We start from the raw sequence: 288,358 nt of genomic DNA on the forward strand, positions 1-288,358 counted from the left end.
GGGGAGTCTGGACCAAATTTGAAGCTTTGAGTGTATGGTTTGTAGCGTTGATTCATAGTTATCTATATAAAGAGAGTTCTTGTCGTGAGAAACCAGGATTCCCAGGTATCAAATGTGATCGGGAGCCCATGACAGGCCATGATTGTTTGTGGGGCAAGTAGTGGCACGTGTCAACGGAAAGATCTCGGATTTGGAAGTATTGATCTTGTAGCCTGAGTGTGTAGTTAATTTGGTGATCACCGCTAAAATGGGGGATAGGTTCTTTTCTGGTTCCTGAACATATAGTAGTGCATCGTCTGCATACAATGAGATGGCTTGGTATACCCCGGCCATTTTTATACCCCTAAGGTCTTGTTCAGCTCTGACTGCAGCTGCCACTGGTTCGATGGTGAGGGCAAAAAGGATGGGTGGGAAGGGGCATCCCTGCCTCGTTCCCCTGCATAAAGTAATGTGATTGGATAGGGTATGATTGGTTAGAACTCTGGCCTTGGGAGAGGAGTAGAGAAGTTTGACACAAACTATCAGATAAGGGCCGAATCCGAATTTGTGATGAACCTCAAACATGTAAAGCCACGATACCGAATCGAACGCTTTTTCGGCATCAAGTGAAATGGCTGCTGCTTGTGCCTCTGGTTTGATCTGTGCTAGAACACTGAAAAGTCTGCGCAGGTTCAGGGCCATGGATCTCATAGGGATGAATCCGCATTGGTCGGGAAGGATTAAGGTGGTCATTTTGGGGAGCAGTCTAGTGGCCAGCACCTTCGCGTAAATCTTGGCATCCGTGTTAATCAGGGACAAGGGACGGTAGGAGGAGCGTTCATGTGCCGGGCGTCTGGGTTTGAAGAGCACCGTAATGACTGCATCTGACATGGACTCAGGGAGTGAACCAGCGTTCATAGCCTCTTCCCAAACAAGGGACAATTTTGGGGCGAGTATCAGAGAGCATGCCTTATACAGGTCGGCGTTTAGGCCGTCCGGCCCTGGAGTTTTACCCGCTGCTAGTGCTTTGATCGCTTCAGCAATTTCCTCTGCCGTCATGGGTTGTTCAAGGGACCAGTTATCTTCTAAAGTTAGCCTATGGAGGGAAATCTTACTTAAGTACAACTTTACGTCGTCTCGTGTGGATCTATCGTGGTTGGCGTAAAGATTAAAGATTAATGTAATAGTCCGTGAACTCAGAGTTTATTTCATCCTCCCCAGCCGTTCCCCATCTGATAGAGTACTTGCAATAGGGGTGTGGGTGTGGTCATTGCAAAGTATACGGGCCAGGTGGTGGCCCGCCCTGTTGCCCTCCCCATATTTGCGTGCCCTGGACGGGATGGCCATCTATTGTTGTTCTTTGGTAGCCAGTTCGTTAAAGGTTTGGAGGTGTAGACTAATGCCCGCCAAAATACGTTTGTCATGGGTCCTACTATAGGCAAATTCGAGCGCTTGCAGGATTGATTCTGTGTTGCCCAAGTTGATTCTAACGGTTCTGAGGAGACCAGACGTCTTGGACATAAGATTGCCTCGTACCCACACCTTATATGTTTCCCAGATGGAAGCCCAGCTGCCCACAGAGCCCTTATTTAGCTGGAAGAACTCCTCCGTCTCAGTATATAGAGCCTCCACCACATTCGGGTCCTTCAGTATATTGGGGGGCATCCTCCATCGCTGTGCAGAGTGATGGATGTCAGGGAGCAGTATATCTAGAGTGACGGGGGAATGGACCGAGAGTGTGCGCAGAAGAATATCATAGCATTCGATGGAGTTGATGAGGGGGGAGGAGATGAGCCAGTAGTCTATTCTGGATTCAGAATCATGGACCGAGGAATAGAAGGTGTATTTTCTATCTGTGGGGTGGGTCCCTCTCCACGCATTGGACAAAGCAAGTTCCTCCTGGGCTTGGTGTATAATGTTGGCTGTTTTAGTAAGGGCTCCAGGTTTATTTGAGGACCTATCTAATGTAGTGTCGAGGATAGTGTTAAGGTTTCCTCCCCACAATACCCAGGCTTCCGTTGTAGGGCCTATCTCTGCAAGGAGGTGTGTGTAGAATCCTGGCTCATCTAGGTTTGGACCATATGTATTGACCAATATACATTTTCTGTCAGCCACGGTACCCCAGACCACAACATATCTGCCCTGTGGATTGATTATACATTTCTCGGTGGAGAACCCCAGTGAGGGGTGTATTAGCGTGATGACGCCTCTATTTTGGGAGGTGTATTCCATGTAATACCTATTTTTCCCCACTGTCGCAGGATTCTTTCGTTGGTGGATTTTAATGCATGAGTCTTTTGCAGCATAGCGATATGTGGGTGGTGTCTGTTAATGTAAGCGCCTACTTTGCTGGCTTTCGCCCTGTTGTTTAACCCCCGGATATTCCAAGTGAGCAGTTTTAGTTTAAGCCCCCGAGTGTATTAGTTTTTTGCGCCATTTCCGTGTGTCACACAAGAGTGTGGGAGAGAGGGTTTTCTCGTAGTGGAGGACAGCAAGTGAAACCGTGAGTGCAATTTTACCAATGGTTAAGCCAACTGAACATTGTGCCTGGTACCCAACAGGGGCTGCCTGCAGCGTTAACGTAGTGTTCGAACAGTGAAACAGTCCCCTGTTGCCCGTACCCACCCCCTCCCACACCATCGTGCCCAACTTGATGATGAACCCTTTTAACTAACTTGTGGATGATCTCAAAGAAGGGGACGAGTGCAGCAACTCCGCTTCGAGGTCGGGCGCATCTCATCCGGCATTGTTAAAGGATGGAGGGCAGGGGAGTTCTCCCTGCTACATCCTGTTCCCAGCATTCACAGTGGCCAGCATAGACCAGTCCTGACTGCGGCTGGGACCAATGAGTAGGAAAACAGGTTATACAGGTTGTTGCAAGTCATTCTGGTCAAGTTCCCGTCTCCCAGGCGGGAGGGGTATCGAGGCTTCCATGTAGGCCAAAGCTGTGGTAGGAGATTCGAAAAAGTGTGCTCTTCCAGCATGTTGTATACAAAGTTTTGCCGGAGAGAGAAGGGCGTAGGGGACCTGTCTCAAACGTAGCTGGCGCTTGACAGCTTCGTAGGATCGTCTTTGAGTCTGGACCCCTGCGGAGAAGTCTGGGTATACATGGATGACAGGGGAGTTGCTAGGTCTGGAAAAGACCCGGGGCTAAGCGGATGTCGGAACTTTTGGGACTGGGGGCTAGCTAGTCTTTTGGCTGTAGCTCCTGAGATTCTATCCGGGGCTACAACCAAAAGATCAGGGGCTATAGACCCCTTAGCCCCCCCCTAGCAACGTGCCTCCTCCCCGAGGAGAGATTTCAAAAGGTCTTCGATTCGGGACTCTATCGGACCTTTGCAGAAGGTCTCCGAGAGGCCGGCCATGCGGATGTTGTGCTGTCTGGATCGGGATTCCAAATCGTCGCATTTATCGCAGAGTTTATTCATTTCCCCTCTAAGGAGTGCAATGTCCTGGGTGTTTTGCGGAGTAGAGTCCTCATTCGTGCCAATTCTGCTTTCAGCTTCTGTGATTCTGGCACTTTCCTTGTCTAGGTGAGTTTTTAGGGAGCCTATCGTGGAGACAATGTCATCAAGTTTGACATTAATGGCCAGGAATCCATTTTGAACTGTTGTCAGCAGGGGATCAAATTTTGTATCTTCTGCATTTAGGGGTGAGGCCGGAGATTGAGGATCCGGGCGTTCAGGAGATGATTGTGAGCTAGTAAAGGAGTCCATCGGTCGCGTCTTCCTGGTTTTGCCCGTGTTTTTTCCAGGCATTGTGGAGGTGGAGAAACGGCCTGGGCCTGGTGGGATGAGAGGGCCGCGTGTTAAAGTGTGGTGGAGGACGTCTCTGGAGAACGCAAGGCCCACAGGGATCCCGGTGCGCCAAAACAGCGGTTGTACCGAGATGGCGTGCTCCATGGCGTAAGCGGGGCAATGACCGCCAGAGCTGACAGGCGTGAATTTTCACAGTGTAATTTGATGGTAGAAGCTCCAAGCCAGATGAAGGGGAGCACATGGTGACCCGGGGGGACACCGGCCGTGTCCGTCAGGGGCAGCCCCAGGATATTTCAGAGAGCCCCACACGTGCCTCACGCCCAGCCACCGTGCCAGCCCGGGTCCCACGCAGCTCTCACCTCGGGAACGAGGAACGGGATTTGGAACGTCCAATCCAGGCCGCCGGGCCGCAACCCGGGACGCGCCCCGGGGCTGACGCAAAGATCCGCCGTGTCAGGACGCACAGGCGATCCAAGCGAAGGGTCTGGAAGCCGGTAGCCGGGCTCCGAGGAGGCCTGCAGTGCAGTGACGAGGGTCTGGGAGGCCCCGCCGCGAGCACCTTCCACAGTGGGAGGGACGTTGCAATGCGCCCTATGCCGAGCAGAGCACAGTATGCCCAGAGAATGTGTGGCGCGAAGTATCATGGCCGCAGTCCGCCGGTCTCGCTCCGCCCACTGTGAGGCCCGGCGTAAGAGGGAGCCGCGGCGTCCTCGTAGATTCTTGTGGAAATGCGAAGTGGCTCGGGCCCTTGTACTCAAGGTCCAACAGGGTTCCCAGGCTTGGGAAGTCCGATTTTGTTCGGGATTTCGCCTGCAAGGTCCGGATGTTCTCCGGGAACAGCGCGGGTAGCTTACTCGGTTCAATGCAGCCTTGAAACAGGGGATAATTCGATCAGGATTCATGCTGGAGAGGAGCTCCTCACTCAAGCGGCCATCTTGTTGCGCAGCAGCGCCCCCCTTGATGGAGGATCAATGACATATGCTCTTCAAGGAATCTCAGATTGGGATGAAGGGTGCTGTAATTTATAGCTGCAAGGGATGAAAGGGAACATCTGCTGGATCATTGACTGAAATAACGAGTAATTGGCAGTAAGTGTAGATTGGCTGATTAAAGATTGCACCTGTGAATGTATTTGCAGAACGTTTATCTCAGGAAAAAGGGACCACTTTTATGGAAAACATGAAGCGCATGTCCTTGAACAAGAGACATCCATTCATCAAATTGATATTGTTGTGGAAGTGACATCCTAATCTTTCGATGCCAATTATGTCATATGATATTAAGTGTAACATTAATAAAATCAGAAAGTTACTAAGGAGGCAAAAGGATATTTTAGATACCATTGGTCATGGCCCTGAATCAGACAGACCAGGGTGCTATACATTTATTATATTAAACCACAACTCAGAACATATAAAATAAATCTGCATATTTATTAAATAATATTAAAAACATTCTAGCAGCATATTTATACACAACACATATATTTCAAATGTTTTGGAAAACCACCTAACAAGACAATAATCAGGCATAATCAGACACTAAACAATTAGAATTATACATAAAAAGCACATCTGCATTCCAAAAGACTACTAGTGAAATCACTAAAAAAGTACAAAAAGACACTAATACTTAATAATTCAAACAGAATTCTCCACACAGAATAAATTACATCACACTTGTGCTCACTATTGTCATCAGGATTGCAACTATCTTCTCAATTCCCTGTAACCTCCTTTCACTTCGGGGATAACTACCTTTTTGTTGTTCCCACACCTGTGCCTATTTTACAGTGCGTATATTTCATTTTGTCTACAATAGTCAATAACAACAACAGGTCTGGTGGGATATGGCAAGGCTTAGCATATGTATCCTGCCACATCACTTGTGACACTTACCTCTGGCATTGTCGCCAAAAATAGCTGCCTAGGTGTGCAGTGGCAGAATACGGAGTTGGGACTGGTTCTGGGATGGCTCTGACAGACTGGCAGCTGGAAAGGCTAGACACCTGAGGACAGCAACCACATTGGGTCTGACAATTGCAGAAAAAAACACAAAGGCTTCACTGTAAGAGACATTTGGAAATACTGATTGTCATCAGCAGCAGTTTCCAGGACCTCACTGCAGACTCTATTCTTTGGAATCTTGTCTTCAGTGATTGACTTAGGATAATGGGGGCAGGATTCCTCTTCTCATCCAAAATTCAGGCTGGGGCTGCTTCAGCCCACCATTGGCAAGGATCTGCATCATTTAAACAGGTAAGGTATTTCCAGTCAAGGACAGCCACAAATCCACATCTGCCCAGCAACAGACACTTACTGGCAGGAATGTGTATTGGGACTAGACAGTCTGAAACCCAGTCCTAATCAATTCAGCCACACAAAGTCACTTGCCTGGGAAAGCAAATCAGATCCTTGGAAGGGACTTACCTTATATGATATTTCCTGACCTGAGAGTGCAGGAAGACAGCCAAAAGTACATGATACTCAAAAAAGCATGATGCAGTAAAAAAAAGATGGTTCATGTTAGTAAACTGGAAAAATAAGTAAAGCACCGTTTACTGCCATTAGCCTATTCTAGGTACGGCAACATGGTAAAAAAGATGCTAACAAAAATAAAGGGAAAACAGACCAAAGTACCTATGCAGTAGTTCGCTGAAAGGTGGTGTGTGTTACCATGAAAGGATGTAGGATGTTTTAATCATGTTACATCTAATTTGTGGGAATTTTCCATCCACCAGAAATCAGATGTACATCATTTTTCTTTTAATGAACCTGGGAGCCCCATTTTAACAATATTTATTCCCTACATCCTCCCTCCCCTTTTGGGTCAAGAAACACTGAGGGTTGCACAGGAAGTATTTTTATTAATAAAAATACGAACAAGTAAATCAATATAAATATCAAACCGTTCACATAAATACAAAACAGTAAAACCAATTCACATTTCAGAACAAGGGGATTTAACTTGAAACACGTGTAAATTTCATTCTATTGTAGTCAAGGATATTTAGTAAGAAAATGGGGCAAACTATCCTGTTTTTTTCAAATATCAACAAATTATGCATCTATGAAATTCCAATGTCAATGGTAACTACAATGAAGAATGATCAATAACCGGCTGCATCAATTATCAATGCTACGTTTACTTTTGTCAACAAAGACATCACCATCAGTACCTTTGGTTTACCCTGAGTGCACATCCTTCATTGTTTGAAAAAGGTATGCGGCTCCAGGAAAAAACTTTAATTTGATAAAAAATGTAATTAAATCCGAACATCCAGCCCATCTAAATCCCTACTTCTTATTAATTGAAAGTAAACTCCTCCTCTCTATCCAATATACATTTCAGCATCTCAAGTAGCATTCCAGAAAACTAAATTTAAAAGACAAGCTACTTGGCATACATGCATATAAATCGCTTGCAAAAAGAAAATTAAGGTTTGCTAGATTCCCTTCAGTGGTGTTTCTATTCCACTAATGTGTAGAAGTACACATTTGTCATTTCCAATAGACAACTTAAAGGTGGGAAAATGTGTGTCAGTTAATAACCCTTTCCCCCTTTTTCTTGAGTGGATCAGCACTAGTAACAGGACTCTGATTTGTGATGTAACCAGGAAAGGACTTTAAATGCCTTATTTTTCAAGGGATGTACAATGAGAGGTATCCTTTTTGCTCCCAGAATACTTCTTCTGTGCCTGATCATTATACAGAGAAAGAGTCAGGGAATCTCCCAGTATACACAACAGACGGCCTATTCTTTAAAATCTATAAATCCCGAAGAACATACACTTGAGAAATATGTTCTAATTTCTCGGGATGTACAGTCAATGTATATATACCCTCACCCCCCTCAGTACTATAACAAATAGAAAGGGCTTGGATTTAATCTATTTCCCTTTAGAGTATCACTTCCCTCAGAATGATTTACTTCCAAATTTAGGTTAGGTTTCAAGACAAAGCAAAATAGCTGGGGGTTCCATTGATGGTAATGGAAGGAATGCTACGCAAAGAAAAATCTTTCTTAACATGATCAAAAAATCATCTGGGTTTCACGATCCTCAATCTGGTGGTGATTGTGGGGATTAATTTCCCTGCACTTCTTGCTTGCTTTCTCATTCTGGTGGTTCGGGTCTCTACTTCGTGTGCTTGACTCCTGGGAGACACCTATACTTATGTCTCATGACCCGTGTATACCAGGCCTGGCAGCAATGGATGGTAGGGCTGGATAATTCCATGCTAAACCCTAGAACATCCATGAGATGTCTGATAGAGAAACAGTGAGAAAGAGAGAGAAATAGACAGAGAGAGACAGAGAGACAATGTAGTGATAAAGAGATAGAGAGAGAGAACAGTACCCTTCGTTGCAGAGTTCACAACCCAAGTACATGCGACCCACAAGAGGAGACAACTTCTCAGACACAGACATCGAAAACATGCTGGACAACAAACTGGAAGACACAAAAGAAACATCAGGGGTCGTGGATTGTGGGAACCTTTGTAGACAGGGAACATTCAGGCCCCGGGTGGACTATCTGAGGTACAAATTGAGTACATTCTCTTTCAGGGGCAAAAGAAAGGAAACACTATCAAAAAAGCCTCAGAAGAATATATGAAATTACAGAGGGCTTGTGCTTGGTGTTTCAGGACTTTGATGGGCAACTTTCCTTTGAAATCTTTACCTGTCTCAAATTTTGCTCATCACTAGATCATCCTCTTCAATCTTTCCACAGCTTGCCTGAAAAGGGAAAACAATTAAAAATGCACATAAAACCCAATACATTCTGAAGACTACTACTTTGCAAGCAAACTACCAAAGAAGGTTGCATCGTCAGATAATACTAACTTGGGAACATTGATGTTTTTGAGATTTTGCTATATAAAATATGTTTGAATAAATTAACTACATGTGACACTTCTCATTAAACAATGTGCATTTTGAATACTATAACACTATATGTTGCCTTTTTAGACATCACTATAAAGCATTTGATTGTGTCAACTATTCAAAACTATGGACCAAATGGCATAGAGGGGGATGCCCTGAGGCCCTGCTTGACATCCTGATTAAATTACACTCTAATATTAGGATAAAGGTGAGGCTTGACCAATCAGGCTCTTTCTCGGAGTAGATACCTAATAAATAGGGTCTATGTCAGGGCTGTTTCCTGGCTCCCTTTCTTTTTAATATGCATATTGCCGACATGGGATCTTGTTTTGTTAGCATTGGTGCTAATCCTCCAAGATTGGGTGTATTAGCATTGAAATACCTCTTATATGCTGATGACGTAGTGCTTTTTGACTACACACCTATAGGTCTACACCGTTCATTGAAAGCGGTACACTACCTTAATATTAATGTAGCAAAGACCAAGATTATGATTTAAATAAATCTAGGAATAATCCAGGGAGACCAAAATGTCACTGGTCTATCGACAATCAATTGGAAGTAGTCAAATCTTTTAGAAACGTAGGGATTGATTTTCAAGCAAAGCTCACCATTAACAATCTTATGAACACCTTGTAAGTGGAGGCCGTTTCTGCTGCTGCTGAATTAAGAGCAGTAGATACGAGGTATGGTCGCTTTTCATTAATCCCTACTATTACAGTATATAACCAGATGATTATTCCTAAAATCACTCATGGCGCAGAGACAAGAGATGAAAGGTCAGACTGGAATAAATTAAAATCTACGCTATGGAAGAGGGTCCTTTCTCTAATCTCTGGTACCCCCTTTTCAGTGGTTTGTCATCTGTTTGGTCATATTACGCTTAAGACGCGGGTCTGTTGGCGTAGGGTTCAAATCTTAAGTTCTATTGTATACCCCCGGTTAATACGCTCTTCGGCAAGTTACATGTTTTATAGGCAAATCACTCATGTAAGGTCTTGAATGAATGGATTGATGTTACATTGGGTATCTTACTTAACAACTCTCTAGCTATAGAACATCTGATCCACAGTCCTCAAAAGGTTAAAATGCACTTGTTTGAAAATGACTGTATTAACACTAGATTTCAACTGATGTGTTGTAAAATTATTGATTATTTCAGCAAGCATAAAAAACTTTTTAGTAATTCAAAAACACATTTTTAAAAGACTACTGCGGTAAGAAGATTAGAGAGTCATTGATGATTAAAATCAAACTTAATTAGCTTCCAACAAATGATGTTATATGTGCAAGACACAACATCCCGTACAATGATCGTAAGTGCCGATTTTGTTTTGTAAATAGGAAGACGTTACACATTTGTTGATTGAATGTATAGTGAAGAGAGGGTCCCAGGAATGCCCCTGCTCACTCCTATGAACATGACAACCTGAAGATTCAAGAACGCATAACGTCACTAATTATTCTCACAAACCCCAAGTGCACCACTGACTGACATGTATGCAGAGAGATATTCTCTCAGCTATTCCAACCTTATCCAAACATCATAATGGACAGCATTGACTAAATGCTGAGAAGCCACTGTGCTGACGTCATCAGTGACACCACGAAATAGCTGCATTAGTCATGAAGTAGACTCCCAGCCATGCACAGCTTACACAAACATACACTTGTATACATGAAGAACATGCTTACACAGTACTTTAGATAGAGGACAGTCACATATACATACGGTCAAAGTTTTTTATTATTTTCCTCATTTGCTAAGTGCAGCAACGCTAAAAGGCAAGGCAATGTAGAGATCCAGAAAAAGCTAGGAGATGCTCGTGGCAATAAACCCTATGGGAATACATGAGTAGATAAGGAACCTGGTAGGACCAAGTACGACTAACCTATAGGAAACATAGCACAATATAAGTGTGTAGAAATCATACTATAAATCTAATGAAAATCACAGAAGGCCTCAAGCTGCAGGACACAGGATGAGGGAAGCAGAAACAAGCTGCACAAAGTGAAAAGTCCAGGGCACAGAGCCAAGCTCAGAGATAAACAATCACATCCCAAACTTCAAATGACAAGGGGCCAGCTGCCGGAAAACAGAATAAATCCTCATAATTGTAGACTGGGAAAGCTTTGATTCTGTGTTCCACAACCACGGGATTCAGCCCAGCTAGACAATAGGTATTCACCCGCGGTGGGACGACAAACAGTTCTCAGCAACCCATATGAGAAGTGAAACATGAATACATTGACAATGTTGCAATGTGGAGCGCATTCCTATAGGCAAAAGTGACGTTGCTACCAGATACATTGGGACACATAGTCATTTCACATCACCTTGAAGAGGTTTTCAGAGGACTGAGAACCGAACTGGGTCCCAGGCTGCGGTAGACCAGTTCTAACTAATCAGGGTAAAGAAAACCAGGGGTGGATGGCAAGGGCCAATGGTAAGTCTGCGACCTTGCAACTATGTAATAGATAGTTTCTTGGGGACGGGGCAGGTCAGCCACCTGACATGAACGGACCAGTAGAGTAATATGTAGGTCTGCGTTTGATTAAGCATTTGATGTACTTGCTCTTCTTAAATCCTCTATAAAAAAGGAGCTAACTTGTACTATATCCCTTTTACACCTGAGATAATTGAAGCTTGCGCACAATAACATAAACTGGAATGTCTATGGCAAAAACATCCGTCCGAGGCAAGACTTATTTCCTATAGGCTCGCTGTCAGACCTTATAAAGCCCTTATTCATCATAACAAAGAATTACAACTAAATTCTCGGATTTCTAAAGCTAAATCTAGCTCAAGGGAGCTTGTTACTATCCTTTAGGAATTGATGGTATGCAATACAGCCCCGGTATCTCATGTTGATAGTTCATAGTGACAAAATATCCATGACAGCTTTATTAACAAAACCCTCACTCATCAAAACAATATTAATGCTCAGGTTAAATAATTTCTAACCACATGACTCCTATAATAGGTAGCATAGAATGTGTCAAGTATTTCCCTGTTTTTTCCTTTAATGCAGTCTCTATAAAAGAGGTTAGTCATACAGTTTCTAACATTAAACCCTCTACGTGCAAAGGGATGTATTTACTGCAATATTATTTAAAGAATACATTTCAACTCTTGCCCCATGGGCGACTACTTTTGTCAACCGATCTTTCCATGATTCATACGTCCCTGAAAACATAAAGGAAGCATGGGTTACACCTCTGCTGAAGAAGGAAACTCTAGATCCTGCAGAGACTGGGAACTATTGTCCAATTACAAAAGTTCCTTTTATCCTAAAAATTTTTGATAAAATTGCCTACTGCCAATATCAAACTTTTGTGGAAGAACAAGATATACTAGCTACCCAGCAGTCCGGTTTCCGACCTAATCATGGGACTGAGACTGTACTGTTGGATTTCAAATCTTATATCGCTGGCATTGTTGATGAGGGTAATACAGCTTTGCTGCTGCTATTGGATCTGTCGATCATCAACTTCTGGAGGACAGATTAATTTCAGTTGGCAAATGCACTAAAGAAGAGGTGTATTGGTTTAAATCCTTTTTTGGTCCACGAAATATGAGAGTAACCAAGGACAATGCCTTCTCTATCGTCTTGCCTCTACTTTTTAACATCTATTCACGCCTTCTTTGTGCTCTTCTGTCAGCTATGGGCATATATTTTGCCAATTATGCCAGCGATACGCAGATTGTTATCAAACTCACTGGTCAATATCATAAAGACTTAGAGCCTATCACTTATATATTTGCAGAAATTCAGAACTGGATGGCCTTGAATTCTCTGGCTCTAAATAATGCCAAAACCGAGCTGCTTGTTTTGGGCACTCAGCAGCGGCTGAAGAAGCTGAATGTGAAATATGAGAGTTTTCTGATTGGTCAACATGCTATTCATGTATCAAAAACAGTAAAAACTCTTGGGGTCTTTTTTGACCCCCAAATGTCCTTTACCCAACATACTAACTATCTTAAATCCTCCTGCCATTTCTATATTCAGCTTCTCTGGCAGATACGGCCCTATCTGTCAAAAGAAAATCTTGCACTGATTGCAGCTGCAATTGTGAATTGTAAACTGGATTACTGCAATGGCCTTCTCATTGGCACATCTCAGGCTAACCTCAAAACATTGCAGGTGATCCAGAATAGTGCAGTGCAAGCTTGGCCTCAGGCGCATCATGCACGTTTCTGAGGCTAGGCGCAGCCTGCACTGGCTGCCTGAACAACAAAGGATGCAGCATAAGGGGCTGTCTATTGTGTACAAATGTTTACAAGGAAATGCCCCATCATATCTTATTGCTAGGATCAAAAAGAAATCTACTGGTCGGCTATTGCGATCCAGTTGTAATATTCTTCTGGCTCAATCGCTGTTTACCTTGAAGCGATTTGGACGTGCAAGTTTCAATTCCTGGGCTCCTATCTTGTGGATCTCCCTTCCAAAACATCTGGCTGAAAGCAGCACATTGGCGGTTTTTAAGAAACAACTAGAAAACTTGATATAGGTCATGGGTAATTTTTCCTTTCCACTTCCAGACACTCATCTTTACATTGCCATCTATGTTGTAACTTTGAAAGATCTCCTTTTGTGGCATGTAGGATGATTTCTGCCTCCTCATTTTTCTCTGTTTTATTTTTTTGGGATATTTTGTTCTTCGTTGTCTGTTTTTTTCTCTCGCTCTTCTGCGCGCCCTGAGGACTTAAGGTTAGTGGCGCAATACAAGAATACAGATAGATAGATAGATGTATACTTACCATCCATAGGGGTTACCACTGCGAGCACCCAATAGACGTGAGTGATAGGTTTTTGGTGGAGGGCCCAGACAATGATGCAATCTGGTATCAAAATAGGGAGACACGTCTTGTGGATTTGGAGATTCGGAGAACTGTGATTGTCCTATAAGATCCCTGTCGGTGTTTGTAATCAATGACAGTTCTAACTTGCCCTTGGCTGAGTCCTCCGTTTATTCTGGGGAAAGGGTTGTTGGGCCCTTGGGAGCTGAACGGATGAGCTCGTAGTAATCCCCAGACCTCTGGCATACCATGTCCCCTCCGACAAGTTGGCTGCAGAGGATCGGTTAGGCTACGCCCATTCGGAACAAAGCCGCCTCTCCTGCCGCAGTGCCTGGAGGACTGCGGGACACCTTGCTGGACTCAAGTACACAGGGAAAGCACACCCCGGGCAAAAGCTGTCAGAAGCCAGCTTGGAAATATCCTGTCTGTAAACCGTGAGGAGTCCAGCAGACCAGAAGTGTGGCATGGCAGCTTTGGGAGACACAGTAGCCGAACTGCGTCAGCGGATCACAGAATGTGCGTTTTGACTCAACCATATGGCAACTAAGGGGAGTGGGAAAGTAACGGGGGTGTGAGGGTGGTACTCGGTATTGTAGAGCATCGTTGGAGTATTGTCAAGTATTGTCAAGCATAGTAGGGAAAGGAGCGGAGGTAGATGTAATTCGGCCTTGAGGGAAAAGGTTCTGGTGAATAACCTAGACTATTGACTTAAGGGCACGGATGACAGAAGTTGTGTGAATATTGGATTCCCTGTGGGTTGGGCGTTTCAGCTCGGGTCATGGATAACAGTATCCCCGTGTAAGGTTCAGCAAAAGGAGCTGGCCTAGATTGCACAAGGTGTTTGTCTGGTTATGTCTCGAGGAGACCTTTTATTTGCAGGGTGATGCTGCAGATACAGATTGAACACAAAGAGGTATCCCCTGTTAGGAGGCAGGAAGACAGCTGTGGGTTCATATACATGTTTGTGTAGCAAGATCCTAGCATTTTGCGTGCAAGAGATGACCTTTTTTTAGCACTACCTTGTTCAGTGAGTTGGTGACGTCACCCATTAGGTCTGTGCATTTATTTATTTAATTGTTTTTTTTATAAGGCGCCTTATGCCATACCTGAGTTTGGTTTCTAAGCGCGGATCCAGGATTCAAACCTCTGTTGCTCTGCTTGGTCTTGCTTTCAAGACCAGTGCGTTGCCCCTGAGCTATCCTCCGTTCATAATACATAGGACTTGGAAAGCACAAGGTGTTGTGGAAGAGGTTTTGAGAAACTTGGTATTGACAGAGGAGGTTGTCCAGTGGCGGTGCGCGGTAGATGCATGCGCAAGATTGGTGGGTGTCCCTGAGGAGGTGGAGATTTACAGAAAGGCGGTGCGTGGAGCACGCCTGACAGGTTGTTGTGGGGCCAAAAAGGCTTGAGAATAATTAAAATAACTGTCATTGTATTGTGTTTGTATAAACAGAGGAATGTTGAAAGCCTTGAATTGAGGTCAAGTTAGCATAAACGCAATGAATCAAGGGAAATTCAGGGGACACACACCCCTACAGCACTTGTGTAAGACCCTTCCATGCTAGATTTGTAAATATAGACAAATATGGACAAAAAGTACCGAGGGTAAATTGACTAAGCCATAGCCACAATGCAGAAGTTTCTACAAAGATGTGCAGCAACCACTATTGACACACTTACAGGACACTTTTAAGGGGAAGAATTTAGCCAACCGTATGGCTATATTTGAAGTCTGGAGGATGTTCCAGGATGGCGAGGTGGAGTAGCAAGGGGTAAATGGGTGCTAAGCTAACAGGAGACAACGGGGCCAGCGTCCCCGCCCTCTGCTCCCCCACCTTCTACTGCATGTGAGAAAGAAGGGGATACAGATGATGAGCAAGGGCTATACCCACTACAGGAGCAAAAGGCAGCAGAGGGGTACTCAAACCCAGTATTTCAACCTCCACCATACACCAAGGAGGAAGGGCGGAAGGGCAGAAAGGGGTTTGACAGACGGACAGTGGGAAGGGAGCATTCAGCGAGGCACAGCCAAGCACTAAGGAGGGGCTAGGGGGCATAGCCATGAATTAAGGTGTAGCGGGACAGATCCTCTTGAAATTGGAAGGGAAGACAATAGGAGAAGCAGCAGGGATGACCAAAGAGATGGAGGCTCTTAAGAGAACCAGCGAAGAGCGGAACTGGGCAGAGATAATGGAGGTTGTAGAGAGAAGGGAGAAGGAAGCAGAGGAGAGAGGCAAAAGATTGCATAGGGACAAGCAAAGAGAGGAAGAACAAGAGTGTGCACAGCGAGAGAGGAGGAGGAGGGAGCACATGGAGAGAGAGAGAGAGAGATGAAAGAAAGAAGATGAGAAGGAAAAGCAAGTTTTAGTAAAGAGAAGAGGGAGCGGACAAAGTGGGAAATAGAGCGACTCGCAAGAGAGTGCACACATAAGGAGGAGGAGCGTGCAATCAGCAACATAAGGACAAAGGGGGGAATGGGCATGGGATACGACAAAATGGTAGGACGTAGGTGAACGCAGCCAGACAGCATGACAACACAGGACAGGACAGGACTACTTAGGCATAGACAGAATAGACATGGGGTCCTTCGAGGAAAGGGACAGTGAGGACCTGAATGACAGGGAAGCCCAGTACAGACATGTCCTCTAGGAGGCTGAGCTTCACAGAGACTTTTTGCCGCGATATGGACACTGACTCAGACAGTGACGTAAGGGGAAGTGAGGACGAGGGAACCATAAGTCAACAGGTAAAAGCACAGACAGAAGTGTGACCTGGGACGTAGGAAAGCATATAGGGGGAACTAGGGGAGACAAGGACAATCAATCGCAGCAGTCAAGGGACGCATTATGTAGTCCAGATGACATGATTCCAAATGTACAGAGGTTTAGGGATCTCCCAGGGTGAAAAAAGAGGCAGCCAGCAAAGGCATGCAGTGACATTAAAGATGCCGACAGACATGACAGACAGATCAGGCTGACACGAGGGGCGAATCCGAAGATGGGGTTCGCACAGTTGCCCCTACTGGAAAAGGAAGGAGGGCGACCTTAGTATATACCATGGAATCACATTGACAAAGAAAACTTGAGTTGTATGCTACCCTTGTTAACCGTGGGTGCAGGGAAATGGATATACAAAATGGAAAGAATGACAGTGGGACAGAAATTAGCTGTGTGGGATGCAAAGGGGCTACTAGCGTCAATCCTCGGGAGGCCGCTGATGACATATGGAGAAGGAAGGGGTGCCCAGGAGTAACCAACCAGGATAGGGCGCACAATGGTTCGCCATTTGCAAACTGCCGATTAGTCATATGGCAAGCTCTCCGTAGCATTATTTTATCACATATTATGCTAACGGTTGCCAGAGCAGGTGCAAAAGCAACTCAAGAAATTGATGGGGATGAAGGCAAAGCCCTTAACAGAAATACAGTTCACGATAGTACACAATTGTAGACTATTACAAGAGAGCACGAGGAAAAAGCATGAGAAAAGAAGACATGAGGAAGCAAAGTTTGTAAAGAGGAAGCTATCTAAATACACCATGCAAGGGGCAGTACTGATGAGTATGGGAGGACAAGGGACACCACAGACTCAGTATGCACCGCCGCCCATGGGGGAGGATTGATGGGTGGGGGAATGCGCAGCACGGGTTTCGAGGAAGAAAGGCATCACCTAGAGAATGTAGGGATGGGCCACAGATACATCACAACCAAGGGGGATTTTCTGGGGGTTCCCAAGGGCAGGGGAGGTAGCAGCCCCACTGCTGAGTGTGAGGACAGATAGGACACATCTTGAGAGTGTGCAGAAGCAGGAAAATGCCACAGAATGGGGGAATGCAATACCACCCAGCATACCAAGGTGAACAGGACGAGTATTACATGCAGGATCAGACACCACACGGACAGGCACAAAACGCATACATGCAGACACACCAGCCCATGGCACAGGCACCACAAATGCAAGCGCCTATGCAGCAGTATTCGCAGGCACCACAGATGCCACAGATGCCGCAGATGCAATGTAACGCTCACCTGGTTCCCCCGGAGGCGCAGGTCTTGATCTGGCGAGGATACTGTCTTCAGTGTTAGGCGCAGGGTTCGTTTTGCTCCCGGACTGGGCCCCCTTCCCACCGACAGTTTAAGCTGAAGAGTGAGATGTCTGCAAGGGTAAACCAAGGTATTAGTGTTTGGAAGGTTCGGAAAGTTCCTAGCCCCTCTCGCCCTTTCTTTCCCCGTGGAACTGGGTTGATATTACGCTTACCTTATATAGGTAAATGCCGGGCTCTCCATCCTGCGTCTTGTGCAGGGGCGCTGGATCCAGTTGCTTCACTGGATGCGAGCTCTGCCTCTTGATAGCAGAGGATTTGCTGAGAGCGAAGACGCCGTTAATGCACGAGCGTGCCTTGTAAGTATTAAAGTTCCTTTTGCATTGTTCTCTTCTCTTTCAAAAGTCTTAAGTCTGTAAAGTCTATGTCTTTCCCTTTTCAGATGCTGTGACGATGAAGATTATCCTTCTAATGGCACGTAAGTAGAAAGACTGCACTAGCGCTGGAGAATGCTCCGTAATGTCTCTTTTGTCTTTGCAGGTGCTGAGGTGCAGCGCGAACAGATTGAAAGCGACGGGTAAGCAGTCTTGTAACTAAGCGTTACTAACCGATGTATCTTGCCTTGCAGGTGCCGGAATGCAGCGCGAGCTGAGTTGGAACGGGCGTAACACAGGTAAGCAGAACTTGTAGTTGAATATTACTGACCGATGTTCTCTCTCTTTGCAGATGTCGGATGCCGGAAGAGAAAGGCAGAAAAAGGCGCCTTGGATGCTGCCGTTGGATTAGGTAAGTAGATTCGCTGCCTTTACTTTAGCCTAACCTGTGCCTTTGTTTTGCAGGAGCTGCAGAAGACTGAAGAAGACTGAAGATTGGATTCCAGCAGGTTATTTCGTGTTCACAGGATCTGGAGCTGGAGGTTTCCTGGAGCTGACACGGTGAGCGTCCTGCTGCAGATGCAGAATAACGCGAAGCACGTGAAACCAATCGGGTGTGGTTTAAATAGCCTTCTGTAGTGCTTAGGCGTCTCTTTCCACGGCCCCACCCAGGTAAGAAAAGAGTTCCAGATTTCTAGAAGAGTTCCTGTGTTCTGCTTCCAGGGAGTGGCTCCTGCTCCACCCAGACAGAAAAAGTAGTTCCAGGCAGAGAAGGATCAGGAGACCAGTTAGCTGGTAAGTAAGCAGCATGGTCTGCTACAGGTAGGTCCACCAAGCACTCTTATCTAATATGAGCCCAGCGCTTCCTGTGCCGGGACCAGTCACCATCATGAGCCTGGCGCCACTGGCGCCAGGACAAGGTCCAGAGGGTCCCTATAGGGACTGGCTGGTTCCTGGGATCAGAGTCATGGGCCTGCTTCCAAGGTCGTGGGGCAAGTCCTGACCCCTTGGAAGCAGGGATCATGACATGCAAGGTAACACACAGCACACATATAAACATGGCAAATTCCACAGATACAGAACAGCACACAACCAAACAACGGGACCATGAAACGCACAGACTCCATGACGACTCCTATGAGGAAGCTGGGGGGAAGTCACCATGGTGGGGAACAACACATTTCTGGGGAACGGGATGTCCTTATACCCTCAATAGGACAGCCCACAGATGGACTTCAAGTGTTCCATCCTGTCAATTATACCCAACCTTGCAGAGGAGCCACGCATAGGGGTGACAATAGGTGACAAAATGTTTTCCTTTATTGTAGACACAGGGATGACTAAATCTTGCATCCGGGAGGGGAAATATAGTTTTTCAGGTGATGCCATGAATGCTCAAGGAATCTCTGGGGTGACGGAAATTGTTCCTTTTACAGACAATATTACACTTTCTATAGGGGAGCATGATCTATCCTTGCCCCTATTTACCTCCCGACAGATACCCGTAAACATACTAGGGAGAGACATTATGAGCAGACACAACATGACCCTTTCATTAATTGACAAAGGGATAGTGTGCTCCACACCAGCGATACACCTTCTCAATCTAAGGGAAATAATTCAAGCCTATTGTGGACAAAGGGTTCAGAGGACGTGCAAGTGGACGAGGAGCTGTTCCAATATGGGACTGATATTGTAATAGCATGGCTCCCAGTGATTCAGGGGAAGATGTGGCACCTTAAAAATGAGTACTTATCCAGACCAGAGATACCATTAGATGAGGAGGAAGGGACAATAGTGCCAATAGAATTAGAGGCAGTAAACGTGGGAACCGATTGGATAGTAGTGCATGGGGCAGATGACACAGGACGACCATGGCGAGCAGTGATCACCATAGCTGAAGGATACAGGCTGACCACAGTCAGAGATGAAGAATTATTCAAATACAACAGGTCAGATCATGAGATGGGGTTCAAAATGCACATCACGTTTTGGGTTAAGATACATTACAGAGAGGTACCACAGAGAATGGCGATGGCGCTCAAGGCGCCACTGACTTTTCTCATGGAAGATTGTCAAAGGTACCCAGCATTCTATGGACCACTAGTCCTGAAGGGGGTAGGGGCAGTATAGATAAAGCTGAAATCAAGATTGGTTTTACAACAAGTTAAACAATACCCACTCTCAAGGGAGGCAGACAAAGGTATCTATGAAACCATTGCAGCACTAGTAAAGCAAGGCATCCTAGTGCCATCGGAATCATCATGCAACACGGCTGTGTACTCAGTCAAAAAGGCGACATGGGGGTCGTGGCATTTTATACAGGACTTGCACCCTCTTAATCATATTGTAGAAGCAGATGATAGATGCAAGAAGTGAATGCATACAAGACCTCCTCAAGGGCATTGTGAATCACCTTTCATATTCAATCGGTCCTTCAGATGAACCTAGGCAACGTACAGATGGAAAGCACGGTCATATAGTACGTAAATGACATATTGATCTGTAGCAAGACAGAAGAAAAGTGCAGAAATGACCCAGCTCACATGCTGACAGTGTTAGCAGACAAGGGATACAAAGTGGACACGGCAAAACTACAATATTGGCAGATAGAAGTATTGTACATTGGACATATGATCTCCCAAAATGCCTGAAGAGTGACATCAGAGAGGATGGAGACAATACGTAAGACAGCAAAACCCACAACAGTCATAGAGATGCAGCAGTTCTTGGGCCTATGTAATTATTGCATGGCATGGGTCTTTGACTACAGCACATACACCAGACCCTTATTAACTGCACTCAAGGAGCACAGAATGGGGAGAAAGAAATATGATGGACAACAGATATGACTGAAGCATTTAACGATCTGGAAGAAGCAGTATGCACAGCTCCAGTGTTAGGGATCCCAGCCTATCAAAAGGAATTATTCTGTTCTTGAGCTTCGATGGAGTGTAATGACAGCAGTACTGACAGAAGACTAGCCTGGGGCATAAGCCACTAGCATATTACAGTGGAAAACTAGAGCCAGCAATGAGAAGACATTATATATCCAAATGAGCATTGGCTGCAGCTGCATTCACAGTGGACAAATCGGCGAGTATTACCATGGGATGCAGCATCACTCTCTACGTGGAGCGTGCTGCTCTCTTTGCAATACTGGAAAGGCCAAAGAGCACACTGACAACACAAAGAGCCTCGGGGTATGAGGAGTTACTATCTAATCCTGTCCTCAAAGTAGTGAGATGCAGACTTGTCAACCCAGTGACATTTATCGCTGACATGAGCAAGGTGACTACGCACATGACTGCATAGCGAACCTAGAAGAATTCAGTGACACTCACAAAGTACAGGAGGACACGCTTGAGGGGGGAGACTTGCTTTAAACTGATGGGTCATCAACAATTGACCAGACAGATGGGGAGGGACATGCTGCGACAGCAGTAGTGAGACTGAGAGGAGACGGGACTAATGAGGTAATGACAAGCAAAAGACTGCCATCACATTACTCAGCACAAGCAGCAGAACTAGTGGCCTTAATATTGGCATTGGAGCCCAGCATGGGGAAAGGAAATGACAATTTATTCAGATTCAGCCTACGTGACATCCATAGTGATACTGGGCTGTCATGTTGGATGAGGAGGGGCTTCAGACATGCTGATGGATCACTGATGCAGCACGCACTCTTATTGGACAGATTGGTAGAGTCATACATCTCACAGAGAGACTAGCAATAGTGAAATGCCAAGCACACCCAAAAGGGGAAATGAAGCAGCAGACGCAGAAGCAAAATGTGCCGCATATTTTGGGGACCTTCTAGAAATGGAGGCTTCATCACATACATGTGATTATGCAAGAACAATGATACTCAAGGAGGAGTACAACATATTACAAGCAACACAAATTATGGTACTGCAGGGAGCTGCGCCCAGAGAGGGCAAGGACCTGTGGCTTAGGAAGGGGTGTACAGTATCTCCAACGGGTGCCCTATGGCGGCAAGACAACACAGGGAATGTGGTTATGCCACTCGCATTATTGCACACAACACTGACACAACTACATTATCCAACACATACAGGAAAGGAGGTGCTTGATGTCCATATTTGAGAAACATGGTTCTGTCCTAACTTGGCAGAACATGTGGCCGAATTCATGTGTAACTGTTTAACATGCAAGCAATTTACTGCAGGGCATACATTGAGAGTTGTGAGAGGAGCCATACCTTGCCCAGCTGGTCCATTCCAACATCTCCACATCGACTATTTCGACATGATCCAAGTCTGCCAAGGGTAACACTACATGATAGTGGTTGTGTTTCATTTTCCTGTTGGATCGTGGCCGGTCCTAGTTCTCATCCCGATGCCCTTAGAGTGGCAAAATTCCTGGCCCGGGAAGTATTCCCATGATGGGATGTTAGTGAGGTCCTGCGGTCTGACAGTGGCCCTCACTTCACCAATGAGATGTTTCAGCATATTACAACATTGCTGGACATTCAACACAAATTCTCCTGCTCTTATCACCCATAAGCGAATGGGGTGTGTGAATGCCTCAATGGCCTGCTTAAAGAATCTAAAGCCAAAACTAAAAAGAGTCTCAATAAGAATTGGTTGCACTGATTGCCTCTAGCAATGTTCAAATTGCACAACAAGCCCGGGTCTGACCACGATTTAACCCCACACAAGGTGGTGACAGGACGGAGCATACCACTTCCCCTGGATCCTCCCACTAGAGCAATAAAGGATGCACAAAGTGCGGCAAATGTATTGGTCAGGAAACGTATGAATATGTGACTTCCTTGATGGCTAGTGCCTCTTCAATCTCTTGCCAGATACAAAGACACAAGGAGAGGCCTGAAGCCAGTGAGGACATTGACAGCGTCAACAACCCAGAGGACTTATTTAAGTCACCACCTGTATACCCAGGAGACCGGGTTCTCCTTAGGAACTTCACCCGACATTGGGACGCACCCAGGTCCACGGGCCCTTATACTGTAGAGAAAGTGACTGAGTGAGCAGTGAAGCTAGTTGGAAAAAGTGTCTGGAATCATATTGGGAACATCAAGCCCTACAAAGCTGTGGCCTCACCTGGCAATGATATCGACAGGGTCAACAATCCTCAACAAGGAGAACAAAGAGGCAATGGTTGCTAACGAGCAGCAGAGTTTGGGCAAGACTTCCATACACATCCAGAGTGAGGGTACACTGTCTGTATTGTTATTTTTCTCTCCACACACATTCATCATGAAAGCGTGACTGTTTTATTGCATTATTGCATTATTTCCATGCTGCCCACTGATTCACATCCTGATACCTTCCAAAGCCAATTTGTCCAATTTATTAGGAAGTCCAACAGATTCCGAGCACATCCTCCTAATGTGTACTATCATGTTTTCTTAGCATATTTGACACAAGCTTACCGACAACTCGAACAAGGAAACCCATATTTCCTTGCAGTACTCTAGAATTAGAACTGTGTGGGAGCAGCTATTTATTTTTGCTATGACAGACTATATGATCAACAGGGCTTGAACTACTACAATTGTGCACAGTTTTTGTGCATTTCAGGTGGGCAACTGATATGTTCAAGCGGAACAAGGACCCAAGCAGCACAGGTAAATGGAAGAAGGGATTATTAAAAACATGCTCATCTTGTCTTCTCTCTTATTCCCAAGTGGGGATTTTGCATTTCTCTTTTGGCGAATATCTCTTGTATCTATTGAAACCACTGTATCCTCTACTAACATTACCCCAACTCCAGTAGGTGGAACGACCATGTCAGGTGGACAGGAGAGCACTGTAAGCCCAGTATGGAGAGGTAAGCACAGTGCTGATACAGACATGGGAAAAGTTGACCTATATCTCACTGACACTGCTCGAGTGTCTAACAATATGTGGTACAAACAAATGACCAAAGTAGGTAAAGAAACCACTGGGGAGAGCTTCCTTGTCTAGGTGAGTTTTTAGGGAGCCTATCGTGGAGACAATGTCATCAAGTTTGACATTAATGGCCAGGAATCCATTTTGAACTGTTGTCAGCAGGGGATCAAATTTCGTATCTTCTGCATTTAGGGGTGAGGCCGGAGATTGAGGATCCGGGCGTTCAGGAGATGATTGTGAGCTAGTAAAGGAGTCCATCGGTCGCGTCTTTCTGGTTTTGCCCGCGTTTTTTCCAGGCATTGTGGAGGTGGAGAAACGGCCTGGGCCTGGTGGGATGAGAGGGCCGCGTGTTAAAGTGTGGTGGAGGACATCTCAGGAGAGCGCAAGGCCCACAGGGATCCCGGTGCGCCTGAAACGGCGATTGTACCAAGATGGCGTGCTCCATGGCGTAAGCGGGGCAATGACCGCCAGAGCTGACAGGCGTTAATTTTCACAGTGTAATTTGATGGTAGAAGCTCCAAGCCAGATGAAGGGGAGCACATGGTGACCCGGGGGGACACCGGCCATGTCCGTCAGGGGCAGCCCCAGGATATTTCAGAGAGCCCCACACGTGCCTCACGCCCAGCCACCGTGCCAGCCCAGTCCCACGCAGCTCTCACCTTGGGAAAGAGGAACGGGTTTTGGAACGTCCAATCCAGGCCGCCAGGCCGCCACCCGGACGCGCCCCGGGGCTGCCACGAAGATCCGCCGTGTCAGGACACACAGGCGATCCAAGCGAAGGGTCTGGAAGCCGGTAGCCGGGCTACGAGGAGGCCTGGGGTGCAGTGACGAGGGTCTGGGAGGCCCCGCCGCAAGCACCTTCCACAGTGGGAGGGACATTGCAGGGCGCCCTATGCTGGGCAGAGCACAGTATGCCCAGAGAATGTGTGGCGCGAAGTATCATGGCCGCAGTCTGCCGGTCTCGCTCCGCCCACTGTGAAGCCCTGCGTAAGAGGGAGCCGCGGCATCCTCGTAGATTCTTGTGGAGCTGCGAAGCGGATCGGGCCCATGTATTCAAGGTCCACCAGGGTTCCCAGGCTTGGGAAGTCTGATTTCGTTCAGGATTTCGCCTGCAAGGTCCGGATGTTCTCCGGGAACAGCGCGGGTAGCTTACTAGGTTCAATGCAGCCTGGAAACAGGGGATAATTCGATCAGGATTCTTGCCGGAGAGGAGCTCCTCACTCAAGCGGCCAACTTGTTGCGCAGCAGCGGCCCCCTTGAATAGTTAACTTTTGATGGAGGATCAATGACATATGCTCTTCAAGGAATCTCAGATTGGGATGAAGGGTGCTGTAATGTATAGCTGCAAGAGATGAAAGGGAACATCTGCTGGATCATTGACTGAAATAACGAGTAATTGGCAGTAAGTGTAGATTGGCTGATTAAAGATTTCACCTGTGAATGTATTTGCAGAACGTTTATCTCAGGAAAAAGGGACCACTTTTATGGAAAGCATGAAGCACATGTCCTTGAACAAGAGACATCCATTCATCAAATTGATATTGTTGTGGAAGTGACATCTTAATCTTTCGACGCCAATTATGTCATATGATATTAAGTGTAACATTAATAAAATAAGAAAGTTACTAAGGAGGCAAAAGGATATTTTAGATACCATTGGTCATGGCCCTGAATCAGACAGACCAGGGTGCTATACATTTATTATATTAAACCACAACTCAGAACATATAAAATAAATCTGCATATTTATTAAACAATATTAAAAACATTCTAGCAGCATATTTATACACAACACATATATTTCAAATGTTTTGGAAAACCACCTAACAAGACAATAATCAGGCATAATCAGACACTAAACAATTAGAATTATACATAAAAAGCACATCTGCATTCCAAAAGACTACTAGTGAAATCACTAAAAAAGTACAAAAAGACACTAATACTTAATAATCCAAACAGAATTCTCCACACAGAATAAATTACATCACACTTGTGCTCACTATTGTCATCAGGAATGCAAATATATTCTCAATTCCGTGTAACCTCCTTTCACTTCGGGGATAACTACCTTTTTGTTGTTCCCACACCTGTGCCTATTTTACAATGCGTATATTTCATTTTGTCTACAATAGTCAATAACAACAACAGGTCTGGTGGGATATGGCAAGGCATAGCATATGTATCCTGCCACATCACTTGTGACACTTACCTCTGCCATTGGCGCCAAAAATAGCTGCCTAGTTGTGCAGTGGCAGAATACTGAGTTGGGACTGGTTCTGGGATGGCTCTGACAGACTGGCAGCTGGAAAGGCCAGACACCTGAGGACAGCAACCACAGTGGGTCTGACAATGTGAAGAGACCTCCAGGACATAGCAGAAGCAGCAAAGAAACCCAATCATGGGTCACCAGGCGGGATTCATGGCAGCAGTAAAGATTAGTTGCTAGGAAGGGCCATCATCATCCAGGAGAGCAGCAACAGCAGCCTTAGGCCACAAGTGAAACAACTGCAGATTGCCAATATCCAGATGGGGGCGGTGGCAGGAGCATCAGAGAGGCCTTGCTTGTGGCGTTCAGCCTGCAGGATGGTTCTGGGACACTTTAACGTCCAACAACAGTTGGCTTCTGGTTCAGGTCACATGAATGGTTGGTGCCAGAAGTCCATGGGCAAAACACTAATGGGGGTAATTTGTGGTTGCAGAAAAACACACAAAGGCTTCACTGTGAGAGACATTTGGAAATACTGATTGTCATCAGCAGCAGTGTCCAGGACCTCAGTGCAGACTCTATTCTTTGGAATCTTGTCTTCAGTGATTGACTTAGGATAATGGGGGCAGGATTCCTCTTCTCATCCAAAATTCAGGCTGGGGCTGCTTCAGCCCACCAATGGCAAGGATATGCATCATTTAAACAGGTAAGGTATTTCCAGTCAAGGACAGCCACAAACCCACATCTGCCCAGCAACAGACACTTACTGGCAGGAATGTGTATTGGGACTAGACAGTCTGAAACCCAGTCCTAACCAATTCAGCCACACAAAGTCACTAGCCTGGGAAAGCAATTCAGATCCTTGGAAGGGACTTACCTTATATGTTATTTCCTGACCTGAGAGTGCAGGAAGACAGCCAAAAGTACATGGTACTCAAAAAAGCATGATGCAGTAAAAAAAAGATGGTTCATGTTAGTAAACTGGAAAAATAAGTAAAGCACAGTTTACTGCCATTAGCCTATTCTAGGTACGTCAACATGGTAAAAAAGATGCTAACAAAAATAAAGGGAAAACAGACCAAAGTACCTATGCAGTAGTTCGCTGAAAGGTGGTGTGTGTTACCATGAAAGGATGTAGGATGTTTTAATCATGTTACATCTAATTTGTGGGAATTTTCCATCCACCAGAAATCAGATGTACATCATTTTTCTTTTAATGAACCTGGGAGCCCCATTTTAACAATATTTATTCCCTACATCCTCCCTCCCCTTTTGGGTCAAGAAACACTGAGGGTTGCACAGGAAGTATTTTTATTAATAAAAATACAAACAAGTAAATCAATATAAATATCAAACCGTTCACCTAAATACAAAACAGTAAAACCAATTCACATTTCAGAACAAGGGGATTTAACTTGAAACACGTGTAAATTTCACTCCATTGTAGTCAAGGATATTTAGTAAGAAAATGGGGCAAACTACCCTGTTTTTTTTCAAATATCAACAAATTATGCATCTATGAAATTCCAATGTCAATGGTAACTACAATGAAGAATGATCAATAAACCAGCTGCATCAATTATCAATGCTACGTTTACTTTTGTCAACAAAGACATCACCATCAGTACCTTTGGTTTACCCTGAGTGCACATCCTTCATGGTTTGAAAAAGGTATGCGGCTCCAGGAAAAACTTTAATTTGATAAAAAAATGTAATTAAATCCGAACATCCCGCCCATCTAAATCCCTACTTCTTATTAATTGAAAGTAAACTTCTCCTCTCTATCCAATATACATTTCAGCATCTCAAGTAGCATTTCAGAAAACTACATTTAAAAGACAAGCTACTTGGAATACCTGCATATAAATCGCTTGTAAAAAGAAAATTAAGGTTTGCTACATTCCCTTCAGTGGTGTTTCTATTCCACTAATGTGTAGAAGTACACATTTGTCATTTCCAACAGACAACTTAAAGGTGGGAAAATGTGTGTCAGTTAATAACCCTTTCCCCCTTTTTCTTGAGTGGATCAGCACTAGTAACAGGACTCTGATTTGTGATGTAACCAGGAAAGGACTTCAAATGCCTTATTTTTCAAGGGATGTACAATGAGAGGTATCCTTTTTGCTCCCGGAATACTTCTTCTGTGCCTGATCATTATACAGAGAATGAGTCAGGGAATCTCCCAGTATACACAACAGACGGCCTATTCTTTAAAATCTATAAATCCAGAAGAACATACACTTGAGAAATATGTTCTCATTTCTCGGGATGTACAGTCAATGTATATACCCTCACCCCCCTCAGTACTATAACACATAGAAAGGGCTTGGATTTAATCTATTTCCCTTTAGAGTATCACTTCCCCCAGAATGATTTACTTCCAAATTTAGGTTAGGTTTCAAGACAAAGCAAAATAGCTGGGGGCTCCATTGATGGTAATGGAAGGAATGCTGCGCAAAGAAAAATCTTTCTTAACATGATCAAAAAATCATCTGGGTTTCACAATCCTCAATCTGGTGGTCCCTTGCTGGGACATGTCTTCACTTTCCAGAAACACAGTATTTTGTGGGGATTAATTTCCCTGCACTTCTTTCTTGCTTTCTCATTCTGGTGGTTTGGGTCTCTACTTCTTGTGCTTGACTCCTGGGATACACCTATACTTATGTCTCATGACCCGTGTATACCCGGCCTGGCAGCAATGGATGGTAGGGCTGGATAATTCCATGCTAAACCCTAGAACATCCATGAGATGTCTGACAGAGAAACAGTGAGAAAGAGAGAGAAATAAACTGAGAGAGAGAGAGAGACAGAGAGACAACATAGTGATAAAGAGATAGAGAGAGAGAACAGTACCCTTCGTCGCAGAGTTCACAACCCAAGTACATGCGACCCACAAGAGGAGACAACTTCTCAGACACACACATCGAAAACATGCTGGACAACAAACAGGAAGACACAAAAGAAACATCAGCGGTTGTGGATTGTGGGAACCTTTGTAGACAGGGAACATTCAGGCCCCGGGTGGACTATCCGAGGTACAAATTGAGTACATTCTCTTTCAGGGGCAAAAGAAAGGAAACACTATCAAAAAAGCCTCAGAAGAATACATAAAATTATAGAGGGCTTGTGCTTGGTGTTTCAGGACTTTGATGGACAACTTTCCTTTGAAATCTTTAACTGTCTCAAATTTCGCTCATCACTAGATCATCCTCTTCAATCTTTCCACAGCTTGCGTGAAAAGGGAAAACAATTAAAAATGCAAATAAGACCCAATACATTCTGAAGACTACTACTTTGCAAGCAAACTACCAAAGAAGGTTGCATCGTCAGATAATACTAACTTGGGAACATTGATGTTTTTGAGATTTTGCTATATAAAATATGTTTGAATAAATTGACTACATGTGACACTTCTCATTAAACAATGTGCATTTTGAATACTATAACACTATATGTTGCCTTTTTAGACATCACTATAAAGCATTTGATTGTGTCAACTGTTCAAAACGATGGACCAAATGGCATAGAGGGGGATGCCCTGAGGCCCTGCTTGACATCCTGATTAAATTACACTCTAATATTAGGATAAAGGTGAGGCTTGACCAATCAGGCTCTTTCTCGGAGTAGATACCTAATAAATAGGGTCTATGTCAGGGCTGTGTCCTGGCTCCCTTTCTTTTTATTATGCATATTGCCGACATGGGATCTTGTTTTGTTAGCATTGGTGCTAATCCTCCAAGATTGGGTGTATTAGCATTGAAATACCTCTTATATGCTGATGACGTAGTGCTTTTTGACTACACACCTATAGGTCTACAGCGTTCATTGAAAGCGGAACACTACCTTAATATTAATGTAGCAAAGACCAAGATTCTGATTTAAATAAATCTAGGAATAATCCAGGGAGACCAAAATGTCACTGGTCTATCGACAATCAAGTGGAAGTAGTCAAATCTTTTAGAAACGTAGGGATTGATTTTCAAGTAAAGCTCACCATTAACGATTTTATGAACACCTTGAAAGTTCAGGCCGTTTCTGCTGCTGCTCAATTAAGAGCAGTAGATACGAGGTATGGTCGCTTTTCATTAATCCCTACTATTAAAGTATATAACCAGATGATTATTCCTAAAATCACTCATGGAGCAGAGACAAGAGATGAAGGGTCAGACTGGAATAAATTAAAATCTACGCAATGGAAGAGGGTCCTTTCTCTAATCTCTGGTACCCCCTTTTCAGTGGTTTGTCATCTGTTAGGTCATATTACGCTTAAGACACGGGTCTGTTGGCGTAGGGTTCAAATCTTAAGTTCTATTGTATACCCCCCGGTTAATACGCTCTTCGGCAAGTTACATGTTTTATAGGCAAATCACTCATGTAAGGTCTTGAATGAATGGATTGATGTTACATTGGGTATCTTACTTAACAACTCTCTAGCTATAGAACATCTGATCCACAGTCCTCAAAAGGTTAAAATGCACTTGTTTGAAAATGACTGTTTTAACACTAGATTTCAACTAATGTGTTGTAAAATTATTGATTATTTCAGCAAGCATATAAAACTTTTCAGTAATTCAAAAACACATTTTTAAAAGACTACTGCGGTAAGAAGTTTAGAGAGTCATTGATGATTAAAATCAAACTTAATTAGCTTCCAACAAATGATGTTATATGCGCAAGACATGAAGTTGCCCCCAATAGCCTCTCTGAGAAAAGTTGATTTTAGAAGTGTCCCCAACTGCATTTGAAGTTGCGCCCAATAGCCTCTCCGAGAAAAGCTGATTTTAGAAGTGTTCCCAATTGCATTTGAAGTTGCGCCCAATAGCCTCTCCGACAAAGTTGATTTTAGAAGTGTTCCCAATTGCATTTGAAGTTGCCCCCAATAGCCTCTCTGAGAAAAGTTGATTTTAGAAGTGTCCCCAATTGCATTTGAAGTTACGCCCAATAGCCTCTCTGAGAAAAGTTGATTTTAGAAGTGTTCCCAATTGCATTTGAAGTTGCGCCCAATAGCCTCTCCGACAAAGGTGATTTTAAAAGTGTCCCCAATTGCATTTGAAGTTGCGCCCAATAGCCTCTCCGACAAAGGTGATTTTAAAAGTGTCCCCAATTGCATTTGAAGTTGCGCCCAATAGCCTCTCTGAGAAAAGTTGATCTTAGAAGTGTCCCCATTTGCATTTGAAGTTGCACCCAATAGCCTCTCGGAAAAAAGTTGATTTTAGAAGTGTCCCCATTTGCATTTGAAGTTGCACCCAATAGCCTCTCGGAAAAAAGTTGATTTTAGAAGTGTCCCCAATTGCATTTGAAGTTGCGCACATTAGCCTCTCCGGAAAAAGTTTGGAAGTTAGAAGTGTTTCCCAACTGCACCTAGAACTTCTAAACTACACTCAGAAGTTGCGCCCAATAGCCTCTCCGAGGAAAGTTGATTTTAGAACTATTTCCCAATTGCGTCAAGAAGTGTACCCAAGTGCATTAGAAGTTGTGACCAATAACCTCTCTGAGAAAAGTTGACTCTAGAAGTGTTCCAAGCTGCATTTTGAAGTTGCGCCCAATAGCATCTCTAAGAAAAGTTGCGCCCTCTCTGACAAAGTTGTTTTTAGAAGTATTCCCAATTGCATTCAGAAGTTGCGCCCATTAGCCTCCCTGAGAAAAGTTGATCCTAGAAGTGTTTCCCATTTGCATTTGAAGTTGCTCCCAATAGCCTCTCTGTGAAAGTTTTTTTTTTTTTTTAAAAAATATTTTTTATTTTGAGTGAAAACAATATAAACAAACTTGTGACATTATACACAATAAACCAATAAACACTTAACAAAACACAACACTACACTCCCCCCCTCCCCCCAAGAGCTCATCCACAGGGTAGTTCCGTATCGACCTGGTGTGGCCGGGTGGCTTCCTCATCCGAGGCAGTAGGTTCTCCTCGTACCCCAAACAGACCAGTGACTAATGACCTCCAGGCTACTAGGTTGCCCACATCCTCCTCCCCGCATTTACTGCATGCTTCTTGCCAGACCATGGTTTCAGCTTCCGCCCATTTTTGGAGATCCCTCCACCACATCTCTATCCTAGGTTTGTAGCATTGCTTCCAGTTCATAGCTATCCTCCTCTTAGCGAGTATATAAGCTAGGTCTCTCAGTTTCCCCAGATGTCTGGTGTTCTTTGGTCTGGAGAACCCCCCTAGAAGGCAAGCCCAGGTCGTGTCAATGCTTATCGGGACCCCTTTGTCAGCCAACTTCTGTGACACTTCTCCCCAGAAGACCTCAATTACTGGGCAGGACCAGAACATATGCGTCATGTCCGCGTTCTCCTCGTTACACTTCGGGCATGCCTGTCTGCCCGAGTTCGCAAACTTAGCTATTCTCTTGGGGGTCAAATACGCTCTATGTGTGATATATAGTTGGATTTGCTGTAATCTAGCATTTCTGGACACTTTTTTATGATATCCCAGAGCCCGTTCCCACATCCCATCAGTCATCTGGACCCCCACCTCCATTTCCCATTCTAGTCTCAAGTCTGTCAAGTCCTTTCCCACTCGGGACATCACCACCTCGTACAATCTGGAGATCTCGTGTCCGCCCTCTGATATGTCATATATTGTATCAATCAGGGCGTCCGGATCCTCCGCTAACACCGTCTCAGGCCAAGATTTTCGGATAGTCTGTACCAACCTGAGGTATGTAACATATTGGCCCCCATGTAACCCAGCTTCTTCTTCTAAGTCTGCAAAATCCTTGATGGCCCCATCTTGCCATATATCTCCTAATGTGGCTAACCCAACCGGTTCCCAGTACATTCTGATCGATTTTCTAAGTTGACCATCCCCCGCAGTCAAGGCAACCAGTGGCATCTGCGGCGAACACGGATCCGGGCTTTCCAGTAGCCGGCATGCTCTACGCCACATTTTCCACCCAAGTAACAGCATACCAGGGCAAAGATTTAAGTCTTGTCTAGGGACCCAGATGATCTCCTTCAAATAAAACGGGGTGCAATCTGTCCCAACCAACCTGGACTCAGGAGATTCCTCATCAGAGAGCCACTGTGTAACATATTGCAATTGACTCGCTACGTAATAGGCCTCAAAATGTGGTAATTTAATCCCTCCTTTATCGTAGAAGTTTTGTAGCTTCCACAGCGCCACTCGGTTGCGAGTGCCGTGCCATAGGAAGTCCCTGCACATGCTGTCGAGTTTGGCAAAGAACTTCCTAGCTATTAAGTATGGTATGTTGTTGAAGAAATGCAACAGTCTAGGCAAGACAACCATTTTAAGCAGCGCCCCTCGCCCTATCATCGCTAGCGGCAGCTTTTCCCAAAATCGCATAGACGCACGGATTCTATCCACAGCAACCTCGGTGTTATACAGATGTTCATTTGCCACAGTGTGATATATGTCTATTCCGAGGTATCGGAAGGACTCGGCTGCCCAAGGCACGGGCAATACCGGTAAGCGTTCCGTAGGGACTCTCGAGTAGTACCCTAGGGGGAACATGCTCGACTTGTCAGGATTAACCGCTATGCCAGACAATTCGGCATACTTCTGCATGACCTCCAAAACATACTGGAGGTTCTCTTCCGGATACTTTAGGTACAGCAGCAAGTCATCGGCATATAAGGATATCAAATGGCTCTTTCCTCCCACCTCGATGCCCACCAGGTCATATTGCTGTCTAAGGTATACCGCTAAGGGTTCCAAGGCCAATATGTATAACATCGGGGACCAAGGACATCCCTGCCTAGTACCCCTACTTAGGTGCCACTTATCGGATATCACTGGTCCCGTGCGCACCCTAGCCGTAGGCTGGCTATACAGTAGTCTCGCCCACCTGATATAGCCTGACCCAAACCCATATTCCCTCAGGACCGCAAACAGCCATGGCCACCTCACCGAATCAAACGCCTTAACTGCGTCTAGGGAGATCACTGCCATTTCCTCATCTCTTCTGTTCCCTTCTTCTATCACTCGGTGGAGCCGCCTGTGATTATGAGTTATATTCCTGCCAGGGACATAACCTGTCTGATCCGGGTGTATCAGCCTGCCGATGACCTTGCGCAGCCTATCCGCCAAGACCGCTGTCAGGATCTTACTGTCTTGGTTTAACATCGACAGCGGTCTGTACGATCCACAGTGTTGTCTCGGCTTGTTAGGCTTGGGCAGTGGTACGATCAGCGCTTCTCTGAGCGTGTCTGGCAATCGGCCTCCCTCGAATGCTTCGTTGTACATCTCCAGCATAGGGGGGAGTATCTCTGCGCTATACGTTTTGTAGAACTCACTCGGGAGTCCATCAGTGCCTGGGGTCTTGCAAGTAGGCAGCCGTTTCACCACCTCTTCCAGTTCGTCTAGCGTAATGGGGCCATCTAACTCCTCCCTTTCCTCTGCACTAATCCTGGGCAGTTCTATATCTTCCAGTGTGTCTCTGATTTTATCCAGATTGTCTTCCCCTTTGTCCTCATACAGCGCTTTATAATAGTCTAAGAAAGCAGCGTTAACCTCTTCCTGAGTGTGAGCCTCCTCTCCGTCTTCCCTTTCTATCATCATGACCGGGGCCCTGGGGGTTTCCCTCTTATAAAGCCATGCCAGTAGGCGACCAGTTTTGTCACCTCCTGCATGTTGCCTCTCCACGTATTTCCTGTAATTGAGGTCACAAAGCCGCTCCCAAAGCTCTGAGCATCGTTGTTGTAATTCGAGTACTAGGTCTGTGTCCCCTCCCCCTCTGGTACATTCGCGCTCCAATTCTTTCTCCACTTTCTCCAGCTCCGCTAAAACCCCCCCCTGTAGGCCCTTTGATTTAGAAATAGCGTCGCCCCTCACTACCACCTTGAAGGCCTCCCAAAGTGTACCAGCCGAATCCACACTGCCCGTGTTCTCCTCAAAATACCTTGTAATCGTCTCTCTAATATCTTCTCTGAAGACCGGGTCTCTGAGCGCCTCCGCCCGAAGGCGCCATGTTGGAATCCGCCCTCTGGGGCGGCCATATTGCCAGGCCATCACCAAGGGCGAATGGTCCGACAGGACCCTCGCTCTGTATTCAACCTGTGTAGTTGTTATCGTCACTTCTGGCGTAGCAAAGAAGTAATCTAGTCTCGTGTGCAACTGTTGAGGGGCCGAATAATGAGAGTATTGCAGGGCCGTGGGGTGTTTCAATCTCCAGACATCTTCTAGTCCATAGTCGTCTAATAGTACCCGTAGAGCCCTGGCCGCTGGGGTGGGCCTGTCTACTTTCCTGTCGGACCTATCTATCTTGGGGTCAAGAACACAATTAAAGTCCCCCCCCCAGATGATCGGTTCCCCTGCGCACGGGCCCAGGCGTGTACATAGAGTCCTGAAGTATACAGCAGTATTCTGATTGGGGGCATATGTATTAATAATACTCAATCCTCTGTTCTCAATCAGTACCCTCAGTATTACCAGCCTACCCTCCGTGTCTACCTCCTCTCGTACAATTCTGAGTGGGACATGCGGGGCCACCCAGATCAGCACACCTCTGGCATAGGCCGAGTACGGGGAGCCCACCACTGTACCCCCCCATTTTTTCTTTACAAGGTCTAGTTTATGTTGGGCCAGGTGCGTTTCTTGTAGCAGGGCAATGTCGATCTTCTGTCGTTTAAGATACAACATGACTTTATTTCTTTTCAAGTAATTATTGAGGCCTCGGACGTTCCAGGTGGCAATCTTGAGGTCACCCATGGCAGCTATGTGTCTTCCCACCCCACTTACGGGAACCTCCAGCAGTTCTCATGACACAGAAAGCGTCCCATTGCAGCCACTCCGCGAATAAGCTCATTCCCAAACTAACCACACACACAACCAAACTCCAGCCCCCTTTCCCCTCCCTCTCCCTCCCTCCCCCCAACACCACACACCCCAACTGTTGCCCAGCTTCAACAAAAGAGCTCAGGCACCCCCACATCTGGTTCCGCAAACACCGGCCGTGCACGGTTCCCAGTAGGGTGAGGTCGACCTAATGGCCACCTAACCTAAGCTATTGTGGGGAGAGAGTATCGCTCCATGGGGCTCCCGTTCAATAATAATCTCAATGTTTATGGCAAACAGTACAACCAACTGACCTTCCATACCGAAGGTTCCGAACCGACTATAATCAAGTCTTAGGGTCCATGAGTCGCGCCATCTTGCGACGCCATTTTACGTCTTCCGCAGCTCCTCCGAGTCCTTCTGGGGCCGGTCCGCCGATTCTTGAGGGCACCCGTGTGCGTCGAGCCACTCCATGGCGTCCTCTGGGGTCTCGAAAAATAAAGTTTTATGCGCCTGTATGACCTTCAGTTTTGCAGGGTAAAGCAACATATATTTGTAACCTGCCTCCCTCAGCCTCCGTTTCACAGTCCCAAAATTCATGCGGCTCCGCTGCACAGCTAGGGTGTAATCCGGATACGCCGTGATGTTTGCTGCTCCTCTCTTGATCGTGCCTCCTTTCCGAAAATGTTCTAATATTCTTTCCCGATCACGATAGTTAAGAATTTTGGCAATGATGGGTCTGGGCGGGTTTCCAGGAGGCGGCCTTCTCGTTAGGGCTCTATGTGCTCTCTCCACTGCGAAGCCTTGGGATAAGGTCCCTCCGGATATCTCTTGAAGCAACATGGTCTCAACGAAGTCAGTAGGGTCACGGCCCTCCGTCCCCTCCGGTAAGCCCACAATGCGGATATTGTTGCGACGGGCCCGTCCTTCTGCCTCCTCCGCTCTACTTTCCAGGTTGCCCATCCTTTGGATTAGGGCGTGCAATTTTGCCTTGTGGGTGGCACAGTCCGCCGTATTCGGGCCAACTTCTTTTTCTAGGGACTCTGTGCGCTCCGCCAGAACCCTAACGTCTTGTCTCAGTAGATTGACGTCTTCCTGGACCTCCCCAACTTTGAGGTCCAATGCCGTTTTTAATTCAGAGACAGCTTGTTCTAATTTTGACTCCCAGGCCGCTCTCAGGTCCGCAATCGCTGCTAGGATTTCTTGGTTAGAGCTCGAAGTCGTCGCGCTACCCACGGCCGGTGCACCCTTATTCTTGGTGTCGTCCGAGCCCGGGGACGTTTTGGTGAAGTCATCCAGCGTGGGCTGTTTCGCCTTAGGTCGCACTGCCTTGCTGGACATAGTTCTGAGGATGTGCAGGTCTACCGAATGATGAGTGGGCGCACTGCACGCTGGCCTAGTTAGGTCTTCTCGCAACTCTTTTCAATCCCGTCTCCAGTCTGTGTCGGCCATTTTGAGTCGCCCTTTGTTCTCAGCGTCTCTCGACTTTTCTTCTCCGATCTCAGCCGTCGTAGTTACTATGACCTCCAAAAGTTCACAGTACTTCGGTAGCACCTTCACACGCTGGCATGCATATCGTCGGTATTCAATAATCAGTCGTACTGCACTGATCCGCCCGGATCTGTTCAGGATCTCGGGAGCTCCGCTGGAACGCGTCCTCCTACATGGCTCTCGTAGCCACGCCCCCAGCCTCTCTGTGAAAGTTGATCTTAGAAGTGTTCCAAACTACATTTTGAAGTTGCGCCCAATAACATCTCTGAGAAAGTTGATTTTAAAAGTGTCCCCAATTGCATTTGAAGTTGCGCCCAATAGCCTCTCCGACAAAGGTGATTTTAAAAGTGTCCCCAATTGCATTTGAAGTTGCGCCCAATAGCCTCTCTGAGAAAAGTTGATTTTAGAAGTGTCCCCATTTGCATTTGAAGTTGCGCCCAACAGCCTCTCTGAGAAAAGCTGATTTTAGAAGTGTTCCCAATTGCACCTAGAAGTGTTCCACAAGTGCATTTGAAGTTGCGCCCAATAGCCTCTCTGAGAAAGTTGATCTTAGAAGTGTTCCAAACTACATTTTGAAGTTGCGCCCAATAGCCTCTCTGAGAAAAGTTGGTTTTAGAAGTGTTCCCAATTGCATTTGAAGTTGCGCCCAATAGCATCTCTAAGAAAAGTTGCACCCTCTCTGACAAAGTTGATTTTAGAAGTGTTCCCAATTACATTTGAAGCTGCTCCCAATAGCCTCTCTGTGAAAGTTGATTTTAGAAATGTTCCCAATTACATTTGAAGTGGCTCCCAATAGCCTCTCGGAGAAAAGTTGATTTTAGAAGTGTTCCCAGTTGCATTTGAAGTTGCGCCCAATAGCCTCTCTGAGAAAAGTTGATTTTAGAAGTGTTCCCAATTGCATTTGAAGTTGCGCCCAATAACCTCTCCCACAAAATTGATTTTAGAAGTGTTCCCAATTGCATTTGAAGTTGCTCCCAATAGCCTCTCTGAGAAAGTTGATCTTAGAAGTGTTCCAAACTACATTTTGAAGTTGCGCCCAATAGCCTCTCTGAGAAAAGTTGATGTTAGAAGTGTTCCCAGTTGCATTTGAAGTTGCGCCCAATAGCCTCTCTGAGAAAAGTTGATTTTAGAAGTGTTCCCAATTGCATTTGAAGTTGAGCCCAATAACCTCTTCCACAAAGTTGATTTTAGAAGTGTTCCCAATTGCATTTGAAGTTGCGCCCAATAGCCTCTCCGACAAGGTTGGTTTTAGAAGTGTTCCCAATTGCATTTGAAGTTGCGCCCAATAGCCTCTCCGAGAAAAGCTGATTTTAGAAGTGTTCCCAATTGCATTTGAAGTTGCGCCCAATAGCCTCTCCGACAAAGTTGATTTTAGAAGTGTTCCCAATTGCATTTGAAGTTGCCCCCAATAGCCTCTCTGAGAAAAGTTGATCTTAGAAGTGTTCCAAACTACATTTTGAAGTTGCGCCCAATAACATCTCTGAGAAAGTTGATTTTAAAAGTGTCCCCAATTGCATTTGAAGTTGCGCCCAATAGCCTCTCCGACAAAGGTGATTTTAAAAGTGTCCCCAATTGCATTTGAAGTTGCGCCCAATAGCCTCTCTGAGAAAAGTTGATTTTAGAAGTGTCCCCATTTGCATTTGAAGTTGCGCCCAACAGCCTCTCTGAGAAAAGCTGATTTTAGAAGTGTTCCCAATTGCACCTAGAAGTGTTCCACAAGTGCATTTGAAGTTGCGCCCAATAGCCTCTCTGAGAAAGTTGATCTTAGAAGTGTTCCAAACTACATTTTGAAGTTGCGCCCAATAGCCTCTCTGAGAAAAGTTGGTTTTAGAAGTGTTCCCAATTGCATTTGAAGTTGCGCCCAATAGCATCTCTAAGAAAAGTTGCACCCTCTCTGACAAAGTTGATTTTAGAAGTGTTCCCAATTACATTTGAAGCTGCTCCCAATAGCCTCTCTGTGAAAGTTGATTTTAGAAATGTTCCCAATTACATTTGAAGTGGCTCCCAATAGCCTCTCGGAGAAAAGTTGATTTTAGAAGTGTTCCCAGTTGCATTTGAAGTTGCGCCCAATAGCCTCTCTGAGAAAAGTTGATTTTAGAAGTGTTCCCAATTGCATTTGAAGTTGCGCCCAATAACCTCTCCCACAAAATTGATTTTAGAAGTGTTCCCAATTGCATTTGAAGTTGCTCCCAATAGCCTCTCTGAGAAAGTTGATCTTAGAAGTGTTCCAAACTACATTTTGAAGTTGCGCCCAATAGCCTCTCTGAGAAAAGTTGATGTTAGAAGTGTTCCCAGTTGCATTTGAAGTTGCGCCCAATAGCCTCTCTGAGAAAAGTTGATTTTAGAAGTGTTCCCAATTGCATTTGAAGTTGAGCCCAATAACCTCTTCCACAAAGTTGATTTTAGAAGTGTTCCCAATTGCATTTGAAGTTGCGCCCAATAGCCTCTCCGACAAGGTTGGTTTTAGAAGTGTTCCCAATTGCATTTGAAGTTGCGCCCAATAGCCTCTCCGAGAAAAGCTGATTTTAGAAGTGTTCCCAATTGCATTTGAAGTTGCGCCCAATAGCCTCTCCGACAAAGTTGATTTTAGAAGTGTTCCCAATTGCATTTGAAGTTTCCCCCAATAGCCTCTCTGAGAAAAGTTGATTTTAGAAGTGGTCCCAATTGCATTTGAAGTTGCGCCCAATAGCCTCTCCGACAAAGGTGATTTTAAAAGTGTCCCCAATTGCATTTGAAGTTGCGCCCAATAGCCTCTCCGACAAAGGTGATTTTAAAAGTGTCCCCAATTGCATTTGAAGTTGCGCCCAATAGCCTCTCCGACAAAAGTGATTTTAAAAGTGTCCCCAATTGCATTTGAAGTTGCACCCAATAGCCTCTCTGAGAAAAGTTGATTTTAGAAGTGTCCCCATTTGCATTTGAAGTTGCGCCCAATAGCCTCTCTGAGAAAAGTTGATTTTAGAAGTGTCCCCATTTGCATTTGAAGTTGCACCCAATAGCCTCTCGGAAAAAAGTTGATTTTAGAAGTGTCCCCAATTGCATTTGAAGTTGCGCACATTAGCCTCTCCGGAAAAAGTTTGGAAGTTAGAAGTGTTTCCCAACTGCACCTAGAACTTCTAAACTACACTCAGAAGTTGCGCCCAATAGCCTCTCCGAGGAAAGTTGATTTTAGAACTATTTTTTTTGATTTTAGAACTATTTCCCAATTGCGTCAAGAAGTGTACCCAAGTGCATTAGAAGTTGTGACCAATAACCTCTCTGAGAAAAGTTGACTCTAGAAGTGTTCCAAGCTGCATTTTGAAGTTGCGCCCAATAGCATCTCTAAGAAAAGTTGCGCCCTCTCTGACAAAGTTGTTTTTAGAAGTATTCCCAATTGCATTCAGAAGTTGCGCCCAATAGCCTCCCTGAGAAAAGTTGATCCTAGAAGTGTTTCCCATCTGCATTTGAAGTTGCTCCCAATAGCCTCTCTGTGAAAGTTGATCTTAGAAGTGTTCCAAACTACATTTTGAAGTTGCGCCCAATAACATCTCTGAGAAAGTTATTTTAGAAGTGTTCCCAATTGCATTTAGAAGTTGCGCCCAATACCCTCTTTGAGGAAAGTTGATTTTAGAAGTGTCCCCAACTGCACTTAGAAGTTGCGCCCAATAGCCTCCCTGAGAAAAGTTGATTCTAGAAGTGTTCCCAACTGAATTTGAAGTTGCACCCAATAGCCTCTCTGAGAAAGCTGATTTTAGAAGCGTTCCCAATTGCATTTGAAGTTGCACCCAATAGCCTCTCTGAGGAAAGTTGATTTTAGAAGTGTTCCCAATTGCATCTGAAGTTGCACCCAATAGCCTCTCTGAGAAAGTTGATGTTAGAAGTGTCCCCAATTGCATTTGAAGTTGCACCCAATAGCCTCTCTGAGGAAAGTTGATTTTAGAAGTGTCCCCAACTGCACTTAGAAGTTGCGCCCAATAGCCTCCCTGAGAAAAGTTGATTTTAGAAGTGTTCCCAACTGAATTTGAAGTTGCACCCAATAGCCTCTCTGAGAAAAGTTGATTATAGAAGTGTTCCCAACTGGACTTAGAATTAAAACCCGTCCAAAGCTCCACTAAAATGTCCCATATATCTCTCGGTGAACTTAGAAAGCGTTTCTAATAGCAGTGACAAATAATCTAACACCCCTCCAAGTAAATTGAATCTAGTGACTGACCAACACCTTCTCCTATGCACAGGAGAACTCAGAAACGTACCTAATAAACTAATAATCATCTGCCGACTATTATACCTAGAGAGCACCAAATAGTCTAATATCTGTCAAACCCAGAAGTGCGCCTAAAGGCGTTACACCCCCGATCCTAGGCCGACTATTGTACCTAGAGAGCACCAAATAGTCTAATATCATCAAACCCAGAAGTGCGCCTAAAGGCGTGACACCCCAGATCCTAGAACTACAATCAGAAAACCTCCTAAATCAACCGAACGCCAGCACCAATCATGAGCGCACCCACTCCACCTGAGCCTGCCAGAAACGACCGCAGGGGACCACCCCCACTCTCCGATCTACCTTCACTCCCGACCCCTCCCTCCCATATCACCCCACCCCCCTCCACACAAGCAGCCACTCCCCTCTCCAAACACCAAGCCAGAGGAGCACGATGGCGAAACACTCACCCTAAAACCACTCATCCCCTGAACTCCACCCCCGACCCGCCAGCATTGCCCACACCCGCTCCCCCCTCCATCAAACCTAGCACACCCCACCCAGAAATCACCCACCCACCGCCCTGCCCTCATACCCCTGCCACCTTCCCCCCCCGACCGCTCTCTTTCCCCTCCCTAAAAACTGCGCGCCGAGCCCTAGCACGAACCGAAGCTGCCTCCCTCTCCCCCTCTGAACCCCCTACCCTCTCCCACACACCAGTCGCAGCAAAGAAACTAAAGAGGAAACGCGCCTGGTCCCCCTCAATCTCTCAGCACTCCTCGCCTCCCCTGTCCCGACCCACCCCCTCTCTCCCGCATTCTCCGCCTTCCCCCGTGGCCTCCCCATTCCTGAAACCCCTCTCCCTCGACTTCTCATCAACTGCAACTGAAACTCCCCCCCGCCCACACCCCTCCCTCAAATCACCCAACCCAAATCCAATCATCCTATCACACCAAGCCACCCAGCCCCACCAGGAACCTGCCAAGTTTTCAGCCCACCCACTATTCCCTTCTAGCATCACGTGTGGAGAGCGGACGAATAATGAAGAGCGGAGGAGCATGAAGAGTGGAGGAGCGTGGAGAACGACTGAATGTCGAAAAGCACAGAGCGAATGTGGAAAACGACTGAGCGGAGAGCACAGAAGCGTAAGATACAGTTGAGCCGCGAGAGCGGATGAGTGTGAGAGCGGATGAGTATGAGAGCGGATGAGTGTAGAAAGCGGATGAGTGAGGAGAGCGGATGAGTGTGAAGAGCGGATGAGTGTGAGGACCGCAGTAGCGTGGAGAGCGACTGAATGTAGAAAGCACAGAGCGAGTGTGGAGAACAACTGAGCGAAGAGCGCAGAAGCGTAGGATGCAGTTGAGCCTGAGAGCGGATGGCGGTGGAGAGCGGATGAGTGTGAGAGCGGATGAGTGTAGAGAGAGGATGAGTGTGGAAAGCACAGAGCGAGTGTGGAGAACGACTGAGTGAAGAACGCAGAAGCGTAGGATGCAGTGAGCCTGGAGAGCAGACGACAGTGGAGAGCGGATGAGTGCGAGAGCGGATGAATATAGAGAGCTGATGAGTGTGGAGAGCGGATGAGTGTAGAGAGCGGATGAGCGTGGAGAGCGGTTGAGTGTGGAGAGCGGATGAGTGTGGAAAGCGGATGAGTGCGGAGAGCGGATGAGTGTTCCGAAACAAACGAATACGTGGAGCAGACGTACGAGCGGCGCAGATGAGCTGATAGAGCGGACGAATGTGCGAAAAGATGAATGTGTGGTGTCGGGTGAGTGTGTGAAATGGATTTTGTGTGTGGAATGGATGAGCGTTTTGGTGCGGACGAATAGTGTGGAGCGGATGAGTGTGCTGAACGGACGAATGTGTGGAGCGGACGAGTGTATGGAGCGGACGAGTGTATGAAGTGGATGAAAGTGTGGCGCGGATGAAAGTTGTGAAACAGATGAATGTGTAGAGTGAACAAATACACAGTGCGGATGAGTGTCTGAAACGAATAGTCACGCAGAACAGACAAGTAATATTATCAGGCCAACAAGTAGTATGCTTTGCCGATATGTGGGTGGTCCGGGTAATCGAGTATCAAGACTGTACGAGTATCTAGACGGCACGAGTGTGTACACGGGATGACTGTGTAAACGGGAGGAATGTATAGACGGGACGAGTGTGTAGACGCGACGAATGTGCGGACCGGACGAATGTGCGGAGCAGACGACGTTTAACCAGACGAAAGTGTAAGAGTGAACGAACATGTTGAAAAGACGAGCAAGGAGGGCGGATGAACGCCGAGAACGGATGAGCATGGAGAGTGGATGAACGTGGAAATCGGATGAGTATGGAAAACGGATGGGTGGGAAACGTGGAAAGCAGATAAGCGTGGAGAGCGGATGAGTGTGGAGAGCGGATGAGTGTGGAGAGCGGATGAGTGTGGAGAGCGGATGAGTGTGGAGAGCGGATGAGTGTGGAGAGCGGATGAGTGTGGAGAGCGGATGAGTGTGGAGTGCGGATGAGTGTGGAGAGCGGATGAGTGTGGAGTGCGGATGAGCGTGGAGAGCGACTGAATGTGGAAAGCACAGAGCAAGTGTGGAGAGCGGATGAGTGTTGGGGAGCGGATGAGTGTTGGGGAGCGGATGAGTGTTGGGGAGCGGATGAGTGCGGGAGCGGAGAAATGTGGAAGACCGATGAGTGCGGGGAGCGGATGAGTGTGAGGTGCGGATGAATGTGGAGGGCGAATGAGTGTATAGAAAGCGTTTGAGTATACAAAGCGGATGAGTGCGTAAGCAGACAGGAGTTCATGCGCTGGGTAGACTGGAATGCATGCACAAGAAAGACAGGAGTGCACACTTATGGAACACATGAGAGCATGCGTGAGGCACACTGGACAAGAATAGGTCAAGCAAGCATGAATGTGTAGTAAAATTCCCGAACGCCTGAAATGAACAAAATGAATAGAACGGACCTGCCCGCACGGATCCGCGTGACATACATAATATGTTTTGGAATGCAGTGAACATTTGAAAGAGTACTTATCATAACACACCTCACGCCTACTCTCTCCCTTACATCACCACTCAACTAGAACACAGAGATACTATGACACCATTCGGTATAACTGTTCTCATATCTACATCTCCCGCTCACCCCACAACACTCTAAGTAAACACTGCTGGTTTCACACCCCCCAGCCAGGCGTTCTCCTCAGGCCTAACGCAGCCATTTCGTCCTGGATAAAGCCAGCCAGAGCGAACACATACTCCTGATCTCTCAACCACCACACCTACCGCTAAGAAGCAGCCACCACCTGAATTCCGCACCAGCTGCACACATACCTGGTGCACACACGCACTTTTGACTCTCTCTTCTCTCTCCACTGACTCGAACTTCGGTTCCCGAGGGCGTTCAACCTACCAGCGCCTTCAGACCATACCAATGGTATATAAGGCGCTATATAAATGCAAAATAACATAACATAACATAACATCCCATACAATGACCGTAAGTGCCGATTTTGTTTTGTAAATAGGAAGACGTTACACATTTGTTGATTGAATGTATAGTGAAAGAGGGTCCCAGGAATGTCCCTGCTCACTCCTATGAACATGACAACCTGAAGATTCAAGAACGCATAACGTCACTAATTATTCTCACAAACCCCAAGTGCACCACTGACTGACATGTACGCAGAGAGATATTCTCTCAGCTATTCCAACCTTATCCAGTAAATGCCTTTATGAATCCAGGTGCCTCCACAGTGATCATGGATCCAAACATCATAATGGACAGCATTGACTAAATGCTGAGAAGCCACTGTGCTGACGTCATCAGTGACACCACCAAATAGCTGCATTAGTCATGAAGTACACTCCCAGCCATGCACAGCTTACACAAACATACACTCGTATACATGAAGAACATGCTTACACAGTACTTTAGATACAGACACATATACATACGGTCAAAGTTTTCATTATTTTCCTCATTTGCTAAGTGCAGCAACGCTAAAAGGCAAGGCAATGTAGAGATCCAGAAAAAGCTAGCAGATGCTCGTGGCAATAAACCCTATGGGAATACATGAGTATATAAGGAACCTGGTAGGACCAAGTACGACTAACCTATAGGAAACATAGCACAATATAAGTGTGTAGAAATCATACTATAAGTCTAATGAAAATCACAGAAGGCCTCAAGCTGCAGGACACAAGATGAGGGAAGCAGAAACAAGCTGCACAAAGTGGAAAGTCCAGGGCACACAGCCAAGCTCAGAGATAAACAATCACATTCCAAACTTCAAATGACAAGGGGCCAGCTGCCGGAAAACAGAATAAATCCTCATAATTGTAGACTTGGAAAGCTTTGATTCTGTGGTCCACAACCACGGGATTCAGCCCAGCTAGACAATAGGTATTCACCCGCGGTGGGACGACAAACAGTTCTTAGCAACTCATACGAGAAGTGAAACATGAATACTTTGACAATGTTGCAATGTGGAGCGCACTCCTATAGGCAAAAGTGATGTTGCAACCAGATACATTGGGACACATAGTCATTTCACATCACCTTGAAGAGGTTTTCAGAGGACTGAGAACCGAACTGGGTCCCAGGCTGGGGTAGACCAGTTCTAACTAATCAGGGTACAGAAAACCAGGGGTGGATGGCAAGGGGCAAGGGCCAATGGTAAGTCTGCGACCTTGCAACTATGTAATAGATAGTTTCTTGGGGACGGGGAAGGTCAGCCACCTGACATGAACGGACCAGTAGAGTAATATGTAGGTCTGCGTTTGATTAAGCATTTGATGTACTTGCTCTTCTTAAATCCTCTATAAAAAAGGAGCTAACTTGTACTATATCCCTTTTACACCTAAGATAATTGAAGCTCGCGCACAAAAACGTCAACTGGAACGTCTATGGTAAAAACATCCGTCCGAGGCAAGTCTTATTTTCTATAGGCTCGCTGTGAGACCTTATAAAGCACTTATTCATCATAACAAAGAATTACAAGTAAATTCTCGGATTTCTAAAGCTAAATCTAGCTCAAGGGAGCTTTTTACTATCCTTTAGGAATTGATGGGATGCAATACAGCCCCAGTATCTCTTGTTGATAGTTCATAGTGACAAAATATCCATGACAGCTTTATTAACAAAACCCTCACTCATCAAAACAATATTAATACTCAGGTTAAAATTATTTCTAACCACATGACTCCTATAATAGGTAGAATAGAATGTGTCAAGTATTCCCCCGTTTTTCCTTTAATGCAGTCTCTATAGAAGAGGTTATTGATACAGTTTCTAAGCTTAAACCCTCTACGTGCAAAGGGATGTATTTCCTGCAATATCATTTAAAGAATACATTTCAACTCTTGCCCCATGGGTGACTACTTTTGTCAACCGATCTTTCCATGAGTCATACGTCCCTGAAAACAGAAAGGAAGCATGGGTTACACCTCTGCTGAAGAAGGGAAATCTAGATCCTGCAGAGACTGGGAACTATTGTCCAATTACAAAAGTTCCTTTTATCCTAAAAATTTTTGATAAAATTGCCTACTGCTAATATCAAACTTTTGTGGAAGAACAAGATATAATAGCTACCCAGCAGTCCGGTTTCCGACCTAATCATGGGACTGAGACTGTACTGTTGGATTTCAAATCTTATATCGCTGGCATTGTTGATGAGGGTAATACAGCTTTGCTACTGCTCTTGTATCTGTCGATCATCAACTTCTGGAGGACAGATTAATTTCAGTTGGCAAATGCACTAAAGAAGAGGTGTATTGGTTTAAATCCTTTTATGGTCCACGAAATATGAGAGTAACCAAGGACAATGCCTTCTCTATTATCTTGCCTCTACTTTTTAACATCTATTCACGCCTTCTTTGTGCTCTTCTGTCGGCTATGGGCATATATTTTGCCAATTATGCCGACGATACGCAGATTGTTATCAAACTCACTGGTGAATATCATAAAGACTTAGAGCGTATCAATTATATATTTGCAGAAATTCAGAACTGGATGGCCTTGAATTCTCTGGCTCTCAATAATGCCAAAACCGAGCTGCTTGTTTTGGGCACTCAGCAGCGGCTGAAGAAGCTGAATGTGAAATATGAGAGTTTTCTGATTGGTCAACATGCTATTCATGTATCAAAAACAGTAAAAACTCCTGGGGTCTTTTTTGACCCCAAAATGTCCTTTACCCAAAAGACTAACTATCTTAAATCCTCCTGCCATTTCTATATTCAGCTTCTCTGGCAGATACGGCTCTATCTGTCAAAAGAAAATCTTGCACTGATTGCAGCTGCAATTGTGAATTTTAAACTGGATTACTGCAAAACATTGCAGGTGATCCAGAATAGTGGAGTGCAAGCTTGGCCTCAGGCGCAACATGCACGTTTCTGAGGCTAGGCGCATCCTGCACTGGCTGCCTGAACAACAAAGGATGCAGCATAAGGGGCTGTCTATTGTGTACAAATGTTTACAAGGCAATGCCCCATCATATCTTATTGCTAGGATCAAAAAGAAATCCACTGGTCGGTTAATGCGATCCAGTTGTAATATTCTTCTGGCTCAATCGCTGTTTACATTAAAGCGATTTGGAGGTGCAAGTTTCAATTCCTGGGCTCCTATCTTGTGGATCTCCCTTCCAAAACATCTGGCTGAAAGCAGCACATTGGCGGTTTTTAAGAAACAACTAAAAAACTTGAAATAGGTCATGGGTAATTTTTCCTTTCCACTTCCAGACACTCATCTTTACATTGCCATCTATGTTGTAACTTTGAAAGATCTCCTTTTGTGGCATGTAGGATGATTTCTGCCTCCTCATTTTTCTCTGTTTTATTTTTTTGGGATATTTTGTTCTTCGTTGTCTGTTTTTTTCTCTCTCTCTTCTGCGCGCCCTGAGGACTTAAGGTTAGTGGCGCAATACAAGAATACAGATAGATAGATAGATAGATAGATAGATAGATAGATAGATAGATAGATAGATAGATAGATGTATACTTACCATCCATAGGGGTTACCACTGCGAGCACCCAATAGACGTGAGTGATAGGTTTTTGGTGGAGGGCCCAGACAATGATGCAATCTGGTATCAAAATAGGGAGACACATCTTGTGGATTTGGAGATTCTGGAGAACTGTGATTGTCCTATAAGATCCCTGTCTGTTTTTGTAATAAATGACAGTTCTAACTTGCCCTTGGCTGAGTCCTCCGTTTATTCTGGGGAAAGGGTTGTTGGGCCCTTGGGAGCTGAACGGATGAGCTCGTAGTAATCCCCAGACCTCTGGCATACCATGTCCCCTCCAACAAGTTGGTAGCAGAGGATCGGTTAGGCTACGCCCATTCGGAACGAAGCCGCCTCTCCTGCCGCAGTGCCTGGAGGACTGCGGGACACCTCGCGGGACTCGAGTACACGGGGAAAGCACACCCCGTGCAAAGGCTGTCAGAAGCCAGCTTGGAAATATCATGTCTGTGAACCATGAGGAGTCTAGCAGACCAGAAGTGTGGCATGGCAACTTTGGGAGACCCAGTAGCCGAACTGCGTCAGCGGATCACAGAGTGTACATTTTGACTCAACCATATGGCAACTAAGGGGAGTGGGAAAGTAACGGGGGTGTGAGGGCGGTACTCGGTATTGTAGAGCATCGTTGGAGTATTGTCAAGTATTGTCAAGCATAGTAGGGAAAGGAGCAGAGGTAGATGTAATTCGGCCTTGAGGGAAAAGGTTCTGGTGAATAACCTAGACTATTGACTTAAGGGCACGGATGACAGAAGTTGTGTGAATATTGGATTCCCTGTGGGTTGGGCGTTTTAGCTCGGGTCATGGATGACAGTATCCCCGTGTAAGGTTCAGCAAAAGGAGCTGGCCTAGATTGCACAAGGTGTTCGTCTGGTTATGTCTCGAGGAGACCTTTTATTTGCAGGGTGATGCTGCAGATACAGATTGAACACAAAGAGATATCCCCTGTTAGGAGGCAGGAAGACAGCTGTGGGTTCATATACATGTTTGTGTAGCAAGATCTTAGCATTTTGCGTGCAAGAGATGACCTTTTTTTAGCACTACCTTGTTCAGTGAGTTGGTGACGTCACCCATTAGGTCTGTGCATTTATTTATTTAATTGTTTTTTTATAAGGCGCCTTATGCCATACATGAGTTTGGTTTCTAAGCGCAGATCCAGGATTCAAACCTCTGTTGCTCTGCTTGGTCTTGCTTTCAAGACCAGTGCGTTGCCCCTGAGCTATCCTCTCTTCACAATACATAGGACTTGGAAAGCACAAGGTGTTGTGGAAGAGGTTTTGAGAAACTTGGTATTGACAGAGGAGGTTGTCCAGTGGCTGGGCGCGGTAGATGCATGCGCAAGATTGGTGGTTGTCCCTGAGGAGGTGGCGATTTACAGAAAGGAGGTGCGTGGAGCACGCCTGACAGGTTGTTGTGGGGCCAAAAAGGCTTCAGAATAATTAAAATAACTGTCATTGTATTGTGTTTGTATAAACAGCGGAATGTTGAAAGCCTTGAATTGAGGTCAAGTTAGCATAAACGCAATGAATCAAGGGAAATGCAGGGGACGCACACCCCTACAGCACTTGTGTAAGACCCTTCCATGCTAGATTTGTAAAAATAGCGTGGAATGGACAAAATGTACCAAGGGTAAATTGACTAAGCCATAGCCACAATGCAGAAGTTTCTTCAAAGATGTGCAGCAACCACTATTGACACACTTACAGGACACTTTTAAGGGGAAGAATTTAGCCAACCGTATGGCTGTATTTGAAGTCTGGAGGATGTTTCAGGATGGCGAGGTGGAGTAGCAAGGCGTAAATGGGTGCTAAGCTAACAGGAGACAACGGGGCCAGCGTCCCCGCCCTCCACTCCCCCACCTTCTCCTGCATGTGAGAAAGAAGGGGATACAGATGATGAGCAAGGGCTATACCCACTACAGGAGCAAAAGGCAGCAGAGGGGTACTCAAACCCAGTATTTCAACCTCCAACGTACACCAAGGAGGAAGGGAGGAAGGGCAGAAAGGGGTTTGACAGATGGACAGTGGGAAGGGAGCATTCAGCGAGGCACAGTCAAGCACTAAGGAGGGGCTAGGGGGCATAGCCATGAATTAAGGTGTAGCGGGACAGATCCTCTTGAAATTGAAGGGAAGACAATGGGAGAAGCATCAGGGATGACCAAAGAGATGGAGGCTCTTAAGAGAACCAGCAAAGAGCGGAACTGGGCAGAGATAATGGAGGTTGTAGAGAGAAGGGAGAAGGAAGTAGAGGAGAGAGGCAAAAGATCGCGTAGGGACAAGCAAAGAGAGGAAGAACAAGAGTGCGCACAGCGAGAGAGGAGGAGGAGGGAGCTCATGGAGAGAGAGAGAGAGAGAGAGAGAGAGAGGGAGATGAAGGAAAGAAGATGAGAAGGAAAAGCAAGTTTTAGTAAAGAGAAGAGGGAGCGGACAAAGTGGGAAATAGAGCGACTCGCAAGAGAGTGCACACACAAGGAGGAGGAGCGTGCAATCAGCAACATAAGGACAAAGGGGGGAATGGGCATGGGATACGACAAAATGGGAGGACGTAGGCGAACGCAGCCAGACAGCATGACAACACAGGACAGGACAGGACTACTTCTGTATAGAAAAAATAGACATGGGGTCCTTCGAGGAAAGGGACAGTGAGGACCTGAATGACAGGGAAGCCCAGTACAGACATGTCCTCTAGGAGGCTGAGCTTCACAGAGACTTTTTGCAGCGATATGGACACTGACTCAGACAGAGACGTAAGGGGAAGTGAGGACGAGGGAACCATAAGTCAACAGGTAAAAGCACAGACAGAAGTGTGACCTGGGATGTAGGAAAGCATATAGGGGGAACTAGGGGAGACAAGGACAATCAATCGCAGCAGTCAAGGGACGCATTATGTAGTCCAAATGACATGATTCCAAATGTACAGAGGTTTAGGGATCTCCCAGGGTGAAAAAAGTGGGAGCCAGCAAAGGCATGCAGTGACATTAAAGATGCCGACAGACATGACAGACAGATAAGGCTGACACGAGGGGCGAATCCGAAGATGGGGTTTGCACAGTTGCCCCTACTGGAAAAGGGTGGAGTGCGACCTTAGTATATACCATGGAATCACATTGACAAAGAAAACTTGAGGTGTAGGCTACCCTTGTTAACCATGGGTGCAGGGAAATGGATATACAAAATGGAAAGAATGACAGTGGGACAGAAATTAGCTGTGGGGGATGCAAAGGGGCTACTAGCGTCAATCCTCGGGAGGCCGCTGATGACGTATGGAGAAGGAAGGGGTGCCCAGGAGTAACCACCCAGGATACGGTGCACAATGGTTTGCCATTTGCAAACTGCCGATTAGTCATATGGCAAGCTCTCCGTAGCATTATTTTATCACATATTATGCTAACGGTTGCCAGAGCAGGTGCAAAAGCAACTCAAGAAATTGATGGGGATGAAGGCAAAGCCCTTAACAGAAATACAGTTCCCGATAGTACACAATTGTAGACTATTACAAGAGAGCACGAGGAAAAAGCATGAGAAAAGAAGACATGAGGAAGCAAAGTTTGTAAAGAGGAAGCTATCTAAATACACCATGCAAGGGGCAGTACTGATGAGTATGGGAGGACAAGGGACACCACAGACTCAGTACGCAACGCCGCCCATGGGGGCGGATTGATGGGTGGGGGAATGCGCAGCACGGGTTTCGAGGAAGAGGGGGACCACCTGGAGAATGTAGGGATGGGCCACAGATACATCACAACCAAGGGGGATTTTCTGGGGGTTCCCAAGGGCAGGGGAGGTAGCAGCCCCAGTGCTGAGTGTGAGGACAGATAGGACACATCTCGAGAGTGCTCAGAAGCAGGAAACTGCCACAGAATGGGGGAATGCAATACCACCCAGCATACCAACGCGAACAGGACGAGTATTACACGCAGGATCAGACACCACACGGACAGGCACAAAACGCATACATGCAGACACACCAGCCCATGGCACAGGCACCACAAATGCAAGCGCCTATGCAGCAGTATTCGCAGGCACCACAGATGCCACAGATGCCGCAGATGCAAGGTAACACACAGCACACATATAAACATGGCAAATACCACAGATACAGAACAGCACACAACCAAACAACGGGACCATGAAACGCACAGACTCCATGATGACTCTTATGAGGAAGCTGGGGGGAAGTCACCATGGTGGGGAACAACACATTTCTGGGGAACGGGATGTCCTTATACCTTCAATAGGACAGCCCACAGATGGACTTCAAGTGTTCCATCTGTCGATTATACCCAACCTTGCAGAGGAGCCACGCATAGGGGTGACAATAGGTGACAAAATGTTTTCCTTTATTGTAGACACAGGGATGACTAAATCTTGCATCCAGGAGGGGAAATATAGTTTTTCAGGTGATGCCATAAATGCTCAAGGAATCTCTGGGGTGACGGAATACAGACAATATTACACTTTCTATAGGGGAGCATGATCTATCCTTGCCCCTATTTACCTCCCGACAGATACCTGTAAACATACTAGGGACAGATATTATGAGCAGACACAACATGACCCGTTCATTAATTGACAAAGGGATAGTGTGCTCCACACCAGCGATACACCTTCTCAATCTAAGGGAAATAATTCAAGCCTATTGTGGACAAAGGGTACAGAGGACGTGCAAGTGGACGAGGAGCTGTTCCAATATGGGATTGATATTGTAATAGCATGGCTCCCAGTGATTCGGGGGAAGATGTGGCACCTTAACAATGAGTACTTATCCAGACCAGAGATACCATTAGATGAGGAGGAAGGGACGATAGTGCCAATAGAATTAGAGGCAGTAAAAGTGGGAACCGATTGGATAGCAGTGCATGGGGCAGATGACACAGGACGACCATGGCGAGCAGTGATCGCCATAGCTGAAGGATACAGGCTGACCACAGTCACAGATGAAGAATTATTCAAATACAACAGGTCAGATCATGAGATGGGGTTTGAAATGCGCATCACGTTTTGGGTTAAGATACATTACAGAGAGGTACCACAGAGAATGGCGATGGCGCTCAAGGCGCCACTGACTTTTCTCATGGAAGATTGTCAAAGGTACCCAGCATTCTATGGACCACTAGTCCTGAAGGGGGTAGGGGCAGATAAAGCTGAAATCAGGATTGGTTTTACCACAAGTTAAACAGTACCCACTCTCAAGGGAGGCAGATAAAGGTATCTATGAAACCATTGCAGTCTAGTAAAGCAAGGCATCCTAGTGCCATCGGAATCATCATGCAACACGGCTGTGTACTCAGTCAAAAAGGTGACATGGGGGTCGTGGCATTTTATACAGGACTTGCACCCTCTTAATCATATTGTAGAACCAGATGATAGATGCAAGAAGTGGATGCATACAAGACTTCCTCAAGGGCATTGTGAATCACCTTTCATATTCAATCGGGTCCTTCAGATGGACCTAGGCAACGTACAGATGGAAAGCACGGTCATATAGTACGTAAATGACATATTGATCTGTAGCAAGACAGAAGAACAGTGCAGAAATGACCCAGCTCACATGCTGACAGTGTTAGCAGACAAGGTATACAAAGTGGACACGGCAAAACTACAATATTGCCGGATAGATGTATTGTACATTGGACATATGATCTCCCAAAATGCCTGAAGAGTGACACCAGAGAGGATGGAGACAATACGTAAGACAGCAAAACCCACAACAGTCATAAAGATGCAGCAATTCTTGGGCCTATGTAATTATTGCATGGCATGGGTCTTTGACTACAGCACATACACCAGACCCTTATTAACTGCACTCAAGGAGCACAGAATGGGGAAAAAAAATATGATGGGAAACAGAGATGACTGAAGCATTTAACGATCTGGAAGAAGCAGTATGCACAGCTCCAGTGTTAGGGATCCCAGCCTATCAAAAGGAATTATTCTGTTCTTGAACTTCGATGGAGTGTAATGACAGCAGTATTGACAGAAGACTAGCCTGGGGCATAAGCCACTAGCATATTACAGTGGAAAACTAGAGCCAGCAATGAGAAGACATTATATATGCGAATGAGCATTGGCTGCAGCTGCATTCACAGTGGACAAATCAGTGAGTATTACCATGGGATGCAGCACCACTCTCTACGTGGAGCATGCTGCTCTCTTTGCAATACTGGAAAGGCCAAAGAGCACACTGACAACACAAAGAGCCTCGGGGTATGAGGAGTTACTATCTAATCCTGCCCTCAAAGTAGTGAGATGCAGACTTGTCAACCCAGTGACATTTATCGCTGACATTCTAGAGGAAGGTGACTATGCACATGACTGCATAGCGAACCTAGAAGAATTCAGTGACACTCGCAATGTACAGGAGGACGAGCTTGAGGGGGGAGACGTGCTTTAAACTGATTGGTCATCAACAATTGACCAGACAGATGGGGAGGGACATGCTGCGACAGCAGTAGTGAGACTGAGAGGAGACGGGACTAGTGAGGTAAGGACAAGCAAAAGACTGCCATCACATTACTCAGCACAAGCAGCAGAACTAGTGGCCTTAATATTGCCATTGGAGCCCAGCATGGGGAAAGGAAATGACAATTTATTCAGATTCAGCCTAAGTGACATCCATAGTGATACTGGGCTGTCATGTTGGATGTGGAGGGGCTTCAGACATGCTGATGGATCACTGATGCAGCACGCACTCTTATTGGACAGATTGGTAGAATCATACATCTCACAGAGAGACTAGCAATAGTGAAATGCCAAGCACACCCAAAAGGGGAAATGAAGCAGCAGACGCAGAAGCAAAATTTGCTGCATATTTTGGGGACCTTCTAGAAATGGAGGCTTCATCACATGCATGTGATTATGCAAGAACAATGATACTCAAGGAGGAGTACAACATATTACAAGCAACACAAATTATGGTACTGCAGGGAGCTGCGCCCAGAGAGGACAAGGACCTGTGGCTTAGGAAGGGGTGTACATTATCTCCAACGGGTGCCCCATGGCGGCAAGACAACACAGGGAATGTGGTATTTTCTGCTGATTGGAAGGAGCGTTTCATTTCTCCTACGAACGCTCGTGCTTGCAAGGTCCATCCCTCACAGCTGCACTGCGAGCAGAGCTCTTGCAGCCCATTCTGCTTCCTGGAGGGGGCGGACCCCTTCCTGAACACGTGACACAGCACGTGACTGCCAGCCTGCACAAGTTGCCGGCACAGCCGCCCTTGCGGCGTATTTTCTGCTGATTGGAAGGAGCGTTTCATTTCTCCTACGAACGCTCGTGCTTGCAAGGTCCATCCCTCACAGCTGCACTGCGAGCAGAGCTCTTGCAGCCCATTCTGCTTCCTGGAGGGGGCGGACCCCTTCCTGAACACGTGACACAGCACGTGACTGCCAGCCTGCACAAGTTGCCGGCACAGCCGCCCTTGCGGCGTATTTTCTGCTGATTGGAAGGAGCGTTTCATTTCTCCTACGAACGCTGGTGCTTGCAAGGTCCATCCCTCACAGCTGCACTGCGAGCAGAGCTCTTGCAGCCCATTCTGCTTCCTGGAGGGGGCGGACCCCTTCCTGAACACGTGACACAGCACGTGACTGCCAGCCTGCACAAGTTGCCGGCACAGCCGCCCTTAAGCCCTGGAGACTGTAAGGGCTGGAGATACTGTTTTGCTGTTCGGCTGTGATCTGTGAGTACACTGTTCCGGGCTTTCCCAAGCCAACCCAATTGAAGTTGTATTCTTACTACGAGGGTTTGGGGTGGAGAGTCGGACTCTGGCAGCTCCACAAGCCGTCGGGCGTTCCCTTCCCAGAAAATGACTATTACGCTGACACAACTCATTTACTAAAACTTTTATTTAATTGAGTGTGTAACATTGCTTTTTATTTTAATTCGCTCTTAATGCTAGGTTACATATATACTTCATAGGGTTTTTAGACAATGTACTGGTTTTTCAGAGTTTGATTTTCGCTATTTGTGCCATACTCTAACACTTGCATTTTTAAAATTTAAAAATTGCCTAGTATTTTTTGCTGTGTGTCTCTATGTCTAACTTCCCCTGACATCTAGGCTTATTTCCAGTGTATTTCTGGGTACCTTCTCTGGCATAACTCTTATTTTCTTTCTCATTTTGCCTACTGTCAGGCTGAGGTTTTATCTGAATGACACGTAAGGGACTTAGAAGTCAGACTGCTATGGAGGTCTCACCTCCTTTGTCCCCTTCGCCCATTGTCAGTATGCCCTCCATGCCATCTACAGTTATTGTGCCAGAAACCCCCATTTCTATTGCTATGGGGAGTTCTGATGATGCTCCACTTCAGGCCCATTATAACCCTCTCCTTTTAAGAGACATAGCCCAGGCCCAAATTCATTTGAGAGAGAGGTCTGAGGTTTGCAATGCTATGGGTATCACTTTACGTAATACAGCTCATAATAACTGTATTTTCAATGGAATACATGACATTTCTATAGATACTCAGGAAGAACGTCTAGCTGCTACTCTTGCCTCCAATCTTTTGGTCGGGGTCAGTTTCTCAAAGACAAAAAGTAACATGGCATATGACAACAACCCTTTGCCTAATATCCCTCTTCCAATGATTGCCTCACTGAATCCTAGTATGCCCATACCCCCAGTCATGGTGGATGAATCAGAAGTTACTGTATCACAACTAGTAGAGAAGAAGGATAGTGGGAGCGTTGTTATCTCTCACACTCAACCCTCTTTAGGATCCAAAGCATTACTCAGTGATATTAAGCACACATCTTCTTCTCACGTTAACCTTTCTACTAGTGTGGTGGGAACTCCCTTCTCCCCTAATGGGATCTCTTTGCCGTTCAAAACCCCTCTCAACAAGCCCCGTAACTCAATATCAAAAATAAAAATTAATCTAGGTACCCAGGGTAATCCAATCCAGGGGAAAAACATCTCACATTTTTTTGGTAAGAAATCTGTTTCTAGCACTCTGGCTAAATCTCCTCACCCTCTTCCTCCAGTACATACCCCGGCCCACACTAACTTAATTAACGTAGCTAAGAAACTGGATATTGAAGATCTCTTAGTCCAGGATATTGACGATGTCAGTATCATAGAATGTGCAGATAAGGCAATTGCTGATAGCCACTTGGACTCCCATCTTAACAAAACAAATAATGTAACACAACAAATTTGTGATGAATCATGGGCAGGTTCCCCTTCAGATCTCACTAACTTTATTGACGAGTATACTGAAAAACAAAACTGGTTAAAAGAAAGAGGTCTTCCTCCGGACTTCAAAACTGATCCGCCCAGTGAGTCTATTCTACATCATACCCTTAAAGATGTTGATGATAGAATTAAACTCTCCCACCCAACTATCTCTGCGTTGAATATGGTTCTGAGTTCCTTTGTGAGTCTCTATGATAACATCTGGTCAGAGGTTACATCCCATTCACGTATACTTTCTGAAATATATTCTAGGCTGGAGGGCCTAGATAGATTTGAAGATTTAGTAAAAATTATAAAAGAAGAAAATCAATTTTTGAACACTCAAGGCCTTGACCCTACCTCTTTCAATCCACCTTTGGCCCCTATACACGATTTTCATCAGGGGCCTACGGGGACCACGGCAACTACTTTAGGGGTGGTCCCCAATGCGGCCCCGGGTCTTCTGGTTCTCCAACCACTAGATCTTGATTCCCGGGGCTCTTCCTCTATGACTCCCCGAGCTGCCTTTGATGGTTTGCGAGAGGCTGACGACCCTACAGATATACTTCCCAGTGTCCCGACTGTATTCCCTATGGAAAGAGGAGAGGACAAAGTACAGGAGGATCTGCCAAGGGTATCCCTCAAACCCTCTATACAAGATCGTTCATGTGCAGGTGGGACTGCAGAGTCGGCCGTCCGTTCTAAAGGTGACCATATCGCATCCTTAGGAGAAAACATGATTATCCTAACTCCAGAGATCGCAGCAATTTCCTCTGAGCCCCCAGAGGAAAATTCCTGTCCAAAAGTCCTCCCCTGTCTAGGAAAGAAAAGGAAAATGAGCCAACAAATGAAGAAAACAAAAAATCAGAAGAATGTCAAAAAGATTACTTCGTATACTAATCAATTTTTCAAAAACCTCTTTATGGCAAACTCTTTAGTCCCTTCAACCACTGTTGCAGTTCCACAGGGGACTGATAACTCTGTTGAACCAATCCCCTCTCCCATCCATGTGACCACTCCAGATACCACCAATGCTCCACCTATTTTACCACCTGCATCTGTTTTAACGGATGCGGTGGGTATGCTGATTAACACCTCTGCTTCTATAGATGCGGGGCCAAGGACTGTTGGTACTGGTGAAATTGCAGTTCCTAGCATTCGGATAACACCTCTTACCGTACCAGCATCCACTAGTACCAACCCTGTAGCACTGCCAACTGATATTGTTGCAGCGGAGGCTATGGACTCTGCCCCAGAAGCAATTCTCCCTTCTACTTCTCTGGAGTCTATTTCTGGAAAAAGCCTGAATCATCCGGACACTTCTCTAACTACGCCGACTGTTAATATGGTTAACATTGATATGGTTAAACATTTATTTCAGTCACTACTTGTTCCCAAGATCAGCAAGGTGACAGTGTCTAATTCCAACGTAAGCTTGTCACAGGACGAGGTTCCTACTACTCGGCTCTCTCCTTCTGACCCGGCATTCTTGTCTGCTCCTGAGGAGCCCCCTGTTAATATGGACTGCATTAAGAGGGATGGAGATATGACAGATCGATCAGACAATGTCTTATCGACTCTCCCCCCTTTTAACCATGCTTCTCTTAGCATCTCAAATATGCGCATGTCTGCGGCTCGAGAAGCGGTCCCCTCTGGGTTTGACTTTGCCCATAATAAGAACGTTTCCAAATCTTGGGAAAGATTTCCACTGGGGCCAAATGTCAACCATAATAGGACTATACTAAGAGGGGCGAGGGGTTGTGATCTGGCGGCTGACCCCCTTGGTCACTTTACCAAAAAAATTACTGAGTCCTTACCTGTCTCTGCAACAACAAAAGTTTCTGGTGATGTTATACAGCTTTCCAGTCTTTGGGGCGAAGATATGCCAATCTGTTTAAATCGTGGTAACATACTTAAAATCTTTCACCAACTTCCTTCGCTTTCGCTTATCTCTAGCTATGACATAGATTGCATTTTATTCCCTTTCCATGATCGGGTAGATGTTAGTAATATTATTCTTAGATCGAAGGTAGTTTTAAACTTGATCATGGGGCATATGGAAGGGTTGAAGCAACTAGGATTTGAAGCAAAAATAGTGGACTCTTCTCAATTTGCCAAAAATAAAGGAGAGGGGGCTGAATATAGAGGTAATCTTACAATGGTCTACCATCCAGAAAGAACTCCCCCACCCCAACGGAGGCATTTTTTGCCCAAATCTAATGGAGACTCCGCGAGCTGGGCACATGTCACCGCAGGCTTATGGAAATGATTTAATTCCCGCTAAATCAGAATCCTCTTTGAAGGCCCGCCCTCTAAATAGCTTCAGTTTCTTTTCTTGGAACTCTAGAGGTAATTCCCATTTGCTCACGAACCTAGAAACGGTTGCCGTGATTAAGGCTTCGCATTGTTTTTTTCTCCAAGAAACTTGGCTACTTTCAACTCCAGTTCTTGATGGATTCGATATTTTCTCTCAATTTGCCAAACCTAGCCTGGGAGGCCGCGCATCGGGGGGACTCATTATAGGGGTAAGAACCTCCTTCGGCTCTGTTGCTAAGGAGCTTTCGGATACACCTTTGGGCTTTATGGCCTTAGAGGTGCTTTTTCCGGATTCTAATTGTTACTTTCTCTTGGTCAATGTTTACTGGCATATGGGAATCTCTCCTCTCGAATTGTTTCTGGAGAAGTTAACTGATACAATCCTTGCCTGGAGATATCTGCACCCCATGGGCAAACTCATTCTGGCGGGCGATCTAAATTCAGACTGTACTCTCTGTCTGGAATCCAATTATGATGACCTGGGCTTGGTTATGGAAGACGATCCACGTACAGGACTAAAACTTACATGGGGCCGATCTTGGAATCTGGCTTTGGATTCAATTGGCCTAACTTGTCTTAACAGCCATTATGATGCTACTAATCCTTCCTGCCCAACTTGGCGTAGATCGTCCTCATCTTCCACCTTAGACTACGTCTTTGTTGACCATTCCCTGATTCCATTTTCTTCTAATGTCGAGGTGTCCTTCAACTCATGGAGCGACCATGGTATTCTCCGGGTTCAATTTCTATGCCCCTTTTTCACCAAGCTTCTGCCGGAGGGTGGACCCACTCAGCTTTATACTGTTAGTCAAGGGACAGGGATAAGGTGGTCTCCTTTTAACATCAGTGTTCTTAATAACAAACTGATCTCTTCCCTTAACCACACCTCGCTCTGCTGGAAAATAGCAGTCTTTAACACCTCTTCTTTTGATAGTTTTCTCAATGTCTTACAGAGTAGTATTTATGGCCAGCTAAGGAAAGGAGTCTTCAAAAAATTTCACAACCATAGTTTCGACCAACAATTGGCCAATGTTAAGGCCCTTACTAAGAAACTTATTAGGGATGTTCAAGCCCTAGATATGGATTGGGCAGATAAAACAACAAAAATTAAAACCATTCGTCAAAAATACAAAAACTACTGTAAGCATAGAAAAATTACTATGATTCAAAATGACGCACAGTATATGCTTGCAGTACTAATAAAACGAGATGTGAGGGCTTTCTGGGCTTTGGTTTCCAGCCTTGATAACACATTGATGGCTGATCAGCTTAATGCAATCCCAGAGGCCAAATGGTTTGACTATTACTCTAAATTTTTTGATATTGGGGAGGAAGACTTGGCTTCGGATGCATTGATGATTTACCCTTCGAAAGACGCATGGAAACCAGTTTTTGATCTGGAGACAGTGTTCTGTCTTATTTCTAAGGCTAAGAAATCTAGGGCGCCAGGCCCAAATGGCCTTACGAACAATACATTCAAAGCCGAGCCCGAGATTTGGGCCAATCTACTCTTCCTGCTTTTTCAGGACGTAGTAAATTCCGGGAAGGTCCCTATGAGTTGGCATACGGCCCATATTGTCCCAATCTTTAAGAGAGGCTTACGCTCTGAGGTAAAGAATTATAGACCGATCTCTCTTATAGACGCGGACTGTAAGCTTTTTGCTTCTCTGCTCCTCTCCCATCTTAACATATGGATTAGGGACAATCATATTCTCCCCAAATACCAAACTGGCTTCAGGGCCGGCCACTCTACCAATCTCAATGGTCTTATTATAACTGCCCTTCAGACCTCTTCGTGGGGAAAATTTGATGGTCCTTTGTATGTCGCCTCTATTGATTTATCCAATGCATTTGATCTGGTCATTAGATCCAGATTATGGGAGAAATTAACTAAATGGGGCATCCCGGCGGGCCTCCTTTCTCTCATTATGGCCCTCTATGAAAACTCGGGGGTACACATCAGGCTCGATTTGGCTGGTACTCTCTCTAGGAGGATTAGGACGCGTATCGGGGTGAGACAGGGTTGCTCGTTAGCTCCCTGTCTATTTATCCTCTATTTGGCTGATGTGGATAACTTCCTGAAAAATGCAGGCATGGTGAGTGCTAAACTTGGGGACCTGAGATTCTCATGGTTGGCATATGCCGATGACTTTCTCTTGTTCGACCAGACCAAAGTGGGCCTGCAGAGGCTCCTGTGTAAATTTGAACAGTACGCACTGCTAAATGGGCTGAAGATCAATCCTGGTAAAACACGTATCATGGAATTCTCAAAGGGGAGAACCCGAAACAACAAAGTATGGAAAATGGGGGGAACAAACATTTCTCGAGTTAACAAAATCGTCTATTTGGGCTTTTTGATCTTGGCCCAACCATCGGTGATAGAACTGAGACGATTTCTTAGACAGAAACTGCTCCCTCTCATCTCCCAATCACGTACTTTGGAGAATAAATATTGTATGTTTTCCCTCAAACCCGTGGTAGACTTTTTCAAGGGTAAGGTGACTCCAAAGTTATTGTATGGTATGGAACTCCATTATTTTACACTTTTGCCCTTCTGGGACTCTCTTGAAGGTATTTACTGGAGGAAAGTTTTAAAACTGCCCAATTCAATTCCTACTGTTGCCATTAGATATGAGTTGGGTCTGGTTTCTCTACGAGCTAGGATTCTTTGGAGGGTTCTCTCATTGTTCTCAGCCTTGCTTTCCCCTAGACCTGATACTTTATATGTTGATGTGGGCCACATGATTTTTTCCCAGACACACTCGGGCCACAACATATATCTCCATCTTTTCTCCACTCTCTGCGATAAGACCCTGATGGACATATCCTCCGACAGGGATACATTACTTACAAACCCTAACAAGGTAAAGGAGTCTCTGTTCAGCCATGATTGGAGCAACACTATCGAAAAACTTCATGGTTATTCCTCACTGAGTGATCTTCAATTTGATCATAAGAAGAGAGGTGTGATGTCCTTTATTTTGATCCAATTTCCTAATAGACACTACCGCTCTCTTCTTTTAAAACTCAGATGGAACCTTCTTCCCACTCGGGAAGACCTACGCAAAAGGAAGAAGTTTTCTGATTTGGATCCCACCTGTCGTTTCTGCAAACTTTTGGGGGTCACTGAAACTTCTCGGCATCTCATTCTTGACTGCAAGGCTTTGACCTCTTTAAGGGACAAATATCTAGGCATTTTTAATGTTATGGGGCGACTGGGGGTAGACAATTGGATTTGGTCACAATGTCTCTCAATCTCGAACATCAAGGTTGGTCTGGCTGTGGCGGGCTTTATCAGAGCCCTTGACCTATATGCCCCTTTGGTCTGATTTCTGCTCCTATTCTTGGAACTATGAATTTTTTATTATATGAGCACAGTGTTTTTAATATGAGCAATGTATTTCATATTTTATACCTTGCATTTATTCTATCTGTTATTCTCTGTAACTAGTACTTTATATTGACTTGACTAATCTTAGACAATCAAATTTCAAATCTGAAACCGGTTGATTATCTATTGTCTGTCCCTTTTCTGTAAAATTTGCAAACTTTTGCAACTTATGTAAATCTGTAATTTCGTATTTCTTTAGCGGGCATTTTCTTTTTCTTCTTTTTTCAAATGCAAATGCAAAGCAATGAATGTTTATCTTTTTTTTTTTTACTATTTTGTTTTTAATTATAAAGTTTGTTCTATTTGTAAAGGTTTTTTGTAAACCATATACAATAAAAAAAAAAAAAAAAAAAAAATATGCCACTCGCATTTTTGCACACAGCACTGACACAACTACATTATCCAACACATACAGGAAAGGAGGTGCTTGATGCCCATATTTGAGAAACATGGTTCTGTCCTAACTTGGCGGAACATGTGGCCGAATTCATGTGTAACTGTTTAACATGCAAGCAATTTACTGCAGGGCATACATTGAGAGTTGTGAGAGGAGCCATACCTTGCCCAGCTGGTCCATTCCAACATCTCCACATTGACTATTTCGACATGATCCAAGTCTGCTAAGGGTAACACTACATGATAGTGGTTGTGTTTCATTTTCCTGTTGGATCGTGGCCGGTCCTAGTTCTCATCCCGATGAGAGTGGCAAAATTCCTGGCCTGGGAAGTATGTCCCATGATGGGACATTAGTGAGGTCCTGCGGTCTGACAGTGGCCCTCACTTCACCAATGAGATGTTTCAGCATATTACAACATTGCTGGACATTCAACACAAATGCTCCTGCTCTTATCAACCATAAGCAAATGGGGTGTGTGAATGCCTCAATGGCCTGCTTAAAGAATCCATAGCCAAAACTAAAAAGAGTCTCAATAAGAATTGGTTGCACTGATTGCCTCTAGCAATGTTCAAATTGCACAACAAGCCCGGGTCTGACCACGATTTAACCCCACACAAGGTGGTGAGAGGACGGAGCATACCACTTCCCCTGGATCCTCCCACTAGAGCAATAAAGGATGCACAAAGTGCGGCAAATGTATTGGTCAGGAAACGTATGAATATGTGACTTCCTTGATGGCTAGTGCCTCTTCAATCTCTTGCCAGATACAAAGACACAAGGAGAGGCCTGAAGCCAGTGAGGACATTGACAGCGTCAACAACTCAGAGGACTTACTAAAGTCACCACCTGTATACCCAGGAGACCGGGTTCTCCTTAGGAACCTCATCTGACATTGGGATGCACCCAGGTCCACGGGCCCTTATACTGTAGAGAAAGTGACTGAGTGAGCAGTGAAGCTAGTTGGAAAAAGTGTGTGGAATCATATTGGGAACATCAAGCCCTACAAAGCTGTGGCCTCACCTGGCAATGATATCGACAGGGCCAACAGTCCTCAACAAGGAGAACAAAGAGGCAATGGTTGCTAACGAGCAGCAGAGTTTGGGCAAGAATTCCATACACATCCAGAGTGAGGGTACACTGTCTGTTTTATTATTTTTCTCTCCACACACATTCATCATGAAAGCGTGACTGTTTTATTGCATTATTGCATTATTTCCATGCTGCCCACTGATCCACATCCTGATACCTTCCAAAGCCAATGTGTCCAATTTATTAGGAAGTCCAACAGATTCCGAGCACATCCTCCTAATGTGTACTATCATGTTTTCCTAGCATATTTGACACAAGCTTACCCACAACTCGAACAAGGAAATCCATATTTCCTTGCAGTACTCTAGAATTAGAACTGTGTGGGAGCAGCTATTTATTTTTGCTATGACAGACTATATGATCAACAGGGCTTGAACTACTACAATTGTGCACAGTTTTTGTGCATTTCAGGTGGGCAACTGATATGTTCAAGCGGACCAAGGATCCAAGCAGCACAGGTAAATGGAAGAAGGGATTATTACAAACATGCTCATCTTGTCTTCTCTCTTATTCCCAAGTGGGGATTTTGCATTTCTCTTTTGGCGAATATCTCTTGTATCTATTGAAACCACTGTATCCTCTACTTTCATTACCCCAACTCCAGCAGGTGGAACGACCATGTCAGGTGGACAGGAGAGCACTGTAAGCCCAGTATGGAGAGGTAAGCACAGTGCTGATACAGACATGGGAAAAGTTGACCTATATCTCACTGACTCTGCTCGAGTGTCTAACAATATGTGGTACAAACAAATGACTAAAGTAGGTAAAGAAACCACTGGGGAGAGCTGCTACGTCTGTTCAATAATCCCCTATGCCATGAGTGCCTCCTGAACATTTATAGCAACTAAAATACCAGCAGCAAGAGCCCAATGCCTCATGTACCTATCCATGGTTACGGCCCAGGGAAGATTCCAAAGGAAAACAGAAACATTGAGATGGATGTCTCAGACAACATTCTCCTATGAAGACAGCTATATAAAGACTCTTGATATGATGACCAATTATTGACAGTTAGACCAAGCTATACAATACATAACTAATGACCCGCAGAAAGGAGAGACAAAAACATTAACACTGAAGAAATTACCATCCCCAAAGAGGGGGTTCAAGGAAGTAGGAAGAGAACCAGGATGTTGGAAAAGACACAGTTGCTTGTGTATTGCCAAGTATACACAGCAGAAGGATTGAAAAAAGGAGCATTAGGAAGCAAAGCACACACCCTAGTACAAGCACCAGTGAACACAGTGCAAGGAGAAAATGACAAGTGCCTGAAGGAATGGGATGCAAGCACTAAGTTGCTCTATTTGGTAGACAATAAAGCTGCACCAATGCCCATAATTCCACTGAGCAAACCAGCATTTTTTTTACAAGAATGAAGGTGCAGTAAGGGTTGGAGATAACACTGAATTTAGGTACACAGAAAACATCCAGCAATGAAGCTCAGCACAACAGTATTACTGGACCACTTTTGGGCGTGTGGATCTAAAGCATATGAGAAGCTGCCCCCAACTGGGGAGTTGTTTGCCCATTGGTACACAACAATATGCCAGCACTGGTAGTGGCACAGAAAGACTTGAAGATAAATTACTTCCCCAAGATGGATACTAAAACGAGAAAGAAAAGTTCTGTGGGAGTAGAGGAAAACAGAAGAAAGAAATGGTCTGTAGAAGTGAGTATAGTAAAGGGAGACAACTATTTCTCATCAGAGTCAGAAGCATCATTAGACGATGTACCACCTGAACATAGGTTATTCAGTAGGACAGAGATGTTTTTCGCGTCAGTGGTTCCAGTGGTCGAGGCATATACAAACACGAAATGGTTCCAGATAACCAATTGGGAGCTGATGCAGACAATATACCCCACAATGAACGGCTTCAATGAGATAAAAGAAGAGCTCCGAGCAGTAAGGTTGTTGTCACTCCAAAACAGATATGTTCTAGACCTTCTCACAGCAATAGAAGGAGGAGTTTGCAACAGGATCGTGAGTTCCTGTTGTACATTGGTGCCTGTCAATGATGGAGAGAATGGCACACTGAGAGAAGCCATGACTAGTTTATCAAAGATGCATGCCAAGATGGAGGAAGAAGACAAAGGGACAGGAAAAGACCAGAGCTGGTTGGCGTACCTATGGTCCTGGATGCCGTCATGGCTGACAGATGGACTGAAAGTATTACTAGGGCCACTAATATTAGTACTAGTGGGACTGTGTGTGGTGAAGATCTGCATTACACAATGCCTCATAACTACTGGGAAGGCAATAGGGATGAAGGTGATGGTGGATGTGAACATGGGAGATGAAAAAGTCAGTTAGTGGAAGAATGAAATGGCTTGAGAGCCAGGATAAAGGAATGTCCGATGTGCCTGACTGAGATGATAAGATTCCACATAAAGGAATGTCCGATGTGCCTGACTGAGATGATAAGATTGCACAACCCATACGACAATAACAGATACTGGGGGAAGTGGGTGTGGTGCAACCCAGAAGTACAATGTACCTACATGACCTGGAGCTTTGATGATCATACACATTTCTATGGACAACTTGGAGGAGTGACAAAGATATGGCTGCCAAAAGCGAAAGTGATGAAGTATAGAAGATTGGTTGACAAGTCAACCAGAGTGAGGACTGAAAAGAGAGTCCCAGGAATGACCCTCCTCAGCCCTATGAACATGCTGGCCCGAAGAGTCAAGAACGCACAAAGTCACTCATTATTCGGACAGCCCCAGTGCACCACTGACGAACACAGATGCAGGGAGATGTTCTCTCAGACAGCTATTCCAACCTTATCCGGTGAATGTCTTTATGGATAAAGGTGACTCAACAGTGATCATGGATCCAAACACCATGATGGACAGCATTGACTAAATGCTGAGAATCCATTGTGCTGACGTCATTAGTGACACCACGACATAGCTCCATTAGTCATGAAGTACACTCGCAGCCATGCACAGCTTACACAAACACACACTTGTATATATGAAGAACATGCTTAAACAGTTCATTTGATAGAGGACAGATACATATACATACTGCCAAAGCTTTTATTATTTTCCTCATTAGCCAAGTGCAGCAACGCTAAAACGCAAGGCAACAAAGAGATCCAGAGCAAGCTTGCAGATGCTTATGGCAATTAACCCTCTGGAACCACAGGAGTATTTAAGGAGCCTGGTAGTACCAAGTACGACTAACCAATAGGAAACATAGCACAATATAAGTGTGTAGAAATCATACTATAAGTCTAATGAAAATCAATGAAGGCTTCAAGCTGCTTGACACAATACGAGGGAAGCAGAACCAAGCTGCACAAAGTGGGAAGGCCAGAGCTCACATCCAAGGTCAGAGATAAACAAGCACATTCCATACTTTAAACAACAAGGGGCCAGCTGAAGAAAAACAGAATAAATCCTCATAATTGCAGACCTGGAGAGCTTGATTCTGTGGTCCACAACCATGTGATGCGGCTGAGCTAGACAATATGTATTCACCTGCGGTGGGAAGATGAATAGTTCACAGCAACTAAGGGAGGAAGTGAAACATGAATGCATTAACAATGTTGCAACGTGGAGCGCACTCCCATAGGCATAAGTGGTGTTGCTACCAGATACATTGGGACACATAATCATTTCACATCACCTTGAAGAGGTGTGCAGAGGGATTAGAGCCAAACTGGGTCCCAGGCCTGGGGAGACCAGTTATAACCAATTAGGGGACAGAAATCCAGAGGTGCGTGGCAAGGGCCAATGCTAAGTCTGCAACCCTGCAACAATGCAACAATGCAATAGATAGTTTCCTGGGTACGGGGCCTGGCAGCCACCTGACATGAGCGGACCAGTAGAATAATATGTATACTTACCATCCATAGGGTCTACCACTCCAGGCACCCAATAGACCTGAGTTTTTGGGGGAGGGCCCAGGCAATGACGCAATCTGGTATCAAAATGGGGTGACACGTCTTGTGGAATTGGAGATTCTGGAGAACTGTGATTGTCCTGTATGATCCCTTTCAGTTTTTGTAATAAATAACACTTCTACCTTGCCCTTGGCTGAGTCCTCCATTTCTTCTGGGGAAAGGGTTGTTGGGCCCTTGGGAGCTGAATGGGTGAGCTCATAGCAATCCCCAGAACTATGGCATACAATGTCCCCTCCAACAAGTGCTTTTTCCAGTTTGCGCTGGCTCCATTTTGAAAATGTTATGTTGTATCAACATATTTTGTTGATGGAAGATTTATGGTGGCATCTATTAGTTGGTCCGAATGATCATATAGCAATTTCAGCAATTCACTGTATTGATAATATTTTTTCTGTGAACATGAAATGATGAATTATTAGTTTATGAATTAGTTCTTAGACTGAGTTTAGATCTCTTTCAATGTTCTTAACTGCACATTTGCTTTTTAATATGGACTAATGAATTATGTCGTTAATTTGTGTGTAACTATTTAAAAGGTTATTCATAGAATTTAGCGCACAAGTGGCGCACGCGGCTGGCGCACAGTGTGCGCGTGCGAATCTCAGCACCAGCCGTGTGCACTGAAATCCATTTCCGCGCACAGCGTATTCATGGATTTTAGCTACCAAAACCAGCCGTGGCGCACAGTGGCGCAGCGACCTTGCAGCAGCGCCAGTTACGCCCCCAAGAACGCCTCTCGCACAGGGAAAAGCCATCAAAATCCCCAATCCAGCGCAAAGGGCTGTGCTAACCATGTACCAATATACATGGCCGCCACACAGCACACGGCAAGCGGGGAACGTGTATTACTGGGGTTTGCGGGAAGTTTCACACGCGATTGGCCCTGTGCAAGTGGGGTACATGTATTACTGGAGTGCGCGGGAAGTTTCACACGCGATTGGCCCTGTGCGAGTGGGGTATGTGTATTACTAGGGTTCGCGGGAAGTTTTACATGTGAAAGGGCCCTGTGCGAGTGGGGTACGTGTATTACTGGGGTTCGCACAAAGTTTCACACACGAAAGGGCCCTGTGCGAGTGGGGTACGTGTATTACTGGGGTTCGCGGGAAGTTTTACACGCGAAAGGGCCCTGTGCGAGTGGGGTATGTGTATTACTGGGGTTTGCGCGAAGTTTCACACGCGATTCACCCTGTGCGAGTGGGGTACGTGTATTACTGGGGTGCGTGGGAAGTTTCACACGCGATTGGCTCTGTGCGAATGGGGTACGTGTATTACTGGGTTGCCGGGAAGTTTCACACGCGATTGGCCCTGTGTGAGTGGGGTACGTGTATTACTGGGGTTCGTGGGAAGTTTTATACGCGAAAGGGCCCTGTGCGAGTGGGGTACGTGTATTACTGGGATTCGCGGGAAGTTTTACATGCGATTGGCCCTGTGCGAGTGGGGTATGTGTATTACTGGGGTTCTCGGGAAGTTTCACATGCGAAGGGCCCTGTGCGAGTGGGGTACGTGTATTACTGGGGTTCGCAGGAAGTTTCACACGCGAAGGGTCCTGTGCGAGTGGGGTTCATGTATTACTGGGGTTTGCGGGAAGTTTCACACGCGAAGGGCCCTGTGCGAGTGGGGAACGTGTATTACTGAGGTTCGCGGGAAGTTTCACACGCGATTGGCCATGTGCGAGTGGGGTACGTGTAGTACTGGGGTGCGCGGGAAGTTTCACTCGTGATTGGCCCTGTGCAAGTGGGGTACGTGTATTACTGGGGTTCGTGGGAAGTTTTACATGCGAAAGGGCCCTGTGCGAGTGGGGTACGTGTATTACTGGGGTTTGCAGGAAGTTTTACAAGCGAAAGGGCCCTGTGCAAGTGGGGTACGTGTATTACTGGGGTTCACGGGAAGTTTTACATGCGGAAGGGCCCTGTGCGAGTGGGGTACGTGTATTACTGGGGTTCGCGGGAAGTCTCACAAGTGATTTGAGCAGGGTACGTGTATTTCTGGGGTGCGCGGGGAGTCCTTCACGTGAATTGGCAGTGTGGGTCCTCCCTGGTGTTCCCTCTACATCCTCCATGGCCCCTTCAGGCAGCCCACACCACAGGGGACTACCCTGCACCCCTGGTCATGATCCGAAGGCAGCCCATCCACCATGGGCATGCCCCCCAGCCAAGCCACATGTCAGCTTGCACTACTGATCACCAACTCATGTCCCCCTGCACCCCCACACCCCAGCAGTGCGGGGAACCTGCCAGCAGACCCCACTCATGTCCCACTCATGTCCCCCAGCACCCCCACCCCCCAGCAGTGCGGGGCACCTGCCAGCAGACCCCCACTCATGTCCCACTCATGTCCTCCTGCACCCCCAACCCCTAGCAGTTTTGGGCACCTGCCAGCAGGCCTCCACTCATGTCCCCCAGCACCCCCACCCCCAAGCAGTGCGGGGCACCTGCCAGCAGGCCTCCACTCATGTCCCACTGCACCCCCACCCCCCAGCAGTGCAGGGTACCTGCCAGCAGGCCCCCACTCATGTCCCACTCATGTCCCCCTCCACCCCCACCCCCCAGCAGTGCGGGGCACCTGCCAGCAGGCCCCCACTCATGTCCCACTCATGTCCCCCTGCACCCCCACTCCCCAGCAGTGCGGGGCACCTGCCAGCAGGCCCCCACTCATGTCCCCCTGCACCCCCACCCCCCAGCAGTCCGGGGCACCTGCCAGCAGGCCCCCACTCATGTCCCACTCATGTCCCCCCTACACGAAATAAAGATGCACAATCATGGCCCACTTCTACACCAAAAAACCATATGCCGCCACCCCATTCTTGAGACGCAATGGTTTCCCAATCCACCCCACACTGACATGCCCATCTCAAGACACAAACCAAAACTCAACTATGTACATCAACACATGTCCATCACACACATACACTGGTTGGCATTGCTTGTGTAAACCCACATTTTCACATGCATCAACCCAATGAGCGAATCCCACACATGGAACTAACATATGAAAATGTATTATGTACATAAATAAATACATGAAATGAAAGCATACCAAAATATCAAACATGAAATGAAAAGCATGTGAAAAAGATGAGTGAATGAAAATGATAACCAATCCAAAAAAATTTGAAAGAAAAACAGTCATAACTCTCCCTCCACCAACGCAAATCCAAAGGAAAGGTAAAAAAATGATATCCATTGTTTCATGTTCATAATGAAAACTAAAAAAGATAAATCAATCCATAGTCCAACTATTTACAATACATTGGGCCTCATTACAACCTGCCAGTCCGGGACCGTGCAAAATCCGTGACGGCGGTCAAAACGTTTCCGTGTCCGCAAGGTTGCGGAAAAACCATCCGATTACACGCTGTCGGTCGCGCGCACCACACGGACTCGGAAACGTTGTTACCGCCGTCACGGAAAACCTCACGGAAATGGAAATAACGCAGCCACAAGTGGCGCAAAACCCGTGTCCGCCTCCGCCGCCACATACACCGTACCAGAAATACCATGATCGCCAAAACAGGAAACAGAGAGGCGGCCATCATATAAAAGCACAATCCATTGCCATCCAGAGTCAGCACACGCACAATCCTAACTCTGAGAAGCCAAAAGGGACCACCAGCATGTCTGCCAGGATTCCTGCTCAGAGGCAGCGCAAACAGCGCTTCAGCGAGGCGGAGCTAACCGTCTTGGTGGAGCACATTGTGGACAATGCGGAGATGCTGTTCAGCGCCGACCAACGGCGTGCCACACAGCAGCGGAGGAAGGAGGTGTGGGCCGAAGCTGCACGCAAGTGCACCGCTGTGGGCGTGACAGTGAGGAGCGTGAAGGACTGCCACAAGTGGTGGGACGACCTGAGGCTGAGGGTACGCAACCTCATTTCCACGCACCGCCAACGCAGCAGTGGGACAGGCGGAGGATCCCCTTCCCCACTGAGGCTGCAAGCATGGGAGGAGCGTTGCAGCAGCGTCCTCCACCTTGAGGCAATCCATGGGATCGGGGAGGCTGAGGCAGGAGTGAGCCCACCTGCAGATGCCGGTAAGTGCCCAAACATGAATGCCACATGAAAATATGCAGTTGTGAGTACTGGGTCAAAGGACCCATTAACAACCCCCCCCCAGGCAGTGCATGTGTGGGCCAAAGGACCCATTAACAACCCCGGCATTGCATGTGTGGGCCAAAGGACCCATTAACAACCCCCCCCAGGCAGTGCATGTGTGGGCCAAAGGACCCATTAACAACCCTCCCCCCCAGGCAGTGCATGAGTGGGCCAAAGGACCCATCATGATCCGTATGGCAACCAATATCACAGAATGCATACACCAGCAATCAGATGCATGTGACTAACACTATTCAATGTACAATCTTAATGACGCATGTGATGCACCCATCTGCCACCACAACAACACTAATTGCATGCCTTTTGTGTCCTCACAGCCATTTCAAGTGACAGTGATACTGCACAACAGGCCAGGCAATCTGCACCGGCAAGTACACAAGCCACCACCACCACACAGGAGGATGCTGCCGGCAGTTCTGCACCTCTGGCCACATTACCAGCCACTACAGATGAGCCGCCCACCACCACCACCGACATCCCCACCGTCTCCACACTGCCTGAGTCTAGACAGGTGCCACGGGAACCTATCATGGCCACCCAACACAACACCGGAGGCAGCATCACTGCAGAGGGGGCGGCCTGCAGTGATTACAGTGCCCCGCAAGAGCACTCGGAAACGGGGCCACAGGGGGAGATGCCCACATTGGAAGACCTGGGCTCCTTCCATGAGCTGGAGTTCAGTCCCACATCACTGAGGAGTCCCATGAGGTCGCCCACCCCATCCATGGCCGAACTGAATGCCCGCATGCAGCGGATGGAGGAGCAGCAGTCTACCCTCACCCAGCTGGTGGAGAGGCAGCTAGAGGAATCCAGGCTGCAGAGGGAGAGCTACAGCGCCTCAGTGCGTCGCCTGTCGAGGTCCATCGGACGCTTTGCAAGCACTATAGTAACCCTTGCACGCCATGTGCGGGAGCGCAACAGCCACACCTCCAGGCTTGTAGAGGCCATGTTGGTTGGCCAACAGGCAAATCTGGCACGGATACCCTCAATCCCAGATTCTGCGCAATCAAACACAACCACCCCATCCAGCTCCACTACTGCCAGTCCAAGGAGGCGCTCGAGTAGGCTAACGGGTCCCTCGGGCAAGGTTGCACAGGCACAGAAGCGCACACGGAAGTGATGGCATGTGTGTGGGGCAGTGCAGGACACATGTGGACTACAAGGGTGTGAGAGGGGTGGGCACGTTTGGGTGGTGGGGTAGGTAGTTTTGGGGGTTTGAACAATGGGGCCTGGGTGGAGGTGGGCACGTTTGGGTGGTGGGGTAGGTAGTTTTGGGGGTTTGAACAATGGGGCCTGGGTGGGGGTGGGCACGTTTGGGTGGTGGGGTAGGTAGTTTTGGGGGTTAGAACAAAGGGGCCTGGGTGGGGGTGGGCACGTTTGGGTGGTGGGTGGCCCCGGGTGTACAGCTACCCTAACCAAGGCACCTCCTTCCCTGTTGTTATTACATCAATACATCAACATTTCGAATCAAGACATACATGTGTGGACATTGATCATTTATTTTGCAGTGCAACTATTAATTAATTGTCGTCACCATGTTCGTGCATTTCTGTGAATGTGCTGTGACTCAAAAGTTAATGCGAATCAGGGCATCCCGGGCATTGGGATGTTCCTGCGCAGGCATATATTGTGCAGCATGGCACATACGAGCGTGATTTTACCCGTCTTCACTGGGCTGTACAGCAGTGATCCGTCAGATCTGCTCAGACAGCGGAAACAGGCCTTCAGCAGTCCAAATGTCCTCTCAATCATTCCACGTGTGCGGATATGTGCCCTATTGTATGCCTCTTCATGCCTGTTCCTTGGTCTCCGTACAGGTGTCATCATCCATGGCGTGAGTGCATATCCCGCATCACCTACATGGGATGTAGATGGGGGAACATGTCAGTGTTTGTGGCATCATGTCCTCATCTGCTGCTGTGCAATCTTGTATCATCATTCATTCATGCATATGTACCATGCAGTGTATGGAGGTATGTTTTGGGCATCACGATGTATGTCGCTAACTGGATATGGGCCTACACATTAACTTGCATGTTTACTGTGCCCTGCGGGTGACATTTGATTGTGTGCATGTCACAGTGCAGTGCTGTCCACACATGGCAGAGTGACTCCACTGTACGGAAGTAGTAAATACACGTCGTCTCATTTACACGCCTCTCGTGCCTTTTGAGGCAGTGTTTCAATTGAGGGTGGGTGTCTGCAGTGGCACAAGGTTCATGGGACAGTGACGGGATTGGCTGTGCCAGCGTGTGCACGGGCACATTGTGGTGCCCTGTCATCTCTTCCTTCATGATGTTTGGCATCCGCTGTGTATTTGGTAGATGGAAGGGGGGTGATGCATGTGCGGTCACAGCGGCACACTCACAATGCTCATTGGCCTGGACACACACACACCACTTCGACAGGGTTGTAGCATTGTCAGCTGTACTCACCCAATAGCCATGTGCTTTGTCCGGCATAGCGTTCCATGTACCGTGGCAACGTGGAATTCCGCAGTACCATTGAGTCATGTGATGAGCCTGGGAAACGTGCGCAGCAGTGTGTAATCAGTTGCATGGCATCACAAACCATCTGGACATTCAAAGTGTGATACTGTTTCCTATTGCGGAACACCGCCTCAATTGCACGTGGTACTGTCAGCTCAACGTGGGTGCAGTCAACTGCGCCTATGCAATTTGGCATGCCTGCTATGGCATGGAAGGCCAACTTGGTGGCAATGACCTCGGGGAGGGTGCGGGGTAGGGCTATGTGTTCCGACACATGGCGCAACAGGGCATCCAGTACCTGTACCAGGATTTTTGAGAAACAGGGTTGTGATATGCCGTGCAGCTCACCAACCGTGTGTTGATAGGTGCCAGTGCCAAGGAAATGCAGTACTGAGACAACCTTCAAGAGGGGGGGGATGGCGGTGGGGGTGTCAATTTGGCTCCTGATGTTGTCTTCAATCATGGCGGTGATGTGCAGGATTGTTGCACGGTCCAGCCGGTATAGTGTGTGGATCTGTCCTGGTGTGAGGTTCCAGGGTGAGGCCCTGATGCGTGGTATTGCTGGCTGGCGGCGGGGTCGGGCTGGCTGGGCAATGGGGTTTGCCATAGCTGCAGGGTTGGCTGGTTGCCGCCTGCGCCTCCTCCGCCTACGCCTCCTCCTCTGCGCCATTACTGCCACCATGTGCAGTGCTGCCTGTTGGTTGAGTAGGCCCAGTCCCAGTGCTACTAGACCTGCTGCCTGCATGGTTCTGTGTTGTGTTGGGCTGGGTGTGGCCCTTTTGTAGGCTCCCAGTGGCCTGCTAGGTCCAGCTGCGCTGAGTTGGTGCACCTGTGCCCTGATTCAGTTCAGCAGGCAGTGTATAACGCCATGTTCACGGTGGCGGCGGTTCCGCAACCATGGTCACGGTATTTACGACATTTTTTTTGCCAGTATTTCCGTGTCCGCGCTAGTTGTGATGCTCACGGTGTTTCGTGTTGACGGTAACGGAGGGGTTTCCGTGCAGACGGACTTAACGGGACCCCTATTTCCGCTGTGGCGGTTGAGGGTGGTGCTGTTACCCGGGCCACGGGTCATGATTGGGCAGACATGGAAACGGTGCCGGTATGGTTTTAACGGCAGTGTTAATTCCGGACCGGAGTACTTGTAATGAGGCCCATGGTCTGGAAAAGAAAAATCAATTTCTCCATGACCATAATGAAAAAAAAAATCCAAATTATTCCATGATCAAACTATATTCAATGCATGGTCCAAAATAAAAATCCATTAATCTATGTGCAAAATTCCAAAAAAGATATCAAATAAATCCATTGTCCAACGATGTAAAGGGTCCATGAGCCCAACCAAACAAATTAAACCTACCTAATGAAACTACCTAAAAATAAAACTATATACAAATGTGTGTGGCATTGTCCATTGAGCACAAATAAAAGGAAAAGGAAAAGAAAACCTAACTCTAAAAACTATTTACAATGGCAGCGGGCTAGTCCGACGGCTCACTTTTGGATGTCCCGGGCCAGGGCATCATCAAACTCCCGCTCTATATCCTGGAGGCGGTCCTCTTCCATGGCCCCGAGGGTTCGCAGGGACGACGACATGTTCTCCTCCAACTCCCTGCGAATTGCCTCGAGGCACTCGGCCCGCCTCAGGGCCCTCTGCATGGAGTTCTCCGCCCTGACCATTGTGAGCCCTGCCTCTTCTGCCCGCTGCTGCTCTGCATCTATGGCGTGGCCCAACCGCTGCCACAGGGAAGACACTTGAAATCCAGGGTCCTCCTGCCCTATGGCTGATGCCTGCCCGCCCGATGTTGAAGGCCCCGAGCCATCATGGCTCCCACCTTGTTGCTGCTGTGCTTCTGCCTGTACCCTGTCTTTTGCTGCCTGCACATCCTCCTTCGACGGGGGTGCAGTTGTTGAGGTGGCCACCCCTGCTGGACGCCCGACTCCCGACTGTGGCAGGGATGTGTCCTCCACTAGCCTGGCCTCATGGTCAGAGGCAGCTCCACAGGGTACCCAGGTGGTACATGGGTGGGAAGATGGCATGGAGGACGACTGGTGTATAGGGGGTTCAGGTGAGGAGGGGGTCAGAACAAGGTCCAGCAAACGGAGGAATCTGGCCCTGGTGAGCTGTCCCAGTAGGTCAACGCGGTCAACGAGCCATTCGAGATGACGTGCAGTCTCCACATGAAAAGACTGCAGGTCACCTCGCATGGCCCATTGACGCAACGCCACCCCACCCAGGACAGGCTCAACCCGGTCCCGGATAGCCACTTCTGCAGGGAGAGGAAGGCCAGTTGTTGTGCGCTCATCCCCTCCCTGAAAACGGGTCTGGACGTAAACCTCCATGCTGGAGCCAGATGATGCAGTGACAGGATCAGGGACAGGATTGCATACAGGCACCTACGCGGAGGCCTGTGCTGCCTCCTGTCCGTGGTCCTGCACTGCACCAGTGGAATCCCCACCTCCAGACCCCATGTGTGTCCCTTCCACAGCCTCCTCCTCCACCAACCCCCCCCACCAACCTGGATGACTCCATGCCATCTTCCTCCGCCCCTTCTGCTGCCGAGGAGTCCACCTCCAACCTCTGCCTCTTGGACCTACCCTCGGCAGCTGCGGCCTGGGACGCGGCACCAGACTCCTCACTCCCTGACGAGATGACAATCTGGAGCTGCACGGAAGCCGCACAGGACGAGCAAGGACTCGAGCACAGGGCGCAACAGGAGTCAAGACTGCCCTACGGACAGCAACCACAACGTTACGAGGACCCCAATTGGGGCTTATAACATTATTTACATGCCTTGAGAAAGACCCTCCGGGTCGAAACACGTGTCGGCTGACAAAATCTAGCGCACAAGTGCTAAAGCAGTGTTTTTTAAAAACACTCTCTATTGTACTAAGAGAAACCGCTCTGAATACCAACAATAAAAGCGAACTTTTATTGCATCAACTACTGTGTTAGAAAAATTAATTTCAAAAATCATAAGCAAGATAACCAGGAGTAAATCCACTCTACTCACTTACCACATTGGGGTCCAGGCTAAACCCCAACCCACTCCTGTGATCTTGCGACACCGGAACACCCTAACCAACCCAAATAAAACTGGAGCTAAGCATGGGCAGGTTCCATTTCTAGAGCCAACCCAGACCCTATGTATCTGATGTAGCTTTGCTGTAAGAGCCAAGCTTCCATTGCATATAACTACCACCCTCATTTTGACTTAATATGTATCTGTTGTAGCTTCGCTATAAGAGCTGAGCTATCCTTTCCACATATCCGCTACCCTACTACGACTTGTTATGTATCTGATGTAGCTTCGCTGTAAGAGCCAAGCTTTCCACTGCATATAACTACCACCCTCATTTTGACTTAATGTTTCTGTTGTAGCTTTGCTATAAGAGCTGAGCTTTCCATTGCATATCCGCTACCCTATTACGACTTGTTATGTATCTGATGTAGCTGAGCTATAAGAGCTGAGCTTTCCACTGCATATGTCCACTATACTGATTATGTCCTAAGCAGCACCCTTTGGAGCTACCTACCACATTAGGTGTGTTCTGTCTTGTATAGAAGATCTGTATCCATGCATCAATCTCTATGTATCGGTCTGAGCTTTGCAGTAAAATGCAAAGTTATTGCTCTCCTATATACGACACTACCCTGCACTATGTCTATTTTATATGCATTATGTCTTCTTTGTATGCCTTGAATCTAACTTCCATATGCCACTTATTGTAACCATGTTCTTAAGATAAGCGCTGAGATGCCCAAGGGCGATACACGCTATACAAATAAAAAAACAAACCAAACCAATGCAAAAAGAAATTCAGTAGTTTGGTGAGCCATTAATGGCGACTTCAAATGGCTGAGACCTCAAACAGCCTCTGATCATTGACATGACAGAGCAATGAGGCCTCTTGTAAAACGTGGTTCTCTGTACTAAGAAGCCTTTCAAAAAGGGTGTGTGGTCTATGTTTCAAGTGGAGTTGTACAGTAAAATGTGCACCAAAGAAATGCATTTAAAGTTACAAATAATGAAATACATTTTTTGACTTTTTCACTCGGTTCAATTCGAAAACCTAAAATATATTTGGATTTAGCAGAATGGCACTGATCGGAGCCATATTCAAAGCATATATTGTTACAAGACAATGCAACACAGGTTTCAATCCCGGTCCTGCGCTTAGAGACTGGTCTTTGGTGTTAAGTGTGTAATACATAATTAATTAATTATATTGAAATGTAGAAATTATTTAGAAGATTGCATATTTTAACAACTCTGTTAGGCCTGCAGTTAAAGAAATCCATGATGGCTGTGGTTTCAGAACTGTTTTGTGATTCTGAATATATGTCTTGTCAATGGCACATGGTCCATACAGAAATTCTAAGGGAAAGATATTTTGTCCAGTTTTAACATAATTCCTGTGGGGAGGGCTAACTTATAACTAAATATATCCTTAAGACATGGTAAAATAGATTTGGTCATTCAAAGCAAAGGGGAGGATCCTATTGGGTGTGAGTAAGTGAGGGGAACCCATCATAGGCGTTGTCCAATCCAAAACTGCCACATCAAATAATGCTGAATGGGTGGAGTTTTTCAGGATATTTAAAGTCAAACACAAAAAATAGAGAGAGAGTTTTTGGTAATGCAGAATAGGAAAGAGAGCTTGTCTGTTAGGAGAAAAGCTGAATGAGGCTCCACATTGATGTGCCTGTTGTAAACCTTCTTAAGCGGTCCTGTTTCAGAGGAGGCTGAATGCAGAAGTCTTCCCCAACACAGAACCATATTCCCTGAAAGGGATTTGGGAGCAGGGGCACAGAATGAAAGGAAGAGCCTACCTTGCAGAGTTGCCTTGAACTGTTGATGTCCTTGCCTGTCCCGAGCATCTGAAAGACAAACCAATAGTAAGTGCAATAACTAGAGAGCTCCTTAAATAAAGGTCCTAAGAATTCATTATATCCTAGAGGGTAATTAAAAGTATTCATGGGGACATTGTTTACAACATAATTCACTAAAGAGGACCAGGCTTTTAAATGGAACTTTAATTTTTTTTTTATTGTGAAATGGTTTACAGCAAACCTTACTCAAAATGCAATTAAGAAGAATAACGTTTTTACACAATTAAATTAAAAACACAGTAGAAAAGTACATAAAATAGATCAATTAATCTAAAACACATCATAGGATATAAAACGATAAAACTGTAGAAGAAAAATTGTGTCTCAGTAATAAAAATCAAACTAGTTGTTCTAAAACCGCTGTTAAAAAATGGTACAATGCAATAATAAGTGAATAATGGAACTTTGTAGAAGTGTATCCAAATAGATTCACCTAGAATCAGAACTTGTGCAGGGCATAGTAGTCTCTGATAGTAACCAATTATTAATTCCCATCGGTTTCACAGGAGAAAATTGTATCTCAGTTTGTGAGCATAGTGTACAACACGAGTCACAGATTTTTAGGTATTGATAAACTTCTTGACCCGTGAAAAACATATTTTTTCAGAAAAGAAAAATCCTGAAAAAATCCTGAATTGAAATAACCCACATAAGTTTTCCAAATCACATTACGCAGGAACAGGATTTTTCCTTGTGTAGACTCCTAATGCTAATTAAAGTTATCTTTCTTATTTATTCTCCATTCCAATTTTATAAACTTGTGCTTGTGTGGCCCTTTAATGCATCATAATATTTCGCTCACCAGTATACAAGCATCTACAATGATCCCAAGCCTATAGAATAAGTGTAACCAGGTTAACCCTAACAAATATTCTTACATCTATGTCCAAGCTAGAAGCCAATGCTACCCAACATTTTATAGTTGAATCAGCCCCAAAAAGGAACGCCATTATTTTTCTCTGAGGCTAACACTTGTCAATGTTTTCAGAGAAAATTATATGAACTGTATCGGTATCAACTGTATTCTAAAAATGGTGTTGTCTTTTTGAATCAGATAACTATTTTCAATTTGTTTGTTTCTATTCTAGAGTATTTTACTTTTTGTTCTAGACTAGATATTCAGTTGCTTTAGAAAGAAAGATGGTTGTGTGTATTGTGAATGTAAACATTAGTGAGATAATAGCAGGCAGGTTGTGTATCTTTTCTGTAGACAAGTGTCATGTATTTATGTGAAACATTGTGGGTGATGTCCCCAGTACTGAATCTTATGGGATACCATTTACATTTCTTGGTTTATTATTTTGCATGAAATATTTTAATTAAAAACATCCTTTTTTTGTCCCAGATTTTGGGGTGTTATTTTCATGGTGGGGAGTTTGAGATCAGGTATATTTATCTGTAAAAGGAATCAAACAATACACATTTAGAGATATTTCATAGAATTTATTACAGCTAACATTAATTGACTAAGAATGCAATTTTGCTGTTGTTACTAATGGCACACCACAAATGAATGCCAGTACTCCAAGACTAAAGAAGCATTGTGCATGAATCTAAATGTATGAAATATAATCAAAAGAACTCACCTTGTTCAAGTAGTTGTTCTTCTTAGCTTAGAATATATTTCCAAGCAGCACTGCAAGTGAGAAAACTTCAAGTGAAAAATCATGCCTCCTGCTTTAACTCTCAATGTTAGCCCAGTGAAGAAACTAATAGATTTTTATATGGGAATTGGGAACACACAGGTATGCAGGAGTGCTGGGGGGATTACGAATTAGGAAAGGGAGTCTAGGAGTGACTTAGGTTCTTATTATTCACCTCATTACATAACATAATATTGATGAAGATAAGCCAGAGGCAAAAGTCAAGTTACAGAGAGAAGAACAATGTAGGAGTAGTAATTTCTCAGCACTCTGTCTTGTTGGGGCACCTTCTCACTTCTATGCCCTTAGGCATCGGAAGCAGCCATTTCTAGTGTGGGACTCCTTCTTTCATGGGCAAAAGTCCACAGGTAATTGGACTACACTAAGCCTTTTAGGGGTCCAATCCGAAAATTTCAGACAAGAGATATTTGCCTTCTGACATCATACGCAAAGTACTTTGTGCTGAAGAAATTGGAGGAGACAGGAAGGAAAGAGAGACACAGAAAGATACCAGATGGTGGAATCCTCCTCCAGTTATGCTGAGCTCTCTGTCTACACTAACTCCTCCCCTTCGCTTGTCAATATCATCAATGGCTCTTTTGGTATGCAGTACCATGGTACTGCATAGGCTAGTCCTTTGGGATGGGTATGCCCTTTGATTCCTGTTTCCCAGGATGACTCCTTCTGGGAGGTTCTCTTGCTCATGAGCGGTGTTACCTTCCTCACAAAGGTTCAAAGGAGAAGCATATCCATTCATTCTCTTGCACTGCCAGTTGGCAGGGCCAGACTGTCTGACCACAATACACACAACCCCTCCACAGCTGAGCTGGGCTCACAGTGCTGACACATGATATCAAATTGATGTGGCTGTAATATGTATGGGAGATACTAGCCATCATACCCTAAACTGAGGTATGTTTTATATTCAAAGTTTACAACAACTGCACTAAATAGTGACTCTCCTAGTTATGCAGTTTGGGAAAGAGGAGCATACATTGGCTTTCACTGTACCTGCCAAGATGGCACCCATGCTGGTACCTTCTCTGTGCCACATGGGAGTATTCACTGTAGATCTGGATATTGATTCAGCAGGGCACAGGTGTACACTACATTTTTGGCATACATTTGCTGAAAGGGGGGCCTGGTTAGAATTACCTGCATCATTTTATTATTAATAAAAATAAAAATGCTGGGGCTTCTGCACCTTTGCCAGATGGCAGTCCTTCACACACACCCTCAATCTTCACCACCTCCTTCCCTCTGGCCACCTCTATCCAGCATCTTTTCCCCACTTCAGCACAATTTCCCCCTCCTGTTTCAACATCCAACAGCCTCCATAAGTGCTCCTCTGCTGCCTTCAAATGCCCTTCTCCTCATGCAAATCCCTGTAGTTAATGTAACAGTCTAGAACTGCCCATTGGGGCCGCCCTTCTTTTATTTAACTCAGGCCTTTATAGGTAGGTGGCGTGAAGTGGGATTGACTGCCACGCCCGTGGTCTCATCTCCACCCACAGTTTAACACAGTTCAAGGCATGAAATAAGCAAACTGCCATCTTGGAATATCCTTACACGTATGCGAGGCACAGGGTTTTGTTCTTGCTCAGTGTGATGGGTCCATGCTAATTAACTGGTGTTTGATGAGGTAAGCCAGGGGACTCTCTCTGCAATGCAATTTGGCCAGTGTTATTTAGCATGTGGTGGCACCTGGCCCCCATTGCCCCACCTTTTACCCTCATTGGACTTCACCACAGGTATGGAACATGTTTTGTATTAAAGATTCGCCCCTGCATTAGTTCTGCAAGGCAGTAGCTCAAAGTATGAATAAATGTTCACTTCTGGACCCTTGCCAGCCCACCTTAATCATAGCAGTGTATACATCAGTAGTGGTGCTGATTAGCAAGAGCCTGGGCTGGTATACTCTCCTAGACATCGTAGCAGTCCTGTGGTAACTGGCTGCACTTCATACTGTATGTCCACCTTGATGACATTCAGGGTATCCATGCATAGCCTGGATTTAGCTTGGACTTTTGGGCAACCATGCTGATTGGCAAGAACCTGGGCAAGTATACTCCCCTAGCCATCCTAGCAGTCCTGGGGTTACTCTCTCCAGTTCATACTGAATATCTGCCTAGATGACATGTTTTCATGACATTTGAACTAATATTTATGCGGAAATACCACATGATCATAATAAGCCTCATTCCGAGATGGCTGGTACACTGGAAAAGTGCTGGTAATAACGTTTACTGGCATTTTTCCCGGACTGGCCAACTACAACTTTGCTGGTAGGGGTTAAGGATTTACCTCCGTCTAGGAGATGGAGCAAAATCTGATCCCTACAGGACAAAAAATGCCGTCATTACCAGCATGACCGGGAATAGTGGCAGAATCCCCCCATGGAGTCCAATGGGATGGGAATTAACTGCCCTTACCAGCACATGTAATCCGCCGGTTATTTCACTTTACTTTTACTTTATAGCATTTGTATGGCGCACCATAAACCCATAGGTGTGAGGGCGCAGACAAAAAACATAGAAGAAAGGGGAGATAAAGAGGCTGAACGATCTAATGGAAAGAAGTAACTGAAAACCAGGGGCACTATTTGAAGAGGAAGGTTTTAAGGCCCTTCTTGAATGTATTCAGGGATGATGAATTTCTCAGTTGGTCAGGCAGAGTGTTCCAAAGTGCTGGTGCCGCTGAGGCAAAAGCACCACATTGTGCCTTTTTGCCTTTGACTCTGGGCTGCTGGAGCAGGTTCCGGTTGTTGGACCGAAGGTTTCTGGCAGAAGATTTTATTCCAATGTACCTTTGCAGGTAGGAGGTCATCTTGCCCTGAAGGCATTTAAAAGTGATGACCATAGGTCTGAAGGAGATTCTTGATTCCACGGGCAGCCAGTGTAGTGCTCGACGTGCCTCCGAGACATGTACCCTGTATGCAAGACCAATTCCGTTTGCTGGTATTCTGATGGATTTACTGATGGAATACTGGCTAATTTGGAATGAGGCCCAATGCTATCATCACGCATTCATCATAGGGTTCCAGAGGGATACCGGCAACCCTGCCTTACCGTCTCTGCCACCCAATATCCCGGTATTACTGGGATATAATGGGTGACGGAGTGCCATGACTCCATGGGATGGGATTTACTGAATTATTGGCCCCGTTAGTAACAATGCTGATGATTCAGGCATTTGTTTGCCCATAGGTGCCTGGACAGACTCCCAGCAGGCCTGTGTGCCGGTCCGTAAAAATGCTGTAGCTGGAATTACTGGCATTTTTACCGGACCGGCACACTTGACGTACCTGGATTTGCACTTTTGGTGCTGCTTGTAGGTATTACCACCAGTGCGCCGCATTAAATAAGCATGTGGCAGCAAAGTGCTATTCCACTTCCAAATACATTGCTCCTTTTAGGTTTATGACTTTTCCTCATTACGGTTCGCATTTTGATCAGAATGTGGCTTTACTTCAAATATACAAAAGCGTACACAAATAAACACCTTCTTGAAATATCTTTTCAAATACTGCTCTACATTTATTAACGTGTCGCAGTTGCTGGTGAATGCACTATTCAGACTCTAGGCAGTACTAGACAATTAACTCCACAGGGCTGTCATTAGAAGTAATGTTAACGGCGGAAAAAAAAAAACAGACGACGAACGATGGGCTAGAATTTTACATAAGTCAGGAGCAGAGACGGCAAGCAGTGTCTTCGCTCTATGATTATTTTTCTGCAGAACAGCTCTCTGATTTTACTGTTTGAACTTATCCTAAACTAAACGTGTGTCTCGACAACTGCCCCGGACAACTGCCAACGCTTGTGACTGTCTCCGTCCTTTGCAAGGTTTCAAAGCAAACATTAAACATTATCGACACATGTCCCCGGTGCTTTCAAGTCCCATGTAAAACTGCTTTCAGGTATCTTCAAAATCCTGCATTTTATTTCCTATTTAGCTCCGCAAAGACTAATTAATTTCACGCATTGCTGGAATACACATTGTGAAATGGGCGACTGTCCATTTTTATATCTTCCTCGTTACGTCCCTAGTCATTTATAAAGATTAGAATATTCACGGTGGCAGGTGCCGTTGTTTTCTCCCTAACCGAGCTGAAGTCACTATAGCAACGGTTTCCTGCAGATCAAAGTTCAGCCATCTTTATTGCCTTGGGTTTTCGAGGTTTAGTGTCACCTCTTCACCGAGAACCAGCAGCTGAAAACCATCTGGAGTAGTAGAGGTCCTCCCGGGACATCCTCCCTGTTTCAATAATTACTCTAAGGGGGGGCATACACATTAAAGGTAGCAACTTTTCTAAAAGCGAGTTACTTTCCACTTTGCAGTATGCCGTCCAGGAAAAAGACTTCCATGTTCGTGGCTGGCTTCCTGGCTAGTGTTGGATCGTTCGCCCTGATTTGCACGTCACTTGGAACTCAGCAATGGGTCTCGAGCAGGGTCAATTTTACAGAGGCACCAGACGTCAGTTATGGATATGTAAACGTAGCCTACGGGCTTTTTGAAGGCACATCTGAACTTGTAAATGTGAAAGGCGGATTAAGCTCTCCAGCGAAAGGATTTCAAGGTAATCTTTTTATTAATTAATTGAATCGTTTCTAGACTTGGCAATGTGTGTGCATGTTGATGTTTACAGACATGATGCTGCATTAAATCATTAAATCAACAATGTGGGTTTACACAGCTAACACGTCTGACACTGGGATCCAAGTTGCATGTACATGGCACTATTGAGAGCAAACATGTCAAACAGAGCTTTTAAGAATACGGTATGAAGTAGTAGTTGTCATTTATATAGCACCTTTTCCCATTTGTATGGCCTCAACATGCTTTATGGTAGGAACGCCCTCGGGACCGAAGTCCGGGTATTGGAAAGTCCTCAGGTAAGACATAGAGGGCGTGTATGCACTGAGCCAAGATTAGGAATTAGGTAGGGTGGCTAGGCTCCAGAAAGCAACTCAAGAGGCATGTGGACGGGTGGGAGGCATGTGGACGGGTGCTGAGGGAGGTCATGAGAGAATGCTACTGCAAGAGAATCGATATGTGAGCAGCTAGAAGGAAACTTGTCTTAGCATGTTGCTGCATTCTAATGGCAGCGGTGTTGAAATTGGTGCATTTATGCATACCTTACGCTCTGAGCTTATTTTGGTTTTGCTGTGTGATCCGATCATCTGTGTGAAAAAGATAAGCTACCCTCATATGCTCATCTACTCTACGCTCTATAGACAGCCTACCACCAAAGACCTCTAAGGTCGAATAGACTGGCTTCTAGGCGTGGCAGACAGGGTACCTTAGGATCTGTGTCAAAGGACTTTCTAGCACAATAGATGGGCTACCCTTGTAGTCTTACCCTATATCTTCTAAGTTGCATAATAGGCTACCTTCTGGCGTCTTCTAGTGCAGTACCAAGGATACCATGATATATCATTGTGTGTTACAATGGCTAAATTGTAGATCTTCTAATTGCAGTGGCTAGGTTACCATCATATATCTTCTAGCGCCATAAATAGGATAACATTATAAGGTGCCGCTCATAGTGTCCACTTCCAGATCTATCCGGGTACAGCATATTGCCCACCCTTCAATCCATCCTATCTTCACAGATCTTCTAGGTGAAATACAATTGCTAACCATCACAATCTCTTCTAGAGCTGTACACATGCTAGTCTTCACAGCTCTTAATGGGCAATTGTCTTTGACATAGTTGGTGCTTCAGTCATCTGTAAATACTCCTTTAACTCGAGATTGGAACAGGACATGCTGGTCTAATACATCTTGTAATTGTAATAGACATGTTGTTGTCCTTGAACGTATGATTTCAGTTCCAAGAACATTCTGAGCACTTTATCAGCAATTCCCTTAAATCTTTGATAGAAGATGGGTGAACCAGTATGGGCCGGCTAGGTGTGCAGCCGAGGCGGGGTGTAAAGGTTGGGAACATAGTGTGTATTTCGTACCCTGGGAGGCTATCCTAATACATTTGTTTGGTAAAGTACTGGCTACCATCTAAGTGTTGAGAGCTGTATACAGGGGGCCTGAGCGCATCAGTACGAGCTGAGGAGGCCAGGTTGGCTGAGGTGTGTTTGTGTATGCAGAGTTGTCTGTGGATTAAGTTCATAGGACAAGCCCCCACCGCAACGGCTGGCCACCTCTTGTTAGTTTATGTAAAAGATGCTTGTCGGTATTTGATGTCTGTGGGATGGGCTGCCACAGAACAGCAGCCAGCATCCGCCTGCCGGTGTGTGCACACGTGACTTGTTGGTCTTTAGATGTGAGTGATGAAGATGTAGGCAAATGAGGCAGTGGTGATAGAACTAGAGGTTGGGAAAGGGTTTCAGGTTGGCATTGGGAATAGCCAAGCTCTGAGGGCCTTTCTGAAGGAGAGGTAGTTATCAATGCAGCAGATGTGGAATGGAAGCGAGTTCGAGATGGCGGGGGCTTGGACAGAGAGTGCAGATCCTCCAAATGTGGTGGAATTGTAATGGGAGATAACAGGGAGAAGTGCAGAACCAGATCTGAGGTTTCTAGAGGGTTGATAGCATGTGAGTTTATCCTGGAGGTATTTCGGTCCAGTGTTATGAAGGGCACAGTGAGTGATGCACATGGCTTTAAAGGTAGTCCGTTGGCCAATACTGAGCCAGTGTAGTACTCTGAGTGCAGGGCTAATATGTTCTCTTGGTGAGAGGCCAACAAGGAGACAGGCAGCGCAGTTTTGGATTCTTTGGAGTTTCCTTAACTATTATGTCATAGCTCCAAGGTAAAGGGGGTTTACGTAATCTATGGGGAGAGGATGATGGCAAGGATAGCAGAGATTCATTGTGGGTACATGAGGTATGGGAAGATTCGTTTGAGAATGTGTAGGTGGAAGAAGGATGTTCTGGACACAGAGTTGACATGGTGGGGGAGTGATAGATTGAAGTCCATGTGCATCCGAGATTTCTTACAGAAGTGGATATTGCAGGGGCAGGTCCTAGGGAGTGCGACCGGTGTATAGGTTGAGAAAGCAGAGTAGATTTGCCCAATAATCGAGTTTCCATTTTGCCAGGGTTGAGGAGGAGCTGGTTGATTATCATCCAGTGGTTGATATCAGAAATGCAGGAGCAGAGGTCAGCGTGGGGACGCTGGTGGCTTGGGAATCTTGAGGATGATCTGGGTGTCATCTGCATAGTTGTAGCAGATGAGGTTATGAGATCGGATGGGTGCAGGGAGTGGGTTAAGGTAGATATTGAAGAGGAGGGGAGACAGGGAAGCTCCCTCCGGGACCCCTTTTGGCATAGGGCGAAACAGGGAGGAGAAAGGGGAGGGAGCATAATTTGCAAGTGTCTTCGAGATGAAGGAGATCCATGTGAGAGGAGAGTCTTTGATTCCTAAGGAGTGTAGCCTGCCTGTGAGTATGGTGTGGTCCACGGTGTCAAAGGCGGCAGATAGATTGAGAAGTATGAGTGTTGTGCATCCTTCTGAGTCTGCTGTTCTTTTTAAGTTGTCCCAAACTGACACAACCGATGACTCAATTCCTCGGAGGGGTCTGAAGCCTGTTTGGGCTGGGTCAAGAAAGTGGTTGGTTTCTGTGAAGAGGCGGAGCTGTTTATATGCAGTGCGGTCCAGGAGTTTGGCAATGAAGTGGGTGTTGGAAATAAGGCAGTAGTTGGGTGGAAGGAGGGGGTAGAGCAAGAGATTTTTGAGGAGAGGTTTAATTTTAAATGTTTTGAAGGCTTTAGGGATAAAACCTGAGGAAATTGACTGGTTAATGATGGAAGATGCAATGATGCCTGCACATGTTGTTGCTAGGATGTTCTTGAGCAGAGCAGGGAGACAAGGGCTTCCACGGGAGCCAGACGGTTGGCTTTGCACTAGAAATTTGAGGAACTCAGGATGTGAGGTGGAGAGGAATAGGCAAAGACAGGCTTAGAGGGGGTATGGCTGGGATTGGGTGTATGGACGGGTAGGGGGCATCAATGCTAGTTTTGAAAGGATGGCACACTGTCTATCAATAGCAATATTGTGAAAGTGTTCCAACAGGACATCGCAGAGAGATTTGCATTTAGGGGGGAGGGGTAGAGCAGCCTGGCCTCTTGAATTCTGTGATGATTCTGTGCAGTTCCTGGCTAGGGTTACAGGAGTTGAAGATTCAGTTCCTGTAGAAGGTTTTCTTGGCTTTTCTAATTTCTGACAGGTATGCCCATGTCTAGCAAGAGGAGATTTGTTTTGAGTTGTGTGGTTGGTTCTCCAAGACCACTCCAGTAGGGGCTTGAGGGTTTTAATAGATTTGAGGTGGGTTGTGTACCACTTGGGTTTGGGGCCTTGTCTCTGAGCTGGTCATCTCGTTGGAGTGAGGGGGATGAGGGGACTGGAGAGCCAATGATTGAAAAATTCCATTGGACGAGGACCTTCCTGGAGTGAGAGTGCTGGAAATTAGTTTAGGAGGGAATTGCCTAGATACCGGTTAATGGTGACTTTTTTTGGAGAGGACAGACTGGTGAGCCGGGGGTGGGAGTGGAGTGAGGTCAGGTGGGAGAAGAAGATTGCAGAGTGATCTGTCCAGAGTAAAGGGTGGAAGCAGGGTGGATATCAGGTTTGCTGGGCTGAATTCAGTGTTGAGGGTGTGGCGTGTGTAGTGGGTGAGGAGAGATATGAGTTGGTTCAAGTTTAGGTCTTCTAGGTTATCAGTGAGAGAGTGGGTCATGGGGTTTGATGGATAGACGAACCAGATGTTGAAGTCTTCAAATATGGTGAGAGAAGGATGCTGAATTAACGTCATTGATAGGGCATCAGTGAGGGAGTCTGCTAAATTCCTGCTGTAGCCTGGGGGTCTGTATAGGAGTAGAACGTGCTGGGTGTTAGAGGGGGAGAGTTGAAACTTTACCAGTGATTCACAATCAGTGCTGCCGGCTAAGTTATCCTTGATTGGACTGGGAGCTGGTGTTTGTGGAGGATGCTGGATTTGTACAATCAGTTTGCACCCTGGGGTAAGGGCCCATGTGTAATAGGTTTGTAATCGTCAGCAAACCAAGTCTCTACGCTCAACAAGATGTCTGGGTTTTCATCTGATATAAAGTCAAAGATGTTAAATAGATTGACCTTGCATTGATGAGTATGCAAGAGAGCAGGTTCAGTTTCTAGGGAGTGGGGGTGTTAGATATAAAATCAAGGGTAGGTGTGTGTGTTGGTGGAGAAGAGTGGTGAGGGGGAGGGTCTGAGCCTGCTAGAGTCACAAGTTGTGTTTATGTAGGACAGGAGAGGGTAAGAGGGGTGGGGAGAGGGAAGGTGGCAGCGGAAATGATGGGGGTTTCAGAGGAGAGCATATGGGGTTTGTGGGCAATTGGGGCCTGCAGATTTTGGGGGAGAGGGGAAGAGAGCAAGGACAGTGTTGGGGGTGGGAGGTGAGAGTCGGGTGGAATAGGGAGGGGGCAAAGATTGGGATCTCAGATGGTGTAGAGAAGAAGAATGGGGGTGGGAGGCCCTGAGGTGGATGAGACCATAACCCTTTCATGGAATTCGGGGGAAAAGAGGGGTGTGGGTGAGAGTGGGGGTATGGGACTATTGGTGTGTTGGCCAGGGTAGCCTTGTTGCACTTAGGGATGGGAAGTGCAAATTAGTAAGAGGAGGAGGAAGTTGTGAGGGTGATGTGGTTAGAGAGAGAGGTGGAGAAATGGTTGGGTGTGTGGGGGGTTGGAGAGGAGAGATGCGAGGGAGGCTTGAGAGGCTGAGGTTTTGGATTGATTCTAGATCACCAGCGTGTAGCTCTGATTTGGGAGAAGAGAGATCTGCATGGATGGTGGATGGGTGGGTATAAAGGGGTGGGATTTAGGGGTAGGTGAGCGTTTAATTGGGTGTGGTGAAGGGGGAGCAGGGGCTGCATGTATGATGGGGAGAGGGGCAAGCAGGTGAAGGAAGAAGGTTGAGGTTGGCTGGGTAGGTCATTAGTTAGGTTTCTGGAGCGCCAGTGCGCAGCTTTAATAGGGGTGGTGTGTGGCATGGTTTCTAATAGTGGAAAAAAACTAATTCAGACCAGACCTTGTAGTGGGTTAATGCACCTCGATTGAGAGCTTACACTGGTCACTGTAGTCGGATGATGCACCGAAATTCAAACATTCAATGTAATGGAAAATGCACCTAGATTCAAAAAGTTAAATTTAGTGAAAATGCTCCTAGATTCGGAACATTGAGTGTGGTAAAAATGCACCTAGATTCAAACACTCAGCATGGGAAAGTGCACCTAGATGCCAGGCATTTATTTATTTATTACACATTTGTAAGCCGCTTATGCAGCAAGAAATTGTGTTTCAAAGCTCCCAGATGGCAGGGAAGGGGGCGGGGAACAGGGAGCATAAAAACTGATGAGCAGAAGGTAGGGGCGGTCCTACTAGGTCTTGTGAACTTTTGGAATGTGCAAGTGCAGAGAGAGAGTGGGGACAGGGCAGGGGGGAAGTGCTAGATGTTCCACAGAGGTGGAAGTTCTAGAGAGCAAGTTGCAGGGCAATTGGTGAGTGACAGGCAGTGACCACATGGAGGAGAGAGGTCACTTGCCAAACAGTAAGTGCCCTGTGGGACAACACAGGCCAGTGCGTGCCCAAAGGCAAGTGCAGGGGGAGGACGAAGGCTGTAGGTGATTGTACAGAAGGCCTGCACCCAGAATGACACATAAGTGTCCGGGCTGCCAATCTCAGCGACTGTAAGGATTAGCATGTGAGGGAGAAGGAAAAAGAGGAGAAGAAAAGGGAAGTCTTGAGAATGAACCTGGAGGATGAGAAGCCAGCCAAGAGCACTTTCCATCTGGTGCCACCATTAATGGGTGAGGAAGAGAAAGGGGAGAGAGTGGAGATCAGATGTGGAGTCGGTAGGACTGGAGAGGGGACAGGAAAGAGGATATCAGTGACAATCTGTGCAGAGAGAGAGTGGGGACAGTGCATGGGGGAATGTGCTGGAGGTTCCACAGAGGTTGAAGTGCTAGAGAGCAAGTTGCAGGGCAATTGGTAAGTGACAGGCAGTGACCACATGGAGGAGAGAGATCACTTGCCAAACAGTAAGTGCAGCCCTGTGGGACAACACAGGCCAGTGCGTGCCCAAAGGCAAGTGCAGCGGAGGACGAAGGTTGTAGGTGATTGTACAGAAGGCCTGCACCCAGAAGGAAACATAAGTGTCTGGGCTGCCAATCTCAGCGACTGTAGGGATTAGCATGTGAGGGAGAAGGAAAAGGAGGAGAAGAAAAGGGAAGTCTTGAGGAGCTTATAGAATTTGAGGAGCTCTGGTTCAAGATGGAGAGGAAGGGGGAGGCTGTTCCAGAGAAAGGAGCTACCTGAGGAAAGAGTTCAACCACTCGCCCGCTGCTTAGAGAAATGCTTGACAAGCAGAGAGTTGGAGCTAGAGGATCAGAGGGATCTGGAGGGGGAGTATTTCGTGAGAGCAAGTTGTAGATAGCGTGGTCCCAGGCCCCAGACAGACTTATGGATGATGCAGAGGGATTTGAATGTGATCCTTTCAGCAACTGGGAGCCAGTGGAGAGACATTAGGGCTGGAGAGATATGGTCCCTGAGGTTGAGGCCAAGGATAGGTCTTGCAGCCCTATCTGGATTAGCTGGAGGGAGCACAGAGAGGAAGAGGGTGGATTCAAGAATGATGTTGCAATAGTCCAGTCTATAGAATACCAGAGCTCGAGAGACATTGAGCTTCTGGGGGGAAGTGAGGAAAGGGAGGATACCTCTGAGGAGGAAGCGTTGAAAATGGGCCTTTTTGGCAAGGTCCAAAATGTGAGGAAGGAAGGAGAGAGAGGAGTCAAAGATGAGGCCAAGGTTTCTAGCTTCAGAGGAAGGAGAGCGGGGAGAGCCCATAGAGGGTGGCCAGAGTGAGGGAAGGAAAGAGGGGGCAGGAGTCCCAATAGGAAGGATCTCATCTTGCTGGCATTAAGACAGAGATCATTAAAGGTGCACCAAGAATGGATAGCAGACAGGCAGTCACCGATGGCAGAGGAAGTAGGTAGAGGATCAGAGGGAAGTTTGAAGAAGAGTTGGGTGTCATCTGCATAACACTGGAAATGCAGGGAGAAAGTGGAGATAAGGTGAGCAAGTGGGGCAAGATAGATGTTAAACAGCCTAGGCGAAAGGATAGAGCCCTGGGGAACGTCACAAGTGGAGATGGAGGGGAGAGGAGAGAGATCGCAGGATAACCTGGGAAGGATGGTCAGAGAGAAAAGAAGTCAGGCAGTCAAGAACAAGCTCCGAATTACACAGGATGTCATGGAGCCGCTTTACAAGGATAAAGTGGTTGACCATATCGAAGGTGGAGGATAGATCAAGTAGAATGAGAACTGCAGGTAAGTTGGAGTCGAGATGTAGGCAGTTCAGGAGAGCAGTTTCCTTGCCTCTGGATGCTCGGACACCAGATTGATGGTCATGTATACAACCAACGAGCTCTGTGTCCTGGGTTAGTTGGGGGAAGACCAACTTCTCCAGATAGCATAACGAGCATTAAGCATGGCTAAATGGAGATGGTCATTGCCTTTGAAAGATTTCTGGGCGGGGTATAAGGGGTGGTATGCCAGTCAGAGGTGGTGAAAGGTGGTGCAGAGTGAGAGGAAGGAGGGGTAACAGGAGTGGGAAGGAAGTTGATGAGAGCCGACAGGTGCCGGTCAAAGAGTAGGAGATTGGGTTGAGGACCCTGAGCCATGATAGTACCATTGTGATAGACATTGAGAATGAACCTGGAGGATGAGAAGCCAGCAATGAGAACTTTCCATCTGGTGCCACCATTAATGGGTGAGGAAGAGAAAGAGGAGAGAGTGGAGATCAGATGTGGAGTCCATAGGTCTGGAGAGGGGACAGGAAAGAGGATATCAGTGACAATCTGTCTTGAAGTAGCGCTGACATGTGTGTCAACAATAGGTAGGTCAGGGTTAGAAGACAGGAGTTGTTTTTTTAACTTTATACTTCCAGACTTTGCGAGAGAGGTAGGCTAGGTGATAGAGTAGCAGTTAGAGTAGATGGGCAAGATGGAGAGGTTCATAGCGAAGTTAGAGAGAGTATTAAGGAGAACACACAGCACCACACACAGCACCAATATGCTTACGGTGGGTGGCACGGGCGGAGAGGCAGACTCAGAGGGCCTTGCAAGCAACGAGGGAGGCCAGGAATGAAGGATTCAGGCAGAGCGTGGCAGAAATGCACTTTGAAAACAAATGTTCTTACTCCTCCAGGTGTGCGCATTGCAGTCAGAGTTCTATGTGGTCTGCAGCACCTTGATGAAGCTGGTAAAAGGCTCTCTAACGACACACAGACTTTCAGGTCATGAGGTGGAACACTGCACCAATAAGGTTATGGGTGGGAGGGAAAGGGGGAGAGCCAAACTCGGAGGGGGTTGCAAGCTACGAGGGAGGCCCAGAATGTAGGACTCAGGGAGAGTACGGCAGAAATACACTTAGAAACGAATTGCACTTAACCACGTAGGTGTGCACACTGCAGCCAGAGTGCTAAATGGTCTGCTGCACCTTTATCAAGCTGGTACATGGCTCTCTAATGACCCACAGACCTTCCGGCCAAGAGGTGGCACACCACACCAATCTGCTTATGGTGGGCAGGAAGGGTGAGAGGCAGGCCCGGAGGGGGTTGCGAGCAACAAGGGAGGCCAGAAATGGAGGAGTCAGGCAGAGCATGGCAGAAATGCACTTTGAAAAGAAATGCACTTACTCCCACAGGTGTGTGAACTGCAGTCAGAGTGCTAATTGGTCTGTAGCACCTTAATCAAGCTGGTAAATGGCTCTCTAACAGCCCACAGACCTTCAGGTCATGAGGTGGCACAATGCACCAATATGCTTTTGAGTGGGCGGAAAGGGGAGAGAGGCAGGATCGGAGGGGTTTGCAAGCAGCGACGGAAGCCAGGAATGGAGGATTCAGGACGAGTGTGGCAGAAAGGTACTTTGAAAACAAATGTTCTTACTCCTGCAGGTGTTCGCACTTCAGCCGAAGTGCTAAATGATCTGCAGAACCTTGATTAAGCTGGTAAAAGGCTCTCTAACGGCCCACAGACCTTCCGGTGAAGAGGTGGCACACTGCACAAATAAGATTATGGGTGGGAGGAAAGGGGGGAGAGGCAGACTTGAAGGGTGTTGCAAGCAACGAGGAAGGCCAGGAATGGAGGATTCAAGCAAAGTGTGGCAGAAATGCACTTTGAAAAGAAATGTGCTTACCCCCACAGGTGTGTGCACTGCAGCCGAAGTGCTAAATGATCTGCAGAACTTTGATTAAGATGGTAAAAGGCTCTCTAACGGCCCACAGACCTTCCGGTGAAGAGGTGGGACACCGCACCAATCTGCTTATGGGTGGGCGGGATGACGGAGAAGCAGGCCTGGCGGGGGTTGCTAGCAACGAGGGAGGCCCACAGACCTTCAGGTCATGAGTTGACACACTGCACCAATCTGCTTATGGGTGGGCAGAAAGGGGGTAGAGACAGACCTAAAGGGGGTTACAAGCAACAAGGTTGGCCAGGAATGCAGGATTCAGGCAAAGCGTGGCAGAAATGCACTTCGAAAAGAAATGTGCTTACCCCCACAGGTGTGTGCACTGCAGCCAGACTACTACATGGTCTGCAGCAGCTTAATCAAGCTGTTAGAAATCTCTTGAACTATCCACAGACCTTCCCGGTCAAGAGGTGGGACAATGCACCAATCTGCTTACGGATGGGCGGGAAGGGGGAGAAGCAGGCCCGGAGGGGGTTGCAAGCAACGAGGGAGGCAAGGAATGAAGGATTCAGGCAGAGCATGGCAGAAATGCACTTTGAAAAGAAATGTGCTTACCCCCACAGTTGTGCGCACTGCAGCTGGAGTGCTACATGGTCTGCATTACCTTGATCAAGCTTGATCAATAACCATTAATAACAGTTCCAAAACAATCGCTTCTACTTTGTTCTTAGAATACCGAAGTTTCTCATCATTTATTTCATACCAACATGGACAACCTCTGGAAACACCACTTTGTATGTCTCCAAGAAATGTGGCTCTCTTCCCTGCCTGGATGCGATGGGTACATTATCATGATGAACCCTGCGATACGATACAAACTCACCCTAATCAAGAATGACCCGCACACACGGGTAGTTGAAACTAAAAATCTTAACCCATGGGCACAACTCACCATGTGTGACTACATTACAGATCTTCTTCCATCTCAAGACTTCATATCAGCACAACCAAACCTGCTTTTGGGGCTACTTAAGGTCTATTGGAATCCCGTAGCTATTGAAATGGAAGAATCCATTGATACCATAATATCCAACATTGACTATATGACAGAAGTTTATCCTACCATACAATGGATTATTTGCTGGGACTTAAATATCCACCTTTATGATAACAGTCGAGTCCCGATTTCAAAAGATATACTGTCACCGCGAGCGAAAATATGGACTAAAGAAATGGAGATCAGACAAATGACGACCTTCAAATCACCCAAAATAGGAGAACAGGCTGCAAAACCCACAAGGTCATGTAGGAAGTCCTCTGCCACGCTCGATTATATATTCCTGTCTCATATATTAATTTTAAAAAAATCACTGCGACTGGAAATATACATTCACTGAACAGCGATCACCAAATTATCAGTGTGGAATTGCAAGCCCCATGTACACCTAGATCGAAACTCACACTATTTGAGATAGAAGCTAATAGTGCAGTGAACAGATTCTGCATTAATGAAAAGCAAACTAACCGACTAGTGGAAGCATATCTAGGCTCATCCCGTGTGGCTGTGGATAAGATAAATTATGAATGGATGCTGAGACCATTCCTGCAAACCATAAAAAAGAACCAAGCCCCAAAGAAAATACATAGCCATGCATTCAATCCTGCCATGGCCGAAAAGAAAAAAACAACCATGTAAAGAACTAGCACAAATAAAAAAATCTAACCGGACAAATCGAATATGCTTGATCAAAAAAGCAAAGCAAAAATATAGAAACGGGGGTAAAACAGCCAAACCACAAATCCTCCAATATGATGCAGAGTCCATTCTAAAAATGTTGAAGACTCACAATAGAAGAGGACTATGGAACCTCCTAACCCAAGTTGATACCCAAGACAAATTTATACAGGTAATTCCTGAAGATGTATGGACTACCCATTTTGCATCTATTTACAAAGGGAAAGCCTCCGGCTTTGAGACCACGACACAACAACAACCGACAACAAGTTGGCCATCCACATGGGAACAAGAGGCGTCTTTGACGATAATAAAGAAGCTCAACACATCAAGAGCACCCGGTCCGGATGGGCTATCCAACTCCATTATGAAGAAGAACCCAGCAGAATAGGTTATCCTCTGTCACCCTCTATTTACCAACATAGAACAGTGCAAACAGATCCCTAATTCCCAGAGGGTAGCCACATTGATTCCAATTTACAAAAGCAGAGACCGGAAAGTGCCCTGTAATTACTGTCCTATTACGCTATTGGACCCTATTGGAAAAATATTTGCCACATTATTACTAAACCGTCTGAACACATGGATAAAAACAAACAACAGATTTGACATCAGACAACCCGGATTTACAAAAAACACGGGAACCAATGTTAATCTGATGATCTTGAACCTGTTAAAACATGAGTCCTTGGTCAGTAACATTACGATCTATGCTGCCTTTATCAATCTTTATTTGGCTTTTGACTTGGTTAATAGGCAGAAATTATGGCAAAAATTAAGATGGGAATTGCCCATCAGAAATTCTTGAGCCAATTAAGCAACTGTATAGTAATACTATTATTAAGACCAGACTATCGCAAGATGGAACATTATCTGCCCCAATTTCCACCACGAATGGGCTAAAACAGGGCTGCCCCCTCAAAGCCACCCTTTTCAAGCTTTATACCACAGACATTTCCCAAGAACACCCTTTCGAAACAGCCAACCCACCAAAACTCAATGCTACACTGATTCCTCACCTCATATACGCCGACGACATTGTGATACTCGATAAAACCCTGGTGGGCCTACAAAGAAGTCTAAAACAATTGGAAAACTATATGAAAACAAATGAACTTGAAATGAATACGAACAAAACAAAAATTATGACCCTGACGAATATCCGTAAAACTAAAACAAAACCATCAAGGTTCTATATGAACGGTAAACTCCTGGAACAACAAAAATCAATTAAATACTTGGGAATCCTTTTGAACCAATCAGAGGTAGAGAAAGACTGGGAGATGCGGTTAAAAACCAAAATCTCCTCCCTGGCCCGTCAAGGTGCAGTGATATATCGCAAATGTGGGAAATATTCTTTGAAACCTGCTATCACATTTTATCGACAGACGTTAATAGCAATCACCAACTATGGGAGTGAAACCATGATCAACTTGGATCAAACCATCTGGGACTCCATAGAAGGTACCTTCTGGCGAAAATTCTAGGGCCGCCCAAATAATTTCCCGCAGTAAGAATACATCACGAACTTGCCACACAGTCACTGAAATCTATAGTGACGTGGAAGCAATTCGATTTTTATAGAAAAATTGTAAACAAAGGTGACATTGTGGCTTATGACATCCTGTACAACAAACAGAACTCGATTGCAGACACAGTGCTCAAAACTTGGCAAAAAGCAATAGAGGAACTAATGCTAAGCAATGAGATAATCTTGGAAATGCTCAGTAAGCGGCTGCAGGTAGCAAAGAAATGAATACAACAGAACAACTGAATTTATACCATAGCTGAAAAATCCAAATATCATATGAACATACAATGTGATGTGGATATCAGATTGATCAATCAATTACCACCATATCTGATTCTTTTTCCAGACCGCCACATAAGAGATTAATTCTTCAGATTCCGATGAACCAGCTACCCACGCGTGAACTCCTTGCAATACCCAGACAGATTCCCAATTCACTAGCATACTGTCGATTTTGCGAACAAGAAGGTACAATTGAGACACTTCACCATGTGATAATGGAATGTCCCAATTTGAGCAAAACAATAAACCTATACAGAGAATTGATTGCAAACCCTGGTCCCCAGTGAGATCCCAAAGAAAGATGGACTCATATTTTGGCAGGATAAAACAAAAACCTGACTATTACTATAATTCAATTTTGGAATAAGATCATTGAATCCTAGAAAATCAAGACTAATGATAGGAAATACCACAAAACTGGATGAAGTATAAATCAAACATAAACCAATTACTGAGGCAAGTTCTGTTGACTTGGATCACTCATGCACCTGTAGATTTATAACATATTATTGAATGTCTAATTTTCTTTTGGGGTTTTTATCCTGTTGAAATCTTGAGAAACAAGTTGTGTTCAATTATGAATGAAAAGTTTTGTACATGAAACTAAATCATTTAAATGTGGGAATACTGGCATGTATAGGTGCATCAGAATTGACATGTTTTGGGCACAATTGGTGTGAAAATAAATTTTTACCCTTGCAGATACCTGACATAAAGCGGGCAAAGGCATTATGACAATGTGTTTCAAAATTGTCTTGTGCATTGTGGATGGCTTGGGATCTAATTGACTTTTTTCATGTCTTAGCCTACACAACTATTTGTAAACTATGTGGCTTTTAACCTAATATATCACAAAAAGGGTACTGAAAAATTCACCATTTTAACACATTTGCACATTTTTTTCAGGGGGAGAAGCCCTCCTTTTCAGGCTGCCTTAGAGTGAGTCCTACTATGTTAGGTCCAGGCCCCACTTGTTACATAATCCTGGCTATGCCTCTGGCGAGTTGGGGGGAAAGATGCCTCTAATCGGCCAAAGGAAGGCGTGATGTTTATTCAGTCTCCTGAGCCCGGGGTGGGGATCAACAGTGAAATAGGTTTAAAGTCCACACTCACTACCAGCTTTCAAAACTGCCATACAGGCCCCAACATTTTGTGGCTGGCTCTGTCCCTGAAAGTGCATTATCTATTTGCAAAGGCACAGACAATTTGATTATTTAAATGGTACGTAGAATTGCATGTCAAACTTTCCAGAAATCACGCATAATTAGCCACAACTCCACACAAGGCAAAGCTGTTACAAGGAGACAATGGGCCTCATTATGAGTAGGGCGGTAAGGGATACCAGGCACCGGTAAGGAGACCGGTACCGGTAATCCCTTTCCGCCCTACTACGAGTTCCCTTAGCGGGTCCCTCCTTTAACGCCTGGTCTGACCAGGCGTTATGGACGGGACCCGTTAAGGGACTTCAGAGCTAATAACGGTACCGCAATTTGCAGTACCGTTATTAGCGCCTTCCTTATTCCCATTGAGCCCTATGCGGGCTCAAATGGGAATGGGGAATGGCTTTTTCAATGGGGACTTACCGGTCCCGCAAAGGTCGGACCACACCGGTAAGTCCCCATTGAACCATACCAGTGCCGGACCCGTTATTGGAGGCAGTCATGGCGCAAATAGCACCATGACCACCTCCAATCTCGGAATGAGGCCCAATGATATGACATTGCACACACATTACTATCACAATATATATGTCAACTGGTTACATTTTGTTCTCAGTGCTTTCTGCAGCGTCAACACCGTAGTTTATCTTGCAGTAGAAGCAGAGACATTCAGAAGAATTACATGAGATGATCATCTTTTATTCCCTCCTAGAAAAATATTGATTTTATTTATGTATTTATTTAAATGCGATAAAGCCCACACCACACATTGATTTGTTTCTAGGTGCCAGGATGATCTAAAAGTGGTACTTTGGCTAACCTCCTTGTTTTATCACATCCATTTCGGTCAAAAAACATATATTGTCTATCACATTGCATTAAAGCAATTAACTTGTATCTTGGTTGCATTAAATCTAGAATTTATTTTCTCCATGTATAACAAAAAGTGTTCTTTTGGGAAAAAATGGATTTTGATGTAGGATGAATCTTTTGCCAACTTGTTTTTGATTTAGAAAGACATTCCGCCTCATTACTTTGTTGCGGGTCCAGAAACAAGGGTACCGGTAAGCTCACTGGCACCCTTGTTTCCGTACGGGCAAACTACGTGTTTGCCTGCCAGAGCTGCTTCACGCAAGCAACGGCACTGTAAGCAATGGTGACAGTGCTTCCATTTCCCCACTCCCATAGGGACTCTATGGGGATTAACAAATATACCAGCGTCTGACAACATTTTTACGGGTCCGTCGGTAGCACTGGCAGGGTTACTGCCGGACCCGTAATGAGGCTGATTGTTGTTTGACATATTTTAATCTGGAATTCCATGTGACTACCCTAATGTAATTGTACAGTTCCTACAGTTGCAGTACTAAGGGATGGTGATTTAGCAAATCCATGTTGTTTGTTTTGGAACACCTTTGGGATATTGTTACGATCTGGCATGAACAAAAAATAAATTCATCAGCACACGTAAGTCAATTTTGACCACCACAGAATGTTAAAAATGCAGTGAATAATATGGCATTAATCCACCGTTCCATCGCTTGGAGCAGGGAATTAAGGCTATTAGCACCCCGGGTTGACAAAGCGGTAACCCGGGCTGCTAATAAAAATTGATTTTCCTTTGTTCAACAGGACGCCACGCGCATCCCTTTGAACTAATGAAAATACTTTACAAAGATGGCTGCCATGGAAAGGGAAGGTGGGGCTCTCTACGGAGCCCCTCTTCCTTTTCAATGGCGGCTGTTGGGAGCAGAGCGGAAGGTGCAGGGGAGGAGGGAAGAAGGGGGAAGAGAAAAAGAATTAAAATAAACGTGATGAGAAAGTATGTGGATGTATGGTGGAATGACATTTTGTGATGTCTCACTTTGGACTACATATGTTTTTTTAATATGTGAAAAGTTTTTTTAATTTGAGTTTGTAATACATCTGAACTGTGATTGTAAAAAGTGTGTAATAAGTATTTTGCCAACCTCACAGCTGAGGTCCATATGTGTTCATCCCTTATTACTTGCCTGGAGGACCTTCAGCGTTACAGGTACCCTTATATATTATATACAGCAAAGCACCTGTACTGCACAGGACACTAAGATCTGTATTTTGTGTCTTCCATTCTACACATGCAAATCGTTTGCTTTCTGGATATTTTCTTAAACGTGAAAGGGTTGTTTTTTGATAATTTCTGAATTAATAAAAAAAATAAAAATGAAAACATTGGATGACTATTATTTTATGAAATATCGTGTGCTTAATTAAAATAAGTTACGAGTCCAAAATTAATTTGATAATGGTATTCACTGTATTGGAATATGTTTAATGTTTGGAACCTATTGAAAAACACAAAACTAAATCACAATCAGTATTTTGATTATTTATTTTGTGTGAATTTAAATATTAAAACAAATTCCTAGTAATTATTTCTCAACCTCTACGCCAGTTTGGAATGTCCATTACATCTTCTTAACCTGCTTTGGTGTAAAAAAAAAAAAAAAAGAGGTGTATAACAAAATAAACCGGAACATGTTTCAAATTATTATTTTTTTTTAATTTGGCTTTATTAAGTTTTAGACAACAAACAAAAAAAAGAAAGAGAAATAATATACATTACATCATTTCTGCATAATAGCACATGGTTACATCAAAAGAGCAGAGTTTTGGTCTTTTATATACTTTATATTGACTTCATCTAATTCTCTGTTTCTTAGGCTTAACAGGTAACAAAACATAATCCTCTCCCACCCCCCAACCCACCGATGGTTGGGCGAACATCAGTGAGTCATCATTCCTTATCGAGTGCGGGTGTAAAGGATGGTTGTTGATCGCTCGTTGTGGTAATTCCTTAGGTACTGGGTCTGCGTCGTCTAGGTATGTTAGTTCGCACGTTCTCTGGCACGCCTTAAGGTCTCAAGGTGTCCTCAGTATGAAGGTCTGTGGAAATCGATAGGTGTTTGTCTCGAAAGTTCAGCCATGGGGTCTCACATTGGGATGCTTTGTTGTGTAAGGAGGCGGTGATCATTTCCATTGTGTACATTTTGGTTGCCAAGTTGATCCACTCCTTTTTAATCGGTAATGTTTTGGATTTCCATTTTATTACCAGCAGCGCGCAGGCCGCCAGCAGTAGGTGTGTGACCAGTCCTTTTAGTCTGATCCAGTTGTCCTCTTCCTTTTCCAGGCCGAAGAGAATTAGTAGGGGGTCGATGCCCCTTTGTATGCCATCAATTTCCTTTATCCAACCTAGGACCTCCTCCCAAAACACTTTTATGTATGAGCATGACCACCACATATGCCAGTAGTCAGCTACTTCGCCACAGTCCCTCCAACATCTTGCGCTCGTAGTGTGGAACATTTTGGACAGTCTGAGCAGGTTGTATTGCCACCTGTGTAGGAGTTTAATGGCATGTAATTTATATTGGCTCGATATGGATGTTTTGGATGTAGCTTTACACATCGTTTCCCACTATTCGGGGTTTATCTCGCCTCCAATATCTTTTTCCCACCTACTCCTAAGTTGTTCTGTGGAGCTATCTGTGGCTTCAATTAGCTCTTTGTACATTACAGATATCAGACCTTTCATATCGGACTTGGAGTCTAGGAGTCTTTCGAACGGAGTAAGGTCCCTTGCCAACTTGGATTTCCATTCGGGTTTCGTTAAGACGCCTTTTATCTGTATATATTGGAAGGTGGATAAAGGGCCTATTCCTAGAGCTTCTCTTAGTTCCGGTAGTGGGATGAATGCGTCTTTTTTCTGTAACTGGCCCACCCGTTCCAGGCCCGCCTCATACCAAGACTGGAATCTTCCTACATTGGGTATGTGTTCATTAATGCCAGGAGACCAGAGATGGCTGAGTGGGGCTGGCCATGTGGTGATCTTCCGCATCTCTTTACCTGGTTGCCATATGTTCCAGATGGTACTCAATATTGGGTGGTCTCTGATTTTGTGTTGAATTCTTTTGCGTAGGGTCCACAGCCATTCTGATATTGTGGCCGGGGAGAAATAGTGGTTATCCATGTGGACCCATTGAAGATGTTTTTGATCACGTAAGTGTGGAATGAGGATGCGTAATTGGGACGCTTTATAATATGACCGTAGATCGGGAAGGCCTACTCCTCCTTTGTCTTTGGGGAGTGTTAGTATGTTGTACACAATCCTCGCCCTCCTCCCCTTCCAGAGGAACCTCGTCATCCCTCTCCTGGCCTCCTGAAAAAATCCATTTGGTATCTCAACGGGTAGCATCTGAAAGGGGTACAGGAACCGGGGAAGACATACCATTTTGATAGCATTGATCCGTCCCAACCACGAGATTGTGTGCTTGTTCCACCTATTTAGGTCAGCTGAGAAGCTCTGGAGAAGGGGAGGGAAGTTGGCTTCATATAGATCCGCCAGAGTTTTGGTGATGTGTATACCAAGATACTTCAATGTAGAGTGTTCGAGCTTGAGGCTTACTGGTAGAAATTTAGATTCATTCTCCTCTTCTGTTCCCCGTAGAGGAAACAATATTGATTTGGACTTATTCACTTTGAATCCTGAGAGATGTCCATATTCCTCTAATAAATGTAGTGCATGTGGGATAGATGCAGAGGGGTTGGTTATGTGCAGCAGTATATCATCTGCATAGAGTGCTATCTTGTATTCTGTTGTACCCAGCCACATACCTTCTATCTCAGGGTCAGTCCTCATATTTTGGGCTAGGGGTTCTAGGGAAAGCGCAAATGGTATTGCAGAAAGGGGGCATCCCTGTCTAGTTCTGCGTCCCAATTCGAACCATCTGGAATATTCCCCATTAACAAAAATTGAAGCCTTGGGGGATGTGTATACTGCCTGTATCCCCTTCCGAAATTTTGGCCCTATCCCCACTTTACACAGGACCGCCCTCAGGAATTCCCACACCACTCTGTCGAAGGCCTTTTCTGCGTCTATTGACAATAGGGCGGGATCACCAGGCAATGTGTGGGCAGAATGGACAAGGTGGAGTGTTTTGTGCATAGTATCCGCCCCTTGCCTATCCAATATGAATCCAACTTGGTCATTATGTATGAGGTGAGGCATCAGTACCTCCAATCGAGCAGCTAGTACCCTGGTGTAGATTTTGGCATTGAGGTTAAGCAGGGTGATGGGGCGGTATGACGCACAGTGTTTAGGGTTTCTTCCTTCTTTGGGTATCACAGTTATTAGCGCTCTCGTGAAAGAGTCGGGGGCTTGTCCTGTTTCAATTATCTCGTTAAATAGTTCTGCCATGAACGGCGTAAGCTGTGTGCTGAAGGTTTTGCAGAACCTGGCTGTGTAGACGTCTTCTCCGGGTGATTTACCCATAGTAAGTCTTTTAGTTGCGTCTTGGACCTCAGTTTCCGATATTGGGGATTCTAGGAGTTCGGCTTCTGGGTGTGATATTTTAGGCATATCAATCGAGGATAGGTAGTGATCTGTATTCGTTCTCTCAGGATTCACTTCAGAGGTGTATAGTCTTTCATAAAAGTCGGCAAAACTCTCAGGGATGGTATGGGGGTGCGTGGTATCACAGGATTTTCTTCAATTATCTCTTCCACTCTACGCTCCGCTCTTTGTTCTCTGAGCCTAGCTGCTAGTAGGGCATCCGCTTTATCCCCCTTTTCGTAAAAATTTGTGTTTGAGGAGCCAGAGCTTGCGCACTATATGTTCGTGTTCCAATAGTCGTAGCTCCTCCCTTTTGCATTGCGATGCATTTATTTTATCTTGGTCTGTGCGTGGGTTTCTCCTTATGTCGTTCTCCATTTGGGATATTTCAGGTCTGAGTCTATGTTCTATGATCTTTCGCTCCCTTTTTTTGGAAGACCCTTCCCGTATGAGGACCCCTCACCAAGTGGCTTTGCCCACTTCCCATGTGGTTTGTTTGGACACCTAACCATTGTTGTATATTTTGAAGTATTCACTGATTTCAGACTCCATTTCAGTCTTAAAGACTGCATCTTTCCATAGACTTTCATTACATCGCCACTTCCCTCCAGAGACGGGTAGGTCTATCCATTCTATGTCTATCATGACCATATCATGGTCTGACCATGTTATCGGTATGATTTTTTTTTTTTTAAACTCTTTTTTATTAGTGGTCACGTATAGGCTGTTACACCACAGCACATCTGTTTAACTGTTACATCAGGAGTAAAATATCCGTTACATTTCACATAGCAATATTATGACGACAAGTCAGCATCAGTAATCATATTACATAGGTAGAATCTGAACGGGCCCCAAATGTCCTTAGGTCTGCATGCCGAGGGTCGGGTTAAAACAAACTGTTCCTCTGACTCGTTGACATGTGTCAATTCTTGTAGGAATTGGTTCATGGTGGGCGGAAGAGAACTTTTCCATTTCTGTAAAATACATTTTTTGGCAATAGCGCATGAAATGTTAAATAATCTTCTAATTTTCTCTGATTGCTTGCCAATGTCCCGAAACAAGTACTTCTGAGGAGTCAAATCGGGGGGCACCTCAGTGATTTCTTCCAGCAGCTCAGCCACCGCCCTCCAGAATCCCCTCAGTCCCGGGCAGTCCCAGTACATGTGAAAGGATCCAGCCTGAGGAGCATTACATTTAGGACAAGCGTCAGAGGTGTCTGGTGCAAACCTTTTGATTTTGGCCGGTGTATAATGTAGCCTGTTCAGGATTTTAAATTGGATCACCCTTAGGCCAGCATTAAGCAAGACCTTCTTGGATAACGCACAATAACTTGCCCATTTCTTTTCTTCAATGGTCCCCTATAAATCCGCTTCCCACTACTCCTTTATCTGATTCAATGTGGGGGTATGAGCTTGAACAGCTGTGTATAACCTAGAAATCCCCAGGCCATTTTTAGATGTTACTAACTGCACACATGGATGAGGTGGGGGTTCATCCGGGAAGAGAGGCCACCTCTTCTGGAATGCAGACCTCATACGGTAATATTGGAACGTTTTCAGGGGTCCACCCCCCAGTGCCCTCAGAAAGAGACCCCGGTCCACAAAAACACCATTAACAAACATGTCATCCAGCTTCATTTCCCCGTTAGGGTCCCTGGACTCCTGTATGTTAGTGTCATGCGTGGGGGGTATACCCGGGAAGTCCCAAAGCGGTACCTCTGGATTGAAGGGGACCTCCACTCCCAGCCTCTTGAATATAGCCATCCATGCCCTGACTGTACAGCTAACCGGATTATATGCACATGTGTCTTTATACTTTGGATCGAAAATAACTGATCGTATATTCGTGGGATGTGTGGTATGTTCCTCTATCCATGCATGGGGTGTACTGTTCTCGTCATTATACCAATATTTCGCAAATTGGGCTTGGGAGACGTAATAATAAAGCTTGAAATTGGGAGCCGCTATCCCTCCAGAGGAATAGGGTTCTGTCATTTTCTCCCAGCTAACCCTAGCTGTCTTACCGTTCCAGAGAAATGTTACCACCATGGATCTGAGCTTGGAGAAGAAGGCCCTGCCAGGCCATATAGGAATATTGACAAATAAGTATAAAAGTTTAGGGAGGACCACCATTTTAAGAATGGCAACACGGCCGGCTAAGGAAATTGGGAGCCGTCCCTAAATCTGAAGCTTGGAGCCTAAGGCCTGCAGGGAGCCCTCATGGTTATTTGCATAGAGTGTGAGCTTGTTCCTGGAGACCAGTATTCTCAGGTATCTAATGTGGTCTTCGGACCACTTGAGTCCCCCTGTGTCTGTAGGGCATCGGGTGGCAGGTGTTAGAGGGAATATTTCCGATTTGGACATATTTATAGTATACCCAGAATAGTCTGCAAACCCCTGGATCTCTGTCATGATGGGTGTTATATTTGCCTCATGCTCCCTGATATATAGCAATGTATCATCCGCGTAAAGCGAGATTAGTTGGGTGGACCCCTTCATTGTGATCCCTTTGTCTGAGTGTCTAAGATGGACAGCGGCCGCCATAGGTTCAATGGTCAGTGCGAATAGTAGGGACGAAAAAGAGCACCCCTGTCTGGTCCCCCTCTCCAGTAGGAACATCTCAGAAATGGCTTTATTGGTCAGGACACGAGCCCCAGGTTCCGTATATAGGAGTTTTACATATTGTATAAAGGTGGGACCCACCCCAAACGCCTCAAGCACCGAAAGGAGATAGACCCACGATACCGAATCAAACGCTTTTTCAGCGTCAAGGGATATGGCCACTGCGCTCCTCGCAGGGTCGATCTGTGCCATAATACCAAAGAGTCGTCTGAGGTTTAGGGCTTTAGATCGAGTAGGGACAAACCCATTCTGGTCGGGATGGACTAGGGTTGGGACTGCTGGCAGAAGGCGATTCGCCAGGACCTTTGCACAGATTTTAGCATCCGTGCTGATGAGTGACAAGGGCCTGTAGGACGAAACGTCCTGTGGTGGTCGCCTGGGCTTGTGGAGTACCACTATTATGGCCTCTCTCATAGTTGAGGGCAATCTGCTGGATTCAAGCGCCTCCTCCCACACTTCTAATAGTATCGGCACAAGTTCCTCACGGAACTCCTTGTAAAATTCAGCGCCCAACCCGTCCGACCCCGGTGCCCTGCCTGTTGACAGATCCTTGATTGCTTCCCCAATCTCTTCCGTCGTTACCGGCTGATCCATCGCCAGGCGCACTTCGTCAGGGAGCCTAGGGAGGGAGAGGGCTTCAAGATAGGTCTTGATTTCTGCGGATGTTTTCTTATCTTGGTTTGAATATAGCCTCTTATAGAATTCCATAAATTCCCTGTTAATGTCCTTATCCCCAAGGAGAACCCTCCCCTGTTGCGTGCGTATACTTGTGATCTGTGTGGGTTGTTTATCGTGTTTAATTAGGTAGGAGAGCACCCTGCCAGCCTTGTTGCCCTCCCCGTACCTGCGCGCCCGAATCGGGGCTGCCACATATCGGACCTCCCTCAGTGCAAGCTTGTCAAATTCCTGGAGATGTGTGTGTATATCAGCTATTACTGTCTTGTCTTGCGTATTTGAAAATGTTTTCTCAAGTGCATCTAACTTTCCTTCAACAGATGACAGTTCGGACCCCACAGCCTTCAACATACCCGTAGTTCTAGACATCAACAAACCCTTCATCCAGACCTTGAATGATTCCCACACTGTCGAGAGTCTGTCGACCGATCCGATATTATTGGACAGAAACTCCGAAATTTCAACATGGAGTGACTCCACTACCCCGGGGTCACATACCATTCCACCAGACATCCTCCACCTCCTGAAGGGACGTGGGGTGTTCCGGAATAGTAGTTCCAACAATACTGGGGAGTGATCTGAGAGGGTGCGGGGCAGGATTTCACATTGCTCAACCGAGGGCGTCATGGGCATGGAGACCAACCAGTAATCAATCCTGGACTCGTAACCATGTACCGAGGAATAAAACATGTATCTTCTACTGCCCGGGTGGACCTCCCTCCACGCATCAACCAGTGAGAGCTGTGCAATGACATGTCTAAGATTCAGTGCTGTCCTGCTTGGGGGTCTCATCACCGTAGAGGATCTATCAAGAACCGGATCAATGGCCAAGTTGAAGTCCCCCCCCGCCACAAGACACCCGAAACATCCAATGATATAACCATCTGATATATATCCAAGTAGAAGGCCGGGTCATCGATGTTGGGGCCGTATGTATTGAGCAGGAGAAGCTGTTGGTTAGCCACCTCCCCCCAAACCATGACAAATCTCCCCTGGGGATCGACCTTGTGACCTCCAACCCGGAACCCAAGGCCTGGGTGAATAAGGGTGAGAACCCCTCTGGACTGAGTCGAGTAGTCCGTGTGGAACCTCAGGGGACCCCACCCGGGCAGGATGTGAGAATTACCCGTCCCCACTGCATGGGTCTCCTGCAACATCAGTATTTGGGGATTATGCCTGGAGACGTAATTGGAGAACTTCCTAACCTTAACTGGATTGTTCAACCCCCTCACATTCCACGTCAGTAGTTTAACCTGTAGCCCACAACCGGGGACCCGCGATGGAGCATTAGCCATTGTCAAATCTGACGAGTTCACAGTATTCGTGCCATACAATCAGTGCCAGCCCAAACGTGACCAAAACCTTACTTTTCAACCAACAGGTCGCCCCATTTCACCCTCCATTTAGAGGTAGCTCCGGAAGGTAGCCAAAATCCTCAACAAAATGCCACCATAAATCCATCCAACAACTGAACGCAACAGCCCCTTCACCCTGTCCCACCCGCCCCCCCTCATCATCACCCCCAACTTGACGATGTACCCCATCAAACATATGGAACATTCCACGGGTAGCCATGTTGCTTCACATGGCCGCCGATCAGGTCCAACAACTCCACCAACCAAAGTGCCTGGTGTACCTTAATCAGTTACTCATCTGGGCCCCGGGCCCAACCAGGGTCGACACACAAGTGTTTCTCATTCCACGGGTCTGGGCCTGTTGTTTTGTGCTGGTCGGCCCCCTCTTGGAGGAAGGGGTATGGAAGTTTCAATATAATGCATGGCCTCCACTGGGGACTCGAAGAAATAGGCCCTGCCCGCATGTTGAAGCCTCATTTTTGCAGGGAACATTAAAGCGTATGGAATCTGGCGCTCTCTTAGGAGCTTCTTAACTGGCTCATAGGACCTTCTGCTCGCTTGAACTCCAGAGGAGAAATCAGGATAGAAATGCATGCGACTTTCCTTATAGTGAAGGGTGCCCGCCTCTCTCCCTTTTCGTAGGATTGTGTCTCTGTCTCTATAGTTGAGGAGCCAAGCAATTATAGTGCATGGTGGCGCGCCTGGTTTAGGTGCAGGGGCCAGCGTACGATGTGCTCGTTCCACCAGAAATTGTTCAGAGAAAGCCTCCGGTCCGAATAGGGTTTTAAGCAGTGTCTCAAGATGTTTCTCCATTTGGCCCTTTCCAAATGATTCTGCTACGCCCACGACACAAATGTTATTGCGCCTGGAGCGCAATTCTAGATCCTCGCACTTGTTCTGTAGCTTCGTCATGCTTTCCTTAATTTGGATGATATCATGGCTGTGGTGCGAGATAGTATCTTCATTAGTGCTGATGTGGGTTTCAGTTTCCGTTATGTGTAGGCTTTCCTTCTCCACTCTAGCCTTTAAGGAGCCGATGGTAGAGACTATGTCATCCAATTTTGTGTTTATTGAGCGAAACCCATTTTGGACTATAGGTTGTCCAAATTCTCACTGGATTCAGCAGCAGGGTTCTCAGTGTAGGCCGCGTGGGCGTCAGCCGACGCGGCCTGACCTTGACCACCCGTGTAGGCGTCCATGGGGCCCTTCCTCAGCTTTCCCGGAGTCTTGGAGCCTTTTGCCGGCCTCTGTGGTTCCCCCCTGATGAATGGTGTTCCAGGTGGTGCAGTATACTGTATCCCAAATGTTCTACAGTTTTCCAGTAGGGGTCCCGCGCCACTGCCAGCACCGGGGCCTACGCCCAGTCCGGTCACCCGACCAGGGTGTGCTCCGCCGGCCCGGCGGCCACCCGTCGGGCACTGGAGCCTACCGCGTCAACAAGGGTGATTGCGGGTCCGATCTAGCCGCTACTCCGGCCGTCCATGTGGCACCCCGCGGGGGCTCCCCCTCCGCCCAGCCTCGCCTCCTTACCGGTCGACAGCGATTTCCACCGGATGCCTCACCCCGCACCGCACTGTAGGGTTCGTAAGGAGTTCTCTGGGGCTCAGCAACTGCTGCAACCACTACCGGGGCTGGGTCTGGCCGCGGGCAGTTACGGACCGGAGAGTCGTCCACGCCGTGGTAGCCAGATGCCGTAACGTGTCGCCAGAAGAGTGTCACGGCCGAGCCGGCACCAAGCTCCTCCCACTTTGGGCCCATCCGTTTCAGCCGCACCGCGGCTCTGTAGTAGAGTGCTCTGGAGCTCGCCTCTGGATTTCTGTCCCTCCGTGCACCGGTCAATCTGAATCGCGCCATATCTCTGGCGTCCCTGGACCTCGAGCCTCAGGATTTCATCTGGTCACCCACGGGCGGCCGGGCCAGCCCCCCAGATTGTCTGAGCCGAAACAGGCAGCGCTGGACAGATAAACTAGCTCAGGGTTTCTCGGTGGAGCGGGAGCTCTTAGATCAGGCAGCCATTTCCAACGTGCGCAACAGCGCCCCCTCTTATCGGTATGATTTCTGAGAGTGTAGTGTTATCAAGGAGATCATTAGTGAGGTATATATAGTCAATTTGGCTAAATGTTTTCTGCGGGTTGGAGAAGAATGTATACCCTCTTTCATTAGGATGTTTGATTCTCCACACATCTTATAAATCATACATCTCCATTATATCAAGTAATTCAGTGCGATTGTTTTTGGTTTGATTTCTTGTTTCGGGGTTGCCTGGTTTCCAATCCATGGTTGGGTCTGCCCATTGGTTAAAGTCACCTCCCAGAATGATGTGACCCGTAGCTTCCAGCATTATTTTAGGTATTGTCTTCTCTAGGAAGTTGACCTGTCCAGTAATAGGGGCGTATATCACTGCAATCGTTACTTTCACCTTTGCAATGTTCCCGGTAATCAGAACGGCACGCCCACTTACGTCGGACCATGTTTTGTCCATTTCAAAGTTAATTCCCTTCTTGATCAGAATACCCACACCTCCCTTCCTGAGTGGGCCGGATCCCCAATACTCCATTCCTCCCTTTCTCCCAAATACTTCATTCTTCCCCTTTAGCGAACTTTGTCTCTTGTAGGAGAAGAATGTTAATTTGAGATCTCTGGAATTCCCTGGCCACCAGTGACCTTTTGGTCAGCGAATTTAGTCCTTTCACATTAATTGTCCCTATCCTAAGGGAGTTTTTCCCCTTCTGCCCTTCATTCGGGGCCATATTTGAAGTTTATTTGGCACAAATTTGTGACCCATACCTGGTGAGTAGCATGTACGTAGAGTCCCACAATGTCTTGGATGTTCTGAATTGTCATCAATGTTACAACAACCTTGTCCTGCTTCTTGTTCGCCCAGCTCCCCCTCCCCCCACCCTTCCCAATTTGGTGGCGTTCGATCGAGCCACGGTGAAGACTCTGGCCATGCATAGAACCACCTGTGGGGACCGTTACTTCATGTCCCTTTACTTATCATAACATCTCAGTCTTGATTGAGCCCCATTTCAGAACCCCCCCCCTCATGTCCATGACCCATCTTTATTTTAAACCTGCACTTCTTTCTCTATTCAGGTCATTAACATGTGTAATGGAATAATGATCTTCTTACCAAAGCAGCAGATCATCTGTTCTCTCCCCCTGGAGGGGTGTTACCTCTGCAGAATTTCCTCGAGCCTTTCACCCGTTTCCTTCTGGGACCTTGTGTTTGCCATCCTGTATCTCCCTGCCGTGGTCCTTCTCGATTATTTTCTTCAGCACCAGGCCCAAGCAGGTCTGCGATACATGCCCTGATTTCCTTTTCTGAGCTTAACTTGATTCTGTCGCCATTGTATTCGAAGGAGTGGGAGAAGGGGTAGCCCCACCTGTACCTTATACCCTTTTCCTTAAAGTGTTTGGTAAGAGGTCTGCACATCCGTCGGAGTGCGAGCGATAAGTCTTGATATATTGAGATCTGGGTGCTTCCCCGAGTGATCGAATCATTAGCTCTCGCCTTTTTGAGGATCCTGGTCTTGTCCTGAAAGCGATGGAACCATGCAAGTATGGATCGCGATCCTCCTAGGGGTCCTCCAGCTCTATGTATCCTCTCTGTTTTGGGTTCGTTGATTGCATCATCAGCGATTAGAAGTTTGATGATGTCATGTAGGGTATTCCTCAAGTCGCTCTCGTCTCCTCCTCTCGTTCTGGAATGCCGAAAATCCTCAGGTTGTTTCGTCTTTCCCTGTTTTCTAAGTCGTCAAGATTTAGTTTGAAGTTTTCTTCCCATTGTTCCAATTACGTCATCTGGTGGTCAAGCTGTGCTTCTAGGGTGTCTATGGACTCTTGGTTATTTTCAACACCTTCTAATCTTTCTTTCATGGTGTCTAGGCGTTGCGTGATTTTGTCTATTTTTGAGCCAATACTGGCACCCATGTTTTTTATTTCACCTAGTAGGGAGGCAATGTCTCGTTTGGTGGCCACTGCTTCACTCATCGGGCTATCTCTATTCGCCATATTGGAGTCAAGGTTCTTTGAGAGCGTCAGGGTGTAGGTGAATGTGGCTAATTTCTCTTTTAAGTCCATGAGATCTATGAAGTTTCTGTTGTAACACTGGAGGTGTCCGGTACAGAGATGGGGGGCAGGGTAGAGGAGGCACACGCCCCTGAGTCGGGGACCCAACCCTCTGTAGTATGCTGCTCGTCGTCGTGATCAGATTATTGTTCGTTGGGAGACAGGTTTGTGTAGCCCCTGGTGTTGGACCAATGGTGCGCAGAGTAGGTCTCCAGGAGTTCTTTCGATGGAGTGTCAGGCCTGCGGTGGTCTTAATTGTAGTTCCCAGTCTCTTTGGGGTTCAAGGTGCAGTGTTCCGAAGTAGTGGCTCCGGGTCCCACGTTGGGTGGGGATCTTGTATCCAGGCAATATCGTCTGATGCTTATGGGGTGCAGTGGGAAGGTGAAATATTCTACCCCCTCCCAGGTGAACGTGTTTACAATATGGTCCAGAGGCAGAAGTATGGGTGAGTGGGGAGCGTCCCTGAGCCCTCTTCCGAGTACGGCAACTATTTCTCTTGTGGGAGGCTTCAGTTTAATGTGTGCGGTGGTGGTCTCACCAGCAGAGGCACCCGAAGCTTCTCAAAATTCAGGTATGGCTGGGGATGTCAGGGCATTCGTTGAGTGTCTGCTGAGGGCCATTTGCCCGTTGATTGTTGTGGTTAGGTGGGGGGCTATGCACCTGGATATCTATGGATTTGTCCACTATGTCTTCCTCAGATTCCTCTTCTCTTTTCCCTGCCCTTCTTTCTATTTCTCCCTCTTCGTCCATTCCTTTCTCTTTATATAAGTCCTCTATTTCTTTTGCAGGTTGGTTCTGAGGTGCAGGGGCTCTTCAGGGCATGCGCCCCGTTTTGGATCTAAGCCACAGGTTCACGTTGGTAAGGTCCCATGCCGGAGAGGACACCCGTATGATTCACTGTGGAGAGTGCAGGAGATTCAGCAGAGGCACAGAGTGGGTGCGTTTTGGGATTCCACGTGTGCAGGGCTCTGTGATTGTAAGGCCCCACCCGCTTTAAACGTAGCATTCGGAGGAGCGAGGAAGGGGGTGCCTCCGATCCGTGGCCACGCATTCCACAACGGGGAGCTCCGTTGGTGTGTCAGGTGCGGAAAGCAGATTTCCGTTGGGCTGGTCTCAGCGCAGGCGGTCATCCGCAACTCGCGCGGCCCTTGGCTGTGGAAGCGGGGGGAAGGTTTGATGCAGCGTTGTGCGGTCCACGGTGGAAGGCGCTGGGGAATCCCTGATTACGCAGTGGGGTTACCCTCCACGTGCGGCCTTGCAGATGGAGAGGAGGGGGCGGCCGCCTACCGTCCGTCAGTGAAGAGCGAGTCTCGTGCATTCTCCAGCGTCTTTCGTGGCAGACATATCTATTGCAGCACCGGAGGCTCCTCTGTTACTTGCGGTGCAGCGCCGTGGGTGACAGAGACTTTTACATGGGGGGGGCGAGGTGTTTCCAGGTTCCCTGTGTTTCGCAGGCCCGGGATCCTCCTATGACGACTGTGCAGGCCTCTACGTGTGCAGAGGGGCTGTGGAGCTCCTCCACGCATCGCCTGTCTCCAGGACAAGTTTTGGGGGTTTTCAGGGGCCGATTTTGTTCCGAATTTTTCCCAGGGTGGGGGGGGGGTCTTCAGACGACACCACAGCGAGTTTGGGTCTCGGGGGGGGGTCCCAAGGTGGGGGCTCAAGCCAGTTTAGGGACCGTGAGTCGCAGAGCTCACATGGAGTTAAGACCCATCCGTGCACCCCCTGGTGGCCAGTCTCAAATGTATTTTAATATGCAGTACCTGTTGTAGTGAAAGAAGAACATGTAAGAACATTCTAAATATATTACACAGTCAATACTTGCAGCAACCTGGAAGAAAGCATTTGAATACACATATTTCAATTAATTAGTTATTTGCTGCCAAATATATACTTCACCAACTACCTTGGTGCATTTGCACAAGTTTATTCATACCTCCGTTTCATAATGGAGGTATGAAATAATTTCATAAAATGAAGGTATTTTAATAATTTGTTTGAATTTATTTCTAATTATTAATTTCAAGTCTTTTTTTAATTAAACCAATTCCCCTTCCCAGTAAAACAGAGAGCTTATACATTTGGGTATACTGCTTATTAAGTCACAATGGTGAAACCAAACCGAACTCAAGCCAATGACAGTGTTTAAACTATAATACAATTTTTTTTAACAGACAAAAAATCCAGCGAATACAATTTACAAAAATAGAACATTTATTTAATTAATTATATTGAATGAATCAAGAATAAATCAAAGAGCAACAATTTAATGCAGAAAAATCACAACCAATGGTCTCTTAAAGTCCACACTAGGCATAATGCCTTAGTCTGAACAAGCATATCCATTGACTTGAGGAGAACCATCTCCGGTTCCGGAAGCACCTCAAAACCTTTCTCTTTGCTTCTGCTTTTTCTCCTCCTCTCCACTGCTGACCTCCTGCCTGTTAACCTGAACTGCACTGGCTACCTGGACACACTCTGATCTCGGGTCCAGGTCCTTCTCCTTCTCCCGCGAGCACCACACACCTGCACAGCCCACCTGGCAACCCCTTCACTTGGGGGCTGTTTCTGTATCCCTACAGTCCCCTACCAGCCCTTGACACCTGACGCCTGCACTTACCCATGCACTTGCCACTTGTGGCCATTTACTTACTTATTGTTATCATCTTTCCCATGTACAGCACTGTCCCTGACCTCTTCCCACGCACTTGTGCGATCTGAATGAAACCTGGCCTAGTAGGATCACTGTCCGTCCTCCCTTTGTTCCCCTCCCCTGCCTCGTCGCGCCTTGAAACACTTGTGTATAGGCACGTTATAAATGCCATATCATATCATATCATATCCCGTCTGCATTAATTCATCCCATTCACACATACACATTATATTTTTGAACATCATTGTGATTAATATACCTTTTCTTCTGTGCCTGGGTGGGTATTCATTAATTTTCATGATCCCATTTCCAGGCTTATGAAACAGGACCGACCGGTTTCGATGTATTGGCGGAAAATTAGCCACTTCTTCTCAGGGAACAAACGATAGTCCTAAAACATTATTATATAAAATAGACAAGAATCCTGCATAGAGCATATATAGTATGAACATTTATACCACATGGATACCATTTGTAGACCTCAATCCATCTGCTCAGAAACATCTAACACATTACAGAGGTGTCTGAGAAAACCTGAGGTGCCACAGAAAGCAGGTGGTGCCCCACAGAGCAATCACATCACTGGCAGCAGACCCGACACCACATCCCATTCTGTAAACTCACCAGACCCATTTGATGAGAAAAATTAAAGGGAAAATGTTTGTTTACCCGACATCAGGGGCTTCCATTTTCAATCATAACTATGTCACTGGAGCATTACATCTGATTTGTATTTGTATTTTGTTTATTTGTATAGCGCACAAGGCCCGAGGGCAACCAGGCACATTATTTAGTTACAGTCAGTTTACATAGAAGTATTTACATTTAGGATATACAAAATATACATGTGACATAATCAAAGGTATATAATTTGCAATATACAAGTGACATAAACGAAGGTATACAATTTACAGGATAGGGCAGAATGCAATGGCAGAGGCACAAAAATAGCCTGTGGTGTCATAGAATATTGTTACAGTCAATAGTCATCCTTAGTCGAGGGTGGACAGCCAAGCTTTGGCATTACGCTTGAAGGCAGTGAAGGAAGGTTCAGCTCTGAGTGGGTTGGGTAGTGTGTTCCACAGCTTGGCTGCTAGGACAGGGAAACTGCGGCCTCCAGATTTTTGGAGGTTGAACCGTGGGATGACAAGGCATTTAGTGTTGATTGCCTCCTACAAGCAAAATGCAATCAAATAACATTGGCTAAGCTTATAGTTTTCTTCTTTTTTAGATAATGAACTCATACATTATTCAATACTCGTTCATTAACGTGAAAACAAATCACATTTCAAACACAGAGACTCTGAGAATGTTATCATTTTCCAAGAATATGAGTTCAGCTGTTACACGCATGGAACCCAAATGTATGATACATGTCCGTATTTACAAGACAGCCATCGTTGCCAAAAACATGTTTCATTTCCTCTGCCCCCCCCCCCTCAAAAGTTAAACTTCTAGCTAGAATAACATGCCCTAATCTGTAAAGGTAGGCTTACAGTGCAGAGTGAAAGCCTTTGTTAAAAAAAAATAATGATCCACCAGCTCTGAGGCCCTTCATCTACCAAACTGCTTTTTATCTGCAAATATAAACAAACTCTGCCCCCAGCATATACAACCATTAATTTCAACACGTTGCCACTGCTGCCTTAAATCACAACAGCATTACCTTTTACAAATACAGACACAACCCCCACCAGCATTCATTTTCATCTGAGCTCTCATGTGAGCTTCTAACTAAAACTAAGGATACTTACAAACTCACTTGTCTTTTTCCTTCTTATCTGAGCAAGGTCAAACCATCTGCTTCAGATAACGGGGTACACACATCTAAGGTGGACAGCCAAGAATGTGTCTGCTGGTGCATCCCCAACTCCTCTGCTTCCAGCAATATTACGTCAAAAGCCTTTTACAGTAAACAAATATCCAGCAATTGTTTTTTTTATGTGGCTACTAGCATGCAGGAGTTCTTGCATGCAAATCACCCTTCTGTGCACGAGAACATGGCCTCAATTGCCAAATTCCAGGCTAGAAATGGCAAATGCATCATGAGAGCAGTAGGAGTGAGTTTTATTCAGCACGGGCAACTGTTTTTTTCTATCTAATGGACCAGAAACCTGTCAAAAAACAAAAAACCTTTCTCCTTTGCACTTCCATTTGTATAGCTCTTCTGCCTGAATATACATCCCTATGGGCCCCGTAAGTTACTCATTCAAAAGAGCCTTCCTTTTACGTAATGCAAATACTTCACTTACATGAACCACTGAACACCCGCACCCAGGCACCATTAACTAGGTAACGTGGTGCGGTTTTATGTTCCATCCTGCTGACAAGGAACTGCACAGCAACCCAATGCTCCACAAACTGCACATTTTCTTTTCTGCCGTGGATTTGCGCATAACTTCCTCATCCGTAAATGTGCAGCATTGTAGCAAAATTGGGTCTTGGTTCGTGTCCACTGCCACACAGACCCTTCTTTTTAAAGTGTCCAATATTCCCTTCTCTGTTACTAATACCACAACTCTGTTCTGTTTCACAGCTAATTAATAATTTTTGAGGTTAACTCTTTTGAGGTTAACCCTTTGTTGCGCTCCAAAAGCCAACAATTTGGCCTGTTTCGTTAGCCACATGAAGCTTCCACAGTAAATAATTTAAGACAATGGGCCTCATTATGACCCTGGCGGTACAGTGACAACGGTGCCGGTAAGCTTACCGGCACCGTTGTCACCGTACCGCCATACTACGAGTTGTGCTCGCGGGTCTCGCTCTACCTGCCAGGTCCGACCTGGCGGCAGTGCGGCACCCACAAGCACAACTCGTGGATGCACCCGCACCGTTATGAACAGTGCCGGTGCATCCAAGCTCCCCATTCCCATTCAGCTCTATGAGGCTTCATTTCTGATCAATGAGAACTGCTTCTCAGTGTTTGAGTATGTGTCAGTTCCTTTCTCATCTTATGTCCATTTATGTAAAGAACATATACAGGAATAAATTCCTTGCCTACTTTTACCTGCAGCCAACAGAGCTGAAAGTAGGAGAATCCCTTGTCTTTTATTTTTCTATGTAAAAGCAATGTCTAGCTCTGCGTGTGATTTTCTTTGTTGTTCAGTTATCGTGTGAACACCATCCAATAAATAATTCTCTGTGACTTTGAAAGCTATTGGAACTACCACCTCAGCATACTATCTTCAGTTAGTTCAATAAAAGGTATCAACACTTGGATTTTGTTTGATTTTAAAACAGGACTAACACATCACTAAAACACATTCTCTGCACATTATAACGGATACCAAAATGTGCCAACAACAATGGCACATCTGCCAAATGAGGAGGAAAGAAGCACAAATGGCAAGCAACGTTTACCTTCTGACTGTTTGCAAGAAACAGAATCTGATACCAAAAGGACTCACGATCATGAACCCGCTGAGGGCTACTATGAGCACAGCATATGCTGAGCAGACAGGCAGAAAAGCATCGGAAAGAATAAGCAATCATTTCATACACCAGCTCTACTGCAAGATTTCAATACAAGGTATCAAAAGTTGCATTTTGTTTGATTTTAAAACTGGACTAACGCAGCGCTAAAACGTATTCTCTGCACATTATAACAAATACCAAAATGTGGAAACAGAAATGGTACATCAGCCAAATGAGGAGGAACGAAGCATGAATGGGAAGCAACATTTATTTTCTAACTGTTTGCAAGAAACAGAATCTGATACCAAAAGGACTCACGATTGTATATCCAAAGAGGGCTACCCTCAGCAAACCATATGCTAAGCAGACAGACAGAAAAGCATCAGAATCAGAAACATACAGAATCATTTCATACACCAGCTCTACACCAAGAGAACCAGAGTGAGGAACAATACAAACAACCTCACAAAAAAGCTGCAAGAGAAAATCAACGGCCCAGCATAACAATTATATTATGAACTGAAAATGAATGACCAAACAACGCTGAATGCTTTATTAATTCATAAGAACAGGAAACTCAACAATCTACAAAGGAAGGGGAAGGTGTAGGGCACACAGTGAAAGACTGATTGCAACTCTGAATAGAACCAACACTGAAAACCCAATGAGCAATCCTACCACCAATAAACTGCCACTTATCAACCTCAACCTCCCTGTGCACAAACCTTCCTAGGCTATAGAATATGCACTGCCGAGGGGACTGACATTCTGCCTGAGCCACAAACTCGACAAAATTCAGCTTTGTGGGGAAATCAAACATTGCATACAATGCCTATGTCTCAAGGAATATTTCCTTGGGCAGAATCATGAACACAGGGCTGGCCCAGACTATGCTGACTGTAGCCTGAAATTTGAGACATACAAAGATAGTCTCAGAAAATGTCTAAGAGCTGACATACTCAGCAAACAATACACATCTGAACAGAAGCTTACCACCTAAACAAGAAGGGCAATTAGAACACTCTGAACAAACAAGTAAATCATAGTAAAGCCTGTAGACAATGGTCGAGCTGGTGTGGTCATGCATATCGAGACATTTAAAGCACAGGCATAAAGCCAACTTCTTGACCCAGACTACTACAAGAACTGAGTAATGACCCGTCCATGTAGTATAACACAACCCCTGCAACAAATCATCAATTCCATGCTAAGCATTTGGAGGAAGACCTTCAACATCTGATACCAGACAATCAGAGTCCTGGGACATTCAATATGCTCCCAAAGATTCACAAACCAGGAAATCCGGGCAATCCAATCATCTCTGGGGTCAATATATGAACCAAAGCCATACCTGGATATTTTGAATCCATCCTAAAACCCCTGGTGATGGGAACAAATAGCTTAGTATCGGACATAACACATTTTCTCAGGAAGATTCAAGAATTAGAATGTGTACCATCAAATGTGTACCATCTGATGCACTACTGGCCATGTTGGATGTCATGCCACTTTATTTCAGCATTCTGCATGATATGATATGATATGGCATTTATAATGCGCCTATACACATGTGTTTCAAGGCACGACAAGGCAAGCGAGGGGGAACAGAGGGAAGACAAAGCCAGAGACAATGATCCTACTAGGCCAGGTGTCATTCAGATCAAGCAAGTGCATGGGAGAGGGAATAGCTACATGCCAGAGTTTCTTGCAAACCACAATCAGTAAGGCAGGCAATCCAATTAGAGCCAAAACAGATCTCATAAGGCTCATACTTACACATAACAATGTCTGCTTCAGTGGTTGACATTTCTTCCAAAAGACTGCAACAGCTATGGGCACAAAGATGGAACCCAATTATGCAAACATTTTCATGGCAGAACCTGAGCAGTTATTTTTACCAGAACAATCCAAGAAACCACTAACATACATGCGCAACATCAATGACATTTTCTTGATTTGTGCAGAAGGCAAAGCTTCCCTGAAACAATTCTATCAATCCCTATTTGTCTTCTAACACCACATTAAGTTCACCTTGGAATACTCCAAGGTGAGCGTACATTTCTTAAACACCACTGGTTTCTGTTGGAAAGAACGGTTAACTAGCATCTGCTGTATACAGGAAACAAATAGGCAGGAATGCATGCTTTCATAGGACAAGTTTCCATCCAAGCTACACAAAACAATCTTTCATTTCTAGCCAGACCATCTGATATCAACGTATATGCTCCAACAAGAAGACAAGCGATAACCCACTTACCACACTTCATACACCCTTCTTGCAAAAGGGCTACTCAGACAGACAAATTGACAGGGAATTTGATTGGGCATTCAGAATACCCATACATGACCTGCACTATAATCACAGACAGGTCACCTGCAGTGTGTACCCATCCTGTGTAAAGTGCTGACTAGCAGATGTTTCTGTTTTGTGGTTCAAGACTGTGTGTCTATGCAGGTTCATTCTTTCATGTAGTTCCTTGCAAGCCTCACCAACATACTGTATCTGTTTTGAGGCAGGTCATGTATGGGAACCAACTGTGCTCAGACATCGAAAATCACCATACATGATGCCTCTGTCCTTACTCATTCAGGGTTCTGAAACAGTGTGCCCAACAGTTGTTTGCAAGAGGTGTAATGACAGGTAATTTTCGGATATTGTCAATGTGGTTGCCTTGAGAGTCCCAAGCTCAAATTAGGCCAAACATCCTGTGTCTATGTTCAGACCAGTATTTTACATGTGGAGAATCTTCAAGTACTAGACTTGCCATTTTCTTCTTTGTGTGGTATTCTAGAGGCCACCTTTCACTATCATCACTGATTCTGATGGACATTTCTTGCATTGGGTGAGGTGTACCACATTGGATGATTTGCAATTGTATGTCCCTTGCATATGTAATGCTTGGTTCTGTGTACTTGTTATAATTGATTTGGTGCAGATGTGTTGGCAGGTTTTACATCTACGAGCTTTGCATGGGGATTTTCCCTGTCAATAATTCATCTTGATCTGGTAGAACCGTGCTTCTGCTGAGGGGCCATGCTAGATTTTTCAGTTGTTGGGATGCAAATAAAGGATTTTCCATGAAAATGTCCCTCAGTTCCCCATCTATGTTAACTACTGAATTTAGGTCCTTAATTATTCTATTCAATTGTGTTAGTGCTGGATGTCTGAGCACAGTTGGTTCCCATTGTCGAGCAAGAAGCACGCCCAACCTACAGTAGACATATTACCAATCTAACAGTGGTATTGTATCTTTGTATTTGTCACTTTGTGTGAGGGTCAGTAAGGGCTTTCATACATGAGAGACAACTAGCATAAATGTGGATATAGTACCATAGAAACTTCGGGAATATTTCTGTATTGGTTCCACCATATGCATACAAGTAGGTCTATGTAACTCTGGTTAACCTACTATTTGACCCTAGCACAGCATGGAGGCTGCAGAAACATGGACTAACCTCTGGAAATATTTTAGTCCCAACACACATGTGCAGGGTGCTTTTCTTAGTGTGGTTGGTCATTACAATCACTGCTACCACTTATTTGACTGTGGCTGCCAGGAAGATGCTAAAACACATTATAGTTTGAAAAAACGTCATGCTGGTTGAAACATTGGAAATTTAAGGCCACTGCATATGTGAAAAATAGACTGTGCAGGAAAGGTGTGAAAAAGCATATCATTTTGGTTGTATTTTTGGTTTGCTTGTTGGGGTATTTTGTTGTATTGTGGTGAGTCTAAATATTGGGAACTGCCTGATGATTGCTCTTATACCGGGGTCACTAACTGTGAGCCAAGACTGGACTTAGTACACTATAGATCCTAATTTCATTTCCTTACAGTATTTAATTTGCAATACCACGTTATGCCCTGTTGGCGGTATCTCAGAATACACTTAACTTGTAACCAAATATTGTCCTTCATACAGAGCCCCCTAGAAGAACCCAATTCACAGTGATCAACTTTACTTCATATTTTACCACATGTGTTAAAGTGAATTACCACCTGTGGCAAAATGAGTTTACCAAATTTCTTTTGCAGTTACCTGTGTTTCCACAAAAGATAAGGACACCTAATACTCTGAAATAAATTCACTTTTTCACTTCTGTTCTTTATAGAAGGTTAGAATTATGTAGAATATTTAAAAAAAGCAATTAAAGCACAGAGTTCTCTCATAGAATTTTATATCTATGATTCAAAAACAAAACTGACACATTCAGAAATACAACTCATCTGGAGCTGCTTCCCCCACGGTAAATGTGCTAAGTATTTCTTAGTGAAACATTCTATCAAGGTAAATAGCATTTGCCATAACCAGTTACAAATCATCTCTTTTTGATAAACGGCCAAAGTTCTTTTAAGGCCGACCATCACAAGTCTTGGCAATGGGGCTCACTACCGCCAAACTCGCTACTGGCACCACCACCTGCGAATGGGCAATTACCGGCCCATTACGAGTTGAATGGGCCAGTAATTTCCCATTCACGGGGGGCGGTATTGCCGGACTCCCCACCCCCATTCTGCCGCGGGGTGGGGAGCATGGATGCACCGGCACCGTTATCAACGGTTGCAATTATGAGTTATGCTCGCGGGTGTCACACAGCCCACCAGACTGAGGCTTCAGAAGCTAATCCCCAACACCAAGGACAACTCTTATCTGGTCAAAGGTGTGGGACTACCTTATCTTTCTACAGGGTGAGTCTGGTGGGGGAGAATGCAGTTTAATGGGGTAACCCACAGAAGAGCATCTTGTCACCTCATTGATGCACAAAAACTGTATCTGCATTAGTGACAGTTGGTCCTTTATTATTGCTATTGTTTTAATCTATTCTGGATTGTAGTTATTGTGGCCACTTCATGCGTATAGAATCTGTGTTTATTCTATTTCTACACCAGGATTCAAATTAATGTGTTGCTCTTAGATTTTGTACATCTTTTTAAACGTTAGTAATCATTTACACAGCTTTGTTTTAGGATGTCTTTATTCAACCTGGACCGTGGGTGCACTCTTGTCAATATACTTTCCTCAGTGCCCATTTATTAAGCTCTGTAATACCGGGGCTCCGTCTCCCAGCATTCACCGGATGAGATTTATTGCAGCTTGATCTTCTGCTGCCTGCACAACACAAAAGAATTGTGTCAGTGCAAAGCGCTTATGATAAGCCTGTTTGTGCCTGTTTGTGCCGGTGTGGTGTCAGACCCCCTTACATAAGTGGACTAGCAGAAGTATACTTGTTTTGATCCATTGCTTAACATGGAGTGATGCACTGTAATTATTAATGTCTGGCGCCCTCAGTTGTGGATGTTGCTGCTTCTTCTCACAATCGTATTGAGTTGTCTGCTTCTGAATCCACTCATGCTTCATTTTCAACCAATGGTGAATAAATAACATCCCATTTGGGACTTTTGATAGGCAATGGAGTTTGATAATACCATACCAGACACAGAATTACTGACCAAGACATCAGTTGCTTGGTCCACTACTACATCTATTAATTGCTCTACAATCTGCACCAGTTTAGTGCTTTGGTGCCTGAGCCAATAGGATCCTGGCATATGTAATCCAGATGACAGAAATCTGTACGTGATTTAGCACAATTTTATTAATCTCATACCGAGTTTCATAGTGTTTCCTCCTCTCTACCTGATTGGCATTTCTATCAATCAGCAGCCTTTAATGCTTGGTCTCCATGTGAACGAGGTACACGATCTCAGTGCTTCACTGACATGGATTTGCTGGTCACATCAGAAACATTAGCCATTCCTGAGGGATATGTCATTTTAAACACAATCAGAGATTGTGGCAGAAGTGGTGGAGTTGCCATAATCCACAGATTCTCTATAACCCTGCAACATTTTGCTTACCCAGACACTAAGGTGTGAGGTGTTGAGTGTGAATCTAAAGTCCACAAACCCTCAAAACCACATAATACCCCAGCTGGGGGTTTAATGATCTGCCCAATTTAGTGGCTACAAGCCTTTGGTCAGCCCTTAGTAATCTCGGTTCTACTCAAAACGCTGGGTTCCCGCCCATGCAAGAGGTTGCACATTAGATTGGATTGTAGCTTGTGGTAATTTCTTATGTTAGCACTAAACATATTTACTGCTCTCACCACAGTTGCATTTTATTCAAAATGCCTATTTCTGTTGCTGCATACTGTGATGCTGGAAATGCATCGCAGGGACAGGGCCTCCGTATCCTTTTCCTTTACTGCCTTTTTATCGTGTGTTCTGTTGTGTTTTCCTCGCAAGAGTTCAAGTGGGACTCCTGGCGGTGCAGCTCTCTCTCTTTTGGTTTGGTGAACAGACCCATGGGATACCCTTACGGCACCCATGGGTGGGGGGTACAACCCTGTGCCCCTAGTGTATGTTTTTGAGCACCTGTGGGTGGCCGGCAGAGCAGGGTATGGGCTGATGGCAGCTCCATGCTGAATTTGACAGGTGCCCTGAGTATCCTCCATTTTGCGATACCCAGGCCCTGCCATTGGAATCAGTTGATTCGTGATGGAAAACAAGATGGCCCCGGTTGCCTCTTGCTTTCTATTGCCTGTTACCTTGTTTTCCCAAAGTCCTGGGAAGCCCTGACTCTGTCCCTTCCCCCTGACTGGCTGTTGGGTGGTAGTTCCATATATGGTGTTGTTGTGAAGTCCAGTCCAGACTGGCTGGAGCCTTCCCAGTGACTGTATGTTGTGGGTACGCCCTGTGGGTGGGACATGGGTGAATGGAGTGTGTGACCAATATGCACTTCTTGTTGTGGCTGTCTGGTTTCTGGTATGAGAGACAAAGACTGAGACAGCCCTGCCCGAAACTGGCCTGAATGCAGTGTGTAGTGTTGAATGGCAGGGTACTTGTCCCAATCCACATTCCTTGTTGTGAGCGTCTGAGAAGGAGGAGGATGGCCTGAATGCACTGTGTGCCTGATTGGCTGACTGACTGCATGAATGCCCTTCTGTATGATTGGCTGCTGCGTGTGACCTAGCAGTGTGGATAAGAGACAGGATAGTATATCTGAGGACCTCTCACCACTGGAAATTGTTCAGAAGCTGTGTCTACACTTGAAGAGTAACTGGAACTGCTGATCCTCGACGCCCAGCTGGAAGAAGAAGACTTGCTGTTGCATTTGCTTCGACCTGATCTGAAAGCTGCCGAAATCGTCGAAGACTGATCCGAGAGAGGACCTGGTAAGGCGCCCTCTTCCCATGCTCCGAGGGACCATCGAGCACCGCTAACCTTCGCCGAAGCTCCCTGGAAGTCAGACCCTCGAAAGGCTGCCGACCCGAGATGGGACTGCAAAGGAGAACGAAGCACAGCACCCGGACTTCGCCGCTGCCGAAGTCTATTGCCGTCGACCAGGGTTCGCAGCTGTGTGTAACTGCTGGAGGCCCGTCGAAGTTGTGTTGCCCAGCAGTGGGTACCACTTGACGCCGTGCCGCCGGCGACCGGAGCCGCCCGCTCCTTTGCCTAAGAACATTTGAATCGAAGGACTCCCTTGTCCGCAACGTCGACCGCTTTGTCCCGTCGGAGAAAGTCGAGGACGACCAACGTGCTGAGGAGAATCTGCCGGTGTGTTTCCCACCACCTGAAGGCCACAAAGACTTCGACGACTCGACACCCTTGTTGGGCCACAGTTCTTCTGAAACTCTTTGCGGTCCTGAACAATCAATCGCCGAGGTGCCCCGCACACCTCATCCTCGCAAGATGTCGCTGACGAGCACCGCCTGGATCGACGCAGTGGTCTCGGCCCCCTCAAACTTCTCATCGCCGCCATCGACGACAAGTTCACCATCTTCCACGCCTCTCGACGATCCGTGGCTCCTGCTTTAAAGGGAGTCGCTCAAGAAGGATCCTTCGACGCGTCTTGAAGAACTCTACTTCACCAGGTACATTGGGGGGGGTAAAACCTTAATAGGAGGAAATAAGAATAGTGAACAATATATGGACTGGGCTTGTGCTATATACCTTTATTTTACAAGTTGCCCAGGTGGGGGTATCTCCACACAGAACTGTGTCTATCGGTAGGGGCCAGTATTCTGCCTATTGTTTCAACCATCTTGCGTTCCTTCCTATCTCTATTGCTGGTTTCCTTGTTATTGGTCTGTGCGACATTTTAACCGTACAGTTGATGCACTTTAATGAGCTTTGATAACATTGGTGGTACCACTTTAGAATTGTGTATATTTATCATTGTTGATTTATGAGTACAAAGTGCGTTATTGTGATCGTGTACATACCTTTGAATATTAATTATATAAAGACTGTGTTTTCAGTAATACAGTGTTTGGACATTCCTTTGTGGGGGTTCGGGGACTACACTGTACTTAAGAACCAGCCCGCATCACCTGCTGAGAAGCTAGGCCTTGATTGCTCGTCCATTGCTACCTTATAGAGAATCTTGGCTTGGGTCCGCTGTGCCTCTCCTCTACCATATAGAGAGCGGAAGTACAGACACCCCCCACCAGTATCTTTACACATACCCAGTAACTTTCCATAAGGAGTCAGAAGTGCTTAGGGGAAGCTGTAGATGAAATGGCCAAAAATCTTTCATGCATACATCTTGACTCCCATTCCGAGGAATAAGGCAAAGTTTTCTATTCCTCTTTCATGATACTATTAGATTCTGTCGATCCTTTGAAATCCACCATATGTTTTTGCCTTAAGCAGGAGAGGGCTTGGTTTTCAAGAGAGCTTCATCTTCTTTAAACCTAAGTACTAGCTGCACAGAAGAAATAGTATAAAATCCCCACCTCTTTATGCACTCTTGATTTGAAAACCTTGATGAAAAACCTACAAAGATGCTATCTTCGAGGGAAAAAAGCGTTTTTTAATTCATCTAAGATGTTTTTTAAGATATTAATACAATTGTGCTCTTTTAACCGTGCACATCTTGCCCTAGTTCCATCAAGGGCATGGTGTGACAATGTTCAGACATACTTCATTCAATTTATGGAATACAATTATTTCAACCATTGAGCCAGCACTCTCTTGACAGGCATTGCTGGCAGGACCTTTTTTTCGCATTGGTGTTATCGCAGCATCAGTTTTCTTTTCAGCCTAGTTCTATTTTTATTTATTTATTGTGTTTCAGTATAACATGTACACAAAACGTTCAAAATATATTAAAATATTTAAATATATCAAAAATATCAGAATATATCACATATCATATAAAATCTTTCATATAATCACATCAAATTTTCTGCAAAACAGAACATACCTAACATCACTAAAATCACAGGAGAAGACAAAATGTCCCAACAGATATTAAGCATCACGTATTTAGTAAAATGCAGCTTTCACTCCTATATCTCCAATGGCATCACGTCAATTCAATGACAAAACTCAATGCATCTAATAACGCTTGTACTCAACTTTCCCAATTGGTTGGTCCCGCTAATTCGGATACATTAGAGAGCTACCGCGGGCTCCACCAGCATTTTGTTGTCTAGTAGCTTGGAAGCAATCAACCACAGTCTGTAAACATCAGTCTGCAGCATTTTATTTTGTGTATTGCAGCATCTTCTCCAGAAATCGTCCGTAGTAATGGTATAAAGCTCAGAAACGTGCTCCCCCAAGTACTTAGTATAGTGGGGACCCATTACCGGACAATCCGTTAGCACATGATTTGTGTTTCAATGGCTAAAAGATTGCTACATAGTCGGCAGGTACGTAGGTCCCTAGATATGTTCAAAGTTCTACCCAAAGTTTCTAGAACTGGTAACCTATTCAGGCAAACTAAGAGTAGAAACCTATGAAGATGCTTAGAGGGAGAGATAGTACGGTTCCTTTGGGGTCACCTGTAGGTATAGAGCCTTTCAACTATAAAACCATAGCACCTCAACGCAGATGAATGGGTAAAATTCCTCCCCAGTCCCAAAGTTCAATCTTCCTGTAAACTTCTTTGACCAACTTATGCATGCCCTTTCACCAATCCGGAAACCAAACGAGTAACTCAAATAGTTCCAAGATATCATGCAAAAAAATGTGGTCGTTCTTCACCTCAGAAGGAGTGAATGGACGGTCATACAGGAAATGCGACTCCCCACAGTTTTCAGTAAAAAGATACAGTGCCACCCGTTACTTGAGTACCATACTTTCCAAGGAGAGGAGTCCCATCTCAAGCCTAATGATCTCCAAAGGAACGCATTGAGGGAGCCCCAGGATCTTCCTCCAATTTATACCCTCAATCATTTGCAACCATCCGAGGTCGTGCAGAGAAAGGCTTTCCAGACTGTATATTATAGATGGAGCCAGGGTCTCAATGTAGAGATGTCTGGCTCCATCTACGTAAAGCCCCCTGTGTGAACCACAAACGTATGTAACAAGGGAGTAAGTTGGACTGCTCTCCTGATGCATGCTTCTTTGCATAGTACATAGTCTTTTTTACTGGAGATCTCAACTCCAAGATATTTGAAAGCTTGCACATATTCAATAGCTTTGCCATGAGGTCTTAATTCTGGGTGGCAGACTTTCTTGGTAGTAAATAGCATCAGCTCGGTCTTACTATTATTTATGCACAAGCCATTTTCCTCAGCGTATTGCCATAATTTGTCTGCCGCCTGCTTTAAACCAGCAAATGAGTGGCCCAGCACAATGAGATCATCTGGGTAGGCTAGAACTTGGCAGTGAACTTTACCCAAATGATGAGGAGTGCAGTTAACAGATCACAGTTTTTCTGATAGGTCAGAAAGGTAGAAGCTGAAAAGAAACGGAGCAAACACACAACCCTGTTTAGCCCCTCTACCTATTTTGATAGGCTTAGAGACCATGTCATCAGCATTCAGCCGAAGGATCGCTGTGGTTTGCAAATGGAATAACTGTAGAAAATAAAGTAAACTAGGAGGACAGTTCTTGTTTTCCATGTTGGCCCACAGTAAGTCCCTAAGTACCAAATCAAAAGCAGTGGTAAAATCAATGAACAATGCATATAGTACAGGTGCACCCTGCTTATTTGCTCTCAGGGTTAAGTAATCCAGAACCCAAAGTGTATGGGAAGTTGAATAACCCGGGCGGACGCCCCCTTGGAACCTATCAAGCAAACCTTGGTTATCAGCCCAGAGTTGCAGCTCCTTCAGAACAAGGGATGAAAAGATCTTTCCAACAGAATCTAACATTGATAGGAGCCTATAATTAGACAGTAGTAAGGGTAAACCCTTTATTATGCCAGGACCTAGGAATGCGTGATTCACTTAATATTTTATTAAACATGATTTTCAATAGAGCCACCCAAAAATCTGGGTTCTGCTTAATGACTTTGTTTGAAAGCCCATCAGGGCAAGCAGCCCTTGAGGGTTTTAACCTTTGGATACAATGTTTAATAGTTAATTGATGTAATTGGTGATTAACTCATTGTGGGTTCCAAGGTATCCCTGGGCCTCCTTTAGATTATTACGCACACTCAGATATTTGACCCAAACTTCTTCCTTTATGGGATTAATCATTCCTCTGGTACTGCTACCTTTTGCTTCACCCAGAATCTGCCAAATACTTCTAGTGTCCCTCTGTGCAAGTTCTTTTATCATACACTGCCATTCTGCCATCTGTTGTGAGTGCCTTCAATCCCTAATCCAGTTTCTACAGGCATTTTTAGCGATTCTAATCAGAAGAAGTAGGTCCGTAATATTGGTAGCTTCACGATTCATTTGTCTAATCTCCTGCCTCACGTGGCGCTTTCTGTCCCACATCGTTCTATCCAAGTGCTGTGGTTGTCCCGTAAGTTCAACCAGTGGCATATTGGACATAGCGTGTATACTTCAGAACTCAACAATCCACTGCTCTATTTCCTCAAGACCCTTACTACCGAATTAAGCAAGAGTAAATGGCCCGTGATTATAAATGGTTCTTGCAGCGTTCTTAATATTATGAACAGACCAAACTATCCGATTCCCTGCCTGATTTATTTCTACTTGTCTGAGGTTGGCTTTAGTGACTCTAGAGGGACTATTAATTCTAATTTCCACAGTTGCGTGGTCACTCCACTTGTTCCATTCCATGCTTATGTCAACCAATCTCGATAAAAATTGGGGGGTGACCAAAAAATAGTCCAAAGTAGCATGCTTATTCATCATACGCCAGATAAAACTGCCTGGGAAATCACCTTTCATGCATCCATTAAGCCTAGTTCTATAGAAAACCTTTGTAATATAGGGAAATCTCTAACTCCTACATCTAGCCCAGGGAAACCGTTGCTGGAAGATATAATAAAGTGCCAACCTGAGACCTACTTTGATAAACATTGTAAACACATTTTTCATGGAGGGCTAATTTACGGATGTTCTTAAAAGAAGGTGGGTGACTCACCCCTTAAAAAGATATGCATTTTGATCTGTTTGATTGCTAAAGTTATTGAACAATTTCTGTTTGCCCATTTCTACGAAGAACACTTGACAAGCCCACCAATCTCAAATTTAGGAACTTTGTCGAGAATAAGTAATTGCATGGGAAATACCAATTGGGTTTTAGAACTGGTGGTAATACAGAAACTATGTCTTACAGTATGGAATCAGATGGAACCTAGATCTCTCAGCGGTGTTAGATACCATCAATCATAACATCTTCACTGATCAACATATTGCAGAATTAGGGCGGAATCAGCGACAAGTAACTATGCTGCTATATTTCAGGATGTATTCACGTGATTGAGTTTTGTGGGTCACCACCTTGGTGCACCCAGTATTTTGTACTTTATATCTGATCTATATTTCATCGCAATCAACAGACAATGATAGGTTTTATTTATTGTAAACACAAAAAAGAACTGCTTTGCCTTCAAAGAGAACAAATCATTCTCTGTTAATCTATGCTTAAAGGTCAGTATAAAGGTTTCTTTTAGGAAAGAAGTTGGAAAATGTTAGGTTTGCTTGAAATCTCACTGCCAGCTAGGGGGCAAGATGATTATTGTCCATTCCCCACTAAAATCCATAGTTGAGAGTTTCCTTCGGGAGGATCTGAATCCCCTGTTCAGTGATTCCATGCAGAGTTCATTAATCCAGAGAGGAGTTGGAGAATTACCCAGTTCCAGGGTAGCTCCTTTAAGTGTTGGTGGAAGTTGGAGGCTACTCGTAGGTGCAGGTCTGGTAGACATTTGCCACTTCTGCTGGGGTGTTTTGGAAGTGAGGTCTCGTCAGCAGAGTGCGGCTCGCTGACAGCCTCATTCTAGGCACCCCTCTCAACCTTAGGAGTACCTTTATTTATTTATTTTATTTATTGCACCTGTGTATGGTGCTTGTACATAAGAACATGTTTCCAGGTGCCACAAGACAACAGAGTGGGAGGCAGAGGAGGAAAAATAGCAATAACAGTCCTATTAGGCCTTGTGACATTTGGATTGTGCAAGTGCAGTGTCAATAAGTGCAGGGGGATGGGTGACATAAGGACGGAGTGTGGGGAGACTGATCGAGGGAGGCTTGCCCCTACTACAAATCATAAGGGAGCACAGGCAACCAGTCAGATTAGCAGGCGATTAGCAGGGGAGGGAGAGACAGAGAAGGATGAGACAAAATGAAGGTCTTGAGAAACTTCTGGAATTTAAGGAGATCCGGCTTAAGTTGGAGAGGGGCACAGAGGCTGTTCCAGAGGGAGGTGCCTATCGAAGAGTGAGATGTACCCCCACTCTCTGCTAGGAGAAATGTTGGAGCTAAAGGACCGAAGCACTCTAACAGGGAAGTATTTAGAGAGAGAGAGAGTTGGATGTAGCGAGGTCTGAGGCCCTAGAAAGCCTTGTGGATGATGCAAAGGGTCTTGAATTTGATCCTTGCAACCACCGGGAGAAAGTGGAGAGATTTTAGGGTTGGAAAGATGTTGTCCTTGGGCTTGAGGCCAAGGATAGGTCTTGCAGTGCTATTCTGGATTAGTTCAAGAGGGCGAAGGGGGAGAGAGGCAGATTAAGGAAGAGGCTGTTACAGTAATCATGCTATGAAATAAGCAGAGCTCTGGAGACATTGAGTTTCTGGGGGAAGTGGGGAAAGGAAGGATGCCTATGAGGAGGTGAAGCTGATAGTGGACCTTTTTGGCAAGGTCCTCAATGTGAGGTGAGAAGGAGATAGAGAAGTCGAAGATGACACACATGTTTTTAGCCTCACAAGAAGTTGAGGGGAGGCGGCTCAAGGAGGGCAGCCAGAGTATAGGTGGGAATGAGGGGGTAGGTGTCCCAATGAAAAGGATCTCAGTCTCACTGGCATTAAGGCAGAGATTGTTAGCAGATCACTATGCCTGAATAACAGTCAGACAGTCAGAAATGAGAGTGGACAGAGAGGAGGAAGAGGAGGAAAGCTTGAAGGAGAGCTGTGTGTCATAAGCATAACACTGGAAATCAGGAGAGAAGGTGTAGATATGGTGGACCAGAGGGGCACCTTTTCCAGCCCTTCCCCTCCGTGCTGCCCAGCACATGTCCATACCTCTTCCTATTGTGGGCTCCTTATCTTCAGATCAAGGTCTCACCCCTTCCCCAGTACCACTCCTTCTGGGTTCTATTCCTTCGTATGCCTTCCATCCCTTCTTGGTAATTCCACCTCCCACCTGCTGTTCATTTACTAGATCTAAAATTCAGCTTCTCAAAAGACTTTAACAAGCTCCACCTTTCTTCTAGCTCTACCCACATCCGACTGATTTCTATTTATTTTGTCATTATTTTAAGAATTTCAATCATGAATTACGTACAGTAATACATTCACAGATAGTGGATGGCCTTCCTGCAAAGGAACACAAAACATATATACCACAGGGTTTATATAAACTCTCATGACCTTTAACAATTATTTTATCTTTTGTGATCTCTTTACAATGGAACAAACCTTCAATTGTTATCACAATAATCTTTATTGTATTTATACATAGGAAAAAAGAAGGAATATAATGTTTAAAAAATGAATTCATTTAACATACACAGCTAAATCTATAGTTCTACAAATATTTCAAATTGAACACACACAACCACCTGTAACCAAATATGCGACACATACAGTCCAAACCACATTAATTCCCATACATTGTTCATTCATACAGTGCAAAAAGCGCAAAATAGACACTTTATAAAGATTGTAGGTGAACGTGCTAGTTTGACAGTAAATGCACTGTGATATTTAAATGCTGCTAATGTATCAAATGTCTTGTTCTGGTACAGTAATTCTTCACCTAATTCTTATGAGCTATCCAGCTTTTGTTGTCCAATGGAACTTCTACAAACGGTGTCTACTTGAGTTTTGGCTCGGTAATCTAACTGCGTTTCATACCCAAGCCATCTTCAGGACACATAAACTCCTTCATGGTCACATTGGTGTGTGCTACCATCTTGACGTAGTGCATGTCTAGACTGGTGAGAAATTATGTGATAATCAAAGCATCAAGTCATCCATCCCAGATGTGCAGAACCATCGCAGGGCTTGATGTGGGCAAAAATACTTTACTTTCTCAAGTGGCGTGCCGGCATCTTGGCGTCTAGATTTCAAAAGGATTGTGTCTCCATGTCCAGATGAATACTGCAGGGGTCCCTCTGGGCTGTAACTCTCCCACAAGTGTGTTGTGAGTGTGTTGTCACATCTCAATGTCTAGTTTGCACAAATTTGCATAGCGTTTCTCTATGCAAGCGGGATGGCCATAAACACATTTCCCTGCAAAGGAAGCCTCTACAATTGTACACATATGAGAAAAAGTGTTGAGTTAGTTTAAAAAAGCGGGTTATATCCCAGAGACTAAAAACAAACAGAATAAAATATATATACAAGAAACATGTGACTTGCAGAGGTAACATACACAGAAGGGTGCAAGTGATTCAAACTAAAGAGGAGTAATATATACATTCTATACAAATACGCACAATTACATCTAAGTGTCACTGAAGGGGGTGGTGGGGTCATATAAGGAGAATGTGGAGAAGGCAGGGGGAGCTCCCTCTTTTGCAAGTAAGTGAAGTTTAAGCCAAGCTTTGAAGATATTCACAGTTTTGTTTGTGATGGGCAGTGGGTTTCAGTGGAAGAAGAAACCGTGGAAGCTCTTAGATGTTTGATGTTTCCACACCTCCTTCCACCTCTCCTTAGTTTCTCCTCCTCTGCACTATCTCTACCACCTTCCCCTTCTGAAATTGAACCTGTTCCACCATCTAATATTGCTCGGTGTACACCCTGACTTCACCACAAGCATTCTCTTAGCAACCTCCAACAACCCTCTGATCTCCCCCTATATTCTCCAACCTCCACCATAAGCTTAGCCACCTTCCCCTTCAATTCACCATTTTCCTCCTTGAATTCATCAATAATCCTCGATGACCTTCCTTTGTCCACGACCAAATCATGTTCTCCGCTTCTCTATCTCTCCATATATTCTTTCTATTCCGCAATCTCTATCCCCTCCTCCTTAACACCCTCTCTTGGCATGATGTTACCTCTTCCAACAATTCACCTGATGGTACTGCCTCTGCTAATCTATCTCAACCTACAGCAATTCTTCTGATGGTATTCTTTCCGCCAATCCCTCTTTTCCTCAAACCTATGACAGCCCAACTGGTGGTTTCCCTCCTCCAATCACGCTCTTCCTCTCACTTCTAACAACTCCTCTGATCGTATTCCCTCTCCTTCAACCTATAAAACTCATCTACAACTTCCTTCTCCCCATTTAGGGTGTTATCAGCTTTTCACCACACTCTGCTTCTCCAGTGTCTTACTCCTTGTTCAATTCTCCTTTGTCCTGCCACTTTCCTACTCTCTCCAAATGCTGTACTTCTGTGGCTCCCAACAACCCACGCTCTGGCTGGGGTTGGACCTTCTTTTTATTGTACTGGTATCTCTCCTGGAATGGCTATCCAGGTGAAAGGTTGTAGATGTACATTTCAGGGGGGAGAGTTATGTTGTCATTGGATGGGGCTGTTTCCATCATGTGCCATTCCTTGGGGTGGATCCAAAAAGTCAGAGGCTATACGAGATGGAGTGATGAGTTTGGATTTCTCTGGGTCACCCTGTCCTTCCCATTCTGCTGTTATTTTGAACTCTCATTCTTTATTGATGCAGTGAGTTCTGCTTCAAGGGCCTGCTCTCTGGGCCTCTCTATTTAAAGACTCTGCTCCAGGCATTGGAGGGAACAAGAGTGCGTTTGTGTCCTCTCCCCGGATCCACTGACCATGTGATCTTCAAACAGAGTGCCCTCCGCCTCTGGAGAGCGGAGGACCTGCAAATCTCCTTATTGGGCCTAGGAACAGCTCACTATGGTTTATTTGCCCAGGCTGGGTTTGTAGTCACTAGGAATGCTTCTAGGAATAGTCTGAAAGGAACTCACACTGGGTTTTGAATGGGGCGGGGCAAAGTGGGATTTTTCCTGGATTACCCTGGGCAGGTCTATATAATTGTAATGTGACTTACACTTGGTGCATGAGTGTGTCTCCTGTCTTGCCTAGGGGTCAGAGGGATTTTTTAAGACGTAGTCTTCCAGGGACTGACCACTGCTATACAAAGGCGATGCATAGCACCACCCCAGGAGATTCCCCCTGCACTGCCTCTAAGGGCGCAATGCAGAAGCGCTGGGCTCCCCGGAGCATTGGGCCAGTGCCCCAGTGGCTCCCAGTGCCAAGCAGGGGGCTTTGTCACACTAGCGAGAGCAGCTTCCACCTCTCCAAATGTGAACCACCAACTGTTCGGAGTTTCTACTTGCCTGCCCTTATATAAACGTAGGTTCGAAAACAGTAGAACCTCTTATATTGAGTCTCATGAAAAATCTGCAAATTGGGACTTTTTTGAGCCTGTTTAAATCCTAGAAGTTTGAGTCTCACCCATCTATACTGTATATATGAAGACAGCACATAGAGGAGGTTAGCTTTTTCTAAAGGATGCTAAACTAACTTAGCATCCTTTTTCATAAAGGAAGCTAAATTTAGGAACCACTACTTCCAGAAGCCCCTGATGTGAAAGAATAATTCATGCTTTAATTAAACCCTTAATCCTCAGGATAGAAACACGGCTCAGCAACTCAAGTGGACCTCAAAGAGCATATATTGGATGCAGTGGAGGAGCCAGAATTCCTGCAAGCACGAAAGCGGGCTAACCATACACACAACAGAACATATAGGACCCTATAACATTTTAAAGACCATGATTGTTAGCAACTTGAGATAGAACTGACTGTCTATTGTGAGACACATGATTTGTATGTCCATTGCACCATCCACAAAACAATTAAATTGCTATATGTGCCACATAAGGGGTATATGTGTTACATGTTGTTTACTGGATGACAGTTATTAAATCACTGCTAGCTGGTGATCAGGTACCACAGCCCAACACTGGTGGGCATAAGGACTAGGTGCTAGGTGCAGAAGCAGATGTGTGAAAAGCATCTCAGCCTTCAGCATGCGATCGTGCAAGCTTCTCTGACAATGCAGCATAACAAGGCTATGGTCAATGACATGTTTGCACTCGTATCTCATAGTGAAGCAACAGGTTCAAAGGCTGGCAGCACCAAAGTTCACATAAAGTCTTCACACCTGGATAATACTATCACCCTCGTGTTTACGGCAATGCTCCATAGACGAAAAGGGCAGTGCAGAAGTGAGACTGCATCAGTGTACTATGCACAAATGCATGCACATCGAACTCTGCGCCTTTGATTCTCATGAATGCATTCTTGATTTGTTTAACAAATATAGTGGCTTCATTGTTGTCAAATTTGCAAAAGTGGTTCAGCACGCTTGGCTACATGGTCTTGGATAGATGCGACTCGGATTACTACATAATATACAGAGTACCCATTCACCATAGTGAACTTATTCATGGTGCATTCCCCCATGCATTTACACTCAAATGGTCTAAATTCCAATTGTTGCAGTTAAGAAATATTCATTCCATAGCTCCAGGCCTATAGAAAAAGTGACCATGCTATTGTCTTCCTGCAAGCACGAATCAGCAGGGAAACAATGTAATCATTTGAGTGGTTAATGATCGCTCTCAGGAACTCCATGGAGCACGTGGCAAAATCCCAGACTAGGTTTGATTATTGGAGCGAGATTCAAGGAAGCAGATACAAGGCACACAGAACTTCACTTTATGAGCAGGTTCGGACTGGCCTATAGGGCTTTAGGCCCATGGCCTAGCCAAAACACACACAATTCTGGTGTGGGCCAGTTTTTTGGCCAATTTGGCCCAGTTTGAGGAGTTAATTCACTCTGCGGCTAGTAGTTTTCACCAGTGTTGCTGAATAACAATTCTTTAAAATGCACAATTTGCATCATACTGAATCCAAAAACTCCCCCTTGGTTAATATTCAAACAGTGTCACACATGGAATGAATAGCCATTTGCACGGGGGGCCACTTTTTCATTGGTGCCCGAGACAATATCATGGCTCAGTCCGAACCTGTTTGTGAGCTTGCAGTCTTGGCATAGTGATGCGGTCTCGAATGGCCTTGCCTGTGAACCTGTACCTCAGGTATATCTGCCATCGTCTGTTTTTTTGGACAGAGAGCCATCCGGGTTGCAGATTCTCTTATCCCTTTTCTTGCCTGTGCCTGAGCGTCCTCTGTGTTTTTATCTCCCTCATGCCAGTGAGTGCTACTGTACCTGCTAAACTGGACCTTTTTATGGGTGGAGCATGCCAGCCACCTCTGCATGGCAGGTGGACAAGATTGGCAAAACACCTTCGTATTTGCCAAAACGTTCACTTGTGAGCTCTCCAAGGATCTTCTGGTATTTATTGCATAGAATATTTCTGCAAATTGTGTACTATTTGTAATTGTAATGAATGTGTTTACGTATGAAATAGATGTGTTTGAGACAAGCATTGTCTCCGCATGCCACATTGGCACACAGTTAACGTTTGGAATTGTCCGTTAGGGGTATAAGCAGTGTGCTCTTAATGAGTTCTCTGCAATAGATTATCAGCTTTTTCAACTATTAACTTTTCGAGTGAAAGCATGTAACAGGCGTGCTCGTTTACTCATTGTTCAATCGCTCAGGCTTTTAACACTGCAGAAGAGGTTAGCTAGGAATTAAGGTTTTGTAATCATTATTAGATAAGGAGTTGCCTGCTGGCCACCTACTGATTGACTGAACGATTTACTTCGCATTTTGGCTATTTCGCGTTTTTCAGCAGGCCTGACCAGTATTATTGTTATGTACTGTTTGATATGTAATGCTATGTTACCAGGCTCGGACTGACCTATAGGTCAATAGGGCAATGCCCGAGCCAAAAACACAAAATGCTAGTGTGGGCCAGTTTCTTTGGTCAAAGTGGGCTAGTTTGATAAGTTCATCCACCATGCGGCTAGTGGTTTTGACCAGTGTTACTGAATAAATATTCTTTAAAATGCACAGTTTGCATCACATTTTTATCAAACACCTCCCCCTTGGGTACTACTCAAACCGTCTGTCACAAAAAGAATAAATTGCCATTTGCAACTGTGGGCCATTTATTTATTGGTGCTCTAGACAAAGTTATGCCCCAGTCCGGCCCTGTATGTTACTACTCAGAATACTGTGCACCGCTGCCATGTGCATGGTCGGCATATGGTTTATGGAATTTCTCTGAAAGATACACTGACAACTGCACTGATTAATAGGTGATATATAACTTTGAAAAGTCTTCATTTTTTGAATGGTCTGGATAGCACTCAAACAACATGTAATTTGAAATTGAATGCAAGTCATTGCAAAGACACACTTAGTTCTATAAGTTATATCTCTTCAACCCAGACTGATGAGACCAATTGTAAGTATTGTAATAATAGGTGTTATTACCATCCAATTTAGTGGTACACAGTATATCAACCTGGGAAGGATGCATGTCTGTGTTTACTCCACAGGTGTCGAAGAACACGGTATTTTATGTCTTACCAGTCGCGGACATACTGACCCACGGACAGAGCAGAAAGGCAGCCATGATAGAGCAATGAGGCGCAAATGTTTGCAATGTTGGGGCGGTGTTTTGGTTCATGGTTTTCTTGGTTGGCATGCAGATGAAAGCCAATAAGGCAGTGCATGACTGATGTAAGTCTATGGAGGGCATGAATACCCACTGACGAGCCTCATATCTTCACACAACGGCATGCTTATCTGCCTGAGAACCCGGAAGAAGAGTCACATGAGCTCTGGGTATATGGTCAGATCTTCTTACATGCAATACAAAAATATGCTAGAGGCAGCGCTTTGCATCACGTAGGTAGGTCGAGCAGAATTAGACATGTGTCAAATGGTGCTGTAAAGCCATGCCCTCCAAGGCTGGAGAATACTGTGTTAGGATTTTCGTTTTTCAATGTAAATGACTAATTGTAATATCCTGACTCTTCTGTATAATGTTTATTGTGTAAAACCCTATAGAAATCCTAAGGTTTCTGTGCTCGGGCAGCACATTTTCAGATTCTGCACAGCCGTATGTAAGTACATCATGTGTCTACCTTTGCTGCCTGTAGTTGCTTATTGGATTATATGGTGATGGATGCGTGTTTCAACACAGGGTGCCTACCGATGCCCGATGCCCGAGGCGATCCATCCAACAAGCCTATTGCCACACACTTTCTACATTGGTTTCATCATTTGCTACTATGCACAATCACTGGTCATGCCATTTTCACTTATACAAAACCTTTCACACATTCACAAAACCAATGCACATCTGCTTGTTTCACCCTGACATAAATCCACAAAATGGCATCCGCGCTGTGTAGCGGAATATTAAAAGGAAGGAATCCTTGTGTCAAACTGTTGGAGGGAAAAGGACATTTTGATGGCTTTCTTGAATTGTGGATGCGACATCAGAGGAGAAGGGCCAGCCTAAAACTCATTACCACGAATGAAGCATCCAGGCAGCGTGCAACGAACATTTTTCACCGAGAAAGTAATTACCTGTAATCTAAAAAGAACTGAGCACAAAATGAAAATATTTATATTATCCTGTTTGGTTTGGTGTTAGGTCTGTTGCTCAACTTCTTTTCTTAGCTAACGCCTATACTTTCCCCCATAACTGATCGACAATACACTTTGTTCGACAACCCTCAAACTGACAGTCGTTATACGTTGCTCGACCAATATAAACGAATTTCCGAGGTTTGCCTAGTTTAAAACTCTTAAATCTTTATTTCAATGTCTACCTCACAGAACTTTCCCTCGCTCTCATTCTCTCTCCCCCCTCGTTTTCTCTCTTATATGGGGTAACGTTTCCGTTTGTGTTTTGGTTCGGCAGCGATAACACTGGGTGACCATTGCATTGAGCAGTCGGCCCAGTGCAGACTAAGAACGAATAGCCACAGCTTGGCGCTCCTCTGTAGCAGTCATTGCAAAGAACAGAGTATAAATAGAGGTGTTGTTTTGCAAATGAGATTAGCAAATAAGGATTCACAGACAAATTTAGCTGGTAGAATCATGTTCTGATGATTTTGCTACTTTGCAGTCAGATGGATGTCTTTTAAAACTCCAACATTTCTGATATGTAGCCACTTTCTTGCTGAGAGCACTGCCATTCATGTCATCCACAAAACCTATCCATTGTTTGAGGGCGTGGATGACCAGGACCTAGCTTCACCCACACAGCTTTATTGTGATCCTGCTGCGCTGCAGTCTTTTCCGACTGGGAGACGCACAGCTCTCAAGCTTTATTGACACAAAGGTGGGTGAAAACACCCGATTTTTTTTGGGGTGGGGTGAGAGCCCATTGTCAATGGGCTTGTAGGGGCCTTGGCAAGTGAAACAGGTGATTGTAAGGAGGGTGACATTTTTGTTACAAATTAATCTCGTATTATCAGTGCTGAGTCGGTAGACTTGAGTCTCTGCGGCTGCTCCCTACATTTCCGTAAGGCTTTCTTCTGTACCCACAGCCTGCTGCGTTGGCTCATTTAGTAAGACTGAGCCTGTGTGAGGTATGCACCAGAGTCTGTGGCTGCAAGGCGGGTGAAACAGATGAGTGGGCGGGTGTCTGGATTCTTTTTGCGGGTGACACCCGCCAAAAGCGGGTGAGTTGAGAGCTATGGAGACGCCATTAAGAATTGCAGAGGACATGGTGACATGGACAAAGGTAGAAAGAAACTAACTGTTAATTGATCAAACTGGTTTGCTGAGGTCTAACATTAAACCACTCTTAAACCATCAAGGAGCAACTGAAATAAAATAAGGTGTCTGATAACAGCATAGATGATGCATGTTTCCTGGAAATATGCAGGCCGCCTAATTCTAATAAGTGAATTGTGCAAATGCTGGGGGTGGTGCACTAGTGCAAATGATGCGCATGCTAGTAGAGGTGTATCAAACCTCGGCTTTAAGTAAGTATTCAGACAAATTCCGATTGACAAAAGTTATTCTTCTGCAGGCCTTTGGTTTCTTGCTATTCTGAGTCCTCGAAAAATACTTTATTTTCTTAGTTTAATGCAAGGTAACAACTCGGGGAGGCAAATATGGAATTCAGATTGCAAAAGGGAATGAAAAAATACATTCTCTGAAAATATTTCGGATTAAATATAAAATGAAGGTGCATATGTTTGTGTTTTGGAGAGGAGGAGTGGTGAGGCTGAGTGAGAGGTGAGCATGGTTTGTTCCTATGAGTTCACAACAGGTCGTGGAGACCAGTAGGGAAGAGGTAGCCAGTTGTATGTCAGGCAGAGGGACATGATCCCTCCTAAGGGGCCTATCAAAAGAGTATCATGTTGGGAAATCTCTCCAGTTCCACAGTGGGCCAGTCTCCCAAAAGGAGTGCACATAGGCAGGTGTGCCCATCCTCTTTGTGTGGAACCCATGTACATATAGATCTTTGGCTATATGTACTGCTGATGAAATTGGTAGGAGGGGAGGATTTTTGGAAATCAGAAGACTTCTCACCAGGTGGACTGCCTCTTCTAGGTCAATAGGGCTGAGGATGATTCAGATATATGTTAAGCATTGCAAGATATAGCCGACAATTCCCAAACAATAACATAACGTCATGTGCCACTCTGCCCCAAGAGGAAAGGTGTGAAAAATTAGATAAATTTTCTGTGTTGACTGAGAGAGATAGAGAGCATGGTATCTGCTGGTGTTGTCAGATGGAGGTTTGAAGAATGAGAGACACCGAAATGCCATATAAGCTTTCATACTCTAGTCTGGTGGGAAGGACGTGGGGAAGGTGTAAGTCTATTGAGATTCATTGGGATTCAGCAACCTCCCAACAGGCGCGCGTGTTCTAAGAGCTTTCAGAGTTTGGGGAGATTCAGTCGCCTGTCAGACTTTCCTCCATGCAATTATCCCAGTTCCATCCCTATGCCTATGGGGGAGGGGGATAGTTAGGAAATGGAGGCCACACACCTCACTTGTACCCTAGACCTGTGTCCTGCATGTGTCTACAGAAAACATTTATACAATTATACTTGATCTCAGGAAGTTTCGAAACCCACTGTCTACCTGAGGTACCTCTAAACTTGCACGAGATTGCAATGAGTGTGATTTGCATTAGCAACTGCAAATTGCATTACTTTGCAACCTTGCATTTTAAGTAGCACTGGTTTTGCATAGGCAACATCCTCATTTACATATGGTTCCTGTTTTTTGTTAATCTGTTCTTTTCTGGCATGTGTGCTTTAAGTATGGACTTAAGATGTTGATTAAAATAAAGAAAATGAATGGAGCATGGTAACACATTTAAAATAGTGAATTCATTTTTTAAGAATACTTTTCAAGTTTGGAACATGATGTATTGAATAAAACTTAAAATAAATAAACCAACCATTTTGCTTCATGTCCATCTTTGGCTGAATACTTGATACATTGTTCTGTTTTCGGCTGAATGCTGAATATGCTATTCAGAACACCCCTAAATGATAGCTTTGATTAATACAAGACATGTGAGAGCACAGACCTGACACTAATATGTTCAAGGGATCCTAGAGCCCACTCTGGTGCTTGGAGTGAAATTCAGCATCATGAGCAATAAGCAGGTTCAAGTAACAAAAGGAGAATACGTTTTTATCCCTGCCTGCCTAAAGGGTAGACTTGTCTGTTGACCACAATAGCGAGGTCCCCGAGCTGAGAACAATAGATAGAAGAGTCAGAAATGACCTTTCTGAGCATTGCACATACAGCTAGACCTGACCCTATCAGACACTGAGGAATACCTGCCAAAAGCAATCTTCACATGCACATCCCGGCTGTGAACATGAGGTGAATTAAGTGAGTAAACAAGCCGTCTTCTCCTCCCAGATTGCCCATGAGAATTCATGAGGGTTGGCGCTAGAGAACCCAAGCATGATGGCTGCTCCTTAGTGAGCTCCCCTCCCTCACTACTAATAATTGGGATAAACATCCTTAATTGGCTGCCAACTGGAGCCTCTTCAGGTTTGGTCTTGTGGCGGGAGGGATTCCACTTGGTGCACCGACACGGCACCTCTCTGGCAGGGAGCTGATGCGGCTTCCACTGTGACACGAGGGCTTGTTGCAGAACCTAACCTGTCACGATGAAGCAGATACGCAGTGAGGCCCCATCTGGTGGACTGCCCTCTGAGCGTGTGGTCTGCGGCGGACCTGCTACTGCAAGCCATGTTTGGTTGTGACATTGAGAGGCCTGGGCGGTTGGGGTGCTCACTGTAGGTACAGTCGGTGCATTGAGCGGGTTGGTCCGCTGCATATTACTTGGCTTTTTTCTCCTGATGAGGCATGCAGTGGGGGAGTAGCCCAGAGCCATTGGCGGTGGACAAGTATTTCTGGTGCAGGTGTCCTCTTTGGCCATGCTCATATTGCTGGCAAGAAGAGGATTACATGTGGGGAAGGGCGGCTAGCCACTTGGTGACATCCTATTTCTCCTTTACCACTAACATCACAGGGGATTCTGTCCCGTGTGGTTGGAGACCGGTTGCGATGTAGAGATCCCAGGTGAAAGGCCAGAAGGCTCAGACTTGGTCTTGGCTTGGCAGGAATATCTAAGGACTCAATACATGTGTGCCTGGAATTACTAGTGAGGGACAGTCTGGTACTTGTGCGTTTAGTTTAGTTTATTTAATCTATAAAATCGCTAATAAAAAATGCCCCGCAAGCAGGGCGGTAACAAGATAAGTTGACAAAAAAAATTACAACACATCTCGAAAGATTGAGAGAAAGCACCCTAAGCGGAATGCAGACAAAGGGACAAGGTCAGAAGTCACTCAAATATAAAGGTTTTGAATCTGTGTTTAAAGCAGTCATATGAGGAACAACCACTAAGATCTGCAGGTAGGGCATTCCAATATGGAGGTAGGGCATTTCAGTCTGTTGTGGGCTCAGTATAAATGAGGGGAGCTCCATGCTGGTACCTCTTGCCCCCTGCGCCCCGCAAACTCATAGCTAAAGCTTGAAGGAAAAGAAAGGAGAAAAACGGATGTATTTTTATTTTTAAATTTAGTTTTGATCTGCACTCAGTGGCGCTCCCCTGGAGCAATCAGCTCCTCGGGGTCCAGGGAGACCGTCTTGCCATAGGTCTCTTCTCACTTGGGTGGGCCTGCTCTCTGGCCATGGGAAGATACGATATAAGTCAGGCGAAGCCCACCTATTGGGGCGGCTGTGACCAATAGGAATGAGAGCCTCAACAAGGCCAAGAAACCTGTGAAGGGTCGGTTGTGGAGGCGGGCGATGTCAAGGAAACGTTCATGCAACTGCAGGCGGATATTGGAGTGCCTACATAACACAGCACTTGGCTTGATACTGCAGGGGAGCGATTATCGATGGCAGAAGACGGGATGACATCAATGTCCGCGGAGATGGAAAGAGTAAAGAAAACCCTAATGACCCTCTTGCATATGATATGATATGATATGGCATCTATAACGCGCCTATACACAAGTGTTTCAAGGCATGACGAGGCAAGGGAGAGGAACAGAGATAAGACAGAGACAACGATCTTACTAGGCCCGGTGACATTTAGATTGCGCAAGTGCAGGGGAGGTGGGGAAGAGGAGAAGTGCGAAGGGGGAGGAGAAGTGCAGAACATAGGATAACAGTAATAACTAGAACACTAAGTAGGAACGATAATAAGAAGTGCGGCCAGCTGGTGGCAGGTGCGATGGTAAGTGCAGACATCAAGTGTCAAGTGCTAGTAGGGGCTGTGGGATACAGAACATCCCCAGAGTGCAAGGGTGGCCGGGGGGGCAGTGCAGGTGAGTGTGCAACTGGCAGGGAGGGGACCTGGGCCAGAGAATAGAGGATAGCCAGGTGATCAGTGCAGTTTCAGTTTCAGTCAAGAATTCAGGAGGGGAGAGGAGGAGAGAAAGCAGAGGAAAAGAGGAAGGTTTTGAGGTGCTTCCGGAACCGGAGATGGTTCTCCTCAATTTTCAGAGAGGCTGTTCCAGAGGGAGGCCCCAGCCAAAGAAAGAGATCTACAACCAACTTGTTGCTTGGAGAAGCGACTGACCCTGAGGGAGTTGGAGGCAGATGAGCGAAGAGCTCGATAGGGAAGATATTTAGGAATTGAGAGTTGAAGGTATTGAGGACCTAGGCCCCAGAAGGCCTTGTGGACAATGCAGAGGGTTTTGAACTTAATCCTCGCAGCCACTGTTAGCCAGTGCAAACATTTGAGTCCTGGAGAGATACTATCCCTGGCCTTAAGGCCAAGGATAAGTCTTGCAGGCCTGTCCTAGATGAGTTGTAGAGGTCGGAGAGTAGAGGAAGGCAGATTTGGAAAGAGGCTGTTGCAGTAGTCCAGCCTTGAGAGCATCCCCAAACATGTTTCGCCCTTGTTGGGGCTCATCAGTGAGGAATAGCTTGGGTCTCTAGGCCCAGCAGGCACAGGACCCACATCTGGGTATCCCACTGGGGATGCTTGTGGTCTCGTGCAGAAGGGATGTGACCTAGCAGTTCGGGCTGGACTGCCCCTTTGGGGTAGGACCAAGCCTGATTTGCATATGGTTTTTCCCCTTCTGTAATGGCTTGGCAGGCTGAAAAACGATGGTCTGGAGGGTTGCCCAGAGCTTTGCCCGTGGCCATGATTAATTCAAAACCTTGCAGCCATCACATTTCTGTTTTGCTAAAGTCACCCCAAGTGGGACGGGTATACCCAGACGTGGGTCCCGAGTATGCCAGGCCTAGAAACCCAAGCTACTCCTCACTGATGATGCCCAACAAGGCTGAAACATGTCTGGGGATGCTTGTGGTCTCGTGCAGAAGGGTTGTGACCTAGCAGTTTGTGCTGGACTGCCCCTTTTAGGGCTAGGACCAAGCCTGATTTGCATATGGTTTTTCCCCTTCTGTAATGGCTTGGCAGGCTGAAAAACGATGGTCTGGGGGATTGCCCAGAGGTTTGCCCGTGGTCAGGATTAATTCAAAACCTTGCAGCCATCACCTTTCTGTTTTGCTAAAGTCACCCCGAGTGGGACGGGTATGCCCAGAGGTGGGTCCCGAGTCTGCCGGGCCTAGAGACCCAAGCTACTCCTCACTGATGATGCCCAACAAGGCTTAAACATCTCTGGGGATGCTTGCGGTCTTGTGCAAAAGGGATGTGACCTAGCAGTTCGGGCTGGACTGCCCCTTTTGGGGTAGGACCAAGTCTGATTTGCATATGGTTTTTCCCCTTCTGTAATGGCTTGGCAGGCTGAAAAACGATGGTCTGGAGGGTTGCCCAGAGCTTTGCCCGTGGTCAGGATTAATTCAAAACCTTGCAGCCATCACCTTTCTGTTTTGCTAAAGTCACCCCGAGTGGGACGGGTATGCCCAGATGTGGGTCCCGAGTCTGCCGTGCCTAGAGACCCAAGCTACTCCTCACTTATGATGCCCAACAAACCTGAAACATGTCTGGGGATGCTTGTGGTCTCATGCAGAAGGGATGTGACATAGCAGTTCAGACTGGACTGCCCCTTTTGGGGTAGGACCAAGCCTGATTTGATATGGTTTTTCCCCTTCTGTAATGGCTTGGCAGGCTGAAAAACGATGGTCTGGAGGGTTGCCCAGAGCTTTGCCCGTGGTCATGATTAATTCGAAACCTTGCAGCCAACACCTTTCTGTTTTGCATTACATACTGCCCTGGCATTATTTAGGGAGAAAGCTCAAAGAGAAGTCAAATTCCTGGATAGGCATACAAATGTGAGACTATATGGGGAGGGTCAATGACCAGGGAAAATTCTGGCATGGATAGCTTGAGCGGACATACCCAGAATGTTTGTACATGCAGTGAGGGACTCAGGGGGAGTTATGCACATATCGGAACTATGACAATGTAGGGGAGTTTGTGAAGAATTACTCTGAGCTATACACATCCGTTTTGGGGTTCTCATCTGAACAAATAGAGCAGTATTTGGATCGGACCTCCATTTACAGGTTTCCGTGGGCTGAAAGGGAGGTACTTAATGCTCCCCTTTACATGCAGAAAATGTGTGCTGCCAATCATAGGTGACCTCCCGTAGTCACCAGGACCGGATGGTCTAACAGCAGACATTCATAAATCGTATGCTATGACAGTGGCACTGTACCTTTTCGGGATGTAGTAGCATGCACTAGAAAGTGGGCAGTTACCAGACTCCATGAGAGAAGTGCTTATCACCCTGCTATTGAAGCCCGCAAAATATTCCATGGAATGTTCATCCTACAGGTCAGATTCACTCATAAATACAATTTAAAAAAAAATGTGTTTATTGGTGAGTTTTACAAATACAGTACATGTTAGTCTTCTTCATGTGATTCAAACAATACATTGAAAAAAAAAACAATGCAAACAAACAAAATACCCAATGCTTTTCAGTTAAAGGTTGTGTGCTGTTCGTCTCTGCTCAACATCATGGCGTATCTTGTTTGGGCCAGATGAGTGATGTGTTGTTAGTCATTCAGCTAGGAGGGTCAGGTTCAGTATATACAACCAGAGTACAAATAAGGTAGCAGATGTAAGTCCAACAATGTCTGAGGAGAGAGTTCATGGTGGTCTATCATCCGAGGGGTAAGAAACAGAGTTAACAAGTACTTTCCATGCTCAAAAATTAAGTGCAACATCTCCCCCATGCGTTTCTATTGTCCCTTCCCATATAGTGGTCTTGGCGTCACACCAGCGCTTACATTCCCTGTGCCATGCTTCAAACGGTGGGCTCTTGCGTTATGTTCAGGTCATTGCTATACATCTTTTGCTCGGTATGTAGGCTAGGTCTATGAATTTGTAGATATTGTTATGCTTACTCAATCTGGGGTATCCAACTAGTAAACATTCAAGCGGGTTCCATTGGAATCTTTTGATCCCAGCTTCTTTGCAGGTCTTTTTAATTCGGGACCGGAAAAGCTGTATCACCACGCATTCCCAAAACATATGCATTAAGTGAGCATTATAATGACCGCACCTGGAGGGTGTATCTTTTTTTAATTTGGCCTCCCTGGAAGGGGTCATGTACATGCGGCGAAGCATGTTAAGCTATATTAGCCTAAATCTAGCATTGCGTGATACATTTTTGATGAAGCCCAGTGCCAGTGTTCACTGCCTATCTGTGATTTCTAAACCTATCTTCTAATTCATACATTGATGTCAAAAGGGAGTTTGGTCATGGCTCAGCGGGCCATTTGGACTAGTTTTGTTTTGCTATCCTGGCTACCCCCTTCCTTAGGAAGCTTCTCGAGAAGCTGGCCATGCACCAACATAACTCTCACACTATACTTTTTGGTGGCCTCCATGACCATCAATCTGGATTCCGAGCATCAAGAGGCACGGAAACTGCTCTTCTGAACACCTGTGAAGAACTGCTCAAATCTCTTGACTCCAACTCCCCAGAAGTCTTTATCATTATTGATCTCTCCTCTGTATTTCACACAGTTAACCATTCCATCCATCCTCATACAAAGCCTCCATGATACACTTGGTATCTCAGAGTGAGCACTGGACTGGCTCTCCTCTTTCCTCACTAACCGTTCTTACCAAGTCATCATTGGCCCATTTTCCATCTCCACCTGTGACCTTCCCCAGGGTCCTATTCTCTCCCCCTGGCTTTTTAACATCTACCTTGCTCTCCTTGCATGCCCCATCTCCTCCTCCGCCAATTCCCAGTGTTATGCAGACAACACACAGCTCTTCTTCAGACTCACTGCTGACCCTCTTGCACCCTCCATCATCCCTGACTGCCTTTCTGCCATCCAGTCCTGGTGCGCCTCCAATGATCTCTGCCTCAAGGCTTCTAAAACTAAGATCCTTCCCATTGGAACCCCTGCTCCCTCTTTCTTCCCTTCACTCTGGCCTTCCTCTTTGGGTTCTCACCCTGTTCCTTCAACTGAAGCCAGAAACCTTGGAGTCATCTTTGACTCTCCTCCCTCACACTCAGGATTTTGCCATGAAGTCCAACTCTCAGCCCTTCCTTCTCAAAGGAATTCTACCTTTTCTCACTTTCCCGCAGAGGCTGAATGTGACTCAAGCCCTAGTTCTGTCTAGACTTGACTGCTGTAATAGCCTTCTTCTGAATCTTCCGTCCTCCACTCTGCAACCCCTTCCGCTTATCCAGAATAGAGAAGCAAGACTTATCCTTGGCATTAAGCCAAGGGACTGCATCTCTCCTGCTCTAAAAAGTCTTCACTGGCTCCCAGTCGTTGCACAGATTAAATTTAAAACCCTCTGCATTATCCACAAGGCTATCTAGGTCTGGGGACCACACTTCTTCAACTCTATCTCACTAAATACTCTCCCACTAGACCTCTTCGCTCCTCTGGCACCATTTCTTTGCATGCAAAGTATTTTGCTAAAAAGAGGGCCGGGTGTCGCTCACTTTCCTCTGTGGGCTCCCTTCTTTGGAATAGCCTCCCCCTGCACCTTGAGCAGGACCTTCTCAAATTCCGGTTCGGGTAGCTCCTTAAGACTTTCCCCTTATCCTTCTCCTTCCCACCTTCTCTCCTCTCCTAGTCCCACAGTTGCTCACTCGGTGTCCTTGGCCGTTATGCATCTTCGGGAACTTGACCTCCCTCACTGACTACTCCCAGCTCTTGTCTATCCACAGCACTTTGCATTTGCACACCCTCTGCTCTGGAGACTCGCACTTACACCTCCCACGGCTTAGGCAGTGTAGCACTCAATATTCCTAGCACTTCCTCTATGGCTCTCCCATGAGCTTGGACTCCCCAGCACTTAACCTCTTCCTTTCTGCACTTGCACATTATGAATACTCACAAGGCATAATAGGTTTGTCCCTCTTCTTCTCCCCCTCAGCTCTTAATATTGTGTTGTAATGTACCTTCCCTCCCTCCCTGCCCTGTGGGCGCTTTGAAACAGTATATTTTTTTTGTATAAGCATCTAACTAGCAAACAATAACTAAACAAATAAATAAATCTCATATACCTCAGGGTACGCCCACTTGGGATTCCTTCTGATTTCATAAGGTCATCCAGTTCTCTAAAAGTGACATTATCAAACATGTTTCCCCAAGCAGCTATACTTACCCATTCCCAGCCTCTGGCAGCTTTCAGTTCATCTAAATTACTGCAAGTTGCAAAAAAAGAGAAGGGAATCCGATAAATTGCGCCAAGTTCTGTTTTAATCAATTTTTAAATGCGTCCAAAAAATACCTTGACACGTGTTTCTCCACCGTGCATTAAGGGTGGTTCATGAGGAGGGTTAGATCATTCTGTTCAATTTGCAACAAAGGTATTCATCAATCTGTTCAATTTCCAACCTACAGTGTTTAGCTTGGATGGCAATTCCAAATGTATCATACATGGCTCCCGATTTCAGATCCAAAATCCTCGAATTATATGAAGTTTTGGTACTTACAATAATATTTGTCTTTTAGCTTCAAAATCACTGTATTTAGACCAGTTGATAAAGTTTTTAAACCACTTTCTTGCTTTCCGCATATATTTACCATTCATATAACTAAAAGATATAAACAAGCGTGCTATATTTAGTGGCTTGCGATATTACCTTCATATCAATATTTTTTTTATTCTAAGTATTGTTTACACTACTGTAGTGTTTTGAGAGAGCCCTTTCACTTATCAAATGCTGTTTATACGTTTCAAGCCGGTTTCCCATTTCAGAACATGTTCCTCACAGCATAGTAACTACGCGAGGACTAAAGATGGCCGAATACGTATAGGAGCCAAAATAGGACCATTGGGAGAGTAAGGGTGTTGGAGTCGAAGTGTCTTAAGGGTTCTTGACCAGACCTGTCTGCCCACACACAATGCTAATTTTTGGATTTCGTTCAGCCTTCCCGGGGACCATAAGGTCTCTCTGAGTAAAGCAGGGCATATCAGTGTGCTAAGTAGCTCCAGTCCAGATGTGGGTTCGTCCAACAGCCATTTCGTGATGAAGCTCAGCTGGGCAGCTAGATAATAGTATTCCAGCCATGGAAGTTGGACCCCTCCCTCTTCGTAGGCGAGAGGCAAGGTAGTAATCGGCAGTCTGTGTCTTTTCAGTCCGCATAGAACATCTCTAAGTATGCTTTTCAGATCTCGGAGGAAAGTGGCTTCTATATAAAAGAGGACATTGTTGAAGCTATGTAGGAACCTAGGAAGGATAATCATTTTTGTCACAGCTACCCTGCCCATAAGGGAGAGGGGTAGTCAGATCAGAATGTCATTGATTTCTTCACGCCTTCCACTGCCCTTTGTGTGTTGAGCATGTGTGTCTCCGGGGAATGTTAAATTTGTATGCCCAAGCATCTAAAGGAGTGTTGTTCCCATTTCGGGCCCCATTCTTGCAGGGCAATCACATTTACTCCTCATAGCCCTACAGGGCAAAGAGACATGACTTTTGCTTGTTGAAGGAGATATCAGATACCTTGGCAAAGTCATCTAGGATCTCTAATATTATGGGCAGGTTGTGCTGCGGTTGACATAAATATAGTAATACATCATCCGCGTACAGGGAGACCAAGTGTGTGGTGCCCTGGATGTTAATTCCTGTCGCCGAGTACTCCTGCCGTAAATATACAGCCATTGGTTTGAGTGCTAATATATAAAGCATTGGTCAGAGTGGGTATCCCTGTCATGTCCCCCTCTGTATGACCCATTGTTCGGATATTTGCAGACCAGTTCTTACTCTAGCCATGGGAGAGGTATACAGTATTTTAACTCAGGGTATAAAGTTTGCACCAAACCCAAAGTTATGTAATGCTCCATCTATCCAGTCCCAGTTTTACACACAGGTATGTATCCGCTCTGGTCAGAGTTTATCAATGCTGCAATGCACCGATGTAGACGTGTGGCCAGCATGGTGGTAAGCAACTTTACATCATAGTTTTGCATGGACAAAGGGCGGTATGAGTCGCATATTTCAGCAGGCTTTCCAGGTTTAAGGATAGAGAACACCAGAGTTTCTTGCATAGTGCTCGGGAGTGAACCAGTGTCAAAGGCTTCCTCGAAAACATTTGAAAGTGTTGGAGCCAAGGTAGATTGGTAAGGTTGTAAAATTCCACCAGGAGGCCATCACCTCCCGGAATCTTGCCTAAAGCGAGAGAAACTGTTGCTTCCCCCAGCTCATGTAGCGTGAAGGTCTGGTCTAGGTATTCTTGTTAGCTAGTGGTAAGGTTTGGGAGTTGAATCATTGCAACTACCTCTGCAATTTCTTCAGGAGGTATTTGTGTGTTGTGGCTGTACAGTTTGGCATAATAGCTAGTAAATATCTCATTACTGACTGCCTGTGCTCGCCAAGGGGCCCTGCATTCATCGTGTAATTGCGTGATCGCCATTTTTGGGTGTTCCTTTCTGCATAATTAAGCTAATGGTTACCCAGACTTGTCTCCCTCAGTGTGTGTTCTTGCCATCGGAGTATTATAATCAAACCTTGACAGTCTCTCTCATGCAGTTCACAATTTAGATCTAATCTCCCCAAGTTCTCTCTCAAAGGACAGTACAACAGGATATAACCTCTCCAGTTCCCTCACTCTGGCTTCAAGGATCTCCAGTTCCCTTCTAAACTTTTTTTGGATAGCTTCAGCTCCAGCAATTATCTCACCACTGGTCACGACTTTTAAGGTTTCCCAAAAAATTCCCCATCTGTTTGCGCTGCCAACGTTATCTTTCAAACAAGAACTTAGCATAGCACTAAGTTGTTCTCTAAAGGCAAGATCCGATAACGCATCTGTGGGCATGTGCCATGTCGGGATAGGGCTTCTAGGTGCGCCATGATCCCATGAGGCAATCGGTGGGGAGTGATCAGATAATGTGCGACCCATGTATTCAGCACCAACAAATTCAGGTAGCCGACCAAAATCAGCGAAAACATAGTGTATCCTGTTGTACAATTTATGTGGCGGTGAATAAAAGGAGTATTCCCTGATCCCAGGATGAAGCTCCCTCCAGACATCTACTAGGTCCAGGTCATCAACCACTGTGTTCAGTGCTGCTGTAGCCAGGGACTGGCCACTCCTAGATGGTGTGGATCTATCTGATTTCATGTCTCGTACACAATTGACGTCCCCTCCCCATATGAAAAAGGTGCCCCTATATGGGGCAATGTGTGTGCACAGAGTCTGTATATATGCAGGTATCGCAAGGTTTGGGAAGTAGGAATTCACTATTGATAGTTCTTTGTTGCCAAGGTAGCCTCGCAAAATTATGTGTCGGCCTCTCGCATCCTTATCAAGGTTCAATAACAGAAAAGGAAGGGAGTCAGCGATCCATATAAGCACCCCTCTAGCAAACTTAGAGCATGGCCACCCATATAGAATTCCCCCCCTGCATTTTGCCACTACTTCTTGTTCCTCAGCCATCAGGTGGGTTTCTTGTAGTAGAGCTATAGATATCTTTTTACTCTGGAGATATGATTTAACTCTGTTTCTGGAAATGTAAGTACAAAGGCCCCTCATGTTCCATGTCAACATTTTAATTTGCGTCATGCCCTTTTAGTGTTATCATTTTGGGACCATGGTCTGTGGCCATGCAAGCATTTTCCGTATATAGTAGAATACACGTGACCGTTTCAGTCCTATGCTTAGCACATATAGTGACACTAGATATATAATGCAGTAGGAGATTTCGCCTGCCCCATGTCTCCATGTAAGTTATGTTTTGTTATGTTTTGTTATGTTAAAGGTATTTATATAGCACACTGTCACCAATGGAATTGGTCCCCAGGCACTCTGGCAGATCTGTAAACAGGAGTGACGGCTGATAGGGTTAGTCGGGAGGAGGCGAGTAGGAGAGTGAGAGAAGTGATGTGCTGTTGGCAGCTTCAGCTCAGTATACACCGAGTGCTGGGCTTTGGTGCAAGTATTGGATCGGGCGAGACCTCGTGTGCTGTGGGTGCTGTTTTTGCTGTGGTGTGGTAAAGTTTGTGCAGATTTCTGAGAGAGAAATGGTTGTGTGACCTTTGTGTGGGTTAAGTATGCAGAAAGTTGAGGGTTGGGTTAGTGGCGTCTGTATCCTGATGCCAGGTTTGATGTCTGGTACTTCTGGTTCCATTCGGGTTGTATCCCTGTGGGTGGGTTTGTTGCTGGTTCCTTATGGGCTGTCTCGCTATGGTGGTGCTGCGCTGATCCAGCTGTATCGTAGTGAGTATTCTATGGAGTGCCTACCATCTCCAAACATGGAGCTATAGGCGTGTCTGAACCTTTTCGTCGTGTGTGGAACTGGGTTGTTACTATCTATTCTCTTGTTGTCTAATGTGACCCTGGTCAGTTGAGGCTTTGAATGGTTCAGGTTCGTAGTGCTGTTGATGGGGCGTCCTAGTGTATCTTTCTAGGTCAGCCTGTGCATTCAGTCATTAGTTTCCTCCTGTCATGACTATCTTTTAGTTGGTTCTTTGGTTTCACTGGGGTGACTTCCTTGGGCTATTGTTTAGTTGTAGTTTCTGTGTGATGGCACATTGTGCTTCCCACTGTATCTAGGTGAACATTGTGTAGTGTGGGTGCTTTTTCTGTTTCTCACCCTCTGAATTGGTGCTAATGGTATGGGGTTTCCTGTTCCCTTGCTATCTGCCGTGATTAGGTCTGTTGGGGGTGGTTATATTTTAGGGTCATGGTCCTATTGATGAGTCGTGAGGTTATCAAGTTATGAGGTACAAGGCAAGCATCTAAGTACAAAACAAAACATAAACAACAAACCCCAGAAAATGGGGTACAAACAGTGACCAACAGATCTATCCCATTCAGACAGACCGGTGCCACTTGGAGGTAGTGACATTCTCAGGTACCGGTTCAATAGGTCGACGGCACAGTTGTGTCGACGATCCATATGGATCGGGGATGTCCAGTCGTCACCCAGTGGACTTAGTCACCCGCTGAAACTTCATAGCAACAGTTTCGACAGTGAGTAACAAAACAATTGCAGGTACGCTCTAGATATGCCACTCTATCTTCAGGTTGTTGTCTCATTCAGCCGTCATCGTGAGCAGCATATAATCGAGCAGATCTGCTCTCAGATTCTATCAGTAATCTTAATGCAGTAGCTTAATTCAATATTTGTTGACATCCATCTCTTGAAGGGCATGAGCCCCCCATCTTGTTTTTAGGGTGTTGTCTTGGGCATCTATGTTGTTGTGTTCCATCCACATGGATACAGCTTCTGGGCTTTCAAAGAAATGCAACTTTCCACCATGCAGCACTTTCAGTCTGGCTGGGTATATGAGCATGCATTTGATCCCTTTCTGTCGTAGTCTCGGCTTGACTGAAATAAATAAGTTCCTCTGGTGCTGTACTAGATGGGTATAATCCGGGTAAATGGCAATGCTGGAATTATCTCTTTGTATCTTCCCCCCTTCTCTGGAAAATTGTAGGAGCTCCTCTCGGTCTCTGAAGTTCAAGATTTTGGCGATTACTGGGAGGGGATGTGATCCAGGTGGGGATCTCTTTTGTAGGGGCCAATGGGCCCACTCGACAGTAAAGCCTGTGACAATTTGCTAGGCCAACTTCTTGCAGAAACAGGTTTGTTTTTTTGTTTGTTTATTTTATTTATATGATACACCAAACCCGGGTGTAACTGGGCGCAAGCAGTGCATGGAATCGTTAGGCTTATGTTACAAGGATATACAGTTTGCAGAAGTTTCAAATTACATGATTTACAAGAATTACACGTTCCATCAGTTACAAGGTAGTCAGTGTGAAATGAGCAAACAGCATGAAAGTACATAGGGTGAATCATCAAAGTAGTTGTTCAAAAGGATACTGTGGCAGGTGGTTAGCGTTGCACATTATTCTTGGGATTAGGTCCCAGGATGATTATCATTAGTTCTCAGCCATTTCTGAATGTTGCGTCTGAAGCTAGGGTAAGTTTGATCAGTACGGACTGTTAGAGGGAGTGAGCTCCATGTTTGAGCTACCATAACTGGGAAGCTTCTGCCACCAGATTTAGTTAAGTTGAATCGTGGTACATTGAGGCAGAATGAGTTGGCAGTCCTTGTTTGTTGAGGTAGAGTGGGGTGGCGTTATTCAGACATTTGAATGTCAAGGATGTTGTTTTAAGCAAGATTCGTTCCTAATTGTCAGCCAGTGATTTTGTCTTCTGAGCTCAGAAATATGATCTTTGGTTGGAGCGTTTAAGTCTGTTCTTGGGGCATTGTTTTGGAAGGTTTGAATCTTATTTAGGATGTACTTATTGGCACCCAGGTAAAGGGCATCACAATAGTCCAGTCTTGAAAGTATAAGGGCATTTGCTACAGTAATACAACTAGATGGGGATAAGTATGGCCTGTAAGCCCTAATTAATTCACAAGTGTATGCTGATGTCAAAACCAGTGAGTTAACTTGTTTGCCTAATGTGAAGTTGGAGTCAAGGAAAAAACCTAAAGTTTTCACTTCTTTTACGGCCTCGATAGTATTGCCGTCGATTTCAAAGGAGGAATAGTCAGAATTACGTTTTTTAAGGTTAACTGTAGTTCCAAGGATCAGAAGTTCAGTCTTGTCTTCATTCAGGCTGAGGCCATGGGTGGCCATCCATGCCTGAATGAGGAGATAGATCTTGTTCACAAGAGCCGTGTCACTGATGTAATTGCCTGAAAGGGGTATGAGGATCTGGGTGTTGTCTGCATAGCTAGTGTAGGTGACAGCCAGATTGACCAATTTGTCAAACAGTGGCTTTGTGAAGATATTGTACATGGTAGGCGAAACACTCGAACCTTGTGGAACGCCACACGTTATAGGAATCGGGTCTGCCGGGTCTGAGGGGGAAAAGACTTGCATGGTTTTATTGATTAGGAACGATTGGACCCAAGCTATTGCGTCCTTAGAGAAGTGAGCCGCCGAGGCAAGGTGCTTAGATAAAACTTCATGATCCACCAAGTCGAAGGCGGCTGGCAGGTCAAGGAGGACTAGCATGGCAGATTTCTCTTTGTCCTTAAATTCTTCGATTTGAGTCTTTAGGTCAATTAGGGCGGTTTCAATGCCATGTTGTGGCCTGAAACCTGATTGACGGACACCTAAGAGGTGATTGGTTTCGAGGTATTGCTGTATCTGGAGATATGCTACTTTGTCAAGTATCTTCAAAAGGAAGGGTACCATCGTAATAGGCCTGTAATTAGATGGAATGCATGGGTCTAATGTTTGCTTTTTAAGTAAAGGTAAGACCCAAGATTGTTTCAAGTTGCTTGGGACAGTGTTAGTTGAGAATGATGCATTGATGGGTTTGGAAATAAATGGTGCCATGTCTCTGGCTGCAGCTTTAATTAATTGTGCTGGGCACTTGTCACCCTGGCATCTTCATGGTTTCAGTGAGGAGATAATTTTCCCTACCTCAAAGGTGGAAACTTTAGAGAATCTGAATTGGTCTGGTAATTGAGTCCTCTGGGATTAGAATTTGAGTGTCCTGTTTGGGTAGTGAGGATTTCTTGTTAGCTAGCTTATCTTGGAGAAGTACTATTTTGTTAGCTAGCGCATTCTGAATGTTAGTATGCCAGATTTTGTCTTTGACTATATTATCAGTTGGTGGGATTGGGGCCTCCATTTCTCGTAAAATAGTGAATAGCTCCTTTGTGTTGGATCTGGCATTGGATATCCTGTCATTGTGCAGGTCTTTCTTTGTACGTATTATTTATTTTTTGTAATTGTCAGCAAATTTGTTAAGTAGTTTTGTTTTCTTCTCTAGGGGAGTGGTGCCATATGACTTCCAGTTTTCTCTTTTCCAGTCTGAGGGTTTTTAAGTGTGGCGTGAACAAGGCATTCAGATGAGCCTGTGGTATAAATTTTGCGTAGCTTGAGAGGATCAATGTGGTCTAAAGCTTTGTACATGGTGTTGTTGTAGGCTTTGACTAGAATGTCAGGGTCAGAAGCAGACGAGAGTGATTTCAAGGCAAGCATGATGTGTGGAAGTAGTCTGTCAGTCGTGATTTTCTTTTGTTCCTTGTTATCTGTGGAGGGGCTATGATCAGGTTAGGTGGTGGCCGTTTATTTATTGCCACCGTGAAGGTGATCAGATGGTGGTCTGTCCACGGTAGTGGAGTTGAAGCGTTAATGAATAATTCACAATTCAGGTCAGCCACCCAGTCAAGGGTCCTGCCTTTAGCTCGGGTTGGCTGGGTCACTTTTTTGGCAAGTCCCTGCTCTGAGAGCATTTTAGTGATGGCCTTGGCATCTTTGTCTGTAGGGTTGTTAAAGCCCAGGTTGAAGTCCCCCAATGGGAGTACCTGTGAGGTTTATTTAGTAATGTTGGAGAGAATGCTTGAGATGTCATCCTCAAAGGAGCCAATCGGTCCTGGAGGTCTGTACACTAAGTAGATCATTAAGGTACTAGAGTTGGAGATAGGAACCTTGGCTGCGAGAATTTCACAAGATGTGATTGATGGTGAGGGCACTAACCTAATTGCTAGATGTGATTTGGCGATCAAGGCAATGACGCCTACTCTTGCATCAGGTCTGTCAGCTCTGATGATTTGCAAGTTTTATGGGACTGCTGGAACAAGGGCTGGGCCCGCTGCAGCGTGTAACCATGACTCGGTGACTGCTAGGATGTCAAGGTTATACATGGCGATTAGTTCTGCTATTTCTAGGGCATGTGTCACGAGAGATCTAGCATTTATTAAATCAGTATTAATATTAGAGAACTGTCTAGATTATGGGCATTTGTAAGTTTAGGTGCACTGGATTTGGTCTTAGGTAGTTTCTTATGGGTATGTTTCTGTGTTATGGTGGTGGCTACCTTGTTTATGTGGTAAGGTGGATTAACTTTGGAGAGGTTGTTGTTAGGGTAGTGGCTGTGATTGGGTAGGTGGCTAGTTTGCGGTTCGTAGAGGCATGGTAATCTCACTCAGAGTTTATTGTTTCTTATAATAAGTGGACAATGTAGGGACGTGAAGTTGGCCATAGTTGGAGGAGGGAGCCTACAGTAAGGCAGTTTGAGTCAGTGGACTGTTGGAAAATTGTTACTAAGGTAATCACTAGTATGGGTCGAAGGATAGTCCTGTTGGTCATATTTCAGCGTAAGGTGGGTTGAGGTCAACAATATTGGTGGTTATTTCACTAGCTACTTGGGCAGTGATAGATATGCAGGTTAGGCTGTCATAACAAAATTACTAACAGTTAGTCTCAAGTTGGATATAGGTAAAGAGAAACTAGTGGCGGTAAGGCTGGGGCGAATGGTAGAATGAACAAGAGTGGGGCTACATATGAGTTCAGGAGCTAAGCGGCCTCAGTTAAACACAATCACATTCATATAAATATAGTTGGGATACATATGCAATGCTTAGAGTTGGTGTACATATCAAGAAAGGGTCAATTAAGTGTTCAGCCACTGTCGTACTATTACAGAATAAAGACTAATGCAGTATATATAAGGAGTGAGTTAGTCGCGTATAGCTGTGAACATTTGCCTGGAGCTTACGTTGCAGATGCAAGTATTAGGGCCTCATCACGAACCGGCGGTAAAAGCGCAAATTTTCCCCATTGGGCCCAATGGGGAGTGAGGAATTCCCGAATGGGCCCAATGGGGAATGGGCAATAACCCTTCCGCCAAACCCGTGATCCGGCGCTAAAAGCGCCGGGGGGTTTGGCGGTAGGGCTATTAGCGCTGGCGCTAATAGCGCCGGCGTTACCGCCCAACTCGTGATGAGGCCCTTAATGTAGATGGAGTACGAAAGCAAAGCAACTAAACTGCGACTAGAATGCAAGATCTAAGTTTGGACCTTCGGGTCTAAGTTCACAATCAAGCAAGAGTATGCAGAATAAAGGCAAATGGGATGCAATCAGTCTGCCATATACTTGTAAAGATCTACAACTACTGATCTACGTTCAGTATTCTCACAAACATGGGAGCACAAACTAAGCAAGAGCAATATATACGATATACATGCCTAGTTCATCCAGGTTAGAGGAAAGTTCAGTGTAAATGACGAAATTCGTTGGCGCAAATGACCGGATCATGTGTCAGCAGGTTTGGCATTTTGAGTTCGAAGTACAATCAGGTGCACTGTGCGCAGTGAGGAATAAGCACGTTTAACAATAGGTGGCTTCAATCTTTTTCAGAAGCATGGAGATAGTAATCTCCGAGCAGGTTGCACCTGTTAGCGTGCTAGTATTGAGGCGGTAGTAGTGCCCGTAGTAGTAGCTACAATTGCATCAGTTATAGGTAGTTAGGAATACAGTCAGGCAGAAATGAGTCGTCGTGCAAGTCACGTAGGTAGTGTTCGGCTTATAAAACAGATTGTTAAGGCTTATGCCGGCTGCAAGGGCGGACACGATTACATGCAATCATGTACCTTACCTTGGTCTTAAGGTAATCGGTAGGCATTGGGCAGCATGCTTGACCCCTCGGCACCTCAGGCAACGACATGTACAGACAGGTAAATGGCCTTAAAAAGGAGGGCCTTGAACGAAGGAGGGCCGGCTTTGCCTTCCGGTCGTGTGGGGTGGCAGAAATCTTGATGCGCAGCCAATCAGAGCAGGCTGGAAGTGCTCGGCAGATGTTGCCTAGCAACCAGTTAACGTTCTTAGCGTAGGTCATTGGGTCTCTGCACTCGGTACCTTCTGAAATTCTGAGCACCCTTATATTGTTTTGGCGGGAACAGCCTTCCGTATCTACGGCTCTTTATTCTAGTGTCATGATGCCTACCCCCGGAGCACCAGGCCAGGCCCAGCATCCCCGGAAGCAGGCATCATGCCCTCGGGTAAAAGCCCAGCGGCCCCTTATAGGGGCTCTTTGGACTCAGTCCTGGCGCCTTTGGCGCCAGGCTCATGTTGGACATCAGTCCTGGCGCCATAGGCGCCAGGCTCATAAAGGGAGGTGTTTTGTGCACTTACCTGATGCAGACCATGCTGCACGCTTCAGGCCTCCCTGAGACCTGAAAGGGACTATTTTTTCATAGGGACTATTTTTTCACTCGGGCGTGGCCAGGGAAAGATACATACCTAGTTGGGGAAGGATACATACCTGGGACTTCTTTGGAGGCTATTTAAGCTACGCCCAGACAGCAGCTCATGCTTCGCGTTGTTCTGCTTCCTGCAGCTTAACGCTCACCGTGTCTGCTCCTGCTCCTGGACTCCAGCCACGCCCGCCTCGAACCTGGAAGACCTGCAAGGAAGGAAGAGAAGAGAAAGGTGAAAACCAAGGACTATTTCAAACTTCTTACCTGCATCCGGAATCTTCTCGCCAGCATCCCTGAAGAAAGACTTCCATTTAAAAGCATTGCGTTGCTCGCTGCAGCGCCACGCTTCACTCACCTGTCCTGGAGACATCTCCCGGCTCCATCGCGGCTGTCAGCATCGGACGCCACATCTCTGCACCTAGGGGAGAGAGGAAGAAACAAAAGGTGAGCAGAAGGAACACAGAAGGAAAGCCTGATTAACAGCCATAATACTTACCGGCTTTTCTTCCACATTTCGGGTCGGCGCCGCCCCGTTGGCAGGTACCGTACCCCAGCCCCTATGGGGAAAGGACAAGAGACATTTCTGGGGAATGATAAGGACATTTAGAGGGATCGCCCTCATCACTACTCACCTCGGCAGTTTAACCCCTCGACGCATCGCCTTCATTCTGCACCTGAAATAAAGGACAGATCACAGGTTAGAAAGACAACATAAAGCGGGCCTCACTTGAACTTTGAACTTTCATACTTACGGCGCATCGCTCAGGAAAGTCAAGTGGATTTTGCCAACGCCATTCTGAAAACCAGTGAAGTAACTGGACGAACACGCACCCCTTCACCAGAAGCAGGATGGAGAGTTCATCCTTCCAAACCATAAGGTGAGCTTAAACCGGGGTTTGGAGGAAGTTAGAGAGGAACACAGGGGGAAGGGGGAAAGGGGAGAGCTAGCACACCATTCTGCAGACTGTTAATCCCCTTTCTCATCTGCAGAAGGGTATTCCTACGGGCCAGGCAAGCACGATTTGGAGGTCCTGTCCAATCAGTGTTCCGGGTCCTGCGCATCACTCTAGAAGAGGCCACAGCAATCCAGATTAGACCAGCGCCCCCGTGGGAACCAGGTGAGCGTTACAGAACGCGAAGCCTTCCTACAAATTCCCACCAGGCGCTATGGAAACTTCCGAAACTGACCAGTTGGCCCAATTACTGGGGGAATTACGGGCCGAAGTACACGCCGCTCATCAAGAGACTAGTGCCCTCAGGAGGGAAGTGATTGTAATAAAGGATAGAGCTGATGACCTGGCTAGACAGCTTTTGCAAGGTCAAGCTGGACAAACTCCTTTACCCGGTTCCGGGGGGAACCCCGCTCCTGTGGTTTCCAGTAACCCGGTGCAGATTAATCTACCTGGAAACATGCTGCTGGCCCCACCTGAACGCTTTGCTGGGGACCCCAAACGATTTGCCGTATTCATGAATCAGTGTCGTTTGCACTTCCTATGCAGACCTGGGGCCTTCCCTAATGATCAGACCAAGGTAGCCTTTGTGTTGTCATATCTCAGCGGCTGTGCTGCCGATTGGTCAGTCCCACTGGTAACTCAAGATGACCCGATTCTTCGTGATTTTCAAGGATTTCAAACAAGCATGGAAAGGTTATTTGCTCAACACTCCCAGGGACAGGCTCTGGATGACAAACTTCTATCTCTGCGACAGGGCAATCAAGACCTTCTATCCTACATTGCAACCTTCAATAGACTAATTGTGGAAACTGGTTGGCCAGAGGATAAAAGAATCACGTTATTCTATCGAGGTCTACGCGGAGAACTTAAAGATGTCCTGGCACAAGTTGTAAATCCGCCCCAAGAATGCACTGAATATATAGACTTAGTGGTCCGATTGGATCACAGGCTGCAAAACAGAAAAGCAGAACGGTACAAGTTTGAAACCCGGGTGTTGGCCAAGACCCACGCTAACCCCAAGGGGGCTGATGCCTCGGAGCCTATGCAAATCAGAGGTGTTAAAGGACCCCTAACTCAAAAAGAACGGGAAAGAAGACGACAGATGCAATTATGCCTTTATTGTGGGTCCTCTGGAAACTTTCTACGAGATTGCCCGGTTAAGCCGCCCAAGAAGGTGGTCGGAGCCGCTGATAAAATCCATGGAAACTCTGTATCGGGAAACGACCACACCCGGCAAGCGTAGGGGTCCGCTTGCCGAGCTTGAAAACTAACTCTCAGACCTCGCATTTCATTGTGCCAATGGTCCTCTTAGATCCAGAACAGCCTAAACGGTTGCATGCTATAAAGGCATACATCGATAGCGGGGCTATAGGAAACTATGTGGATCGAGAATTGGTCTCTAGGATAAACCTCCCTCTGCGTCCTAAAACCAACAAAGATGTCATCACCACAGTAGATGGAACCGAAATTGCCTCTGGACCGGTAACACATTCCACAGCTGAAGTGACACTTGTAGGTCCGGATGGCAATCGGGAGGCAGTTGTGTTTGATGTAATCAAGGCTCCACAGTTTCAGCTTATTCTCGGAATCCCTTGGTTAGAGACACATAATCCTCGAATTGATTGGCGAGCGAAGAGAATAACCTTCCCGGATTGTGCACAAACCTGCTACCCAGAAAATCCAAAGATTAATCTAGCATCATTAACCTCTGTCCCCGTGCAACTACCTCCAGAGTACCAAGACTTTCAGGACGTCTTCCAAAAGGAACAGGCCAACACGTTACCTCCCCACAGATCGTACGATTGCCAAATCGATCTGGTGCCTGGCGCACAACCCCCTTGTAGCAGGATTTACACCCTTACTGAACCAGAGAATCTGCATTTGAGACAATATTTAGATCAATACCTCGCCAATGGTTTCATTCGCCCGTCAAAGTCCCCGGCATCCTCAGCTTTGTTCTTCGTGCCTAAAAAAGAAGGCGACCTTAGAACTTGTATCGATTACCGCTCATTGAACCAGATAACTGTTAAAAATCGTTACCCTCTGCCTCTGATCCCTGAACTCCTTGACCAGGTGAAGGACGCTTGCGTATACACCAAGTTAGATCTCCGGGGGGCTTATCATCTGGTACGAGTAAAAGAAGGCGACAAATGGAAAACGGCCTTCCGTACAAAATATGGACTATTTGAATACCAGGTGATGCCTTTCGGGATGTGCAACGCGCCTGCAGCCTTCCAATTCTTCATGAACGATGTCCTTCGGGAACTCATCGATGTCTGTGTTGTCATGTATATCGATGACATTCTTGTGTACTCCTCTTCAGAATCTGATCACAGAAAGCATGTCAGGGCCGTCCTAGAGAAACTGCGCCAGCACAAACTGTTTGCCAAGCTGGAAAAATGTGTTTTCCATACCACCGAGGTTGAGTTTCTCAGATTCATCCTGACACCTAAAGGGGTCCAAATGGATTCACGGAAAGTGGATGCCATCCTCAAATGGCCATCACCTAGTTCGGTGAAAGGTGTCCAAAGCATGCTTGGTTTTGCCAACTTTTATCGCAGGTTTATCCCGGAGTTTTCACGTGTGGTGCAACCCATCACTGCACTCTTGCGAAAAAATAAAAGTTTTGAATGGACCGAGGAAGCCGAACAGGCCTTTCAGGAGTTGAAAGCTAAGTTCACGTCCGCACCTATTTTGAAGCACCCGCGTCCCGATCTCCCATATATAGTCGAAACCGACGTGTCCAGCTTAGCCATGGGAGCTGTCCTGTCTCAGAGAGACCCTGAAACCAACCAACTGCACCCCGTAGCATTTTGGTCCAGAAAGTTCTCGCCGCCGGAGATAAATTATGCGATCACCGATAAGGAACTATTAGCCATTAAGTCCGCCTTCAAGGCTTGGCGGCATTATCTCCTCGGCGCCCGGCATACCATCACCGTGATCACTGATCACCGAAATTTACAATATTTAAAAACTGCCAAGGCTCAATCGTCTCGACAGCTCCGATGGGCTTTGTTCTTTGCTGAGTTTGATTTTGTAATCGCCTACCGCCCCGGCTATAAGAATGGTAAGGCGGACGCTCTATCCCGAATTGGAATGGAAGAAATAGACACAAACTCGGAACCTGTGCCGATAATTCCCGAACAAAGAATTTTGGGGATAACCACTTTACAAACCCTTGAAGACATTCAAGCACGAGTGAAACAATTCCTGGACTCTTCAGTCTTGCAGGATTGGATCAAAAGGGGGTCTAACTTTTCAGTCAAGGATGGCTTACCTTACTTCCAAGGACGCTTATTTTTGCCAGAAAAGGAATTGCAAGAACTGGTTATTTCCCGTCATCATGATACCCTAATGGAAGGACATCCTGGCATTGCCAAAACAGAGGAAAAGGTTAAACAACAATTCTGGTGGCCTTCCTGGCAAAAGGATATTATTAAATCTTTCGTGATGTCCTGTGGAGTTTGTGCCCAAAACAAAGGTCAAAAGACAAGACCCGCCGGTCTTCTTCAGCCCTTAGACATTCCACCAGCACCTTGGCACACCCTGTCACTAGATTTTATCACGGACCTGCCCTCTTGTAATGGTTACAATACTATTCTGGTCGTGGTGGATTTATTTTCCAAAATGCCCCACTTTATTCCGTTGAAAGGATTACCTTCAGCCTTTGTTCTTGCCAAAGAATTCCTCGAAAATATCATCCGTTTGCATGGATTCCCGTCCATACTAGTCTCCGATCGGGGAAGCCAGTTTATTTCTCATTTTAGGAAAAAGTGTTGTCAACTGGCACAAATCGACGTAAGACTCTCGACCAGCCACCACCCACAGACCGATGGTCAGACGGAGAGAACGAACCAGACCCTTGAACAATATCTACGATGTATGTTGCACCAATCGGAGGGTAATTGGAAGGACATTTTATGGGTGGCAGAATATGCATACAATAACTCGATAGACTCTGGAACTGGTCAGAGCCCCTTTTATACCCTATATGGACATCACCCTCGTACTTCAGACTTGGACTCACCTCTGAGCCTTGAAATGCCCGCAGTGGACCATTTGCATTCTACGATTACTCAAGCCTTCAAGGATGCAACTGCACATTTGTAACATGCGAAAGGGAAATACAAAAAGAATGCGGATCTGCATCGAAGAGAGGCGCCTCCATACCAAATAGGGGATCAAGTATGGTTGGCTACCAAACACCTATCACTCAAGGGGCCTCAAACTTTTAATCCAAGGTATTTAGGCCCTTACTCGATCAAAGCTATAATCAACCCAGTGGCAGTCAAGCTCGATCTACCAGCTAACATGCGGATTCACCCCATTTTTCATGTGTCACTTTTGAAACCAGTGCACCCAGGAACCAGATTAACAAAGCCACCAGAACCGATTCAGATAGATGGGGAGCCCGAATTCGAGGTGAAGAACATTTTGGATTCTAAGATCTCAAAATCAAAACTTTTCTATCTAATTGATTGGAAAGGGTACGGGCCTCAGGAAAGGTCTTGAGAACCCAGTGATCACGTACATGCACCTCGGCTGGTAAAAAGGTTCCATCGGAATTTCCCAAACAAACCGAAACCTCCAATAGGAACGACCTTGGGAGGGGCCTTGGGGGGGAGTGCTGTCATGATGCCTACCCCCGGTGCACCAGGCCAGGCCCAGCACCCCCGGAAGCAGGCATCATGCCCTCGGGTAAAAGCCCAGCGGCCCCTTATAGGGGCTCTTTGGACTCAGTCCTGGCGCCTTTGGCGCCAGGCTCATGTTGGACATCAGTCCTGGCGCCATAGGCGCCAGGCTCATAAAGGGAGGTGTTTTGTGCACTTACCTGATGCAGACCATGCTGCACGCTTCAGGCCTCCCTGAGACCTGGAACGGACTATTTTTTCATAGGGACTATTTTTTCACTCGGGCGTGGCCAGGGAAGGATACATACCTAGTTGGGGAAGGATACATACCTGGGACTTCTTTGGAGGCTATTTAAGCCATGCCCAGACAGCAGCTCATGCTTCGCGTTGTTCTGCTTCCTGCAGCTTAACGCTCACCGTGTCTGCTCCTGCTCCTGGACTCCAGCCACGCCCGCCTCAAACCTGGAAGACCTGCAAGGAAGGAAGAGAAGAGAAAGGTGAAAACCAAGGACTATTTCAAACTTCTTACCTGCATCCGGAATCTTCTCGCCAGCATCCCTGAAGAAAGACTTCCATTTAAAAGCATTGCGTTGCTCGCTGCAGTGCCACGCTTCACTCACCTCTCCTGGAGACATCTCCCGGCTCCATCGCGGCTGTCAGCATCGGACGCCACATCTCTGCACCTAGGGGAGAGAGGAAGAAACAAAAGGTGAGCAGAAGGAACACAGAAGGAAAGCCTGATTAACAGCCATAATACTTACCGGCTTTTCTTCCACATTTCGGGTCGGCGCCGCCCCGTTGGCAGGTACAGTACCCCGGCCCCTATGGGGAAAGGACAAGAGACATTTCTGGGGAATGATAAGGACATTTAGAGGGATCGCCCTCATCACTACTCACCTCGGCAGTTTAACCCCTCGACGCATCGCCTTCATTCTGCACCTGAAATAAAGGACAGATCACAGGTTAGAAAGACAACATAAAGGGGGCCTCACTTGAACTTTGAACTTTCATACTTACGGCGCATCGCTCAGGAAAGTCAAGTGGATTTTGCCAACGCCATTCTGAAAACCAGTGAAGTAACTGGACGAACACGCACCCCTGCACCAGAAGCAGGATGGAGAGTTCATCCTTCCAAACCATAAGGTGAGCTTAAACCGGGGTTTGGAGGAAGTTAGAGAGGAACAGAGGGGGAAGGGGGAAAGGGGGGAGCTAGCACACTATTCTGCAGACTGTTAATCCCCTTTCTCATCTGCAGAAGGATATTCCTACGGGCCAGGCAAGCACGATTTGGAAATCCTGTCCAATCGGTGTTCCGGGTCCTGTGCATCACGCTAGAAGAGGCCACAGCAATCCAGATTAGACCAGCGCCCCCGTGGGAACCAGGTGAGCGTTACATCTAGTATGCGGTTTCTGGACTCCAAGAATTTCATTCTAGTAACCAGATCATCGGTAGTAGTGACAGTATCCTTCAAAAGTGATTCCGTGGTCATCACACATTCCGCAAGGGATCTCCCATCCTGGCAGAGCAGTTGAACATCTACGTCCACGATTCTGTGTTCCAGGGAGGACCATAAGGCAGGTATAGCTGCAAGCACTTTATCTTCTTCTGGGTCAGGGTTGGGCGTATGGGCTTCCACTCCCACTATTGTGTTCAGCGTCAAGGACTTCCCCAGGCCAGCAAAAGAGTCCATGATGGTGCCCTTGTGTTTGTTCTTCATTGGGGACATAGTCTGCAGTATTGCCAGAGGTCGTCGTATGTGTAGATGGCATTGACAGAAATGCCCAATCTACTACTCTAGCAGTGCTTGAATGTTGTACTAGCTGCTGGGCCTACACCCCTGGAGCCCCTCCTCGCTGCCAGCATCCAGGGGCGTTCTTTAGTCTCGGCCTACCTCAGCCAGACTAGGCACCAGACCAAAACTAGGATCTCAGTCCTTAACCAGTGCTCAGGTATCAATCATGAGTTAGTTACTCAGTGGTCCGCTCATGCAGAAGCCCAGTGTGGCGCGCGTTGTTTGCTTCAGAGCCTAAGACGTCTCTGGGGCGTGATTGTCAAGGGCAATGTTTGTTGGTTGAACCTCCAGGCAGGCTTTCTGGCAGTAGGGGAGTCGTCACATGCAGTAATCGTGTTGTATTTGTCCCTGCCATCACAAATGTTCACTGATGGTGTAATTGTGGTAGAAGCAAACGTTTTAGCCCTTAACCAGTACTCTGGTGTGTTTGATGGATTGGTAGTTCAGTGGTCTGCTCGTACAACATCCAGTGTGGCCTCACGTGTTTGCTTTTGCTGCCCAGACCTCATATGATGTCTACGTGCTGGGAGAGTGCCAATATTGTCAAGAGAGTATTTAGTAATTGTCATTGTGGGCATCCTGGCAGCCGTGGAACTGCCGTGGCTGGCCACCGTGTTGTGTTCTTGCCCAGCGGCAGTGTAGGTAGCAGTCTACACCCATCGCTGTAAAGGTCCCTCAGTGGTCTTTTTAGGGCAGGAGCAGGCACAAAGAGAAACCAGCATGCATCGGTAGCTGCAGGGGGAGAATATGACTCCCCCCACGTGCTAGTACCTCAGTGTCCCTTACCACTGTTACGCGGTCGGGCATGCCCAGCCACCTGCTTCCTTCTGCAATATATTTCTCCCAGCCCGCTTACCTTGGCGACACAATGTATCTCTGTAGGGCCAGCGTGGGCAAGCTTGGTTGTCCTCACTTCGGTTGAGTCCAGCAAGGGCTGTTCCTTATTTCCAGCTGTTGCCACAATCTGGTCATCTGACAGGCAACTCTGTGATTCGCTAAACAGTCCCCGATCAGGGCACTCGGCTGCCTGACAGAAATCTCCGGTCACAGCTCTGCTGTTTGCCCACTCCACCTAGCTCCCTGGTTCCTCTGGACCCATTGAAGCTTGCTGGATGCCATCTTGGGTGTCTTCACCCGTTTTCCAATCTGTTAGCTTCTGCGGCTTTCAATAGTTGTTTTCTCTCGAAAAGTTGAGCCAACTGCACTCCGACTTCGTAGATCAAGCAGGGTTGGCTGGATGCGTACTTAAGTTAACAAAAGCACCATGTTCAGGATCAATAGAAGGATCTTCAGACGGAGCTCAAGCGAAATTCAGCCTCAGCATGAGCACCAGGCCACGCCCCTGCTCATAAATACTGATAACATTTTATCTAAGCTTCTGGCACCCTTCATGTGTGTATCCTGGTGGATTGATCTGGTTTCATCCCTGGTAGGTCTACATTGTATGGCTTATGCAGAATATTTGGCCTATTTCAGGCTGTGGACCCAGAATTTCCATCTGTTGCCGCCCTGTTAGATACTTAAAAGGCCTTTAACTCTGTAGTGTGGCCTGTTACGCTGGGTGTACTCCGAAGGATGGGGGTGGGAACTTTTCCCTATCATTGGTCTCTATACTGTTAACAGGTTCGGTCAATAGAATATTGGTCAATGGTTGTCTCTATGGAACATTCTTCATTGGGAAGGACACGAGACAGGGGTGCCATCTTTCTCCTTTACTCTTTGCATTGACCATAGAGCTGTTGGCTGATATCATCAGGCAGCGACCTATCCACAGAGGGTTCCAACTCTACCTGCATACATTATTCATTTTGCTTTACGTTGATCATATGGTGCTTTTTATTAAACACCTGGGGTTAATAAGTGATTAGCGATGCAGGATGTTTCAGAGTTGGGCCTCTACTCTGGCCTCCAGATTAAGACTTCAAAATCTGTTCTATTTCCCCTTACTGATTGGGCTGCACATTGTCCCAATGATTCAGGATTTCAATATCCAATTAAACTAGATAAATTGGTGTGGTTATTGCTAGTTATCCTGAAGTGATATGACAGGAGAATTATGATAATGCTTTTGAAGAGGTCAGGAGTGCTGCCATGTTATGGAAGGATCTACCATTGTCGTTATTTGGGAGAATATCCCTTATTAAATTGTCATAATTCCAAAGTCGCTCTGCCTCTTTCTGAACATTTCCAAGATCCCTCTGAGGACCTTTTATTAAGTCATTGAGGAGCATACTTACTGAGTTAATTTTGACTGGCTAAAGAGCTTAGCTTAACTGGAATAAAGTGATCCTTCCTTTGGTCAAAGGAAGCCTGGCCCTCCCAGACTTTGAGGGATATTATCTGGCAGCTCAGGCTCAATACCTTTCACATTGGTTTTCCCCTAATCCTGACAGGGCACACATGCAAGTTGAGAGGGCTATAGTGGCTCCCACATTTCTCAGAGCAACTACCTTTAAGGACTCCCATGCAAGGGCTGGAGTTATGGACCTGGCTGCCTGTACTTGTTCGGCCTGGCCCAAATTGTTGGAAGAATGGGTGAGGCTCCACTCTACTCCTCGTCCCTTCCCAACATTCACATTCCTGGCCTCCGCCTGACTAGCGAAAAACTCTTTACTCATTATATGGAGAGTTTAGGCCTTTCCATATTCTCTGATCTGTTCCCTGATAGTCTGTTCATATCATTGAATAGATTCATGAACATATTGAACATATTCCTCGACTTTAGGATGCAGAACACTATGAGGAATTCTTGGGCACATTTCCAGGTCAACCACAAATTTCACAATTGCTGCACGATATTATGAGAGCAGAGGGTGAGAGTCGTTTAACCTTCAGAATATATTTTCCACTTCAGGAGAAATCTAAGGGTTGGTCGTTGGCAGCACATCGTGTGTGGGAAGATTTGCTACAGACAAATATTCCAAGTGTGAAGATACTGCTGTGCGCAGACTAAATATGTTTCCATTATCAGCCTATTCAAACTGCTCCACTTTAAATTCATACCTCAGATATTGCACTCCTGCATTATTACATGAGCAATACCCTGAATTATTAGATGCCTGTGCGAGATGTAGTAATTCCCTGGCTACCTTTTCACATTTGGTGTCGGAATGTCATGAGAATTTTTCTTTCTGGTTTCAAGGTCTTTCAGAAACTAAATGAAGTTCTGGATGAGTAGATTGAGGTTTCTTCCATCGTCGCTGTATTAAGATACAATAGAGGCATTTCTGGGTGTAGGAAATGCCAGGGTGAGAGGGAGGGGTGTTGTGTCACCGAGGTGTGGAGGAGGGGGTCTCTGCCACCTGTACAGGCCTGGATGAGGGATATGGTGTATTGTCACGACATGGAGGAGGAATATAGAAACCTTGTCTGGTCACATCATGCCCTAGGAATATATGGGGCATCTACTAGAATTATTTAATGAAAAAACCTGAAGCGGACGCCATACCTGCCCCTCCAACACCATAGTCGACTAAGGAAGATTGGGGAACACTGTAATTAATGGTTTAGGGTTTAGTAAATGTGGAACAGACATTTTGCTTACAAGTGACTGTGATAACTGGTATACCCTTTTTTTCTTTATCTCTCCTTTTAGTTAGCAGTTGTATCGGGGTCTGTGAGCTATGCTTTGTCTTGCTGATGTTACAATGTGTTTTCTGATTGTCATAGATTGGTTTATTTTGAAACAATAGAAAGAACTGTGAAAAATGGAGCGCCGAAAGTGTTTATTTATGAAACATCAGCATATTTCATTGATTTATGGGAGTTAACAGAATGCTTTCCTACGCTTGTATCAGCAAAACATGGTGAATCTGACCAGCATATGGTAAATTTCTTTTTTTTAGCTCGATTTAGCTTGATTCCAGCGCAAGCTCACACATCACTGCACTACCAAGTATTGAAAAGCTCACTCAGGGATGTCAGTGTCTGAGATATGTATGGCAATATTCAACAACTTAAAGATTTCCTCGATGCCAGAAGCAAAACATGGATCGAGGAGAGGAAGGTGTGGAAATGCTGCAGGGTTTGCAGAAGAAACAACTGCTTCTGTGCACAATAGATTTTCATTCGTTTCTACGTTGTCCTTTTAGATATTCTTACCCAGAAAGTAGAACCACACAAAAGCACATCGGTGCCCTTCCTCACTATTTCCTAAATTTATAGTAGAGGGCTGGATTGTTTTAAAGGTGTGAACATATATTTTCAGGTAATGTGAACTGTATTGTGCATGTTTTCTAAGTGTGTTGTTCTACAACATCTTTGTTTTCAACAGTCTTTGAATGTCCTGAATGTCAGGAAAGGTGATCTTCCCAGGTCATGCTTTTCTCCTTCAGTGGCCATCTTGGCTTTGTAGGCAGAACACATGGCAGCCACCATCAATTTCTGCTAACAATCACCAAACAGGTGGTTTGTATCAGATGTATCAGATGTACATTTGGCTGTGTGACACATCAACAATTATCAGCATTTTTTGCAAATCCTTTCTACCTGTAAAATACAAAAATCAGCTTTTAAGAGTTTGCTCTGGTTGGTCTGTATAATTGAACTTAAATAAGCTGCTTCCGAAACCTTTTGTGTGTTTGCCCAAAGGATTAATGTCAGATTCTAGACCACAGAGCTCCGAACCATAATAAATATTGCAATGCCTCGTGGCATGAGAAATGTCTGCAATATGCAATATGCAACAAACGCAAAATAATATCTTGGTTTTCTTCTTCAGGATTGTATCAATCATCCTATCATTCACAGATGTGTATAGTGTCCACCCTGTGTTTCCAACTGGTCCCTCCCCACTCCCAACTGGCCAACAGGCCTTTATTGAACGTACTTCCAGTCCTCCCCTTATATTAGTTCCATGTTTGACATTAGGGATCTTGACTTTCAGGTTCTGTAGCCCTGGATGTAAGCAAGGTCTGCGTTATTTCGCTCCAAGACATAATATACTCACTAAGTTTGTTAGAATCTCTGTTAATCGTTTTTTGCCAAACTGTTATTTCAGCCAGAGTTCATTTTTGTAAATCCCTCCACCATGCCTCCACTGCGGGGGCTTTCAAGGATTTCCAAGCCAATGCTATTCTATGCTTTGCTAATACGTATGTGAAAACTTTCAACTTACTCATATATCTTCCATTTTTTGGGCGCAGATAAATCCACAGCATACAGGCCACAGGGCATTGGACATTTAGGATTATATTTCCTCTGGTCATTATGTGACTCATTTCCTCCCAGTATTGTTGTATTATCAGGCAAGCCCAGAACATATGTATTATTCCAGCGTTTTCTTCTTTGCATTTCAGACAGTACTGTCTGGCTGACCTTTTGAAGCTAGAGATATTCCGCTGCGTTAGATATGCCCTGTGTGTTATGTACATTTCTATGAGTTGCAGTTTGGCGTTTCCAGAAACTCGCTTATGGTATCCCAGTACCCTGCTCCAATCAATATCTGGGAAGGGTTTTTCAAAGTCTGTCTCCCATTTCAGTCTAATTTTCAGTGCTTTTGAGAAATAACTGGACAGGAGCAGGTCGTACAGTCTTGAGTCTGTATGCCCACCTTCTGAGATATCGAATACTGTTTTTATATCGCATTATGCTTTATTGACTGTCCGCCAAGTGCATGACCTCTCTGTTTTAGAGTGTGTATAATGGTTAGATGTAATAAGTATTGTCCCCCATGTATGCCTGTGTTTTCTTTCAGTGTCTGCAAGTCCATTAATGTACTTTCTTGCATTAGGTCTCCAATTGTAACCACCCCAAGGGGTTCCCAGTGCCTCCTGTGGCAAATCTTAATTGTGTCCTTTGGACAGCACCAATGCCAGAGGAACCTGTGTTGAAACCGGGTCTTAGTATCTTACAGGCCCTATGCCACAGTTGTATACCAAATGTGACCAAGAATGGGTAATGTCTTGAATGGGGGCCTGATGCCCACAATATCTCCTTTAAGTAGAACTGTTTTATTGCCAGTTGTAACAAGGATCTATCAAACGCAGGCTCATCTGCAAACCATCCTACAACAAACTGCAGTTGGCTTGCTAGGAAATAGAGTTCAAATTCCGGTACTCTAATCCCTCCCTCCTCATGAGCAATTTGGAGTGTACTCAAAGCAAATCTGCATCACTTATTTTGCAATAGGAATGTTCTGCACTCCACGTCTAACCTACCAAATACGCATTTGAGGATATTGTGTGGAATATTCACAAACTAATGTAGCCGTCTGGGCAATGCTACAATTTTTAACAGGGCTGCTCTACCTATTAATGATAGCGGCAATCGTTCCCAGAATGTCATGCCCTTATGACTCCATCCAATGCTTTTTGTGTGTTATTTGTATGCTCAACCACTGGTTTCCGATATATATGTCTATCCCCAGGTATTAGCAATGTCAACGTTCCATTTAAGCGCTAGATTGGGCAGTGCCTCCTGCTTTTTCTGCCTTAGGCCAACTAGATGGAACAAACAAAAGTTCTCTCTACTGATTGTGATGCCCGATAATTTTCTAAATCTATCAAGGACATCTAGTATGTGCTGTAAATGTACTTCTGGTTGCTGTATGTAGAGCAGCATGTCGTCTGTATACATGGATATTAAATGTTGTACACCCCCTATGTCTGCTTCTCGGTACTCGTGTCAGAGGTGTACCGCTACCTTTTACAATTGCAAGGATAAAAAGCATTGGGGACAATGGGCACCCCTGTCTAATGCCTTTTTCTAGTTCCAATTGCTTTGAGATGTGTTGACCCATTCTGACCCTGGCTATTGGTTTAGTGTATAATAATTGAGCCCATCGGATGTAACCTTGTCCAAATCCGAATTTCCTAAGAACTGCATATAGCCATTCACCGCTTATAGAGTCAAATGCTTTCACAGCATCTAAAGAAGCGACGGCACAATGGTGATTATATAGGTTGGTACTGTCTATTATGTGATGTAAGCGCCTTTATTTCCATGATGTGTTTCTACCTGGCATGCAGCCTGTTTGATCCGGGTGTATCAGTTTTGCTATTACATTTTTTAGTCTATACGTTAATAATACTGCTGTCTTGATTTAGTAAGGACAGGGGCCTGTAGGAGCCACAATCCATGTTGGGTTTGTTGGGCTTGGGCAGGGGAATTATTGCTTCTTCTTTTAAACTTCCAGGAAGCGATCCTGTAAAATACACTTCTTTGAACATATCTAACTTTACCAGTGCAAGATCTTCTGCAACTACTTTGTAAAATTAATTTGGTAAACCATCCATGACAGGGGTTTTCCCGGTGGGTAATGCTCTGATTGTGGGAAGCATTTCCTGTAGGTTACGGGGTATCTAGTGACTCTATGGTTTCTCCTTCCAGACTCGGTAGCAGAATCAGCTCCAAGGCTTCTTAGAGGTCTGAGTGTTGTGTTGCCTCTTTATCTTCATATAAAGTGCTGTAGTATTTGTAAAACGTGGTATTTACCTCAGCTTGTGTGTTACGTAGAAGGGCCTGGCTGTTGTTAAAGGAACAGGTCATTTCTCATGCTTTATTACTTTTGTAAAGCCATGCTAGGAGTCTTCCAGGTTTATCTCCTTTTGCATGCTGTCTTTCCACGTATCTTGTATAGTTGAATCTGCCCAGTTGCTCCCAGTGTGTTAAACATTTTTGCCTCAATTCTATCTCCCTTTCGAGGTTAGTATTCACATTGATGTTATGTTATGTTTAGGTCTTGCCTAATTCTCTGGTTAATCCTGCTGTATGACACCTGATTTGGCCATCGCTTCTCCCCTGACAACCACTTTGAATGCTTCCCATAATGTGCCTACGGACTTCACACTGCCCATTACTCGTTAATGCACTTTTGTATGTGTTCTCTTAATACTACATCTTGTAGGGATTCACTCCTTTGTTTCAATGTTGGTACAGAAGGCCTAAGGGGCAGAATTTGAAGTGTGAGGATTAATGGGCATGATCTGATAAGATACAAGCTTTGTATTCCATCTCTACAAATTCTCCCATTGGCTCCATGCCTGTAATGAAATAGTCTAATCTGGTATAAACTGCGTGTGGAGCAGATTATTGTGAATAGTCTTGGGCTTTCGGATGGAGGGTCTGCCATATCCTGGTCAAAGAGAAGGAGTGCAATAGAGTATTTAGCACCTTAGCTGGCGGGGCCGGCTTTGCAAATTTGTTATCCACCTATCCACTACAGGGTCTAGTGTACAATTAAGGTCTCCTACACATATAAAAATGCTGATCTGTAAGGGTTGATTCTAGAATATAGTGACCTAGAAAAGGAGGTGTTATCATGATTTGGGGCGTATGTATTGCTAATGCATATTGATTTATTTTCTAGGATACCATACACAAGTAACATTCTTCCTTCATCATCTGTTTTTGTCTGGAGAATCCTAATGGGTACTGTTGGTGACATGTAAGGACTCCCCTGGAGTAAGCCGAGTATGAGCCTACTATGTGTCCCCTCCATTTTTTAGTCAGTGTGTCTTGCTTCTCTGCTGTGAGAAGAGTCTCTTGTATTAGCGCAATGTCTATTTTGTGTCTGCTCAAATATGTTCGTACTCTATTTCTCTTCATATAGCTATTGAGACACCGAATGTTCTAGGTCACCATTCTGATATTCCTAGCTATGGCCTGCAATCCCAGTAGTGACCATACTCATTATTGGTAGGTTAAAACCCCACCTTGTATTTTGGGGTCTGGTGCCCTTGCAGCATTGCCTATGGATCCGGGGGCATTTGGACATCAACAAAGGCCATAAACACAAACTACTCAACCCCTCCCACCTATTCCCTCCCCCAACCTCCCAACTCCCAGCAATTGCCCAGCTATACATAGCATACTCAGGCATGCCCGCTTCCCACACCCCACCTGCAAAGTACCACCTCAATGTGTCTGGTACGCAGCGAGAGGGTACTTCACAACTAGTACCCTAAGATATTTCTGCAGAGGGGTTGTAGCATCAAGGGTTACAGGTGCTCTCTGAGTGAAACAGTGTTTTCTCTTGGTCCCTCCTGCCTTATGATCATCTTCTCAGAAATCAGCAATTAGGAATTTGGTCTTGTGCTTCTTCCTGATGCTGCATTTATTTAGTCAAGCTGAATTATGCTTTTGTGGTTTCATAAACCATCAAAGTGAAGTACCTCCCTGATGAGGGAAGTCTCTATAGGGTACCATAGACCTTTGTTGGCTTGTATACATTTCACCACCATCTGCTAGTGATGCAGCCTTTTCATTATCCATCCAATCTTGGGCTTCTTTTGGGCTGAAGAACAAAGAATGGCCATTCTACAAGATTTTTAAGTGGGCTGGGTAGGTGAGCATATATTTACAACCAATCTTCCGCACTCTCTCTTTAGTAGGGCCAAATTGGGCTCTGCGTCTTTGCACTTGGAGAGTGTAGTCTGAATAGACTGCAAGTTTGGCCGATACCCTTTGCATGGAGCCACAAGATCTTGAGAATGCTTATATTTTTTCTCTGTCCTTGTAATTCATTATTTTGGCTATTATCGGCTTTGAAGGTGTCCCTGGCAGAGGTTTCTTGATTAGCTCTCTGTGTGCCCGTTTGACCGAGAAGCCTTCAGTAAGGTTGACTGGGACCACCTCCTGCAAAAGCAAATTGTCAACATAGGTTGTAGGATCTGTGCCTTCCATTCCCTCCAGAAAACCCAAAATTCTGATATTATATTATTTCTACGGGCTCTGTCCTCAGCATCTTCCGCCCTGTCAATTTCACCATCAATTGCAGTATTTGAACTTTGGATTGTGCTTTTAATATACTTGTGTTATTATCTTTGACTCGTTCTTCAATTTTTTCCAGTCCTGTCTAGTAATGTGCAGATGTCTTGTCGCAAAAGACCTACGTCAATCATAACTGCTTCAATCTTAGTTTCTAATGCAGATTGCAGAGCAGCAATGGCTGCAAGGGTCTTATGCTCCCCTCTAGGTTGTTCCTGCATTGCATCAGTCATGGACTCAGCATTAGTCTTGTCATGCAATTTGTCTGGTCCTTTAGCATTTGCCTCTATTTTGGTCTGCTTGACCTTTCCTTTACTGGATTTGTTCGAATTTGATGAATGTATTTTCCCTCTGATTCGAATCTTGCACTATTCTTGTCTGTGTGCTTTCCATAACACCTCAGACTGGGCACAGATCGGCTCTGTTTAGCTCGTCGATCACTCCTAAATTTAAATGGACTAAACCTCAGGAGCACCCATGTGCCAGTCGATACTTTGGTTATGCTCTCAAGGTTGCCTTAGAGGCCTGCACCTGCAATCTCAGGGCAAGTGTCTTCAGTTCAGCCCTTGTTGATATCATACTTTTGCCCTATCCATGCATTGGCAAACCAGTGCAGGTCCGACCCCCCTTCTGAGAATGTGGGTTGCTCCCTCAAATGCAGTACGCCTCACTCTGTGTCCTCTAGGCATACTTACTGGATGAGGGGTCGGGTCCAGCTATAACTGTGGTGGTCTCTCAGGGGGACATCAATCCTAGGTTGTTACAGTGAGTGCATTACTTTGGGTTGCTATGGCATCCCAGGAGTCTGGCTCCACCTCTTTCAGAAGCACATCCGGGTGTGCTTTCTCTTAATACCGGCTCAGTTATCACTTTTTGAGATTAGCACTTCTGTGGACACAATATTACCCAGTTGTCGTTGCCCTTAGCTTGAGCGCAACTTTCCAACACCACTGTGGGCATGCACCTAACTGTACAAATGTATAGCACCACATGGCAAGTCTGCGCTAGCCCCCCTCACTGAAGGGGCTCTTACCTCTGTGCTTTACATGGGGTTGTCAGTCCGGGAAGAGGATTCATGATTGCTCCTTCTGTTTATTAGTCCAGTAATGTATCCTTGCCTTGCATGAACCGGGGGAGTGGATGCCTGCTCTGCGTGATGCTCCGGCCTCCACAAGCTTGCTCTTGTGGGGCTCTGTCTAGTGTTTATGTTTCAGTCAGCCTCGTTTGCGCCGCTGGCATAGTGTCAGTTTCTGGTGATGTTTTCCGGCAGCTCTCAAATCTCCAGCGTCATGCGGTGCCGTAGTCAGGAGAAAGGTGTAGTGCGACTGTGTGTCCTTGGTCCACAGCTACTCCACAGTCCTCTATAGCACCTCTGCCTGTCTCGCCCTGCTCGCTGTGTGCCGGTCGCCATTTTCGTTTTTCTTCTGCGCCATGGAGTCAGAGACCCAGGAGGAAAATCTCCACTCTTCGATCTGCCAATGCCTGTTCTCACTGGTGCTGTGTATGCTCTGTGCTTTCAGCTTTTAATTTCAGCGGTTGGGTCTTGTAATGTTTACAACACAAAATAGACAGTAGCTATTTAATTTTAAAATATTTATACCTAGATCTCAGTCCCTACGGATACATTTCTTGCCCTGTGTGTGAATAACTCATACCCCCCTAGTAAAGCATACCCATGCCTAGTCCTTCTCCGCACTTATAATTTCCCCCTGTCCTTTTTGTAACCCTATAGGGATTGGGACACAAGCCAGATGCCCGTGGGTAATCCGAAGCACCTCCCACAAATCTTTGAAGATGTGGACACTATTGAAGAAATCATGGTGCCAATGAGAATGCATAATTCTCTGTCCTGAAGAAGGCGGCTAGTCATAAAATCCGCCAAAACCGGTTGACTCGTTTATAGAGTTGTTAGGCTGATGACTACAACTCCAAGACCCTACACTAACTTGAGGAATGGGCTTGTAAAAATCAGACTTCATCAATTTTTTTTTATGTCCTAAATAATATGAAGTTATTTTACTTGTTGAAAGAAACAGTTCGATCCAGCTGGTGTTTTGACCCGGCTGGGTCTTAACATATATAGAGTTTTTAAATATAAGACACATAGATTGGAGGCGGTACCAATAAACAAAGACACCGATCTCCAAGATTTGTGCATCCACTACCAGAGTTTAGGAAAGTAGTGACAGAGTTGAGGGCCAGAATTCACATACCCCTTGTAGGCGGCGCACCATCGCCAACTAGGCATGGGTATGCTTTACTAGGGAGGTATGAGTTATTCCCACACAGGGCAAGAAATGTATCCGTAGGGACTGAGATCTAGGTATAAATATTTTCAAATTAAATAGCTACTGTCTATTTTGTGTTGTAACTGTTTGGGCACAGACAGAGAGCGGAAGCCCTGTGACTCTTACTGTTATTATTGGGTCTTGTAATGTGCAAGTTAGCTGCTTTTCTTTTCGGATCTTTGAAGGATGGGGCAGAGCTGCCAGATATTTGTCTTTACCACATGGCTGCTGGCCATGCCCCCAGCTCAAAATGATATATTTATTATTGTAATCTACACTGGTCATGCCAACTAGATAACATTGCATGGCAGGAAAATTTCCTATTAGTCACATTAGATACCTAATACTAGTGTCTAACGTGATTTTGGTATAACTATAGCAGACTTTGCTCTAAGAAAAGATAACCATCATAGAAACAGCACAGTAGAATATTGCTACACATGCTTGAGTTTAAACAACAAAAACAACATATCCTGATTCAGTGAATATATATAGAAACAGTGCTGAGGCAATGCAATGGGGACTTATTATGCCACTCAGCATGCACACCTATTTATGAGATACTACAAGGGATACTACAAGTAAGAACATGCATGGACAAACACAGCATTTAAAACCAACAAAAATGTAATCCGCTATGGTGATATAGTGATAACATAATGATGGAATGGGACAATAAAACCTTAAAGCCACTTTCTATATGTTCTTAATCCAACAAATAACATATTAACTTCACATAATAATGAAGTGGAGATACACTTTTTTTGGGATTTGAAACTATGTATATCAAATACCAATGTCTACACCTCACTTTGTGTTGAAAAAGGACAAAAAGAGCTTTGTTCTGCTTGTGAGAAGATATCACCCAAAACACACGATTAATAATATTAATGCCCAATTTTCCATGTAACACGTTTGCTACGTCCATGCTACCGAGCCTATATAATCCGAGGTTCGGGTCGCTTTGCGGCAAAGCCCTCTCAGGACATGCCATGGTGTTGAATGACGCAGGTTCGCAGGAGACACTGCCCGAGTTTTCACGTAACACGTTTGTTATGTCCACGCTACCTAGCCTATATAATGCGAGGTTCAGGACCCTCTGCGGCAAAGCCCTTGCAGGACAAGGCCGCAGTGTTGAGTGACGCAGGTGTTTGGTGACCAAGGGGTCTGCGGCGTAGACTGGAGTGCAGATGTTTCACCCTTCTGTCTGCGGACACCAGGTAAGATGTTGGGAGTTTGCTTGCTGCTCTGCAATTCCTTGCCCTCCTCCCGCAACCTCCACCCTCGCTTCATGCACATTCTCACCCCCCCACCTGCGTGGCTTCGGGCACTCCCCACCTTGCGCCACCCGCTGCCCCAGCGCATGTGCTGTTGCCCGTTTGGTCCCTCGCAATCCTTGATTGCGTGGCTCCCTGCTCCCCCTCACGATCCCCTGACCATGTGCTCCATGCATGCCTCGCGCCCTTGCCCATGAGGTCCCTCGCAATCCCTGATTGTGTGGTTGGTTGCCACCCCCCTGATCACGTGACCTCACCTCCTCCACACACCCCTGACCGCATGATCTGCGCTTGCCTCGCTCCCAGCCCGCATGGTTCCACGCAATCCTTGATTGCGTGGTTCCTCGCAACTCCCTGATCGCATGTCCTCGCATCCTGCCACGTTCGCCTTGACCATGTGCCCAACACTTGCCCTGCTCCCTAGCCCATGCGGTTCCTTGCAATCCTTGATTGTGTGATTCCTTGCAACTCCCTGATCGCGTGTCCTTGCATCCTCCTCGCAATCCTTCCTAGCGCTTGCCCGCAACTCCCCTATTGCATGTCCTTGCAACTTCCTTGCATCCCTGACTGTGTGCCCCGCGCAGTGCCTCGCCCCTGACTGTGTGCCCCGCGCAGTGCCTCGCGCTGCCCGCGTGGTCCCTTTGCAATCCTTGACTGTGTGGTTCATCGCAACTCCCTAACTGCGTGTCTCGCAACTTCCCTGCGCGCCCTGACCGCCTGTTCCATGCATTTCCTCGCACCCCCCCATTTCATTTCACCCCCACTTCTCCTATGTGCCCCCTGCTCTGCCTGGTCTTCCCTGATCAATGTTTGTCCTACTGTCTTGTTTTCTGCCGTATCCTTGCATACTTGGTCACCTCTCTTCAGTGCTGTTATTTTTCCTCACTTACTGCCCTGTTTCTTCTTACACTGCCTGTATTTCTCCTTATATTCCTCCCTCATCTAGGTCCGCGTGCACTGTTTGCTTGCACTGCCTGTATTTCTCCTTATATTGCTCCCTCATCTAGGTCCCCTTGTGCTGTTTTTGCTTACACTGTCTGTATTCCCCTTATATTCCTGCCTCATCTAGGTACGCTTTTACTGTTTTCTCCTGTGTTGGTTTTTTGTGGTTTTTGTATTCGCCTCACTGACTGCCCTGTCCTATATTGTACCGCTGTTTGTTCCATTGCACTCTTCCTTCCTCCAGGTTCTGATTTGCCAACTACTCTGTCCTTGTTGTTTTTGGTTTTGTCTTCTTAGCAAAGCGTTCATTTAGCAAACTGTTCTACTATTGTCTGAGCTCTTGTCGTATTGTTCAATTGTCTACTATTGTCTCATCCATCTTTGTCTCGTCTGCTTGCGCCCCTCCCTATCTCCTTCCCTAGTGTCTCCCCGTCTCCTCCCACCCCTTTCTTCTTCTCTCCTCTCCCTACCTACTCTATGGTGCTCTCTGTTTCTCCTATCTTTGCTAACTGCTTCTCTATCGACTATCCTGCTCTCCTCACTAAAGTTTAAAAACCCAGGCCTACCTATCGCTGACACCTATACCAGTGCTTCCTCCAGGCAAACCCTCACCAATGTCCTTTTTGTCATTCCCTCGCCAGACCCATGGACTCTTCATATGGTCTTTGTGCTTTCTCATCTTCTCCCATTAATGGTGGTACCCGGTGGGAGGCCCTCCTGGCCACTTCCACTCCTCTAAGGTCATCATTAATGTTTACCTGAATGGTACCGTCTTGGTCCAAGGCCCTCAGGCCAATCTTCTCCCCTTTGATAGACGCTTCCTGTGCCTCATCAATTTCCTTTCTTCTCCTGCTGTCCCCTCTCTTCCCTCCACGGCTTCCTCGCCTCCCCCTTCTGTCTCCTCCTTGGCTACCTTGCCCTCTCCTCCTTCCTCTTCTGCCCCCCCTCGGGCTTCTCCTACACCTCTGCAGGGTTTACCTCTGATTTGTACCCCTCCCCAGAAGTCTTTCAAGTATGGCACCATTCTCCATATTGCCACTATCAACTCTCGCTCAGCTGTCAAACACTCCTCTGACATCTGCCGCCTCCTGGAGGAACTTGGGCTTGATGTCCTCGGTCTCACCGAGACATGGTTCACGGCCAGCTCTGTCACAAGCTTTGACACTCTCCTCCCTGATGGAAACAAGATCCTCTCCATGCCCAGGTGCAACTGTTCCGGAGGGGGTGTAGCCCTGATCTTCCTGAAGTGTATTCCTGTCATTACTACGCAGGCCTACTCCTCTTTCAAATGCCTCATCTGCAGGCTCTCTCTCTCTCCTAGCCATTCCCTTACTGTGGCTACCATCTATTGCCCATCTGTCCAGATCTCCTCCTTCCTCTCTCAGTGGGTGGACTTCTCCTCTTCCCTCCTGGTCTTTACCACTCAACTCCTCCTTCTTGGAGACTTTAACATCCACATGGATGCGTCCTGTCCTTCCTCTGGACTCTTTCGCAACCTCTGTGACTCTCTCTCACTCTCTATCCTCCCCTTTGGTCTGACTCTCTCTGCAGGGCATACTCTGGATGTTTTGATCTCTACAGACCTTCCCCTTTCTATCCCTCTCACAACTCATCTCTCTTGGAGTGATCACTTTCTCCTTTCCTCCCAGCTCACTCTCTCTACCCCTCAGGCCAAGCCAACTTCAGCACTGCCACCTACCTTCTCAGTTATCCGACCCATGAAGCGTGTGTTAGTTGAAGCTTTTTCTGCCACTTTCTCTGCCACTTTTTCCGCCCTCTCGGCTGACTCACACCCTGACACAGCCCTTTTTATGCTCCACTCTGCTATATCTGATACTCTTGGTGTTCTTGCCCCTGTCATGAGGATCCGCTTGAAGCCCAAAGCCAAGTGTAACTCATGGAACAACTCAGACCTAATCACCCTTAAACGCAAGTGCAGGGTGGCTGAGAGAAAATGGTGTGCTTCCGGTACATCCTCTGACAAACTGGCCTGCCGCCTGCTGCAAAGGCAATATCGACTCTGTGTCTGCACCAAGAAGAGAGCCCACATTCAAAACCATGTCTCTGCAGCATCCAACAACTCGGCCAAACTCTTTAAAATCTGCAAGGAGCTGGTCAATCCTGCTGTAGTCTCTACCTCTCCTGTCCCCACCCAGGCCCTCTGCACGGCCCTGGCTTCTCATTTCATCTTTAAACCTCAGGACATCCTGTCCTCACTCTCTTCCTCTCCCCCTCGTCACTCTACTCCCTGCTCTTCCTATGGCCGTTCTTTGGCTACCTCTCCTCCCTCCTTCTCTGCCTTTCCCCTGTTCTCCCCAGATGACGTTTCTAGATAAGTCCGAACTATGAAAGTCTTGTCAAAACAGGTTCTCCCCTGTTCCTCCAAAACCATCAAGGACTGCATTGACACCCTGGCTCCTACTCTGGCTGACTTCTGCAACCACTCCTTTGCCACTGGAGTCTTCCCTTCCCCCCCAAAGCACTCCCTTGTGCACTCTCTTCTTAGGAAACCCTCAGCCGACCCCTCCTACTCGGCTAACTATCGCCCAATCTACATCCCTCCTTTCCTGGGCGAACTCCCGGAAAAGGTGGCCAGCTCTGAGCTGTTGGTTGTCTCCATGACCATCGGTCTGACTTCATAGCTGCCAGAAGCACAGAAATCGCTCTCCTGAACATCCGTGAAGACCTGCTCTCCAAGCCCGATTCCAATGCCCCTTGTGTCCTCATCTTACTTGATCTCTCTTCTGCCTTCCACATGGTCAACCATGCCATCCTGCTCAACCGTCTCTGTGACAACCTGGGTATCACTGAACAGGCCCTGGCTTGGCTGACCTCTTTCCTCTCTGATCGACCCTCCCAGGTCCAACTTGGTTGCTTCCTCTCCTCTATCTCTATCTCTGGTGTTCCCCAGGGGTCTAACCTCTGTCCCTGGCTGTTCAACCAATACCTGCCACTTTTTGCCCACCACATTGCCTGTCTCTGCCCCAACTGTCAGTGGTATGCAGTTGACACTCAGCTAATTTTCGGGCTCCCTTCCACCACCTCTTCTCCTTCTCTCATTTCTGACTGTCAGCTTTCCAGGAGTGTTGTGCCACCAATGATCTCTGTTTTAATGCCAGTAAGACTGAGATGCTCCTCATCGTCACACCTGCTCCCTCCTTTCCTGTCATTCTCTGGCCGGCCTCTCTTGGCCCTCTTCCTGCTCCGACTTGTGAGGCTAAAAACCTAAGGGTCGTCTTCGACTCCACACTCTCCTTCTCTCCTCACATCTCTGACATCTCTAAGAAGTCACACTACCAGCTGCACCTCCTTAGAGGTATTCTTCCTTTCCTCTCCTTCCCTCAGAAGCTCATTTTCTCCAGAGCTCTGGTTCTCTCTAGGCTGGACTACTCCAACAGCCTCTTTCTAAATCTGCCTGCCTCTACTCTCCTCCCTCTGTAACTCATCCAAAACATGACTGCAAGACTTGTGTTTGGCCTCAAGCCCAGGGATCGTATCTCCACAAGACTGACATCTCTGCACTGGCTCCTAGTGGCTGTGAGGATTAAGTTCAAAACCCTCTGCATTTTCCACAAGGCCTTCTGGGGCCTAGGGCCTCAATACCTTCAACTTTCTCTTCCTAAATATCTTCCTTCTTGAGCTCTTCGCTCATCCGCCTCCAACTCCCTCAGGGTCAGTCGCTTCTCCAAGCAATGAGTTGGTGGTAGATCTCTTTCTTCGGCTGTGGTCTCCCTCTGGAACAGCCTCCCTGCCTCTCTGAAACGTAAGGAGAACCATCTCCGGTTCCGGAAGCACCTCAAGACCTTCCTCTTTGCTTCTGCTTTTTCTCCTCCTCTCCCCTCCTGAACCCCTGGCTGAAACTGTAACTGCACTGGTCACCTGGCTATCCTCTAATCTCAGGCCCAGGTCCCCTCCCCACCAGTTGCACTGCCTCCCGGAAACCCTTGCACTCTGGGGTTGTTTCTGGATCCCTACAGCCCCCTACCAGCACTTGACACTTGACGTCTGCACTTATCCTTGCATTTGCCACCAGCTGGCCGCACTTTTTACTCATTGTTTTATTTATTTTGATGTATTTATTATTTTACTGTTGATCCCATGTACTGCAATGCCCCCTCCCCTTTCCCCCGCACTTTCCCCTCCCTCCATCCCCTGCACTTGTGCAATCTCAATGTCACCTGGCCTAGTAAGATCGTTGTCTCTGTCTTCCCTCTGTCCCTCCCCTTTGCCTCATCGCACCTTGAAACACTTGTGTATAGGTGCATTATAAATTCCATATCATATCATACATGTAATATATGAAATACATGTGCATGCGAGAAGCCATACATTCGGAGACCCTTGGACATATGAAACTGAGAAAACAGGAACATTGGAAAGCCACAAGAAGCAATGATGCAAAGTACTCATTGGTTCGTCACAGGAATCAGAAACTCATCCTGAGACAGTGTAAAGCATATTTAATAAATTGTATGGACACATGCCAAAATGATGTCAACATGGAAAACAAACTTTATATTTATTTGGATTCATAAACAAGTTTATTGCACAATGCTTGTTCAACAGGAACTTCAGAAACGACTTTTAACGATCTTGAACATTTAATACAGTGAAAAGGAGCAAAATACATATTCCAAAAATATGGATTACAACAACAGTTCTAGGTTTACCCGTGCCCCGGTATCAAGATTGCTTTATTAACAGGGGGACAGTACAGCATCTTAATGCTCCCACAATGCCATCTCCTTCAAATAAAAAAAACACAGCAAAGTGTTTCACTTAAACAATAAAAAAATGACTTCTCAAAAACAAACTGATGTCCCAAACCAAACTGGCTTTGAAAATCAGATTGACTTCCCAATCTAAGAACAGCATGTTTGCCTACAAAAAGCAATGTTTTCACACATCATAACTCTGCTTCTTGACAAGAAAGGAAAATGCTGCCTAGTCTCCCTTCAAAACTTTCAGCTCCTCCTACTGTGTGGTAAGGAGGACCTGCCCTGCCTCCTCTTCCTTCAGCCAAACTCAACCCACAAAGGACATAGGAAGTTGCATCTTCATTTTGTCGACATCCAGACACACTTTCCACCTAAGAATCCTACCGCAAGTACTTGACTCACAAGGAAACTTTACAATGCCATCCAAATCATTGTGCGAGTATTCGAATCCTATGGGAACTGTGGCTCCAGTGAAGAATCATCGCCTCTGCTTGTCTAGTCTCCCCAGCAATTCTTCTCCAGCACCCTTCCAATATTTCCCCCAGATGAAATCTCAGTAGATCTCCTTTGGTGATTTTTAGCAGCTCCTTCTGCTGGTAATTTTTAGCAGCTCTCCCCTTCTCTCATAGTGCATCCACTTTATATACCATTGATGACATAATCAATATTTCAATATTGGGCAGTGCCCTGCAAGAATTCTCACACCTTTGATTGTCCTTCACATCTCTCTCCAACCCCTAAGACCATCCCTGTCTGAGGATTAGCTCAGGAGTCCAGAACAGAAATTCCCCTTTTGTATGTCAACTTTAGCCAGAAAGTACCTAGATGGTAAAATTTCAGAGATTACCAATAACTTCCATAATATAATATAATATATATATTACTGCGTCCATGTAGTTATGGTTAAGTTGGTGTTTCCATAGGAAGAGCACTTTTTGGGTGGCTTATAACTTCGCTCCCCCTGGACGAATCCTCACCAAACTTTGCAAATGAAGTATATGGCCCACTCTGAATCTTTTTGCAAAATTTGGTGAGGATTCGTCCAGGGGGGGGAAAGTTATAGGGGTGGTCCCAAAACTTTTGTTTTTTCCCATAGACTGAATGGGAAAAAACTTTGCGCACGGCTACAGCCCGAACCGTTGGACGGATTTACACCAAATTTGCGGCAGCAGTGGCGGCCTGGTCCCGAAAGCATGCTTTTGCAAATTTGGTGTAAATCCGTCCAGTAGTTTTTAATAAAATGACCAAAATGTAAGGCAAAAAAATTAGTGATATCTGTGTTCGCTTCGCGAACGGACTTTCCTGTTCGCTCCGCGGACAGCACCCCGATTGGCCCAGCGGCTTGCGTCATGTCCGCGGACATGCGACGTGTTTGCTGATTGGGCGGCGTGGTGCGTGATGCGCGTCAGATTTTCTGTGGCGCCCGCCATCTTGTATTCGCCGTCGACCACCTACAGCGCGGTGAAACGTGGATAAAAAATTGTATTTAGTGCCGTGTGTTGGTGTGTAAGAGTGTTTGGGGAGGGTGGGGGAGTATGAGATAGGTTCAATGTTTTGTTTTTTTATGTGCTAGACGTTTTTGTTGTGTTCGATTTGTCCGCGGAGAACACGGCTGTTCTGACATTTTGTAAATAAACTAAATGGTGGGGTGTTTAGAGGACGGAGTATGTGTCATTTTTGTTCGCAAGGAAGGTAAAAATGAGCTATCAACACTCGCGGTGTACTTAATTGTTCGTAACTACACAAACTGGTGGTGTCCTCAGGACGCTGTCCGTATTGTAATCTGTCTAGTTGAATGTGTTCTAAGAACACTCGCGGTGTCCCGAAATGGTTGCAATTACACAAAATGGGGGTGTTCTGAGAACGTTGTTTGTATTGTTCGTTGTCAGGGTGAAAGTGTTTTAAGACCACTCCTTTTGTCCGCTAATAGTACAATTTCCTATGGGCGTCAACCGACTTTTTGTCCACTAAAGAAACGATAAATCCGGCTGGTTATGCGCCGACATTATGTGATAATCCTATGACTGGCGCTATTGACCTGGCTGACTTGATTTTGCGACACTAAATCATATCTCCCGCCCCTAAGCCTGATATTATCAAAGCATTCATATGCCCCGCCTCTCTCTGTGACGTTACAGGGTGCGTCATCAAACGCGCCCAGTTCTCTGCAGTCCTAAGTGACTTTACACAGAACCCGGAAGACAACACATATTATGTCACAACACAGCGCGCCACAATTCGGAATATGAAACAGTGATTTAAAAGCAAACAGCAAGATTGTAAATTTTGTAAAGTACATTTATTTGACATCAAATGTTTAGAGAATATACAGCAATTTGCATTTGTCTTTGTTGTCGATCCGCAAAAGTTCATGTTGAGGCACGCGTTGTTCCTTTGCGGTAGATAGGCTGTTGGTTTATGATAAAAGCAGTAAATGGTCGCTCTGATAATTGGAAGGTTGCTCCAACAACGAGCCATTAGACCACCCTATTGGTTGGTATGTTGTTTGTAGCCGCTAGTACTGCATAAGAGCATATTGGTCCTTGGCGATTGTCCCATAAAATGGTGAGGGTCATGAAGTTGCATATTTGGACCTGCACCTGGCAGTTGAAGAACCCATCCGCTGGAGTGTGTAAATCGTGACATAGGCAAAATGGGGCCACATACCTGTTTTAAAAAATATAAATTAGTCTCACCAGCCGATCTTCATTAAAAATCATCATTTTATTTATTAGGGCGTGAAACTATTTGCTATCGAAGATAGTGCAACGGAGTATGTTAATAATAAAATAATAATATTTTCCCATTCATATAGCGCTAAGAACCGTGAGGTATCTAAGCGGTGCTTATTATTAACCACGGTGTGTGGTGCTCATTTATCGACCACGGAAGGATGAGTTTGGCCTTGCCGGGATTCGAACTTGCGTTAGCAAGCTGTGCACGGATGTCAAAGCGAGCGTTGTACTTGCTGTGCCACTTGACAGGCTACAGTGAAGTGGCACAGCGAGTAGAGCACTTGACCGCCTATAGACCGGTTAAATTATTTCTATTAACCCTCCCTGTGTCGTCTGCTTTTTTCAGAGCCCTCTAAACTACAGGGGATCAATTCGGCGGTGATAGTGCACGGTAGAAAACATTATGCCACTTTCAACGAACAAGTTCAACTTGAGCGGTCTTTAATGCTACGCTATTGTAATTATATTTGGTATAAAATAATCTAAAGGGTTACTTACAGTACAATTGCAATTTCCATTGTCTACGAGTAGTGCAGTCCCAAAATACGACTCCGCGTGTGCGAACGATCTTTCGCATAGTGATATAATATATAAAAGTGGTTTCATTTCAGAAATTTCATCCTTATCTTCTCTTACGTTTTAGCAACACTCCTTCAAGAGAAGTCTTTCATCACAATCTCTGTCTGTCAAGGTCAAAACACAACACAACCTTATAGTCCGCTTCGTGAGCCTCTCCGGGGCCCGAGAAAAAAATGGAAGCAGCTGACCTTCACTGTGAACGAGCATAAATTCTTACTTTGCAACATTCTGTGTAAAGCCATCTGTAGAAGTTGGTTTTTGCACGCCATGTTTGTATATTGTTTGTGTGATATTAAAAAAGTTTGTTTAAAGGACGTTATGGTTCTAAGTACAGCCGAAAGACCCCTGAAAATCGCAAGTTATGGTAAGCTATGAAAAATAACCCGCGCCACCACCGTGCACTGCTAAGACTAACACCCAGGACATCAAAGATGACATCGCAAATGTCATTGATGAAATCAATGATGACATCACATGTGTATGTACTTTTCATGGAATTTGTGTACTAGGGATTTTTATTATAATGTTGCGAAAAAAGTGTCAAGGATATTGCAATAAATATCATACCATTATTAGTGCTTTGAACGATGCATTGATATAAATAGCATTGTATTATGGGATTCTATCTAGTATACTGAGCTACTAATGGAGAAACATAGCATTGTGTGCAGAGTACAAGATGAAAGTATAATATTTGTAATGTTAATATGTTGAATAATGAAATGATAATTGTCCTGAAATGTTCGAAAATTCGCAAAATGGGGGTGTTCTGAGGACGTTATTCGTATTGTGTGATTGCTTAGCTGTATGCAATGAGGGAATGGCACAGAGAGTAAAGTGGACGCCGTCCGCGGACACCGCGGCTTTTTCTTGGACAGGGCGTGCTACATCCGGGTTTTTCCAGGAAATCCAACATGGAAAGAAGACTGTACGGATCAGCCAATCAGATGTCAAGGTTGTGGATTTGTGTTGAAAGAGACTGTGTGTGGTGAAGATGGCAGAAGTAGAGAAAGTCAGGGTGTTGGTGCTTGGAGATATGTTTGTGTATGGTTTACAACAGTACGCTCAATGCAGGCATGTTGCAAAGAACTTTGATGTGAAAGGAGTGGAGGTGGTGTGGAGCACTGTGCCTGATTGCAATGTACAGGGAATTGTACAAGTTTGTGAGGATATGGCCACGATGAACAGTCCGCATGTGCTAGTTTTGCACTATGGTGCTTTTCATTTGGGCAACGTCAGTGCCCCTACTTTGTTGGCTGATTTGGAACGCTTGGTTCAAGCCGTAATGAAGATCCTTCCAAATGCGAAGGTAATTTTTTCTGGATTACTACCTAGGGCAATATGGGACAATAGTTCAGTTTTTTGTCCTCAGCAAAACATTGCTAGGTGTGTCATCAACCGAGGCATGTGTGCCTTCATGCTTAGAGCTGGTATGTTCTTCTGTAATAATGAGAATATTGATGCCAGTAATGCTGTTAATTTTAAAGAAGATGGCATTTCTTTATCTTTTACGGGAAATGCCTTTCTATTTTGGAATGTAAGGGTTGCTTTGGAGAAGGTTATGTGAAGATTTTAGGAGTAAAGTAAGAAAAAAAACAAGAAAAAAAATACAAAATAACAGGTGTCTGTCAAGCATCTGTAAAAAAACTAAAAAAAACGGCTCTTTTCAGAGCCAACTTCAAAGGGGAAATGGGGCACACTATTTAAATTTACATTCACCACGCTCAGATTTTCGATATGTCCGCGGACATGGCGGTAGTCCGCGGACATGAAAATCACTACGAGGGGGTTAGTATGTTACATGTATATGAAGTCAGGCATATTATGGTTAAGTTGTGCTACTAAAAACCTATGAAATTCAGTGAAAAAACTTTGTTAAACGGACGTTATGGTTAAGTTGCGCTACTAAAAACCTATGAAATTCAGTGAAGAAACTTTGTTAAAGGGACGTTATGGTTCAAAGTAAAACCGAAAAACCCCTGAAATTCGGCAGTTATGGTAACATAAGCAACCATAACTCGCGCCACCGTGCACTGCTAACACTAACACCCAGGACATCAAAGATGACATCACAAATCTCATTGATGACATCACTGATGACATCACATGGCTGGCTCTCCCTTTTTATCCTTTACTGACATATCGAAGCCACATAGTTTTCTTCATTAACAGTCAGGAAGTAAAAATTGAAAAGGTACTATATTTGTAGACTTAGGGTCAAGTCACATCATATGAAACATATACATAGCGGAAGACACAGGCTTGAAAGAGAGCACTCCTTTCTGTGCATGAAGATAATCATTAGGGTTATCAGCACTTTCTCATAGTTTTATTTTTATTACTCTACCTTCCCTGTATATGCTCATATTTGTATACATTATACTCACTCTCCTTTCCTTTGGGTGCAGTCACATCATGTGATACACATACATATGGTAAGTAGCAGCTTTGAAACAGAGCAATAGTTTCTCTGCATAAAGACAATCAGTTAGGTTATGAACTCTTTCTGCTACTACTTCTGCTTTTTTGTTCACTTCACTGTCCCTGTATATACACATATTTGTATGTGTTGTTGTCTCTTTGTGTTTTGTCTGTAATAATTATGTATTAAGTGGGTTTTATTATCTACTTATTACATGTTTTACAGTATGCAAAACTCTAAGAAGAAAGCAGTTATCATTTCAGTATTCAAAATGGCAAGATTATGAATATGGCACCTTCATCATGTATGCTGCACACACTGCCTATGTTTCTGCATGAGTAGCTTAGTATACTGGATAGAACTTCATAATAGAATGCTATTTATATCAATGCTTTGCTTAATGCACTAATTAGCTTGTGATATTTATCCCAATGATCCTTGACAGTTTTTGGTCAGCATTATAAGAATTCCTTGTACAGAGTTTTTATGAAAAGTAAATGCACATGTGATGTCATCAGTGATGTCATCAATGACATTTGTAATGTCATCTTTGATGTCCTGGGTGTTAGTGTTAGCAGTGCACGGTGGCGCGAGTTATGGTTGCTTGATTCAATAAAACAACAGCTGGGCATGCACCATGTTACACGAGCGTGTGGCAATTTTTTGCCATTTATACAAAAAGCATAATAGTTTTGAGCAGTCAATTTTATTTCAACAAAAAAGCCTTGAAATTATCTTACAAATGACACATAAATGGATGCAGTGTGACATGTGGTGGCTGAGGAAATGCATCAGTTATGATAGTCCATTTAAACTAATGGCAAATCTTCATACATATGCAAATCCTATCTCTCCTGGACTGGAACTTTTTAAGGCTGGGGTAAACGCCATTAGCCTCTTTGTTGTTTGAAGTTGGTGGGCTGCAGGTCCTAAATAGTTGGGATGCATTGGCTACACAGAGATCTCCCACAGGAGATAATGGGCCATGCCAGCCCTGTGATGCCATGAAGCCATGCTGACATCTGGCATTCTGTTCTGTTATCTGAAGTTGAGCACAATTTCAATCTGAAAATCTTCTATGTTCTTGTATTTATTTCAGAGTTCAGCTTCCCTTGATTTCAGCCCCTGTTTACACAGCTCCTCCTTACTTTCCAGTCACCACTGGGTAGGCCATTTGCTCAGCAAAACAATTAGCTTTCAGAGACAACAGGTCTGGCAACAGGGAACATTTGTTTTGAACACGATTAAGGGCAGGCCATGCTTTATTGCAGTTTTAAATAGCTGAGATGCAAGAGCTGCAAAGGAATTCCCTCTCCAGATTCAGAGGCCAACAGGTTTGCAGTGAGGGAAGCTATTTGTGAATTCTAACCAGAGACCGACAGATTGTCCTTTGCTGAAATGAACTCAAATATTGCATTTCCTAACATCAGCCTTTATTCTTAGAAATACTGTGAATGTTACAGATTATGGTTCACTTTGCTTTTGAATCAGTGGATTTTTTCTTTCGTTTCACACAGCATTGTTTTTTTAAATATGACAGCTGAAAGTACAGAGCAGTTTATTTCAGTCTTTAATAAAATATATGTTTAATTGTGTGCTGTTAATTTTTATGCTGAAAAGTGGGTCTGAGTTGTCTTGTGCATCACTTTTTGATGGCTGGCAGCTTCAGTGAAAATGCTGCATGCATCTCTCAGCCAGCAATGGGATGTGTCTCTCCAATCTGCACTCTGATTACATATTGTTCAGCTTTCTCTGCATTTCGACTGCAAAAAGACACCCTCATAGTCTGGCTTAATAGGCCAATTTTTAGTGTGAAGGTTTTTGGAAGGCTGGCAGGTCATTTTTCCAGTGGCACCTTCAGTTCTGTTTGTTTGGGCCTTTGATTAAACCACACATTATCTATGTCTGAGAGCCAGCAGGTGGGATACCATTTTTACCATTTCCCTATATTTTGAAAAAGAGATATACATTTGATTGGAGTGTTTTAATGAACTGATGTTAATGAGAAGTCAATGCAAAAAAGCAGCAGCATTACACAAACATTGGCGTGGCTCTTCTGTGTACACACTGAGAGAAATGCTCACAGCTGACACTTCAGTTTACTGCTGCTGCTTTCAATGCCACAGCTCAGCGAATGGGTTGCAGGGATGTGATCTTTCTGGGAACAAATGAGGGAGAGAGTATTCAAATAGGAGAAGGGAGGATGATGAAAGAAGTAAAGAAAATAATAATTATATAATGAAAGTAAAGGAGATATGAATGAAGGTGGAAAGATCTCAGGAAGGGCAGTAGCAAAGGGGAAAGAAACTTTGCATACTTACAGCCACTGTTCGCAATGCTATGTTGTGCCACTTCATTTCCGAAGTTAACTGTGGGTGTGGTTGTTGCTGGGAGGGCCCTTTGTAGATGGAAGGCTAACTGGGAAATGCGATAGCGAGAGAGAGGTGCTTCACTATGAAAAGGGTATGCCTGTCACTGCTTCCACTGCCTTCTCATAAATATAAAAATGCTAAAAAGGAAGTCAGTCACATTGCTTTCCACTCAAAACATAGCCTCAAAAATAGTTTGTTTTAATTCAGGGAAGATGAGGATCATACAAATCAACCCAGCACTAACTTCATAGACCCGAAAACCAGCAACAAGAGATATTTTTGACCCCTTGTGTTGATTGATCAGCACACATGGCACACAAGTAAAGTTCAACAATTTTATTACGAGAAACAGAATTGGTGGGTGGAATTCCCCACATGCACTCTCGTTCCCTGCCTATGCTCACATTACCCCCTGAATTCTCACTCCCCCTGCTCTTTCACTCCTCTTCTGCGCTTTCACTTCTCTCCTCCGATTCCACTCCTCTCTTGCGAATTCACTATTCTACTGTGATTGCATGCCTGTCCTGTGATTACCCCCTCTCTTGGGATTTAACACCTCTCCTATGGTCACACTCCTCACCTGTGCTCTCACTCCCCCATAACCCCCCAAACACACATACTCATCGCCACCTGTGCTCTAATTCCTCCCCTGCACTCTCATTTCCCCATGCATTCATTACCCACTGTGCACTTATTCCTCCATCCATTTCCATCTTACATTCACTTACCTATAGGATTTGGTCAAGGGAAGAACAACGGTGCCCTCCTATGGATAACACAGAAGCTCTGAATAAGTAAAAGGTTGGGGAAGTCTGGGGTGACTGCCCAAGGGAATACTCTCACAGGGAATGCAAACCTTGGGTGTCCACTGGTGCAGAATAGAAGAGAAGTGTTCTTGATCAGAACTGGGCTCACAATAGTCAAGAGGAATGCACCGAGCAGGGGAGGGACGGGGGGATGAAAAAAACTCCAAATGTTCTGTAATCACAGTGGTACTCCTGAGTGTTGTTACACAAAGATGTACCCGCTGACCACAGAATATGAAGTTCCAGACACACAGGCATTCAGCATCATCGGCACTCATATAAGGGCGAAGGCTGGAGGTGGCTAGCAGTATTCGACATGCTGCAGCTGCCATCTTAGAAAGGGTGCAGTTCTGAGACCCGCACCATGTTCCAGACAAATGGTAAAGGTGTGGTCATCTGCAACGGGCATAGCTTCCCTGGCATGAATGCATGACTCCTACAAAGTCTCCCACTGTGCACACTCATTCTCCCCAGCGCACTTATTTTCCCTGTGACCTCATTCTCCTGTACTCCTGTGCCCTCCTCTGCGCCCTCATTCTACCTTCTGCATTCTCATTCTCTGCACCCTCATTCTCCCCCAGGCTCTCGATCTTCCCCCTGTGTTGTCATTCCATTTATTTAATGTGTTTATTTCGGATTTGTAGAAGAACGATCCATAAAACAACATCATCAAGAACAACAATTAAACAGGTTCCAGATCAGATAAAAAACAGCACAATATAGATATAAAACTATAACGAGAAACAAGACGCTAAGCACAAAGGAATGTTCAATCACTTTGAAGGGGAATAAAAAGTGTTCCTTCTTTTCCAAGCGCTTTGTAAATAGCATGAACATCTAAAAGCGTTAGTAGCATCTGGTAGACTTGGGAGTAACATAAAAGCAGGTCTCCAACAATTAAAACCAAAACCCCTGAGTTTACTTTGAAGGTAACTTTTCTGCAGATCTTTATATAAAGGGCAAAGAAGTACGAAGTGTGCCAATCACTCATACACTCTCTCATTCACGCACCCACTCACAGACACAAACTCATGCAAAGACACACACAAATACATTTTTTTATTTTCTTACCTGCAGCCCTGCTCTGGATTCCAGTCCTCTTGACTTTGCGCTGCCTTCTGCAATGAAAACCCTCTGGCTTCCGTGCAGCATAAAACAGGAACAAGGATGCCAGGAGTGTTTCCTGGGCCCTGCAGATGTGCAGTGAGACAGGATCACCTTCATCATGCCACATCTCAGGTCCTGGATGTGCGGGAAGGTTCAAAAGTGCTCCCTTGCACATTCAGCCTTGCAATACCCCATCCTGCATCCCCAATGGGCTACACAAGGCTGGGGAAGCAAAACACCCCTGGCATTGCATGATTCATTGGGCATGAGCACTGAGGTACTACTGAACTGTCACAGAGAAACCACGTTTCCCTTTGACAGTTCATTTAATGCCAGCCCACAGGCCTCCCTCAGCTGCTTGCTGAGTGAGCGCTCTGTGTTTTCACTGGGCTGGCTTGGCTCATCCATAATGAGTGGCGGATTGATTCCCTGTTGCCCATTATGGATAAGCATCCCCTGCCTGAAAGGAAATTGTGGTCTTAACATCTTGAGGCATAAAAAGGTCTTTGAACGTACAACTCTGTGGGGCTCATGTTAGTGCCCAACCGCGATGTTCTCAGGCAGCGGTGAAAGGTGGCAGTGGTGACACTTGGCTCGGACTGTCTGTACTGGGTGAGTACAGTGAGGCTTAATGCTATACCTCTCTGCAGCCTCTCGAAAGCTAAAGGTGCCTCAGTGCACCACTAAGATTTCCATGTAGGCATTCTGGGGTTCACTACTTGGATGCTGGCATGAAATGCATCTCCTTTGTATAATATTGACCTACTCTTAAAGCAAGCAATAACGGGGATTGTTCGGCGGGGGGTTTGGTACTCCAAAACAGGTAACTGCTTTTGAAAGAATCATGGCTATTGCTTGAAATATATTTCTGCACTGTACGGTATCTTAAACAATCTTACAGTATGCTAAACTACAGTTTTCTTTCAGTTTTAACGGTAGCAAATGGATCAGGCAGCATTCACATTGTTCATGTATTGATTATCGTGCTACTGGTGGCTGGCCTCCTTTGTTCTCTTCTGAGTTCTGGAATCACCTGCTACAACAGCGTGAGCAATCCCTACCGGACATTCTTTGGACCCATTGGGGTGTATGCGTGGAATGGCAGCAATGGTAAGTGCATTTGGCTTAACAGCAATGTAGATGAGGTACACACTATTAGATTGGACTGTGTGTGGTTATCTATAACACAGGTGCAAAAGAAATCCTAAACAATATCATCATTACTCTGCACCTGGATAGTCTTGATGTAAAAGACGCGCACGCTGCCGCTGAGCTATCCTCCCGTCCCGGGAGGATAGCTCAGCGGCAGCGTGCGCGTCTTGAAAGCAAGACGGCACGAAGCAACAACAGCGATCCCCGGGTCCGCGCTTAAAAACCTCTGGGTGTTTAAGCGCGTTATGAATACGTAACTAAGATAAAAAAAAATACGCAACTAAGAAAAAGCAAAAACAATTCCTGTAACAGCGCCTCGATGCCTGCGGGCTGTGTGAGCGCTTTATAAATGTAAAATAAAATAAAAAAATAAATAAAAGTACCACAGTTAATGGGGGGAGGAAGGATAGCTCAGGGCAACGCGTTTGTCTTGGAAGCAAGACAACGTAGCGCAAAAGAGGTCGAAATTCCAATCCCGCACTTCGAAACACTTGCTAGTATTAAGCGCGTTATAAAATAACTATTATTATTATTATGCAGACAATATGTTCAATAAAAAATTTACAGAACTTTAGATTTTTTATGCGCAGAGAAAAATGAATTCAATATTAGTGTTATGTAAGTGATTTCAACCCGACACTCCACCTAAGTCAATGCCTAGCGTGTGATGCACAGCTGGAACCCTTAATTATATATTTTTGTCTATAAGTTCTTTTATTTCTGAATAATGTACCCTTATATCACGCCCCTCTTTTTGAATCCCACCCGGTCTCACTGAACCAGGAAGCAGGCTGTTTTGCAAAGTTAAAAGATTTATTTTATGAATTTGAACAATATATACATATCACACTATTAATATTTATACAATGATCACCATTGGGGTGATGTTACAATCAACAATCTCTTTAATCAGAAGGAGTATGGATAAGAAAAATAATGCAGTACAGAATAAAACCTTGTGTGGGTTCAGTCAAATGAAATGTCACTTTTTCCCCCTGGACACTACTCAATTCCCCCCAATATGCCATATAAAGTGATGGAATGAGAGAACACAGGTTTTAGGAATAAACACTGAACAAATACAGTTTCAATCCCAATCCCCCCAGCAAGCAGAGAGAAATAGGAATGATTTCAAAACAGGTCAATTGCTTTTGAATGTGGCTTTGAATGAATGATAAAACACTGAAAAATGGATTTAAATCACTAAATCACTAAATTGGATTCAAAACTAGTGGGAGCCACGTTGTATAGTTTCAGGTAAACACTAGCAATGATGATTGAATAACTAGCAGATTGTAAACAGAATTCTGAGGTCGGATCCAAAGAATAGCTGCTTTACACGTGATGAAATTTAGCCAAATGCAAATTTGCGGCAAACTTTTCCACATGCGAGAAACGCGATTGTGAGAAAACTAGAAGGAGTTAGAATGCAGTTTTAGATTAGTTGGAAAGCTGAGGATGTTAGCTTCAATTTAACACTTACATTTCTAGCATGTAAGGTACGGAAGTTATGAAGGATTTAGTAGAGTTTGGTTTTTCTCAGAAAGAGTCAAGATTTTACTAATGAAAAATCCGCTTTTGAATTACAAACAAGAATTTTCTTTACACTAGGGAGGCTATGAAGATACAAGATACCCAACGGGACAGCCACCAGAACAGCGGCGCCTCTGTCTGACTTTTGCCCGCCAAGACACTTGTCTTTCTCCCGCAAATATATTAGCGCAAAGATGATATTATCACTACAATTATCAAAGGACTATATGGAAGAGGGAAAGATTCAGGAAAACAAGAGAGGTTCTACAATGGTACAAAAAAGGGTAGCAGGCGCCCCTCTCTCGAAATAACAAGGCATGATAACCTGTTCAGTGGTTATTAACCACATTGAGAGTTCGCAGCCATTGCTTTTTGCTCACTGTACCTTCACAGATGGGAAATATCCATTTGCATATCAGTCTTTGTCCCGCCCACAAGAGCAGTCCAGCACCGAAATGCTATGGCAATTCCTCTCTGAACAAGAGTACCATCAGCAACCCCATACACGTGTTTCAGCCTTGTTGGGCATCATCAGTGAGGTGAAGCTGAGCCTCTCTAAGTACAGTGAGCAGGGAGTCCACGTCTGGTTGCCCCCAGGTAACCTAGGGTGACCAACCCCAAGTTCCTTTCAAAAATACAAAAAAGGTAGCAGGCGCCCCTCTCTCGAAATAACAAGGCATGATAACCTGTTCAGTGGTTATTAACCACATTGAGAGTTCGCAGCCATTGCTTTTTGCTCACTGTACCTTCACAGATGGGAAATATCCATTTGCATATCAGTCTTTGTCCCGCCCACAAGAGCAGTCCAGCACCGAAATGCTATGGCAATTCCTCTCTGAACAAGAGTACCATCAGCAACCCCATACACGTGTTTCAGCCTTGTTGGGCATCATCAGTGAGGTGAAGCTGAGCCTCTCTAAGTACAGTGAGCAGGGAGTCCACGTCTGGTTGCCCCCAGGTAACCTAGGGTGACCAACCCCAAGTTCCTTTCAAAAATACAAAAAAGGTAGCAGGCGCCCCTCTCTCGAAATAACAAGGCATGATAACCTGTTCAGTGGTTATTAACCACATTGAGAGTTCCCAGCCATTGCTTTTTGCTCACTGTACCTTCACAGATGGGAAATATCCATTTGCATATCAGTCTTTGTCCCGCCCACAAGAGCAGTCCAGCACCGAAATGCTATGGCAATTCCTCTCTGAACAAGAGTACCATCAGCAACCCCATACACGTGTTTCAGCCTTGTTGGGCATCATCAGTGAGGTGAAGCTGACCCTCTCTAAGTACAGTGAGCAGGGAGTCCACGTCTGGTTGCCCCCAGGTAACCTAGGGTGACCAACCCCAAGTTCCTTTCAAAAATACAAAAAAGGTAGCAGGCGCCCCTCTCTCGAAATAACAAGGCATGATAACCTGTTCAGTGGTTATTAACCACATTGAGAGTTCGCAGCCATTGCTTTTTGCTCACTGTACCTTCACAGATGGGAAATATCCATTTGCATTAGAGAGGCATCAGCTTCACCTCACTGATGATCCCCAACAAGGGTGAAACACGTGTATGGGGTTGCTGGTGGTACTCTCGTTCAGATTGGAATTGCCATTGTATTTCGGTGCTGGACTGCCCCTGGGCAGGACAAAGACTGATATGCAAATGGATATTACCCATCTGTGAAAGGCACAGTGAGTAAAAGCAGTGGCTGCGAACTCTCAAGTGGTTAATAACCACTGAACAGGTTATCATGTCTGTTCTTGCGAGAGAGGGGCGCCCGCTACCTTTGTAAAATTATTTTTTAAGGAACCTGGGATTGGTAACCCTAGGTCTCCTGGGGGCAACCAGACGTGGTCTCCCTCTCACTGTGCTTAGAGAGGCATCAGCTTCACCTCACTGATGATCCCCAACAAGGGTGAAACACGTGTATGGGGTTGCTGGTGGTACTCTCGTTCAGATTGGAATTGCCATTGTATTTCGGTGCTGGACTGCCCCTGGGCAGGACAAAGACTGATATGCAAATGGATATTACCCATCTGTGAAAGGCACAGTGAGTAAAAGCAGTGGCTGCGAACTCTCAAGTGGTTAATAACCACTGAACAGGTTATCATGTCTGTTCTTGCGAGAGAGGGGCGCCCGCTACCTTTGTAAAATTATTTTTTAAGGAACCTGGGATTGGTAACCCTAGGTCTCCTGGGGGCAACCAGACGTGGTCTGCCTCTCACTGTGCTTAGAGAGGCATCAGCTTCACCTCACTGATGATCCCCAACAAGGGTGAAACACGTGTATGGGGTTGCTGGTGGTACTCTCGTTCAGATTGGAATTGCCATTGTATTTCGGTGCTGGACTGCCCCTGGGCAGGACAAAGACTGATATGCAAATGGGTATTACCCATCTGTGAAAGGCACAGTGAGTAAAAGCAGTGGCTGCGAACTCTCAAGTGGTTAATAACCACTGAACAGGTTATCATGTCTGTTCTTGGGAGAGAGGGGCGCCCGCTACCTTTGTAAAATTATTTTTTAAGGAACCTGGGATTGGTAACCCTAGGTCTCCTGGGGGCAACCAGACGTGGTCTCCCTCTCACTGTGCTTAGAGAGGCATCAGCTTCACCTCACTGATGATCCCCAACAAGGGTGAAACACGTGTATGGGGTTGCTGGTGGTACTCTCGTTCAGATTGGAATTGCCATTGTATTTCGGTGCTGGACTGCCCCTGGGCAGGACAAAGACTGATATGCAAATGGATATTACCCATCTGTGAAAGGCACAGTGAGTAAAAGCAGTGGCTGCGAACTCTCAAGTGGTTAATAACCACTGAACAGGTTATCATGTCTGTTCTTGCGAGAGAGGGGCGCCCGCTACCTTTGTAAAATTATTTTTTAAGGAACCTGGGATTGGTAACCCTAGGTCTCCTGGGGGCAACCAGACGTGGTCTCCCTCTCACTGTGCTTAGAGAGGCATCAGCTTCACCTCACTGATGATCCCCAACAAGGGTGAAACACATGTATGGGGTTGCTGGTGGTACTCTCGTTCAGATTGGAATTGCCATTGTATTTCGGTGCTGGACTGCCCCTGGGCAGGACAAAGACTGATATGCAAATGGATATTACCCATCTGTGAAAGGCACAGTGAGTAAAAGCAGTGGCTGCGAACTCTCAAGTGGTTAATAACCACTGAACAGGTTATCATGTCTGTTCTTGCGAGAGAGGGGCGCCCGCTACCTTTGTAAAATTATTTTTTAAGGAACCTGGGATTGGTAACCCTAGGTCTCCTGGGGGCAACCAGACGTGGTCTCCCTCTCACTGTGCTTAGAGAGGCATCAGCTTCACCTCACTGATGATCCCCAACAAGGGTGAAACACGTGTATGGGGTTGCTGGTGGTACTCTCGTTCAGATTGGAATTGCCATTGTATTTCGGTGCTGGACTGCCCCTGGGCAGGACAAAGACTGATATGCAAATGGATATTACCCATCTGTGAAAGGCACAGTGAGTAAAAGCAGTGGCTGCGAACTCTCAAGTGGTTAATAACCACTGAACAGGTTATCATGTCTGTTCTTGGGAGAGAGGGGCGCCCGCTACCTTTGTAAAATTATTTTTTAAGGAACCTGGGATTGGTAACCCTAGGTCTCCTGGGGGCAACCAGACGTGGTCTCCCTCTCACTGTGCTTAGAGAGGCATCAGCTTCACCTCACTGATGATCCCCAACAAGGGTGAAACACGTGTATGGGGTTGCTGGTGGTACTCTCGTTCAGATTGGAATTGCCATTGTATTTCGGTGCTGGACTGCCCCTGGGCAGGACAAAGACTGATATGCAAATGGATATTACCCATCTGTGAAAGGCACAGTGAGTAAAAGCAGTGGCTGCGAACTCTCAAGTGGTTAATAACCACTGAACAGGTTATCATGTCTGTTCTTGCGAGAGAGGGGCGCCCGCTACCTTTGTAAGGTTCTACAATGGGGTTATGGATAGGATAGAATGGTTTGGATAAGATTACTTAAGGATGACATACTGGCTATGGACAATTCTATACTATAGATACTCACAACTGTGGTTTGGTATAGGCCCGTCTAAGATCTGGTCAAAGGTTTTGGACTGGAATTCTGCTAGCCCACCGGACAGGATTCAGGCGCTCGGTTCTGCACTCATCATGGCACTCTGGACACTGCACAGCCTCTGGACTGGATCTGAAGGGTTGGTTCTGGGTTGCAGCTAGCAGGTTACAGCTCCGCTCTACTGGTTTGGATCTCTGGGTTATAGCAAGACTTCTTAGCGAGAAGCAGAAACAGCCCGGCTGTTCTATTTGGTGTTGTTCCCCTTGGAAGTCGGGGGGTAAATCAGGTTTCAAGATTTTAAAGGCCAGTTGAGAAGGGTTCAGCTTTGGAATTGGGTCTTCTGCTTTCAGGGTTCTGGAGTCTTGGATATGGGTTTCTCCTGCAGAGCGCTTCGCCAGTAATCAGTTGATGGATGAATCTGTCTCTTTGGGTCCTAAACTGTCCCTATTTATGTATTTCCCTAAGGGGTGGGTAGGCTAAATTATACTAAGCACACCCTCTAGGAATCCTATTGGTTAAGGTCTGTCCACTCTTCTGATTTGAGAAGGAACACATGGTTTCATGATGATGCAGTATTTTACAATCCAGGGAGGACCTCCCCTTTGTTTCTGTAGAGTATATCTATTTTTCACATAAATCATATTTACAATACAACCAAATTGCTAACAATACATATTTACATCAAAGATTTAGGAAAGCAAGTATCCATCCGAGTTTCATCTCAGTGAGAGCTTTAGTTCCAATTTTACAGTTTTCTGCGCTTTTGGTTGGGTACCCAGTGTCAGATCTGTCCACATTTTTAGACATATATGCGCATGACATCTGGGCATACTCATGTGAAGTTTCATACTTCTAGCATTATCACAATTGCTACAACATCAACATTTCGATAGTCCTGTCTCTGAACATCACACAGAGTTCAGAGTAGTTTCAAACTATGAGCAGAATTTCCATGTTAACAACCTATAATTTACAGATTTTTACACATTTTTCACAGTTCTCTATGAGTCTTTTTCAAAAAGATATTTTCTTGGGTTTAAGATACACAAATCTGTCTGGTCCCGCCTCCATGGTTTTGCTGGGCCAAGAGCAGTCCATGGCTCTCTTCTTGCTGGCAGTTGTTTCTGTTGACACCTGAATTTGCATTCCCTTTCAGTCCATTGTCTCTCCTCGGAGAAGCAGTGCAAAATCCCCTCCTCCTTTCATTAGCATCTAACTGAGAGTTCCTGGGCAGAGAGCAAAAGGGAAGGCACCTTTGTTTGGGGCAAACTGTGGAATGTGCTTTTGAAGTCCTGTGGCCGGCATCAGTTCACTTTAAAACACTTTTTCCCTCATTACGACCCTGGCGGAGATCCATGGTGCAATTTGCACCATGGACCATGGCGCAGAGCTGCCAACTCCACCATGGGGGTTGGCGGACTTACCGCCCCATTCCGAGGTTGGCGGGGCGGTTAGTCCCCAATCCCCATTCCCATTTTTGCCCCATAGGGTATAATGGGAGTGGGGAAGGCGTTAATTACGCCACCGTAAATTACGGTGGCGTAATTAACAAGAGGTCCCGTAGCGCCATGGATTTTTCCGCCTGGAAAATCCGGGCGTAAAATCACCATGGCGCTACGGAAAGTCGTAGTAAGGCGGGGAGGTACGCCATGCATTACGCTGGAGTAAACCCCTCTCCGCCAGGGTCGTAATGAGGGACTTTGTTTAAAATTGTCTTTGCTAAATAAACTTTGCATTTTCAACAAGTCTACACAATAATCTCTAATTCCAGGCTTTTTAAAACATAGAGATTGAATAGTAGCAACCTATATTGCTTTTGATGGCAAGTCTCTTCTTTTCAAGAATTTGATCTTAATGTACAAGTTTAAACTAACAGTATAAGTAAATGACAGCTTTGACACAGGCGAGCAGCGGTACTGCGCCCATATTCTGACATATTTTTCCAGGCAAGCACCTTTTTGAATGTGGATATTCTTGTGACGAATTGTGCTTCTCCTGACATTGTGCTTATGGGAATTCCTTAAATAAGGTGATGGTTAACATCCAACAAGGATGTTGGATCTTTTCTGATGTTTGGAGAACCATTATTTTGCAATTTCCACAGCCAAGGAAAAACGGATTTTAGAGCACTTCTGGGTTTTCCTGGCAATGAAGCACTGCCTTTTCAGGTAGTTCCATCTCACACTGTGGGCAGCCCAATGACAGGTTTTTGCAGTGTGGTCTACCGCCGACACAGGCAAAATAGATTGGCAGCCTATTTTTCCAGTTTCCCTTGCGCACATCTCAGAGATTTCTAGCGCGCATAGGGCTTTTTGGCGGCCATTCTGTTGTTTCTGATGAAAGCAACACACAGTGATGTCGCAGGGCAGAGCCTAGTGGGTTAGTACTTCCTACAGTTATATGCATTTTCTCTCAAAATATGTGTGTGCTTTAACACTAAATTAGCATATAACATTATTTACGAATTTTCTAATAAGAAATTAGATGTAAGAGGCAAAAGGGGTGGAGAAATGTGTGGTTGGATTAAGGGAGGAGAGGCCCACAACAGGAAAAAGGGGGGATTAGTGGAATAACAACATAGGGGATTCCTAATCCAAATTTGAAACATAACGCTTTTAATTTCGGTATGTTTCGAAAATTTCAATGTTTTAACATTTTAACAGTGGGGTTATTAGTGAATTTATCTTTTTTGAAATGTGTGCACTATATTTTACCTATATTGTTTTGAGGATGAATAATAAAAACAATAAACAAAAAAACCCTGAAATGGCTACTCAAAAGGAGCCTCGTTTATGGTTTTATGGCCAACAAGAATGGACTGTTTTCCTTGGCTAGAACCAGTCCCTTACAAAATATATTATCTGCATGTTATCAGACGACAAAAGAAAGAACTTAAAGAGATACAGTTATTGAAATTGTTGACATCTTTATACCAGTGCCAAAGTGCCAACATTGGGATTTAACATAGACACCCAGGGAGGAAGAGAGCTTTATATTGCAAGCAATTGAATGTCTCCTAAAATTGACTTAATTAGATGTTATTAACAAATATTAAGCCATTCTCGATGGTCACATTCAATGTAACCAACAGTGTGAAAATGAGAAGAGTTTCTATAACTTTACATTCATATTAGAACATTAAAATGTTGTCAGAAAATATAATTACAAGCGATAGTATGCACATCATTAACATTTGACAAAGTGTTTTTGTTGAGTTGATGTGCACTATAAATATTGCCTTTGTAATGGGACATGTGAGATAAGATTCAAATATAGTGTTGTTTCTGGAATGTGAAAGTCTAACCAACACAATCTGAGGATCCCACAATGAGTGAAGCATATAATACTTCCCTACATTGAAGGATGTTAGATTGCTTAATCTTTGCATTCTTTACAAGGCTAATAACCACATCAAAGGAATTATGATCACATCATTTGGTACCTGAATGAATAGCAAACATGAAATAGACATTTTAAATATTCTAAATATATTAATGATAAAAACATATATTCTAAAGCCTTGAATGTTGCTACACTTTACCTTAAATTTGACCTCCAGAGATGAAATATCCGAAGGTCTCCCAATAATATTATCGTTAACTAATGGCACAGAACTTGTTCATGGGGGCAGTTTTGAAGAGGAATCTTGGTTTTGCTTTATAAAACACTGCATTTCCTTCAATTCTTATTCGGCTAGCCTATGCATGTTTTTCTGACTCAGGTAGCTTAGACTTCCTAAGCCAATTCATCTCTTAGATTTCCCAGAAATTACTGGCTCAGTCCTTAGAATACAGTACTCTTCCACAGGTTACAAAGCAGAAAGCTTTGAGATACACAGAAGCTGATGGGCCAAACTACAGGGGAGGGAGCACACTTCTGAGTCGGAAGCTCAAGAATCAAGTTTCCGCTGGGTAAGCCAGCACATCACAAATTCACTTCCTCTGAAGGCCAACTTAATCTTTCATCCTTCCCAGGTGGATCAATAACATACCATTATATTGATTAATAATAACAGCGATTAACACCCTTCTCTGAATATATGAAACCTGACAGCCGATAAGGATCCAAGGCTTCTGGGGGAACCTTTGCTCGTGTAACCATGGTTCCGGATGCCTGTAAGAATTCCAGCATTCACATGTTCCCCCTGCTTGCCTTGGTCACCTTGACAATCTTCCGCTCCCCCAACTGCTTTGCCTTGCCCAAAACGCATCCACCTGCCCCAATCCAAAGCTCCATGTGAAGAAACAGAAACAGGACAAACGTTGTACATGCTAGGGCCAAAAAGATAATACTGACTTATCCCTTCAGGCCAACGAGCAGCCATTGCCTGGCAGCCATGGCAAAAGTTTTGTTTTAACTTTACCAAACCCCCTAGTTCCCTGGCCCCACAGCTGGGTGCTAATAGCCTTATTGCCTGCAGCTGCTGTGCAATATGGTCACCTTTTGGTCCCTTAGCCCTCCTTATGCGCCCTCGCTTCTCTCAGGCCCATAGGTTGCGCGTTTGGGCACATAAGAGTCCATATTGACTGCAGCTGTAGGCAACAATGCTTCATTAGTACAGCATTTAGAAATGGGAGTAATCTGGCATGTCAGTCTTTTGTGCATTTTTGTTAGAGACAATGCTGCTGTCTGATGTTTGTGTAAGGTGACATTGTGGTGAAGACATATGTTTTTGATCGTCTTGTTCTTTTTCTTGTGATGTACGGACCCATGCCCTGGCCTTCAGTGTTTAGCAGAATCTAACATGGGGTTAAATTACAGAAACTTTTCACGGGTGAAAGTTCAAAGTTGCACGATATGAGCACTAGGGCAAAGTTTGCTTTTGCATGAGTGGCCTCCTTTTATCTTCAAATGTAGCAAGTTATCATCTTTACTGAAATCTGGAAGTATATATTGTGTCATTACGTTTGTCAACTTCTCATATCTTAATAAACAGTATGCTTCCTTCCTTGCATTTGACATTTCATCTGGTAGAATAAACAGATCCGCTTTAAATGTTTTAACTCATCTCTTTTACCGAATTGCCTTTGGCAATACGTATTCACTGTTGCACTCCTTTCTCTTCTAAAAGTGAATAATGCTTGTTTTGCATAGCACGTTTCTAGGATAACTTCTTTCATTTTGTCTACTTCATCTATGAGCCAATGTTCTTGATTAAAGTTTTCAACAAATGATAGACTACAAGGTGTGTAGGATGTGGAGATTCCATGGGGCTACTAATCACTTCCTTAGAATGCATACACATATTTGGGCGGAGGCTTTGTAAATGCTTGAAAGGAGCACTATACATGTCAATATACAGAGTGCATAAAAAAGTGACCAATTTCAGAAGTGTTGCATAAATACTGAAGCATTGGCAAAGCCAATAATTTTTTCATGCGGAATAGGCATTGCAAATATGGTCTGTGGGTGTTCAGGGAAAGAGGGGGCAGGAGAAATAGGGGTGGTGTGATAAAGATAGATACGGAGGAGTTAGGGAAAGCAGATGGTGAATAGGATCGGAAAGAGTGGTGCTTGCATGGTGCTGTCTGCAGATCTATTGACAAGGAGTACGAGGTTGGTGGAGTGCACAGGGATGGACAAAGATCCCCAGTAAAATTGTCTTCCTAGCAGTTCCTGAGATCAACAGAAACCTGTAGGTCAGCAACTGGATGCACTTGAAACCATATGGAAAAAATGAAGTGGAATATTCACAAGGACGTTCTAGCTTCAAGTAAAAGACACTGGGGGTCATTCCGAGGTTGGAGGTAAGGAATTACCGGCACCGGTAAGGGTGCCGATGCCTGTAATCCCTTACCTCCGTATTCCGAGGTCCCTTTGCGGGTCCTTCCTTACCTCCTGCTTTTAGCAGGAGTAAAGTACGGGACCCGCAAAGGTACTTCAGAGGTAATTACGGTACCGTAATTTACGGTGCCGTAATTACCTCCTTCCCCATTCCCATTGAGCCATATGGGGCAGAAATGGGAATGGGGAAGGGCAAAAGGTGAATGGGGAATCACCGGTCCCTCCAACCATGGAATGGACCGGTAATTACTCCATTCACCATGCCGGATTTGGGACGGTTTCGGAGCCAACCATGGAGCTAATTACTCCATGATTAGCTCCAAACCCGGAATGAGGCCTATTATTATTATTATTATTATTATTATTATTATTGTATTTATTTAGCGTGGCCCTAGCTTCAAGAACCAATGGAGCACTTTACAGAGGTATACAACAATACAGATACACAATAGAGCAGCGCTTTACAGAGGTATATAACAGTACAGATGCATAACGGAGCGTTTTTCAGAGGTAACAACTGAACAGATATACTGCAGGGGTAGGATGCAGAGGCGCACAGAGGCAGCTATACAGGGTGGCGGGGACAAGAGGGTCAGACAACGTCTAGCGAGTCAGGTGGCATGGGGGGGCAACATGATGACCTGGGTGTTAAGGAGGAGAGACTCCTTGAAGAGGTGGGTCTTGAGTTCTTTTTTGACATGTGTCATCAAAGGCTGACTATGCCACGGGCAGGATATCCCAAGTGGGACTATGCCAGCTTTGAGTAGCTCATGTTAGTGACACGTCTAATTGACATCTAAGAGAACGTTTCTAATGTATCAAGGTGCAGCATAAAGGGTTCAATAATGAAATTTACCGGATAAAATAAAATCCACCTTAGACCTTTCTTGATAGAAAGTCAAGAGATTAACACATATCCTTTTGTGAGCAACTTGATCCAGAAGAAACCATTTGGAATTAGTCAGCTGAAATGTATACCCGGGCATCCTGCCTTCAGGTAAAAAGCATGGGCCAGCAGAGACTAATTACTTTGTGAACAACTTTGCAGTTCGGTTGCAGTTTTACTAAATGTTTCATGCTTGCAGTCTATAAATTGAATCTTACAGGTTTTTTTGTATGAAATGCAGAAGAGGTAGGCATACAGAGACAAACGAGACAACACAGAGAGTGTGGTTCTGTATTGGTGAGTGTGTGTTTACATTTGAGTGCTTGTCAGATAGAAAAGGGAGCAAGGTTTAATTTCTATTTCACTTAAATAGGGTTGTTTCACAAAAGGAAATCTTGCTCCCAAAAGCACTTGCATCCATTTCAGAAGTAGAATGTGCACATTAGTAGTGAAATAGGAGTGAACATTTCTCACATGTTTCTTTGCTTTTTGTAACCTTCCCTGTGGGGCTTTCTGTTGCTTTTTCACAAAGGATGTGGGAACATGTGGGAAGTTGCACATCTAAAGTGGATCAAAGGGTTGCTGTTCATTTGCCTCTTTATCTGCATGCCATATCATTAAAATGTCTATGCAAGTGATGTCCACAATTCAGGCGTTGAGAGGATTTGCACTCACAGTGTGATTAATCAAATTCCGGGGTACAAGTGGTCGAGGGATGAATATCGGTTTCTAAACCATCAATCGTCCCCACATCTGTAATACACCAGAATGGCTTTGAACAGATTGGAATAATTAAGCATACAATTAAAATTATAAACTTCCTTGTCCAATTTTAGTAATGTGGACGGAATGGCAGGCTTATCTCTTCTAAAGGTTGTGCATCTTTGGTTAGTTGCAACACAGCAAAAATATAATTATTACCCAATGATAAAAAAAGACTGCCCAGTCAAGGTTGTATAAAAATATCTACTTTATTATTATCACAACAGTCTAACAACACTATGAAATACAATGCACCCTGTAAAGGAATGCAGAGGACATACAGTTTCAAAGAAAGAAAAGGGATGCACTCTGGATACTGACAGGAGGGTAGTCGGTATGGTTACTAACTACAACAGTTTGTTAAGGTTCCTTTGCTTTAGCACAAAGGTCGAAAAAGGATCTTAAAATGTCTCTAGGGGCCTTCCAGGAAGGATCAGAGGGACAGAACCACAATGTATCTTTGGCTGTTGGTGTTCTTGCTGCTAGACAGGGTTGAGTCGGCTTCAGGGGACTTTGCAGGTTTCTGTGACAGAGTTTGAGATGGGAACCAGCTGCTGGTATCAGGTGGTACGACGGTTCGGTGAGCAAAGCTAGATGAACAGCTGCAGGCTGGCCTACACAGCGGCTCAGCGTCAGGAATTGTTATCTCAGTACTGATTGACAGTTCTGAAGCACTGGTCGAGACGTCTCAGATGTCTTTATGCAACAGCGGCTTGACCACGGTCAGAGTTTCCATCGGTTGTGGATTGAGGAACTTGCTTCCCTCTTTGGGTATCCTGGCCTTCCTTCACTGGTAAAGAAGTAAGGCAGAATATACCTTCAGCCAGGTCCAAGGTTGAGTTCTTTTTTCCTCTTGTGAAGTCTTCAGATGATCTGCCAGAAGAGGGGCTCTGCCCTCTTTTAAAACCAAGTGGGCCACAGTGATTGGTGTAGGCTAAGCCTACCTTTGGGAATCAATCCTGGGGTCTCTGCCAAAAATCTCCTGTGTGCATGAGGTCATAACCAGAGTGCTTTGCAGCAGGAAAGGTAATGGGGTGAAAACAGGAACAGGGTGTGCCCCAGAACTAATATGGTGGAACCCATCTCTCAATAGAAAGAGCTATGGGCTCACTCCCTTGTGCTACTAAGTCCCACCCATCTTCCTGTCTGTTGTGTTCATAGAGTTTCACTGGTTAATGGCCCTCCTGTGTGGATCCTGTTAAAGCGGAAGGTCTCCATTGAAGCTGTTGAGAGACCAGACTCTCTGGCTCCTGCAGACCTCATTCTCGTACCTCATGAATGGGGTCCCATTAGTGGGGTGACCTAGTGTAACAACAGACCCAGACATGACAGTTGACTGCCATTAATACTGAGAGGTGGGAGCTGGCTTCAGGTTGACACAGTTACATATGAAGAGTTGTTGGATTTCCTGCCTCCTTTGTTATCCTCTGTAGCCAGGTCCCATGTGTGCCTGTTTGAAGTACCCCCTGTAGGCATGATAATCGCTGCCATCAGTGGCAGGGACTAAATAAAGAGCTGGTCGGTTCCATGGAAACATTGTCAGTTAATCAGGCAGGGGGAAGGTTGGACCTTCCCCTTCTTCGGATGACATTGCACTCTCTTTGGCTGCCACATTCCAACTTAATATGATAGGGTCAGATGGTGCCTGTAGGTGGTGTACAGCCTGAAGTACACGGGTATATGCTTTTGTCATGCTCTGAGCATAGGTAAATGTGTGTGGATCTGCCCCCCATATTTTCCTGAGTTCGGTCTACCATCATTCCATTTAATTAAAAATCTCAAAAAAGCCCAGGTGAGCCCAAGCCCACCATGCAGATGGACGAATTCCTAACACACTGCCTATGCAAACTTGGCACAGACACATTTCTCCCTGATGAATACGTCTCTTTGGAAACCTTCACGTGGGCTCGGGAGAAATGTGGGAAACTATGATATTTGTTCAAAGTGTAACACTAGACCTATAAACCCATGATGTTTGAATGCTTCAAATATTATGAGTTCCAACATAAAATATTGAAAAATATGGAATATATGTAAGTCTATGGGGTGTCATCACCATTATCCGGGTATCCTTTGTGGTGTATAATTAGGGGCTGTCTCAGGATCCTGATGCACCTATATGGCATCTGTCGTAAAATGTGAAGGCCACTGAGCTTAACGCTACCAACATGAATTGGAACACTTTTAAAAAAATGGACTTCACTCAAAATGGCCGAATTTGTTATGGCTCTCATATAGCCTGGAGGAAGCACAGTAATCTGACATGAGCTTGATATTGAATTCCCTAAGGTTTGGGATACAATAGAAATAGTTCTAGTTGATTCCAAAGGTTGTCACTATAGACACTTCTTTGTGTAGCTCAGAAACCATCTAGACTCATTGAGAGTGTTTCATACCAACTCATACATGCAGGCCTTCCCTGGGTTCAGTGGTCCTTGCACCACTGCTTTAGTAATGGCATACCCTACAACTATAATCACTGCCCTTCTCTGTTTATCCTTTGCAGTCATTTTGTCTAATCCCTCGGTCTCTTTGAAACTGAAGGTTTTCTTTCTTTCTAATCAAGTTATTTTTTGTTGTTTGCTGTTTATAAAATTTCCGAAATGTTGTTGTTAGATCATAATGTGTGGTTGTGGTTCAATTACACTGACGTCTTTCTAGACCTGGCTCAATTATTTGACTCTCAGAATGCTAGAACTTCCTGACGAGAACAGTTTTGCTGGCTCCTCCTATCATTAAAGTGGAGTAGACACCCACTAGTTTCCCTGGTGCTCAAACCCCTGCTCACAGTGCAATCCACTCTTCGATTGCCAAGAGGTTTGAAGCACCAATCAGGAGCCTCAAACTATTGGGTAGGTTTTCATGCAGCCAATTAGAAGACTGAAATTTGCAAAGGGAAGTTCAACACTCTTAAAGAGTTCCTTGTGCTCCCCGTTCCTTTGTAGTACTTTGCTAGGCTTTTGGAGGGATGCTGAGCTTTCAATTTGAGGGGGAGAAGAGTATGTGACAGAGAGCGAACTAGATTTAAGAGACATGCTTTTGTACACTTTGGTTTTTTTTGCATGTGTTTTCACAGTTTTGTATGTCTGCTTTTGTTTTCATTTCTTTCTTAGCCTTAGATTACCCCTTCTAATGTTTAATTTCTCTCTTTGGTGTGCATCAGTTTTCGGTTTCCCTTCATTTCCTTAATGTTTTGCCCTTTACACATTAACTTCCCTTTTTGTTGTTGTTTGTACTTGCATGTTCTGCTTTTGTTTAATTTCGCTTTTATTTTGTTGATTAGGGAGATAATCAGTTGCCACCTCTCTGGTTTTCTGTTCCCACACAAAAACTCAAATATCACCCTGTGTTCCTTTGCTCTTTCATGAAACAATCTTGTGTCATACTCTGTGATTTTGTCCTCCCTAATGGAAAGATCAGGTTTCACTTTCTATGATTGTATGCCCCTCACAAAACGATCAATTGCCCTCTCTGTGATTGTACATTCTCACGTGGAAAAAGTCACCCGTCTCTCTATGGGATTTTATGTTTCTCTTGAAAAAGCATGTACATGCCTCTCTCTCTCTCTCTCTCTCTCTCTCTCTCTCTCTCTCTCTCTCTCTGCTGCTCTCTGTGATTTTCTATTCCCTCAAACAAAATCGGGTGCCACAATGTGATGTTCCCTTAGTACACATCATGTATCCCTCTCTGTAATTTTCGTCCTCCTCATATCATAATTAGATGCACCTTTTATATAATTGTATGTTCTCTCACGAAAATACCATATCATACTCATTGATTTTGTCGTCCCTCACGAAAACAAATAGTGTTCTCTGTAGGTTTCTGTTCTCCCTGTGTGATTTTTTATTCTGCCATAAATTAATCAAGTGCGCTCCTCTGTTATTTTCTTTCTCTCAATGAAAAAATATCCCTCTGCAATTTTCTGATTTTTCTAGAAAATAAACATCACCCTCCCTAAAGCTACCCTGGTTGCTAATATCCCATGTGGTGCCCTACTGTACTTTTTAATTCTATTCTAACTATTCTAATTCGAATACTAAAATAACTATTGTGAAATAAATCCCTTCCAACTTAAGCCTTATTTCTAACTCTACCTTCCTGTCTCTTGGTACAACTACGCAGACTGATCCTGCACCTCAACGCACCAAAGGTTTGACTTGGTCTAATTTACTGAAATTCAGGATTTTCGACTTTTACTCCAGTTTGGTCACCCATTCTGATGTATCTATTTATCTGCACTTGTTTGATCTTGCCATGTATGTGGATTCCCGTTTGGCTTGCTTGCCCCAGAAAATGTACACTTGAAATCTTGGTACGGCTCCAAAGCGTTCTCTCTCCAATGTCTGCAGGTTTTAGTGTTAAGTCATCGTGTAGGTAGATTCATACAGGAATCATGCACAGAAACCATCAGTCCCTTGAAATAATCAAAAGCCTGCCCTAAAATAATAGAACTACAGTCGGGTACATAATGACATAATACCATCTTATTCACATGAGGTGACAACAACTGATGTCAAGGTATTTGCCCAATCGTCACTGAAACAACAATCACCCTTGTGTCTAGCACTCAAGATGCAGAGCAACACACCTTGGCTATCAACATGTTCACTGTATGCAAACTCTACGAGCAAGATACTCAGAATGGTAGCAAAATAATAATGTATGTTTTTAGGATAAATATCATTTAATAACAACATTTCTTTTTCACTTTCTAGGTATCTTGATACTCCTTGCAATGATACTGAGTGCAGTGAACACAGAGGTAAACAAGATGCCCCTGTATCTGGCAAGCAAGACTATACCATCCAGAGTAACACTGGACAGCCCACAGAGCAGCTACGGATACTCGTTCTGGCTCCTGCTGGTCATCCTTCTGCTTAATGCTGCCACCATAATCATAATATACTTCTACCAGCACGCCCGGTACAGCAAGAGGAAGGAGCAGCAGAGGCCGATGGAAAATGCCCCCAAGGACGTCATTTTATTCTAACAGGATGACCCTGCATGGGAAGGGGCGACATTTCGAGTAACACGGCTGACTGACGCATCCTATTCCGTTCATTGAGACAACTATCTACCATAAGAAGATGCTGCTCTACTTTGTAGGCTTCTTCACACGTCGACTGTGTACTACTTCCTTTCTCGTATGCACTTGCCATCAATGATAGGTTCCCTCTTTACTTGGGAGTGCCTCAGCTGCTCATAGCTCTCCCCAGTGTGATGTGAGATCAACTTGTGGGATCCTTGTTATCATTAGAAATCAAGCTATCACACAGAAACCCTTTAAAAGAACGCCTGCATCTACAGAGTAGGCAACGCATGTACTGCTCGAGGCAAACACAAGCACCCAGTGGGGGAGGCAGAGTCCATTGTGTGGATTAGCTACCAGTACATGCCCCCCACATTCCTAGCAGCCTTGGCTCTGCTTTGGCTCTCGCCCAATGCCCCTTGACTTCTGTCTTCTCCTTCCACTCTTTGGCCTATGGGACCCTTTGTTCTGTCCCAAAACCTGCACACACACACCCCCGGAGCCAACTTCATGTATTGCTGTTTGATGCCAATCTGCTGTTCCCTCTGGCAGCATGCTTGGCTCCTGTGGAAATGAAAACACATCAGTGATTACCCATCAGCCATGGTCATCTATGTTGTGTATTTTCTGTGACAAAACACATATTATGGGCTCTGCACTGCTTGTTTTCTCACAAGAAAGGTCCCTCCAGCAACCGGATCATTGTACTTTGGTGCACATAACAATAATCATCTGTTATTATGTAGCACGTTCACCAAAGCACTGTACATTGGAGATTGTATTTACAATTACGAATACTCAATCGAAATTGATACTCATTCAGCAATCTTGAAAGGATGAAAGGCTGAGTTTTCTTTGCCAGCATTTAAACATGTGATCTGCAGATCAGGAACAGATTTCAGCAGCGAGTGCTTACCCGCTGAGCTATCTTAACAGCTTTATATAACCCTTCTGATTATGTTATATGAAAAACCTGAGGTTTCCTTTGTAGCAAACTGTAAAGATAGCGATTTTCAATCAATTCAAATCTATTAGAAAAAACAGTGTTTTCAAATGTTGCGACTGATTGAGAAACCAGTGAAGTATTAGAGCCCACTCTGTTGTGTGGTAAGTGACTGCCACCCAAACGAGTGGTCCGGAACCAAATGCATGGACCTCCAATGAGCTGGTACAGGCTCTAATGCTATTGAATATTGTGCAGGGCGTAAATGAGCGTCCTCGCCAGGAGCTTTTTGCGACACAGCATGTCCATGTATCCTTGACCAGGGAGCAGAGTGTACACATCACAAAGAGAAGATGGGAAGCAGCCCTTACAGGTGTTAGAGCCTCAATTCCAAGCTTGGTGATTGCCTGCAGAGCTGAGCCTTGTGAGAAGAACAAATGAGAGAAGAAAACATGCTCTAACGAAGGAACGTGCATGGCCCTAGAAAGAACTTTCCTCTCTTACTGTATTTAAGTTGGGAATATGCATTCTTGCAGGGCATCGTGCAGCAGAAAACTGAGCTACAATTATCTAGCATTTACAGTTTAATCTCTGAGTTAAATGATATTAAAAAGATATTGGGCCTCATTACGAGTCTGACGGTAACCCTGCCGGTGCTACCAGCGTGTTGCCGCCGGACCCGTAATATTTTACCGGCGCCTGACTTCCCGGTGCCACTGGGTGATTATGAGTCCTCCGCCCGGGAAGTCACGCGCCGGTAAATTGTAAGTCCCCATTCCCATAGAGTCACACAGGAATCTATGGGAGTGGGTACACGGAAGCACCGGCACTGTTGCTAACGGTGCTGCTGCTTCCATGACGGGTCTGTCTACAGTGGCCGCTACACCCGGAGGGTTAGACCTGTTGGGCACAGCAGCCATGGTCAGGCAGACTTGGAGTTTGACGATCCGGAAACAAGGGTGCCAGTGAGCTTAACGGCACTCTTGTTTACGAACCGGCAAACTCCCAATGCGGCCCATTGCCTTTAACTGGTCACAATACAAAGCAAATATTTACCCTAATTCTTTTACCATAGTCTGAAAAAAGCATACTGTTATGTTGAGTAAAACGATGTACACACAAAACTCTTGTTGAACAGAAGATTTTAGTGTTTCTGCATCACAAATACACAACTCTGAAATGTATTTCACCGTACATGGATGTGTGCCTGTATAGAATACTATATCATATAACATACATATTAAAGGAAGCATCTTATTTTCCACTATGAAGTAAAAACATCTTCCCTTGGAAAATTATATCTTGTCTTTGGCTAAATGATGATTTTGTTTTGTAATTTATCCTGAAAAATGAAAGAGTGATTCAATGTTCAAAATTATCCTTGGTTTCAAAAACACACCATCTATGTTGAGTACAATTTTATAGTCTCTCAAATTGTGCTTGGATAGTCTCTGTCTCATTTAGTTTTAGAAAGCCGCCATCTGTGTTCTAAATAGAACATTGGGTGCTTTTTGATATATTTTCAAATTATCTGGGTTGTCTCTGTTTCCTTAGGGTGGTCCTCAATGGTTCGGAATCCTGTTTGGACTCAATTCAAAAAAACTTCTTGCGTCAAAAATTCTTCTATTTGTGATAGCCTCTTTATAACAACCTCTTTTGGTCCATTAAACTCCTGTAGGTTATTTTACATGAGTATTGTATTCAATTCAAAGCTCCTTGTGTCAAAGATGCTTCTATTTTTGACAGCCTCTTTATAACAGTCTCTTATATTCAATTAAAAACATCTTGTATCAAAAATTAATTTATTTGTGACATCCTCTTTATAACAACCTGCCTGAGTGTCATTCAAAAGAGAAGAGTTGAGATAGGCAGACACTTGTACATAGACAATATATTCAAGGAGTCTAAGGGGGTAATTCATAGAATTCAGCGCACAAGTGGCGCACGCGGCTGGCGCACAGTGTGCGCGTGCGAATCCCTGCGCCAGCTGCGTGCGCTAAAATCAATCTCCGCGCACAGCGTATTCATGGATTCCAGCCACCAAAACCAGCCGTGGCGCACAGTGGCGCAGCGACCCTGCAGCAGCACCAGTTACGCCCCCAAGAACGCCTCGCGCGCAGGGAAAAGCCATCAATACACCCAATCCAGCGCAAAGGGCTGCGCTAACCCTGTACCAGCAGAGCAAGCGGGCTACGTGTATCACTGGGGTGCGCGGGAAGTACCTCACGCGATTGGCCCTGTGCGAGCAGGGTACGCGTATCTCAGGGTGCAGGGGAAGTTACACACGCGATTTCTGCAGGGTACGTGTATTTCAGGGGTGTGCGTGAATTTCCACACGCGATTGGGCCCGTGCGAGCAGGGTACGCGTATCTCAGGGGTGCGCGGGAAGTTCCACACGCGATTCCATCAGGGTACGTGTATTTCAGGGTGCGGGGGAAGTTCCACACTCAAAATCAGCAGGGTACGTGTATTCCAGGGGTGCGCGGGAAGTCCCACATGCGATTCCATCAGGGTACGCGTATTACAGGGGTGCGCAGGAATTTCCACACGCGACTGGGCCCGTGCGAGCAGGGTACGCATATCTCAGGGGTGCGCGGGAAGTTCCACACGCGATTTCAGCAGGGTACGTGTATTTCGGGGTGCGCGTGAAGTTCCACACGCGATATCAGCAGGGTAAGTGTATTTCAGGGTGCAGGGGAAGTTACACACGCGATTTCCGCAGGGTACGTGTATATCAGGGGTGCGCATGAAGTTCCACACGCGATATCAGCAGAGCACGTGTATTTCAGGGTGCAGGGGAAGTTACACACGTGATTTCTGCAGGGTACGTGTATTTCAGGGGTGCGCGGGAATTTCCACACGCGATTGGGCCCGTGCGAGCAGGGTACGCGTATCTCAGGGGTCCGCGGGAAGTTCCACACACGATTCCATCAGGGTACGTGTATTTTGGGGTGCGGGGGAAGTCCCACACGCGATTCCATCAGGGTACGTGTATTACAGGGGTGCGCAGGAATTTCCACACACGACTGGGCCCGTGCGAGCAGGGTACGCGTATCTCAGGGGTGCGTGGGAAGTTCCACACGCGATTCCATCAGGGTACGTGTATTTCGGGGTGCGCGTGAAGTTCCACACGCGATATCAGCAGGGTACGTGTATTTCAGGGTGCAGGGGAAGTTACACACGCGATTACAGAAGGGTACGTGTATTTCAGGGGTGCGGGGGAAATTCCACACGCGAAATCAGCAGGGTACGTGTATTCCAGGGGTGCGCGGGAAGTCCCACACGCGATTCCATCAGGGTACGTGTATTACAGGGGTGCGCGGGGAGCACCACACGTGAATTGCACGTGTGGGTCCTCCCAGGTGTTCCCTCTACACCCTCCACAGCCCCTGCAGGTGGCTCACACCACAGGGGCCTACCCTGCACATGTCCTGCAGGCACACCATCCACCATGGCCATGACCCCCAGCCAACCCACATGTCAACTTGCACTACTGCCCACCAACGCATGTCCCCCTGCACCCCCAGTCACCAGGGGCACCCTCCACCTGGCCCCACCCATGTCTCCCACCACCCCCACCCCCCAGCGCTGTGGGGCACCTGCCAGCAGGCCCCCACCCATGTCCAACTCATGTTCCCCACCACCCCCACCCCCCAGCACTGTGGGGCACCTGCCAGCAGGCCCCACCCATGTCTCCACCACCCCCACCCCCCAGCAGTGCAGGGGCACCCACCACCAGGCCCCCACCCATGTCTCACACCACCCCCACCCCCCAGCACTGTGGGGCACCTGCCAGCAGGCCCCCACCCATGTCCAACTCATGTTCCCCACCACCCCCACCCCCCAGCACTGTGGGGCACCTGCCAGCAGGCCCCACCCATGTCTCCCACCACCCCCACCCCGCAGCAGTGCAGGGGCACCCACCACCAGGCCCCCACCCATGTCTCACACCACCCCCACCCCCAGCACTGTGGGGCACTTGCCAGCAGGCCCCCACCCATGTCCAACTCATGTTCCCCACCATCCCCACCCCCCAGCACTGTGGGGCACCTGCCAGCAGGCCCCACCCATGTCTCCCACCACCCCCACCCCCCAGCAGTACAGGGGCACCCACCACCAGGCCCCCACCCATGTCTCACACCACCCCCACCCCCCAGCAGTGCAGGGGCAGCCTCCACCAGGCCCCCACCCATGTCTCCCACCACCCCCACCCCCAGGCACTGTGGGGCATCTGCCAGCAGGCCCCACCCATGTGCAACTCCTGTTCCCCAGCCAACATGTCATCACAATCTAGATCCCTGGTCCCTATGGTCAGCCTCCAAATGCAAAACACCCACCCGAGTATTGCATCCACCCACTCATAATTTGCAATTACATCACAGAACACCAATTGCAAGTTCTGAAACAAACACATTTCCCTCACATACATCCAATGGGTGTCAGTGAATCTCAAAACACATATCATGAAATGCATGAAACCAATGAGATACCACACATTGAAGTTCACCAAAAATAATATGTATTAAAGGAAACATCAATAGAATAAAAAATGAAGAAACAGAAACGTGAATGTACAAAAATGAAAAGAAGCATGTCCGTCAAAAAAAGCAATACCAAAAATAAAAATCCAAAGTAATGTCCAAAGTCAATGTCCACAAAACAAAATCCAATGGGAAATAAAAAAGAAAGCCATTGCTCCATGGTTAAAAATAGAAAAAAAAATACAATCCAACTGTCAACTATGTACATGGGAACAATCCAGGGTCCATTATCCCAACAAAATAAAGGAAACCTATCTAACTACACTAACGAATAAAATAAACTATATACAAAAATGTGGCCAATGTCCGAAAGGTCCAAATAAAATAAAAACAAAAATGAAACCTAACACTACCTAGAAACTATGTACAAGGGCAGCGGGCTAGTTTCACGGCTCACTTGTGGATGTTCCGGGCCAGGGCATCATCGAACTCCTCCTCAATGTCCCGGAGGTGGTCCTCCTCCATGGCCCCGAGGGTCCGCAGGGCCGTCGACGTCTCCACCTCCAAACCCCTGCGGATTGCCTCGAGGCACTTGGCCCGCCTCAGGGCCCTCCGCATGGAGTTCTCCGCCCTGACCATTGTGAGCCGTGCCTCTTCCGCCCGCTGCCGCTCCGCATCTATGGCGTGGCCCAACCGCTGCCACACGGAAGACACTCTCTGTCCTGGGTCCTCCTGCCCTCCGGCCGATGCCTGCCCCTCCGATGTCGAAGGCCCCGAGCCTTCATGGCTCCCACCACGTTGCTGCTGCTGCTGTGCCTCTGCCCGTGCACTGCCTCCTGCTGCCTGCACATCCTCCGCCGGCTGGGGTGCAGTCGTAGATGTGGCCACCCCTGCTGGACGTCCGACACCCGACTGTGGCAGGGATGCCTCCTCCACCAGCCTGGCCGCACCGTCAGAGGCAGCTCCACAGGGCACCCAGGTGACTGATGGGTGGGAAGATGGCACAGAGGACGACTGGCGCGTAGGGGGTCCAGTTGAGGAGGGGGTCGGAGCAAGCCCCATCAGATGGAGGAATCCGGCCTGGGTGACCTGTCCCAGCAGGCTGACGTGGTCAACGAGCCATTCGAGATGACGTGCAGTCTCTCCATGAAAAGACTGCAGGTCACCTCGCATGGCCCGTTGACGCAACGCCACACCAGCCAGGACAGGCTCAACCCGGACCTGGATAGCCACGTCCGCAGGCAGAGGAAGGCCAGTTGACGTGAGCTCATCCCCTGCCTGAAAACGGGTCTGGACGTAGGCATCCCTGCTGGTGCAAGATGATGCAGGGACAGGATCGGGGACAGGATTGCACACAGGCACCTCCGTGGCGGCCTGTGCTGCCTCCTGTCCCTGGTCCTGCACTGCACCACTAGCACCAGTGGGATCCCCACCTCCAGACCCCGTCACTGGTGCTTGCACGGCCTCCTCCTCCACCAAACCCCCCACCAACCTGGATGACTCCGTGCCATCTTCCCCTGATTGGCCCTGTGGGGTCCCAGCTGCCCCTTCTGCTGCCGAGGAGTCCAACTCCAACCTCCGCCTCTTGGACCTCCCCCCGGCAGCTGCGGCCTGGGACGCGGCACCGGACTCTTCACTCCCCGACGAGATGACAACCTGGGAGGGGAGCCGGGCCTTGCGTCTCCGGCTGGCGGTGGGATCCCCGCCGCTGTGCTCCACAGCACCTTCTCCGCCCTCTTCATCAGTTGACGCTGCAGACAGGGAGAAACAAAACACAGGCATCAGGGCACTGTACAATGGACACATACACACATGACAGTTGTACATGAGTGGCATTGGCAAACCTCAGAAATGTCATCACAATCCCCAACACACATGTCATTACAACTCGCACACATGAGCCATACCACAGCCATATCGCAACTGCCACCACCATCCATACACATACAACAGCATGAGCAGCCAAAGGTGAGCCAGACATCACATGCAACACAGGAAGTGCACCACACATGTACACACACCACCACACTTGCATGGATGTGTACACCTCTGCCAAGTGTCGCACTGTTCAGACGGGCATCCATGTCACATCTGCCAATCAGGCTTCCACATACCGCTGTCACATGCATCCATGTTGCATCACTGTTGCACCCTTGTCAAATACACACACATGCACATGTACACAGTGCTGATACATGCAGCCGAAAACAACATACATGCGTGACATCACGGACATGTCTACTTACATACACATTCATCCAAACATGTGTGCCCACACAACTGCATTTGGCATGCAAGCCTACACACACAAGCACCATCCATGTCTCACACATTACAGCCCTCGCATGTGTCAGCCCCACGGCCCTGTACACCCCCACCCATCCTCGACCCCATACAAACAGATGTGCAACCTGCACACTACTGAATAATCACCACACGCACTTCTCACAATCAGGATGCATGTACACTCACCGCTCGACTCCAGACGGGTCTGCTTCTCAAGGACCTGGACGTGGAGCGCTGGGGATATGCGTTCCAGGACCCTCATCTGTTCTTCCGACAAGTGGCCCCGGCGCCCTTTGGCATTCGCTGCCTTCAAGAGGCGCCGGGCCTTGTTCAGGGTCCTGGACCTGAAGTCCTCCCAGCGCTTCCTGACATGTTGTAAGTCGCGGACTGCCACCCCCTCCGCGTTGATGGCAGTCACAATGTCAGTCCAGATCCGAGTCCGTCCTTCCGGAACTTCCGAAGAGGGCATCATACTGCCCCAGGACTTGCTCCACCAGGACACCAACTTCGGTGGCACTGAAGCTGGTGCCCCTCTGCCTCTCTGGCCGGGGGTTGTCAATGGTCACAGATGGTGTTTGCCCCGACATGACAACCCCAGAGGCAGGAGTGGGTGGGCAACTGGGTCCTGGGGCTGGGCTGTGGAGCGATGGAATCCCAGTCGGGAGTCTTCGGTTCCAGCAGGGGTGGTCACAGCAACAGCACCCCTGGCTGATGTGCAGGCAGCAAATGGCAGTGCATGTGGGCAGCAGGCAGTCAGGCAGCAGCAGATGGCAGGTGGGAGCGTGCTCGGGGCTCTGGGGGGCAGTAGTTCGGCCTTCTGGGCAGGAGCGTGGTCTTCCGTGTGCTTATGCGTGGCCAGCTTGATACCGAGTGATTTGGCACGTGAAAAATCTGCACGTCAGCGTGTAATTCGAGGAAAGGCCCTTAGCGCGTAAGCGCGTCTGCACGCATACGCATTTTCATTGGACAGAAGGCCCCTCAAGCGCAAGCGCCCCTGTGACGTGACGCGTACAGGCGTGCATGGGCATTTCAGCACGCGTGAAAAACTTCACGCGAACCCCTGAAATACACGTAGCCCGCTCCCCCAGGCCCGATCGCGTGAAAAGCGGGCCCGATCGCGTGAAAAACGTCACGCGCACCCCTGAAATACACGTAGCCCGCTCCCCCAGGCCCGATCGCGTGAGAAACTTCACGCGAACCCCTGATATACACGTAGCCCGCTCCCCCAGGGCCGATCGCGTGAAAAACTTCACGCGCACCCCTGAAATACACGTAGCCCGCTCCCCCAGGCCCGATCGCGTGAGAAACTTCGCGCGAACCCCTGATATACATGTAGCTCGCTCCCCCAGGCCCGATCGCGTGAAAAGTTCACGCGCACCCCTGAAATACACGTAGCCCGCTCCCCCAGGGCCGATCGCGTGAAAAACTTCACGCGCACCCCTGAAATACACGTAGCCCGCTCCCCCAGGCCCGATCGCGTGAAAAAGTTCACGCGAACCCCTGAAATACACGTAGCCCGCTCCCCCAGGCCCGATCGCGTGAGAAACTTCACGCGAACCCCTGATTTACACGTAGCCCGCTCCCCCAGGCCCGATCGCGTGAAAAACTTCACGCGAACCCCTGAAATACACGTAGCCCGCTCCACCAGGCCCGATCGCGTGAAAAACTTCACACGAACCCCTGAAATACACGTAGCCCGCTCCCCAGGCCCGATCGCGTGAAAAGGTTCACGCGCACCCCTGAAATACACGTAGCCTGCTCCCCCAGGGCCGATCGCGTGAAAAAGTTCACGCAAACCCCTGAAATACACGCAGCCCGGTCCCCCAGGCCCGATCGCGTGAGAAAGTTCACGCGAACCCCTGAAATACACGTAGCCCGCTCCCCCAGGCCCGATCGCGTGAGAAACTTCACGCGAACCCCTGATTTACACGTAGCCCGCTCCCCCAGGCCCGATCGCGTGAAAAACTTCACGCGAACCCCTGAAATACACGTAGCCCGCTCCACCAGGCCCGATCGCGTGAAAAACTTCACACGAACCCCTGAAATACACGTAGCCCGCTCCCCAGGCCCGATCGCGTGAAAAGGTTCACGCGCACCCCTGAAATACACGTAGCCTGCTCCCCCAGGGCCGATCGCGTGAAAAAGTTCACGCGAACCCCTGAAATACACGCAGCCCGGTCCCCCAGGCCCGATCGCGTGAGAAACTTCACGCGAACCCCTGAAATACGCACAGGCCCAATTGCTGTATGTTGCCACTTTTGTAATGCGCAGGGACTCTACCGCCTGCCTTCGTGTGGCGGACTTGTTTCGGCTTATGCGTGTCTTTGGCTGTGCGTGGATTTGCCCTATTCGATTCATGAATACGTGTGGTTCGAGTGCGTGTGGGCGTTCCGTCTGCTTCCCTGCAGTACATCCCCAGTTACGCCCTTATTTTCACGCGTTGTTCCCCATTCCGCGCGTTACGCCCCGTGTCCCGCCCACTTTCTGGTGTATGCGCCGAGGTTGTGCGCTTTCACTGTGCGCGTCGCGCACGCCTTTCGGGATGTTGCAGTGACTTGTGCGCCATGCACGGGTTTGGCGCACATCCCGGGGTGTACACGCGCAGGGACTTCCATGGATCGCATGCGTGCGCGTGTTTTTTTCCGCTTGCGCCTGCTTGCGCCTGCTTGCGCGAAGATTTTCGGCGCACGTTTGTTCCATGAATCGGCCCCTAAATATAAATGGGAATAGTGAAATAGGAGGGATGTTGTAGGAAAGCGACGAATCAGAATAGGTGTTTCAGAATAGGGAGAATATGATCTGTTCAGTTGATCGGTTCAGGTTATTTATTTGCTCGATAAAAGTCCTGCCCATATATATATATATATATATATATACACGTGCTGCATTAGACTTGTTAGAGTATTGAACAAAGGCCAAGAGTGCATTCTAAACAGACACAACTTTATAAAACTATGCCAATGCATTCCCTACCTTTGACAAATTCTACCGGACGATGTACGCATCGTGGAGTTCCCCAACGAGAATCGTACAGACAAGGTACTGCTACACCTTCGCTCCTCAATCATCAAAGATAAGCTTTGGAAGTGGCACCCAGCTTGCTTTCCTTTGGCTTTGATGTAACCAGCATGGATAGCCGCGCTACCCAAGAGACAGAGCGCATAATCCGAGACTCGCAATTCAGAATGCCAGAGAGCAGAACTGATCTTCAGAAACGTCCCAGGAAAGGACATTCCTAAGAAGTCGATCCCCTACTCTGCGGGCAGAAAGACCACTAAAAGGCCCAGGTTTAGGGCCTCTTACAACATGGAAGGAGAAAGAAAATCTAGTCCCGAGAATCGAAAAGAGGGGAGATAACCCCCAGTGCAGTTTGGTGACAATTGGGGCAAGCCATTTGTCCAATCAGGTCTTAAAACCACTGGACAAGGAAATCTAGAAGGGAGTCGAAGGGTCTGCCTGGTGGCCCACTCTGTCTTTGGTGTCCTGGAACACTAGAGGCTTTGTACATTTGACAAAAAAGGTGACACTGACTGCAACTATGCAGATTTTATTTGCCTACAGGAAAAGTGGCTATCAAGAAATCCGGCCTGGGATGGTTATGTGGCCTTCATAAAACTGGCAATTACATCTACAAGGGGTCACCCTGTGGCAGGCTTGCTGACATTAATAAAATATGGCTCACTTTTTGAACAGCCCAGCTCAACCAACAATGGCTGCATTTCTAAAACAATGTGCCACTACTACACACTCCCTAGAGAAGGCAACAAGTTTCCTAGCCTTGATCAACATATACTGGAACCCGAAAAAAAGGGATAAGGCCCAAATGATGCTAGACTCCACTAAAGTTATAGATGAAGCATACAACTTGGACAGAGCTTCTATAATACTTTGCTGTGATCTAAACCTGCTCTGCGGAGTGGGACAGACGGAGGATGAAAAAGATCAGACAAACTCGCTGTGCCAGAAAAATAAAAGAGGACTTCACCTGGCTCGTCTGATGAAATCCTGAGATCTCCATATGCTAAACGGAGTGTTCGAAAAGGGGAAGACTTGCAAACCAACGTGGCATTCGGGGTGTCAAGCTTCAGTCATCGACTGCTTCTTTGTTTCTAGAGGCCTGATAGGAGAAATTTAATCTCTGGAGGTTATCAACTCACTTAACAGCGACCATAATCTTCTCAGAGCTCATTGGTTTGCAGAGATGGCCTGCCAACCTCAGACATACTAGTGTAAAGTGAAGGTGGAGAACAGAGGCACCAGGCTAATGTTGGGAAGAAAATGATCCTCCCCTGCCCCCCTGGCATCACACCAGGTGAATAATCGATGTATTATCCAAGGGTGGAGGCAAGGCCACCCCCATGGCATTTATTCGTAAAAAACCTCATAGCAAATAGCATATATAATATAGGTCCTATCTCTGTAGAAAGACACCATTTTGGACTAGGCCAGGCGCCATCTTTTTAATAGGCCTGAAAATCTGTCTCTCTATAGAAAATGCAGTTCTCCCATCCTCAGCGCCTCACAGAGCAAGCCCACACCATCACCTACCCGTGCCAGCTCGGCGCAAGCCCTGTTCTCACGGAAGTCCAGACATGCCTGGACACAATTCTGTGGTATCATTCCCAAAAGAATGTGCTCTGTGCAGAGTGTGAGACTGTGACAAGTCATAAGCCCAAGTGCCCATTCATCTCCACTAAACTGCCTGTGCCCACTCAACCCCCACCCTGCCAGGCCAGAGTCCAACAGCCCGACCCCCCAGTTCCTTTCATGCTGATAGACATCTGTCCTCCTCGCATGGGCCATTCCAGATCACCCACCACAGGCCTAATCCCAGATAGCAGTATATACTCCCAAAAGCAACACACGTCTACCTACATCATGAGGATCCAAGCAAGGCAGATGGCAGATCAAAGCCGTGGGGTGGGCCCCGGGGTGTGGGGATTGCAGTATCAAAGAGAACCCGGAATGTAGAGGTTAGAATGCCAATATATTAGCCCATTTGCCCTAAGCACCCCTATTCAAGCAAGGATTTTATGTGTGCAATTACTTGTGTATTATCAGTTCCTGTTGTTTAGCTTAGCTAGCCAGCTATGTATCATCATCGACCTGACCTTCACACCACGGAGATGAGCCAAGCTGACCCACGTGTGTCAAGAACGGCTGAAAAGCAGCGGCCAATTACCTCATGACATCCCTTATAGTGCCAACTGCTCTATAGGTCTTGCACTAATCTGCTGTAACAATTTGTACTATATGTATGTCATCATCAGTGATCCTGTGTGCCCTTTTAATGTGCTGTCTGTGTAATGTTTCGACAGAGCGTTCTCGGGCAGCAGAGTTCTTTGTTGGCAATTTTTATTATTATATAAACTTTGTTATCCTCACAACTTATCTCCTGGTCTCATTCCCTGATGGGGTGTATTATCTTATTTTTTGCATATTACTGAGACACGTGTTATATGGGTGCCTTCACTAAGGATCTTAAAACAAGATGTCAGCAACATGACTTGCAACCTGCACAAACAGCTAAAAGGAGACGGTAAACGGAGCATTTCTAACGCCATTGACTATCTCCCTCTTTTAGAAGTTCACTAAAAACCAAAGCCTAGTCATCAGCTCAAGTAAACTCTTCATAGACACACCTACGAATCCGAATTAGCAAAGAAAAAACACAACCTAAGACGGGAGTTGAAGCGAGTCGAGGGCCTAGATAAGGCGTCAGCTATAAAGAGGTCCACAAGCCTGAAGAACTCCTTCAAAAACTGGGTGAAAAACAAGAAATATGAGATGACCATAAAAGATGCCCAGGTAATGCTGGAAGAATTAAGGAATAGGAACAACGTAAGGGAGACTTGGGCAATCATAGGGCATCATTACGCGGTATGCGGTAAGTAACGGTCCTTACCGGCATGGAGCAAATAATGTGTCCGTGTAGTGACCAGCCCACTAGTTTCATGGCATCACGAGTACGCGGGCACAAGCTTTACGCCATGTCGGTAAGGACACTACCGCCATGCTGTTAAAGACCCCAAAAAGTCCCTTAACGGCATCAAGTAAAGAGTTGATAGCACCAGCACCATCCTTGATACCGGCATTAGCGGGAACCACTAAAAGCGGTGACTGCTACAAATGGTGACCGCTAATAGCGGTGACCGTAAATTAGCGGAACCGGAAGTAGTGTCATCGCACAGGAATGGGAAAGAGCACGGCGGCCATCATTAAAAACACAATCCATTGCCACCCTCAACCCCCAGGACCTGCAGCAATACCACAGCTGTCCAAACCGCATCGGATAACACTTTACAATGCCCAAAGCCCTAAAGAAAGGTGCAGCGCGCCAGCGAAAGGAACGTTTCTCCAATGAGGAACTATCCATGCTTGCAGACGCACTAGCTGCAAATGCAGAAGTTGTGTTTGCTCTGGACATGCAGCGTCCGGCCCAGATTAAAAAAAAGGAGATCTGGGTCGAGGTGGCACGGAAAGTCAGTGCAGTGGGCACCACCCCCGGCACTGTAAAGGACGTCCGCAAGCACTGGGACGACCTGCGCCTCCGTGTCCGCAGCACACTTGCCACCAACAGGAGCCTGGCCACGGGTACAGGAGGCGGAGGAGGATCCCCAATCAAGATGCAAGTGTGAGAGGAGACATGTGCCAGCACCATTGGCATCGAATCAATCAAAGGAGTGGGGGACATGGAGCGGTGTGTGCTGTCATCGGCAGATGGAGGTGAGTGTCCTCACAAAACACTGCAATGCAAAGCATGAAGTTCTCCCCCAAATGTGACCTTGTAACTAGCTAATGCATGGCCCATCACACACACATTTACACAACCATGCCCATATGCTGTGCACATCCCACACCTCATGCATGCAGCACCTCAGACATTTGACACCCAGACTCATGCCTGTATGACCCACCCATATGGCAAGCAACCTGCATGTCCGATATCGAAGACAAAATGCACAGAACTGCAGCAATAACAACACATGCATGATGCACGTTGACCCATCACCGATGCTATCCCTCCCTTGGTCCCCCACAGACTCACAATCTGACAGTGAGGAGCAGGCTCTGCGGCGCAGGCCCCAACACCAAAGAAGAAGGCCAAGGGCATGGAGGAAGGCACCATGCCTACCAAATTGAGGGGCACAGGGAAACCTGGACTGCCACAGAGGGCCAAAGCCACACATGCAGCCACGTCACCAAGGTGTGAAAAAGTGTCCGACAATGTCGTAGCACCCACACCTGCCACTCTCACCACACAGGAGCCAGTGGCAGAAGGCTCACTGTCTGCCGCCAACAGCTCAATTGGTGAAGCTGCTGCGACGGCCCCCCTGTCTGATGTCGAGGAACCATGCATTACACCCATGGTACACCGCACACCAAGCCCACAGCTGTCAGCCCTGCACAGCCCATGCCCCACATCCGATGCCAGCAGCCATGAGCTGTCTGGTGGTGACTCCTTGGCAGGGAGATGGAGTCCCATGGAGTTCTCAACTGATGGCGGACACATGCCGCAAGCCGCGTCAAAAACCACCAAACACAGGCCCAGAGACCAGGGAATCAACATCATACAACAGCGCCAGGAAGACCTTACTGCGCTGGTTGGCCAGCACGTGAGCGAGAGTGTCCTGGTGAGGGAGGAGTTCCGGGAATATGCCAAGGGAATAAAACAAGCCATAGAATCCAGCATTACACGCATTTGCGACAAGGTGGCAGCTATGAGGCAGGCCTCACCCGCATTGCAGATGCAATGGAGTGCCAGCATCCCGCACAGGGTCAGGACCAACCAAGCACCTCCTCCTCTGCCAGCTCAATTCAGACCAGCCCCCTGCGTAGGTCCGCGCTGTCAATGCGGTGCCCAAACTTGCAACCACCCAATGCTGGCAGAGGAGGTGGGAAGTAGGGGCAGCCTGATGTTGGTGACTCTTGAACACTAATGCTGCACTGAAGTGCATGCCATGTTTGGGGCATTTGTGGGGGGTGGGTGGTAGGGTGTTTGGGGCATTTGGGGGGAAGGAGGGATAGGGTGTTTGGGGCATTTGTGGGGGTAGGGGGATAGGGTGTTTGGGGCATTTGAGGGGGGAGGGGGGATAGGGTGTTTGGGGCATTTGTGGGGGGATGGGCGATAGGGTGTTTGGGGCATTTGAGGGAAGAGGGGATAGGGTGTTTGGGGCATTTGAGGGGGGAGGGGGATAGGGTGTTCTGAGCATTTGAGGGGGGAGGGGCTATAGGGTGTTTGGGGAATTTGAGGAGGGAGGGGGATATGGTGTTTGGGTTGAAGGGTTTGTGCACTTCAAAATCACATTATGCTTAATACACCGTTGTGTCAGGAACAATCACATGAGTGGACATTCTTTTTTGTGTATGTGTGCTTTATTGTTGAACAGTGCACAGTGTTCATTTACCCACAACACCCAGTGCCCTGAGTCCCACATCCATTGCACCCTCTCCATCCATGTGTATTAGAAACATTGGTCTATCAGATGCTGGCGCACAGCACGTTGTTCCTGTGCATCGCCACCGGTATGACGTGCTGCCCCATCTTCTCCCTCCTCCTCCTCCGCCTCCTCCCCCTCCTCACCAGGTGGTTGCTGTTCAATGTCAGGGGGCATAGGCACGTTCCGTCTGATGCACATATTGTGCAGTATGACACATGCCATGATGATCTTGCCCACCTTCTCATGGCCGTACAGGAGTGCCCCATCTGACCTGCTGAGGCAGCGAAACCGTGTCTTCAAAAGGCCAAATGTCTGCTCGATCACCACACGGGTACAGGTATGTGCGCGATTGTAGTCCTCTTCGTGCCTGTTCTGTGGGTTACGGACAGGGGTAAGGAGCCACCTCTTCAAGGGATAGCCAGCATCACCTGCATGGGTGCAACAATGGTTATGTGTACGTGATTTCATCAAATGGAACCTGTACCTATCACACAGCATTGTTTCCTTGATCACATCCACATATCCCTGCATGCATAGAGGTAATCAGAGTAACTGCAATGTGTGAAGGTGTCCTATTCCTTGCGAGTGTTCATGCACTGTGCATGCCTACGGCAGTTGTTGCTATGATCTAGGTGTTGTGTAGTCATTCGTATCCTTTGATCCGGTCACCGTTGGAACCAGACTCTTAGTGATCTGCCATTCCACGCTTGATGTCCCCATGCTGGCATGCTGCACTTCTGTGGTGGTGTACGAGTGAGAATCCGTATATTAGCTTAATGTGATTCCTTTGTAGCCACTCACGGACACATTTCCGTGGGGATGCTGTTCAGCGGTCATTAGCATTTGCCAAATTGGCAGCATGTCGCTGCATTGTGTTGTAGAGTGTACGGTGCGATGATGTACAGTGTACATGTGGATGGATATGGCATGGTTGCAGTAATGGCTTGTCATTGTTGTGCAGCTTACGTCTTACATATGGTTTTTATGTGCCAGGTTCAGTCTGGCCTGCTCTGGGGGACGGTGTATTGCAGTATGGGCATTGTTCAGTCTCTCAACTGATCTCACCCAGTTTGAGTATGCATCTCCCCCCCCAATCTCACCCAGTTGGAGTATGCATCTCTCCCCCACCAATCTCACCCAGTTGGAGTATGCATCTCTCCCCCACCAATCTCACCCAGTTGGAGTATGCATCTCTCCCCCAATCTCACCCAGTTGGAGTATGCATCTTTCCCCCCTCCAATCTCACCCAGCTGGAGTATGCATCTTCCCCCCCCAATCTCACCCAGTTGGAGTATGCATCCGCCCCCCAATCTCACCCAGTTGGAGTATGCATCTCCCCCCCAATCTTACCCAGTTGCAGTATGCATCTCCCCCCCCCAAGTCTACTCCCCACATCACACTGCCATGTGCTTGCCATGCAACTCACCATGTAGCCAGGAACGTTGTCCAGCATGTCTCTCCATGTAGCATGGTATCGTTGAGTTCCGCAGAACCATTGAATCATGGGTTGATCCGTGATATCGGGCACAACAATGTGTGATGATCTTGTTTGAGTCCCATACCATTTGCACGTTGATGGAGTGGTATTGCTTTCGGTTTCGGTACACTACCTCCATTGCATGTGGGACCACCAATTATACATGGGTGCAGTCGAGGGCACCAATGGAACTTGGGATGCCTGCCAGTGAATGGAAGCCAACTTTGGTGTTGGAGATCTCCTGGGCAGTCCGTGGTAGGGATATGTGTTCACTTGTGTGCTTCAGGAGGGCATCGGGCACTTGGTTTAGCATGTGTGAAAATAATGATTGTGAAATGCCATGCATCTGCCCTACCGTGTGCTGGTAGGTGCCTGTGGCCAGGAAGTGGAGCACTGACACCACCTTCAGTAGAGGGGGGATGGCGGTACGAATGTCTATGAGGCTGGCAATGTCGTCATGTATCATGTCCACAAAGGTGGTGATGGTATCCCAGTCCAGACGGTACAGGGTGTGGATCTGCTCAGGGGTTAGGTTGAATGAACTGGCTCTGATTCTAGGGATTGGGGGCTGCCTCTGTGGTACAACTGCCTGCACTGGTGGGGCATGCCGTGCCTGTCTCACCCTCCTTCTCCTCCTGCGCCTCCTCTGTGCTGCCTGTTGTTGTTGCAGTTGCAATGCAAGCATGTCCTCCAGCCCCAGGATTGCTACTAGTATTGGTATCATTTTGGTGTGTGAATGGGTGTGGGAAGGGGTGTGGTGTGCTCCTTTTGTGCTGGCCCAGTCTACTGCCTCCAACTGTGCTGATTGTGTGCACCTGTGGCAGTTGAGAACACTGTACATGGCCGTTTACGGGTGGTTCACGATGGCGGTATTTACGCCATGCCGGTATCCACTTTTCACGCCTGATTCATGGCGCTATTTGCATGTCCGCCTGCCTTGTGATGTACTCTTATTTCCGCCATGCCGCTATTAACAGCCTGTAGGGTCGCGTGCCCGCTCCCATGCCGCTGTTAGAGGCACCGTTCTTTGCAGTGCTGCTAATAGCGGGTTTCCGGGTCGTGATCGGCTGGAGCGGTAAGCGAAGCCGGTAATCCCTTACCGGCATCATTTTTCCCTTACTGCATACCGCATAATGAGGCCCATAAAATCTATGGTCTGCAATCAAAATCATGCCGTGATAAATGGTGTATCAGAAAAGAAACTGGATAACTTTATTTGAAGAGCTATCTGCACCCTTGAAGGGAGACTCCCCCTTTGCGATTATCCATGCTCACTGGAGGTTAAAGTACAACCAGGACAACATAATTTCCCTGATCACTCGAACCAAGTCTTCCCATGCACCGAGCCCTAATGGACTGTCTAACATGGTGCTAACAGAAAATGCAAAAGAATGGGCAGGCGTGTTGGACTCCATCCTGAAGTCGACTATTGCAACAAGATCCATCCCAGAGTCCAAGAAGGAGGCAATTGTAGTCCCGATCTACAAAAGTGGTGATCGCGCTTACCCTGGAAACTATGGCCAATTGCATTTCTGGATGCACTAGGGAAACTGTACGCAACCCTCCTCCTCCAGAGACTGAAAACGTGGGCAAAGGATTCTGGACACCAAGACCATCTCCAATTTGGGTACACGAAAGTTTTGGGGACTTCAAAGCCACTGTTCCTGCTTTAAATTCTGAAAAATAAAATGATAAAATCAAACAGTAAATGCTACTTGGCATTTGTTGACTTTTCAAAAGCTTTTGACAGTATTAGCAGACAGCAGCTGTGGGAAAACTTAAAACTTAACAAACTGGAGCTGCCCGCCGGACCTGATAGCCCAGATTAAAGCCCTACACACGGACACTTTGAAGTAATCCGGGAGGCGGTATAAGTGAAATTGAGTGTTTATTTCACTCGACAAACCCTATGGCCACACCGCCACACAGCCCTCACCAACCGTCCTTTTACATCTTGCACCTGGAATGCCGACTACGCATTACCACGAGCCGGCATTCCAGTGTACATTATGACACATCTCCCCCTTAGCACACACCAAGAAGAAACACAACAAAATATTGTGTCACTAAAGAAAACATTTCATGAACTCAATAAGAAGGAATAATTCCAGAAATGGTTGAAAATTTCACAAAGATAAAAACAATAAATATGAAAAAGAATTATTAATGAACTAGAATCTTTACACACAAAAAGAATACACTCACTCACCATAACAAAACTGTAAAAAACCACTGAGCACAGTTCGCCCCCAAAACCATATACAATCCCTTATTCTGACTGGCGGCCCACACACCCTTGATAGAGGCCCTCCACTCACACCCGATGCACGGGCAATACTTTCCCCTGAAGCTACATTCACTCCAACCTCCTGACCGTTTCCTAAAAGCACCTCGTTATCGCCACCTCTAGTCCCACGCACACGCTGTTGCACAGAGAAATCACTTTAAGCACCCTCCAACTCAGAATCCCACTGAACCGACGGTGCATCACCACCGCTTAGCTGACAACCCTTCTCTTGCTCCATCTCGTCCCATCAGCCAGAACTACATAACCTGTCCCCACCCTTACCACCACACAAGGGGACATAAGCATGCTACCCCCCTTGGGAACAACCCAGGGATTCATCACACAGACCTGATCACCAACTTCCACCCTAATGGGCCTTTTCCCATGCTGCTGCACTCTCACACTATCTTGATGAGACCGGACTCTCTGCAACACCTCAGACTTATTCACCTCTTTTACCACACCCCAACCCAGAGCAGCTGTCCTCAACCTAGATCAAGCCTTCCTATCCCTAATCAGTTCAAACGGAGTTCTACCAGTTATCACTAAAGGTGTTCTTCTATGTGCCGACAACGCCTCTGATAACACCTCCTGCCACAGCAAACCATTGGCTATGGCCAGCTAAATGGCACCCTTCACAAAACCATTCATTTTTTTCCATTTGCACGTGGATTGTACAAAGCAGTTTTGTGATGTCTAATGCCATAGTTCCTTAACAAATCTTGCATTTGCTGGGACACAAATTGCACCCCGTTGTCCGTAACCATGCTCGCAGGCACCCCTTCCCTATCAAATCTCCTCTTAAGGAAACCAATAACCCTGTCAGTAGTCACATTCTCAAAAGCGTCAGCCTCCACCAACCACAAGGTATAATCCACCAGCACCACCATAAATCTCAAACCACCCTCCAAACACTTCATGGGGCCCATAATGCCCAAAGCCACATTGGACCACACCTCGTTGGCGCGTCCACGTGATACACTGGTTGCGGATGCACTGACCTACTCTTATCACTCACGGCACAAGCCACACACTGCTTCACTACCACTTCCAGCTCCTCATCCATGGCCAGCCACCAATACACCTCCCGCAACCTCCTGTTGGTCAAAGACCTACCTAAATGCCCTTCATGCGCCAGCTCTATGAACCTAGTTCTCATACTCACGGGAGGCACCCCCACCTGAAACTTGGATAACTTTACTGTCAAATCACTCCGCTGCAGAATGCGCATAACCTGATGCACCCTCTCATCATGCTCCCTTTTGCTCCTACCCCACACCAAAATGTCATCTTGGAAATAGCTCACTCCCGGTATACCCCCAAACAACTTTTGCATCAGACGCTGAAAGACAGCTGATGTTGATGCCATACCTAACGGCATACGACAAAACCTATATGCTCCAAATGGTGTCACAAATGAGGTGAACAGACGCGAATCCACATGCAAATCGATTTGGTGATACGCTGATGACAAATCAAAAGTAGAGAACCACTCTGCGTGTCCCAATGTTAAAAGTAACTCATTGATGTTAGGAAGAGGATGGCGATCTACCTAAATTCTGGCCTTAAGTTCCCTAAGATCTACACACATTCTCAATCTCACGTCTTGTTTCTGAGCCAATACCACCGGAGATAACCACTATGAACTTTCTATCTCCTCTATAATCCCTGCCAATTTTAACTTTTCTAATTCAGATTTCAAATCTTCCCTGGCCAAAACATCCTCACAACATTCCCAGTCGCTCCGCAAATACCACAGCATACTTGTTGCGCAAATGTTGCGCTGAGATGACCTCATCCGACCCTTCCTCGACACTCAACACAGGCACACTCTTACCAGGACGTATCTCAATGTTAAGCGCAGCCTGCTCATCCCATGCCAGCACACTGGCACGTTTTTTGTGCTACATACAGTTTACCTTGTATGCTACGCCCCTTAAATTTAATTCGCACCCACTCATACCTAACAACCTCTATAGGTGCTTGGCCATACGCACTTGGACTAATGTCAGGATTTGTGCGCGGGACAAACACTGATGTGCAAATGGATATTTCCCATCTGTGAAAGGTACAGTGAGCAAAAAGTGTGTGCTGCAAACTCTCATCTCACAACAGGTTATCATGCCATGTTCTTTCTGGAGAGGAGCGCCTGCTACCTTTTTTGAAATATTTGCAAGGAACTTGGGGTTGGTCACGCTAAGTTACCTGGGGGCAACCAGACGTGGACTCCCTGCTCACTGTGCTCAGAGAGGCACAGCTTTACCTCACTGATGAGGCCCAACAAGTCTGAAATACGTTTATGGGGTTGCTGTTGGTACTCTTGTTCAGAGAGGAATTGCCATAGCATTTCGGTGCTGGACTGCCCAAGTGGGCGGGACAAAGACTGATGTGCACATGGATATTTCCCATCTGTGAAAGGTACAGTGAGAAAAAAGCATGTGCTGCAAACTCTCATCTCAGAACAGGTTATCATGCCATGTTCTTTCTGGAGAGGAGCGCCTGCCACCTTTTTTGATAGACTAATGTCAGGAAGCCTTAGATGAGACACCTCCTCTGCAAATTTTTCCCTGTATGTATACTTCAGGCAAAATCATAGTATACGGGGAGCCAGAATCCACCAACATTTCCAAACACACACCATTCACAGCATAGTTGTCATGATGCCTACCCCCGGGGACCCAGACCAAGTCCAGCAACCCCAGAAGCAGGCATCAAGTTATTCTAAGCAAGCCCAACAACCCCTGCTAGGGGCTATTTGGGTGCAACCTGGCGCCTATGGCGCCAGGCTCATATGGCGAGTCAGTCCTGGCGCCATAGGTGCCAGGCTCATAGATTAAAACTTACCTGATGCAGACCATGCTGCAAACTCACTTGATGCAGACCATGCTGCAAGAGCTCCAAGCCAAAAGAGGCTTGGAAGGGACTATTTTACCTAGGGACTATTTTTTTACTCGGGTGGGGCTGGGGAGGAATACTTACCTTGGACTACTTTGGAGGCTATTTAAACCACGCCCGAAGAGCAGCACACGCTTCGTGTTATTCTGCATCCAGCAGCGTAACGCTCACCGTGCCTGCAAGTCTGCATCCAGTCGTCTGCCACGCCCGCCTCAAGTCTGGAGCTCCTAGAAAAAGGGAGAAAGAAGGAGAAAAGGTTAGAACAAGAGCAATACCTTTGATCCTTACCTGAATTCCCGATCCATCGCGCCTTCGAGCTGGAAGAAAGAAGTTATTTTATGCGCATCACCTCGCCTGCTGCAGCGCCGCGCTGAACTCACTGGCCTTCGCAGCATCTTCACATTCCACTGCATCCTTCTGCATGTTCCCGCCGCACTCCAGCACCTAAGGGGAAGACAAGAACAGCAAGGTGAGCCAAGGGAATACACAGAGGCAATATTAGTTACCCCCCATAGACTTACCTGATTTTACCACCAGGGGTACTATTCCTCTTCACGGCTCGGCGCAGCTTCCACTGCATCCTCGCCGAACCCCGGCCCCTAAGGGGAAACAAAAGGACAGCAAGGTGAAACAAAGGGACAAACAAGGGGAAACCTCCTCGCCACAATAGACTTACCAGATTTTACCGCCGGAGGCATTATTCCCCGAGACTTCATACTTTCTCTCAGCGCCTGAATAATGGAGAAAGCAACAGGTTACATATGGACATTATTTTATCGAACTGTGTTGGAGAATACAAATCCTTACCTGAAAATTACCGGTTGCCACAAGGAACTCTTTGCTAGGGTGAAGCTGCAACCTGCAAGGAATCGGACAGAGTGAAAGTCAGACATTTGAACTCTTACGAACTAAATACTTACGGCATCTTGCCGGGACTCTCGGAGTCAATATAGTTCTGGAACTCACCAATTCCTTCGAGCCAGTGAAGCAACTGGTTATCTACGCGCCCCTGCGTTCAATGCAGGACGGAGAGCTCATCTTTCCAAACCACCAGGTGAGACTCTAAGAGGGCACTGGTCTCAAAAAAACGGTTCTGAATCACAGATAGGGATAAACAGATTTCTTACTCTGTGAGCGTATCTATTCTATATACAAAAAGAAATCCTATTTGTTATTCAGGTGTCACCCTTCACTCTTCCCACATCAAGTGGAACATTTCAAAAGATTATCACAAATTTTATTAATCATCAATTACCATATTTCTTTTTTTTTAAACACAATCATAAAAATGATCACAGTACATAAAACACATACAAAGTGCTAAAACATCACAAATAGAACCACCATAAGTGAGTCATAGTACAATAATTCTTCAAAGGATCAAATATGCGTAACCAACTGACACTTTGATTCCACTGCCTTCCTACTTTCAGCTTATTCCCTATTAATATATCTAAAACTCGACTTGTACAAGTTTCTGTCCTTTTTGAACACCAATGTAGGACATTCTTCAGGGGAGTGTGTCTTGTGTCGAACTTTAAAATCTTCTTTAGTTGGGGAGAGTACCCTGTTGGTCAAAAGGGACACCTTATTAGTGTTGAGTTTTCAATATTAGTTTCCATTTCCATATAATCAAGCCCTTAGCCCTAAAGGGGCTATAACACTATGTTCATTATTTCATACCTCCATTTCCTTATATTGACTCTTGGACCTTTACTGGTTCTTGCTGCAGATTCCCAAATTTCTATTGAAATTCTAGCTCTTCCTCCTTTTGATTCTGATCTAGTGTACAATGGATGCACATTACCATAGGTTATCATACATAATCCACTGTTTTCTTTTCTTTGTATATATAAAAAAAGGATAGAGCTTACCCAAAATCGGAGATTCCCATACACTTCTTATGTCTCTTACTACCAAGTACTCTCTGTTTTCTGATTGGTGAATATCACCCTGTAAAACAGAGTACTATCTCAGTTTTTCATATTAGTTTTTCATATTAGTTTTTTCAATTTGACCAGCCTTACTTTCAAATGCATAATATATTGTTGAACATTGTAAGGAAGAACTTACTTTTGTCATTAGGTGATAGATTCCACCACACTTGGACTTTGTTTCATCCAAAAATATTCGCCTCAAATTCTTTTTCTTTTTCAATTTCGATTCTATAGAACAAAGCCAAAATAAAGGCTATATTATAGATATTGGCTCCCTTAGACAATATATATTGTCCCAAAGTTGACTTGTCTACATAGTAACTACCCCACTTACTTGGAAAAACCGCATGTAGTTTGGATCTGCCTCAAGTCATCCCGTTCAAATCTGGAGGCTGACACAGTCAGCTACCCAAAGACATATAAGCGCGGAGGAAACAGTGAAAACCCGCGTGTCACGTGACGCGACGCCATAACATCATCGCGTCGACGCGGACATCTACGTGATGACATCATCGCGCCGGCGCCAATGCGAGGCATAGCGTCCACAGCCCCTGATGTTTGTGGGACTTGTAGGTAGAAACTCCATGTCGGACAAACTCCTAACGCGATGGAACTACCCTCGCAGGCGTGTTAGGCCCCTGATGTGTGCGGGCCTTGATGGACAAAAAGATAATAGAAGCCCTTAATTATCAAACTAGGCTGGGCCACAAGGTGGGAAACATTATTGGAATGCGCCGCTCCCTATATTCTACATTACACAGAGTGTTTTTGTATATAACCTTGACAGACCCAATGGAAGCATATGGTCTAAATTTACAAAATTTACAAAAAAAGGGGCAGATGCACTAACTCACTAGCTGATGAGATATATGGGAGGTTATATTCTGATTGTTTATAGTTAGGTATTATGCCATTCCACTCCCTCATTTAGCCCTCTAATGTGGCTTTTTGACAAAAAAATAAGTTTCTGTTCCAAATGCAACAATTTCTTATTGATCACCAACTGTGATTTCCCCTTGATTTGTTTCAAAATACACCATTCAAAGTCATTACATGTGTGTTTCATTTCTAAAAAATGTTTGACCATCGGTGCTTTCTCCACCTTATTCTTGATGCAGCTCCTGTGTTCAATCATTCTTGTTCTGCATTTCCTATTTGTTTTAACAATGTACATGCGTTTACAAGGACATTTTATCAGATAAATCACATTGTTGGTGTTAAAATTTGTGTGTTCACTAATGTTCCACAATCTTTTCATACCCAAGTCTACGTCAGTTGCCTTTTTTGTTTGGGTGCACATGGTACAATTTCCACACGGATAGTGACCTGTCACAGCCGGTAAACCCCATAAATTAGTCTGTTGTAGGGGTTTCTTCTTGGCACTCACATCATTTCTCATGACTAGGTTTCGTACAGTGGTGCTTTTTTTAAAAGCCACAATAGGTCTACCTGCTTTCTTTGTCATGATTTTATTCCAATTTCTGGTGGTACTGCCCTTAATCTTGTGTGACAAATTGCTGAATGTATTCACAAATTCTAGGGGTGTTTTTTTGGTACTTCTCTCTCTCTGTATTTGTTGATCGAGTAGAGATTCCCTATTATTATTAAATGCCCTCTTAGCTGCTTTCTTTACCATAGGGGCGGGATACCCACGATATACCAGTTTGTCAATCAAATTATTGGCTCCGTTTTCATATGATTCGTTTGTAATACTGTTCTTCTTTAATCGTAAAAATTGACCGAAAGGGAGATTGTTCTTTACACGTTGAGCATGGTGGCTCTTAAAATGTAACAAAGCATTTTTATCTGTGGCTTTTGTATAAGGTTGTACCAGTAATAGACCATTATGATGATATACACAAATGTCCAGATAGTTCATTTCCTTATTGCTACTATTACAAGTAAATTTAAGGTATCGATTTTGTTGATTGAGCCACTCTATGAAGTGATAAGACTCTTCTTCAATTGTGGTATATTAGTATATAATGCTTGGATATCTAAACATAGCAGTAAATTCATACTGGGATTAAATGCGTTCCCCTCTATTATATTGATGGTGTCAGTACCACAATTGGCGACCCTGGAGGTGGTGGAGGAGACCCTATTGAGAAGAGATGATGAAAATCCAGTGCCCAATTCTTTCATCAAATGGTGCACAGAAATGGCACTGACAGAAAACTCTGCAGACGAGGTTGCAAGACAAGTCCGATCTATGAAAGTCTCGTTGAAACAGGTTCACCCCTGTTCCTCCAAAAATATCGAGGACCACATAGACTCCCTGGCTCCTACCCTGGCTGATTTCTGCAATCACTCCATTGTCACTGGAGTCTTCCCATCCCCCCTGAAGCACTCCCTTGTGTACCCCCTTCTTAAGAAACCCACTGCCGACCCCTCGTACCCGGCCAACTACCGCCCAATCTCCATCACTCCCTTCCTGGGCAGGCTCCTGCAGAAACTGGCCATTTCCCAGCTTAATCAACACACTGAATCTGTTGGCTGTCTTCATGACCATCAGTCTGGCTTCAGAGCTGCCAGAAGCACGGAAACTGCTCTCCTGAACATCTGTGAAGACCTGCTCTCCAACCTTGACTCTAACACCCCTTGCCTCCTCATCCTGCTTGATCTCTCTTCTGCCTTTGACACTGTCAACCATGCCATCCTGCTCAACCGTCTCCGTGATAACCTGGGTAGCACTGGTTAGGCTCTGGCGTGGCTGACTTCTTTCCTCTCTGACCAACCCTCCAAGGTCCAACTTGGGTCCTTCCTCTTTGCTATCTTTTTCTCTACTTGTGGTGTCCCCCAGGGGTCTAACCTCTCTCCCTGGCTTTTCAACCAGTACCTGGCACTCCTGGCCCACCGCATTGCCACTCCCAGCCTCAACTTTCAGTACTATGCGGATGACACCCAGCTCATCTTCAGGCTACCCTCAGCCTCCTCCTTCTCTTCCCTCAACTCTGACTGTTTGTCTGTTATCCAGGAGTGGTGCCGCCAATGACCACTTCCTTAATGCCAGTAAGACTGAGATTCTCCTCATCAGCACACCTGTTCCCTCCTTTCCTGTAGATCTCTGCCGGCCTCCCTTGGCCATCTTCCTGTTCCCACCTGTAAGGCTAAAAACCTCGGGGGCCATCTTCGACTCTCTTCCTTTCCTCTCCTTCCCCCAAAAGCTCAAGGTCTCCAGAGCTCTGGTTCTCTCTAGGCTGGACTACTGCAATAACCTCTTTCTAAATCTGCCTGCTTCTACTCTCCGCCCCCTGCAACTTATCCAGAACAGGACCGCAAGACTTATCCTTGGCCTCAAGCTCAGGGAACGTATCTCTCCAGGACTGAAATCTCTGCACTGGCTCCCAGTGGCTGCAAGGATTAAGTCCAAAACCCTCTGCATTGTCCACAAGGCCCTCTGGGGCCTGAGGCATCAATACCTTCAACTCTCTCTCTCCCCAAATACCTTCCTTCTCGAGCTCTTCGCTCATCTACCTCAAACTCCCTTAGGGTCAGTCGCTTCTCCAAGCAACAAGTTGGTGGTAGATCTCTTTCTTCGGCTGGGGCCCCCCTCTGGAACAGTCTCCATGCTTCCATGAAACTTAAGGAGAATCATCTTTGGTTCCGGAAGCACCTCAAAACCTTTCCCTTTGCTTCTGCTTTTTCTCCCTTGCTGACTTCCTGGCTGACACTGAATTTGCACTGGTTACCTGGTCACCCTCTGGTCTCGGGCCCAGGTTCCCTCCCCTACCAGTCGCACTCCTGCACTCCCCTCCTGGCAACCCCGCACTTGGGGACTGTTTCTGTATACCTACAGTCCCACTACCAGCACTTGACACCTGGTGTCGGCACTTACCTTCCACTTGCCACCTGCTGGCTGTACTTTTACCTACTGTTTAATTTTTTCTTTTTTTTTTCTTAGCCCATGTACTGCACTGTCCTCTCCCCTTTCTCCCTCGCACTTCTCCTCCTTCCCCTTCCCATGCACTTGCACGATCTGAATGACACATGGCTTAGTAGGATCGCTGTCTGTCCTCCCTCTGTTCCCCCTCCCTTGCCTCGTCGCGCCTTGAAACACTTGTGTATAGGCGCGTTATAAATGCCATATCATATCATATCATATCATATCACTCTCCATCACCTAGTCTAGGGGTGGATCTCTTTCTATCCACAGTCTTTCCCTGACTTTAAAATTGCTGGTCTTCATCATGATTTGGTCCCTAATATACTCGTCCAGTGTACCAGTGAATTTACACATAGCCACAAGCGTCCGCAGTGCTGTGACATAACCATCAATGCCTTCCCCAACTCCTTGTGCCCTGGAGAATGAATGGTACCGCTCAAGTACCACGTTGGGTCTGTTTCCAAACAGCCCTTGCAACTTTTTAAGTGCTGCTTTGTACGCACTGAATACTCTCTCCCATTCTCCACCACCCGGCACATACACCTCCTCTCCTGGAAGATGTCAGAAAATTCTCAGCCCTTCGGTCCCAATGCAATTCAACACCACCGCCTCCTTCTCGTTGTCGCTGTACCACATCCCCCTCTGCCGCTCTCATGTATACCATGAAAACATCCACCCATAAATCCCATGGAATGGGTAGTTCAAGTGGGGACATCAAAAACCCTGGTGGAGGCCTGGCATTTGCTGCATGCTGACTGTGTGCTCTGCCAGTCCAATTTGCTAGTAACTCCCTCACTATTGTGTAGAATATACCTGTGCACTCACTCTGCCAGTCACTGGCACTTGCTGCATGTCTTAATGTTAGTAGACTATGTAGACTTCCTTTCTACTATGGATATATCTTGCCAGTACTTCCATACACCTGCAACAACCACAATGGGTACGCAGACATGTTTCCCCGTAATGCTGTGCTGCTTTGAGTGCAAAATGTCTGTTTAGCAAAACTTCTGCAAATATCTGTGATTTGCCTCCGGACACGGCAAAACTCCTACTCGGCCGTTTCTCTGGTTTCGCTCGCTCCGCCTAATTTGCTTGATCTCCTTCTCTCCGTTTTCCTAATGCCGCTGCTCAGGGGAGTTGCTAGGTCTGGAAAAGACCCAGGGCTAAGCTGGTGTCGGAACTGTCGGGACTGGGGGCTAGCTAGTCGTTTGGCTGTAGCTCCTGAGATTCTATCCGGGGCTACAACCAAAAGATCAGGGGCTATAGCCCCATTAGCCCCCCCCTAGCAACGCCCCTGCCGCTGCTGTCATTGAGAGTAACAGCCTTTGCCCAGCAATCAGGGGTGGCTGCCAGCGTATAGATGCAGCTAGCTATATTCCGGTGTGGCTCCAAAACCTTTTTTTTGTTCTTTTTTTTGTGCCCGGATGCACACTGCAGGATCTTTGTCTTCTCCCTTAGCCGTTGTACCTCCCTGGAGCGAGAGATGCGTCCGGATCAGCTGTGGCCACTCAATCCGCTGGGGCGCCGAGTCCTGCACCCGTGAGCTGCTGCACATGGACTGTCCCTGCTTACCCTCATCACCAGTGAAGTAATCCGGGAGGCAGTATAAGTGAAAGTAAGTGTTTATTTCACTCGACAGACCACCGTGGTCACAATGCCACACAGCCCTCACCAACGATCCTTTTACATCTGGCACCTGCAAAGTCGACTACGCATTACCGCAAGCCGGCATTCCAGTGTACATTATGACACACTTCCTTCAGAATGAGGCTAAATGCAGAAGGAACTCTGACTGATAAAATCAAAACAACACACGGAGTAAAACAGGGCTGTCCACTTCCTCAGTACATCTACAACAACAAACTCTCAATCAACAGAGGGAAAACCAAGGGGATGCAACTCCAGAAGCATAACAACTGAAAGCGGATGTTCAGCTGGACTATAGGTGGAGAAAAACTGGAGTGTGTCTTATATTTTAAATAGTTGGGTCTGTTGATATCTGCAAACCTAGCGGAGAAGGATAATATGGCTGCCTTGACAAGGAAAGCGAAGCATTGGCCAATCAAGCTCTAATCCTTACGAGAAGATTCTGCGACTTTTCTTTGCAACCAGTGATGGATTTTTATAAAGCCCAGATGGCCCCAACACTAACATATGGCTCGGAGGCACTGGTGACTGTTCCTCATCAGCTGTGGCCACTACTCGAAGGGAAGTTCTGGAAGCGTGTCCTTGGCCTCCCAAAACTAATACCTATTCAAATTGTGAGAAGAGAGCTGGGTCTTATTTCACTAGGGGCATCAGTGGACTGGAAAACTCTGTGCATCTTCAGGAAATATATAACTCCTGACCCGGCCTTCTGCTTCCAATTGATACAAGCTGAACTAGCGAAACAAGACAACATCTTTGGCTCAATGTGGGAAGGCTCCTCCAGAAAGACCCTAACTACAATTGAAGCCTCTACCGAAGAGCTGTTGTCAGACCCGGATAAATTAAAAATAAAAACTATAGACTGGAGAAGAAGCTAAAAACTACAAACTCCATAAACAGCTTTTACTTGAGGAGAAAGCATACAGCCAGCCACAGAGATACATAAGGAGATTCCCGGATCCCGAATACAAACTCCAGCTGATGAGAATCAGACTAATCGCCTGCCAACAATGGAGATTTTGGCTGCGAGATAAAAAGCCCACTCATTGTCTCCGATGTGTAGGTTTTGTGGGCTAGAAGCATCATGGGATCCTTGCAACACCTTGCGACTTCATGTGTGGTGTTAACGGATCTGAGTACAAAACACTTAGCCAAATTCATCAAAAACACAGAATCCTTAACTGCGGTGGAATGGTGGTCAATTGCTCTGAGAGGTGCCCGGGTGTGCCTTACCATTAGCCCATCTGACTTTATTAGAGTGTGCCTAGGCCTGAAAGGACACCCACGGTGACTCCCTCTGATCGGATGATGGTGTACTTGAAGGAGTACAGTGACAATTGCCAGGTTAAGGAGGGAGTCAAACTAACTTTCTTCTTTCCTTGCAGGGACTGGATATAATGAATCTTATAGTGCTTTTCTAAAGTGATGGGACTTAATGGTTTTGCAAAATGTTTTTTAATAAACTAATATGCAATAAATAAATCAAAATATGTATATTCTTTCTTAGTTTCCTTTTTAGCTCTCTTTCTCCAACTAGGAACCATAGGAATATAAATGCACCAAGCCTCCAACTTTTCTGCTCCTGAGATTTCCACGTCAATATAGGTGACGATTGGTCATTAGATAACACCTCCATAGATTTTGGAAACTTGTAGAGGATAAAAGTTATGTCTTTTTCTTTAATAGAGTAACACATATTCAAAAATTCCCATGTATTTTTATGGGTAGTTCTGTCTGAGCTCAATTGATAAAATGTTCAATGAGTCGACATCCTTTGTTATTTGATCAGAGGTTACATTTCAGTGTATCTGCACAGTTTTTCTCTCTCTCACCATCAACCAAACAAGTCTTAATGTGGTATGATCACTTGCCACGTCAGGAATAATCTGCATGGTAAGTATTTTAAATACGTCTGAAACCAAAGCAAATATATAATCAGTAAAGATGAGGCTATACTGGACAGGTCCTTAATGAAATTGGCCCCAGGCCTCCTTCCCTCTAATGTGGGGAAAGGGTCAACACATGCTGACCTTCCCTCTCATCAGGGAATTGGGAATAGGCCCTTTCTGAAGTGTGTTTAAGCCCTCAGGAGAAAGACGGAGTTCTGATAGGGAGATGAGAAGCTCTGGCAGGATTTGGGCTCCATAGGTCTTGATGACCTATGCATGGTCTTGCAAAGACCATGATTGCATGGTCCTGATGATGGCAATTCCCTTCTGAACAAGAGTACCAACAGCAACCCCATACACGTGTTTCAGCCTTGTTGGGCTTCATCAGTGAGGTGGAGCTGTGCCTCTCTGAGCACAGTGAGCAAGGGGTCCACATCGGGATGACCCTAGGACACTTAGGGTGACTAAACCTAAGGTCCTTGAAAAAATCAAAAGATTAGTCATGGGCGCCTCTCTATGAGAACGAACACGGCAAAAATGGCCTGTTCTATGGGATGGTACCCACTCTAGAGTCTGCAGCCTCAGCTCCACCACACTGATGATGCCCAACAAGGCGGCACGTGTATGGGGTTGCTGTTGGTACTCTTGTTCAGAAGGGAATTGCCATAGCATTTTGGTGCTGGACTGCCCATGTGGATGGGACAAAGACTGATATGCAAATGGTTATTTCCCATCTGTGAAAGGTACAGTGAGCTAAAGGTTCCTGGATAGTTTGCAAGGGTGCAAGCGGAGAGAGGAAACAGGATTAATATAAAAGAGTATTTGGCTGTGTCAATAGCTTGGGTCAGGGTCTGTGGAGAGTCCTTGAAGGCATCGAGAAGAGTGAGTGAGGATCAGTGTTTGTGCCAACTCCGTAAGCAGCTACGCATTGCTGTCCTCAGCAGATGCATGACAGGGGAGATCCATGGTTGAGAATTCAGACAAGAAGAGCTAAAAGAGGGTGAAGGGTAGTGATTGTTGAAGGGGGAAGACAGAAGACAGAGTAAGGTTGAATTTGGTAAAGATGTGTTCAATGGAGTGAGCATGGGGAGAGAGAGCTTGGAGCGAGATGTTGACTTGGCTGAGGTGGTGGCAATGGCTTCAAGCTTGAATTTCTGCTTGACGATAGATGAGAGACGAGTATGGTAGCAAAAGAGAAAGTGAAGTGAATGAGAGAGAGGTCACGAGGATGGGTCAATTGTGCTATCAGAGGCGACCATTGTGAAAGATACGAATATGAGATTGAGAGAGTTTCCTTGGGTGTGGGTTATAAGGTCATGGGCCTCATCATGAGGTCATCAGTAACCCGCTGGTGTGACGAGCGGGTTGCCGCTGCCCTCGTAACACAGTTTCCGGCTTCTAGCTTCTGGGTGCCACCGGGACATTACAAGTCCCAGCGGATCGGGAAGATAGCTGCCGAAAAATATTAGACCCCATTCCTGTGGAATGGGCTCAGGGAAGCACTGGCACTGCTGCTAATGGTGCCAGTGCGTCCGTGATGAGTCTGCCTACTGGGGCCGCTGCACCTGACAGGTTCAGACCTGTCAGGTGCAGTGGCCCCAGCAGGCAGACTCGGAGTGTGGCAGTCCGGAAACAAGGGTGCCGGTATGCTTACCGGCACCCTTGTTTCCAGACCGCCACACTCATAATGAGACCCTATGTCTGTTGACTAGTGAGATTTCAGAGAGAGTGGAGTCAAGTTGGAGCTGTTGGACCTTAGTCATATAGGAGATTTTGAAGTCCCCCATTATGACAAGCAGGGACTTTGAACTGTGATTTCTCTGGCAATAATGCCCCCAACAGGGCCATCTGAAAGCTGTAGAGGCCTGATAGGAGCTTTAAAGAGACAGCAATAAGGATGAGTGAGGCTTGATTCCTTTTGGGCTGAGGCTGGGCTGTTCGTGGAGAAAATATGCCTAATCCTGCTCTTTCATTCTCACTCTGCACTTAAGTTACCTTGTACTGTTAAAAGAGGGCAGACGAGGAATATTTCATTCAGTAAGGGTGTAGAGTCGTTTTGCTAGTTTACAGGACTACTTTGTGCGTTGCAGTCTTTAAAGGAACTTAGTGGCACTAATGTGTATTACATATTTATTTGGAAGTTTGCGGAGACTTACATGTCACCTTCTGAGTGCTTCAGTTCTAGTTGGCCTTGTCAAAGAGACTTGACATTCAAATGAAATGACATAACAGGACATGTCATAACATCCCATGACATATCACAGTGTATCATAACATGCTAGTGTAACAAAACCACCATTACAGCCCAAAGAGAACTGAGTGAGGGGTGAATTCATTGACAAATAAATACCAAGAAAAATTTTGCAAAACTCTATAACAACTGTAAATGCCTTTCAGATACGAAATCAAAATGTACAAGGGTATAAAAACACAAAGGTGGAACCGGAGCAGTGAGGAGGGAAGTAGAAGTCGACGAGGACTGTGTGTGGTGGATAAGCGGAGAAACATCCCCCATGGAAGCAAGTTGGACATTTGAAAAATATAATGTCATGCTAAAATGTCCAGCAAAAATATATTTGGGGAAAAAACACATGAGGTCTCATTACAAGTCTGACATTTACAGCCACAATCATTTAACATTACTGCCACTCAGTCCTGTAGGCTTACCACAGCATTACAAGTGGTGGTACGGTAGTGCAAATCTAATGAAAAATATAATGTCATGCTAAAATGTCCAGCAAAAATATATTTGGGGAAAAAACACATGAGGTCTCATTACAAGTCTGACATTTACAGCCACAATCATTTAACATTACTGCCACTCAGTCCTGTAGGCTTACCACAGCATTACAAGTGGTGGTACGGTAGTGCAAATCTCAACCTTTGCTGCACACAGGACTCCATGGGGATTTTTGACAGGTTTACTGGTAGAAATAAGTCTGCATAGTAAATCTGCCAATTTGTGGCCCTAAAATGGAAGATTTAGCTGCAGCTCAAGGTTGGAGTTAAATCCTCGACTACAAGATCAAACTCGGAATTTGATGGAACGGTAGAAATGGCAGCACTTTTGTTACCGCAGGAAAAAAGGCGGTAATGCAATTACCACCACTTCTTTGCTATACTGCCAAAAGATCTTAACAATCCTACCATGCATAAAATCATATCACACACACACACACACACACAGACACAGGGCCTGATTTACAGAAAAAAGTGCTAAGTTCACGCAAACGTGTTTGTGCATGCGCCAAGATTGCGTGGCGTAAATGCAACGTGTGAGGAGACGATTTACAGAAATCAGTGTAAGCAGGGACCTACAGTGCAAAGAAAACCGGTTGACACCAGACACGCCCACAACACTTCCCCAGTGCAAACCAAGGACCCATTGAAATAGACACTTTTGCGCGAATGTGAACCGTGTAAAAAGATGCAGCAAAAATAATCTAATATTGCAGGATGATCACCATTACCTATACTTATTCCAACCATTCACAGTCCCAGTAGTGTTATAAATCCACACCTGCTAAAGGCAAATTGCACCTACGCCCACCATTCCTTCTACCGCTAAAGCCACCAATCTGCACCCCCAAATGCAAATTGCATCTATGCCCACTATTCTTACTCCCTGTACAGGCACCAATCTGCACCCCAAATGCAAATTGAACCTACGCCCACTACTCCTATTCCCTGTACAACCACAAATCTTCACACCCCCAAATGCAAATTGCACTGATGCCCACTATTCCTACACCCTGTACAAACACTAATCTACACCCCACAAACATAACACTACACCCACACATCCCCCAAAAAGTACGAGCACCCACAGGGAGCACCCCAAAACCTCTTGACTCTGCACCCATGCATCCCCCTCAAATTGAAACATAGGACATGTGGCTGAAACATACATTTGTCTCTGGCCTGTCACCTTTGGCCCGCATAACGGTGGATGGGAAGTGTCCAACTAAGGTAGCGTCTGCATGATGAAGCTGTCGAATGCCCCCCCCTGCCTGTAGATGTGCACCAGGAAGGCAGCAAGCCGACCCCCCCACTCCCACGAGGTGGCCTGGTTGCCCACAGTGCAGGCGTCGCCAATTGGCCCTGAGCCCAGAGCGAGGCTGAAGTGAGCCTGGAAGATGTGGGCCATGTAGGGCCTGGGCTCTGGCAGGGGTCCCAGCGGAAGAGCTGGCAGGGCTCTGTGAGGTGGACCGGGACACACTGGGTTGTTAGCCCTGAGCACCGGGCATTCAACAAATGATACCAAAGGGCAAGAGTGGAATGTGAATCCCAACAATGCCCAGCAGTTGGATGCACAGGCATGGTGAAGGCAGTCATGGTGTGGAATTGGGTCCTGAACAGGGCTCCAAAAGGCAGGCAGTGATGTCCCGCATCTGCACCCCACAAGAACCCAGCCATGTGGCACCATCCTATGATGCAAGGCGGAAGATCACCCCTAACCCAGCTCTGGTCCTCAGGTGCCACAGCCCTCACAGGAGGGATAAATACCATGGCACAAGCTCAGAGTCTTGATCCTTGGGCAGCAGACTCCCTTGGCCCTGCCGATGAACCCCCTGGCCACCCAGTATGATGGGGGGCTTGGCTACCCACACCAGGCCACCCGCTGCGTATCCATTGTTGTGCTGGAGCTGTCTTCATGCTGCCCCCTGCCAGTCTTGGGCAGCTGCTGCCTGCAGCTGCCAGTTCTCCCACTGCCCTAACACCTCTCGACCCGCCCAACCCTGTGGCCCCTCCACCAAGGAAGGGGGTCCGCTTTAAATGGCATTTAAAAGGCACGTGCTTATTATCAGACAGACAGTCAATTACAATGTACGTATTGGGGGTTCATGCATCAGTAACGGGTAATGGATGTGGCTCAATATGGTATGGTGTCCCATGCTCTCTGTTTGATATTGTTTAATGAGTCATGTCCATGTTACTTTATTGGTTGATCTGTGTAGGCCAGTGACCCTGTTATCTGTATTTGTATGCTTGCCATGTTTCATCGTCGAAACCCATCAGGGATGTGGCTTTGGAGTGACTTTCACACTGGCTGTTATTCATGTGAAGTATGTCTGGATGAGCTGATTGCGTATGCGCTGGCCCCTCACTGGTTGGCCTGCTAATGGTATGGGTACTACCTGTGGCCGCAACCCTTCATGCACCTCTATTGGTATGCCGTGAAATGGATGCAACATGCCAATATGATCTTACATGACACATCTGGTGCATTGAACAGTACTCCACCTGAATAGTCCAGGCAGTGGAACCGTGATTTCAGCACTCCAAATGTGCGCTCGATTATGCCTCTGGTGGAAATGTGAGCTGCATTGTAGCGGGCCTCCACTGGTGTGGTGGGATTTTGGATAGGCGTCACCAGGAATAGTGATAGTGTATAAGCACTGTCCCCTGTAAATGACGATTATCAAATATTGTTTAGGTATGTGTTTTGGGGTGTGTGCTGGCTGAAACTCATCAAGGAGCCACTTGTTGCTGAACGTTCCCGATGCCAGTGCCTGGTGGATGGGGGAATGGCTTAATATGTAGCTATCGTGGGTGCATGCAGGGTAGTTTGCATTCACATGTATGATGTGACCCGTCGCATCACAGATCACCTGCATGTTCAGCAAATGCCAATTTTTTTCAGTTCCGTTATATATGTTCTGTGGCTCATGGGGGCTGTAGTGCAACATGTGTGCAATCAATTGTCCCAAGTACGTGTTGGAGCTGGGCAACTGCACAGAATTCTTGGCCACTCTTTTCCCTGCCTGCACGTTGCATGGCATATCTATGTGGCTGTGCATGCATGCTATGATGCAGTTTAGGACCTGTTTGAGGCAGAGTGACTGGGGGTCATTATGACTCTGGTGGCAGCCGTGCCGGTAAATGCCCACATGGCTGCCGCCAGAGTCATGAATTTTCCGGCACTCGGGACTGGGAAATTACCGGGATATTACAGCCCTGGCAGACACAGTCATAGCTCATTCCCGGGCGCTGGAAAATATTACTATTAATGAATGGTGCCAGTGCATCGGTCAAGGTCTGTGCACAGGTGCGGTTCTGCCCTGACAGGAAACGCACCCGCTCACAGACCTCGTATTTTGCCTGACCGGTAACAACGGTGCCAGTAGCTTACTGCCACCATTGTTACAGGACCGGCAAACTTGTAATGAGGCCCACTGTGTAGGCTGTGCAATACCACCGACAATGGCTGTGGTGCATTGTAATGTGCCAGTCCCCAGGAAGTGAAGGGCAGTTAGGACTTTCACCAACGGTGGTATTGGCTGTGAGCACATGGTTGGAGAAAGCAGGTAATTCTCCGAAAACACGACCAATTCAAGGATGACATGGGGGGAGTAGTATGTGCCATATACTTCCTCATCAGGCTTTCCCAATATTGTTGTGCGCGTATGGTAGATTCTGGCCCTCCTCCTACTTCTCCTCCTCCTTCCATGAAGCAATAGAAGCAATGCAGGAACCGGCATGGTCGCAATGTTTCTCTAATATTGCATGCCGTTTTTTAACTTAGGATTGCAGGTTTTTTTTTTAATTTAGGATTGCATGGCGCAGTCCTACTTTGCGGCTTGTCACGGGTGGCGATAAAATCAGAGTCGTTTACAGTTTGCACAATTGCACAATTGAATCTGTGAAGTCAACTCTCTTTGCACTTCATTGGGCATGTTTGTATATTTGCACTGTGCCTCCCTCCCCACACCCATGTTATCCCTCATTTCTCTGCTTTAATGAGGACGTTTGCATATTCCGCCCTTTCTTCTACCTTGCACTGGCACTGCACTGGCCATGTTTAGAGGGGGTTAAAAAAATATATATTTGGGGTGTGGGTGTTCGGGTATATACAAAAAATGTAAGGTGATGGGGCTTGGGGGGAACCCCACACAAAAATAAAAAATGTGCTGAGCTTTTTCATTAAAGAATCCACAGTAAAAAAAACTGCGAAAAAACATCCCACGATGAAATGACATAGAACCAATCCAACAATGTTAAATTCAGTTTATTACAGAAAAACCATTTGATTGGTAAATAAAAAATGTATCACTTTCTAAAAATAATTTAGAAATGCTCAAAATAGAAGTAATTTGATAAAAACAATCCCTTAAAACACAATGGGCCTCATTACGACCTTGGCGGAGGACCATGGCGCTATAAGCACCATGGTCCATGCCACTAAGTTCCAAACTCCGCCATGGTGGATGGCGGACTTACCGCCCCATTCCAACCTTGGCGGGGCGGTAAGTCCCCAATCCCCATTTACCCTTCCCCATTCCCATTTTTGCCCCATAGGGCATAATGGGAGTGGGGAAGGCATTAATTACGCCACCGTAAATTACGGTGGCGTAATTAACTCCATGGTCCCTTAGCGCCATGGATTTTAACACCTGCTAAAAGCAGGTTTTAAATCCGCCATGGCGCTAAGGGACCTCGTACTCAGGCGGTAAGGGTCGGCGCTGTTTACGCTGCCGTAAACCCCTTACCGCCTGGGTCGTAATGAGGCCCAATGTAAATATTGCTTCAAACGCACACCCAAATTAAGATATTTTATTTAAGGAAATACGCAGGATTTTTTAATAGCTACTAAATCTTGGCATGTGGAGATTTATGTATTCAGTACTATGGACCCTACTACCTCATCTCTATTCTAGGATTTGGAAGTTTAATGATTGGTACCAGCTCAACACCACCAGGCATTACCTTTATCTATGCTATTCTACACAAACTCATCTGATCACAAATATCATGATTAAGTTTAACCCTGGGATATCATCCTAAAGTATGAAGTGAAAGCTTAACCTTGGGATATCATCCCAAGGTATGAAGTGAAAGTTTAACCCTGGGATATCATCCTAAGGTATGAAGTGAAAGTTTAACCCTGGGATATCATCCTAAAGTATGACGTGAAAGCTTAACCCTGGGATATCATCCCAAGGTATGGTGTGAACGTTTAACCCTGTGACATCATCCTAAGGTATGGTGTGAAGGTTCAACCCTGTGACATCATCCTAAGATATGATGTGAACGTTTAACCCTGTGACATCATCCTAAGGTATGGTGTGAAGGTTCAACCCTGGGACATCATCCTAAAATATGATGAGAACGTTTATCCCTGGGACATCATCCTAAGGTATGGTGTGAAGGTTCAACCCTGGGACATCATCCTAAGATATGATGTGAACGTTTAACCCTGGGACATCATCCTAAGGTATGGTGTGAAGGTTCAACCCTGGGACATCATCCTAAGGTATGATGTGAACGTTTAACTCTGTGACATCATCCTAAGGTATCGTGTGAAGGTTCAACCCTGGGACATCATCCTAAGGTATGATGTGAACGTTTAACCCTGGGACATCATCCTAAGGTATGGTGTGAAGGTTCAACCCTGGGACATCATCCTAAGGTATGATGTGAACGTTTAACCCTGGGACATCATCCTAAGGGGATGATGTGAATCTAGAGGAAGCCTGTTATAAAGTACAATCAGAAGAAAGAAGAAGTCTGTATTGCAGTGCGTTATTGAAGGAAAATCATAATTGTATTCTTCTTTGGTTTCAGCTGAACGAAGGTCAGCGCATATCTTTAGGACGCCAGTCACCTAAAGCAATTCACTCTCCAAGCTCACCTATTATGGAGCATTTCAACCACTCGAAGGGCTTGATTCACAAAACAGTTTCCAATGGGGTTTTGTCATTATAAAACAATTCTGTGAATTAGGCCCTAAATCTCCATACACATGTCACTTAATAGGAATTCCACCGTCGGCCACCGATAGAGCTATCAAAACCCTCCCCCATCAAACATGGTAAACACATTGCTTCGTTGCAAATACAATCTGGAAACATTTATATCATTCCAAACAAAATTCACAAACAGTAAAAAAGGAAATGAGTAAAATCTCAAATGCGATTGAAGAAGGTGCCGTCAGCCTAAGCAGCATGCCAGTAAATGTCCAAATATATCCAAAACTCGGTTCAATCAAGAAGCGGAGAAGCAAGGGCAGTTTTATTTCTTTACAGCTGTAGAGAAATGAAAAGGGAACTTGGCAGAGTATCCACTTCCTGAGAAATTGTCCCCTGATTCGAGCTTCATCAGGGTTTTGCAGAATTAGAATAATACATTTGATAACAGGATACATTGAACCTGTGACTTTGAAATAGTACACTTCATAATGGAGCCTCCCTTGACCGTGGGTATTTGGTCCACAACACATCTCCTGCTTGCGCAATTTCATTTTTTCATTTCAAGTGACACAAGCCCCTCCCAAGGCAGATCACTCTCCCATATGGAATCAGCTACAGCGTGGAACTGATATCCCACGTGTCATTTCACGTGACACTGCCTCAAGTTCTCAGGCAACATTAAGCCTCGCTGTCATATTTGACGTGCCACGTATTTGCATCACTCGGTAAGGCTACGTTCTGGACAGGGGTTTACGTCACTGCTGCACAGCTGCACAGCCTTCTGTTCTTCTACAAGTAGTTATGCCAACCAATCATGGCTCAGACACATCATATGACTACTACTCGCCGTGGTGTTGTCTTGTACGGGGTAATCTGCATGCACAATGCTCCTAGGAGAATAGAACATATTCACTCAGTACATACAAATAATGACACTTACATGCTGGAATATGAAAAAAGAAGCACAGCAAACAATTATACACCAGAGTAAAGATCTGTACCTAACTAAAGCAGCAGGAAGGAACTCAATGTCCATACACAATACAAGGCAAACACATCCACCACAGATTGGGTCATTGTATACTGTGAGTCAACATGCACCTGATTGTACCAGCACATTAACATGAACACACACTCATTGCTTAAATATCATTAGGTGCATTTAAATTGCACACCCTTCTTTCACTTATGTATAGAAGGTGCATTTGCACGTCACCACTCTGCGTTGCAAACATAACATTTAAAGTATGCCTTTACGTCGATTTTAATGCACCATCCAAGTACCTCCCAATCCAAAAGCATACCTAATTGGCCTCAGGTGATGAAGACAGAATGAGTGTTGCCCTTGTATGTAGTGAATTGTTAAGTGACTGAAATGCAATATGAGAATATTAAATTAGAGGTAAGGTTGTAAAGCAGACTTGCTGTGTCAACGGAGACATTTACATTAAGGTCAACACTCTAGGAGGACAACAGTCCATTAGTAATGGCTATATGCAGAGGCTGTCTGGCACCATAGGGATAGGCTTGGCAGGCTTCTTCCGCTGCCAATGTGTAGTTGGTGATGCACAAGTGAACGAGAGAGCACACACTCCTCTTCTTACTCCCTAGGCCATTAACTGCCATGTTCTGTAGCCATGAAAGCTGGGAGGATATATGAGTACTCTTAAATTGGTTTCAATCTGTTTCAATCTGTGCCTTCTCTGGGTGCAAGGCTCTGGACAGTGCTGCCTGGAAGTTCTTGAGCACAGCTCAGAGCATTATGGGGATGGTCATGGTGGTGTGGAAGGTTGGATACCTGTTGGGCTGGGGCAGGGTTCTTCTGGGAGTTAATCTGCATAGTCCAGCCTTGCCTACCCTTCTCACCTGCACTGCAGTTACCTTGCACTGTTAATAGAGGGACAGCAGGGGAGTTGTAGTTTCAGAAGGGTTGTAGTGTCTGCTTACCAGCTAAAATGTGCATATCAACATTAGGTGTTGATTTAAATACACCCCCATCCTGGGACTATCTATCATCTGATACTTTATCTACATACGATATTTCTGATTCTTACTGAAGCAGCAGGAACGAATTAAATGTCCATACACAATGCAAAGCAAACACATCCACCACAGATTGGGTCATTGTATACTGTTAGTCAACATGTACCTGATTTTACCAGCACATTAACATGAAAAAACACTCAGAGCTTAAATATCACTAGGTGAATTTAAATTGCACACCCTTCTTTCACTTAACAAGTATTGAAGGTGTATTCACACGTTACCACTCGGTGTTGTAAACATAAAATTTGAAGTATGCCTCATGCCCCACATGTCGATTTTAATGCACCATCCAAGCATCTCCCATCCCTGAACCAAACCTAATTGGCCTCAGATGACGAAGAAAAAATTAGTGTTGCCCTTGTATGTAGTGCATTGTTAAATAAGCCACTGAAATGCAGTATGAGAGAATTAAATTAGTGATATGGTGGTAAAGCAGGCTTGCGATGTCAAAGAACACATTTACATTAAGGACAACACCCTAGGAGGACAACAGTCCATTAGTAATGGCTATATGCAGAGGCTGTCTGGCACCATAGGGATAGGCTTGGCAGCCTTCCTTCACTGCCAAAGTCCACTCAGGTGATCCACAAGGGAACGAGAGAGCACACACTCCTTTTCAAAGTAAAACATGCAACTACCTCATCGTTCTCAAAATACACTTGTGTCCAAATCATTTGTATAAGTGTGTGATCATATTTCAGTCCACTGCAAAATTATATTTCACACAACAATTCATTTTCTCAGAGAAATATGCCATTTCTGCGCTTAGGGCTTAGCTGCATCTCTGCTGACCTACATCAGTCATTAGTGGATAGCAGAGCCCATAGAGTGCATGAGTTATGTTGCCTTGCATCCATCCTGAACAAAAAAGTTATTCATTTTTCAAACGAACAAACATCTATTCAAAGTCCTAAAAAAAAAGTCTCTCTTTAATGTGTCTTTGATTTTTTCATGGGCAAGTCAATGAAAGCGTTCAACACATTTTTTTTTAATTTTAGGTAGTGCAGTGATCCACCGATGATGCTGCTTGCATGATTTACAAGAAACATTCAATCACAGCTTATTGAGCAGGGACTGTGTAAAGGCGTTTATATTATCGTAGCACTCAGAACCAATGACACCACCCTGTGTTGAAATAAAGGTTATATGTCTATTGATTGGAACGAAGAACATTTAACAGCAGCACTAATAAGAACCTATATAAAAAGCAGATGTAGTTTCAGGGGAGTATATATTACAATTAGTGAAGCATGGGATAGGGTCTTTTTAATCCCAGAGTTCAAATGCGTGTCTGTAGCTTGAGTGGTGCACTTGGAAAGAGGTAATTTTGCTTTGTGGCCTTCGCAAATAGTCTTAAAATTAAGCGGAACACTTATTAAAGTATGAGGCCCAAGGTTTAAATGTCTGTCCACATCTGCTCTTCTGCATGTTATGTTATTTTACTTGATATTTGTATAGTGCCTACTGACATTGGTATGGCCTTGTAGCGCTGCAGTAGATGAATCCTTTTCGGAAAACCATAGTCTGTGCAGACAAGAAGAAGGAATAGAATGCCAGTGGATAGTTGTTTTCTGATGAGCAAAGATGACTAGGTTGAGGTATTTTAAATCGTGCAGCACATATGTCATGCAGTGTATATTGCAAAGGCATAAGGAAGACTGCTAAGTCAGTGGCTATGCGACAGCTGCACTGTATTTGCAGTGGGACTCAGCTGTATTTTATGGGGTGAGGTGCAAGAGCGGGCAAGGGTATTGTAAAAAGTCTATCAATCCCCAGGTCAACTGTCTACATTTGAGAGCTCTGCTATACTTTACATGCAGCTACCACCAGTGCAGGTCCTCCTGTCTGCGCCATCTCGATATTGCAGTAAAAATGTAGTATAATGGAAAACCTCACAGTAGCAAAATTCAGAGTGGTGAAACCTCACAGTACAAACATTGAAAGTGGTCGAACCTCACAGTAACAAAATTCAAAATGGTAAAATGTTTAAGCAGCAGAACTCAAAATGATACAAGCATGGAAGGAAAATTCAAATGTGGTGAAGACTCAGAGTATGAAAATTCAAATGGGTGAAACCTCACAGTAGCGAAATTTAAAGTTGCACAATTCAAGGCAGCAGAACTCAAAATGGTGCTAACCGCCCTGAAGAACACATTTAAATAGCAAAATGTAAGCTGAGTAAATCCCCAATGGTGACACTTAACTATAGCAGGATTTAAAACAGTTAAATGTACTAAACGTGGTGATAAATGATGCATTCAAACTTATTGTGTAGTCCTTTACCTTGTTTTCAATGGTCCTGTGGGTTGGCGGGGGCTTCAGTGCTGGGGCGAGTAGTCTGGAAACAGGCAAACAAGGAAGATGCCCTTATCCACTGCCCTTCACCGGATGCCCTGGGGGGTCCAGTAAGAGTACTAGTTGGGTCATGCCCCCCCCCACGGCAACACCAATCAAGGCTTAGATAGGGCAGGCTGGGGCTATGGTGGATATGGGTGGGATTTTTAAAAATAAATATGGAGTGACTGGGGTCGGGGCAGAAGAGGGGTTGGGGATGGGCTTTTTTTTAAAAAAAAGATGGGGGTCTGGGTTCATGGTGGAAGGGGCTGTGGGTGGGGACTAGGGTTGTTGGCCAGAATGGCCTTCACCTACCTGGATGAGTGGCGGTGGTCTCCTCGCCCGAACAGCTCCAGGGAGCAAGTGGCTTATCTTGCCTGCTTGCCCAGTCATGGTGTTGCTGTTCAGGTCATGTGACCCCTAGCAACACCAATCAGGGGCTGGGGAGATCAGAGAGGAGTTGAGGGCCATCATATTAATGATTCTGCAGAACTGATACATACTTGAATGCCTCACTGCCATGGAGGGCGTTGTATGTGCCAAACAGGCAGTTCATGTTGCTCCTACATTCCACCCATTGATTCGGATAACGAGTCCCTGACACACGCCAATGGGGCCCTACACAATTTATGTGCTGCAATGGAAAAAGGAGGTCGGGTGGTGGAGAATGATAGGCTAAATGCCATGTTTTCATGGGTTCTTTCATGGATGATCATAGCTGTATAAGTGCTAGTTCCTATCGTTGTCCTGTTGTTAATCATATTTTGATCCTGTCAGCTGGTCCCAAGGTGCTGCACGCAGACGCTATCCAAAGGAATTACTAGGATGTTCCTAACCCTTAAAACATGTGAGGGCACTCCCCTCTTGAAACATGTGCACACACAGACAGGCAAATGGAATGGAGAAATTGAACGGTCAGGATATAGTACCCAATTGGTCCACCATGTACACTTTCACAACCCCCTGTCAATCCAGAAAAATATACTGAGCATTGGATTGATTGCGCAGGAGATGGGGATTGTTGTTTTTTGAGGGGCACTCCGAAAGGTGTATGCTGAAAGGAGAGAGCCTCTGTTATGTTTGTAAAGTGTGGGTGCCCAAGGATGATTTTGACAGGGAGAGGGAAGCAAGATTAGTTAGTGAATTAACTAAAGGGGGAATGTTGGCATGCAAGTGCAATGTTCCAAATGTGGAAGGAGGTTCAGACTGTGTAAATTCTATTAGCAAGGAGAGCTGGTCATTTATAGCCTGATTCACAGAGAGTTTCCCTATAGGATTGCACCATTATAAAATGCTTCTGTGAATCAGGCCCTGAGTGATAGCATTTTTTACATTTGGTTTAGCATTTCTGCACACGTGTTATTCGTAGTCAGCTTTGACACACTTTAGAGAGCAGCACATGGTGAAGGGAGGGGCAGCAACAATAATGGTGGTTATATTTGGAGTTTAGGCCCAGCATATTGTATAGGCTTTGTAGGTAGCATTAGTGAATTAAGTGAGATTTGTTTGTATTTAGGAGAACTCAGAATATGTTGCTTTGGTAGTTGGTGAAAGGGTGGCTGAAGTGCTACTGAAGAGAGGGTGCCAGGAATTCCCCTCGTCACCCCCATGAACATGACAGCCTGAATAGTCAAGGACACCCGAAGTCACTCATTATTCAGACAACACCCAAGTGCAACACTGACTGGCACGTATGCAGAGAGATTTCCCTCAGACAGCCATTCCAACCTCATCCATTGCATGTCCTCGTGGATACAGGTGACTTGACAGTAATCATGGATCCAAACACCATGATTGACTGCATCGATTAAATACCAAAGAACCCACGGTGCTGACATCATTAGTGGCACCACAATGTAGCTGCATTAGCCACGAAGAGCACTCGCAAACCTTCACAGCTTACACAAACATCATTCGTATACACTAAAAACATTCTTACACAGTTCTGTCGATAGAGGACAGATACATAGACATTGGGCCTCATTACAACCCTGGCGTTAAGGGATTAACAGCGCCGTAAAAGGCTGCGGCGCCGTTAAACCCTTAACGCCCGATTCACATTTTAACGCCTGCTTTTTGTAGAGCTTGTAGAGTCCTTCTGTGTCCTTTCCTTCCTTTTTTTTCTTCTTTGTATCCTTGTTTGTTTTCTTTTTTGTGAAGAGAAAGGGTCTGCCTCCCTTGGAGGCCACAGCGCCTCGGTAGTTAAACAATTACAGTGGTATGGATCCCAGGGAGACAGCCCAAAGAAGGGGAAAAATAAACCTGTGTTGTTCTTGTAGAGGTTCTGTTTCGGATGCAGTGGAGTTCCAGAGAAAGTGCTATTCAAGGTCTTGAGGAACGGGTAAAGGGAGAGCAAGGAAAAAGCTAATGGGAGCCAAAGAAGCAGAGAAACACAAACACAGTGCCAGGGGCTGACCATGTGGCAAGACACAAGCAGAGGGGGAGACAGGAGCGAGGTGTAATGTAGAGGAGGGAAAGCGAAGGGGAAAAAGCGTACCTGAACAGAGGTTCACTAATACAGCGTCTAGCCCAGTAAATAGGATGCAAGGGTTGCAATGCACTGAGGTGTGTGGTAGCCGCATAAAAATAGACCAGCTGCCATTTTGGAAACCACTAGACCATCAATGCATGTTCAGTACGAACATGAGTGAACAAACCCAGAAGGCAATCTCCATCATTTCCACAGACTCCAACAGCGTGACATGACACCTCTCCCGCAGGCCTCCATGCCTGTCCTGTCTGTCCTGTTCTATCCTCTGTAGACATGCTATTTGGCTCTGTTCGTCTACTCCCACCCATTCTATCATCTCCAATGCCCAGTGTCCACCATGTCTTTATGTCTCTGATCGGGCGCTCCTCCTCTTCCTTTCATGTGCGCTCTCTTGTGAGTCGCTCTATTACCCACTTTGTCCGTTCCTTCTTTATGAAAACTTACTTTTCCTTCTCATCTTCTTCCCTTCATCTCTCTATCTGTGCAAGCTCCCTCCTCCTCTTTTCTCAATGCTCATGCTCTTGTTTCTCTTCTCTTTGCTTGTCTCTACATGCTTTTTCACATCTTTCTTTTCCTTCCTTCTCCATTCCATCCTATTCTTCCATTATCTCTGCAATGTCTTTTGCTTCGCTAAACCCCTTATGGCCCTCCATCTCTTCGGTGGCCCCTGCTACTTCTCCCGTTGTTTTCCCTTCCAACTTTCGGAGGATCTGCCCCCTACCCATTCGTTCAATGCTATGCCCCCTAGCCCCTCCTTCGTGCTTGCCTACGCCTCGCAGCGTGCTCCCTTGCCATTGTCCGTCTGCCCAACTCCTCTCTGCCCATCCTCCTTGGTATATGGTGGAGGTTGGAATACTGGATTTGAATACCCTTCTGCTACTTGTTGCTCCCATAGTGGGTAAAGCCCTTGCTCGTCATCTGTGTCCTCTTCCTTTTTTCTCACAGGAGAGGGTGGGTGAGCGGAGGGTGGGGACACTGGCCCCGGTGTCTTAGCATCCATTGACACTTCGTCACCTCCCTCTCGCCCTCCTAGAACATCCTCAAGAGCTCCAATATCTCCATACGATTGGCTAATTTATTCCCCTTGAAAGTGCTGTGCAAGTGTGACAATAGTGGTTGCTGCACATCCTTGGAAAAACCTCTGCATTGTGGCCATGGCTTAGTCAATTTACCCTTGGTGCTTTTCATCAATTCCGTGCTATATTTGCAAATCTTATGCTTACAGGGTGGAAGGGTCTTACACAGGTGCTGTAGGGGCGTGTCATCCCCGCACTTACCTTGATACATTGCGTTTATTCTTACTTGACCTCAAGTCGAGGTTTTCGACACTCCGCTGTTGGGGAAAAAACACAACACAACTTTCTTTTCAGCCTCTCTGGCCCCGAAGCAACCTGTCATGCGTGCTCCCACAATTCTCTGCCTCCTCAGGCACACCCACCAATCTTGTGCATGCCCCTTCCACGCACTGCCACTGGACAACCTCCTCTGCCAATCTAAGGTTTCAGAACACCATGTCCATAACACCTCCTGCTTTCCAAGACCTATGCACAAACTAACAGGTGACATCACCAACTCTCTGGACAAGGTAGTGCTAAAGATCACTTAAAGAGCACACAATGCTATGATCTAACTTTCACAACCATTTATAAAGAAAAGCCCACATGAACCCACAGCTGTTTTCCTGCCTTCTAACAGGGTATACCACTGTTCTTTGTGTTCAATCTGTACCTACAGCATCGCCATTTCGATAAAAGGTCTCTGCAAGATTTAACCGGACAAATCACCTTCTGCAATCTAGATCAGGTCCCTTTGCTAAACCTTATGGGCATACCATCATCTAAGACCCGAGCTAAAATGACCCACCCACAGGAAATCCAATATTCATACAACTTCTGTTATTGTGCCCTTGAGTCAATAGTCTACGTTATTCACCAGAACCTTTTACCTCAAGACTGAATGTGCTGTAACCACAAAAAAATGACATATACCTCCGTTCCTTTCCCTATTAAGCTTGACAATACTCGAGACTAATAGACAATACTTGACCATACTGCAAGGATACTCAACAATACTCAGTACTACACTCGCACCCCTCATTACTTTCCCTCTCTCCTTAGTTGCTGTGTGGTTGGGTCAATTCTTACACTCTGTGATCTGCTGATGCTGTTCGGCTGCTGGGTCTCCCAAAGCTGCCATGCACATTTCTGGTCTGCTGGACTCCTCACGGATCCCAGGCAGGATATTTCCAAGCTGGCTACTGACGGCCTTTGCACGGGGCGTGCTTTCCCCCTCTTCTCAAAACCTACGAGGTGTCTCGCAGCCCTCTAGGCACTGCTGCAGGAGAGGCGGCTTCGTGTCAAACGGGCGTAGCCTAATCGACCTCTGCTACCAACTTGTTGTTGAGGAACCCTGTATGCCAAAGGTCTGGTGATGACTAGGAGCTTACCCGCCTGGCTCTCAAAGGCCCAACTACATTTTCCCCACAATAAACAGAGGACGCAGCCAAGGGCAAGTTAGAACTGTCATTATTACATACTGCACAGTCCCGATTTTCCAGTAATTCTACATTTCACAAGATGCGCTTCCCAGTTTTGATACCAAATGCCATCATCATCTGGGCCATCCTCCGAAAACATATCCCCTGTGCTGGTTGGGTGCTTGCAGTAGTATACCTTATGGATCCCCTATAGGGATCTTAGCTGATTGCCCTATCATGTCAGGTGGCTAGCCTACACATTCCCCATGAAACTATCTATTACATTGTTGCAAGGTTGCATACTCACCATTGGCCCTTGCCCTCTGTCATCCACCCCTGGATTTCTGTCTCCTAATTGGTTGGACGGGTCTCCCCAGGCCTGGGACCCAGTTTGGTTCTCAGCCCTCTGTGCACCTCTACAAGGTGATGTGAAGTGACTATGTGTCCCAAAAGTATCTGGCAGTAACACCACCTTTGACTATGAAGGAGCTTTCCATGTTGCACCATTTGTTTCACTTCTCGTCTACAGTGAGGAGTTGGTACTCTATCAAGAAGAGGTAGGAGCAAAGGCCAGTCCTGACCAGGTGGAAGTGTGTGAATCCTTTGGATTTGAGAGGAGGAGTCAGGCAAGACTTGATTGACATCGACTTCACAGTGAAGCCCAACATAGACACGACCTCTGGGAGACTGAGCTTCGTGGACTACTTTTGTAATAATATGGGCACCAACTCAGAAGACAACACAAGGGGTAGTGGGGACAAGGGAAGCGGGCAACCCAAACACCAGTCAACTGAGAAAAGCGCCGACAGAAGTGTGACCTAGGACATGGGAAAAAGCACAAGGGGATGTAAGGGAGGCAAAGACGACCGAGCACTGCAGTCAGTGAATGCCTTATGTAACCTAGATTACCTGGTTCCATATGTACAAAGGCTTCGGGATCTCCCAGGGCAACCGAAAGGGGAGCTAGAAAGAACATACACTGACATTAAAGACACCAACAGGCGAATCAGGCTGACACGAGGAGAAGATGGGGAGATCGGTTTCACAGAGTTGCCCCTACTGGAAAAGGGAGGTGCGTGACCTCAATATATACCATGGAAGCACATAGACAAAGAAAAGTTGAGGTGTAGGCTACCATCATAAACCTTGGGTGTGAAGAAATGGATATATCAAATGGAAAGAATGACAGCGGAACAGAAATTAGCAGTGGGGTACACAAAGGGGATACTAGTGGCAATCCTTGGGGAGGCCACTGATGACATATGGAGAAGGTTACGGCACCCAGGTGTAACCACCCAGGACATGGTGTGCGACGGTTCGCCATTTGCAAAATGTTGAGCGCCCATATGGCAAGCTCTAAGGAAGAATACTCAGACACACCCGACATTAGTGCGATTATGGCAAGCAAAATGGGGGAAGACGAAGACCCCTTACACTATATTCAGACGATTTAAGAGCTTTGGTGCCTTGAAACGTGAAAACCGTGGGATAAAACAGGAGTATTATTCTACCACATATTGTGCCAAGGGTTAAGAGGACCAGTACAGAAACAGCTTAAGGAATTAGTAGGTCTGGAAACAAAACTGTGGCCAGAAATACAGCTCACGATAGAACACCATTGTAGGCTACTGCAAGAAAACATGGGGAAAAAGCATAAGAAGAGGAAGCATGAGGAAGCAAGGTTAGTGCAGAGGAAGCTATCTAAATATGCCATGGAAGGGGAAGTACTGACAAGCACAGGAGGGCAAGGGACACCACAGCCGCAGCACGCACTGATGCCCGAGGTGGGAGGATTCAGGGGGCGGCGGAAAATACAGCATGGGTTCCGAGGAAGAGGGGGACCACCTAGAGAACGCGGGTATGGACCACAGATACATCATAACCAAGGAGGATTTCCAGTACGGTTTTGAGGATACATGCAGCAGATGCAGCAGGGCCCAGGGGGATTTTCTGGAGGTTTCCAAGGGCAGGGGAGGGAGCCACCACAGTGCTTGGTATGCAGACAGAAAGGGCACATTTCGAGAGTGTGCAGAAGCAGGGGGATGCCACAGAGTGGGGGGATGCAATACCAGCCAGCATACCAAGGGGAGCATGATAAGTATTATACACAGGGTCAACCACAACAACAAGGACAGGCACTGAACACATACCCGCAGCCACACCGGCCGATGACACAGGCACCGCAGATGAAAGCACCTATACCACAGTATTTGCAGGCACCACATATGTCAAAGACGCAAGGTAACACACAGAATGCATACACAGCACAGCAGATACCGCAGGCACAGAATAATGCTCAACCAAACAACGGGACAATGGCACGTATGGACTCCATAGCAAAGCCCCCCATTAGGAACCTGGGGGGTTCACAATAGTAGGGCTGGGGAAGGGGATGTCCTTATACAATCAACAGGACAGCCCACCGACAGACTTGATGTGTTCCATCCAGTTGATTACACCCAACCCTGGGGAGGAGCCATGCACATGGGTGACAATGGGTGACAACACTTTATCCTTTCTTGTGGACACATGGGCGACTAAATCCTGCATCTGGGAGGGGAGATATAGGTTGTCAGGTGATGCCATGAATGCTCAAGCATTCTCTGGGGCTACGGAAGTGGTTCCCTTCACAGACAATATTACACTTTCTATAGGGGAACATGATCTATCCTTGCACCTACTTTACTCCCGACAGACACCCGTAAACATACTGGGGAGAGACATTGTGAGCAGACTTAACATGACCATTCTATTCATGGACCAGGGCATAGTGTGCTCCACACCAGGGATACACCTTCTCAATGTGAGGGAGATCATTCAAGCTTATTGTGGACAAAAGGTACAGAGGGCGGGTGCCGTGGACGAGGAGCTGTTCCAATACGGGACTGAGATTGCAATAGCATGGCTCCCAGGGATTCAGGGCAAGATGTGGTGCATTCCAAATGAGTTCTTGTTCAGACCAGAGATATCATTAGATGGAGAGGGAGGGATGATAGTGCCACTGGCATTAGAGGCAGTAATCATGGGAGACGAGTGGATAGCAGTATATGGGGGGGATGACACAAGGCGACCATGGCGAGCAGTGATTGCCGTAGCTGAATGATACAGATTGACCACAGTGATAGCCGAAGAATTGTTCAGGGAAAACAGATCAGACCATGATATGCTGTTCGAAATGAGCATCACCTACTGGGTGAGGATACATTTCAGAGAAGTACCACAGAGAATGACGATGGCGCTGAAGGCACCGCAGACCTTTCTTGAGGAGGATCTGGCCAAGGTGTCTAGCATGTAATGGACCACTAGTCCCTATGATGTGGGGCTTCTGAAGGGGGTGGGAGCTGTGAAGATAAAGCTGAAGCCAGAAGCAATTTTACCATGATTAAAACAGTAACCACTCTCAAGAGAGGCAGATGAAGGTATCTATGAAATCATTGCAGCATTTGTGAAGCAAGGCATCCTAGTACCATCAGAAACACTGTGCAACACAGCCGTATACCCCGTCAAAAAGGTGATGGGGGATTGTGGCCTTTTATACAGGACTTGCGCCCTCTTAATCATATTGTAGAAGCAGAATATCCTTTAGTTCCAAACCCAGGAACAATTTTGTGCAGCATCCCAACAGAAGCTGCCTGTTTCACAGTCATAAACCTGAACAATTCTTTCTTCTGTATATCTCTACACTCAAACTCACAAGACTTGACATCATTTCTATATAGAAATAAGAAGTGGAAACATGGGCCTCATTACAGGTGGTAAGGGTTTACCGGTACCGGAATTTTACCGGTACTGGTAAATCCTTACCGCCTTACTAGGAGGTCCCTTTGCGGGTTGGGGAATTTAACGCCTGCTTTTTGCAGGCGTTAAAAACCAACCCGCAAAGGGACCAGTGGAGCTAATTACGGTACCGCAATTTGCGGTACCGTAATTAGCGCCTTCCCCATTCCCATAGAGCCCTATGGGGCAAAAATGGGAATGGGGAAGGGCAATGGTGGAAGGGGGAATTACCGCCCCGCCAACCTTGGAATAGGGCGGTAATTCCCCTTTCCACCAAGGTGGTGCCGGTATTTTACCGGCATGAACCATGGTGCTAATAGCGCCATGGTTTACCACCTACCGTGTAATGAGGCCCAAAGACTTCCTCAAGGGCACTGTGAATCCCCATCCATATTCAATAGGGTCCTTCAGATGGACCTAGCCAAAACACAGATGGAGAGCATGCCATACAGTACGTAGATGACATTTTGATCTGTAGCAAACAGAAAAACGGTGCAGACATGACTCAGTACACATGCTGACATTGTTAGCAGACAAGGGATACAAGGTGGGCAAGTACAAAATGCAATATTGCCAAACAGAAGTACTGTGCATTGAACAGATGATCTCCCAAAATGGATGACGAGTGACACTAGAGAGGGCAGAGACAATACGAAAGACAGCAAAACCCACAACAGTCAGAGAGATGCAGCCATTCTTGGGACTATATAATCAATGCAGCGCAGGTTTTCTTTACTACAGCGCATATACCAGACCCTTACTAACTGCACTAAAGGAAGCACAGAAGGGGGAGAAAATAATACGATGGACAACAGAAATGACTAACGCCTTTAACGAGATGAAGGAAGCAATCTGCACAGTTCCAGTATTAGGGAACCCAGACTATCAAAAGGAATTCTTCCTGTTTTCCAACTCTGATGGAGTAGTAATGACAGCAGTACTGACACAGAAGACTACCCTAGGGCAAAAGCCACTAGCAAACTACAGCGGTAAACTAGACCTAGTGATGAGAGGAGACTATCCATGCGAGCGAGCATTGGCTGCTGCCGCATTTGCAGTAGTCAAATCAGCGAGTATCACCATGGGATGCAGCACCACTCTTTACGTGGAGCATGCTCTCTTTGCAATACTGGAAAGACCAAAGAGCACGCTGACAACACAAAATGAATTGGGGTATGAGGTGTGCTATCCAACCCAGCCCTCAAGGTATTGAGGTGCAGACTTGTTAACCCAGCGCCATTTATCGCCGACGTTCTGGAAGAGGGTGATTACGCACATGACTGCACAGCAGATCTGGAAGAATTCAGTGACACTCACAAAGTAAAGGAGGATGCACTTGATGGGGGAGACATTCTCTATGGGTCATCAACTATTGACCAAACAGATGGGGAGAGACATACTGGGAAAGCAGTAGTAAGACTGAGAAAAGTCGTGACTAGTGAGGTAGTGGCCAGCGCAAGACTGCCATCGCATTACTTAGCACAATCAGCAGAGCAAGTAGCCTTAATATTGACCTTACAGCACAGCAGGGGAAGGAATCAACAATTTATTAAGATTCAGCCTACGTGACATCCACAGTGCATTCTGGGCTGTTATTTTGGATGAGGTGGAGTTTCAGGTGTGCTGATGGATCCCCGGTGCAGCACGAACTTCTATTGGGCAGGTTGGTTGATGTCATACATTTCCCTGAGCAACTAGCAATAGTAAAATGCCAAGCTGAGACAAGAGGCAAGGACCCTGTCTTGAGGGGAAATGAATCAGCAGACGCAGAAGCAAAATGCGCAGTATATTTTGGGGATCTTCTAGAAATTGAGGCCTCATCACACGCATGTTTTTATGCAAGAACAATGATACTAAAAGAGGTATACAATATACTACCAGCAACACAAACATAGAGCTGCAAGGAGCTGCACCCAGGGAGGAGAAGGACCTGTGGCTTAGGAGGGGATGTACAGTATATCTGACAGTTGCCCTATGGAGGCAAAATAACATAGCAAAGGTGGTTATGCACTTGCATTATTGCACACAGCACTTACACAGCTACCTTATCAAACAGATACAGGGAAGGAAGAGTTTGCCACCCATAATGGAGAAACATGGTTCTGTCCTAATTCGGTGGAACACGTGGTCGAATTCATAAAAAACTGTCTGATTTGCAAGCAGTTAACCGCAGGACTTCCATTGAGAGTTGTGAGAGGAGCCATACCTTGGCCAGTTGGTCCGTTCCAACACCTCCATGTCAACTATGTCGAAAAGATCCAAGTATGTCAAGGGTACCACTACATGAAAGTGGTTGTATGGCCATTTTCTCAGAGGAATCGAGGCTGGTGCCTGTTCTCATACTGACACCCCCAGAGTGGCGAGATTTCTGGCTAGGAAGTGTTCCTGTGATGGGGCGTGTGTGAGGTCCTACAGTCTGACAATGGTCCTCACTTCGCCAATGAGATGTTCTAACATATTACAACGTTACTGCGCATCCAACACAAATTATCGTATGCTTATCACCCACAAGCAAATGGAGTATGTGAACGCCTCAACGTCCTGCTCAAGGAATCTGTAGCCAAGACTAAAAAGAGTCTCAATAAGAATTGGCTACACTGTTTGACTCTAGCCCTGTTCGCATTGTGCAACAAGCCTAGGTCGAACCACCATTTAACCCCACACAGGATGGTACATGCAACTTTCCCCGGCTCCTCCCACTAGGGCCAGTAAGGATGCACATAATGCTGCAGAAGTATTGGGTCAGGAAATGTATGATTATGTGACTTCCCTCATTGCTATTGCCTCTTTTATTTCTCGCAAGATACAACGACACCAGCGGTGCCCTGAAGTCAGCACAGAGAGCCACGACATCAACAGCGTCAGTAACACAGAGGACTTGCTTAAGCAGCCACCTGCATACCTCAGAGACCAGGTTCTCCTCAGGAACATCTCTAGACGTTGGGATGCACCCAGGTTCACAGGTCCTCACACCATCAAGGCAGTGACTGAAAGAGCGATTAAACTAGTGGGGAAGACTGTTTGGAATCATATCGGAGACATCAAGCCCTATAAAGCTGTGGCCTCACCTGGCAATGAGATGGACAGAGACAACAATCCTCAGCAAGAAGAGCAAGGAAACACTTTGAAACCAGCACTGCCGTGCAGAGGACAGCCAATGGTCACTCAGTACTCATTGATCCTAGAATTAGAACTGTGTAGGAACAACTATTTATCTTTGCTCTGACGGATTACATGATCCACAGGGCTTAATCTAATACAATACTAAAACAATAGTGCATAGTTTTAGTGCATTTCAGGTGGACAACTGATATCTTGAAGCTGCAGAAGGATCCAACAGCGCAGGTAAATAGAGTGGGTAATTAAAAATATGCGTAATAGTGGGGTTTTTGCATTTCTCTTTTGGTGAATATCTCTCACGTCTAGTCAAACTGCTGTATCTTCTACTAACATTACCCCAACCCCAGCAGGTGGAATGACCGTGTCAATGGACACGGGAGCACTGTAAGCACGGTACGGAGAGGTAAGAGAAGTGCTGACAACGACATGGGGGATGGACCTACATCTCACTGACACTGCTCTAGTGTCTAACAACATGTGGTATAAACACATGACCAAAGTAGGTAAGGAGACTACTTGGGAGAGTTGCTATGTTTGCTCACTAATCCCCTATGTCATGAGTGCCTCCAGAACATTCATAGCAACTGAAATACCAGCAAAAAAAGCATGTACCTATCCATGTCTACAACCCGAGGAAGATTCCAAGGCAAACCGGCAACATTGAGATGGATCACTCAAACAACATTTCCCTACGAAGACAGCTACATAAAGCCTCTTGACATGATAAACAATTACTGCCAGTTAGACCAAGCTATACAATACATAACTGATGGCCTGCAGAAAGGCGAGGCAAAAACAAAAACAATAACACTTAAGAAACTACCATGCCAGAAGAGGGGGGTCAATGAGATAGGAGGAGAACCACGATGCTGGGAAGACCACAGATGCTCATGTATGGCCAAGTATACACAGATGTTACGCTCACCTGGCTCCCACAGGGGCGTCGGTCAGACCCGGACTGCTGCGGCCTCCACCCACGTGATGCGTAGTGCAGCGATGACTGACTGGATCTGCCCTCCTAATCTTGTCTGCTTGGCCCGTATAAACATTCTCCTACAAGTGGAGAGATGGATTTAGCCACTTGTGGATTCAAGTGATAGCACCCCCACTGTCCTCCCCACTAAACACCTCTGAAGCGCCCTCTCAGCAATCTCACCTTATATTTTTGAAGGATGAGCCCTCCATCCTGCGAAGCACACAAGGGCGCGTTGGTCACCAGTTACTTCACTGGCCTGAAGATATTGGAAGAGTTGTAGACGAATCCTGACTCCAAAAGGTCCTGGCGAAGAGCCGTAAGTATATAGTTCGTAAGAGTTCAAAATGTCTGGAATTCACTCCTGTCCAATTCCTCTTTTATCTTGCAGCTTTGACCCAATAAGAAGATTGACAGCTGAAAGTGCTCCGGTAAATGTCTGTGTTACCCAACACTGTCCGGTAAATAATGCCAAGGGTTAAACTTGCTGCTTTCTCCTTATCTTACAGGTACGGCATAAGAAGATGTGGCGTGCTGATGAATTATACCTCCGTCGGTAAAATCAGGTAAGCATATGGCGGCTAAAGAGATTGTCTCTGTCTGTTTTCTCTGCTCACCTTGTTGTTTCTTGTCCCCCTTAGGTGCCGGGATTCGGCGATGTAAATATGGAGACAGCGCTGGATTGAAGAGATGCTGCGTGGAACGGTGAGTATGGCGCGGCACTGCTGCTGGCGATGCGACACATTTAAAACAAAGTCTTTCCTCTGGTTTGAAGATGCGATGAATCCGGAATCAGGTAAGAAATCAGGTAATACTCTTGTTCTAACCTTTGCTTCTTTCCTTCTTTCTAGGTGCTCCAGGTTCGAGGCTGGCGTGGCAGAAGGCTGGATGCTGCTGCTGGCACGGTGAGTGTTACTGCTCTTCGGGCGTGGTTTAAATAGGCTCCAAAGTAGTCCCAGGTAGGTATTCCTCCCCGACCACACCCAAGTAACAAAATAGTCCCTAAGGTAAAGTAGTCCCTTCCAGGCCTCACATGGGCTTGGATCTTCTTGCAGCATGGTCGGCATCAGGTAAGTGTGCACCTATGAGCCTGGCACCTGTGGTGCCAGGACTGATGTTCCATATGAGCCTGGCGCCATAGGCGCCAGGACTGAACCCAGACATCCCCTAGCAGGGGTTGCTGAGTTTTCTCAGGGCAACATGATGCCTGCTCCCGGGGCTGATGGATGTGGTCTGGATGCCCGGGGGTATGCATCATGACAACAGAGGAAGGATGGGAAGATGGAGTAGTAGGAAGCAAAGTACACACCCTATTACAATCACCAGTAAACACAGTGCAAGGAGAAAATGATAAGCGTCTGAAGGAATGGGAAGTGAGTGCCATGTTGTTCACCTGGGTAGAAAATGAAGCTGGACTGATGCCCACAATACTATTGAAGAAACCAGCATTGTGCTACAAGAATGAAGGGGCACTAAAAGGTGGAGATAACATAGACTGTAGATACACAGAAAAGCTTCTAGCAATGAAGGTCGGCACAGCAGTATTAATGGACCACTATTGGGCATGTGGATCCAAACCATATGAGGAGATACCATCCAACTGGGGAGAGGTTTTCTCATTGGACCACATCAATATGCCAGAACTGATGGTGCCACAGAAAGACGTGAAGATAGACGACTTCCCGATGATTGATACTAACACGAGAAAGAAAAGGTCTGTGGAAGTAAAAGAAAAGGAAAGAAAGAAACGATCAGTGGAAGCGAGTAGAGTGAAGAGAGGAAACTATTTCTCATCAGAGTCAGAAGCATCACTAGATGATTTACCACTTGAAAATCGGTTATTCGTCAAGACAGAGTCCAGACGTACAAACACGAAATTGTTGCAGATAAACATGTGGGAGCTGATGCAGAAAATAAACTCTACAGTAAATGGCTTCAATGCGATTAAAGAAGAGCTGCGAGCAGTAAGGTTGATGGCACTCCAGAACAGATATGTTCTAAATATTCTCACAGCAATGGAAGGAGGAGTTTGCGCCAAGATCGGGAGTTCCTGTTGCACATTCGTTCCTGCCAAAGATGGATAGTATGACGGAAGCAGTAACATGACTATCGAAGATGCATAGCAAAATTGAGGAATAACACAAAGGGACCGGAAAAGACCAGAGCTGGGTTGCATACCTGTGGTCCTGGATGCCCTCCTGACTGGCAGATGGATTGACATTTTTACTAGGGGCACTAATATTAGTACAAGTGGGACTGTGTGTGTTGAAGATTTCCATTACACAATGTCACAAAACTACTGAGAAATCAATAGGAATGCAAGTGATAGTGGATGCGAACATGGGAGAAGAAAGGGACAAGATAGTGGAACAGAGAATTAGCCTAAGGACCAGGATAGAAGAATGCCTGGTGTTTCCAAGTGAATTAATAAAGTTCAACAATCATGACAATAATAAATACTGCAGGACATGGGTCTGGTGCAACCCAGAAGGAGAATGTACTTATATAACCTGGAGTTTTGTTGATCATGCACGTTTCTATGCACACCTTGGAGGAGTGACAAAGATATGGATGCCAAAAGCAGCAAAGTATGGAGGATTGGTCAACAAGTCAACCAGAGGGGGGACTGAAGAGAGGGTCCCAGGATTTGCCTCTCTTCACCCCCATGAACATAATGGCCTAAAGAGTCAAGGATGCTCAAAGTCCCTCATTATTCGGACAACACCCAAGTGCACCACTGAATGGCACGTATGCGTAGAGGTATTCCCTTAGACAGCCATTCAAACCTTATCCAGTGCATGTCTTCACGGATACAGGTGACTCGACTGTAATCATGGATCCAAACACCATGATGGACTGCATCAATTAAATACCAAAGAAGCCACGGCGTTGACATCATTAGTGACGCCACGATATAGCTGCGCTAGCCACGTAGAACACTCACAACCCTGCAAACCTTATACAAACACTTCCTCATATACACAAAGAACATGCTCACACAGTTCTGTAGATAGAGTACAGATACATATGCATGCTGTCGAAGCTTTTATTATTTTTCTCATTAGTCAAGTGCAGCAAGGCCAAATGCAAGGAAACACGAGATCCTGAGCAAGCTTGCAGATGCTTATGGCAATTAACTCTATGGGACTACAGGAGTATATGTGGAGCCTGATAGGACCACATACAACTAATCTAGCACAATATAAATGTGTAGAAAGCATATTACAACTCTAATGAAAATCACAGAAGGCCTTAAACTGCATGACACCAGACAAGGGAATCTGACTCAGTGTGCATGAAGCGAGCAGACTGAACTCACAGCCTAGGTCGGAGATAAACAGGCGCATTCCAAGCTCCAAATGACAAGGGGCCAGCTGCCGGAAAACTGAATAAATCCTCATAAATGCAGACCTAAAGAGCTTGATTTTGTGGTCCACAACCACGTGATGCAGCTGAACTAGACAATGGATATTCACCTATGGTGGGATGATGAGCTGTTCTCAGCAACCCAGATGAGAAGTGAAACAAATGTTGCAACATAGAGCATACTCTCATAGGCAAAGCTGGTGTTACTACCAGATACATTTGGGGCACATAGTCACTTCACATTAGTTATGAGAGTTGCACAGAGGGCTGAGAACCGAACTGGGTCCCAGGCCTGGGGAGACCCGTCCAACCAATTAAGAGACAGGAATCTAGGGGTGGATGGCAGAGGGCAAGGACCAATGGTGAGTCTACGACCCTGCTACATTGTAATAGATAGCTTCATGGGGAAGGGGTAGACTAGCCACCTGACATGAGAAGGCTAATAAACTAAGATCCATATAGGGGATCCATAGTGTATAAAACTCCAGGCACCCAACCAGCAAAGGGGATAGGTTTTTGGAGGATGGCCCAGGTGATGACGTCATTTGGTGTAAAATCTATGAAGCGCTTCTTGTGAAATGGCGAACTACTGGAGAATCATGATTCTCCTGTATGGTACCTGTTGGCGTTTGTAATAAGCAACAGGTCTAACTTACCCTTGGCTGAGTCCTCTGTTTATTCTGGGCTAAGGGTTGTTGGGCCCTTGGGAGCCGGGCGGGTAAGCTCCTTGCCACCCCCAGAGCTCTGGAATACCAGGTTCCTCACCAACACCACGTAGTAAATATATATTAAGTTGGATAGATGTTAATTTATTAGCAACATAAGAGCTGTTGGCCATGGTAGCAAGAGTTATGGCATTTAGGCCTCGTTAGAGGTTGTAGCTGCTGTCAGTCAGAGTAGTAGGCTGCAGCTTGGAGCTTCGGTTTTGTTCATTTTATTTGATTTTTTTCCTGCTTCCCCCAGTGGGTGTTTAGACAGCCAAGGTTCCTGGAGGAAGAAGGAATCACAGCGCAGATAGTAATTATTGGTGCAAGCCTGAGTAGTCCACGAGAGCTGTGAATGGAGTGCATTATATCAAGTTTTGTTCTAGATGATTTGATTAGTGCAGCAGCTGTGAAGGACAAATATTCCAGACCAAGTTTCCAAGATTCCGAGTGTCCAGTCATTGCCAAAATGTTGAGCTAGGTTGTGGTTATACTGCCCCAATTTAGAAGTGGCAGGTCCATTAGAACTACATGTGTCAAGCTAAATAAAGCAAATAAATCAGAGAAATGAATCCCCAAGAGCAGTGCCTCTCCAGCATTTATTATATAGACACCTGTTTCCCAAGAGAGATTGGGAAGGATGTGTACTAGGAAAGCAACATGTTTCAAGACGGGAATCACTAGAAGTGTTGCCAACGAGTGCAGGCATAAGGTTGAAGAGCCGTTCGGGGTTGCCATGTTGTCTGGTCTCATGAGAAAATAGTATTGTGTTAACACTCGCTGATGATTGTGTCTCTTCCAGGGGCATACACCACACAAATTATGTGAAGCTGTTTTGACCAATAAGGAAAGTCCATTGTTGCAATAAGTTACCTGAGTGTAATGGATCAATCAGAACCAAGTATTTTTTGTAGACTGCACATTTAGGTAATTCGCAGGGGGCTGTACTCATGTTGTCACGGATACTTAATTGACCAAAGCGGTAATAAAATGTAGGTGATGTTTAGATTTGTGTATAAGGGATAGCCAATAGGAATTGTTGGATCAATCTATATTAGATACATGTTGTTAATGTAGTACTCGTGGTTTCTTGTCTTTAAAAGCTGTAACTAACGTGGGTGTGTCAGGCCCAGCTCCAGCAGGGGGGCACAGGGGGCCAGGCCCCCCCAAGGCCACTCTCTGGCCCCCCTAGAAAGGAGACCTTGAATGTGTGACCCAAGGGAGTGGGGGATTTAGGGTGTGGGGGGCATTTCCAGTGGTGGAAATGGAAAGAAATTGGTGGGGGATCCCATAAGGGCCGGGGTGGGGGCAAGGTTTGAGGGGCAGTGGGGGAGTTGGCTGTGACCGAGGAGGCAGGGTTTAGGGGGCGGAGCTATTGACCTCCGATCAAAGGAAATGTCCAAAATAATAGTTTTAAACAGCGCTATTTCTTTCATGCTCCTTCTTTTCCAAACTATATTTCAATTCCACTTTAAACTACTTCGATGGCACTGGTAATGAGTTATTCACTATGCGGATAATAGTTTTGACCAGTGTTGCTGGGTAAATATTCTTTAAAATGCACAATTTGTATCCCAGATTTTTGTTAAAAAACTCCCCCTTGGGTACTATTAAAACAGGGTGATTTCTGTTGCCATAACAACATTTTCTTTTACTTGAACCACACCCAGTACAGCTCCTGCAGCTCCCCTCTGAAAGCAGTTGGGTGGCTGCATCGTGTGTTATAGTTTCAGTGTTAATAGGGGTATTTATTTATTCATGCAATGTTTGTTGGATACCTGCATATTTATTTATTTATTTATTTATGCAATGTTTGTCGGATACAGGTATTCGACAAACATTGTATAAATAAATAGATACTCCGGGTCCATGTATCCAACAAACATTGCATGAATAAGTAATTAAATAAATAATCCAGGTTGTGGCTGGGGACTGTAACTTCCTCTTGTAACCCCTTACACGGGGTCACCAGAGGAAGTTATAGTTTGCTCGCAGGCACTAATTTTCTTTTTTTCTTTCACTCAGCGCTGACTCTGGCTGGATCGTGAGATCCGGCTACACATCTGGTGCCAGATCTCGGATCCGGCGTGAGCCGGCCCAATCACCAGCGCTGGGCATTTCACTCTAAACGTGCAGCAGGAATCTCTGAGAGATTAGCATTCTGAGAGGCTGCACTGCAGGAAGCCCGGCCAGGGTTTGTTTGCTTGCCCTGGACAATGATCTGTGCCTCACAGACATGAAAGCACAAATGACCAGGGAGATGAAGGGCCATTCACACCTCTAAGTGAGGTAGCACACTTACTCAAGCATACTCAAGCACACTTACTTAAGCAGGCCTACACATATTTTCTCAAACCTAAAATCACAAAGTTGGTTTCTGTCATTTAAAGCATGTTTATTTTGTTGTGGGAATATAGCATTTTTTCACATCATGCTTAATTAAATGTTTAACTATATCAAACAATAATGACACATGATGTTGCTTTCACACAGATGTCTGCAGAAGGTGCATCAATCGACTGGGCTCTCTTACAAATTACATTGAAAATATATATTCTGCTGCAATAACTTAAGTATAAGTGAAAAAATAAGGTTGGCAGTAACAAATATGTAATTCTGGAGCGGAGAGGAGTACAATCCAAAAGTGATTTATACAAGGATTTCAATTAAACATTATATACAAAATACCTTCAACTATCCCTCCGTAAATACCTCCACTCTCGAGCCCTTCGCTCCTCTACTTCTAATTCCCTCAGCGTTAGTCGTTTTGCTATTGTCAACGGTGCCGGTGCATGCAAGCTCCCCATTCCCATTCAGCTCTATGGGGCCGAATGGGGATAGAGAGTCCCTTATTGCGGCACCCGCGAATGGGCAATTACTGGGTCGGCCGACCTCGGCATGGCCCGGTAATTGCCCATTCGCAGGTGCCGGTAAAATCACAGGTCTGGCGGCAGTCGTGCTTTTATTACAGGCACGGCTGCCGCCAAACACTTAATGAGGCCCAATGTTATGGAAGGCTGACCAGAGCAATGCCGGTGGTTATGGTTGATTCTGAGACTTACATCCATCCTTTCTTAGTTTTGCCTACTAAGGGTAAGCCAGAACTCTTTCAGTGGAACACAGATAGTATGGAGACAGGATGTGAGGATAAACACACATCCTATGGGCGTGTTTGGTCATTTACCCACCCAGTGACTAGCCATGGCTATGTGAATGCCTATGCACCAACTACCTGCCCCTCACCACCAAAACGTACCCTTTGGGAACTCTTTGAGCATGCTCTATCACAAAGTAACAGCAATCTTTGTGTTGTATAGGACCTACCAATTTTATATCTAAGCCTTCTCTTCAGTTTTTATTGACTTAATTATCTTTGTAAATGGGCTCCTGGTGTGATATAAAAATATTATTTTATAAGCAATATCTGTGTCAATGCCTCTGTTCCTTGTACTGGAGTCCTGTTTAAAACAAGCAATCGCAAAGCCAGTAGTGTTGGTTTGTGTATAGGTCTTAAACAGTTATTTTCCAGGCACTGACATCATATGCCCAGGTACTTGGACAGTTTCCCAGCTGTCATTATGGCAAAGTGGTACCTTTATGGCAGTGTCTGGCAAATACATATCCATGCCTAATCGAAAGCCAGAGCTGTTCGATTTGCCTATGCATGTTGATTTCCGTTTGTCTGCCTAACTAAAAATGTATATGACCAGATATGGGTGCCTTGTTTGCTATGCCTAGGAAATACAGCTGCACCTCAGCTGGTTTGCTCCAATAAGGCCCTACCTGAAAATGACAAGGCTAGGATGGCAAGTATAGTCTAGTTTCAGATCTTCTTCTCATGCATACTTGCCAGTGGGGTTCAGTCCTGCGTGAAAGTCTAGTCTACTCTGCCAGAACCCTTCATGATTGAAACTGGTAAGTACTGAATTGATAACCTCATACTGTTTGAATAACTTAACAGAGTTTGCCTGCAAATAGAATGCATCATGTATTTTGTGGGCTTAGTTTGGAAAGTATGATGTCAATCCTGGGTGCTGGGTGCTGGGTGTTTAGGCAGTACTGGAAATGATTTGCTGTGGGACCCCACAAGTGATAGGGAGGGCATTGGGTTGGGAGGATTGTTACCACCCCACCAATAACCATTTGCCTCTCAGAACATTAATCATGAACACCTGGAAAATAACACAAGAGAAGAGCATTTTCTTTAATGTTGTGGGCAAAGTATAAACGGTGTATATCTTTTAAAACAAAGAAAAACAAAAACAGTATTTAAATATGTCCTCAAGAGTGCAATCAGAGCTGGATTTAACCTTTGGACAAAGGGCACATGACCATGTCCCTTCCCCCTGCTCTGTCTCTCTTCCCTCAAACACAAACCGCCAGGGATGCACAGACCCTCCCAGTGAGGTCTTATCTTGTTAATGTGTCTCAGAGGCAGATTATTTACAACAGGAAGTGATTAGAGATGCAAAACGGTAACTGGCAGTGACCATTGCTGTGGCACTCTTTTCTTAAAATTATATAATGTGTGACTGTTGGGTGATTCAAAATTAAGGGGATGCAGAACACGTTGTGTGAAACAATGACCTTGTCACGCATTTCATTTCACTTAGTGTCCTATCAGATTTCTTTTAAATTCTCATTAACTTTTATGCTGGAGTTTGTAGGCTATAATTCAGGATGGATAAAATAAAGCTACAATCATAGTGGATCATTTTCCAAGTCAAGCAAAGTGGAAAATGTTGCGTTAAAAGCATTAATCACTGCTTTTTGTGCACAGCAGGAATTTGGATGATGTGGCAGGTGAAGCTGGAGAGCAGATCGGACTTAACAAGTTTTCCAGCTCTTAAGGGTCCCCCTGCCGGATTTGATTGGTTTTCCACCAGCATGTATTTTTATGTTGGTGCAAAACCAATGGATTCCTACAGAATCCACCTGACTTTTTCACACTGGTAAAAGCAGGCAGATTCCAATGGAAACCATTGTGGATGGCTCCCACAATCGTTAATTGTGACAGGGATTTACACTTTTCCAGACACATAGTAGAAAAGTGAAGATCAAAGGCGATATTTACCAGTGTTTTATGCTTTACTTTACCAGTACTTGGTGGAAACAATTACAAATGCATGGAGGTGCCCTTTTGCAAAAAAATGCAAACAGGAGTGGTGAAATTTAGGATTAAAAACAAAAGGACTCCCTCACTCTTTTTCATCAACAAGTTTCTACAATGATGACCTTGTCAGGTTGGTTTATCATGTGACTTTGTAAAGCAATTGTATAAAATTGAGTATTATTTTAGGTATTCAAAACCAAACCACGTATTTGTACCTTGAGCTTGGAGAATGCATAGTCAAATATGAAAGTTTCATACAAGTTTTAAATTCTGGCTTTACCGCTTAACCAAAGTGTGTGATCCTGAGTAAACAATGTAACAATTCAGTTCACAGTATAAGCTTTTTCAAAAAAGCCTCACTTGAGGTTTTATAGATGACCAGCGCATGTATCAGGACCTGCCAAGAACACACACACATAAAATATCAGGCCACATATATTGAACACAATTTTGAAATTGAAAAGCAAATCAAAGTAAACACATCAAACAAAAAGCCATCGTGGACAATTGCATATTTTTTAACCAGCATGTAAACAGTATGTACTAGACATTGATGTACAGGAGCATGGCATGGGGAGGAAGTGCCCCACCGGGAGCCGTACCAGGAAGCTGGAAACCCCTCAACCTGTACTGTCAGCCTACTGATCCCACTTCCCCCAACCGTAGCTCTCTCTTCTACATGCTACCACTCCCTCGTGCACTCAACTCAATTAAAGTGCTCTTCAAAAATGCAACAAAAAAATGTCATGTTTTGCTTCAAAATGTCATTTTGTCAGAAACAAGATGTCCCATTCCTTGCTTCAGTATTCTGGAGAGGGGGGGAACTGTCTTTTACAACTAGATGGCAGGGCAAAACGCACCTCTTTCTGGGCATGGCAGGGAGTAGCAACAGTGTTTAGGATGGCACTGTTGAGCGCACACCGTCTGAGATGAAGGAGGAGGAAGAGGAAGCATCACCCTTGATTCTCCCCAGCCAGGCCAAGAAAGATATGGGAAATCATTACTAGTCCGGCGATAACCGTGCCTGTACTATGGCAGGTTGCCGCCGGACCCTTAATGATTTACCAACGCCGGATTCACCAGAAACACTGGTGTATTACACCCCCAGAATTCTGGAAAGTCAGGTGCCGGTAAATGTTAAAGTCCCCATTCCCATGGAGTCTAACGGTGCTGGTACTTCGTGACCATCTGCCTACTGTGGCCGCTGTGTCCGGCAGGGTCTGCCCTGTCAGACACAGCGGCTCCTGCCGGCAGACTCATAGTTTGCCGGTCTGGAAACACAGTGCCGGTAACTTAGTGGCACCATTGTTTTTGAACCACCAAACTTGTAATGTGGACCATGGTGTGGGTTTTTGGAGTAGGTGGGATTGGAGGTAAATGGGAATGGTGGTCAGGGGGACCTGGCCTGATGGAAGGTGATTGGGTGTGCAAGGTGAAGGAGAAGTGGATATAATAGAATCGGGAGGAGCAGATGACAAGGGAAGATAGGTAGATTGATGTTGCAACACTATTTTCCTAGTTTCTCATTTTCTCTGTGCTGTTTTTACAGATCAGTGCACATTTATTTTTGTCCGGATCTGGGAAGACATTTTCTTCTGGATCACAGATTTCCGAAATCTGGATTAATGCCAGTACATTGTTTAGGGTACTCAAACGCCCACACAGAATAGAAATTGGGCCCCCCTGATCACAAACCTGGCCCACCC

General features: G+C 45.8%; 1 protein-coding gene across 1 annotated transcript; it reads left to right on the forward strand.

Moving 5' to 3' along the window:
• Positions 1 to 85,942: 85,942 nt before the first annotated feature.
• On the forward strand, positions 85,943 to 221,634 carry CLRN3 (clarin 3). Its single transcript, XM_069611480.1, has 3 exons — positions 85,943 to 86,334; positions 201,137 to 201,319; positions 219,080 to 221,634. The coding sequence occupies exons 1-3, from the start codon at positions 86,097 to 86,099 to the stop codon at positions 219,352 to 219,354; spliced, it is 696 nt and encodes a 231-aa protein (XP_069467581.1). The 5' UTR covers positions 85,943 to 86,096; the 3' UTR covers positions 219,355 to 221,634.
• Positions 221,635 to 288,358: the final 66,724 nt, after the last annotated feature.

The sequence above is a fragment of the Ambystoma mexicanum genome, chromosome 8 (genome assembly GCF_040938575.1).
Source record: "Ambystoma mexicanum isolate Mex_15411 chromosome 8, UKY_AmexF1_1, whole genome shotgun sequence".
NCBI classification, from domain to species: Eukaryota; Metazoa; Chordata; class Amphibia; order Caudata; family Ambystomatidae; genus Ambystoma; species Ambystoma mexicanum.

What these genes read in the sequence shown, in the direction of transcription:
- CLRN3 (XM_069611480.1), top strand. Translation starts at nt 86,097, where the DNA reads ATGCCGTCCAGGAAAAAGACTTCCATGTTCGTGGCTGGCTTCCTGGCT. An exon ending in TCCAGCGAAAGGATTTCAAG is followed by an intron (nt 86,335 to 201,136) that starts GTAATCTTTTTA and finishes GTTTTCTTTCAG; the next exon opens with TTTTAACGGTAGCAAATGGA. An exon ending in TGCGTGGAATGGCAGCAATG is followed by an intron (nt 201,320 to 219,079) that starts GTAAGTGCATTT and finishes TTCACTTTCTAG; the next exon opens with GTATCTTGATACTCCTTGCA.